The sequence below is a fragment of the Lepus europaeus genome, chromosome 5 (genome assembly GCF_033115175.1).
Source record: "Lepus europaeus isolate LE1 chromosome 5, mLepTim1.pri, whole genome shotgun sequence".
NCBI lineage: Eukaryota > Metazoa > Chordata > Mammalia > Lagomorpha > Leporidae > Lepus > Lepus europaeus.
In genome coordinates, this window is record NC_084831.1 from 86,239,031 (window position 1) to 86,511,319 (window position 272,289).

The 272,289-nt window shown below is 41.5% G+C and overlaps 1 protein-coding gene across 4 annotated transcripts; it reads right to left on the reverse strand.

Moving 5' to 3' along the window:
* Window positions 1-4,766: 4,766 nt before the first annotated feature.
* EVI5 (ecotropic viral integration site 5) lies at window positions 4,767-237,424 on the reverse strand. Of its 4 annotated transcripts, XM_062191738.1 has the most exons (20): window positions 237,255-237,422; window positions 190,354-190,583; window positions 157,525-157,714; window positions 156,682-156,906; window positions 155,354-155,428; window positions 149,290-149,415; window positions 148,594-148,737; window positions 146,988-147,077; window positions 146,785-146,882; window positions 129,286-129,346; window positions 118,793-118,846; window positions 117,298-117,330; window positions 116,572-116,718; window positions 104,568-104,702; window positions 97,098-97,238; window positions 96,071-96,229; window positions 88,883-89,029; window positions 83,918-84,013; window positions 47,848-47,943; window positions 4,767-8,677 (listed from the first exon to the last, which is right to left on the reverse strand). In XM_062191738.1, the coding sequence occupies exons 2-20, from the start codon at window positions 190,500-190,502 to the stop codon at window positions 8,363-8,365; spliced, it is 2,481 nt and encodes an 826-aa protein (XP_062047722.1). In that variant the 5' UTR covers window positions 190,503-190,583; window positions 237,255-237,422; the 3' UTR covers window positions 4,767-8,362. The 4 variants fall into 4 exon arrangements, with proteins under 4 accessions (XP_062047722.1, XP_062047723.1, XP_062047724.1 ...); XM_062191739.1 differs by lacking the exon at window positions 83,918-84,013 and having other exon boundaries at window positions 237,255-237,424; XM_062191740.1 differs by lacking the exon at window positions 116,572-116,718 and having other exon boundaries at window positions 237,255-237,418.
* Between the last annotated feature and the right edge of the window lie 34,865 nt (window positions 237,425-272,289).

Below are 272,289 nucleotides of genomic sequence, written 5' to 3' on the forward strand. Positions count from 1 at the left end.
AGTCCTTGCTACTCCGCCTCTGACCCACCTTCCCGCTACTGTGCCTGGGAAGCAGCAGATGGTGGCTCCTGGATTCAAGTCCCTGCCACCCATGTGGGAGCCCCTGATTGAGATGCTATCTGCTGGCGTGGGTCTGGCCCAGCCCCGGCTGTTGTGGGCATTTGGGGAGGGAACCAGCAGATGGAAGACCTCCGTCTCTGTCATTCTGCCTTTCAACTCATATATATATATATATATTTTTTGTGACGCGGTGGGTCAGAAAAGGCGTCCAGTGTAGATGACACTTGAGCAGAGGGTGACAGGGAGCGTCTGTGGAACCTGCCAGAAGACCATTCCAGTTAGGGCGAGGCCTGGTTGGGAGTCTGGTGTTTCCAAGAGGAGCCTGGAGGCCAGCAAGCTCTGCTGTGACTTGTCCAGGTTTAATCAACACTAAACTTGAGTGCTGGCCTAGTGCCAGAATTGAGGGCGAGGGCGAGGGCTGTAACGGCCAGAGCTGCACCAATCCAAAGCCAGGAACCAGGAGCTTCTTCCAGGTCGTGGGTGCGGGGGCCAATGCCTTGGGCCATCTTCTACTGCTTTCCCAGGCCACAGCAGAGAGCTGGATCAGAGTGCAGCCACCAGGACTCGAACTGGCACCCATATGGGATGTCGGCACTACAGGCGGCAGCTTTACCTGCTACACCACAGCGCTGGCCTCTCCATTTCTCTTAATGGCTGAGTAATATTCCTTTTGGCTATTGCTAAGTGAACATTAGTGTAAAAGTATTTGAGTGTCTGCTTTAAGTGTTTGTCTAGAAGTAGAGTTGCTGGATCATATAACTGCACTTTTAAAAGATATTTAAATTTTTTTAAGATTACTTTATTAATTTGAAAGAGTTTCAGAGACATAGGGAGAGACACAGAGAAAGAGAGAGAGAAAGAGGTCTTCCAACCACTGGCTCACTCCCCAGGTAGCTACAACAGCCAGGGCTGAGCCAGGAGCCAGGAGCTTCATCTGGATCTCCCATGTGGGTGGCAGGGGCCCAACTACTTAGGCCATCTTCTGCTGTTTTCCCCAGGCCATTAGCAGGGAGTTAGATTGGAAGTAGAGCAGCTGGGACATGAACTGGTGCCCATATAGGATGCCAGCCTCCCAAAGTGATGGCTTTACACACTATGCCAAAATGCTTGCCCTAAGATTTACTTATTTGGCCGGTGCCGTGGCTTAACAGGCTAATCCTCCGCCTTGCGGCGCCGGCACACCGGGTTCTAGTCCCGGTCGGGGCACCGATCCTGTCCCGGTTGCCCCTCTTCCAGGCCAGCTCTCTGTTGTGGCCCAAGAAGGCAGTGGAAGATGGCCCAAGTGCTTGGGCCCTGCACCCCATGGGAGACCAGGAGAAGCACCTGGCTCCTGCCATCGGATCAGCGCGGTGCGCCGGCCGCAGCGCGCCTACCGCGGCGGCCATTGGAGGGTGAACCAACGGCAAAGGAAGACCTTTCTCTCTGTCTCCCTCTACTGTCCACTCTGCCTGTCAAAAAAAAAATTTTTTTTAAAAATTAAAAAAAAAAAAGATTTACTTATTTGAAATGCAGAGTTACAGAGAGATGGAGAGACAGAAACAGTGAGAAACCTTCCACCTACTGATTCATTCCCCAAATTGCCACAGAGGCCAGGGCTGGGCCATGCCAAAGCCAGGAGCTGGAACTTCATCCTGGTCTCCCATGTGAGTGGCAAGGGCCCAAGCACTTGGGCCGTCTTCTGCTGCCTTCCCGGTGCATTAGCTGGGAGCTGGATGGGAAGAGCAGCCAAGACTGGAACCAATGCTCCCATGGGATGCCTGGCATGGCGGGCAGAAGCTTAATGCACTGCACCACAATGAGGCCCTTTTTTTGTTTTGTTTTGTTTTTTGAGGAACCATTAAGCTGTTTTCTATAGTGGCTGTCCCCTCTTACATTTTCAGCAGTAATTCAGAGTTCCAATTTCTCCACAATCTTGTCAACTTGTTTTCCCTTAAATATTTTTTGAGAGGCAGAGAAAGACACAGAGTGGGACAGAAAATGATAGACAGACAAACCATCCACTGGTCTACTCTCCAAATGTCTGCAATGGCTGGACAAAGCTGGAAACGAGGAACTCAATCCAGGTCTCCCACACAAGTGGCAGGCACTCAATTATATGAGCCGTAACTGCTGCCTCTTGGGGTCTACACCACCAGGAAGCTGGAGTTAGAGCCAGAGCCAGGACTTGAACCAGGTTCTCTGACAAGAGATGTGGCTATCTTGACCAGTAGGCTAAATGCTGAGTTTTCATTTTTTAATTTAAAAAGAAAGAAGTGTATTTATTCATTTTTACTTACCTGAAAAGTGGGGGCGGTGGTGATGGTGATGGGGAATAGAGAAAATTAATCTTCCATCTGCTGGTTCACTCCCCAAATTTCCACAACAGCTGGGGTGAGGTTAGGTCAAAGCCAGGAGGTAAGAGCTCATTAAGGGTCTCCCACGTGAGTGGCAGGGACCCAACTACTTGAAACATTGCTTGCAGATAAGAACAGCTGGGATTCCAACTGGCACTCCAATGCGGGATGCAGGTATCCCAAGCAGTGGCTTAACCAGCCTCGTAACACCTGCCTTGTTTCCCCCTTTTAATAGCCATCATTACAGGTGTGAAGGTCATGTGGCTCAGGTTGTATTTTTTTCGCTACCTAGAAATAGTGAAACTTGCAGTGAATCTTCAGTAGGTGTATGTATTTTATGGTCAGTGACTCTTTGGTTTTTGTCTCACTTCTAAATATCTATCAGTTCTCCATCAGGGATGACTTTCATTTTCTGTACTCTCTGGTGGTGACACTTGAGAATGTCAGGATATCTTCTGGTTGTCACAACAGAAGTAGGGGTGCTACTGGCATCTAGTGGGTAGAGGCCAAGAATGCTACAAAACATCTTGAAATGTACAACAAAGAACTATTTGCCTCAAATGTCAATGGTGCTCAGGTGCAAAACCCCTAGATTATAGCTGTTTTGTCATATTTCATGGCTCTTTACAAAGTATGATGGATCCCTGTGGGAATAAAGCAGAATATATAGTGACCCAGTGCGGTGTTGAGATGCTGCCTGGGACACCTGCACCCCACATAAGAGTGCCTGGGTTTGAGTCTTGGATCCTCTTCTTATTCCAGCATCCAGCCATTGTGCTCCTTGGGAGGTGAGGGTTCAAGTGCCTGGGTCCCTGCTACCCACATGGGAGACCTGGGCTGAGTTCCAGGCTATGGCTTCAGCATGGTTCATCCCTGGCCACTGTAGGAACTTGGGAATTGAACTAGCAGACAGACTATCTCCTTTTTTTTTTTTTTTCCTGTGTCTGACTTTTAAATAGAAAATGAAAAATAAAAGTACAAAACCTTTTTCCCGTTAACTAGTTCATTTCCCCAGAAACTGCAACAGCCAGGGCTGGGCCAGGCCAAATCAGGAGCTGACAACTCCATCTGCGTCTCCCTCGTGGGTGGCAGGGCACCTCTCTTGAGCCATCACCTGCTACCTCCCAAGGTGTGCATTAATAGGAAGCTACAATTGGGAGTGGAGCCAGACTTGAACCTAAGCATTCCGATATGGGATGCAGGCATTCCAAGCAGTGTCTTTTTTTTTTTCCTAAAGATTTTTTATTTTATTTATTTGACAGGAAGAGTTACAGACAGTGAGAAGGAGAGACAGAGAGAAAGGTCTTCCTTCCATTCGTTCACCCCCCAAATGGCTGCCATGGCCGATCCGAAGCCAGGAGCCAGGTGCTTCCTCCTGGTCTCCCATGCGGATGCAGGGCCCAAGGACATGGGCCATCCTCCACTGCCTTCCCGGGCCACAGCAGAGAGCTGGACTGGAAGAGGAGCAACCAGGACTAGAACCTGGGGCCCATATGGGATTCCGGCGCCACAGGCAGAGGATTAGCCAAGTGAGCCACAGCGCTGGCCCCCAAGCAGTGTCTTAACCACTACGCCAAATGCTCACTCAACTGAGAGATATTAACATCATGACAAAGATACAGAGGGCATCATTTTCCTTTAACAATATGCTCTATATGTGTATTTAAATCATGTGTATTTAAATGCCTTTATTACATTCGTTTAAGATTCATTAATCTTAAGTATGAAAATACTATCATTGCTTTTTTGTTTTAATTACCATGTTCCTGAGGGAAACAAATCTAGACACCTGGACTTCTGTTAAACTGAAAACTGCTTGCTGAATGCCAATCACATCGCAGACTCTCTGGGATTAAATACATGTTGGGGGGCCTGGTGGAGGTAGACCCTACCCCCAGGGAGCACAGACTTCATTATGGAAAACCTCACACTAGGTCAAGCTTTTTTTTTTTTTTTTTTTTTGACAGGCAGAGTGGACAGTGAGAGAGAGACAGAGAGAAAGCTCTTCCTTTTGCCGTTGGTTCATCCTCCAATGGCCGCCGCGGTAGCGCGCTGCGGCCGGCGCACCGCGCTGATCCGATGGCAGGAGCCAGGGGCTTCTCCTGGTCTCCCATGGGGTGCAGGACCCAAGCACTTGGGCCATCCTCCACTGCACTCCCTGGCCACAGCAGAGAGCTGGCCTGGAAGAGGGGCAACCGGGACAGGATCGGTGCCCTGACCGGGACTAGAACCCGGTGTGCCGGCGCCGCAAGGCGGAGGATTAGCCTAGTGAGCCGTGGCGCCGGCAGTAGGTCAAGCATTTTTAAACAGTGTTGTGATGCCCCTTCCCTTTTAAAGTCCAACAATTAAAGGAAATGGAAACTGTTATAAAATGGAAAACTTTTTATTTGTTTAAAGCAAAGGCACAAGTAAACATTTCAGGTTATCATACAATGTTACAATAAAAAATCCCAACAGTAAAATAAAATACATTATCACTTTGCATCTCTGTAATATATTGAACGTATTTTTCTACCATCACTTCTTTGAAGTAAAAAGAAGGGATCAATGGATGTGATGTAAAAGCTCTGATTATAAAAAGTATCCGTGCTACTTTGAATCAGAAACTTTAATTTCAGTAGAATTAAAATTAATTTTTAAAACTTACTGTTGTGTTAATGATAGAGCAGCAATAACTTTCAAGCTAAACTCATTGCTTTATTAAGTAACTCACTGATTTTATGAAATGTTAGCTGTCAATAGCCAAGGTGGTCACAAAAGAACTTTATCAAAAAACATATCTATATACTTAAATTGTAAATCTGAATATTATCGCTTATCATGTAAAATATTACAGTTTATCATGAGGAATGACTGGTGTATGAAGCCAGAAACAATATCCTTGAAAAGGGCTAGAACTTATTTCATTTAAAGGCACTATCTATAGAGTAACAAGCTGCACCACGTTCAGAGCTGAGAAAAAGGCTTTTCTTTCTTTCAAAATAATTGGCCAGTGAGTTGGAACCTGATGTCTCTCAATTAGCCAGCAAACATTTGAGTGCCTGCTATCTAGTAAAGAAATAAAAGAAAGCGTGGAGACTGTGCAAAGTTTCATCTTTGACTTGTTTTTCCAAGAAGAAAAAATTTCCCCTTATTTTTTAAAAGGCTGTTGATGTGTTTTCTTGATCTAAAAGGTCTCTGTTTCATGATTTCAATGCAGTTTCCACTTTATTCAGGTCACAGCCTGTACATGTAGCATTTCAACCGAGGGTAGCAGCACATCAGGAAGCTACCTATACCAAGGCAGCAAGTCGTTCTATTCTAAGTCACTTCACTCACTTTTCTTCCCTGAATATTCCTCAACTCTAAGTACTTAATTGAATAACATCTGAATGACACAAAAACATTACAGATGAAATAAAATCAACCAAGAGAACATTGTTCAATGCCTCAAAGTCTTGAATAATAATCCTATATTCATTTCAAATTACAGAATGAAGTCAAACCAGGGCACAGCATCCTAAACACCAGGACAATTTTAAACCCTTTACGGCTATTTCAATCAAAGACCTTGAATGAGAAGAGTGTTGCTTCCAGATTTTCATTGTCCAAATTATAACAATGTCAATACATTAAGGCTTGTTTCCCAGGATTCTTTAAACACCTAATTCCTACCCAGAAACAGTACTTAAGAAATTCTCTAAGAGTATGTTTCAAAGTTGAGAATTCAAACATGATTTTAGAAAGATGTTCTAAGTTTAAAGTCAACTTATAATGTTTATTCAATGAAATGTACCCTAAGGTCAATGCTGCATTCTTTAAGGAACAGTGAGTGCTAGGACTCTGGAATTCTTTCCTTCCTTTCTCCTTCTCCAAAGGTATGGATTTCCTTCCAAAGTTTTCTATGGAATCAAAGACTTCATAAAAACAGCTAGCACACTTTCCATTTGGAATAGCTCTGAGTATAACATCCATAAAGAAATTCTGTTTCCGAATCATTAGCTCAACAGCAAAAACACATGGTCTGATCTTCCACTGAGCCAATACAAAGAAGTAAACCTACATTTTAGCATTTTAGAGTTTCTAGATCAAGGGTTAGCAGATTTTTTTTCTGTAAAAAAACAAAATATTTTAGACTATATGAGCCATATTGTCTCCATTTCAATTCTGTCATGGTAACACAAAAGCAGCTACAAACAAGATGTAAATAAATGGGTAAGCATGGGTGTGCTCCAATAAAACCTTCCTTAGGGACAGGTATTTGAATTTCACATAATTTTCCCATTACAGAAACTACGCTTTTAGATTTCCCCCTCTTTAAAAAGGTAAGGCTGGGATTAACCCGTGGGCCACAGTTTCTAGGGAATCACAGGACTAGTATCTATACTTATCAACCTGTGCTGAGACTTGGGGAAGGGTTATTTGGGTGTTCCTCCCAATTTATTAGTGATGGCCATTCAATTTTCTTGTAAAAATGTCAAAATGATGAAAAATAAAGAACTGGCAGGAAAAGAGTTTTATGGCTTTATCTATTAATGAGGAACTAGAGAATCTGAAAATAACACTCATAGATTATTTGGAGATATTAACTGCTGTGTATATTGGACCTTAGCCCACTGCTTAAATTATATTAAGTAGAATATTAGCACTAAGTAACATGTGTTATAACCTCTTTAACCATGACAAATTTAATAGTTATAAGTCACACAAAATGAAATATTTCATCAAGTGTTTTTGAACAGGCATCAGTTAAGTTATAAATCTGCTAGTGTTGAATGCTAGGCATAATACTAAAGCTATGAGAATATTAGTGTTTGGTTTTATTTTTCAATTTTCTTTTAACCTATTATTTACATAAATTCTGTTAGAATGCTGATAGCAGTCATTTTGCAGCATGTAGGCTCCTCATATAAAATGCTGTTCAGTGTTGGGTGGTGCAGATTTACAATATGTACAAATGAACCACGTCACCTGCAGTTAACCTACCACTCTGACAGAAACCAGCACATGGAAGCATCATATGCACACAGAAATTAGAAATTAAAACAAAACTTAAAACTCTCAAAATATATACCAATTAATTTGTGTTTAAAAATCATACAGGAAAAAGGTTTTGTGTCTGGGAACTTTCAGTGGCCCACTAAAATAACAGTAATTTAAAATTTTATTTACTTAATTTATTCAACAGGCAAAGGGGGACACATGCACACACACACGCACAGAGACAGAGAAAGACAGAGTTCCCGTTTGCTGGTTCATTCCCCAAATGCCCACAACAGCCAAGGCTGGGTCCACTCAAAGCTAGGAGTTGGGAACTCAATCCAGGTTTCCCATGTTAGTGGCAGAGACCTAAGTGGTTGACAGGTATACATTAGCAGGAAGCTGGAATGAGATGTGGAGTTGAGACTTAAAGCCAGGTCTTCCAATATGGGATGTGGGCATCCCAAATGGCATTTTACTGGGTATGCAAATTATTGCCCCTAAAACAGTAATTTTAATGGGAAAAAAAAAAAAACCCAAACACAAAACACAAGGCAAATCACATGTACATCTTGGTCAAATGTCTGTAGAGAACCAGCTTGAAAGCAAACTGATAAACACAAATACACAATGTGTTCACTAAGCACAAGATATTGCACAAGAGTTTTCTGTGAACAAAGTTCATTTTTCCATGGTTTTGAACTTCAAAATGGTTCCCACATACATAATTGTAATTTTTAAACAAGAAACTTTAATATTCAGTAATACTGTTAGCGCCTTATTATACCCATTAGCCATATTCCACTCTACTTTATGGCAATGGTCAGTCAGTGGTAAAGATTTGGCAGATAAAAAGGCAGGTAAGATTGTAAAATATATATATATGTATATATATATGTATATGTATATATGTATATAAATATATGTACATATGAAACAGGTAAGTCTCAAAGATCCCTAGTCATATGACAATTGATCCCTTAGAAATCCAGTCTAGGTCACAGTGATGGTCAGACAGTGGTTGAATACGACTCTCTTCTTGTGGGGGGCCGCTCCTTCTGAATCACTCGGTCGCTCTCTCTGGTCTCCAGCACACTGTCCTCCGTTTCACTCTCACTACCATCTGCCCCAGCAGGGTCCAAAGACATCGGGCCAGACTTTCTGTGAAAAGGAAAACCAATGCCACTTCCCCGGAAGGAATTATCTATAAAATCTTCATCGGAGGAATGGAATGACTCGTCATCTCCCATCAAATGGTTGACAATGTGGATTCCATCAAAAGGAGGTTGGCCTGAGAAGCCCCTCTGGCCTTTTAGGCACCTGAGCTGTTAAAACAAAATCCTAGTTAATATATGCAAATTGGGGAAACATACATATAACAAGAAGGTAAATGTTCCTATTGAAGGAAGACAATACCTTAATATTTTTCTATTTATAGCTATAATAATTACCAATCCTTGAATGCTTTTATGGGTTATGTAGTAGGTATATAATTTATCTTGAATGTCATAACAGTCCCATGTGGTAATTTTATTATCCTCATCTACAGATTAGAAAATAGAGACTCAGGTAATTTGTTAAGGACATATGGATAGCTAATAATAGCATTTAGAGTCAAACTGACTCTTCATTATACTAGAGATAATGTAATGAACCCCATGTATCCATCATTCAATTCCAACAACCAACATATCATGGACAACCTTGTTACATATACCTGTCTCCTCTCCAGATTATTTTGAGGTAAATCCCAGATATCCTATGGATTTATAAACATTTCAGTTGGATTTCTAGAAGATACGACTTTCAAGATTATATCTTTAATATCACACATAATATCTTGTGAGCGTGTTTCCCCATTTCTGTAAATTTTCAAAATGATCTACGAATCATTAAAATCTGCTGGGCGTCTCCATGCTTTTATAAAGACTACCACGTCACTCTCACTCACAGCAGAGATGCTTCTTCCCACTCCTGATATCCCCTGCGCTGGGGGAGAACCGGGTTGAGTAACATTTCTGCCTTCTCTCCCTGGCTCCTTGTGGGGAGGAGCCCTGGTCTTGCCCCGGTGTAGTGAGAGGAAGCACACACGTTGCTCAGCTCTTTTTCCTCTCCTTCTCTCCATCTGTGGGAATGAGGCTCTGTTCTCATAACCCTAGAGTGTTCCAGGGCCAGACCCTCACGAGGGGAGGGCTAACAAGGTCAAATGCTCCCTGCTACTGGGTGGGTAAGTCTGACTAATTCTGCAGTTTCAGATCTGAAACACTGGTGTCAACATCTGAAGCTACATCACATTCTACAAAATCAGGATTAAAGCTGTTTTCTTTTCATAATCTGTTACTTCTTTGCCTATTTCCTCAAACTCCCAAGCCCATATCACAGACACCACCAACTACCATTAACATACAATTAAAACACCAGTCCTGTCTTCAAGAGTTTATGTTTTAGGGGCTGGCGCTGTGGCGCAGTGGATTAATGCCCTGGCATCCCATATGGGCGCCGGTTCGAGACCCGGCTGCTCCATTTCCTGTCCAGCTCTCTGCTATGGCCCGGGAAAGCAGTAGAAGATGGCTCAAGTCCTTGGGCCCCTGCACCCACATGGGAGACCTGGAAGAAGCTCCTGGCTCCTGGCTTCAGATCGCCATTGCAGCCATCTGGGGAGTGAACCATCGGATGGAAGACCTCTCTATCTGTCTCTCCTCTCTCTGTGTAACTCTTTCAAATAAATAAATAAATACATCTTTAAAAAAAAAAAAAGAGTTTGTTTTAAATTGAAGCCACACACTATGAATTTTCTCCTACAATAAAAGACAAAAAATTATCAAAATGATTAGCTACAAAATAATTAAAATAATTACCAATTAGCTAATTGGTAAGAGTCTTGCTGCAGTGTTCTGCAAGTCTCTTCTACTTATACCTATCAAGCCTCATCCTAGTTTCTCGAGGACAAATTCCTAGTCGCATACTCTGTTTCAAAGCTAGAGATACAGGCAATGAGAAGTAATCAGGAAATATTACATACACTTTCAAAATGGACGGTTCTGAGGGCAAAGACGTTACAACCCCGCCATACTACCTCTCAGCTTGCCTGACAGACTTCAGGAAGAGAGTGAAGACACCTAATCACTTCCCTACTTGTGTGTGACAAAGGGAAAAAGAAGGGTGCTGGGACTCAGTATAATGATGTCTGGTCCAGTCAGACCTTCAACTCTAAAGGAATTCTCCTGCCTTAGACCAAGAGAGCAGAATCATTGTGAGGCCAATGCAATTTACACAGTGCCATGTTCTTGGCTGAACAAAAGGAGTGGAATCTTTGGGACGAGGGCATGGAGCATCAGAGAGACGTCCTCAGGTTAGGCTGCCCATGGCACTATTACAACTGCCATGCTCTGATGCAACATCCCATCACCACATTGCAACACATGATTTATAGCTCCAAGTGTTAAATTAAGTCAGTTAATCTCTTCCTTTCTCTTTTTCCCCCCCGAGGCCCTTTTGAAGAAATAATGTGGAACATGTGTCTTCCTTCTTCCTGGCTGTTGAGGAGCACTGCAGAAGAACCACAACTTCTCAGTTTGGAAGGCTGCGGCTTAGTCTTTGCCAACAAAATTCACTGCAATTAAAACACTGCAGCGTCATATCAGATGCAATTACAGAAAATTAACTACAGGTTGAGGGGCCACTTCCTCAGCATCAAAAAAGACATCTAAACACCTCTTCGAGAATGGCGAGTACAACTAGCAACTACAGAGGAAATGTTTGGTGCAGGGAAGGTGAAGGTGAAGGTTAAGGGACAACCTGGTAACACTTAGGCAGGCTGTTGGATTTAGGTGTACACACTGGTTCTGATGAGAGATGGTCTAGGAAGCCCTGAAAGTGGGCATCTGGACAGGGAATTTCAGAGACTTCAGAGTCCACAGTGTGGTCTAGAAGGGGCTGCATGGGCTTCAGATGGGCATGAACTCCAGGAGCCCTCATCCTGCGGAGCAGTGGCTGGAAGGAGTTCTGAAGTCCTGGATACCCGGATGTAAATGCTGTACTTCTTATTCTTAACCCCAGACTTTCAGGAGCTAACTATATTCATTCATACACTTAAGATTTATTTATTTGAGCTGGCACCGCGGCTCACTAGGCTAATCCTCCGCCTGCGGCACTGGCACACCGGGTTCTAATGCCAGTCGGGGCACTGGATTCTGTCCTGGTTGCTACTCTTCCAGTCCAGCTCTCTGCTGTGGCCTGGGAAGGCAGTGGAGGATGGCCCAGGTCCTTGGGCCCTGCACCCACATGGGAGACCAGGAGGAGGCACCTGGCTCCTGGTTTCGGATCAGCATGGTGCGCCAGCCGCAGCAGCCATTGAGGGGTGAACCAATGGAAAAAGGAAGACCTTTCTCTCTGTCTCTCTCTCTCACTGTCCACTCTGCCTGTCAAAAAAACAAACAAACAAAACAACAACAACAAAAAAAAAGATTTATTTATTTGAGGGGCCAGCACTGTGGTGAAGCAGGTTAAAGCCCCAGCCTGCAGCACTGGCATCCCACATGGGATGTTCAAGTCCCAGCTGCTCCACTTTCAATCCAGCTCTTTGATACGGCCTGCAAAAGCAATACTAGATGGCCCAAGTCTTTGGGCCCCTGTAATCCTGCGGGATACCGGGAAGAAGCTCCTGGCTCATGGCTTCGGATCAGCTCAGCTCTGGCCATTGCGGTCATTTGGGGGAGTGAACCAGCGGAATGGACCTCTCTCTCTGGCTCTACCTCTCTGTAACTTTGTTTTTAAAATAAATAATTCTTTGAAAAAAAGATTTATTTATTTGAAAGGCAAAGTTACAGATGGAGAGAGAGAGAGAGAGGAGAGAGAGAATAAATGAATATGAATCTTCTATCCATTGGTTCACTCCCCAAATGGCTGCAATGTCTGGAGCTGGGCCGATCCAAAGCCAGGAGCCAGGAGCTTCTTTCTAGTCTCCCACATGTGTACAAGGGTCCAGGACTTGGACCATCTTCTGCTGCTTTTCCCAGGAATATTAGCAGGGAGTTGGATTGAAGTGGAGCAGCCCGGACTTGAACTGGTGCCCATATGGGATGTCAGCGCTACAGGCCAGGGCTTTAACTTGCTATGCCACAGCACCAGCCCTGCTAATTACATTTAAACAACAACAGGAGACACTAAGATGACAGAATAGGGAGGGAGCTTAATGCTCTAGTCTAGGGGAAGATAGTTTAAAAAAAACATGGAGAGAGTGCAATATCAGGGAAGAGTTAGGGAGAAAATGGCAGAGGAAACTGCATGCAAATTTGAGGGACACTGTGGATCTACATGGAGGATGTAGACGCACACAACTCAGGACCCTGAAGCCAAGAGACTCAGCACCAGCTTTGGAGAATGAGGTGAGAAGAGACTGCAGCAACCCAAGCCACTAACGATAAAGCTGCAGGAAGAGCCTGGCATGCGTACAGCTTGGAGCTCTGTGGAGTCAGTGTACCTGCCAACCGAGAGGAAAAAAAGAGGGGCATGTTTCTCTCTCACTGACCGCCCAGCACTGGTGTCCTGTAACTAGCCCAGAGAAGGTGTCATTTTGGAAGTACATAACAGCTGTGCCAGCTTGTGTCCATGGGCCTGGTGACCAACCGAGTGAAGATGCCTGAGTCTAGCTGGGATAAAAGACAGGGAGCTGGGTGCTTGTGACTGTGGGAGCCTAGTGTACTGGGACTGAAAACGCTGTGGCTGTGAGGGAGGGTACAGGGTGTGGCTGGGACTCTGGGCAGTCACTGTGGATGGCTCCACACGCTCAGGGCTCCCTGACTGCCTGGTGAGGGTCATTGCTGCAGCACCCATGCTCACACTGAGGACCGCATGGATCCTTCATGTGGTTCTTGGCAGCATTGTGAATGAATACTATACCCACTGGGCCTAGTGAGTAGGCACTGGCCTTCTTGGAGGACAGGAGGTGAGCATGAGAATATTGCCAACAGAGAAGATTAATCTTCCTCTCTAATTAAAAAAAAGAAGATATTTACCATGTCCAATTTGAGTATTACCTTGGACACTCCCCTCACCCTGGAGCACTGAACAGAGCTCCTTGGCCACACCCAGCACACGCCTCAGGGTACTCACTGAAAGAGCAGACACTCCACTAATCCACAGAGGCGCAGTCCAAAGAGTGGACTCATCACAGGGAAAAAAAAAAGAAAAGACCCAACAAGTATCTCCACAAATGCCCCAAAAATAAATGCATTAACTCAAGAAACAAGAATAAGGAAGACAACATGATGCCTCCAAAGGAACACAACAACACTTCAATGCTAGAATGTGAAGAGATGAAAGCAATGCTGTTTAAATGGAATTCAAAAAATTGATCATAGGATTACTTAGAAGTAAACAAAAGCAAATCCAAGAATTAAAGAAATCCATAAATGACATGAATGAACACTTTCCCCAGGAAATTGAGGATTTCAAGAGAAATCTAATGTAATATTGGAAGAATTCAATAGAGCAAATAAAAAATGTGGTGGAAAGCCTTAACAACAAACTTGGTGAAGTGGAAGAAAGAATATTTGAGTTAGAAGACAAACCTTGAAAGTTTACAGTCAGACCAATAAAAAAAAAAAAAGAAGAAGAAGAAGAAGAAGAAATTAGAAAACTAAAAATACAGTGTTGGAGATCTATGGATACTATCAAACAACCCAACATATGGATCTTAGGAGTTCCTGAAGGCATGGAAAGAGAGAATGGATTAGGTCTTTTTACTGAAATAATTACAGAAAACTTCCCTAATTTGGGGAAAGAAAGAGAGATCCAAGTACAGGAAGCACATAGAACTCCTAATAGACATGACCAGAAAAGATCCTCAGCATGACATATTGTAATCAAACTCTCCATAGTGAAACATAAAGAAAATATTCTAAAATGTGCACCAGAGAAATGCCAAATTACTTTTAGAGGATCTCCAATCAGACTTATGGCTGACTTCCCATAAGAAACCCAATAGGCTAGGAGAGAATGGTGAGATATATTCCAAGTCGTAAGAGAAAAAAATCAACCCAGAATACCGTACCCTGCAAAGCTCTCACTTATGAATAAAGGTGAAATAAAGACCTTCCATGACAAACAGAAAACTCCTCCAGCCTTAGAAAAGATGCTTATGGATGTGCTACACACAGAAACAGGGTCATCACTATGAAAGAAGGTGAAGACAGAAAATCTCCCAGTGGAAGTACAAAGGAGAACCAAAGTTAACAATGGGAGCATTTATGGAAAAATGGCAGGGAAATTGAACTTACTCTGGTTTTTCTTCTGTAGTTCCTTAGATTTCAGAATATACTGTCACATATTATTCCACAATATGTAGAATCTAGCCACATATTAAGGCAATCTGTTTTTGAATCTTTTTAAAAAGAAGACATTTATTATATTGAATTATCTTTTTTTTCCGCTTCTCCTATTACATACCATTTGTGTCATTAAGTTAAGTCTTAGTTCTTATGTCTTTGGGCAGAAGAGTGTATCAGTTACTTTAAATGAATTTTTCCCTGTCTTTGAAGCTCAGTTCATAAGTGTGTTGTTGCCACAAAAGGAAATACTTGGGTTTGCATTACTTGAATACTTGAAAAATGAAATTGGTAATATATATTATGTAATGAATTAGGTTTTTATTTCTGGATAAAATTAGAAATGAAATAGATTTAAACCATTTAAAGGATGAAAATAACGATAGTGCTTATAAGCACTGTGAACACTTCTGTGTTTGCGGCATCCAGAATCCAAGTGTTCACTAGATGTTTCTCCTGAAATCCTGCTCTGCTTTTCTTCATGCGTTTACTCTCATTACTGATGTTATAAAGCAGCAGGGTTAAAGTGTCTTCATATCTGTGTTCATTACGCATCCATAGCTTTTCTAGTTAGGAAAAAATAGTCTCAAAAACACTCTTTAGTGTCTTTTTTTGATTAATATTTTACCCATGATATTTTAGGTACCTTTAATCATTTTAATAAGATGTCTATAAAAATTTAAAACCTTACATATTGTATTTGAACTAGTTAGTGAAGAGTAAGGAAAAAAACTAGCTTATTGAGACTGTAGATGTTCCATTAGTTCAATTTAAAAATTTTTAATTAACGAACTTTTAGAGATAGGTTGAGACCCAATGGTATCCATTAAACTAGCTCCTATGACATGGAAAGAACCCAGAAGCCGTGGAGGACCTATGAGGGTATTTACTTGCCATGGTTATGGTTGTAGTATGCTCCTACGTAAATACAGGTAGTGACACACTGACATTTTTTTTTTTTAAGATTTTTTATTTATTTATTTGACAGGTAGAGTTACAGGGAGACAGAGAGAGACAGAGAGAAAGGTGTTCCTTCAGTTGGTTCACCCCCAAAATGGCTGCCACGGCTGGCGCTGCGCCGATCCAAAGCCAGGAGCCAGGTGCTTCCTCCTGGTCTCCCATGCGGGTGCAGGGCCCAAGCACTTGGGCCATCCATCACTGCCCTCCCAGGCCACAGCAGAGAGCTGGACTGCAAGAGGAACAACCGGGACTAGGTACCTGGCACCCATATGGGATGCCGGCACCACAGGCAGAGGATTAGCCAAGTGAGCAACGGCGCTGGCCCACACTGACATTTTTGTTGTCCAATAATCTGGAGTACTGTCCTGCATTTATCTGTACTAAAGCAACTATAAATTAATGGAATCTACAAAGAAGAAACTTTATGACTGTACTGTATTTGGGAGCCTTTGTACAGCTAGGTAAAGCTCCCATAATACAAAGTATTTGGATTTTAAAATTTACTATTGTGAGAGAGAAGACATAACATTATTCCATATGCTTAAATGATAACTTGCTCATTGAGTTTCAGAAGAAAAAAATATGGAATGAGTTAACTGTCACTGCGTTAGCTGTAATATTAAATTGGCAAGTTGTAGCATACAGCTTAAATCTGTGTTTCTCAAACGTGAACCATAGTTGTCTAACGCTGCTTTTGTATATTGTAACTGCTACAAATAGTCTCAGCACTGGACATGTGTATTTCTCAAATGAATGCAACCTTTGAGGTAGGTGTTTTGATATGCCTCAGAAAGTATCTGAGTGTATGCGAATTTGTTAATTTGTTTGCTAATGAAGATACTTCCTGTCCTTTTGTTGTTGTTGTTGTTCCATATTTTTATGTTTGAATCTGAATTTTTACATTTTTACTACTGTTAATTTAAGTATAATTTGTTCAATGTTAAAATGGGGTTGTCAGTGATGAAACTTAAAAACAGCTTCATTCATGTAACTAGTGGATGGAGCATCTGTCTCTTCCCTTCTATGCATCACTCTGCCTTTCTAAAAAATTAAAATAATTAAAAAAAAAAATCCAGGTAACTGACTTTCTCAAACTCACCCTTCCACCTTCAAAACAAAACCAAAACAAAACATGGAGTATTGGTAGCAAATCTAATACATATGATTTTGTTTATTCACTTGACAGGCAGAGCCACAGAGAGAGGGAGAGATAAAAAAAAGGTCCTCCATCCACTGATCCATTCTCCAAATGACCACAATAGCCGAAGCTGGGCTGATCCGAAGCCAGGAGCCAGGAGCCCAAACTTAGGCCATTCTCCACTGCTCTCCCAGGCCATAAGCAGAGAACTGGATCGGAAGAGGAGCAGCCGGGACACAGCCGGTGCCCATATGGGATGCCAGTGCTGCGGGTGGAGGCCTAGCCCTCTATACCACAGCACCGGCCCCAGAAAATTTATACATTAAAAATACTCATACAGTTCTCTAATCAATTGCATCAGGAGAACTGAGAACATCTGTTAAAGATGTGGTCTTCCTCCCAGGATCCAAGGAGACTTGTGTTAAAAAATGCAGAGTCTAGGGTTTCACTCTCAGGACTTGGGATTCCTTAGATCAGGGAATCTCTGAGGCTGACCCTCTGTTCTTATCAAATGGGGCTGAACTCAACTGGAGCTCTTATCTAGGACAAATGTGCTTCTGAATGAGGAACAGGTGCTTCATGTGACTGGTACGTACAAATGGACAGCAGCTTTTCAGTAGTACAACCAAGCGGCTCTGGGCCTGCCTTCACCATCTGGTGGTTGTCGCCGAGCACTAGGTTTAAAGTCTTTTTCTAGCTTCCTCGTTCTGGTATACAGAGGTAAGGTCTAGTAAAGTCTTTGTTCAGAAAAGCTGAGTAATTCTGATGCACATTCCAGGATAAGGATCTCTACTCTAGACAAGGGTTTTTGGGTTTTTTGGGCTTTATCAAGAATCTGATAGGTGGTGGCATTCTGGTGTAATGGGTTAAGCTGCCACCTGCAAAAAAAGCATCCCATATGGACATTGTTTCAAGTGCCGGCTGCTCCACGTCTGATCCAGCTCCCTGCTAATGGCCTGTGAAAGCAGTGGAAGATGCCCAAGAAATTGGACCCTGCACCCATATGGCAGAGCCAGAAGAAGCTCCTGGCTCCTGGCTCCAGATCAGCCCAGCTCTGGCCATTGAGACCATTTGGGTAGTGAACCAGTGCATAGAAGACCTCTCTTCTCTCCCTCCCTCCTTCTGTAAATTTGCCTTTCAAATAAATATTTTCTTTTTAGAAAAAGAATCTGATAAAAGCTACTGGCTCTCTCCCTGTCTTTTTTTTTTTTTTTTTGACAGGCAGAGTGGACAGTGAGAGAGAGAGAGAGACAGAGAGAAAGGTCTTCCTTTTTCCGTTGGTTCACCTCTCAATGGCTGCGGCAGCCGGTGCGCTGTGGTCGGTGCACCACGCTGATCTGAAGCCAGGAGCCAGGTGCTTCTCCTGGTCTCCCATGCGGGTACAGGGCCCAAGTACTTGGGCCATCCTCCACTGCACTCCTGGGCCACAGCAGAGAGCTGGACTGGAAGAGGAGCAACAGGGACAGAATCTGGTGCTCCGACCAGGGCTATAACCTGGGGTGCTGGTGCCACAGGCGGAAGATTAGCCTAGTGAGCCGTGGCGCCGGCTTTCTCCTTTTCTTAAAAAGTCCAAACACATTTATTTTTGAAGCCCACTGTCTTTCCTACTTTTCATATAAATCCTACAGAAATAACTTCATGACACTGAGCAACGACAAAAGTCTTTCACTGAGAAATTCCCACAATGCATTTTTGCACTGAAGAAGAAGAAAAAGCATTATGGGTTCAGGTGAAATCAGACACAGGTTAAAGTCACTAAACGTGCCTACACCACCACCACCACCACTACTACTACTACTACTACTACTGAGACTCACCAATGAAACACAGGCACCAGGCTCGGGAATTCTAAGTAAAGGGACTATTTTTTTCAAGGGGAATCCTGGAATTCCTCAAAGGTAGGTCTCAGCTAGACCTCCCCACAGCGAAGGTCGTAGCCAGTGAGTAATACTTAGACTCTGATTTCCTGTCAGCTTCCTGGTGACCCAGACTTCAAGTGTGAACAAAGTCAAGCACTACCAGAGATTCAAAGGCAGCATCTAAGGGAATCAGGTGAGGGGTTGGGAGGGGAAACTGGGAAGACACAAATTATCTAGGGGGTGGGGGAACTTTAAAATAAAATTATTAATTACTTGTGAAGATAGTATCTATGTAAAAAGAAGCTTATAGGGGCCAGCGCTGTGGCGCAGCGGGTTTACGCCCTGGCCTGAAGTGCCAGCATCCCATATGGGTGCCAGTTCGAGACCCGGCTGCTCCACTTCCAATCCAGCTCTCTGCTATGGCTGGGAAAGCAGTAGAAGATGGCCCAAGTCCTTGGGCCCCTGCACTGGTGTGGGAGACCCAGAAGAAGCTCCTGGCTCCTGGTTCCTGGCTTCAGATCCGTGCAGCTCTGGCCATTGCAGCCAATTGGGGAGTGAACCATTAGATGGAAGACCTCTCTCTGCCTGTCCTCTCTCTGTGTAACTCTTTCAAATAAATAAATAAATCTTAAAAAAAAAATAAGTTTATAGATAACTGTCAAGAATAGTCTGACTTGGAATTCAGTTTCCGTATGTATTTATCACATAAGCACAATGTGTTAACTAAAGGCTACTTAGAAAATAAAGCAATTCCACAATCCACAACCTTGAGATAATCCATTTCAATATACCTTTTAATGTAATATCTCTAACATCATTTACTTTGCAAAAATAGACTAGTCACTACACATACTGTTTAGTAACCTGCTTTCCACTTAATAGCTATCATAAATACTTCTCTAGTGCCCTGGCTTTCATGGTGGCTGGGTGCCCCATTCAGGAATGTTATCATCACCAGCTTGACCAAACCTCTTGGCAGGAAATTTGGTTTCCAACTCATCACTGTTATAAACAGCACTGCCGTGACCACTTTTGAACATACAGCTCTATAGAACTGCCTTTATGTTCTGAAGAAATCCAGTCAGAAGTAGAAACTATAACAAGAGTTTCACCGTTCTTAAGAATACTGATTTCTATGTTTAAACTGCCCTCCAGAAAGGTGTTAAGATACTGCCTGAAAAGTTGTGGTTTCCCAACAACTTTGCACCACTTTTTCTTACTGGTACACCAATCACATAAGTACAAAGTTTTAAACTTTTATTATGGAATTTTTTTAAGCTATGGAGATTAAGTCGACAAACCCACATGCTGACACACCACCCAGCTGTAGCAATTATCAAAGTATGGGTATTTCCTTTTCAACATACACATTGCCCCTACCCCCAAACTTGAGCTGCCTGGAAGCAAATGTAAAAGGATTTTTTTAAAAAAGATTTATTTATCTATTTGAAAGAGTTACATAGAGAGAAGGAGAGGCAGAGAGAGAGAGGTCTTCCATCCACTGGTTCACTCCCCAGTTGGCCACAACAGATGGAGCCGTGCCAATCTGAAACCAGGAGCCAGGAGCCTCCTCTGGGTCTTCCATGTGGGTGCAGGGGCCCAAGGACTTAGGCCATCCTCCACTGCTTTTCCAGGCTACAGCAGAGAGCTGGATCAGAAGTGGAGCAGCCAGGATATGAACTGGCACCCATATGGGATGCTGGCACTGCATGCAGCGGCTTACCTGCTACGCCACAGCGCCAGCCCCAAAAGGATTTTAAAATGGTAACTTTGCCCTGCTGAGTTGGAAAAACTTTAAGAAAAACATATTACATAATCTAATTTTGTCCTTCAGATTATTTTATCCTCATTGGTAAATAAGTAAAAAGAAGCCTATTGTGTTAGAACATTTGTTTCCTTTTAATGAATGTCTTCTATTTTCTATAATACTTTTTTAAAAAATTTATTTATTTGAAAGTCACACAGAGAGAGGAGAGGCAGAGAGAGAGAGAGAGAGAGAGAGAGAGAGAGAGAGAGAGAGAGAGAGGTCTTCCATCCGATGTTTCACTCCCCAATTGGCCGCAAATGGCCGGAACGGCGCCGATCCGAAGCCAGGAGCCAGGAGCTTCTTCCGGGTCTCCCATGCGGGTGCAGGGGCCCAAGGACCTGGGCCATTCTCCACTGCTATCCCAGGCCACAGCAGAGGGCTGGACTGGAAGAGTGGCAGCCAGGACTAGAACTGGCGCCCATATGGGACGCAGGCACTTCAAGCCAGGGTGTTAACCCGCTGAGCCACAGCGTTGGCCCCTATTTTCTATAATACTTAATACTAATTTATTTTGGGTATTAATTAGAATTTCTTAACAATTTCAGCTGAAAGAGTCACAATAGCAGCTCACAGTGAGGATCTGTCTCCCAGCTGTTCCCCTCTGGATCCCTGGCTTCTCACAGAATGACAGTTCCTAGGGTGGGCATTTGGCCTAGCAGTTAAGATGTTGCCTGTGATAATGCTCACACCACCTATCACCTATCGGAGTGCCTGGGTTTGAGCCCCAGCTCTGGCCCTGATTCCAGTTTTCTGCCAATGTGCATTCTGGGAAGCAGCAAGTACTTGGCTCCCTGCCACCCAGGTGGGAGACCCAGATTGATTTTCCAGCTCCTGGCTTCAGTACGGCCTAGCTCTGGCTGCTGAAGGCATTCGGGGGTGAACCAGTTGATGGACAATTTCTGTCTGCGCCTTTCACATAAATTTAAAAAAAAAAAATTCCAGTTGAGATGCCTACATCCCGTATCAGAGTGCCTGAGTTTGATTCCTGCCTCCAGCTCCTGGTTAATGCAGGTCCTGGGAAGCAGTGGTGAAGGTGCAAATAGTTGAGGTTTTGTCACCCATGTGGGAGACCTGAATAGAGTTCCTTGCTCCCAGCTTCAGCCCCAGCTGGGGGATCACAGTGGCCATCTGGGGGTAGGGGTAAATCAATGGATGGGATCTCTCTGCCTCTCTGATACATCTTATTTATTTATTTATTAATTTTTAAAGAAATAATGATCTTTTTGTTTTTTTAATTTGACAGGTAGAGTTAATTTGACAGTGAGAGAGAGAGAGAGAGAGACAGAGAGAATGGTCTTCCTTCCATTGGTTCACTCCCCAAATGGCCGCTACAGCCACCGCTGTGCCGATCCAAAGCCAGGAGCCAGGTGTTTCTCCTGGTCTCCCATGCGGGTTTAGGGCCCAAGCACTTGGGCCATCTTCCACTGCCTTCCCGGGCCACAGCAGAGAGCTGGACTGGAAGAGGAGCAACTGGGACAGAACCGGCACCCCAACTGGGACTAGAACCCGGAGTGCCGGCACAGCAAGCGGAGGATTAGCCTAGTGAGCCGCGGCGCCAGCCTGTGTGTATGTATTTTAAAGCTCCTGAATGTCCCTAGAGATGGTTTTCTGAGGTCCGTTTACACTGGAACACAACTTCAGTAAAACTTTCCTACTGTTCTAGGAAGGGAGCCTGGCTCTGAAAGAAGTAGTAGACTGATGGCAATAGCACCAGTGTCTGATAAACTAATCATGGGGAATGTTTTTATTATGTTGACAGTGATACCTAATCATTTTTTAAATTTAATTTCATTTATTTGAAAGGCAGAGAGACAGAAAGAGTTCTCCCTTCCACTGCTTCACTCCCCAAATGCCCACATCAGCCTGGACTGATCAAGCCAGACAAAGCCAGGAATCATGTTTGGCCTTAATTATCTCATTCCTAATACAGCCAATCCCTGAATATGATTCATCCAGAACAATCTGTGGACCACCCTCTGCAGTAATCACCTGGGGTACTTATTTAAAATACATATTCCTGGCCCTACCTGCTGAACCCAGATGTCTGAGAGTAGGACTCAGAAATCTGTATTTTTAAAATAACAAATCCAGATGGGTTCTTATGCATATTAAAATTTATGAACTTTTGTTCTAGAGGATTGGGAAGCTAGAAGGGGTAGATGGATATGTATGTATAGTGTATGTGAGGGCAGTGGAGGATGGCCAAGTGCTTGGGGCCTACACCCACATGGGAGACCAGGAGGAAGCACCTGGCTCCTGGCTTCGGATTGGCGCAGCGCCAGCCGTAGTGGCCATTTTGGGGGTGAACCAACAGAAGGAAGACCTTTCTCTCTCTCTCTCACTGTTTAACTCTGCCTGTCAAAAAAAAAAAAAAATACACACACACACACACACACGAAATATACTTTTCTTTTTTTTTTTTTTTTTGACAGGCAGAGTGGACAGTGAGAGAGAGACAGAGAGAAAGGTCTTCCTTTTGCCGTTGGTTCACCCTCCAATGGCCGCCACGGTAGGCGCGCTGCGGCCGGCGCACCGCGCCGATCCGATGGCAGGAGCCAGGTGCTTCTCCTGGTCTCCCATGGGGTGCAGGACCCAAGGACTTGGGCCATCCTCCACTGCACTCCCTGGCCACAGCAGAGAGCTGGCCTGGAAGAGGGGCAACCGGGACAGAATCCAGTGCCCCGACCGGGACTAGAACCCGGTGTGCCGGCGCCGCAAGGCAGAGGATTAGCCTAGTGAGCCGCGGCGCCGGCCGAAATATACTTTTCTTAAGCGCAGAGCTGTTTAAGATTTTTAGTAAGGTCCTGATTTCTTTCTGAATGATTCTCTTTCTGATTAGAAAGTATCACATAGTGTCACACAGCTGAAAGGCCTCATTAGGTAGATGAAGCTTGTGTGTAAAGCTTGTGTGGAAGTGGGAGCAGGTGCTTGGAGTGCAAGGGTGCAATCCCAGGCTCTGGCTCCTGACTCCGGCTTCCTGCTAGTACAGACCCTGGGAGACAGTGGTGAGGGGTCATTTAAGTAATTGCATTCCTGCCACCCATGTGGGAGACTGGATTGTGTTTCTGACTCCTGGCTCTGCCCTGGCTCACCATCAGTTGTGGGTATCTGTGGGAATAAACCAGTGGATGGGAGCTAGTTCTGTGTCTCTTAAATAAAAGAAAAAAATATAGAGGTGGAAAAATACAGTAAGTCTGAGGAACTGTTTTTTTTTATTTTTTTATTTTTATTTTTTTATTTTTTTTCTTTTTCTTTTTTTTTTTTGACAGGCAGAGTGGACAGTGAGAGAGAGAGAGACAGAGAGAAAGGTCTTCCTTTTGCCGTTGGTTCACCCTCCAATGGCCGCCGCGGTAGCGCGCTGCGGCCGGCGTACCGCGCTGTTCCGATGGCAGGAGCCAGGTGCTTCTCCTGGTCTCCCATGGGGTGCAGGACCCAAACACTTGGGCCATCCTCCACTGCACTCCCTAGCCACAGCAGAGAGCTGGCCTGGAAGAGGGGCAACCAGGACAGGATCGGTGCCCCGACCGGGACTAGAACCCGGTGTGCCGGCGCCGCAAGGCGGAGGATTAGCCTAGTGAGCCGCGGCGCCGGCCGGAACTGTTAAGTAGTTTAATACTCTGTTGCTAAGGTGTTGGGGTTGGGTAGTAACTTGGAGGACTCTTAAATCCAAATTGCTGGGGATCAGTGCTGTGGTGTAGCGGGTAAAGCTGCCACCTGCAGTGCCGGCATCCCATATAGTCACTGGTTTGAGATCCAGCCGCTCCTCTTCCGATCCAGCTCTCTTCCATGGCCTGGGAAAGCAGTGGAAGATGGCCCAAGTCCTGGGGCCCTTGCACCTGTGTGGAAAACCTAGAAGAAGCTCCTGGATCCTGGCTTTGGATTGGCACAGCTCCGGCTGCTGCAGCCAACTGGGGGGTTAACCAGTGGATGAAAGACCTCTCTCTCTCTCTCTCTCTCTGCCTCTCCTTCTCTCTTTGTGTAACTCTGACTTAGAAATAAATAAATAAATCTTTAAAAATATGCATATTGCTAAGTGAAAGAAGCTTACCTGAATGGATATTATAGGATTACAACTATATGACATTCTGGAAAAGCAAACATGTAGATACAGTAAGTAGACTGGTGGTTGCCAGAGGTTCAGGGGGAGAACACAGGGGACTCTGAAGTAGTGCCAGTAACTTTATACTACTGTGATGGTGGATACATGTCATTACACACTTGTCAAAACACACAGAATATACAAAACAGAGTGAACCATAATGTAAACTATGGGCAATAATTAATTACTTATCAATACTGGCTCATCAGCTGTAACCTATGTATCACAGGAGACGTCAATAATAGGGAACCCTGGGGGAAGGTTGTTGAGGGGGTGTATGGGAATTCTGGACTTTCCATTCAATTTTTCTGTAAACCCAAGACTGTCCTCCAAGATATAATGTTATTTTCTCTGGTATTTCTCTATGGTTACAACATCCTGAAAGCAAAACTGCTTGAGAAAATTCTGTGACTATGCTTAGGTTTTTTTTTTTTTTTTTTTTTAAAGAAGAGATAGAATATATAAGTGCACAGATTTTAAGTGAACAAATTGATACACTTTTACTGACACATATAACCCCTGAACTGTTACCCAGGTCAAGATATAGAACCTTTCCAGCACCCCAGCAAGCTCTCATCTATCCTCTCCTCACTCAGGGATTACCCTATACCCCACCACGGCAAATCACCAGTTCGGCATTTCTCACTGTAGAATCAGTTCTGCCTGATCTTGCACTTAATATGAAGGATCATGTGGAATGTACTTGGCTTGTGTCTGGCTCCTGTTCTTTCTTTTTTTTTTTTTTTAAGATTTATTTGTTTTTTTGAAAGTCAGAGCTACACAGAGAGAGAAGGAGAGGCACAGAGAAGGAGAGCAAGGGAGGGAAGGAGGCAGGGAGGGAGGGAGAGGGAGAGAGGGAGAGAGGGAGAGAGGAAGAGAGAGAGAGAGGGAGAGAGAGAGAGAGAGATTTTCCATCTGCTGGTTCACTCCCCAATTGGTTGCAATGGCCAGAGCTGTGCCAATCCAAAGCCAAGAGCCAGGAGCTTCTTCTGGGTCTCGTATGTGGGTACAGGGGCTCAAGGACTTGGGCCATCTTCCACTGCTTTCCCAGGCCATAGCAGAGATCTGAATCGGAAGAGGAGCAGCCGGGACTCGAACCTGCGCCCATATGGGATGCCGGTACTGCAAGCAGTGGCTTTACCTGCTCCTGTATCTGTGAGATTCACCAAGGATGGCAAGTAGAGCAATAGTTCGATCTTTTTCATTGTGGCATAATACTCTATATGTGAATACATCATAATTTATGCATTCTACCATTAATGGTCACTTGGGTTATTTCCAGCCTGTTACATGCAATGTTTCCATAAGCATTCTTATACATGTGAATCTAAGCTCTTTTTTCTCTTGAGTTTACACTCAGAAGTGTAATTGCTGGGTCATAAAGGATATGTTAGTATTACATTTTTCTAAATAGCTAGAAGATTTTTGAATGTTCACACTACAAAGAAATCTTGAATAAATGAAGTGATAGATGCCAATTATCCTTTTTCATTAAAATTAATGCACATATTGAAATATTACATTGTACCAAATAAATATGTACTATTATTGTGTGTTAATAAAAATAAATAATCTAATTAAAAAATAATTTGTTAGGCTTCGGCAGATGCTGTCAAACCATTACAAAATGTTTTTAACAATAGTCTCCTTAATTTTTCTAAGAGAACTTTTGCCTTAACCTTCAGTCCAGTTGGCTGTCAAAGAGAATTAATGATCTCTTCACTAATACCTTTGTTCTTTGTTTTTAATAGAAAACTTAACATTGCTCTCCAACAATATGAGTAAAGACATGGAATAGGAACTCTTGTATATTGTTAGAGGGAGCATAAATGGGTGCAAGCACTTTGAAAAATGGTTTGGCAGCATCGTAAAGTTGAACATTTGCATACCCTATTCCTAGAACAACCATATTTGCTTGAGATAGTCCAGCATAATTATGTCAGGGAATAATTGATAATTATTAATATTCATTCCCAAAAGTATCCTGGTTTAAACAATAAATTGCACCAGTCACCAAGCAATTCCATTCCAAGGTTTGTGCACAATAGAAATAAGTAAAATGCACATAAAATTATAACAGGGGCTGTAATAGTTTCATTCATAGAGCCCCCAAATGTTTATAAAGAGCAGAATGAGCATAGCTTATGTCCCAGCTGCTCCACTTCTGATCCAGCTCCCTGCTATTGTGCGTGGGAAAGCAGCAGCAGATGGATCAATTCCTTGGGCCCCTACAACCGTGTTGGAGACCTGGATGAAGTTCCTGGCTCCTGGCTTCAAATTTGCCCAGCCCTGGCTGTTGAGGCCATTTGGGGAGTGAACCAGTGGATGGAAGATCTTGCTTTCTGTTTCTCCCTATCTCTAACTTTTCCTTTCAGATAAATAAAATAAATCTTAAAAAAAGAGCAGAATGAATAAACTATGGTATATTCATACAATGAGATGCTATTTTGCAGTAACAAAAATGAACATATAAAAAAACCAAATAAATTTCATAGTGTTGAGAACAAGAAGCCAAAGCCAAAATAACTCATCCTATAGGCTTTCATTTGTATAAGGTTAAAAACCAGGCAGATCTGATTTGTGATGTTAGAAGTGAGGACAACGAGGAGGTGAGAAGAGAGTAGTGCGTGGGAGGAGTGAAGAATGGGCTTGAGAAGCGCTGGTGATGTTCTAGTTCTTTATCTGGGTGGTAGTTAAGTAAACACATTCATCAAGCTGGGCACTTACAACTTGTGTGTTTTGCTGTATTCATAGTTCAATTAAAATGTTTGCTAAATAAAAGCCCAAGAAATAACACCTACAGAAAGCTGCTGGAAAGATACATTACTGTCATTCATTTCCCCATTCACAGTTTTAAATTTTACCTTTGTATCCAACCAGAAGACAGTGAGCCAAGTATTTAGATTCCACTCTTTCAGCTCATTACACAGGTGCTTTTACTTAGATGCCAGGCCATGAGCCTAGGGCCTTCCTGTCCTGTGAGGTTTCCTATCCTCTTCAAGGCCACCCGTAACAGAAGTGTCTCATTTGGCTCTGAAATATGTGGCCCACCTGGATATTGTATGCATTTCTGTGTCCTAATATTTACTCTGATTTCACTAGATTTTGACCTTACAATGATTCTTTTTAACAATTAGGTTGAACTACACGATACTGTAATTTTTTTAAGTGAAAGACAAGTATCAGCAGTTTAGTTTGGCTTACCCTAACATTCAGGCTTTTTTGTATTAGATGTATTTATGTAAACTCTCAAAATCTTTGGGAAAGAGGTAGAGTATAAATCTGAAAACAAACATTTGCCATGGTGTACAATGAGTTTTATGGTTTTAATAAGTTGTATTCCAAGAGTAAGATCATAAATAAAACACTCAAGTATACTTCCAAATTTATTTGTAGCTTGACCATTTTGGTAGTAGTAGCTAAACTAATCAGAACAAAACTATAAATGATTCAATAAGAAAATAAAAACACTTTTTACATTATTTTAAGAGTATTATTTTCTAGTATTATACTGTTAGTTTAAAATAACAGTATTTTAATAAATCATTTTTACAATTTTTATTGCATTTTAAAATCAATGAACATATTTTCATAAATATTGTTCATTCATATTGTACTTATTAAAACACATATATGACTGACTTCCCAATCATATGATTTGGCACTGGAACCAAATGTTTAAAATAAGCACTGTTTGGAAAAATATGGTTGTTATATATATTCTACCTCTCCTGTTAGCCTCACAACAGTAGGTGTTCTTTATAATCACGCATTCTAGAATTTGGCATTCTGGCTTGCTAAGAGTGACATAACTGCTGGTTGATGAACTACATTGAGAAAAAGGTCCCTAGGCACTGATTATCATCCCATTCTTTTAAATGCTGAATGAGAATATTAATAAGCAGTCAGATGGGAGTGCTAATATCAAGACCCAAGTAATGTATTGGTTCTTACCTGATGTGGACTGTTTCATCATGTTATGCATTAAGAGACAGAGTAAAAAAAGTAAAAATGTGTAGAATATATTTAAATAATATTTAAGAATTTGATAAACTCATCGTAACTTAAAAAGCGAACAGAATCTTGGCCTTGTCCTACCAACCGAGATCAGTTTTTTAAATTTTTCTGTGTACATTATACAAAGATAACCCCACGAGCATTTGGTAAATAGAAAAGGAAAGTGATAAGATATTAAACAACTTACACAGAATATAGGCACAAAATGCAGTATAGTTAATAAGAAAACAGGAAGCTGTCATGTTCATAGTCTGATGAATGTAGGTTTTGACAGGAAACAGCACAGTTTCTAACTGTATGACAGTAAAAATTCAAGCACTGAAAAAGACTATTAAAAACCATTACTGCTATTTCACATAAAAACTATCACTGAAATTTTCAGGCTGGAAAAACCTGCAGGGATAAACATCTCGAAGTCCTACAGGACTTCATAATCATTAAGAATACATGTTTTTGTAAAGTTTTTCACTAGTCAACTTTATTATCTAAACCAGTAAACGTTAAACATACAAAAAATGTCAGTATTAGAGTTTGGTAGTCTCTAACTATAAGCCCTTTTTTGTTTATTTGCTTTCATTTATTTGAAAGGCAGAGTGACAGTGAGAGAGAGAGAGAGAAAGAGAGAAAGAGAGAGAGGAAGAGAGAGAAAAAGAGAGAAAGAGGGGTATCTTCCATCCGTTGTTTTATTCTCCAAATGCCCGCAACAGCCAGGGCTTGCCAGGCTAAAGCTAGGAGCCAGGAACTCTATTCCAGTCTCCCAAGTGGGAGAGCCAAGTACTTGAGCCATCACCTGTTGCTTCCCATGCTGCATGTTAGCAGGAAACTGGACTGGAAGCAGAGGCAGGACTATGTACTCCTATGTACTCCAATGGGGATGTGGTTGTCCCAAGTGACGGTGCCACAACAAATGTAGACTCTTAATAAATAACAGAGAAATCTGTGCTAAGAAAATTAAATCACTTGGGTAAGTATCCAAAATGCTCTCTATATGTATGCTTTCTTTTAGCATATCATAGGATACGGGTAACTTAAGTTAAGGCTGATTTTAAAGAGACACAGTCTTCTTCAATTTTAGTATTTGGGGGCACCATAATAGATTTAATAATAAGCCCTTGTATTCATATGAGACTTTAGTTAAAAGTACTTCCATGTGTATTATTTGAAGTTAAAAAAATTTTCCCCCATGTGTGATTGGAGGTTGCACTGTGCAGACAACTACAACTTTCTGAGATTCAAAAGAATAAGAGGAAGGACTGCATTGGTTATTTTGAAAGACAATCAATCCACAACAAAGTGGAAAAAAGTCATCCACACACCAAAAAAAACCCCTAACCAAATGAACTTTGATCACTACTAGACAGGGTTTAAACCATTGAAGTGAGTCATGTGATACCAAGTGAACTGCAAAACAGTTGCAGTAAGTTTCCAGGACTGAGTCATATCAGATTATAAAAGCTCCTATTTGTACGCTTGGGTTTGTATAATCAATCTTTGTAAAACAGAAAGCTAAAGTTTTTTAAACTAAAGGTAACATTTCTGTAAGTGATGTGCAGTGCACATTAACTGTACATTATACTTTATGTGAGAAGATGGCTGTGAAGTCCACCATCACACAGGTTTGTATTTAGGTTCTGGAGGCTTACTTTTTCCCCCTCCTTCAGAGTTTGATCAGTAATTTTGTAGGATTCCCTACAGAATGCAGAAATACAGAAAATGATCCAAGTTTATTCTCGATTATCAGTTTCTTTAAAAACTGAATTGTAAACAAGACAAAGATTAAAACTGGTAACAAGCACACAAACTGACAGACTTCCAGAGAATGAGAACAGGAAACCAATAAAAGTGATCACGGGAGGTCACGACTTCTTCATCACTACACAGACAAGACCAAAACCCTACTCACAGTACTTCAAATCAGAGCCAGTTAAAAAAGAAAAAAAAGTTCTCAAGAACTGTACTGAAATAATACTGAAAAGCTTAAAGTCAAGAATTTTTTCTTCAGTATTGAATAATAATACAATTATGAAGCACATTTAAAAATTGTAAAAGTTATATATTCTATATAAAATGGATGAATTCATTAAAACATTTTTAGAAGCAATGAAAATATGTGCCAACATTGGTAAGTGAAAAAGGTGGAAAGTTTGGACTGCAGAAAACCTACACTAAACACTTGTTAGCAGAGGAGGGGTGAGAAGCCTACAGAGAATTCTTTCTTAGTCTTTCAACAGGGCATACTTAGCTCTATTCAGTGTTCTGGGCAAACAAAATGAAACTGCCCCTGAAAGTCTTCTTCCTGGCAGCTGACACATCTTGACAAAATTGAAACCATTAACATTATTTAGAAGGCAGTCTAATGTCAGTGGTACTGAGGCTAGGAATATATGAGGTTCTATGTAAATTTATGACCAATTACAGGAAATAAATCACTTCACACTTGTTTCACTCTGAACTTTTTTTTTTTTAAAGCTACATCAAAGTGTCACGTAGATTTCATTTGATTTAACCTTTAGCTAAAGCATTTTAAAAAGTCAAACCGTTAGTGAAATACCCTCATGAAAATAAAGTACTTCTTTTCTATCTGGATTGAATTCTGAGAGGAGGAAACACTGTCCTCTACAGCTGTATCTGGGTTTTATTAGTCTCCAATACTTTAACTAGAACGTGTACTGAGCACCTGGGTGACAAGTATTGTACTACATGTGGGAAAGGCAACGACAAATAATGGCAAGGCTTCTGGCCTTCAGTGAGTTAAAAGTTTAGAGGGAAAGACAAAGACAAAAACAAATCAAAACAAACAAAACCTAAACAGAGGTGGTCATTTGGCTGGAGGTTAAGAAGCTGGCTGGGCCACCCACATCCCACACTGGAGTGCCTGGGTTTGAGCCTCAGCTCCAGCTCCTGATTTCAGCTTTCTGCTAATATGCACCCCGGGAGGCAACAAGTGCTGAGCTGGGTTCCTGCTACCCACATGGGAGACATGGATTGGGTTCCAGGCTTCTGACTTGCTACATGCAGCGGATGAAGAAGCTCTGTCTGTGACTCTCAAATAAATAATAACAATTAAAAAAAACCTGATACAGCTAATTTCAAGATGGCACATTAACAATTTTGTAAGCCTACAGGAGAAGCAATACACTGGCTAGAATGGAGAACTCTTAGGGAAGGAGTAAGATGCTGATGCAGGAATTGGGTCTCAAAGGATAAGCAGAAGGTGCAGGGTGGGAAAACCCAGGCACAGATGGCGTAGGGTAAAGCCCAGAGGCCAGAGACTGTGTTGCATGCTGGGAAATTGCAGTTGGTTTGGCATGGCTGGATATAGGTCTCAAGTTGAGACTGAGAGGAGCAACTTGAAGGAAAACAGGTGCTAACCCATGAAGTGGTCTAAAGACTCAGAACGTTATCATGAAGGAACCAGGGAAGCAGAGGAGTTAGGGCCATTAGATTTACAATACTACCTTGTGACTGTATGATGTATAAATGTTTTGTGCTATAGTTGGTATAATAAGAACATTTATGTAGCTCTAAGTCTCATACACTGTGCTAAGTGCCTTTTTAGTATTAATCCCCAAAATAACTGTCACGAGATGACTGAGGGACAGAGAAGTGAATTAACTTGTCTAGAATAACACTAGAAAGTATTACTAGAAACATCTAGAAAGTGGCAAAGTTAGAATTCATCTGTTGGGGCCAGTGCTGTGGTGTAGCAGGTAAAGCCATTGACTGCAGTGCCAGCATCCCATATGTGCACCAGTTCGGGTCCCGGCTGCTCTTCTTCCAATCCAGCTCTTTGCTATGGCCTGGGAAAGCAGTGGAAGATGGCCCAAGTCCTTAAGCCCCTGTACCCACATGCGAGACCCAGAAGAAGCTCCTGGCTCATGGCCATTGCAGCCATCTGGGGAGTAAATCAGTGGATCAGAGACTTTCTCACTTTCTCTCTCTCTCTCCATGCCTCTGCCACTCTGTAATTCTGCCATTCAAATAAAGAAATACATCTTAAAAAAAAAAAAAAAAAGACAACCGATTTTATAATGGGCAAAAGTGGCAGGTGTCTGGCATAGTTAAGATGCCACTTGGGATGCCCATACTCCATAATGAAGTGCCTAGTTTGACCCTCAGTCCTTCATTTTTGATGCAATTCCTGCTGGTATGTACCCAAAGAGACAGCAGATGATGGCTCACATGCTTAGGTCCCTGTGGTCCACGTGGAAGACCCAAATTGTGTTCCTAGCTCCTGACTTTTGCCTGGCCCACCCTGGCTGCTGTAGACATTTGCTGCCTTTTTTTTTTTTTTTTTTTTAAGATTTATTTATTTAGTTGAAAGGCAGAGTTTGAGAGGCAGAGGCAGAGAGAGAGAGAGAGAGAGAGAGAGAGAGAGAGATCTTCCATCTGCTGGTTCACTCCTTAGATGGCTGCAATGGCTGGAGCTGGGCAGATCTGAAGCCAGGAGCCTCTTCCAGGTCTCTCATGTGGGTGCAGGAGCCCAAGGACTTGAGCCATCCTCTACTGCTTTTTCAGGTCATAGCAGAGAGCTGGGTTGGAAGTGGAGCAGCTGGGACTTGAACCAGAGCTCATATGGGAATCCAGCACCATAAATGGAGGCTTTTCCTGGTAAGCCACAGCGCTGGCCCCAGGATCTCTTTCTGTATCTCTACCTCATGCTCTCCAGCAGTCTCTTTCTGCTTTTCAAATACAGTGAAATTAAAAATGGGCAAAGGATCTGGATAGACATTTCCCTCAAAAGGAGTAAAACAGTCATTAAGCACATGGAAAGACGTTCAACATTATGAGCCATCAGAGGAATGCGCAAGAAACCCACAATGAGACACTGTATACTTAGTAGGATGGCTATCATCAAAAAGACAAATTATAGAAAGTGTTAATAAGGAGGCAGAGAAATCACAAAGAAGCTTCATACACATCTGGTAGGAGTGCAAGACGTACAGCCCCTCTGGAAAACAGTCTGGCTGTTCATCAGATGGTGAAACACAGTTACTGCCTAGTAGTTTCACAAAGTGTACACCTAGACAAATCAAAGTGAATCAGGGGGCTTCAAAATGCTCATGGAAAGTTCACATTATCTTTCATTTTTTTTCTCCTTAAAGACTGATTTTATTTGAAAGACAGAATGACAGAGGGAGAAACAGAGATCTTCTATTTGCTGGTTCACTCCCCAAATGGCCATGACGGTTAAGGCTGAAGCCAGGACCCAGGAACTCTATCCTGGTCTCTCACATGGGTGCAGGGACCCAGGTACCTGGAGTAGCCTGGACATGAACCAGTGCTCATATGGGATGTAGGCATTGCAGGCGGCAGCTTAGCAGCTATGCCACAATGCCGGCTCCCACACTATCTTTTATTTCATTTTTTCACAAACTTTTTGAGGTGTTCTATGTTCACATGGGAAGTTTATACATAAATGCTCACAGTATTATTTTTATAGTAAAAAAGTGAGAATAAACCAAGTGACAATCAGCAAATTAGTGAATAAATAAGATATAGTATGGTATGTCCACATGATGGAATATTAGACAAAAAGGAATGAAATATTAGACAATAAAAAGGAATGACAACATGCTACAACATTGCTGAATCTTGAAAATATTTTGTTAAGTGAAAGAAGCCAGCCACAGAAGACCATATATCGCATAATTTCATTTATATGAAATGTCCAGAATAAGGAAATCTACAGGGATAGAAAGTATACCAGTGGTTGTTGGTGCTAGGAGGGAGGCTTAGGGGAAAATGGGGTGTGACAGCAAACAGCTACAGGATTTCTTTTTGAAATAAAAATGTCCTAAAATTGATTGTGATGATGGCTGCACAGCTCTGAATATACTAAAAATCACTGACTTATTGTTTTAAATGGGTGAATTGTAAAATATTTGAATAATATTTCAGAAAAGCTATTACATATACATACATATGCACATAGTTATGGGTAAAACAGCCATTTTGTGGGTATGTTACCACAGAGATGTTTCCAAACTACAAATAAGTAATTTTTTCTTTCCTGTTTTCAAATATATATATACATATATATTTAATTTTTTATTTATGTGAAAGGTAGAGAGACAGAGCTCTTTCATCTGCAGATTTACTCCCCAAATTCCTCAATAGCCAGGGCTGGGCCAAGCAAGAACTCAATCTGCGTCTCACACGTGGGTGGCAGGGACTCAAGTACTTCAGCCAGTACTTCAAGAGTACCTGCATCTCCCAAAAAGTTAGACTGGGAGTGGAGCCAAACCCAGGCACTCCAATATGGGATGCAGGCATCCCAAGCAACAGCTTAACCTCTGAGCCAAATGCCTGCCTAATAAGTAATTTCCTATCTAGGAAATGCAGAAATGTACTTTAATGGATTAAAATAATATTCATAAACAATGTAAATCTATATCCAGATTTTTCTTCAACAGAAAAGAAACCATGGTTACCTCCTAGAGCTTCATTTTAAGTAGGCAGAAAATACTTGCAATAAAAAGTTTAATACTTCAGACTTAAGTACTAATAAGTACAGTAAAATGAATTTATATTATTTACCTTTTTCAGGAGAATAATATAAACTCCTGACAGAAAGTAACTTTTAAAATATATACTATACGCGTATAGCCACACACCCACCCTACTTTGCCACAGAACACAAAAATAAGCTTTCTAACAGACAAGGTTAGTATTCCTCTCTTCCTTATCCTGAGGTGCTCACAGGCTGCTCAGTTAAGATTGGGCACTTGCAAACCACATGACCTCATGAATGCTATCTTATCACATCACAGGTTCCTCAGACTGACCACAACAACTTAAATCAGGCAGGCAGCAGAGAAGCGCTGAGGCTGTGACAAGCACTACTGGCATGACATTTTCAGCTGTCCAGCTTGTGGGGAGTGAAAATCTGATTATCTCAGGTCCAGCTGCATCTGTGAGATATGGTTCAAGAAAAGCACGTGATTGACTGGACTAAAGACTTCCAACCACAATTTAACATTTTTAGTTTTTGTAAATCTCAGAGAGCTAGCTATCAACTTTTATCAATTCCCCTTTAACTGACACTTAAAAATTAGTAGAGCACATTTTCAAACGTTCCCACTTTGGAAAACTGTCAATGCCATGTTATTGTTTCTTTAAAACAAGTAGCATTTTAAAATTGAGTTATTAGGGGCGGGTGTTTTGGCATGCAGTGGTTGGGATACCATGTGGGATGCCTAGATTCTCCATCAGAGTGCCTGTGTTTGAATCCTTGCTCCTCTTCCAATTCCTGTTAACGTGTTCCATGGGAAGCACCAGGTGATGGTTCAAATGGTTGGGTTCCTGCCACCCATGTAAGAGACCAGGACTGAGTTCCTGGAACCTGGCTCAGACCTGGCCTAATCCTGGCTGTTGTGGGCATTAGAGTATAAGGGGTCCCTGTCTATCTTTCTCTCTGCCTTTTTAATAAATCAGTTTTATAAACAATGATTTATTTATTTATTTGAAAGGCAGAGTTACAGAGGGGGAAAGCAGGAGAGCCAGGGAGAGAACCAGAGAGAATCTTCCACCCACTAGTTCACTCCCCAAATGGCCACAGCAGCCGGGGCTTGTCTGGGTTGAAACTAGGAGCCAGGAGCTTCTTCTGGGCCTCCCACATGGGTGTAGGGACCTAAGTGAGGCCATCCTCCACTGCTTTCTCAGGCGCATTAGCAAGGAGCTGGGTCAGAAATAGAGCATCCAGGACTTGAACCAGTGCCCACATTGGGAGCTGGCTCTGCAGGTGGCAGCTTTACCCACTATGCCACAATGCCAGCCCCCAAAAATAAACTTTTAAAAAATTTGAATTATTCTATCTGAAGGAAAGTAAGGTTTTTAAAATGACCTTACTGTATTTTAAAAACCTGACATAGTTGAAGAAACTGAATTTTTTACATTGAAAATATAGAGCATACTTTATAATTTTATTGAGTTTCTAGCACACTAGGAATAATGTTAATGAAAGTACATAAAGGCCCCACTGATCCAATTAATACTGGGTATTACAATGACCAAAAGAAAATGACTGAAGCTCTTTGGGAACTTCATACCTGAGATTCAATAGAATGAACACATTATTTGATTATAAAATGAAGGCAAATAGAATTAAACCATGTTGTGAAAAATTATTCTTAACAATTAAAAAATAGAAGATTAAAAACAAGTGTGGTAAAGAATTGGATAGCTTAGTGGATAATAGAAAAAGAATATCCAAATTAGACTGAAAAGATTCAAATCAGCTCTGAACCACATCTTATGGGCCAAGACCTCAAAAGAACATAATTCAAAGCCATTCCAAAACATAATCAAGGAAACAGGTTGTATTTTACAGATTTCCTTTTGTTTAAGACAGCTTTTTCTTCAGCCATCAGATCAATCTCTATGAATGCTATTTTCAGTACCACACACTAAAAACAAACTGAACAGAGGAAGTTTCTCTTTGGTTTCAGAGTTGCCCCTCGGTAAAGCTTTCTTCTCCTACTTGAAAAACAAAAACTTATTTATTTGAGAGGGAAGGAAGGGAGAGGGAGAAGAGACAGAACTTCTATCTCTATCGCTTCACTCTCAAATGCCCAACAGCCAGGGCTGGTCCTAGACTGAGGCTGGGACCTGGGAGCTCAATCCAGGTCTCCCATGTGGGTAACAGAGACTCAACTACTTGAGTCATCACAGCTGCCTCCCATGCTGTACATCATTAAAGGAAGCTGGAACTGGGAGTGGAGCCAGGACTTAAACGTAGCTACTCTGATACGGGATGTGGACATCTCAAGCGGCGTCTTAATTGCTAAGCCAAATACACACTCCTTTCCTCATCCTTGTATGGTGCTCCTTCTTGGTCTCCTTTATTTGCCTCCAAATCTTTGCATAAATGCCTCTGCTTGACATACTCTCCTGCTATCCTTCTCCTGGTTATTTTCTACTCCTCCTTTAAGACAGTTCAGGCAGCCCTATGACTTTCTGACATGCTTCTAGGCCATGATGCCATGGGGCACCACAGCACTGCCCAGACTAAACTGCCATTCCCTCCCAGTTTGAACTCCTTAACAACTGGGACTTTCATACACTTAGCACAGGACTGGGATAGAAAGCACCTATTTTTTAAAAAAATATTCATTTATTTGAAAGTCAGAGTTAGAAGAGGGGTGGTGGAGACATAGAGACAGATATCATTCAACAGCTGGTTCACTCCCTAGATGGCCGCAATGCCAAGGGCTGGGCCACGCTGAAGTCAGGAGCTTCTTCTGGGTCTCCACTGTGGCTGGCAGGCACCCAAACACTTAAGTCATCTTCCACTGCTTTTTCCAGGCCATTAGCAGAGAGCTGAATTGGAAGTGGAGCAGCCGGGAAATGAACACAGTGCCCATATGGGATGCTGGCACTGCAGGCAGCAGCTTTACCTGTTACACCATGATGCTGGCCCTTGGAAGAGACCTTAATGTCCATTTTCCTCATGTCTAAGCTCTGAATATACTACTAGTATGGTCTCCTCATGGGTTGCAGAAAGAAGTTTCTTCCTCTTCATTGAATAAAATCTGCTTAAAACTGCTATAAATAACCATGAAAACTATCACTCTGGGTTACATAGTCAGTGTCATTTCCTTCATCTGTCTTTATTTCCCGTAATTCAAGGAGCATCTTGACTTCCAGTTTCCTTTGAAGTGGTTTCTTAAGACTTATGTGCATGGGCATTTGGTCTAGTGGTTAAGATGCTGGTTGGCATGCACATATCCTACACTGGAGTGCCTGGGTTCACAGGAAGAAAAATAAGGTAACTCATTATCTCCATGAAACCTTTGGGCAGGGAAGAAAAACTACTTGCCTGAGGCATGAATGAGCTCATGCGTGGTACTTTAGAAAGAACAAATTTAGGGGCTGGGGTTATCGCACAGGGGGTTAACTGCTACTTGTGATGCTGGTATCCCATACTGGAGCACCAGTTCAAGTCCCAGCTGCTCTGCTTCCAATCCAGCTCCCTGCTAAAGCACCTGGGAAGGCAGCAGAAGATGGTCCAAGTACCTGGGCCTCTGCCACCCATGTAGGAGCTCCTGGATTTGGCCTGGTTCAGCCTGGGCCATGTTACCATTTTGGGGAATGAACCAGTAGATGGAAGATCTCTTTCTCTGTTTCTCCCTGTCACTAGCCTTTCAAATAAATACAATAAATCTTTCAAAAAAAGAAAAAAGAAAGAACAAATTTAAGAGCATAGTTTTTTATACTAAGAAGCTACAGTGGGTGTTGTGGTGCAGCAGGTTAAGTCACTGCTTGAGACAACCACATTACATCTAGAATGCCTGGGATTGCGTCCCCCCTCTGCTTCCAGTCAAGCTTCCTGTTAATGCAGACTCTGGGAGGCAGCACATGATGGGTCCCTGCCACCCACATGGGAGACCCAGATGGAGTTCTTGGTTCCTGGCTTTAGCCTGGTTCAGCCCTGGCTGTTCTTGGAATTTCAGAAGAGGAATGAACCAGGGAATAAAGATCTTTTTGTTGCTTTGTCTTTCAAATAAATAATAAAAAGAAGAGAGAACACAAATCTATGAAACCAGTAATTGTTTTTTTTTTTTTTTTTTAAAGAAGCTGCCACACTCTTAGGGAAAACTAGCATTTTCTACTACAAAAACATATACACAACTTTATAGTTCCATACCTTAAAGTTTCTTGCAAACATTAACATTTTCTTAAAAATTAAAATTAAGTCATCAGTAGTCATCAGTATAAATAAAAACTTTATTTTTGATTCTTATTTCTGCCTCCAGAAGTAGCTTGTTGCTGTCAATGTAGTTTGCCAATACTGTTCTTGTATAACCCTCTTTAAACTAGGTAACAAATGTGGAGCTTTGCAAGCATATAGTGAAGAAAGTAAAAACTAGTATTTTTCCTTATGAAACAGAGAAAAAAACAGCCATCAGTAACTACAGAACCAAATGACTAAGTTCTTTTCTATCTTTGGTATTTTGATTATTAATTTTAAAATTTTATTTCATTTATTGTAAAGGCAGATACACACAATCACCTATCCAATGGTTCACTCCCCAAATGCCTGCAACTGCTGGAGCTGGGCCAGGCCAAAGTCAAGAGCCAGGAACTCCATCTGGGTCTCTCACATGGGTGGCAGGGACCCACATATTGCAGCCATCATCTGCTGCCTCCCAGCGTGAACATTAGCAGGAAGCTGGATTGGAAGTGGAGCAGGAACTTGAATCCAGGCACTCTGATATGGGATGCCAGTATCCTAATCAGTGTCTTAAACACTGCTTGGTCCATGAAATTGTTCTTAGCAAGTTCACGTCTAAGAAAGAAAAAGGAAATTTAAAACCTGGGCCCTGTGCTGCAATGTTTCCTTCTTAAAGTCTTCCTTGGGACTCCTGTGTTACCATACTCTCCACTTTCCCTCCTGTCTGTCCTCGAAGTTGAGGAGTGCCTCAGAACCTGTGCACAGACTCCCTACTCTTCATAAATCAATGCCATTTATATGCCAGTTCCTACTCTTAGTCCTGACGTCCCTTTAGAACGTGAGATTCCCAAATCCACTGCCTATCTGACACTTTCCTTTGAATGTTTACGGGAATCTCAACCTCCATGTAAACAAAACAGAGTTCTTGATCTGCAATGTTTCCTTAATCCTAGTCAGTGGCAACAACCCAGCATTCACTCAATTGCTCAAGTCCCAAATCTCTGGAGTCATTGGTTGCTTTCTCTTATGAGAGAAGCATACCTCTAATACATTCACATCTAAAACATTCCCACTTCCTTCATCCTTCCAAGCCACCTTTGCCCCTGCCTGCATTATTTTAACAGACTCCTAATATTTTTCTGTTTCCATTCTTCCCTATCTATAATTAATACACCATTTATCAGGCAGGTAAAATGATATCACATCTCCCCCTGTTTAAAACCATCTAGAGGCTTCCCATTATACTAAAAATAAAACATACTATGTATGCTAGCTTATAAGGCATTGTATATGATCTGATCCCACCTACCTCTCTAATCTTATACCATTTTTTTTCCACACTCTCCACTACACTACAATTTCTCAATGTGGTTTCTCAAAAAACCACTCATTTTCTTCTGTGGTCTTTGTGCTAGTTGCTACTTCTGTCTGGAATGCTCTTTCTACTGACATCTGCACATCAGGAAAATTCTTAGCATTCCCTTCGCAGCTTATATGTCATCTTCTCTGTAAACATTTTCACAAACTTCATTTATGCATCAAAAATCTCTACATGGAGTACCTACCACATGTCGACACTGTTCTGAAAGCTGGGGAAAAGCTATCCAATCTTAGTAGTAGCCAGAGGAATGCACATTAAAACCTCGGCATAGCCACAAAATGGCTGAAATTAGAATTACAGACAATTCTACATGTTGATGAGGCTGTAGGACAGTAAGAACTTTCTTCTCTGATCATGAAGTAACAATAATGTTCCTAATAGATCAAACTGGAAATAACCCAAAGGTTTACCAACAGAATAAACTGCAATTTTCCTTTATACAAAGGAAAACTATGCAGCAATAAAAGTGAACAGCCTATTACTACATGTTAAAATGAAACAGTAAAATCCCACAAATAATGTTGAACAAAAGAAGCAAGACATGAAAGAATACATACTGCAAGAAGCTATTAATTTAAAGTTCCAAAATTTAAACTGTTTTATCAGAAGTTGAGTTCATGGTCACCTTTGAGGAGGACAGCATGAGTAATGTTAGGGAGAGAGTAGGGACAGGGCTCTGGGGTCTGTTTCTTGGACTTGGGGGGTAGCACATGAGTGTGAGCACTTTATGGTAATTTACTGAGCTGTTAACTTGTGACTTGGGCACTTTTCTCTATGCCCTGCCTCTAAACAAAAGAATTATTAAAAAAGTTTTTGTTCTTTAAATTGCTCAAATTTTATGATTATGAATTTGTTCTAAGGGAATGCATAGTAGGTCTCCTTTATGAAGGTGCACTGGAGAAACAGCTGTTGAGTCTCAGTGTCAGGAAGAGTTGTGGCTCTTCTAACTAACTGGTCTGTTCTTCAAACACTCTAAAATATTTAAGTGACCAATTTTCCCTTTAATGTTTATGACAGAAATCCCCCTTTTATGCATTTCTGTGTTGGTCTTACTCATGGTTTTATATTATATTCCTACAATTATTTTTCTTTTTTCCTCAAAAAATTATAATTTGCTATTTTGCAGCATTTGCATATTTAATTTAATTTAGAACATGGAAGGGTATGAATACAAATGCTTTAAAGGCTTTTCTTTCTTTTTAAAAATACAGTTAGTTTGGTTTTATTTCATTCCAGTTTAATGCATTGCAATTTGACCCAAAGTCCTAGTCCAGAATTTAGCCTCTGCCACTTACTAGTTCTGTGACTTTGGATAGGTTATTTAGCCTTTCTGAATCTACAAAATGGGAATAATTTGACAGGATAATCATGAAGATTTAAACAATCATCTAAGGACCTACACCTGGCTTAGCAGCTGCCACACAGAATGCTTAATAAAACAGGGAAATGTGCTCTATATAGAAAAGTTACTAAGCAAACAGAACCAGATTTACTGTTATGAGAATTATTAAAATATTTAATTTATTTATTTGAGAGGTAGAGTTAAAGACAGAGAGAAAGGTCTTCCATCTGCTGGTTCATTCCCCAAATGGCTGCCATGGTCGGAGCTGGGCATATCTGAAGCCAGGAGCCAGAAGCTTCCTTCATGTCTCCCACATGGGTACAGAGGCCCAAGCACTTGGGCCATCTTCTACTGCTTTCCCAGGTCATTAGCAGGGAGCTGGATCAGAAGAGGAGCAGTTGGGACTAGAACCCGTACCCATATGGGATGCTGGCACCGCAGGCAGAGACTAAGTCCATCAACCACAGTGCTGGCCCCAACTGCTATGAAATTTTAAGTCATAAAACGCATTAAAATTGTTTTACTGACATCATAAAATTCAACAAAGCTGTTTATTGGGAAAAGTAATTTTTAGTATGTTATTTTGTTTGTCTGTTTTTAAGATTTACTTTTTATTTATTTGAAAGGCAGAGGTAGAGATAGGAGAAAGTGAGAAAGAGGAGGAGAGACAGAGAGAGGTCTTACATCCTCTGATTCACTCCCGAAATGGCTGCAACAGCTAGAGCTGGTCCAGTCCCAAGCAAAGAGGCAGGAGCTTCTTCTGGGTCTCCCACATGGATATAGGAGCCCAAGCACCCAGGCCACCCTCTGTTGCTTTTCCAGGAGCATTAGCAGGGAGCTAGACTGGAAGTGGAGCAGCCAGGTTTCGAACCAGGGTCCACGTGGGATGTCAGTGTCCCAGTGGAGGCCTAATCTACTACACCACAACAGTGGCCCCACTATATGTTATTCTTAGTCTGAAATAAGTTTATTCCCATAACATCCACCAGAACAGCTATTACATCACCATCAAAAAGGAGTAAAAATGCATCTATACTCTAAAAAATGTTCAAACCATTTGTTTAGTATGCATTTTCCCATAAATAATACTGTAAATGGTAGCAAGGTTCTAATGGACCCAGAGAAGTCTACTTAACTGGTAATGTAGCTGAGCCATTCAATTATAGCTCCAAATATGTCTACATTCAAATAAGTCCTAAGTGCATTTATTTTGGCTTCTAAACCAGAATGCCTTTCTACCTCTTTTTCTCTCCCTTTTCTGGCATTTATAAAATATTGTTTGTCTTTAGTGACTAGCAGTTGTAAGAAGACAGTCGAAATGTAGCTGGCTTATTAATTCCTGTAACCAACAATTTTCTTTCATGTCTGACTTAAATGTTCTAGATGCTCAATTTACCTGACAAGTTTCTTTCATTTTTTTAAAACTCAGCCCAGATTTTGTTACTATCTTATTCCTGTGTATTTCAAATAGCCTATATAGCATACAGTGGCTGAGCTTATAGTTTATAGTAGCTAGACTGGAGTCATACAGCCTGAACTAAAAAAACCCAACTTATATTACTGACTAGTGTATGATCATGAGGCGGCACTGAACCCTTGGGAACCTCCATTTATCACATGTAAAATATGAACAATAACAATATTAATTACTTCACAGGACTGCTGTAAAGATTAAATAATGGAAATATAAACACTTAGTACAGTGTCTGGCTCAGAGTAACCACTACATAAATGGTAACTAGTACCTACTTCACTTTTCATAATGTATTGCAATTTGTTTATTTGTATGCCCATCTCCACTGTAGACTGTGTTTTCAACCTTCTTTTAACTTCACTTCTAAACCTAGTTCCTAGTATTTGGTAGGTGCTCTGATGATGGGGGGAGAAGGGAGGAGTAGTGGAAGGTAGGATAAGGAAAGCACTTGCATTGGAGTCACAGGTTCGCTCTTATGAGAACAGGAGGCAGGGAGTAGGGGAAGATTTCATCATGCTCTTATCCTAGGTCTAGGGAAGCCAGGGTTTCCACAATGGATTCTGTCAAGTTCTTGGCAAGGTGTAAGAGGGTCCAAACTTAAAAGTTTCCATAGGAAGTAGGTAAAATTAGGAGCAAAACTGGCCATGTAGTTAGGGCAGGAATGGCAGGAGCTGGGAGTCAGAGAAGACAGTAGGAGGGATCACAGCAGCATTATGGAACTGCAGATAAATCCCCATTTGTAATATCAACAGGGAGTTCTTGTGGTTAGTCAGTGGCAGAACACACCTACTGGAGGTATGCAAAACTTATGTGTCAGGGCAGAACAAAAGCATGAAAACTATCATTAACTGCCATTCTTAAGATTTCGGATATTGATGACATGTTTTCTGATGTCTGTGCAAGCAACACAGAAAAGAACAGGGCAAATTGGATTCTCAACTGGTTTAATTTCTTCCTACTTGTATGCCTGCCTAGCAAGACACTTAATCATTGTGAATCTCAGTTCCAAATCCATGGAACTGAGAACACTATCACCTTCATACGGACTGTTAGGAGGGGTGGTAACCATACGGATGGAGTGTCCAACACAATGCTGGGCCCATGGTAGGTACTGGTATTCGATAAATGGTAAATATTGCTATTATATTACAGACCTGCAATCTACTCAGCATTCATAAAACAAACCCTGCTTAATCTTATTATTTCACACAGCTGTCTATGCTAAGGAGTCATAGTTGTTATAATCTATACAACATTTTTCCAACTTCAGGAAGACAAATCTGCAACGTTTCTCTCAACATTTCCTTCAACACTGATAAACATAAAAATCAGTTAACAAAGTCACTATTAACAGTCACATGCTCAAACACAACACTAATATTTCAAAGTTAATTTTCATGTAAAACCCAAAGGGTCTGGCAAATTCTACCATATGAGTACATGTCAGCTTAAAGAGATTGGACTGACTTCAGTTATCTTTTTTTCCCCTTTCTCATTATGAAGTGCTACATAAAAGAATGAAAATACTGGAATAAAAAGCTGATACTTTATATAATACCTTATTGGTCTGACAAATGTTACTTTTCTAGTAAGTCTACTAGAACCAGTATCTTGGTTTAAACTTTCACTTATTTTCACTGATTCTCTCCTACTGATAAAACTCTGAAATTGGTGAATGAATTAAACTCTGCTCAGAATGCATCATGTAAAGTAGTCTCCAACCAAATACTCATACATGCTTAAATTATGTGGTAAATTTAATCCCTTTCTAGCTCTGCAGACTCACCATAATTTGGTTCTATTCAGTCTACCCTTCCCTTGCTACAAACATTAACCGTTCCGTTAATATGGCCTTCTCTCAGCTCCCAACCCACTCTCTCTCACCTCTGGTGCCTTACACAGGATCCTCAGCTGCACTGTACTCCTCCTCTGCTCTCCCCCATAGCTTCTGACCTGCACCTGCTTAAGCCCAGGACCTTGACTGCTCTGAACTGTATGATCAACACCTCTTGATACTCTGCTCTAGCCTTTAATTCACACAATATATCTAAAATTCTTCTCTGTTGATTAGTTTTCTTTTCATTGCTTCACAAGCCCTCTACCCACACAAACATTAAAAGTAAACCTCATGTGAATTATTTTCTATCAGTCCTGATTAGGAAAATACCACTTTTAGACAAGGGAAATTTGATGGTTAATTTTATGGTGCCTAGTTGACTGGATTCAGGAATACCCAGAGAACTGGAAAAGCATTATTTTGAGTGTCTATGAGGGTGTTTCCTTTGGAGTGTAGCATGTGAGTCTGAGTGGGCCTTGTGGCAAGAGCCAGCCTTAATGTGTGTGGCAGCATCAACTGGTGGGAGTGTGGACAGAATGAACACGGAAAGTACACTGGTCCCGGCCGGCGCCGCGGCTCACTAGGCTAGTCCTCCGCCTGCGGAACCGGCACACCGGGTTCTAGTCCTGGTTGGGGTGCCGGATTCTGTCCCGGTTGCTCCTCTTCCAGGCCAGCTCTCTACTGTGGCCCGGGAAGGCAGTGGAGGATGGCCCAAGTGCTTGGGTCCTGCACCCTCATGGGAGACCAGGAGAAGCACCTGGCTCCTGGCTTCGGATCAGTGTGGTATGCTGGCCGCAGTGCGCTGGCCACGGCGGCCATTGGAGGGTGAACCAACGGCAAAGGAAGACCTTTCTCTCTGTCTCTCTCTCTCACTGTCCACTCTGTCAAAAAAAAAAAAAAAAAGTACACTGGTCCCTCACTGAGAGCTGAACACACTTGGCTCTCTAGATTTTGTCTTGGGTGTCAGCTACTGGCTTTTGGGTTCCAGGCCTTAGACCAGTGGCCCAGGCTTCTGGTTTTGAACTGAGAGTGACATTCTTGATTTTCCTGGTTCTGATGCCTTCAGACGTAGACTGAACTGTGCCCTGGCATCCCAGATCTCTACCCTGCAGATAATCTGTTTGGGGAATCTCTCAGTTGCCATAACTGCATGAACCAACTATCCTAATAAATCTACTTTCAAATACCTCAGATGCATCCTACCAAAATTTTGTTTCTCTAGACAAACCAGGTAATCTAGCATATAACAGACAAAATTAACATTTATTGACTGCTTTTAAGACTAGCTTTAAAAATAGTCATTCCATATATAATTTCCTTAATTCAGTAATATCAAAGCCTCCTTACCACTATACTTCTACATTTTAGATGGGACTAAAATGCTTTATTTTAGTCAAAATTTCCTCTGAGAACACCTTCTAAACTCAAGGAGTAATTCCCAGAGTTCTCAAAATAATAAGGATTTCTAGAACATACCTATTTGTAACTTGTTCTCTCATACAGGGCTACAGATAAAAATAGATTATTAAAAAATGTGCACAAACAGATAAAGATAATATGTATAAGATCCTGAATCCCTCAAATGTTATCATGGCTAAAAAATTTATTTACATGAATGAGCCCCGATTTATCATTTTTGTTTGTATTTTGTTTCATCTTCATTCAGAATCTACTCTGACTGCCTCCCTCTAGGAGGTATTACCCAAGCTACAGACTTTAACTGAAGGCTGTAATACCAGGAAAGGGTAATGTCTAAACTTTTTCCTTTGAGGTTTGAATTTATTTAGTGGCCAAACCAAGTTTCCTCTCTTCTCTCTCTTTTTTTTTCTTAAACAAACAAGGCTTATAGTAGCCTTTCAAATCTCATTACTGTGAATAAACATTATTTTACAAATAATTCAAAAAAATAAACATGCCTTTCCATTCATGTTAGCCAGATGTTTATCATAACAAAATAATAAAAGACACAGCTACTGATCTAGAGCAACATTAACAAAAACTATCTTTCTAAGTAAAACACATTAGTTTCAATACTTTCAGTACAGTTCCTAGTAAAACTCTTAAAATTTCAAGTCTTGAACAATACAGACCCAGAACCAGTTTTAAAAAGCGTTCAAATTCTAAGAAATCTGTTAACTGATATTAGGCAAGTATCCTTTTTTTGCAATCTCAGTAATAGCACCATGAGGGGGAAAAGAATTCACGAGTAACAAGACTTCCCTACTATTCACAACAGCAAATACCACAAGTAAAAGGAAAATTTTAGTTTACTTGAAGTAACTTTGACACCTAGGCAAACCATCAACACTTTTTAAAAATATACACACACAAAAAACTGCCATAAAATATTCATCAATTTTTTAGAGCATGATTAAGATTTTAGGAAAAGAAGTCTTCAATATTAGAACAGAAAAATCCTTATTAAAAAGATAATCTTCTAAAATATTATTAATTATAATCAAGGACTCACAGAAAATGTTTAGCATGAAAAAGTCAGTCTTATAACCAGTAATCAAGGGTTGTCACCATACAGAGGACGGAAGGAAGAAATATGTGAAGATCAAAATTTATCACTTACCTCATGATTCAGCTCAGCTATCTGATCTTTCAGTTCCCTAATATACTGGTTAGAATCAGACTTGTTTAGCTGTCCTTGAAGCTTTCCTTCTTCTTTCTGTTTTGTGACAACAAAGCAAAAACAAGAGATAATTTTCACAGTAGGTACTAAAATATTTCAAGAAACAGGGCAGCATAAGTGTACATCCTTCAATTAGCCGAGTGCTGATCAAATCCATTCTTAAACTGTCTTTGAAAAGTAACTCAAACTGAATGGCTCCAAATGACGCTTAATGAAAGTTGTTTATAATTTACAAAATGCACCTTTTGAGGAAGTCTTAGAAAACTAATGGATCTTCTAATGAAAAAAATTACCCTAGATTCTAAAGCCACTTATCTAGTTATCTTGAAGGTGGATGACTATCCATGAAACCCATGGCTTAGTCAAGATGGCAAGAAGCCTCCTACGACTACACTGGGAATCTGTTTTTGCTTGGGGAACAGAAAGGAAAGGGCAAAAAGAAAAAGTTCTTCAGGGGTGAGTGTTGTGGAGTAGCTGGTTAAGCAATCCAGCTCCCTGCTAATGCACCTGGAAAAGCAGTGGAAGATGGCCAGAGTACTGGGGCACTTGCCACTCGTGGGAAACCCAGATGGAGTTCCAGGTTCCTGGTTTCAGCCTGGCCCAGCCATGGCCATAGCAGCCATGGAAGAATTCTCTCTGTGTGTCTCTCCCTCTTTCTCTGTAACTCTGCCCTTTAAATAAATACACTGGAAAATTTAAAAACATACAAACAAACAAAGAATAAGTTCTCCAAATCACTCTCAAAAGGAAAGGGACAGCTCTGTGTCCCTTCTGTTTGATTATCTCAGGAATATACTGGGAGATGGCACTGTGGCATAGCAGATTATGCTTAAGATGACTGCATCTCATATCAGAGTACCATCTCCACTTCTGATCTAGTTTCCTTCTGATGTGCACTTTGGAGGCAGCAGATGATGGCTCAAGTGATTGGGTCTCTGCCACCCATGCGGGAGACTGAGATGCAGTTCCTGGCTCTTGGCTTTGGCTTCTCTACAGGCGTTTGGGGAATGAACTGGCAGACAGAAGAGATACAGTCTCATATTCTCTCTCTCTCTGCCTTTCAAAAAAATCAACTTAAAAATTATATGTATATATATATATATATATATATATATAGTATATATTATATATATATGGAGTCCTAGAGATGGCCAGCAAAAAGATCTCCCTAACCCCAAGAGTTTCAAAAGACTGTTGGGATGATTTTCCAGGAATACAGACTGGGATTGGATTTGGAGGAGCTTCCTTTTTGTTTTTGTTTTTTTGGCTTTTTTTTTTTGCCAGGCAGAGTTAGACAGTGAGAGAGAGAGACAGAGAGAGAGAGAGTTACAGACAGAAGAGAGAGACAGAGAAAAAGGTCTTCCTTCTGTTGGTTCACTCCCCTAATGGCCGCTACAGCTGGCGCTGCGCCAATCCGAAGCCAGGAGCCGTGTACTTCCTCCCAGTCTCCCATGCGAGTACAGGGACCCAAGCACTTGGGCCATCCTCCTCTGCCCTCCTGGGCCACAGCAGAGAGGTGGACTGGAAGAGGAGCAACTGGGACTAGAACCACGGGTGCCGGCGCTGCAGGCGGAGTATTAGCCAGGTGAGCCAGGGTGCCGGCCTCCTTTTTGTTTTACATCACCTGAAAACAAACATGAACTTCTGGGATAAAGGGCTTATGGAAGAGTAAAACCAGGACTGTCTTTGGTAACTTAAAATTACGGAGCCATTTATTGATGCTTAGCATTTTAAGAAGCTTTGGTCCAGAGACATCTATGGAAAATACTGAATAGCACCTGATACCAGAATATAGTGCTGGCCCCAATAAATCTTTTTTAAAAAATGGGTTATAGCATTTTCCAATGTGGAGATTCCTATTGCTGGTTTTCAAATCACAGTATGCAAGGCCCTTGGACATCCTTCAGCCAACTCCACCCTGCTCTTTCTCTACATACTTTCCCCCAACATCCTCGGCAGGAAGTAAGCGGAGATAGGACTGCTGCAGCAACTGAATGGGTAGCGACTCTCCAGAGCACTGTTCTATGCTCGTGGTCCTTGCTGCTTCAACTGCATCCCAACTACCTGTAATCTCTTCTCCAGATATTTTCATCAAGTTCTTCCTATAACTCCTCTCCCTTTTGTCTTGTTTATTTTTCTCTTGGCAATCTGTCTTAAAAACCTCTAATTGGAAAATGTCCCAAACTGTGCATCTCCCCCCTCTCTTTTTCCACTCTGAAATTTAACAGGGGTCACTTTTCAGTTAACATTTAAACACCTAAGAATAATTGTGTGTTAATTACAGAGTTCAACCACTAGTACTAGAACAACCACCACAGCAACAACAACAAATACTAAAAAGGATAAAGTGTTACATTGTACATCTAGAGTCAGGACAAAAGCTGATCAGGTCATTGTTTCTTGTAGTGTCCATTTCACCTCAACAGGTTTCCCCTTTGGTGCTCAGTTGTCACCGATCAGGGAAAACAAATGATATTTGTCTCTTTGGGACTGGCTTAATTCACTCAGCATGATGCTTTCCAGATCCCTCCATCTTGTTGCAAATGACTGGGTTTCATTGTTCCTTACTGCTGTATAGTATTCTATGGAGTACATGTCCCATAATTTCTTTATCCAGTCTACTGTTGATGGGCATTTGGGTTGGTTCCAGGTCTTAGCTATTGTGAATTGGGCTGAAATAAACATTAATGTGCAGATGGCTTTTTTATTAGCCAAATTGATTGTCTAACTCATATTTGTAAAAGTGCAAAAGCAAAATTATACCTTCTATAGGCTTTAAAATGTTTTCTTATATATTTAAACACATGAATATCAGATACAACAAAAGCAAACAACTGTCTTACTTAATAATTACTATAATCCAAAACTTAGATACATAAGATACCTTATGATTTATAGCCATAAGCCAAATTTAAGAAAAAAAAATTCTTCCTTTAAAAATTTAGTTGAAATATTAGTTTGATCCAATGGCCAGAGAAAAGTCAGAACCAACAAAACTGCAAAGATACCAAGTCCAGAAAACTAATCAAGCCATCTGTGAAATCTTCTCTACTTTTTCATTTACACAAAACAATAAAGTACCTTTATTATTAAATCCAGTTTGAACATGGATTTCTGTCACTTGGAAATAAAACAATAATGGCTACTATTTATTGAACACATAGCAGACTTTCTCATTTCAGGTTCCCCAAAGGGATTCAGTCCTGAAGACTACCACGTCACCGCATGTGATTTAATTTTATTCCTATGCAACTAGACTGGTACTACGGACCATCCTTGAAAGAACTCATTCAAAATGTTTCTTCTGTAGCCTGTAATTTTCTATAGGGCTCTGGTGGAGAGAGATTGGCACTTAGAATGTGCCAGGAATTATTCTAAGCTCTTCACATGCAATCATCGCAATAACCCTGTGCGACATACTATTGAAGCTCCTATTTCACAGACGAGGAAACTTAAAGACCGAATGAAGGGGTCGGTGTTGTAGCATACCAGGTAAAGCTGCCTCCTGCGGGAGACCCAGAGGAAGCGCCGGACTCCTGGCTTTGGACTGGCCCAGCCCCAACCATTGTCATCATTTGGGTAGTGAACCAGTGGATGGAAGATTTTTCTAACTCTCCCTCCAACTTTGCCTTTCAAATAAATTAAAAAAAAAGAATTTTTTTTTTTTTAAAGACTCAATGAACTGGCTGCCTAAGAGTCACAAAGAAACTTTTACCCTAATTTACAGCATTCTGATCAAGAGAAACAATGAAGCAGACAAGTATATATGGAGATTCATGGGAAGGACTGAGTAAATTAGCCTGGATTTGGTACAAAAGTTTATCTTTATTTAAATATTTATTTTGGTATCTGATGTTTTAAATGTAAATTGCAATAAATAACTAAAGATGAAAGTTACAGCCCTACATAGCATTTATGGCCTTACAATTAGAGCTAACACACTTACATATACTTATGTCTTATGTCTGGATCTTATTTTTTTTTTAATACTTATTTATTTGAAAGGCAGAGTTCCAGAGAGGCAGAGGGAGAGAGAAGTCTTTCTTCCACTGGTTCATTCCCCAAATGATCACAATGGCTAGAGCTGAGCTGATCTGAAGCCGGGAGCCAGGAGCTTCTTCCAGGTCTCCCAAGTGGGTGCAAGGGCCTAAAGACTTGGGCCATCTTCTACTGCTTTCCCAGGCCACAGCAGAGAGCTGGATCAGAAGTGGAGAAGCCAGGACTTGAACTGGCACCCATATGGGACGCCAGCACACAGGCAGCGGCTTTACCTGCTACACCACAGCACCAGTCCCTGGATCTTATTTTTAATCATGTCACTTTTTTTTTTTTTTTGAGAGTGAGATAATTTTAATGGAAACATTTCAAAGGCACAGAACAAAAGCATTATACAAGAAGTTGAAGGAGCTCACGGCTCCAATCCGGTCATATTCATGGCTGCTTCATCCCAAGATTTTGATTGACTCTAGACTTACTGCACCTCAGTGCTGCATCTCCACAAAGTGGAAAACAATGATGTCAAGCAGAGGGGAGTGAGTGAGTACAGCAGGAAGGAAGATTGCAGGAAGGAGACAAAACAGAAGGAGGGAGAATGTTCACTGGTATAAAATAAACAAAACCATTATTCTCATCCCATATATGACATGGGAAGTGGCGGCAGCAAATAAGCTTCCAAAGAGCACTATTTGATAAGAATCACCCCCTTTGGATACATAGGATCAGCTATTCTTTTTGGAGGTGGGGGGGGGGCTAGTTTTGGAATCATGTTCACCTGCTTGTTTGATTAAATGAAAAGCAAAGTCCACTATTAGGAAGAAATCCTTCTAGATGAGATGGAAAGACTAAATGTTTGCAATTTGGAGTCAGACTTGGAGAAAAGTAGTTTGTTTTTTTTTTTTTTGACAGGCAGAGTGGACAGTGAGAGAGAGAGACAGAGAGAAAGATCTTCCTTTTTTTCTGTTGGTTCACCCTCCAATAGCTGCTGTAGCCAGCACACTGCGCCAATCTGAAGGCAAGAGCCAGGTGCTTCTCCTGGTCTCCCATGGGGTGCAGGGCCCAGGCACTTGGGCCATCCTCCACTGCCTTCCCAGGCCATAGCAGAGAACTGGCCTGGAAGAGAGGCAACCGGGACAGAATCCGGCATCCCGACCGGGACTAGAACCCGGTGTGCCAGTGCTGCAGGCGGAGGATTAGCCTATTAAGCTGCGGCGCCAGCTGAAAAGTAGTTTTAAATGAAGGCAAAGTTCTTGTGGACTTTGGACATCCCACAACAATAATATCATGTGGGACAGCAGAAAAATTCTAAGGCAAGCAAGATGACAAAGCCCAAGGCAGGCTTTAACATTGTGAGAAAAGTTCAAGAATGCAGAAAAGACTTTAGGTTTGAAAGACTATAGAGGGGGCAGCGCCGTGGCGCAGTAGGTTAATCCTCTGCCTGCGGCGCCGGCCTCCCATGTGGGTGCCAGTTCTAGTCCCCGCTGCTCCTCTTCCAACCCAGCTCTCTGCTATGGCCTGGGAAAGCAGTAAAAGATGGCCCAAGTCCTTGGGCCCCTGCACCCATGTGGGAGACCAGAAGAAGCTCCTGGCTCCTGGTTTCGGACTGGCGCAGCTCCAGCCGTTGCAGCCATTTGGGGAGTGAACCAACGGAAGGAAGACCTTTCTCTCTGTCTCTCCCTCACTGTCTGTAACTGTATCTCTCAAATAAATAAACAAAATCTTAAAAAAAAAAAAAGGCTCTAGAATGGGCAGGAACAGTAATTCATACCAAATCTTTGCAAGACCTGGCTGTTCCATTTCCAATCCAGTTCTCTCCTATAGCCTGGGAAAGCAGTAGAAGATGGCCTAAGTGCTTGGGTCCCTGCACCCGTGTGGGAGACTTGGAAGAAACTCCTGGCTTAGGATTGGCCCAGCTCTGGCCATTGCAGCCATTTGGAGAGTGAACCAGTGGATAGAAGCCCCCCCCCCCCCCTTCTCTCTCTCTGCCTCTGCCTCTCTGTAACTTTGCCTTTCAAATAAACAAATCTTCAAAAAACAAAAAATTCCAGCAAAACAGGAATCATTAAATCTTGCTTCAACCAAGGGACTCCAAAGATCTGTTTGCTCCAGAGGTGGGTCTTATAGTACTTATATTACTTAGCTGAAAATTTTGTTACAGCACTTGATTTCTTTGGTGGAAAGACAGTAAACAAAGCAAAACAGGGTAGCTAAAAAACTTTACAATGAGAGAGTGCAATGTTTTAAACAACAAAAACACTCTGGAAAGACGCTTGTGAAAATCTAAGAAGCCTTCCTGGATTTTATGACTTAAAAAAAATGTGTTCCTTGATCTACTTTTCATTATAGAAAACAAGACCAAACATAAAAAAACTTTACATATCGAGTCCAATTGTATATATTTGTCCCATTCAGACTTCATGGTAACCACAAAGCTTAATGTTGGGTTTTCTTCTGGAAAACTTTGATATTCAAGAAGTTGGGCTCTGAGATCCTAAGAACCAACTGTTTCTGTGAAGACAACACAAACATACACAGAAAATGGGTAACAATTTTCAACGCCTACTGGGTCAACTGAGAAGAGAGGAAGGGCGACTAAGCAGCGCCAGGCTTTACCAAAGACCCCAGGATGGGACAGTTACTATCACAGCATACCCACTAGTGGCATGCCAGTGTGACAGACACACAAGCTAGGAAGCTCTGCTCTAGATATCCTGATTTAACAACTGCCCTAGGGAATGCAGCTGATATTTCAAAAATAAAAGTGAAAAGTGAGAGAGGTCCTAACTGCTATTTAATTAAGTTAAAGTATGAATGACTTTTCATCTAAAAATCTTTGATTTCAATATGTTCTGCTAATAGGTTCTTATTTAAATGTTAGCTCAAAGCCTTTTAGGATGCTCTTTAAATGTAAAAACTGAGTAACCATATGTTTATAACACCAAAAAACATTACAACATACTACTATACTCTAAGAAGTGGTTGTCTGAGACAGTTCTTTTAGCTATCCAATGGTTAAGATTTTTCTAGAAGTATTTTTATAGCTTTCTATTTTCAAACAGTGTCCATATGTTTGTTTCTGATAAGCAGGTGGGAAAATGTCAGCTACACTAATAAATTTACTAAGATCCTGCATTTTCTTGAGGTTTTCTTTTGGTCTAGCTGATAACAACAGATTGCCAGTTAACTGGTTTCCTAAGTAAAACTAATTAGTAACAAACTTAAAGAGGCCCAATATATAAAAAATATTGGTATTCTACTGTACTTTCATTGTAGAGTTTAAATTTATACCTTTTATCACACCATAAATGAAACCTATATATTGAGAGTATAAAGTGACATTCGTGAAAGGTACAAAATCACATCTTTGAATAATTATTTTAGCAATCAGTACTGTTTTCTGCAATAATCTGATTCACATTAGAGTCCTAAGCCAGAGAGCTTTGTACATGAGATTCTTAACCAAAAGGTCATCAGTAACTCAGTTAATAATATGCATGTTTAAATGTTTAGGAGTGAAGTACAGCAAAGTAAGTTCTTTGAAATGTATCAAAGAAGAAAGAGTGGATAAAGAAATGGAGAAGCAAGCACATCAAAATATTAATAGAATGTAGGCTGCAGACTTACGAGTGGTCACTGAACAATTTTTTCAACTTCTGTATGTTTGAAATTTTTAATAGTAAAATACTAGGAGGAAACACAATAAAAATAACTTAATAACCTCATTATCCCCACCATTTGCTGGGAAGGAAGCATGGGTTCACACTGTGCTTCATTTTGCATATATGGAAAGAAATGTATCTCCCAAACGTTAATGATTTTTCACTTAAAATCTACCTTTTGCTCTGGTAATGGATACTACTCTCTACACATATTACTGGAAACTTAAACTGGAAAGTAATACAGCTTGAGTATCCCTTATCCGAAATGCTTAGGGTCAGAGGTGAGGTCAAGTGTGGAATTTTCCACTTGCAGAGTCATGACTATCTCTAAAATTTTGGAGCATTTCAGATTGTAGATTTTCAGATTAGAGATGCTCAACTTGTATGACTAAATCATATAGACCAGGACTTCAGTAAAAGAGAATTTTTAAGAGAGTCAGTTGAGTTATAGGTTTATCTATAAAATTTTGTGGTAGATTCTGTGGCTGTTACCTCAAAATCCTTTCTCTTATTATGTACTGGCAATAGCATTGGAATTATGCCTATCTAACCCCATAGTTAGGACCTGATTGGCAAGGTCTAAAACAGACAGGATAATCATACTTTTGCACAGTAATTGGTTCAGTGATTGCTCAAGTAGTGTGGCTTTCAAAACTTCTGCTGGAAATTATGGGCCATAGAATCTTATTCTAGACATCATGATACAGGTTAGGTGTTCCTATGAAAACTCGAAATCTAAATTGCTCCAAAATCTACACCTAACTCACGTGACGGGTAGTAGTCAAACAGAGGTATGCTGAAATTATTGGATATAAATAAGTACCTTCAGACTCTGTAAGGTACACATGAAACATAAAGGAATTTCGTATTTTAGTTTTGATAACATCCTCCAGATATATCATAAGTACATGAAAATATTCTAAAATCTGAAATCTAAAACATTTCTGGTCTCAGCACTTCAGGTAAGAGATGCTCAACTTGTATATGAACATAAAGCTCACCCATTAGCCATTTTAACACAACGAGGACAACCTCCTGAGAACAGAGAAGACAGACAAGGCAGAGCCTTCAGAATCAGAGTTAACTGCAAGCTGGAGCCAAATCCAACTTCTCCTGGGTATAGTCCACTTCTAGATTTTTTAGTTACATGACCCAATAAATTGTTTTTATTACTTATGTCAGTTTTTTTTTTTTTTTACAGGCAGAGTTAGTGAGAGAGAGAGAGAGAGAAAGAGAGAGAGAGAGAGAAGTCTTCCTTCTGTTGCTTCACTGGCCACTACGGCCGGCGCACTGCACTGATCCGAAGGCAGGAGCCAGGTGCTTCTTCTGGTCTCCCATGCGGGTGCAGGGCCCAAGCACTTGGGCCATCCATCACTGCACTCCCTGGCCACAGCAGAGAGCTGGACTGGAAGAGGAGCAACCAGGACAGAACCAGCGCGCCAACTGGGACAAGAACCCGGAGTGCCGGCGCCGCAGGCAGAGGATTAGCCTAGTGAGCTGCAGCGCCAGCCACTTAAGTCAGTTTGAAATGGATTTTCTGTTACCTGCAGTAAAACTGTACCACTGGATAAAAAAAAAAATTTTAAAAAGACACAGCTAAGTAAATGAATATGGTAACATAAATAACAATATTCTCTAGGAGATATTTAAACCAATGATTCCCAAAGATGATTATAAAAAATATGACTGAGAATTTTATAAACATATGGATTAAAGGAACACATTTCTGACTTACTAAATTCTAAGCAGTTGGAATGTTGCTTGAAAACTACAGATGGGGTGGTCTTCACACAATCAGTGTGCAGACTTGAGTCTGAAATGCACTGGTGTGAACCACCTTTGGGAAAGAACTATTTCTAACACAAATTAAAAATTCTATGTATGTATGTCAATAATAAAATATCTCATCCTATCTTCTAAGGACCTGAAATAATACATTCCACATTTATTCTTATTATAGATTTTAATATGTTATATGTAACAAAGAGATAAATATTTCTTCAAGCTACTACCACCATGGTAAATGACCAAGACTCATACATTTATTAACAGGTCCTACATCTGCTGAGTGGATATATTTAAGAACAAAAATAGAGGGAAACTGTCAAGGGCCCTTAAATTAATATTTCTTTCAATTCTGCTATCAGTTTCACTTCACATTATTTCCATGTTAGTTTCAGCTGGTCAGTTCCTTGTCTGCTGACATTGGTTCAATTTTGAACTCAAATTTCTTTCTTGGTTAACCCAGCTCTCAAACAGAAAATATTACCTTAAATTTTAGTAATGTATGAAGAGTAACTAAATAAAATGTTTAGGATATAAAAGAATTCCACACATATGATGACTATGACTAAAAATTAAGATAACTGCTCTAAAGAATAAAGAAAAAAAAAACCCAAAATTTGGAGATAAGCAAAATAATTTTTTTTAACATTTAAAAAGCATCAATATTTCTGAAGGAGAAATAGCATTAAGGGAAATAATGACTCCAAATCTCCCATCAAACTATTATGTAACAAGCTGACATTTTAAAAAGATGTTTAGTACTTTAACACATAAATGTATATAGAGGAACACTGTAGTAAGAGCTGTGCTTTTGAGGTTCAACTACTGGGATGACCTGTTAACCTGAGGCATACACATTCCCCTGTTTTTATTCCTGTGCCCAGACAACTATAATTAGCGGAAAGATGGGGAAGAGAGGGAATGTTCTCAGGATGTGTCACATATTCTGTTATAGTTTATTAAAAAGTCAACAAATGCTATGGTCCACAGGAAATAAAAAGTGAGTATGTATTTGTGCAGCGTGTATATGGTCACGGTAGAAAGTTGACATTTTATTCAGAGGTCCTTTGTACACATCCACTGCACTTGAGCATACTATTTAAAAAAGCTGAACAGGAACAGGCATTTAACATAGTGGTTAAGATTCTTGAATCCAGTATCTGAGTACCTGGGTCCAATTACCTGGATCTGCTGCTGACTGCAGCTTCCTGCTAATGCAGACCTTGGGAGGCAGCAGCGAGGGCTCTACTAACAGGACTCCTGACATGTAAGTGGGATTCCTGCAGTGAATTCCTAGCTCCTGGCTTTGGCCATGGTAGGCATTTGGGGAATAAACCAGCAGACGGAAGTTCTCTGTCTCCTTGTTTCTAATTCTCAAATAAATAAAAGTTGAACAACTAAATGTAGTCTTGCACCAAGCTAGAAGATTAAAGAGACAACAGGAAAAGTTTTCTGTATGGTCCTAAAAAGCATGTTAACATCTCTTGTATGTTAAAGTGCAGCAAAACTGAAATGAGTACCATTTTAAGCTGCTTTGAACAAGTGTTTGGGAGAAGGATGGGGTTTAATAGTAAATAACTTTAAAAAATATTGGGCGGTAAGAAAGAAAAGACAAGAATCCCAGGCTCGTTTAAATGTACAAATTTGTTCAGGCTCATTTTAAAGAGAAGTTGTAATGGATATGCCTAACAGTCCATTCCTGTTTGCCTCTTTATCTGTGTTTTCAATGTTGGTTATAACCTACTCTATCTTGCCACAGGAAGGACACTTCCTTAGAAAGATAGCAGATTGACTTTTAGACTTCAATCTAAAGAAGAGCTGAAATAACAGTACAATGACACCCATATGCCTTTCAGCTATATCCATCAATTACCATTTCTGCCATATTGGCTTTCATTCTTTCTCTATATGTATATATGTGCATGTACAGATTTTTTCTGAACCATTTAAGTGTAAGTTACAGGTATTGTGATATTGCACTACTATATACTTCAGCTCACATCTTTGAAGAACAAGGAACTGTCCTTACATGATCCAATGTCATTATAACACCAAAATTAACAGTTACTCTATAATATCACTTGAACATATATTCAAATTTGAACATATTCAAGTTTCCCTACAAGGACCCATAGTGTTTTATTACTGTCTAGAATCAAGTCAAAGCTCATGGTTACATTTGCCCATGAGTATCTCTTTAGCCTACACTGGTTCCTCTGTAATTTTTATTTTCATGACACTATTACTTTCTATGAAGAGTCCTGAGCTACAATGGCACTAGAAGATAATATTTCATATATAACATGGGTAAATATGTACTTTATTACATACATTTGATAAAAGGTAACAGATATTGATGATTATGATTTTTTTTTTTTTGCCTCCTATCAGGAGACACACCCATAGGTTTAACTTTTCAATCCTGAGTTCCAAAGAATTCTCCCTATCTGATATCACCTTAAACACCAATGTCTCTCTGTCTGTTATTTTTTGTCATTTCTCTCTTCGTAAAAACATACTTTATTGATTAGGTTAAGAAGTTTGAATTCTGGGAAAGGCACTGGGTTAGATATTTAAAAAAAAAAAAAAAAGCCTCTAAGAAAAGGAAGACTTGCCATGAAAGGTAATCATCAAATAGTCATTGAGTGAACTCCATCTTTCTCACTGAGACAGTGCTCACACAGCTGGAGAATTCTATAACTGAAGAAAATGTGATTCATTTCTGGAGGGTGGTATTGTTAATACTTTATTATCTTCTTATTCCATGCCAAGGGAGTTTATCATGAAAGCTTATTTCTGTTTATTTTTGGGTACCTTAGGGTTAAACTCCAAATAAGTGCTCCCGTAGTATAAAAGATCTTTTATCTTTTCTCTATAAAGCAAAACAATATGGTGATATATTCTATTTACTGATGATAAGCTCTGTCACACTAGGCCAGGGTAAGATCCTGACGGGCCCTCTGGGCAGTGTGTGCACTGGATATCAAAACATTTGAAAAATTAGTCCCAAAAGGTATTGATCCATGTAAACATCATTTCATCTTTTTGTCATTCTACTACTCACCACGGTTATTTCTCTAGATCTTCTTCTCTCAACACGATGACTATTATATTTACATGGTTACTCACCAGAAACACCTCTAAGAAAGAGAAGATTTGGCATAAACTAGACTTAGGACTTTCATACTTTGTCTTTTTTTTTTTTTTTTTTTTGCCAGGCAGAGTTAGACAGAGTGAGAGACAGAGAGATATAGACAGTGAGAGAGAGAAAGAGAGAAAGGTCTTCCTTCCGTTGATTCACTCCCCAATGGCCGCCACAGCTGGCACTGTGCCAATCCGAAGCCAGGAGCCAGGTACTTCCTCCTGGTCTCCCATGCAGGTGCAGGGACCCAAGCACTTGGACCATCCTCCACTACCCTCCTGGGTCACAGCAGGGAGCTGGACTGGAAGAGGAGCAACTGGCACTAGAACCTGGTGCCCCAACCAGGACTAGAACCCGGGGTGCCGGCGCCGCAGGCGGAGGATTAGCCAAGTGAGCCATGGCACCGGCTCCCATACTTTGTATTCTTAACCTCACTTCTTTTCTTTTAGCAAGATGCCCTCCAGACTGAAAAAGTAAAAACCTTCTTGTTACAAAGTTATAATAATTTCTTTTTTGGCATGATTCCTTTACCTAGGACTGTTTTCCTAAGTGGCTCGAATTATGTATAGCCTAGCCTCAACAGTACTAGAGAATCAACAACCATGTGGCTAGTCTGGCAAAAGCAAGGGGTAGAAGCCATACTCTCTGTATCATTACATACTCGTCCAATATAAACTATGCCTCTGATATGAGATAGACTTCAGCAGGATATGTGCCAAATCTGCTTTTTTTTTGAAATAATGCTTTTACTTATTTGTTATTCATGTGTTTTTTCCTGGGCCCTCTGTAAAGAATGACAGCAAGCCAAAGCTGGCAAGTACAGTTGATAGCTGCCAAAGCTTCTCATGTACACTCTCTTTAACATCAGATAACCAGATGGCTTCTACAAACTGATATTCATCTTATTGATAAACAAATTACTCTTTATTCCCGTGCTTGAAGGATCCATGTGCAACTGACTTTGCCAGCAAACATTTTTATCAATTAGTTAGACTATTATTAAGAGTATTTGAATATTATTATCTAAGTACGGAAGAAGTCCCGTTTGGAAAACCAAATTATAATTGATTATGAATTCAGTATTTCCTTTTCATATGAAGTTAAGGTACAAAGAATAAAACAGATCAACAAAAGACAGCCTATATAAAAATATCAATGCAACTTTACACATTTCAGATAAATAAGTCAGACCACCAAGTTAATTTATTAGGAATTTCAATGAAATGGTTTGACTTGGTTGTGACTAACAGTTATTACTATAATGTCATTATGGTCTGTACATATCTTTCCAATAAACATGCATTACTTTTAGCTTATGACTGGAATTCATCTTTTGAACAGAAAATTTAAATGTCCGAGTAGAAAAAACTAATAAGAATGCTTTTAACTGAAACAAAAAGATGTAAAGAGAATCACAATTATTTCTATTTCCACCTCTCAGAATCATTATTAATATCTTGGAATACCTTTAGCCAGTTTGTTTGTTTGTTTCTTTAGATAAAAATGATTTCTGTAAAATTATGCCATTATCTTAAAAATGTAAGCAATGCTGTGGCCCAGGAGGGCAGTGGAGGATGGCCCAAGTGCCTGGGCCCTGTACCCGCATCGGAGACCAGGGGAAGCACCTGACTCCTGGCTTCAGATCCATGCAGCGCCAGCAGTGGCGGCCATTTGGGGGGTGAACCAACGGAAGGAAGACCTTTCTCTCTGTCTCTCTCTCTCTCACTGTCTAACTCTGCCTGTCAAATAAAAAAAAAGTAAGCAATGCATAAAATATAAAGAAAATTAAAGTTTAGCTAAAACTAACATAAAAAGTAAAATGAACAAAATTCTTCAATATCAGAAATTTAATTTCCCTTTTTAAAAATTTTATAACCTTAAAATAAATAAAATATTTAAGCTATCAGAGACCTCTTCTAAAATTACATGTTTTAAATGCTGCATTGAGGGGTTATTTTGCTATAAGATGGTAGATAAGTGCATTTATTTACCTTCTTCCATATGTACTTCTAAATTTGTTATCTTTTTTTAAATTCTACACCACAATTTTATTCATTTTTAAAGAGATCTTGATGTTAAGCTCTTGTGTGAGCTGCCTACAGAAGTATTTTTAAAGATTTCTTTAAATAGAAGGACATGGATCCTTAACCAAAGGAGAGAGATCAACTACATATGTTTCAAATTGTCTTCTTTATGTCTGTTATTTTGTCCCTCTATCATTTCTTTTTATCTTCAGATACTCTATAGTTCTCTTTTAAAATGTATTTTATCCTTTAATGTTTTTATTTAAGGTAAACAAATTTCATGTAATTCATATATTACATCAACATTTATAAGAAAAAGTCTCATCCTTAAACATTATTTCCATATTTATTTGGTATCAGTATTTAAGCTAATTACTCATCACCCATTTTTTCTAACAGTGCCTGCATTTCTTATTTCTTTATTTTAATTTATTTTAAGCTGCATTTCATTAACTAGTAGCTTTTTCAAGAAATCTCAGGAGAACAGTACTCCTGCAATTTTCTTTTCTTTTCTTCAGTTTATTTCAAAGGAAAAGAAACAGAGACAGAGAGAGGGAGATTTTCCATCTGCTTATTCACACCCTACATGACTACAACAGCTGGGGCCGTGATTGGGTCAGGCCGAAGCCAGGAGTCTAGAACTTAACTGGGGTCTACCACATGGGTGGCAGGGACCCAACTACTGGAGCCTTGTTTGCTGTTTCCAAGGGTGCACATTAATAAGAAGTTGGAATGGGTTCTTTTGTTCTTTTCTTCTTCTTCTTCTTCTTTTTGACAGGCAGAGTTAGACAGTGAGAGAGAGAGAGACAGAGAGAAAGGTCTTCCTTTGCTGTAGTTCACCCTCCAATGGCTGCTGCGGCCAGCGCATCTCGCTGATCCAAAGCCAGGAGCCAGGTGCTTCTCCTGGTCTCCTATGCAGGTGCAGGACCCAAGGACTTGGGCCATCCTCCACTGCCTTCCCAGGTCATAGCAGAGAGCTGGCCTGGAAGAGGGGCAACTGGGATAGAATCTGGCGCCCCAACTGGGACTAGAACCCGGCGCCGCAAGGCGGAGGATTAGCCTGTTAAGCCACGGCGCCGGCCTCAAGTTGCATCTTAACCACTATACCAAATACCCATCATGATCCAAGAGTACATTTTTTTCACACAAATGTGTTTAACATATTTGAATGAAATTTGTTTGACTGTAATATTTTTGGGTCACTCAAACTCAGACTTTGTAAATTATTACTTATTTTTAAAAGATTGACTTGCTTATTTGAAAGGCACAGTTACAGAGAGACGGAAAGACAGAGAGATCTTCCATCTGCTGGTTCACTTCCCAAATGGCTGCAAACAGCTGGGGCTGGGCCAGGCTGAAGCCAGAAGCCAGAAGCCAGGAGATTCTTCCAGGTCTCCCACGAGGGTGTAGGGGGCCAAGCACTTGGGCCATCTCCCACTGCTTTCCCAAGTGCATTAGCAAGGAACTGGATCAGAAGTGGAGCACCAGGATTTGAACCGGTACCCATATGAGATGCCTGTGTTGCAGGTAGTGGCTTAACCTGCTATGTCACTACATCAGCCCCAGAATTTGTAAATTAAGAGAACTTTCTGTGATCACGGAAATGCTTTGTATCTGCACAAATATTGTAGGTAACAGCTACCATATAACATGAGGTATTAGTGTCATTGAAGGAACTGATTTTAATGTTGTTTAATTTAGATCAATTTAAACTAAATTACCACATGTGGCTAGTGCCTGTTGTATTGGAGAGTGCGGCGTAGACATTGTCCTGCTGGTTCAGCACACAGGGTATGCAGTGTAGAAATCTGGAGGACAAGTCTTAATCTTCCCACCTTGCATTTCACTGAATGTGTTTAAGGGGTATTCTATATTACATTTTCCTAGAACCCAGGATGTTATCTGAATCTTAACCTTAATTTCAAGGAACTCATCCTGTTTATATCTTTGAACACATCTCCCTTCCATGTGTTGTGGGACACCAGTTCCCCTTAGAGATACATTATCTATTATCATGTCTTAGCTAATAGTTGATTTCCATTCTTACTCTCTGGCTTCATTGTGATTATCTGAAGTTTTTTTTTTTTTTTTTTTTTTTGTTATTTTGTTGATGATTGGGGTGGGTAGCTCTAAATGAATATTCTGAATAAAGTACAGGTGTTCCTCAACTTTTAATGGGGTTATGTCCCAATAAACCCACTGTCAACTGAAAATATCTTAAGTAAAAAATGCATTTAAGAAAGTATCATACCACTGGTTGCCAGAGAAAAGATCAAAATTCAAAATATGTTTCTATTGAATGCATTGTGCTTTTACACTATCACAAAACTGAACAACTGTTAAGTCGGGGGACTTGTCTATACACAGAACCTTCTACTTGCTTTTATGAGCACAGAATATAAGACTCTTACAAAATTCTTATCTTCTTCCTAAAAATCATTGAGCCATTATTTGTTGAGCACCTGTTATATGCCAAGCACCAGGAATATAGCAGTAAATAAGTCAAAGCTTTAATATATGCACATGTGGGTGTAAGAGTTAATCTTTAAAGTGAAGATAATTTTACAAATTGTTAAGAGCCAGAAAGAATATAAAACATGTTGATTAACAGAAAGTGAAAGCAAAAGGGTTCTACTTTACTTTTTTTTAAAAGATTTATTTGAAAGGCAGAGTTACAGAGAGGCAGAGGTAGAGAGAAAGAAAGAGAAAGAGAGAGGGAAAGTCTTCCACCTGCGAGAGAGAGAGAGAGAGAGAGAGAGAGAGAGAGAGAGAGAGAGAGAGAGAGAGAGAGAGAGAGAAAGTCTTCCATCTGCTAGTTCACTCCCCAAACAGATGCAATGGCCAGAGCTGGACTGATCCAAAGCTAGGATCCAGGAACTTCTTCCAGGTTTCCCACATGGGTGCAGGGGCCCAAGGACTTGGGCCATCTTCCCCTTATTTCCCCAGCCATAGCAGAGAGCTAGACTGGAAGTGAAGCAGCTGGGACTTGAACCGGTTCCCATATGGGATGCAGTGCAGCAGGCAGCAGCTTTACCCACTTGTCACAGCACTGGCCTAGGGTTCTACTTTACAAAGGTGGTCAGGAAAAATCTCTATGAGTCACTGACTTCTCAGCTGAGATTCAAATGATGAGAAGGAACCAACCAAGGGAAGATGACGGAGCACACAATTACAAATGTAGGAAAGAATAAGAGCAAAAGCCTTAACAGGAACAAAGAGCTTGATTCAAGAAGAAAAAAAAAAAAAGTCTGTGTTGCTAATAACTAATTAGTCAAATAATGTAGCTTAAGATGCAGTCAGAGAAACAGGCAGTGGCCAGACAACTCAGGAACTTTAAGGCCAGAGAAGTGGTGTGACACCTGCTAGGTTGAGCAAGTTTCTTTTGTTGCTTTTCCTCTATCATTATCTGAAAGTTTCTAATTCTTATATCCCTTCTAGCAAAGTTACCTTAAAAGTGATGTAAATGTATGTACATTTCAAAAATTATAATCATAATCCTAAGGATTCATATAGAATTAGAAAGTGAACTCCTACTCTCTACTCTTTTTGTGCCAAGTTTACTTTCCCCAGAGGGAATATTTCAACAGTTCTGATGCAATCACTGTACACATTTCCAGTGCATGTAGCCATGCTATGTGCATATGTATTTAGTATACATGAATATTAATGTACAAAATGTATTATATTAAATACAAATCATATGCAGGAGCACATCTCATATGAATTCAGAGTATATATTTATACACACATATCACTCACACACACTTGCTTTTTTTAAAAAAAAAAAGATTTATTTATTTGAAAGGCAGGCTTTCAGAGGCAGAGGCAGATAGAGAGGAAGAGGTCATTCATCTGCTGGTTCACTTCCCAACTGGCTGCAACTGCTATAGCTGAGCCAATCCGATGCCAGAAGCCTGGGGCTTCTTCCAGGTCTCCCATGTGGGTGCAGAGGCCCAATGACTTGGGCCATCTTTTACTGCTTTGCCAGGCCATAGCAGAGAGCTAGATTGGAAGTGAAGCATCTGAGACTAGAACCGGCGCCCATATGGGATGCTAGCATTGCAGGTGGCAGCTTTACCTGCTATGCCACAGTGCCAGCCCCCACACTTCCTTTTTAATAGACACAAGAGGAAATGTGATATATACTCTGTCTATAATTTGCTTTTTTCACTTAATGTATCTTAAAGATGTTTCTACATTATATCTTAAAGATGCAGAATATCCCAGACACAACATGGTTTAACCACTCTCCTATTGACTAGTAATGATTAATTTTCCAAAAAAACTGTACTAAAACTAATGTTGGATCTATTTTAAGGAGTTACATGGCGGCCGGTGCTGAGGCACAGCAGGTAAAGCTGCTGCCTGCAGTGCCAGCATCTCATGTGGGCATTGGGTTGAGACCCAGCAGCTCCACTTCCAATCCAGCTCTCTGCTATGGTCTGGGAAAGCAGAAGATGGCACAGGTCCTTGGGGCCCCACACCCGCATGGGAGACCAGGAAGAAGCTCCTGGCTCCTGGCTCCTGGCTTCAGATCGGCACAGCTCCCGCCACTGCGATCATTTGGAGAGTGAACCAATGGAAGGAAGACCTTTCTCTCTGTCTCTCCCTCTCACTGTCTGTACCTCTACCTCTCAAATAAATAAATAAAATCTAAAAAAAAAAAGGAATTAGGTTTATGATAGTAATTAAAAAAAAAGGAAATAAAAATAAGGACAGGAATAAAATAGAAAACAAAGGTATCTTTTCATGTAAATCTACAGTTGTTTACTAATATCTACCAGCCAGTGGTTTTAGAATAGAAGGACATATTGGGGGGCAAATGTTGAGGCACAGTGGGTTAAGCCACCACTTGTAATGTCCTCATCCCATACTGGAGTGCCTGGTTTGAGTTCTGGCTATTCCATGCTTCTGATCCAGCTTCCTGTTAATCTTCCTGGGAGGCACTGGATGATGGCTCAAATACAGGGGGTCCAGGCACCCGCATTAGGAGACTTGGATAGAGTTCCTAGGCTCTGGCTTCATCCTGGCCCAGCCCTAACTGTTGTGGGTATTTTGGAATTGAAACAGTGGACAGAAGATCTCTCCCTCTCCAAGACCCTGACACTCTGTTTTTAAAATAAATAAATCAATAAATCTCTTTTAAAAAGTATATATTGGCTGCTGGAAGTACTACTGCTTTCTTCTTTTTGAAGCCTCCCCAGATGTTTAACATAGCACCCAAATCTGAAGTATATAATCATCTATCACATTTTTACAAATTAACTTTAGAATAGGAAGTTTCTACTCAATATAGTTTAACATTTTAATCCTGGTAATTAAAATTAAAAACATGGTTTACAAATAGATATCACACCCTTAAAGGAAATAACAGAAACAATTAGTAATCTCTCTAAGCTCTGTTCATAGAGATTTCAAAATAAATCTAAGGTTATACATAGGATGTGGGTTTTTCTCTGGGAGTAGCATTACAGAAGGTTGTGGTATTAGAAGGGTCATGACACAATGCAGGTTGCTTAGTCTCAAATGCAAGTACAAAGCCTGCATTTAAAAAATATTTTATATTACACCCACAAGTGAAAAAATCCACACAAAAATAGAGATTATGCTACATAAAGAGATAATAAAGGTCTTTTTGGGTAAAAGTCATGCCCTTTTGGAGATAAATTAAATGGCGAGCTCTTGACTGTTCTAAAGGCTAAATAACACTTCTTTTCAAGGCTCTGTTATGAAACTGTGTTCAACGGTCACAGGAGCAACCATGTTAACTTGCAGCAAGGGCACAAAGTTTAAGTTTTAATTTTATATTTTCAATTCATATACAAAAGAAAATTACAACTGCATATGAAATTCCTATAAAAGAAAACTCAATGATCTGAGTAAATCCGTGACAGTAGATAAGTAATCACCCTGATTAATCAACATAGCCACACTACTGAAACATCAATAGCAACCACTAAGTTTTAGTAAGTTATTACTGATTTGTACTTCGCCCCAAGAAAAATTAATCAGAACAGTAAATGTGGTAAGTGGTAGCCTCTCCATGACTTCAAGGTGACTCATTTGAAACATCTAAAAACAAATCATACTCATACCATGTCCTACTGATAAGTTTTTAAACAGTTTCCTGTAACTTAAAAGTCATGGACCCAGAGGTTTTAATTTTCTTTTTAGTAACTACAAAAAATTAAAAAGCACATATGAATATCTTTAATAAAAATTACAAATATAACCAGAAAAGTATAAAGGGAAAAAAGAAAGATTTTTTTCCTAGCATTTTTTAATGCCAAGACTGATTTAATTCCATTTTAGAAGAGAAACACACACACACATACACACACACACTTAAAGAGATGCTTCTTTTAAGAGTAATTAATTACATGCACATATGAAAAGATATGGATTTACTCCAGGTCCAAACATGGGAAAATGTTCTTCACAAACTGTAGTTTAATGGGAAATGAATCAATTTTGTAACCAACATTTACAATTCAATGGGTTCCTAAAAGCCACAGACTCACATAAACCATTTATATTAGACATTTTTTAAGAACAGCTTTAAGTTTACAGAAAAATTGAGAAGACAGTTCCTATATGTCAAAGCACTCAGCTTCTCCTATAATTTACACTTTACATTAGTATGGTATTTGTTACAATTAAAAAACCAATATTGATATATTACTACTAACTAAAATCCACAGTTTATTCATATTTGTTTAGTTTTTTTGTTTTTTTAACCTAGTGTCTTTTTTTCTGTTCCAAGATTCTATCTAGGAGACTACTTTACATTTGGTTATTTGCTTATCTGGTTATTTGACTGTGGCAGTTTCTCAAAATTTGCTTGTTCTCAATGACGTTGGCAGCTTGAGCTATACCGTTCAGGTACTTTTAGTATGTTCATGATTAATCTGTCTAATATTTTTATCACGGTAAGACTAAGATTACAGGTTATTGGGAGGAAGGCCATAGAGGCAGAGTGTCATTTTCAATACTCATACCAATAGCACATACTATCAATATGATTTGTGATGCTTCTCAGCCTTTTGGCTCAGATCAAGTGTAACACGATTTATAACTGTTGATACTGACTTCGATCACCTGGTTCAGGTAGTGTCCATCAGGTCCCTCCATTGCACTTTGCATACTATATGCATCCTTGAGGGAAACTCATTACATGTAGTCCACAATTAAGGAGTGGGGAATTCATGTCTTCCCTCCTTGAAGGTAGTGTACAAAACTCTACCACAAATGTATAACTTCTCTGCTATTATTTACTTATTTAATCATTATTTACGTTAGCAAGGGCTCATAGATATTTTATACTTTGGGTTATAATCCACTACCACTTTAAGTGCTTTTTTTTTTTTTTTACACCCACAAATTGTTCTACCTTTGGCTGATGGGAGCTCTCCAAGCTAGCTGCTTTGTCCATTTAACATACCCCTACTAATGCTGGGGTATGTTTTGGTCTTGAGCACTTCCTGGCATTACAAGTTGTTCCAGGCTTAACTTGTATATTTCTTGTCCCAGTACTAGAATCAGCCACGTCTTTAAGTAGTGTTGGTTTCATTTCTTGGAGAATGGTATTAGAAATAAAAATCTGGGCACTAAGTGTACATAAATTACTTTTAAATGACATCAAGATGACCAATAGTTCTACTCTTCCTTCATTAGTTCTTTTTTTTTTTGGACAGGCAGAGTGGACAGTGAGAGAGAGACAGAGACAGAGAGAAAGGTCTTCCTTTTTGCCGTTGGTTCACCCTCCAATGGCCGCCATGGTAGGTGCGCTGCGGCCGGCGCACCGCGCTGTTCCGATGGCAGGAGCCAGGTGCTTCTCCTGGTCTCCCATGGGGTGCAGGGCCCAAGGACTTGGGCCATCGTCCACTGCACTCCCTGGCCACAGCAGAGAGCTGGCCTGCAAGAGGGGCAACCAGGACAGGATCGGTGCCCTGACCGGGACTAGAACCCGGTGTGCCGGCGCCGCAAGGCGGAGGATTAGCCTACTGAGCCGCAGCGCCGGCTCCTTCATTAGTTCTTAATTAAGACCTTTCTATGAGCTGGGCTTAGGGGATCTGAATGATGTCCTACTAGGCAGAGCAATATTCTAAAAACCTCTAGATACTTAGTTCCTTTTACTACATGTTGAAGTTGAATAGTAAAGAACCATCTCTGGGCACTTTAGGAAAAAAAATTCTTCAACAATTTCTTAATTTCTAATGACTAAACAGCAAGCTGAGTAAAACAGTCTGTATACCTAACTTCCTTTGGTGAAAACTACTGTGAAGACTAGATATTATTGGGGCCAGCGCTGGCGCAGCGGGTATTAATGCCCTGGCCTGAAGCGCCGGCATCCCATATGGGCGTCAGTTCTAGTCCCAGCTGCTCCTCTTCCAATCCAGCTCTTTGCTATGGCATGGGAAAGCAGTAGAAGATGGCCCAAGTCCTTGGGCCCGTGCATCCATGTGGGAGACCAGGAATAAGCTCCTGGCTCCTGGCTTCGGATCGGCGCAGCTCCGGCCGTTGCAGCCATCTGGGGAGTGAACCAGCGGAAAGAAGACCTCTCTCTCTGTCTCCACCTCTCTTTGTAACTCTGTCTTTCAAATAAATAAAATATAAATCTTTTTAAAAGGAAGACTAGATATTATTACAGAATAATTAAAAAAATAAATTAAAAAAAATGTTAAAATTGAGAAAGTCCTTAAAGACAAGTAAAAAATAACTGAACATTTTAGTTGCTTGAAATGAAAACTCTGAACTACTGTACAACTACACTTCAAGGGGTAAAAAGAATCTTCCAAAAAGAAGTTTGCTACCTAAGAGCTGGCATATAAACTATTACCCATTGTGAAACTATTAAATTAGCTCAGGAAATTGGAAAGTCCAAACTGATTTCAATGATAAACCCCATCATTTAGTAATGTCATTGTAATTTCACGATTAAAAATATAATATTTTAGAGGTAATGGTAAAGATTTTATCACTTCCTTTCCATCTCTGTTAAAACTGCCTGCTGATCTGAGCACACTGATTTAAACCTAGCTCCTTCATTCTACGTCAGAACAGAATTGTGAGTGGGTGTTTTTTAAGCTAAGAGTGGCTGGGGTATTGCCCATCTGAGGCATCCGTAGAGGTTATCTGTTGGGCAAACCAACAGAAGTGGGCAAATGTTACTGGGTACCAGGAAGAGAACCAAAAGTTGGATTTGAGTAGACCCACAATGTTTCAAATGAAAAACTTTCCATCATTTATAACAAAGTGGCATTGATTTTATAGATGTGCTTAGCTTAGCATATAGAAGGTTGGAATGTGGTTATGACAAATAAATATATCTTATTTATATGTGTATAGCCTTATAATCACAAAAATAAAAACTCATTCTTAGATTAAATATGTAAAAGGTTCATTTCCCACCTATTTTCCTCAACTAACTGAGCAAAAATGATTTTTTCTGTGTTTTGTTCCCCTATCTGGGAAGTAGAGACAGCTCTGTTCAGTATCAGTGCAAAAATAGTCTTCAAATAACAAATTCTGACATAGAACATTTGGATCAAGAGACCAAAGAAGGAAAATTACACTAACAGCAAAAGAAACCTTACTTTTTAATCACCATTTCCTTCCAATGAAAATACTATCTTTTTAATAGGTTAAATGTCATCTAAGTGATCAATTCAATGTTCAAAACCAATCATGAAAAAAATCGAAGTTCTTAGGCTCCACATAACTGATGTTACTTAGCTCTCAGACTTCTGCTCCCCTATCTCTTTTCAGTTTAAGACTCTACTCAGATGCACTGCAGGCCCTCTGTACTTATTCTTCTACTCTTCCCTCAATTACCCATATCTCACCTGCTTCAAAAGTTGTTTACATGTCCTCTTCTAAAGAACCTCTCCCACCCCAACACCACCATCCTACCAATTACAAGAAAACAGAAAGACAAAAAGTTGTGACCACAGAGTCAATGAGGCCTCTTGTTCCTAATAAATTCCTTGAAGCTCTTAATTTTGATTAGACTGCATTTTTTAATGTTTATTTTATTTACTTGAAAGCCAGAATAGCAGAGTGAGAGACACTGAGAGATATCTTCCATTTGCTGGTTCACCCCATATGCCTGGGCTGGACCAGGCCAAAGCCAGGAGCCCATAACTCCATTCAGGTCTTGCATGTGGGTAGCAGGGGCCCCAGCATTTGAGCCATCATCTGCTAACTACCAGGATACATCAGCAGGAAGCTGGATTCTAAGTAGAGTAGCTGAGACTTGAACCCATACTCAGATATGGGTTGTGGGCATCACAGATGCACAATGCACTTTACCACAACGTACTACCCATCATACTTATTTTTGCAGGTTACCTAAAGAAATTTCATTAGTTTAAGATATTCAATCAGGGGGCCGGCGGCGCTGTGGTATAGCGAGTAAAGCTGCCACCTGCAGTACCAGTGTCCTATCTGGGCAATGGTTCAAGTCCTGCCTGCTCCACTTCTGATCCAGCTCTCTGCTATGGCCTGGTAAAGCAGTAGAGGATGGCCTAAGTCCTTGGGCCCTGTACCTGCATGGGAGACCTGAAAGAAGCTCCTGGCTCCTAGCTTCAGATTAGTGTAGCTCTGGCCATGGCAGATGGAAGACACTCTCTCTCTCTCTCTCTCTGTCCTCCCTTCCTCTCTCTCTCCCTCTCTCCCTCCCTCTGAGGAAGGATGGAAGATCTCTCCTTCCTCAGAGGAAGCGAAAGAGCGAGAGCAAGAGCGAGAGAGAGGTCTTCCATCTGCTGATTCACTCCCCAAATAGCCATAACAGCTGGAGCTGTGATGATCCTAAGCTAGGAGCCAGGAGCCAAGAGCTTCTTCCAGGTCTCCCATGAGGGTGCAGAGGCCCAAGAACTTGAGCCATCTTCTACAGCTTTCCCAGACCATGGCAAAGAGCTGGACTGAAAGTCGAGCAGCCAGGATTCAAATCGACACCCATATGAGATGCTGGCACTGCAGGTGGCAGCCTTACCCTCTATGCCACAGCACTGGTCCCATAAATAAATGCTAAAAAAGAAGATATTCAATCAGAAAACTAGCTTGTAAAATATTTGTGAAGATAGCAAGAAACAGAATCCCTCTTTTTGAACACAACAATTGGCACCATCTCACATTAATAATAAATGGACATGAATTTTCAGTAGTTTAAATTTCAAAGAAGGGAGCCAGGCTCAGGTACTCTTGTATAATCGTAAATAGTTATAGGCAGAGGCTGAACTCATTTTCTCCTTCTCATGGAGGAGCAAATGCATGAATGTCTATAAACTGATGCATGTGTAAATACAGTCTCTGAATTAAAAAAAAACTCAATATTCAAATTACATATATAAATATCAATTCCCATAGAAATAACATCAGATGATTGCATTACTATATTAATTTGTTCAAATACAAGTATTTATTGAGCAACTGTTATGTTCCAGACATTATATACTACATTGCTTGGAAAACAGCAACTAATTAAACAAACAAAAAGTCCTATCTCAAGGAGTTCACATCATGGAGAAAGATGTTGAGACAAAAAATAAAAATATGTGTAATTTATGATAAAAAAAAACCTGGGTTTTTAAAAATCTTTTTGACAGGCAGAGTGGACAGCGAGAGAGAGACAGAGACAGAGAGAAAGGTCTTTCTTTTTTCCGTAGGTTCATCCTCCAATAGCTGCTGCAGCTGGCGCACCGCGCTGATCCAAAGGCAGGAGCCAGGTGCTTCTCCTGGTCTCCCATGCGGGTGCAGGGCCCAAGCACTTGGGCCATCCTCCACTGCACTCCCAGGCCACAGCAGAGAGCTGGACTGGAAGAGGGGCAACCGCGACAGAATCAAGTGCCCCGACTGGGACTAGAACCCAGTGTGCTGGCACCGCAGGCAGAGGATTAGCCTATTAAGCTGCAGTGCCGGCCTAAAAAAACTGGTTTTTAAGAATAAAGCAGGGGGCCGGCGCCGTGGCTTAACAGGCTAATCCTCCACCTTGCGGCGCTGGCACACTGGGTTCTAGTCCCAGTCGGGGCACCGGATTCTATCCCAGTTGCCCCTCTTCCAGGCCAGCTCTCTGCTATGGCCCGGGAAGGCAGTGGAGGATGGCCCAAGTGCTTGGGTCCTGCACCCGCATGGGAGACCAGGAGAAACACATGGCTCCTGGCTTCGGATCAGCATGAAGCGCTGGCCGCAGTGGCGATTGGAAGGTGGACCAACGGCAAAGGAAGACCTTTCTCTCTCTCTCTCTCTCACTATCCACTCTGCCTGTCAAAATAAATAAATAAATAAAAATAAAGCAGGGGACTAGTGCCGCGGCTCACTTGGCTAATCCTCTGCCTGCGGCGCCGGAATCTATCCTGGTTGCTCCTCTTCCAGTCCAGCTCTCTGCTGTGGCCCCGGGAAGGCAGTGGAGGATGGCCCAAGTGCTTGGGCCCTGCACCCTCATGGGAGACCAGGAGGAAGCACCTGGCTCCAGCTTTGATCGGTGCAGTGCGCCGGCTGTGGCGGCCATTTGGGGGGGTGAACCAACAGAAAAGGAAGACCTTTTTCTCTTTCTCACTGTCTAACTCTGCCTGTCAAAAAAAAAAAAAAAAAAAAAAAAGGAATAAAGCAGGCTACAAGTATAGTGATCAGGATGAGAATCTTTTTTTTTTTTTTTTTTTTTACAGGCAGAGTGGACAGTGAGAGAGAGACAGACAGAGAGAAAGGTCTTCCTTTTGCCGTTGGTTCACCCTCCAATGGCCGCCGCGGTAGGCGCGCTGCGGCCGGTGCACCGCGCCGATCCGATGGCAGGAGCCAGGTGCTTCTCCTGGTCTCCCATGGGGTGCAGGGCCCAAGGACTTGGGCCATCGTCCACTGCACTCCCTGGCCACAGCAGAGAGCTGGCCTGGAAGAGGGGCAACCGGGACAGGATCGGTGCCCCGACCGGGACTAGAACCCGGTGTGCCAGCGCCGCAAGACGGAGGATTAGCCTAGTGAGCCGCGGCGCCGGCCAGGATGAGAATCTTTTTGCAAGAAAGAAATCTGGGCAAAAGAGCTCTATCTGAGAAAGTATTAGAGATCTAAATGAAGTGAGATTATATAATTAAAATTCATAATGATAAAAGAATTGTCAAAAATATTAACATGATATACATGGTATAATTTTTTACATTTGATGGAAGTTTTGAGTTAAATCCCTTAGTTTTATAGGTGCATAACTTGCCCCAGATAACTATTAAAGCAGAATGATGATTAAAATTCACCAATAAATAACTGTCATCCTGCTTGAGAACAAAGAATCTAAGGTAATTTTTTTTTTTTTTTTGGACAGGCAGAGTGGACAGTGAGAGAGAGAGACAGAGAGAGAAAGGTCTTCCTTTTTGCCGTTGGTTCACCCTCCAGTGGCTGCTGCGGCCGGTGCATCATGCTGATCCGAAGCCTGGAGCCAGGTGCTTTCTCCTGGTCTCCCATGCGGGTACAGGGCCCAAGGACATGGGTCATCCTCCACTGCCTTCCCGGGCCACAGCAGAGAGCTGGCCTGGAAGAGGGCAACCGGGATAGACTCCAGTGCCCCTACCGGGACTAGAACCCGGTGTGCCAGTGCCACAAGGCGGAGGATTAGCCTGTTAAGCCACGGCACCAGCCTAAGGTAACTTTTAAAAACAGTTCTGGGGCAGACATTCGGCATAGTGGTTGAGATGATACTTAGGATGCTTGCATCCTGTACTAGTTGGGTCCCTGCCACCCACACAGGAGACCAGGAGTGAGTTCCTGGCCCCTGACTTTAGCCTGGCCCAGCCCTAATTATTTTAGGTATTCGGAGCTCTTTCTTTCTGTTCTCTCTCTCTCTCTCTTTCTGCCTTTTGAATAATACAATACAATATAAAATTTAAAAAAGTCCTAGAAGAATGTCTAAAACTTGAAAGAAGCTATACTTAAAAATGGCTCAGTTCACTGTAACAAAGAAGGTGGCATTCTGGAGAACATGAAGATTACAGGTGCAGTTATGTCAGAAAATCTCAGATGGGGTAGATCATGAACTTAAATTAGATATGAAAGTTTCAAGCTGACTAAAGGATCTCTGAAAAACAAATTTAACAAACATAAGCATCATAAATATATATGCTACAGAATGTTATAGTATTCACAAAAACAAGTATGTCTTCATCTAAACTATTTACCTAAATATGATGGTTATAACAGTATACTCTTCATAATTATATTAAAAAGCAAATATAACTTATTAAATGAACAGTTTGAGAAAATTTGATTTAGGAGAAAAAAATTTATTCACAAAAGAGTAACAGTAATTGGAAGAGTTAACCTGAAGAGATTTGGAATAAAAAGATCTTTGACTGAGTTCTCCCCCTAGTGGAATCTGAAAATGATACTAAGATACTTCCATGACTAAGAATAACCTAAAATGTGTTAAAATTAGAAAAGGAGTTCCAAGTTTCAACAAAAGACCTACTATGGATCTTAATCTGCATTAGATAAATAAATGTTGAATCACTGAGACATTTACTGAAAACACAGTTATTAAATGCATTTACTGCCAGTTAGCCAAGAGACACTCAATTGTAAGTCATGAAAGAGAAGCAGAAACAACTCAAAAGTAGAGGAGCAGGAGTACAGAAAAAGACAGCAATCAAGGAAGATAGAGTACAGACTGGTACGGAAGTTTGAAAGAATGTGAAAGTTGCAGGAACAGTTCAGAGTGTATACAGGGGGTGGCTGGGAAAGTGAGACATGATGCTGCGAAAGCAGATTTGGGCACAATGAAAAGATAAGGATTTTATGCTACAGAATGTTGATGAGATTTGGTAGGTAACAGAAGTTTCCATGTTTTAGGAAGACAGCTCTGGGGGCCGGCACTGTGGCATAGCAGGAAAGCTGCCGGCTGCAATGCTGGCATTCCATATGAGCGCCGGTTCAATTCCCGGCTGCTCCACTTCCAATCCAGTTCTCTGAGGGAGACCTGGAAGAAGCTCCTGGCTCCTGGCTTCAGATCAGCATAGCTTCAGCAGCTGCAGCCATCTGGAGAATGAACCAGCGGATGGAAGACCTCTCCCTGTGCCTCTGCCTCTATGTAACTCTGCCTTTCAAATAAATAAATAAATCTTGAAAGGAAGGAAGGAAGGAAGGAAGGAAGGAAGGAAGGAAGGAAGGAAGGAAAGAAGGAAGGAAGACAGAAAGACAGAAAGACAGGCAGCTCTGGTAATAGTTTAAAAAGAATCTGTAGAAAAAGAATCTGAATGGGAAGTTATTACAACAGTTCAGATAAAGGGTAAACAGATGAACCAAAGAGGTGATAAGGGGAATAGAAATGCCATGAAAGTGTCAAAAAACAGTTTTAAAATGATTCATTTGCCTTTTTTCATTTTTTAAAAGTTTTTCTATTTTTCATATTCACTTTGATTTAGTTTGAGACTTACTCAAGACTTAACTCTTTTTTTTTTTTTTTTTTGACAGGCAGAGTTAGACAGTGAGAGAGAAAGAAAGAGAGAGAGAGAAAGAGAATGAGAGACAGAAGGTCTTCCTTCCATTGGTTCATTCCCCAAATGGCCGCTATGTCCGGCGCTGCGCTGATCCAAAGCCAGGAGCCAGGTGCTTCTTCCTGGTCTCCCATGAGGGTGCAGGGCCCAAGCACTTGGGCCATCCTCCACTGCCTTCCCAGGCCACAGCAGAGAGCTGGACTGGAAGAGGAGCAACCGGGACAGAATCTGGCGCCCCGACCAGGACTAGAACCTGGGGTGCCGGCGCCACAGTTGGAGGGTTAGCCAAGTGAGCCGCGGCACTGGCCGAGATTTAACTCTTTTGAAAGACTGCAGAACTGGCTAAAACACTTTAACATGCACGAACTATTAAGAATTATCTGAAGGCTGATCTCCTAGAGTAGATAACCATCAGTGGGGAAGTGAACTAATTACAAGTACTTTGTAAAATAACTTGTTATCTATTAAAGTTGAAGACATTCATAGGTATATATCCTAGAGGTAAGAAAACAGTAAGTCCTAACTTGTTAAGTGATGATCCACTAATCAAGACTTGATGAACAAATGAAGGAAACATTTTGTATAGAACAGGAATATGTCTGACTTTAAATATGTTGAATTGGAAGTGCCTGTATAACCTCTGGGTGGAACTGTTTAGCGCCAACTAAAACTTTCAGTTAATTAATGAAAAGACACAATAAAAGAAAAAAAATAACAAAACTGAGAGAGTGGGATTAGATATTTGCAAAACATACTATCAATAAAGAACCAAATGTCCATAAAAAAAGATAATATACTAGAAAAAAACAGACAAAAGCCTCTAACAAGCACTTAAAACAAACAAACAACAAAAAAAGGAATCCTAATGGCCAGCTTCCAGAAAGTATAAATTAACGTCATGATGAACTATCACCGCATACCCACCAGACTGGCAAAAATCAAAACATGTGACATGACCACGGGATCAGAGAAGATGTGGAAGGAATAACAAGAACTTTCACATGTTGTCACTGGGAGTTTAAACCACAACAAGCACTTCGGAAAATAAAGCTAAAGATTTGCATACCCTACAACCTATTACTTTCACACTTCGGCACACATGCTATAGAAACCTGTGCACAGGAGATCAGCATAATCCACAAGATCGCTCACAATCATGCACTGTTCAAAACAGTTCCACCCTGGAAATGCCCAAACATCCATTAGTAATATAATAAATATACCATGATAGAGTTTTAAAATGAAATACGTACAATTAAAGTGATGACTTAGAAATCTACTAAGAGACACAAAATGAAATATTAAATTTGCCTATAAAAATTTTTTAAAAAAATTTAAAAGTGGGAAAATTAAATGCACTTAAAAATGAAACAATTATGGCATGATTAAAATAAAGTGAAGCTAAGAGAACAGGAAGTGACTGGATAGACTTCTTGAGTACGGGCATTATTCTCTATCTTGATCTTAGGTAGCAGTTATATGCATACTATATATTTTTTTTTATTTGACAGGTAGAGTTACAGACAGTGAGAGAGAGAGAGAGAGAGAGAGAGAGAGAGAGAGAGAGAGAGAGAGAGAAAGGTCTTCTTTCCATTGGTTCACTCCCCAAATGGCCGCAATGGCCGGAGCTGTGCCGATATGAAGGCAGGAGCCAGGTGCTTCTTCCTGGTCTCCCATGCAGGTGCAAGGGCCCAAGGACTTGGGCCATCTTGTACTGCTATACCAGGACACAGCAGAGAGCTGGACTGGAAGAGGAGCAACTGAGACTAGAACCCAGCGTCCATATGGGATGATGGTGCCGCAGGCAGAGATTAACCCAGTGCACCACGGTGCCGGCCCCGCATACTAGTTTTTTTTTTTCTTTTTCTTTCTTTCTTTTTTTTTAAAAGATTTATTTATTTATTTGAAAGTCAGAGTTATACAGAGAGAGGAGAGGCAGAGAGAGAGAGAGAGAGGTCTTCCATCCAATGGTTTTTAAAAGATTTTACTGTATTTATTTTGAAAGGCAGAATTAGAGAGAGAGAGAGAGAGAGAGAGAGAGAGAGAGATCCTCCAACTGCTGGTTCACTCCCTAAATGGCTGCAATGGCCGGGGCTAGGTCAGGCCAACGCCAGGAGCCAGGCACTTCTTCTGTGTCTCCTATGTGGGTGCAGGGGTCCAAGGACTTGGGCCATCCTCTGCTGCTTTTCCAGGAACATTAGCAGGGAGCTGGATTGGAAGTGACTTGGGAACTCGAACTGGTGCCTAAATGGGATACCAGTGCTGCAGGTGGTAGTTTAACTACGCCACAGAGCCAGCTCTGCATACTGCTTTTATACATATTAAATGCAGCTTTGTTTTATGAACTCCAGATATTCTAAAGTGCTTCATAAAATTTTTAAAAGATTTATTTTCATATTTGAAAGGCAAAGTAACAGAGAGAGAGAGAGAGGAAGACAAAGAGAGATCTCCTGTCTGCTGGTTCATTCCTCAAATGCCCACAATGGCCAGGCCTAGGCCAGGCCAAAGCCAGGAGCCAGGAACTCCATCCAGGTATCCCTGGTAGATGGCATGGACTCAACTATTTGAACCGTCACCTGCTGCCTCTCAGGGTGTGCATCAGCAAGAAGCTAGAATTGGAGGTGGAGCTAGGACTCAAACCCAGCATTCTGATATTGGATGCAGGCACTCCAAGTGGCATCTTAACTGCTACGTCAATTGCCAGTCCTTAATTTTCAAAAAGGATGGAACCATGTTACGTATTTTTTATAATAACACATGGAACAATGCTACACTTTTCATTCTAATAAATATTTCAGAATGAGTAAAGAATAATTTAAATATTGCTTTGTGATTAAGATGTATAGAAATATAGCAAATTTTCTAATTTTGTTGATATTAGAAAACTATAGACTAAAAGTAGAACTGTATGTGATAATAAGATTTAAATAACTGATTACAAATATATTATATAGTTGGTTTGCATTTGACTTTTTTCTGGCTATTTGTACTTTATGGGAAATATTATTAATAGAACAGAAAGGATACTTTCCTTTTCTTTAAAGATTTATTTATTTGAAAGGCAGAATTACAGAGAGAGAAGGAGAGACAGAGAGAATCTTCCATCCATTGGTTCACTCCCCAGATGGCTGCAATGGCCTCGTTGGATTGGGCTGAAGCCAGGAGCCAGGAGTTTCTTTGGGGTCTCCCATGTGGCTGCAGGGTCCCAAGCGCTTAGGCCATCTTCTGCTGCTTTCACTGGCACACTAGCAGGAAGTAGAGCAGCCAGGACTTGAACCAGTGCCCATATGGGATGCCGGTGTCACAGGTGGTGGCTTAACTCACTAGGCCACAATGCTGGCCCCAAAGGATACTTTTTTAAAAATTTCTACAAATCAAAACATGCTAGCTGCTGTTACTTTTGATACAAATCAAAAGATGAAGCTATAAAATAATACGTAAGTTTAGAAATAAACTGAATTTTAAATTGAAATTTAAGGAAAAAGGAAATTTCAGGTGGGAAGAAAATTCTAGATAGTGTAGCAAAAAGCTTATTATGATTTGGAGTAAAATATCAGAAAATACTTCCAAAGACATAAAAGTTTAAATATAACATTTTGCCTATTTAGGGTACTTTCTACCTTGCCATATTGTACAATAAGAAGTAGGACATGGGGGAGGGAGGCGCTGTAGAGCAGCAGGTTGGGCAGCCATTTGAGATGCCTGTGTATCATATCAGAGCACCTGGCTGGAGTCCTGGTTATTCTTCACTTCCAATCCAGCTTCCTGCTAGTGTACCTGGGAGATATTGGATAATGGCCCAGATGCTTGGGGGTTCTTGCTGCCCACGTGGAAGACCCAGATGCTGTTCCTGGCTCCTGGTTTCACCCTGACTTACCCCCAGGTGATGTGGGCATCTAGGGTGTAAATCAGTGGGTGAAAGATCCTTTTATCTATGTCACTCTGCCTTTCAAAATATCTTTTTTTTTTTTAAAAAAGTTAAGACATAAAAAGTGACAAAATATGTTTATTTTTACAGCTGTGTTTCCTTTTGAAAACAGCCTTGACAATACAGGAATATGATAAACCATCAATGGACTTGGAGCACAGTCAACAAAAGAACAAACAGGTAAGTTGGACTTTAGCAAAACTAAAGCTTTTGTGCATCAAAGGACAACATCAGCAGAAAAAGCAACCCAGATAGAAGAAAATACTTGCAAACCATGAACAAGTCTCCAAAAAGGGACTGACATTGAGAACATTTAAATAACTTTACAGTTCAGCAACAACAACAGACTGATTCAAAATGGAGAAAAGGGCTTAAGTAGACATTTATCCAAAGATATATACAAACACCAACTAAGCACATGAAAAAATGCTCAACACTGCTAATCATTAGGGAAATGCAAATCAAAGCCACAATGAGATACCACTTCATACCCATTAGGATGATGAGTATAAAAACAAAACAAAATTAACAAGTGTGGATGAGAATGTGGAGAAAATGGAACACCCTGTGCACTGCTGGTAGGAGTGTAAAATGGTAGAGCTGTTGTAGAAATGATATGACAATTCCTTAAAAATTTAAGCAGAATTAGGCTGGCACCATGGCTTAACAGGCTAATCCTCTGCCTTGCAGCGCCGGCACACCGGGTTCTAGTCCCGGTTGGGGTGCCGGATTCTATCCCGGTTGCCCCTCTTCCAGGCCAGTTCTCTGCTATGGCCCAGGAAGGCAGTGGAGGATGGCCCAAGTCCTTGGGCCCTGCACCCGCATGGGAGACCAGGAGAAGCACCTGGCTCCTGGCTTCGGATCAGCGAGATGCGCCGGCCGCAGCAGCCAATGGAGGGTGAACCAATGGCAAAAAGGAAGACCTTTCTCTCTGTCTCTCTCTCTCACTATCCACTCTGCCTGTCCAAAAAAAAAAAAAAAACAAAAACCAACGCAGAATTATTATATGATCCTGCAATTCCACTTCCAGGTATAAATGCAAAAGAAATGAAAGGGGGGAGCTGGTACTGTAATACAGCAGGTTATGCTGCAGCTTGTGATGTTGGCATCCTGTATCAGAGCGCCAGTTCAAGTCCTGGCCTATTCTGTGTCTGACTGAGCTTCCTGTTAAGCATCTGGGAAAGCAGTGGAAGACAGTCCGAGAAATTGGGCCCCTGAAACCCACGTGGGAGACCAGGATGGAGTTCCTGGCTCCTAGCTTTGGCCTGGCCCAGACTTGGTTGCTGAGGACATTTGGGGAGTTAGCCAGCAGATGGAAGAAATTTCTCTCCGTGTCTTTCAAATACATGAACAAATCTTTTAAAAAAGAAATGACTCTAACAGATATTTGCACAGATATTTGTACATCCATGTTCATAGCAGCATCATTCACAATAGCCAAAAGGTGGAAGCAGCAAGCAAATGAATAAACAAAATGTAGTCTATACATGTAACGGAATATTATTCCACCGTAAAAAGGAAATTTGGACACATGCTACAATAAGAATGAACTCTGTGGACATTATGCTAATAGAAATAGGCCAGTCAGTCATGAAAGGAAAAACATTGTATAATTCCATTTATGGGAAGTATCTAGACTGGTCAAGTTGAAAGAGATAGGAGCAGAATGGTGGGTGCCAGGGGCTGGGGATCAGAGAGAATGGGAAGTTAGTGTTTAATGGGAACACAGTTTCAGTTAGGGAAGATGAGAAAGTTCTAGAGATGGATGTTGCAATGCTTGCACAACAATGTGAATATATGTAATGTTGCAGAACAGTATCCTTTAAAATGTTAAATTTGGTTATCTGTATTTTACCATGATAAAGCAAAATGAACTTGGAAGTAAGCATGAATACAGAATCAGTTTTGAAGATGAAGATGTAAGCAGATCATTTTTCAGCCACAGAGGGAAGGAGAAAACACTACATAATGTTTCCATGGACTTTCTAACTTTCGTACGGTACCTGGATTTCCAGCTCAGCAATGTGCTGCTGCAGCTCAGCCACAGCAGCTATGCTATCTGCTTCCCGGAGCCTCACAGCCATCACTTCTTCCTTATTCTAGGGTAGCAAACAAGACAATAAATCATGTGAACTGGAGTTTATACATTTTTCAGATTTTAGGAAAGTAATAAGGTGCATAAATTGCACATCTGTATAACCTGGCAGGGTCTGAGGCAACACCCATAATAAAACAGTATGCTCAGTGTACCCAGTATAAATACAAATTATAAATGGCCATACATCAATTCAAATCAGGTTTTTCCTCCAAATGGATCTGTGTGAAATTCATGAAAAAATTTCAGGATTTGCTTTAGACCTCATAAAAGAGATGGCTAACATTTTTCTGTAATAGCATAGCCAAAATAAGAGCTTAAATAATAATCTCATAGCTAGATTTACTTCGCCATCAGCGAAGTAAACAGTAAGTAGAAAAAACCTCCCTTTCAGACCAAAGGGAAAGAAAGTTTTAAAGTGAGAATATAATTTTCATCATGGGCATTGTCTACCTTAGAAAACTACTACAGAACATGCCTGTGACTATAGACTTGTAGTTCAGGCCACCAAAGATTAGAGATGGGATTTGGGCACTCCCTTGACTTGCATCCTCTGGTCTGCTTTAACAAAATCCAGGAGGAAAAGAAAGCTAGGCATCAGAAGCAATGGGTGGCAGGCCTATTAAGGGCTGATCTGTACAGTGATCTGCGCTCAAGGAGACCCAACAGGCCAGTCTACTGCAGTGGCTTTCAATGTGGTAAGCCTGGGCTTCAGCAGAAGTCAGCTTGTGAAGAGCCCTGGCAGCTCTGCCAAGAGTTGGATCACTGGAAATGGACCTGCCCTGGAGTCAAAGGATGCCCAGGTCAGAGCCACAGGTCTTATTGGCTCTAAGCTGAAAAGCCCTTCACTCAGCCCAACTTCCAAAGTGACCACTGCAGCTGAGGGGATGGTCACGTAGGGTCAGCAACATTGCAGGCAGAACTGTAAATTTCTTGATAGAGATGCCCCCTGCCTTTACCTGGCCAGCTCTCCTCCCAGGCCAGCCAAGTAATGAAAGTCAACAGAGTGCCTTCCCCTAGGAGGTTCACACCTCCCTTAGGATGTACCCCATATGAAGAGATAGATAGGTCTGGGCCTCTTAACTTACAAGGCCTAAAGCCCACCAGATTATTATCAAGCCCCTTCTGTCAGGTTCTATTTGCCTCTCAACCAGAAAACTTAATTGTAGCTTAGACAGCACCTTTCTTAGCTCCTCTAATAATGACTCTGTCCTTTGTTCTAGACCCTGTCTATCGCACGTGGGCCTCATTTCTTTGTAATCATAACCTCTACTCTACCACCAATGGCTCTACTCCCAACCTGTGTGTACTGATGGTCCTCTTCCCCACTTAATGCTGTATAATTGTTCAGACCTGGTTAATGCCACTCTTAGGATTACTGGTTACTATCCTCACCCTGTCTTTTATGACCTGTCTAAATATGATCAGAGTTGGCGAACTTGGAAGGCTTCTATAGCCTTGGCAACTCATGACGAGAGACTAGGGTGGTTACTGGCGCCATAAACTAGAGTGTCAATTTGTTGGGTCAACAACAAGAGTCACTGTGCACTTGCTCCTCATGTGGGATCTCTGTCCTTAATGTGCTGTACATTTTGATTTAATGCTATAACTAGTACTCAAACAATATGTTTCACTTTGTGTTTCTATGTGGGTGCAAACTGTTGAAATCTTTACTTAATATATACTAAATTGATCTTCTGTATATAAAGAGAATTGAAAATGAATCTTGATGTGAATGGAAGGGGAGAGGGAGCAGGAGAGGGGAGGGTTGTGGGTGGGAGGGAAGTTATGGGAGGGGGAAGCCATTGTAATCCATAAGCTATACATTGGAAATTTATATTCATTAAATAAAAGTTAAAAAAAAAAGAATAAAATGAGGGACTAACACTGTAGCATAGCAGGTAAAGCTACTGCCTGCAATGCCTGCATTCCATATGGGCACCGGTTCAAGTCCCGACTGCTCCACTTCTGATCCGGCTCTCTACTTTGGAAAAGCAGTGGAAGATGGCCCAAGTCCTTGGGTCCCTGCCATCGCATGGGAGACCTAGAGGAAGCTCCTGTTCCCTGGCTTTAGATCAGTGCAGCTCCAGCTGCTGCAGACATATGGGGAGTGAACCAGCAGATGGAAGACTCTCTCTTTGCCTCTGCCTCTCTGTAACTCAGCCTTTCAAATAAATAAATAAATCCTTAAAAAAGCATAAAATGAAAAACATTCCTTTACCAATATATTGTCAAAAATCACTTTTATAAAGTATCTTTCCATTTTTCTGATGTACACAATTACAGTTTTAAATAATGTATTTTAATATTTCTTCGATTTTTGTATAATATTATTTTACATTGTTAGTCTTGATTTATAAATAATTAAATTCTACACAGCTACCTTAAAAAAAAATTTCAGGATTTGGATTTTTAAATTGGGTATTATTAGACTCGTACTATTCCACCGTTAAGTGAGAACATTCAAATTCAGTTGAGAAGGGAAAATAATGTTAATATTATAAACAATATCCTGACATTTTACAGAAATGAAAAATAAAATAAGCTTTAATGATTAATTAACAACAAATCATAAGCTATAATCATAAAATTTAAGATGGATCCGATTTATATAACTCAAGGGCTGCTTTTCTTGGAAGAAGTTAGGTTTGTTCCTGAAACATTCCACTATAACAAGGTAAAATACACACATTTAATCAGAATGTACTAAGTGTTGAGGTGACAACACACTGGTCATTCTCAAAAGACATAGCAAAGATTTAATAAATCAATATATATATCAAACATGGGGGAGAAATCAGTGGTAGCATATATAACAGATTCCATAAAGATTTGAACAAACATCAAAAATTAAAATCCCACAACAATTCTTTTTTTTTTTTGACAGGCAGAGTCGATAGTGAGAGAGAGAGACAGAGACAAAGGTCTTCCTTTGCCGTTGGTTCACCCTCCAATGGCCACTGCGGCCGGCACATTGCGCTGATCTGAAGCCAGGAGCCAGGTGCTTCTCCTGGTCTCCCATGCAGGTGCAGGGCCCAAGGACTTGGGCCATCCTCCACTGCCTTCCCGGGCCACAGCAGAGAGCTGGCCTGGAAGAGGGGCAACCAGGATAGAATCTGGCACCCCAACGGGGACTAGAACCCGGTGTGCCGGCGCCACAAGGCGGAGGATTAGCCTGTTAAGCCACGGCGCCTGCTCCACAACAATTCTTAAAACCCGCTAATATTCTGAATCTGAGCCCATTACTAATTCAAGGAAAACACAATTGTTTTCATCAGCAAATTCCCAAAATATGTATTTCTAGAGGACACTTTACTGTTTTACAGGTGCTAAGGCACTTAAGAAGCAATATTAACACTATTACCAAATATTCTAAGGGAAACTTAACACCAAAAATGAACAGAGATTAAATTTACTTCCTGTTAAAGACAAGTCAGCATGGACAATTTAGCAGCAAAATCCTCAAGTACTGGCATGAAAAAAATAAGACTGGTTTAATCTCAATTCACATAATTTTAATTTTGAATTAGCGTAGTCAAATCCTTCAAAATGAACCATGCTTAACTAGTACACATTTCAGTACTGCCTACAGATTTCTGTCAGGGTAAACTGTAACAGCCATGCATATTTATTAGGATGTAATTCCATCTCTGGATTTCAGTGACACTGATAAACCACTCAAGCTTCACTCTTGGTTTTTAATGACACCAGAACAAGTTGATGGAATTACAGCTTTATATGTGCCATTGAAAGCCTCATTTCTTGTAGAATAGTAAGGCAGGAATCTTTAAAGGGCATTGTTCCTATTATCTCGCCATGAAAATGTGGATGTCCAGTTTATTTTTAAAATCCCTAACTTGCCTTTAGTAATCCACTCCAAAACTCAGACCACACTCATCTCTAGCTATTTTACACACAGCCTCCCTCTCTCTCCTTTCACTTCATCCCCCAACCCCTCTCTATCTCATCACTGCTAGACTGTACATTTATTTCAGGAAGAAATGTACCTCAAATAATTTCGATGTTTTTTGATTCAAAACACTGGGGGTGAGGGAGACAGAGAGAGAGACTGATTGATTAAAAGGATAAGGGAGGGGTTGGCATTGTGATAGAGGTTTAAGGGCCACCAACGATGCCAACCTCCCATGTCAGAATGCCAGTTCAAGTCACTGCTCCACTTCCAATCCATCTCCCTGATAATGTACCTGGGAAGGTAGCACATGATGGCTAAAGTACCTGGGCCCCTACCAACTACTTGGGATATCAGGATGGAGTTCCTGGCTCTTCGCTTCAGCCCAGCCCAGACTTGGCTGTTTGTGGTCATTTGGGGAGTGAACCAGAAGACGGAAGTTCTATCTGTCTCTACCTCTTTCTGTCACTCTGCCTTTCAAATAACTAGATCTTTTAAAAAAATAATAAAAGAAAATATACTTATTTTTATCATTACACTGGTACCTACAAATTTCTTTTGTTTTCTACTCTATCCAGAAAACATAATATATGACTGTCTACTAATACCAGTCAAAGGAGGGAGTTATAAACCCTCTAAATTAGCTGTCTTTGGTGGAGCTATTAAAAGCTTCAGTTTTACAGAGCTACCAGTCAAAAGAAACATTGTAAAGAGATACTAGTGAATGCCAATGCAGAAAATTAAAGTTAACCGAGGAAATGTTTGAAAAGGTTTCTTGTCCAAAATCTAGCCCAGAACCAAGATGAGCTAACCTAGTCAGAAAGCAAACATCAAAACAAGTTCAGGGAAAGTGAAAAGTAAAAGGGGGGTTTTCTGCTTCTATTTTTTTAAAATCCTGATGAAATAAATCCCCAAAAGGCATTATTAACATTAGCAAAAAACAATGGGCTGAAAGACGTTTACCTTGCATTCAATCTCCGCTTGTTTGCGCTTTGCTTCACTTAATTGAGTAAGCAGTCCTTTGTTCTGTGCAGAAAGATACTGCACCTTCTCCTGTAGACTGGTCACCTCTTGTTCTGCTCTTCGAAGATGGTTACTATTGATCTGGTTCTAATAATCAGAAATAAAACTACTCAGACTACAGATAAAAGGCCTGGAAATTTTTATAAATTTATCCATTTTATACCTCAACAACAGTATAAAAATGTTACTAGTGCAACTTAACTTTATTCAATCAATAAACTGATCAAATAAAATATAAAATTGCTTTAAAAACCTAATGGGGACATTAGAAGCCCTCATGGTAACACAATATATCATTTATACAAAAATATCTGGACTATAAGAATGTTTACACACAACATAAAGAAAAGGTATTCATTTCTGAAACAAACAATGAGGGTACCAAGGGGACAAAGGAATAATGAATTTAACTCCTCTTTTCCAGTTCCCAAAGACAGCACAAACTGACTGGAAGGTTATCACCACTATTTTGTGGACTATACATATTTTTTTAAAAGATTTATTTTATTTATTTGAAAGACAGAGTTACAGAGAGAGGTAGAGACAGACAGAGAGGTCTTCCATCCGCTGGTTCACTCCCCAGATGGTCGCAACGGTCGGAGCTGCGCCGATCCGAAGCCAGGAGCTTCTTCTGGGTCTCCCACGTGGGCCTGCTTTCCCAGGCCACAGCAGAGAGCTGGATCAGAAGAGGAGCAGCTGGGACTCGAACTAGCACCCATATGGGATGCCAATGCTTCAGGCCAGGGCTTTAACCAGCTGCGCCACAGTGCTGGCCCCTTGTACACTCCTTGATGTCACAAAATGTGCCATGCGTATTTCGACAATCTCTCAATATCCAGTAGACTTTGAGTAGAGCACATATTGATTTTAAATTCTGGCTTTGCCATTTAATATTGGGCATTGCCTAAAATCTCCATTACAACATGGCGCCTGGCGGATGTTCAAGGGGCGTGTTTTCGGCTGCTGCGGTTAATCTATGTAAGATCAGACTACCGGCAGGGATAGGTCCGCTTTAGTTTGGACACGTGGACAGTGCATGATCCCTATACTTTGCTTAAGATGCCCCTGTGCATGGTCCACCCACGCCTGCATGACCTTTTCACTGATTGGCTCCCCTCCTGCGCATGTCTTCTGTAAGCCTTATAAGCCTGTTCACTTCCTCAATAAAGTAGTTCCTGCTTCGACAGAACTCACGGGTGCTTGCTGCAGTGTGCTTGACCCGTCGACCTTACCTCTCCCGTTCTCCTTGTCGGGGAGTGCTTGTACTGTCCCCTGCTGGTCAGGGGCCAGCCTCAAGCTTAAGACCCCAACAATTTAATGGTTAAATAAATCAGTTAATATCTCTGAGTTTCCATTTCCTCACTTGAAAATTTAGATTAACAAAATTTCCTATTTCTCATTTGGTTGTCTTCAGAACTAAATGAGATAATACGTGTAGAGGCAGGTAAAACTGCTGCCTATACTGTTGGCTAGTTCGACTCCTGGCTGCTCCACTTCTGATTCAGCTCTCTGTTATGGCCAGGGAAAGCAGTAGAAAATGGCCCAAATCCTTGGGCCCCTGCACCCATGTGGGAGACCCAGAAGAAGCTCCTGGCTCCTGGCTCCAGATCGGTGCAGGTCCGGCCATTGCGGCCAATTGGGGAGTGAACCAGCAGAGGGAAGACCTCTCTCTCTCTCCTTCTTCTCCTCCTTCTCCTCCTTCTCCTTCTCCTTTTTTTAACTTTATTTATTTTTGACAGGCAGAGTTAGACAGTGAGAGAGAGACACAGAGAGAGAGAAAGGTCTTCCTTCCGTTGGTTCACCCCCCCAAATGGCCACTATGGCCGGCTCACTGTGGTCAGTGCTGTGCCCCGATCCAAAGCCAGGAGCCAGGTGCTTCCTCCTGGTCTTCCATGTGGGTGCAGGGGCCCAAGGATTTGGGCCATCCTCCTCTGCACTCCCGGGCCACAGCAGAGAGCTGGAATGGAAGAGGAGAACCGGGACAGAATCTGGCGCCCCCAACTGGGACTAGAACCTGGGTGCCAGCGCTGCAGGCGGAGGATTAGCCTAGTGAGCCGCGGCACTGGCCTCTCTGCCTCTCCTTCACTCTGTGTAACTCTCATTTTCAAATAAATAAATAAATATATCTTTAAAAAAATTAAGATATAATATGTGTAGTAGGGCCTACTTATGCAGGAAGAACTTAATAAATGCTAGCTACTTATAATTATAGGACATGTTAAAAACAGACCTTAAGTTGACTAGCAATGAGGTAGTTTTCCCAGTTAGCTTGACCTAGCCTGAATTCTCTCAACCCTAAATGATTCTATCAGTGGTTTAAACAGTAGAGACTTCATAATCAAAGACAGGTAAAAGCTAGCTCCTCATTTACCAGTTCTTCAAGTTTGGCTTAGTTATTTACACTATTAAATTTAGTATAGAAACTAATATTCAACTTTTATGGTGAGTGGTAAAGATTACATGAGAAAAGTTTATGAAGAGAGTCTTATACAATGCCTGGAATTTTACAGATACTTAATAAAATGCTCAGGTGTTCTATTATTACACATAGGCCATCCACAGCGGCCATTTGGGGAGTGAACCAACGGAAGGAAGACCTTTCTCTCTGTCTCTCTCTCTCTCTCACTGTCTGTAACTGTGCTTGTAAAAACAAACAAAACCAAAAAACAAAAACAAACAAACAAAAAAAAAAACCCAGCAGTATCGAGAAAGTTAAAGAAAAAAATAAATAAATCGAATAAAAAGCAAGAAAGGAAGGAAAAAAAAAAAACAGAGAAGAAATGGAAAGTACAAAATACAAGAATTCCAAACATCATAATCAAGACTTTGGATTTCTGATCAGGGTTATACAGACTTAGAGCAAGGCTACCACTCCTTCGGTTTAAAAAGGAAAAAAATATGATAGCTAAAGTTTAAATTCAACCCCAGGAGCCTCTTAGGAGGGAAGGGATGGGATTTAAGTACGTTCTCACTGGGGCAGATAAATGCAGGCACAAGCCATTAATATGGCTTTACCCCCTACACCACGGTGCCAGCCTTGTTAAGTGGCCATCTTAACCACTGTGCCACATGCCTACCCCTGAGAGGACTGTGTTTTGGGCCCAGGACCACAGATGAGGGTGGGCAGATACACTAAAATGCCGAACACCACAGTCCAAGAACATTTTCTTGTCTAAGACCAATGCTTTATCAGAACAATAGGGAACATCCCTGGCCCTTTAGCTCCCTGTACCATATGATGGCAATGCTGCTGGAGACAGATCCTTGTCCAAGGTGTTGTGCACAGGGATAGCCTAAAGACAAAAACATTGTGGGAAAAGAACCTCCACTCTAAAAATATGGCATTGCTAAAGCACTTTGAAACCTGTGGTACATCGTGGAGAACCACAGAAACAAACCTCAAACTTTGCCCATCTCCTGAGCATGTGAACTCAAGTCTCCCACATTAAAGGCTTAGTAGAAGGAAAAGTGCGTCCATTTCAAGATATAAAGATCATTTCCCCCACTCTATTGTCCTATAGAAGATTCAACAAAAAAAATACAAAGCAAGAAAAAACAAGCCATGAAAAAACAAAACATGACCAAGAGATGAAACAAACAACAAAACCAGTCTTCTATGTGACACAGATACTGAAATTATCTGATAGGTATTTAAACATAACTATGACTAGTACGCTAATGGCTCGAAGGGAAAGGTGAAAAATAAGCAAGATCAGACCCGTAATATTAGCTGAAAAGTGAAAATCTACAAATGAAAAACACAGTAATGGTTTCAATGGTTCACTAGAACACTTGAACAAGTGGAGGGAAAAAAAAATCAGTGAACTTAATGATGTCAGTTCAAACGCTGCAGTCAATAGAAAGTGGAAGAAAACAAAGAAGAAAAAATAATAAAGGTCAGAGGATAAAAGAGCACCCAAGAACTGTTAGACAGCATTGAGTAATCTAAAATATGTGTAACTAGAACCCCAAAAGAAGAGAAATGAGCACAAGAGATACTTTATAAAATAATGACCAAAATTTTCCAAAATTCTTGGCGGATTCAAATCCACAGATCTAAGAAAGTCAGAGAAAGGGCAAAGTGAAAAACACATACAGGCATATCACATTCAAACTGCTAAAAAAAATGACAAGGGTAGGCATTTGGCCTAGTATTTACCATCCTGGTTGGGACACCCACATCCTATGTTGGAGTCCAAGCTTTGGTCTTGATTTCAGCTATCTGCTGGCCTATACCTGGAGGGCACTAGGTGGTGACATGAATTGTTTGGTCCCTGCAACTTATATAGGAGACCTGGACTGAGATTCTGGCTCCTGGCCTGATCTATCCCAGCCCAGGCTGTTGCAGACATTTGGGGAATAAACTGGTAGATGAGAGCTCTCTCTCAAAGAAGATAGAGAAAATCTCTTGGAATTGTACTTATGAAATACATGAAATCATCCCGGGGTTCTAGTCCCAGTTGCAGTGCCAGATTCTGTCCCAGTTGCTCCTCTTCCAGTCCAGCCCTCTGCTGTGGCCCCTGCACCCGCATGGGAGACCAGGAAGAAGCACCTGGCTCCCGACTTCAGATTGGCACAGCGCGCCAGCAGTAGCGGCCATTTGGGGGTGAACCAGTGGAAGGAAGACCTTTCTCTCTGTCTCTCTCTCTCTGTCTAACTCTACCTGTCAAAAAATAATAAAAAAAAGTGTTAAAGTGATCAAATAGGTAGGATTAAATGTTAAAGGAATCATATAAATAAGATCAAGTGTCTGGTAATAATAATAGCTAGAATTAAAAAGGAGAGAATGTTGCAACATGGGAAGCAGTCCACACAGCAGTTGAGACTTGAACCGGTGCCCATATGGGATGCCAGCGCTTCAGGCCAGGACGTTAACCCGCTGCACCACAGCGCTGGCCCCGCAAATTTGTTCTTAGTATTTTCAGAACTACCCTAATATAACCATTTTTCTTTATAATCCTATATATTTTCTCTGTCAACAAATAAGGCACAAAGAAACAGAAGAATCAATGTACTTAAGAAATTCTTGGAAATACACTCAAGGAAACAGGCAAGAAAGCTCACAGTAGTGCTGTTTTCAAGAGCAAAAATTCGTAAATACCAAGACGAGAGTGGCTTACTTAATTCACGGAGGCCCACTCACTAAATTGTTCTACAAGTCCTTAAAAAAAAATTGGAGTTACCCATATCCACATGAACAAATCTCTAAAACTGGATAGTGAATACAAGGGTGTTTGATATAATAGTCTTGTCTATGGCCATACCACCCTGAACGCGCCCAATCTCGTTCCAGATAACCACACGCTTTACACAATCACCATTCTACCACATCATTATTTATTTTTCTCATTTTTCAATGAGAAAACTCCATGGATCATTACCATTCCAAGGACTGGCACTTAGAGACCAGTGCTTTAAACCATTACTTCCAGCAACATCATACTCAATTGTCTGGCCTGGTTAAAACAAAAATTCCTTAGGAAGCTTTCCCAAAACCATCTAATTGGAATTCATCTCTCTTTGTATTCTCCACAGTAATTACAATCTAGCTCTCTGCTTACCAGACTCTGGCATATCTGATTTCTCAAATCTAAGTTTTTTAGTGGCTATGATAATGCTCTACCTGTCACAAATTCTCAAAATCATGCTCACTGAATTTGATTAGTTCACTTCCACTCAACTGTGAGACAAATCCTCAACAAGGGCCTGAAATCTGTGTTTGCATTTTTCTTTACTAAGATTAATTCTGATCATAAAAATAAAACTTCCCATTATAAGATCTAGATTTTTACTCTTCAAGATCTCTTCAATATTATTTTTAATTATACCACAAATATAAGAAAGTAAACCTGAAAATGTAAAACAAGATATATTTATTCTAAAGAAATGATGCACTCATCACGTTCAACGTGGGATGAGTATTTTGTACACTGCAATACATATAGAATGGCACCGAGTTTACTCTGCCCCCTACTGACTTCACAAATATTCTGAGGATGGAGTAACATTCAGAGGACAAATTCAAAAAACCCTGCAAATCAAAAATATCTGGAGAAAAAAATTACATCCGTACTGAACGTGTACAGTTTTTTTCCTGTCATTATTCCCTAAACAATACAGTAAAATAACTCTTTACACAGGGTTTATATTTGACAAGGCATTACAAGTAATTTAGAGATTGTTTAAAGTTTCTGGGAAAATACATGTTGGTCATCTAAAATACTCTGCCACTTTGTATGAGGTACTTGAGCATCAGCAGATTTTGCTACTCCTTGGGGTTCCTGAAACCAATCCTGTAGGATACCAAGGACAACTACATACGGAATATAGCCCCACACACATACCTAGAAAACAAACGTGCTTCTGCAATGCAAATGGGTTTTATAAAAATGTCTTTGCAGACCTCATCTGTGTTTAAGATAGGGTTTATTACAGAAAAGCATGGCTTCTGAAGAAAGGGTTACTTTAGAGTTTGACTACAGGAAGCATCATTCACATATATTCTACACCTGTGGTTCTCATTAGGTGCAACTGTGCCCCCCAGAGGACATCTGGCAACAACTGGAAGCATCCCTGTCATCACAGCGTGAGGTAGGAGATTCTAATAGAGGCCGGGGATGTTGCTACATATCCTACAATCCACAGGCTGGCTCAATAAGACAAAGACTTTCCTAGCCCAAAACGTTAAGTGTAGCGGTTGAGAAATTTTGCTCAACATGTTCCCTCACAAATTGTGCAACAAGGCAACCCCAGGAGTGTTACCTGATAAAATCAAATAGAATTTAACTTGCTTAAACTTTGTTGAATGGTTGAAAGCAAAAATTAAGTTTCTGAAATCAAAGAAAACAATTTTTATGCTTCTTCATTTAGGCTAGAAAATCGAAGTCTAGACAGTTTCATATTTTTGCCTTTTATCTTTATTCTATGGATAACACAATCTGTGCAGAAATCTTTGATCTGCTAATGAGATACTTATTTTAAAACTATCAGAGGGAGTGGGAGATGGGATAGTTGCGGGTGGGAGAGAGGTTATGGGAGGGAAAGCCGCTGTAATTCAAAAGTTGTAATTTCGAAATTTATATTTATTAAACAAAAGTTTAAAAAAACTATCAGACTTTCTCATCTTACCTGTGTTTCCATTTCCATCATCCTTTGTTTTATTTCTCTTATTTCTGCTTGTGTCTCAGCTTCTCGAAGTCGAATGGTCATCAGTTCATCTTGTAACTCATTCACAGCATTTTTCTTAGGTGGCTCTTTCCATCTCCCAGTAGTACGAGCTAAGTGCCGCTGAAGCATTAAAAAATAAGTATTTTGCAACAAATACTTTCAGTATCAAAATAGGGGCTAACTGTATTGAGCACTTATTTCAAGGCTGGCACTGTACTAAAAACTTGTTATTTTATTTAATCCCCAGAAAATCTTAAAAGTTAGGCACCACTGTCTTCATTTTGTGATTAACTTCAGGAAGATCACAAAGCCAGGAAATACCAGACCTGGGATAAAAACTCAAATTTAAAAGGAGTATTTTTCTTTTCTTCTTCTTTTTTTGACAGGCAGAGTTAGACAGTGAGAGAGAGAGAGAGAGACAGAGAGAAAGGTCTTCCTTTTTCTGTTGGTTCACCCCCAAAGTGGCCACTACGGCTGGTGCGTTGTGGCTGGCGCACTGCATCGATCAGAAGCCAGGAGCCAGGTGCTTCCTCCTGGTCTGCCATGCGGGTGCAGGACCCAAGCACTTGGGCCATCCTCCACTGCCTTCCTGGGCCACAGCAGAGAGAAGGACTGGAAGAGGAGAAATCGGGACAGAATCTGTTGCCCCAACCGGGACTAGAACCCGAGGTGCCGGCGCCGCAGGTGGAGGATTAGCCTAGTGAGCCGTGGCGCCGGCCAAAAGGAGTATTTTTCTTAGAGTTCTTTACAAAAAGTTTTGCAATGCACGATGATACAAACAATAACAAAAATATAACTTGATTTCCATTGTTTCTTCTATTTCATTATAAGAATTAAAAAGGTAGAAATAGCTTATATGTATTTTCAATTTATAAATGCTCTCAATACAACTCTTTTCTACTCCTGGACATCAGCTATTTCACACTCTCACAAATGGAATTGTTAGGTTTTACTGTTTTTACAAAGCACACAACATATATTGACATACCTGCCAGTGTTCCTCTAAATCCTTGACCTGCTGTCTGAGTTCTTTCAAACCCATAATGGCCTCTGCTTCTCTCAGTTTCACAGCAATAAGCTCTTCCTGAAGTCTTGCAATGTTGTTTTCATCAGGAAGAGAGTTGTTCCTCTAAAGCAAGAAAAAATTTGATTTAGGATTTTTGAATTTACGGAATAAAATAAGACACACTAACAGCTATTTTGTTCCATACATTATACTTAATTTTATATAGCTGTATTGAAATAAACCCACCTTCTTAAAGTACACAAGTGGTTTTTAAAGGATTCACAGGGTTGTCTAGTCATCATCACGATTTAATTTCAGAATACTTTTATTAATCCCCAAATAAACCCTATAGTCCTTGGTAGTCATTCTACATTCCGCATTCCCTGAGCCTCTGGCTGCTACTAATCTAATTCTTATCTCCATGGATTTGTTTATTCTGGCCATTTTGTATAAACGGAAGCTGGCCCAAGTGCTCAGCCCCTGCACCCATGCGGGAGACCCAGAAGAAGCTCCTGACTCCTGGCTTCAGCCTGGCCCAGTCCCAGCAGCTGCAGCCATTTTGGGAGTGGATGGAAGATCTCTTTTTCTGTCTCTCCTCCCCTTTCTGTAACTTTGCCTTTCAAGTAAAACAAAAAATAAACCTCAAAAAAATTCATTCCCTTTAAATGCTAAATAACATTCATTCTATGTATATAACATGTTTTATTTATCCATTCATCAGTTAACAGAAATTTGAGTTGTTTACACTTTTTGGCTATTATGAACAATAAATTTATTTATTTATTTGAAAGTCAGAGTTACACAGAGAGAGAAGGAGAAAAGGAGAGGATTTCCATCTGCTAGTTCACTCCACAATTGACCACAATGGCCGGAGCTGCGCCAATCTGAAGCTAGGAGCCAGGAGCTTCTTCTGGGTCTCCCATGTGGGTGTAGGAGTCCAAGCACTTGGGCCATCCTCCACTGCTTTCCCAGGCAATAGCAGAGAGCTGTATTGGAAGTGGAGCAGCCAGGACACGAACTGGCACCCATATGGGATGCTGGCACTGCAAGTGACGGCTTTACTCATCATGCCACAGTGCCAGCCCCAAACTTTTTTTTTTTTTTTAAGATTACTTATTTATTTGAAAAGAAGAGAAAGAGGGAGGGACACAGAGATTTTCCACCCAGTGGTGCACTCCCTAAATGACCACAACAGCCAGGGCTGGGCCAGACCAAAGCCAGCAGGCTGGAACTCCACCAGGGTCTCCCTCATGAGTGGCAGGGGCCCAAGGATTTGAGCCATCTTCCAATGCTCACCAGGTGCATTATCAGGGACCTGGATCAGAAGCAGAGCAGATAGGGCCTGAAATGACACTCATATGGGATGCTGGCACTGCAGGCAGCGACTTAACCAACTGTGCCACACGCAGGCCCCTGTGTAAACATGTTTATACAGACTTGGGTTTTCAATTCACTTAAGTATATAATTGAGAGAACTGCTGGCTCAGATAGTAAATATTTTACATTTAACTTTTAAGAAACTTCCAGAGTTTCTCAAAGCAGCTGTACTAGTTTACAGTCTCATTAGCAATGTGCGAGAGTAATTATACTTAATTTTGGAAGCATAATGTCTAATTCTGCTTTGTTAATAAAATACTAATTAGAGTTACAGATCAAAAAGATTAAAAATGTTTTTTATGGGCAAGCATTTGGCACAGTGCTTAAGACACCACTTAGGAAAACCACATCCTGTATCAGAGTGTCAGAGTTTGAGTCCAAGTTGTAGCTTCCTGCTGATGTGCACCCTGGGAGGCAGCAGTGATGGCTCAAGCAGTCGGGTCCCTGACATCCTGTGGGAGACTGGGACTGATTTCTGGGCTCCTGACCCAACTCTGGCCATTACGGGTATTTGAGGAATGAACCAGTAGATAGAAGATCTCTGTGTGCCTTTTAAATACAATTAAAATGAAAATTTAGGGGCCAGCACTGTGGTGAGTGGGTAAAGCTGCCGCCTGCAATGCTGGCATCCCATATGGGTGCCAGTTTGAGTCCTGACTGCTCCACTTCTAATCCAATTCTCTGCTATGGCCTGGGAAAACAGCATAAGATGGCGCAAGTCCTTGGGCCCCTGCACCAGTGTGGGAGACCCAGAAGAAGTGCCTGGCTCCTGGCTTTGGATTGGCCCAGCTCCAGCTATTGTGGCCACTTGGGGAGTTAACCAACAGATGGAAGACTTCTCTCTCTTTCTGCCTTCTATAACTGTCTTTCAAATAAATAAATAAATAAATCTTTAAAAAAAAAAAAAGAAAAATTTATTGAAACAAATTTTTTGGGTTTTTTTTGTTCCCCATTTTTTTTTTCCGAACAAAGAAGTGTTTATTACTTGTAAAGAAACTGTAATTACCTGGATTCATGATATATATCCACTTTTAGAAGCAACATCTCAGGTAAGAGAAAAGGAAAATATCCAATTTTTTCCCTGCTCCTTTGAAGTGATTTTTTTAGGTTTTTCTATTGGATATTATCTTAATTAGTAACCTCACTTGACAGTCCACAAACATTTTCTTACATGTTTGTTAGAGTCAGCAGATTACAGATTTCTATTGTATCATCTTACTAAAAAAGGAATGTACAAAGTTACGGGCAATGATATATGGTCAAATGCCTCTGATTTGTAGGGCACAAAGAATAAACACTGCTCCCCATTTTTATAAGAAATAAATGTTTTTAACATGGCAACAAGCTTACTAACTTCTGATAAGGACTCAAAGAAAAGCATGAACATTATTTACATTTTTTTTTAAAGATTTCATTTATTTTATTTGAGAGGTAGAGTCACAGACAGTGAGAGGGAGAGACAGAGAGAAAGGTCTTCCCTTCATTGGTTCACTCCCCAAATGGCTGCAATGGCCAGAGCTGTGCTGATCCAAAGCCAGGAGCCAGGTGCTTCTTCCTGGTCTCCCACATGGGTGCAGGGGCCCAAAGATTTGGGCCATCTTGTACTACTTTCCCAGGCCACAGCAGAGAGCTGGATTGGAAATGGAGCAGCCGGGACTAGAACCGGTGCCCATGTGGGATGCTGGTGCCACAGGCGGAGGATTAACCTACTGCACCACAGCGCCAGCCCCCATTATTTACATTAAAAAAAAATTTTTTTTTAAATCTTTTTCTTGTGATTTCTCAGCATGTCATCTTGGGAGAGGAGAGTCAAATCTTGATGTATAAGTTACTACTTACTTCAATAGTCAAGAAAATTAATACTAAGGTGATCTAAATACATGCTTCATAGATACAAGATTTAGATTAGTGTCCTATCACACTGAAAGACCCACCTGGGTAGCCTAGAATCAAACTGCTTGAGGAATAACCAAGAGATCCAAAATTAGTTACTAGGAAATGTTCCTTGAGTACAGAGATTTTAAGACTTAATTCTATGGAAGCTCCTCTCTCTAAAACATATCATGGTGGACAAGATTTCAGCCACTGAGGATTGTGGAATAAGGTTATTCTCACCAATTTACACATTCTGTGATGTCTCAACTGAATAATCAGAAAATTGTTGCATATGCATTAAGAAGATGGCTAGAAGGAGAAAAAAGATGCTGCATGAAATTAACCATAATACAATCTTTCAATTTCCTTTCTACTCTGTAATGTGAATAACAATACATCTCTTAAGAAATCAATTTTAATTGAAAAACATTTCTTTTTTTAAAAAAAGGATTTTTGATTTTGAAAGAGCAAAGAGAAAGAGAGAGAGAGAGAGAGAGAGTCAGAGAGTAAGAGATCTTCCATCCACTGGTTCACTCCCCAGATATCACAACAGCCAGCCTTGGGCCAGGCAGAAGCCAGGAGCCAGGAGCTCTATCTGGGTCTCCCACATGGGTGCAGGGGCCCAAACACTTGGGCCATCTTCCGCTTTTTTTCCCAGGCCATTAGTAGGGAGCTGGATGGGAAGTGGACAACCAGGACATGAACCAGTGCCCATATGGGATATTGGCATCTCAGGCTTTAGCTTTAACTACTACACCACAATGCTGGCCCCAAATTCATTAACATGTATTACTTGTACACCTTTATGGGGCACAGAGCAAATATTTCTTATTTTTTTTATTTTTTATTTTTGACAGGCAGAGTGGACAGTGAGAGAGAGAGAGACAGAGAGAAAGGTCTTCCTTTTGCCGTTGGTTCACCCTCCAATGGCCGCCGCGGTAGGCGTGCTACGGCTGGCGCACTGCGCTGTTCCGATGGCAGGAGCCAGGTGCCTATCCTGGTCTCCCATGGGGTGCAGGGCCCAAGAACTTGGGCCATCCTCCACTGCACTCCCTGGCCACAGCAGAGAGCTGGCCTGGAAGAGGGGCAACCAGGACAGGATCGGTGCCCCGACCGACCAGTGTGCCGGCGCCGCAAGGCAGAGGATTAGTCTGTTAAGCCACGGCGCCGGCCCAGAGCAAATACTTCAACACGTGCATATAGCATACACTGATCAAATCAGGCAAACAATATCCTCACCTCCTGGAGCACACTTCTTCTAGGTTTAGAGTCTACCAGCCCTCTCCTCCAGTTCTTCAGAGAGTATATAATGCTTTTCTGTGATCTACGGTCTCCCCACTGTGCTGTGGAACACTAGAACCTATTACTTCTACCTAACAGTATTCTGTTACCCATTATCCAATCTCTCTCTATCCCTTCCACACTTCCCATTCTTTAGTTATCACTACTTTAAGTTCAGATTGGCTATTTTTCAAAACTACCATATATAAGAGAGACTATGCAGTATTTGTATTTCTGTATCTTGTTTATTTCAAGCAACATAATAATTTCAGTTCCATCTATTTTGATGTAAATGACAGGATTTCATTATTCTCATGGCTAAATAATATTCCATCTCTCTCTCTCACACACACACACACACATACACATTTTTTATCCATTCATCTATCCATGGACACCTAGTTAATCCCATGTCTTAACTATTGTGACTATTGCTACAATATAACTGCAGAGCAGGTATCTCCTTCATATGCTGAGAAATCCATGTTAAAACCAGATTCAAGTGCATTTCTTTCATCCAAATATTCAAAATGCTTCTCATTATAAGACCCAGATTCTTATCTAAATCATGGAACCCAGAATACACATAAGTGAAAGATCAAATATTTGATTAGGGATTTCTTTCAGCATTCTTACTGTTTTCTTTTTCCCCTCAATAAATGAAAGAATAAATGAAATAATAACAAGAAATTTTTAAACAAAATATTCTACTACTTATTGAAGTTACATTTGTTCTACTTCATTAAGACAACAGTTAAGAAGGAGCTGGTGTTATGGCATCCCATATGGGTGCCAATTCATGTCCCAATGCTCCACTTCTAACCCAGCTTCCTGCTAATGTGCCTGAGAAAGCAGCAGAAGACAGCCCAAATACATGGGCTGTTGAACCAATGTGGAAGATCTGGAAGAAGCTCCTGGCTCTTGGCTTTTTGCTCCTGGTTTTGGCCTGGTCCAGCCCTGGCTGATGTGGCCATTTGGGGAGTGAACCAGTGGACTGAAGATCTCTGTCTCTCCTCTTTCTCTGTAACTCTCTACCTTTCAAATAAATGAATAAAATAAATCTTAAAAAAAAAAAATACCTAGGGGTAGAAAAGTATAAAGAGCATATGCCCAGGCCATCAATGATTTTACAGCTAAGAAAAAAGGGGGTCATAATTTATGATCTAGAACACAGACTCTCAAATCTAAAAGAGAAACCAAAAGTTTTTCTATTTCTACTACTTACTCTTCACATTCTTTAATATCCTTAAAAGAGGTTAAGTTAGTGTCTACAAATTAAGTGTATCTCAGGAAAAGGGGCACTCATTCTGAGGCTATTTATTTTATTTGGGCAGTTTTTTTAAATTTAAGATTTATTTAGGGGCCGGCACTGTGGCATAGCGGGTAAAGCCTCCACCTGCAGTGCCAGCATCCCATATGGGTGCCAGTTCAAGTCCCAGCTGCTCCACTTCTGATCCAGTTCTCTGCTGTGGCCTAGAAAAGCAGCAGAAGATGGCCCAAGTGCTTGGACACCTGCACCTGTGTGGGAGACCCAGAAGAAGCTCCTAGCTCCTGGCTCCCGGGTTCGATCTGTGCAGCTCTGGCCATTGTGGCCACAGTGGTCGGAGCCGGGCTGATCCAAAGCCAGGAGCCAAGGGCTTCCTCCTGGTCTCCCATGTGGGTGCAAAGGCCCAAGCACTTGGGCCAATTTCCATTTTTTTCCTAGGCTGTAGTGGAGAGTTGGATTGGAAGAGGAGCAGCTGGGACTCAAACCGGCACCCAAATGGGATGCCAGCACTGCAGGTGGTAGCTTTACCCACTACCCCGTATCTTGGACAGTTTTAACAATTACATTCAGATGAAATAGTCCCTGAAATATCTATGCACTGGGGCCGCCACTGTGGTATAGTGGGTAAAAGCCACCGCCTGCAGTGCTGGCATCTCATATGGGTGCTGGTTCGAGTCCCGGCTGCTCCTTAGAATTCAGCTCTCTGCTGTGGCCTGGGAAAGCACTGGAAGATGGCTCAAGTCCTTGGGTCCCTGCACCTGCATGGGAGAACAGGAAGAAGCTCCTGGCTCCTTGCTTTGGATTAGCTCAGCTCTGGCTGTTGTGGCCAACTGGGGAGTGAACCAGCGGATAGAAGGCCTCTCTCTCTCTCTCTCTGCCTCTCCTTCTCTCTCTGTGTAACTCTTTCAAATAAATAAATAAATATTAAAAAGAAATATCTATGCACTAATCTTATTCTGCCTCTTCCACATGAAGATATCATAAAATTTCATGACAGATAAGTTTCTCCTCTCAAATATCTAAATCTTCTATACAAATTATTCTAATTGTTTCCCTCTAAAGGAGCTCTAATTTCCATCTTTATTCTTAAATATGATGCCCTGATTAGTATGGAAGCAACAAAGAATAACTGGCAATCTTAAAAATATTTTTTTCTGCCGGTGTCGCGGCTCACTAGGCTAATCCTCCGCCTTGTGGCGCCGGCACACCGGGTTCTAGTCCCGGTCGGGGCACCGATCCTGTCCCGGTTGCCCCTCTTCCAGGCCAGCTCTCTGCTGTGGCCAGGGAGTGCAGTGGAGGATGGCCCAAGTGCTTGGGCCCTGCACCCCATGGGAGACCAGGAGAAGCACCTGGCTCCTGCCATCGGAACAGCGCGGTGTGCCGGCCGCAGCGCGCTACCGTGGTGGCCATTGGAGGGTGAACCAACGGCAAAAGGAAGACCTTTCTCTCTGTCTCTCTCTCTCACTGTCCACTCTGCCTGTCAAAAATTTAAAAAAAAAAAAATTTTTTTTTCTTCCTTCAGTACTGATATGTATACTTTTTAATGGGTTAAAAAAAAACCAAGTCCAATTCAACTGTTGAATAAATACTTTAAAAATACCTATCACATGTCTCCTCTAATCTGGGAGTGACGCATGTGTATAGCTTCTTACCTTCTCTATATCCAGGACTTTATCCTGCATCTCCTTCAGTGCACACTGAGACTCGGCTTCACTCAGTCGAGCTTGGACCAATTCCTTCTCTAGCTGTAGCACAAAATCTTCGTTGTAGTTGGAACTGCATTTATGCTAAAGGTTACAGATACGTATTTAAATTTCATGGAGGCATGAACATGTATATATTATAGAAATAATGCAATCACACAACACAGTATTACGGGCAACTAAACTGTCAAAGTTTCATGTAGCCTGCATATCTCCTCCAATTAACTTTCCAACAAGTAAAAAAGCCCAGTATTGTTTTATATAAAGATGATTGCTGAACTGGGTTTGGATAACTACTTATAACCCTCATCAAATCAAATTCATTAGCTAGATATCTCCTTTTATCTCTCCATTCATCTAGATACTAAGAATTCATTCTGAGTCTACAGATCTGCACTATACAATAGGGTAGACATTTAGCTAAATGGGGCTACCATGCGCCTGAAATGGGGCAACTTTGAATTGAGACAGGTTTTAAGTATAAATTAGAAATTGAATTCAAAGACTTAATATCAAATAAAAAGGCACAACATCTCGATGTTTTGTGTTAATTACATGTTAAAATAATATTTTGAACTTATTGAGGTAACAAAATATTAATTTTACCTGTTTTCACTTCTTTTAATGTGGCTGCCAGAAAACTTTAAATTTGATATGTGGTTTACATTATATCCTTATTAGACAGCACTGTTACAGATTATAGAAGACAAGTACACATTTACTGAAAATTCTATTTTAACCTAATGGAAATAAAAAGAGGGCAGCCATAATAACATGAACCATCTTAAATCCCAACAGAACAAAATTTTATTTGTTCTTAGAAATTCAGATTCCATTAAAAGTTATGCAAGGAAATGACGGCTGGAAGCAGAGAAAAAGCACATGCTGCAGAAAGAAATTAGCCACAGAAGCACGAAGCCCTCTCATTTCCTTTCCTCCTTTATAATGTGAACATCAATCCTTTTTAAGTTGTTCTCCCCCCTGCACATACACACACACAAGACTATCTAATCCATCGTCATAAAAGACTGCTAAAATAAATTATCTATCGCTTCTAATTTAATTCATGTAGTAAAGATGTGACAGAAATTTTTGTACTAGCATTAGTAAAAAATAGTTCATTTTACTTTTTATGCATTAGGAACAAAATAGAAACCAAATTAAAACAATTAAAAATGATTAAATAACTAAAACATATGGTGGTTTCCTGCCTTAGTTGTCCAAAAACATGTATAAGTGTGTCTTTTTAATTCATTATGCATTATTAGTTCTTCTAGGAATTTTGACACTACTAAAGCGATACTTCATCACAGGAAGGGTATCTGCAAGGTGTCTATCACCTTAGCAAACACTTACCTTATCAAATGGGAAAAAAGCACTCTTGGAAATGTTCACATCCAAAATAGAGATGTCATAATGTGTCTAAAGAGATCCCAGTTATTTTATGGGCACTACTATAATTTTGTCTTTAATCTAAAGCCTTGACAATTGTAGTTCCTCTATTAGGAGATCTTAAAGAAAAATGCCAAACTCAAATGGCCTACATGATAAATGGAATCCTTTATGTGGTATAAACCTACTATTTCAACTAAGCACAAAAACCTGCAGTAATAATAAGAAATTTTTTGTCAAATTTCACAAAGAGCTGAAATGCTTGATAACATGTCATTCTGGATAATGTACATTACATGTCTTTTATATACTAAAATATGTTAGCCTTCTGGATTAAAATCATTCTACATGTACTATGAAAAATTTTCTTTGATAGTGACAGGGTTTACACATCGTAATTCTTAATTTTTAGATCATCATGATTGTGATCAATTGATACACTGCAGACTGCATGGTCTAAGTAATACAGAGTATTTTCTGGTGGTATAAAAAAATAAAACATCAGGGGCTGGTGCCATGGTGCTCTAGGTTAATCCTCTGCCTGCGGCAGCTGGCATCCCATATAAGCATTTGTTCTAGTCCCGGTTGCTCCTCTTCCAATCCAGCTCTCTGCTGTGGCCTGCGAAGGCAGTGGAAAATGGCCCAGGTGCTTGGGGCCCTGCACCCGCATGGGAGACCAGGAGGAAGCACCTGGCTCCTGGCTTCGGATCAGCACAGCATGCTTGCCGTAGCGGCCATTTGGGAAGTGAACCAATGGAAGGAAGACCTTTCTCTCTGTCTCTCTCTCTAAAACTCTGTCAAATAAATAAATAAATAAAAATTCTACCTGTCAAATAAATAAATGAAACCTAAATAAATAAATAAAACATCAATCTGTACCTTTTTAAGTTTTTTTTTTTTTTTACAAGTATGTCTAGTTTAATAGTTCCATCTTTCCCTCAGTTGTCATTTTCTGCACCTTCTGATTCTAGTTTTATCTTGGTTCTCTGGTCCAGGTGTTTAGTCTTGTTTCTATGATCAGTCACCTGCTTCATTCTCCAGCAACGATACCTTTGAGTCACAGATCCTTTGGGAATCACACGAAGGCTACAAAACTTGCTTTCCCCAAAACATACACTCACGAAGTTTTCTATATAATTTCAGACCTCCCTGATCGCTTCTCAGCCTTTTGGCTAAGATCAAGTGCAGACCTCCCTGAAGCTTACACACAACCCAAGTTAAAAATCTCTGCTGGGACCAGCACTGTGGCAGTGAGTAAACGTCCTGGCCTGAAGCCCCAGCATCCCATATGGGCGCCGGTTCGAGACTCGGTTGCTCCACTTCTCATCCAACTCTCGGCTACGGCCTGGGAAAGCAGTACAAGATGGCCCAAGTCCTTGGGCCCGTGCATCCGTGTGGGAGACCTGGAAGAAGCTCCTGGCTCCTGGCTTTGGATTGGCCCAGCTCCAGCCATCGCAGCCAATTGGGGAGAGAACCACCGGATGGAGGATCTCTCTCTCTCTCTCTCTCTGCCTCTCCTCTCTCTGTGTAATCTTTCAAATAAATAAATAAATCTTTAAAAAAATAATCTCTGCTTTCATAAGATACTTCCTTTAGTCCCTACTTTTATGACCAGAAACTTTTTCTTCTAAGAGACCACACTAGATCTCTAATACTAAGTCATTACCATTTTCAGAAGCTATAGTTTCTGACTGCTAGACCTTTCATGTTCTGCATTTAATTCAAACTTAATTCAAAGGTTGATCATCATTTTTCCCAACCAATTCCTTTGATTTCCGAACTTGCCACTGATTTCAGATCCCTCCCATGAGCCCTCAGTGCTGCTGCCTTTCAGGGAACACCAGGATTTTTTGCTGTAGAATCTCTGTCAGTCTTATCTTTTCATTACCCTAGTAACTGGTCTCTGCATTGCCATTTTGACCCCATGGTAACTGATTGTGTATGCTGGTATCAAAGTTCCCAAGAACACTCCTTTCAATCATGTAATTCCTTAAATCACAAAGTTGTAATTATCCTCCACTGTTCAAGGGATAAGTTTTAAAATCTGTAGTCCATATGTGATATTTCTATTTTTGTATTCCTCATTTGTTCCTCAACCAACCCACTGCAATAGCTTAGTCCTCATCCCATAATAAACTGTTCTAATCACTAACAATTTCAATACCCAAAAACAATACAGAAACCCAAAAGAAAACTCTTTTATTCAGTTTTAACTTCACTTTAACTCAACTGGCCACTCTTACTTAAACTTTCTCCTCCTTAACACTTTGAAACACTACTCTTTTGGGGTTACCCTGCCTATTTTCTCTGTCACCTGTGCACATTCTATTACTTCATATAGGAGTGAATCAGTACTCCTCTGGGTTTCATCACTGTGTGTTCTCTCTCCATCTTTCATTTTTCCTCTTATTTTATTAATTTATCCTACATTATTTCACACAGTGTTTATATAGTCTGTATGTACAGGAAATTTTAGATACTGTCTGTACATATCATATATTATAGAGGACATAGCCAAGCAATAATCTATCAAATAGAAAAATGGGGAAGGTGGAGGGAATGGGAGACAGGGAGAGAAACAGAGAGGAAGTGATAGAGCATATGAATACAATGCTGGAACTCTGGAGACAAAGACACACACAGACAAAAAGAGAGAGACAAGTAAGCAGTGACTCTCAAATCCGGAATTCCAGCCCAAATCTTCCTACTAAGTTACAGGTCCATGTTTACAACTCCCTTTAGGTCAACTCCAACTCCTATTCACCACACATTCAACATGTCAACTGAATTCCTCACTTCTTCCTCACATATTTCTTATCACGCAAATGACACTATCAGCTAATAACTGACTAGTCAAAACCCCCCATCTCTTTAACACGTCCCATTCAATCACAAAATCTTAGTAATTTTTCTTCCAGATATCTCATGAGTTTGTTCCTCTCCATCTTCATTGGCACCAGCTTTATTCATACTCTTGTCTCCTTCTTTGTTCTACTGCTGTGGAATTTACTATTGGTATTTTCTATATTTTATGCTACCTCTCAGACTAAACTGTAACAAATAGAAAATACTTTTACAATTCTACCATCTGGACCAGGTAGGGACTACCCTGACCTGACTGTTTTAAGCCTTAGGAAGAGTTGACTCCATGCCTGTTAATATGAACATGTTAATGAAAAGCACATAATCACTGATTATCCTTTCTTTCATGTAATATTAAGAATGACTGTAATTCAAGTAAATTTCATTCTGTTATCAATTTTTCTATATAGAAGCTAGTCCTGTCCAATTATATTCATATACATTTTTATTGGGCAAAAAGCATTTTCATTAAGACCAATTCTTAATGGGTATATTTTCCAAGTAAATTTAAATTTGCTGATTATAATTGTTAGTGCTACTGTTGTTTGTTACATCTATTTGATCCGTTACTATATCTACAACAGAATTTTCATTTTTGGACATTATTTCTACTATTTCCAATTTTCCTTGTTCAAATGTTTACAGAAGTAAATAAGGTTAGGAAGGCAATACTTCTGCTAATGTTTTATCTATTACAAATTTGACCATATCAGTTTTAGCTCTTTGTAAACTGTGGTTTTTTTATTATTAATAGTTTATTCCACTTGCAAAAAAAAAAACCTGATAGACTGAGGTAACAAAGTAATGTCAATACTAATAGATAGTTATTGGGGCCAGCACTGTGGTACAGTGGGTTAATGCCCTGGCCTGAAGCACCAGCATCCCATATGGGCGCATGTTCTAATCCCAGCTACTCTTCTTCCGATCTAACTCTCTGCTATGGGCTGGGATAGCAGTGGAAAATGGCCCAAGTCCTTGGGCCCTGCACCCATGTGGGAGACCCAGAAGAAGCTCCTGGCTCCTGGCTTCAGATCGGCGCTCGGCGCAGGTCCGGCCACTGCGGCCAATAGGGGAATGAACCATCGGATGGAAGACCTCTCTCTCTCCCTCTCTCCTCTCTCTCCCTCCCTTCCTTCCTCTCCTCTCTCTGTGTAACTCTGACTTTCAAATAAATAAATAAATAAATAAAAATACTAATAGCTATTATTTACTGAACACCAGGCATTGTTCTAATCAACTTACTTAAGTCTCAACAACCCTCTATTATAATTAGTTCTTTATATACAGGACAAACTGCAGCACAGAGGTAAAATAACTTATCTAAGAGTACAAAATCAAAAAGTAGAAAAATTCATAGCCAATGGCAAGGGGGAAAGACGCTACTGAATTACCTGAAGCTAGCTTCTACAATTTTCAATTTTAAACAATTCTCTGTAGAAAGTTTCCTAAGACACTTTTTAATGTTTATGGCAATAATGACAGCAGCTACCATCTACTATGTGCCAGACATATGCTAAGCACTTTATATTCTCATGTAATCTTCACCATAACTACTCCTTTACTAATAAGGAAACTAATAAAGCCTAGCAGGGGTAAACTGCAATTGATAGTGCTGTTAATTGAGGGTAGGGATTACAGAGACCATGCTAACTTTAATACCATAGTAAATGTTAAAAGAATTTAATATACTATTTTTTAAATATATACATTCCTAAGAATTAATAGTTTAATTAAAGCAAAAACAAAAACAAAAAACTGGGGCCGGCGCTGTGGTGCAGTGGGTTAACACCCTGGCCTGAAGCACCAGCATCCCATATGGGCGACGGTTCAATACCTGGCTGCTCCACTTCTGATCCAGCTTTCTGCTATGGCCTGGGAAAGCAGTGGTAGATGGCCCAAGTCCTTGGGCCCCTGAACCCGCGTGGGAGACCCAGAAGAAGCTCCTGGCTCCTGGCTTTGGATTGGCACAGCTCTGGCCATTGCAGCCAATTGGGGAGTGAACCATCAGATGGAAGACCTCTCTCTCTCTCTGCCTCTCCTTCTCCCTCTGTGTAACTCTTTCAAATAAATAAATAAATCTTTAAAAAAAAAAAAAAAAACTAAGCTGCTAGGGCCTGTGCTATGGCATAGTGGGTAAAGCCACCACATGCGATGACAGAATCCCATATGGGCACTGGCTCACGTCCCTGTTGCTCCACTTATGACCCAGCTCCCTGCTGATGGCCTGAAAAAAAGAAGTAGAAAATGGCCCAAGTATTTGGGTCATTGCCACCCATGTGCAAGACCCAGATGAAGCTCTTGGCTCCTCGCTTTGGCCTGGGTTACAGCCACTTGAGGAGTAAAACAGTGACAGAATATCTCCACCTCTTTCAAATAAATAAATAAATCTTTTTTTTTTTTAATTTAAAAAGCATCTAGGTTTCACATTATGTTCCTGAAATAAGGAATTCCTAGAAGGGTGCCTTTTTTATTCAAATTAGTAACTTGACACATAGTTTGTTTTACCAAGAGATAACTCTCATAACTAGGAACCTGATAATCAGCAATGGATCACTTATTTGAAAGCCTACCAATAATGAATGACTTTCCTCCCCTTGATATCAAGATCATTTCTGTCAATGAATCACTTAATGTTTCTGTGATACCAGCAAGTCCATTCCAACGAAACTGACAGTAAGCAGAGTCTGCTTTTCAATTCTGCATGCTTTTCTGGTGTTGCAGAAGTTACAAAGGAAAAGATAAGTCTGTAGTCCTTAGTCATGTTTCTTTCTTGTGTCATTTTGGGATTCACAACCTCCACTGACAGGTAATTTTTATTTTATTAACATCTCTTCATGTGTTTGATGTATCTAAGACTGGTTTATATTCTTCATAATACATCATTGTTTCTTAAAAGTACTGTGTAGGCCGCCGCCGCGGCTCAATAGGCTAATCCTCCGCCTAGCGGCACCAGCACACCAGATTCTAGTCCTGGTCGGGGTGCCAGATTCTGTCCTGGTTGCCCCGCTTCCAGGCCAGCTCTCTGCTATGGCCCGGGAAGGCAGTGGAGGATGGCCCAAGTGCTTGGGTCCTGCACCCCATGGGAGACCAGGAGAAGCACCTGGCTGCTGGCTTCGGATTGGTAAAGCGCTCTGGCCATGGCAGCCATTTTGGGGGTGAACCAACTGAAGGAAGACCTTTCTCTCTGTCTCTATCTCTCACTGTCTAACTCTGCCTGTCAAAAAAAAAAAAAAAAAGTACTGTGCAATTGTTTCATAGTCTCTCTCAAATTACAGAAAAGAGAAGGTATGAAGAAATCCTGTCTAGCATCCTCTTAAGTACTTCCTAGTATAAAGGTTCCAAGAACTTCAAAATGGATTTCAGTACTCAGCAGTTACAACTATTTAATTCTTCTCAGTTTATACTGATCCAAGCCAAGAACAGCTGGACAAAATTGCTTAATCAGGGTACCTGAAGTGATAAGCAGCCATTCATAGGGCATAAAGCTTTAAAATTAGATCAAGCAATTCTGACAGTCTCACCAGAAAAGTCATCCTACATATGTTTGTGCCCCACCACACTCAAGAGAAAGAGTCAGACAAGCTGTAGGTTTATATGGTAAATTTTATGTTATGAATATTTTACCACAATAAAAAAAAAAAACCCTCCCCCAAATAGTGAATGAGTATGTTAGGTGAAAGAACTCAGGTACTAAGGTATCGCATCATACAATTCCATTTATATGAAATTCTATAAAAGGCAAAACTATGGTGACAGAAAGCAGATAGGTTCATGGGATGAGGGGGTGAACTGCAGAGGACACAAGAGAAATTTTGAGAGTGATAGAAATATTTTCTATTTTGATTGTGGTGGCAGTGACACAACTATATACATTTCAACCACACCAAACTGAATTCTTAAATTTGATAAATTTTATTACATTTAAATTATACTTCAATAGTCATTTAAAGTTAGATCTAAAATGGTCTAGCCCTATTCAATTAATTATTTTATAAAACAACAACAAAAACTGTGTTCTCAAATATCCAAGATCACAGAGTTAGCAAAAAAGACTAGAATCTGCAATCCAAAGCTCTTTGTACCATGTAAAATGATACTATTTGTCAGTAGGGGGTGATGGTGGTATGTGTTTATATTGGTGATTCATTATCTCCTACAATCCAGACTTGTAATCTTTTTTTCTGAGGTTTAAAGAATACACTTATATTGGAAGGCTGTAATCAAAACATCTACCAATAGATGTTTGCTTTCTACAGGTAGTACTCGGACATATGCATGCTACTTTGTAAAGCGACTACTCCAGGTTCAAAATTCCAACGGAAATATCTTGTATGCCTGGATCTTAAATATATTCTGCTTCTGAAGCTGTATCCAAAAAAGGCTGATCATTTTTCCATAAGACTGTTTCTCAGCAATTTCAAAATGATTGAAATCTTCTGAAATATTTTGTTGTTGCAGCCTGAAAAAATCGTGGGCTCACACAGTCTCTCCTACACTAGCCACAATATACTCTGTACTTGTTTCATGTGAGTTTTGGTATTCAAACTATACACAACTGATGAATTTCATGCAAGCTCCTTAGACTTCAACACGATCATTACACTGCTAGGGAGATAATGCTTGGGACCGGGGGAGGGGCAGCCATATTACAAGTTACTGGCTAATTTCTGATTTCCTGGCAATTAAAACCTCTAGGTTGGGGCTAGTGCTGTGGCACAGCGGGTTAACACCCTGGCCTGAAGCGCCAGCATCCCATATGGGCTATGGTTCTAGTCCCGGCTCCTCCTCTTCCGATCCAGCTCTCTGCTATGGCCTGGGAAAGCAGAAGATGGCCCAAGTCCTTGGGCCCCTGCACCCACGTGGGAGACCCAGAAGAAGCTCCTGGCTCCTGGCTTTGGATCAGCTCAGCTCCGGCCATTGCAGCCAACTGGGGAGTGAACCGTCAGATGGAAGATCTCTCTCTCTCTCTCTGCCTCTCCTTCTCTCTCTGTGTAACTCTTTCAAATAAATAAACAAATAAATCTTTAAAAAAAAAAAAAAAAAACTCTAGGTCTTCATTACATAAGGTACAGCTAAGACATGTCTTTAAATTTTAAATCTAAGGGCAGACCTATAGATTTGTTTCTGTAAAATAATATTTTAGTTTCTTGTTCTGAATATACTAAATATTTTTGGAATCTTGATCCACATCAACATATTAGTTACATTTCTGAAATATTTCATATTTGACTATTAATTCCTACAGGAGATTTAAACACAAAATATCTCACATCTAGGGCTCGGAGACAAATAGCTGTGATGTTTCCTCCCTTCAAAATGAACAGCCTCTCAGCTGGCGCCGTGGCTCACTAGGCTAATCCTCCATCTGCGGCACTGGCACCCTGCGTTCTAGTCCCGGTTGGGGCACCAGGTACTAGTCCCAGTTGCTCCTCTTCCAGGCCAGCTCTCTGCGGTGGCCCGGGAGGGCAGCAGAAGATGGCCCAAGTGCTTGGGCCCTGCACCCGCATGGGAGACCAGGAGGAAGCGCCTGGCTCCTGGCTTTGGATCGGCCCTTGCAGCCATTTGGGGAAGATCTTTCTGTCTCTCACTGTCTATAACTCTATAACTCTCTCTCTCTCTCTCTCTCTCACTAACTCTGCCTGTCAAAACAAAACAAAACAAAACAAAACAAAAAAACAGTCTCTTGATATAGTGAATCCCTTATAAATCCACCTAATTTTACTACTTGCATCTATATTCCTCTACCTGGACTAGAACCACCACGGGAGAGCCTATCAAATAACCTGAAAAAGCGCACTTAGGCACAGTTTTTATTTATTATAGAAACAAAGTTACTTTATTATGACATAAGCATGAACTCATTTTACTGAGCAAGATTCTTTCCCTTTTTTTCAAAGTTATTTTCCCAACTGTTCACAAAACAGATGTTCTAGAAATTTTTAATTAAGCATCACCAAGGACACCAGATATTTTTCAGAAATGTACCCCTTATTTACTACTTTCCATAAGAAATGCATTTGTTTACCATTAAAGCTTTTTGTATCTTTAATTTTTCTAAAATCATTTAAATATTATGTTTCTATGATCATACTATAAATCAAGTTATATCTAGTAATATGCAGCTTGAAATTGGAAATTTAACCAATGCTCTGTTATTTTCTTTTACCTATTCTGAGTATCACTGTTTTATATGTCTATCACAATTCATTTCATTTTTGGAACTCATCTCCATAGTGGGAAAAAAATGGAAACAAAATTAGAGATCTTCTTATCTTTGCTATATTTTAGCTCCTATTATGTCCTTCAAAAAGAACAGACTTTGTTACACTTATAATTTTAAAAAGTCACAGTTTATTCTGGCCAGTTTTGCTTGTCCTGTTAATCTTTTCATTCACTATAAACCAATGTTCTATCCTTTCAATAAACATCTAATTTTAGGTATCAATAATTGAAAAACAATGCAAAAAACTAAATTCATTATTCTGAAGTATGACTGAAGCTTAAGCTAAATCCAAACGTAATACTTATCTTCCCTTCTAAACTGATAATTCATTTCAATACAATTCTCAACTGATTCAGTTGTTTTGTTTTCATGCTTTGACACCAATATTTCAAAGACGAAAATATTTGAGTTCCTATCTTTTTAGTTCCCCTATTCATCTTTCTTAACCATCTAATAGAACAAAACAGATATTTATGGCTCTTTCAATTACCATTTTTTCTTTTGCTTTTAATTTTCTGATTTTCATACTTAGATGACAATGTGGTTTCTTAATTTTACTAAATAAATCAATATCCAAATTTGTGTCCATACTATTCATCTTCTGTGTCTCTATAGAGTACTAGGCTTAACACAAATTTTTCTGCCCACTCCTAGTACAATTTAGCTTCTATCTAGAACAGAAAACTGAAAGAAGAAATAATTTTTTCAAAGATAAACAGTTTAGTTTTTCTTTTAGCCTTCATATTCCTGATTAAGATCACCAAGTTAATCTGGTTTTGCCAATGGAAAATGATTTCTAAGTTGCAAAACATAACTAAGCCAAGCTATACAACCATTAACTGCTCAGTACCCTATGTTAGTCACCAAAATTTTTAAAGAGTTTATATTTTTTCACCTGGATATCTTCTCTTGAAAAAATGCAGTCATACATCTTAATCCATAATTCAATGTCTTAATATAGTTAAGTAAGTTACAGAATATAAACTGCCACACTATCAAAGCTTTAAATGAGATAACTACATATTTTCTGCATGTTGGGTAATATTTCAACTGCACAATGAACAAAAACTAGCTGAAGTTAGGATTCTAAAATCACCATTGGCAAAATAATACCTATAATGAAATAGATCTCAAACCTAAAAGGTAAGCCTGACATACACTGCTCATTTTCTATGACTTAGAACATAATGTAGGGAAAGAAAATATTATCTATTTCTAACAAAACTACACAGACAGTAAAAAAAAAAAACAAAAAACAAAAAAACAACTTAGAATAAGGAGTCTATAGGTCACAATAAGATCCCTAAAGCTCTATAGGACACAAAATGGTATAATTTAAGAGTTCAATTAAAGTTGAACACAAAGTTACTTAAAACAAGGGCACAGAAGCTGTGCTTATTTTATTTTATTTTTTTAAATTTGGTTTAAAGGGAGGGGGATGAGAAAGATGAGAAGAAACACTAGCAGACTCCTTACCCATTGCTGCTGATGCTGGAGCTTCCTGATGATACTCTCAGCGTGCTCCAGTTTAGCACTGGCCTCATCACTCTGCTGTTTGATGGTGGCCAGCTCCCGTTTTATGAGGTAGTTTTCCTCAGCCTCCTGGGCTCTTGTCACTTGTCCCTTTTGTCAGGACATAATTTTTTTTGTGTGTAAAGCAATTTAGGATAGATTCAAGAAAGACTGTCTTGTGAGGTTTAGTTATTTACTTTGACATGTTAAAAAAAAATTACCTCAGAGAACAAAACAGCCTAGGTCATTATTAGCTAGCAGCTTGTTATTGCTCCAGAAAATTTGGGGATACTAAATAAAAATTTCATCTGACAATTTTAAGAATAATTCCTTCAGTCAATAAAAATTCAGTTCATGCAATATTACCAAATTATACATGCAAGGCTAAAATTTTCAATGAATAGTGGTTAATTTTGCAGAATCCATTGATTGCTATTTTGAAATAAATGCTTTAAAAAATAAGGTTAGCTTTGAAACGTGCAAACAGTACCTATTTTAATGAACCAAAATAAAACTGTTATCAAAAATTAAGTTTACATCCACAAATACCACCCAAAAGTATTATTTCTAGGGAAATGCATGTAAAGTTGCATGCATTAAAATATGAATTTCTAGGTTTAGAACTTTCCTTAGAAGTTAGAGAAAACACTAAAAAAAAAAAAAAAAAAAAAAAAAATTGAAAAACTATACCTGTATCAATCTATCTGCCAAGGAAGCACTTTCCTACAAAAGGAAAAAGTCAGATGGAAATATAAGAGAAAGAAATAAAAGTGGTAAAATTAGGAATAAGAAGAAACAACCATACTCAAATTCCACCTACTTCTCATTACTAATTAAAACAGACATTTAAATTTTCAAACTATTTTTTATTCAATGTGTTTCAATCCTCAAGTCTTAAGTATATCAAAACTAGGACAGACTGCAGAAAATCATGTGTTTCTAGAGGAGATCAACACAAATCCAAGTGGTTTTTCATTATTTGGCACAAACAAATATCTTCTTTAGAAAGCATACATATGAAAATCTTTATTTTTAGACTTAACTATGTCATCAAACAACTTTTAAGAAAGGGAGAAGGAATTTGAGTAAGTAATTCCACTTACAAAGTATGACAGCAATTTGTTCAATAGCAAATTCCAGAGAAAGTGAGGAAAATATGAAAAACGAAATTAAGCACTCTACCTAATTAACTCTTTGATTAACTGAGTAAATTTCATGGTTATAGAATTTAGTTGGTATATAAGTATTTATAGAACCTATGCTATCTAAATCAGTATAAAGCAGGTACTTCACTTCCTAGCAAAATCCAAATAACACTTTTCTATAGCATCTTCATCATTCTGGAGGTTCAATGATTTTCAAGAAGATTTTAAGATTCTTGGCAATATGATGAGGGGGACTTTTAAATCTTATTCGCATCTTTGGTCAAAAAAAAAAAGTACCAAGACAGTTTGTGAATTCAGATGTATTTCTTTTAATAAAGCAGAGTTCCTGAACTATGCTTCTATCATTCAATTCCTTCTTACAGCACCAGAAACACAACTACAAAAGACCTTACATCAAAAGCACAAGAAGACAAATAATGCAAAATTTCCACATTTCCCCAGTTAATTTATAAGAAATAGCAAAGAGGAGGAAAAAGTAGACATAAAAATAATTCTAAGAACGGAAAGTTTATGCACAATTTCTTTGTGTTGAAAATCAAAATGACAGCAAATTTTCATTATCAGAAACTGGTCACTCTCACTAAACTTAAGCAATCCTAGGCCTTAAAGGAATAACACTGCCACCTCCAAAATGTGTCTAGGAAGACAGCGCAACATTTAGAAAAAAAAAAAAAAAAAAAAAACAACCATCTTTAAACTGCTACATCAGAAAATTTCTCAACTAGATTCTAAAAAATATATATACTTTTTAGAGATTTAATATAAAGAAAAACAAATGGCATCAATATATTACTCCAACAACCTAAGTTAAAACTTTAATAAGAAAGTACAAAGACTAGTACTGGTCAATTTTATTCATATCAAATTATTCTGTTAAAACAGTAAGCTAGGCAAGTTACATAGGTTCATACCACAACTTAGGAAACATATAAGCCAAAGTTTTTAGGCTTTACTTAAGAGATACAGAAAAAATATTATGCATTCAACATAAATAGCTGCAAAAATAGTTATTTACTTACTTTTTCTAATGTTTCAATACGCTGTTTTAAAAGTCTATTTTCTGTGCGTAATCTCTGCCAAAGGGAAAAAAAAAAAACAGTTTTGTTTGCAACTATTCTTGAAAGGAAAAATGATTCCTAAATTGTGGTCCTGAAAATACACCGTCTTTTATAAATAACAAAAGTCTAAGGTACGGCCACAGTATCATATGCCCAATGGCGAAAGCTCAGAGTAAAAAACACACAGCAAAGAAAATGAACATTTTTCACTCTAGGTGCGGGTGAATTTTAACTATAAGCTAGAGTAAATACAGAAATAACTCCTGTCTTTTCTTTTTGAGAGAAAAGCAAGATTTATTTAAGTCAGAAACCTCCTGCTGCAGCAGCCAGGAGCGGGGCTCCAGAGAGGCAGATGTAAGGAACCACAAGCAGCCGAGTCTTCTAAGCACACTTTTGAACTCCTCTCTTTTCTATACTTATCATAATGACTCATAATTTTTTTACATTTTTAACCTCCTCACAAGATAGAAGATATTTTATACTTGCCTATCTCCACAAAACCTATCTATATAATGAGTATTCAAATGTTAAAGAAACAAGAAACTTGAAAAAATGCACATTCAAAGAATAAATATCAAACTAACAGTTTAGAATAGACCCCTCTCCATTTATGTTATGGATACCAGGCAGCAACATTTCTTACATTCTGGAAAAAAAAAAAAACAAAAAACTGTACCAAACTGTTCAGTTCCTGGCTCCCAAAAACTTGTCAAATTATCGTTAACAAGTATTAAATCCAAATCACTTTATGCTTTGAAAAAATCATATTCCATCAATATAAGTTCTTATCAATCCCCTGTACAAGTCATCTTTTGATTTTTACATCTTCTATATGTTGTGCCTTCATTTTGCCATCACCTAAATTTCAAACTCCCTCTTACCTTTTAAAGCAATTTGTCCCAGATCTCAATCCAGTCTTCTCTCAACCCTATCTTCCTCTAAATTTGTTAGAAATGTCTTCCTCAGAAAATTTTTCTATCAATTCAATCTACTATTTTGCTAGTAAAGTCTTACATATATTTCATATATAAAGTCTCAGGTTCAGGAAAATAAGAGACTATGAATTACTGTATCTTACTGGGTAGATCACAAATTAGAACAAATCTTAGAGTTATTACAAAGTATTTTGTAAACTAGATTTTCTTGTTTTATTCACCGAAACATATTTAGATGATTTGAATTGGACATCATATGAAGTCAGACTACAAAATAACAGCTTGGCTCCTCATCTCTTGGCTACTCCTATTATATAGTGCAGCATAGCAGTAAACGTAAGATAAAATTATCTAATGCTGTTAAAGTTTAGAAATTCAAAGAAACAAACAAGATTCTCAAAATGTCCTATTTTTCATCAACAAAAGGTAACATTTTATACATCCTAAAACATTTGGAAAATTAAGTCCCAACCAGACAACTGAGTGAACAAAATTGGTTACAACAAAAATAATAAAATTTAAAATTAAAAACAGTAACCAGGATTTCCTACCCTCAACCCCTTCAAATCTTCTGAAACCCATTTTGCTATAAATAAAGACAGAAACTGATTTTGCCCCAAAGCAAACATCTTAATACCACTTTGTAAACAAACCATTGCTTCCTCATTTGTGTGACACCTTCATCATGATGATGATCATTTCAGTTACCTATAAATTTCAATTGTATTATCTCTTCTGTACTAAAGTTCACAGTATTTTGATATTTATAGCTTTGAAATCCTTTTTGATAACTGGTAGAGGTGATTTACCCAATTTTATATTTTTTTTGTTTATCCTCCCCAAACTTCAACTACTTATATGCCAAAATAGCTAAGATGCTAGGTTGTGAAATCAGGCAGATTTAGGTTCAAATCTTTATCCTACAACTAATAACTGTGCATGTTATTCAATGTCCTAGAACCTCCACTTCCTTGTCTAGAAAATTAGAACCTTACAAGCATATTGAGAACATCAAATGAGTTAGCACAGCTCCTAATATATACCAAAGACTCAATTAATATAAGTATTACTTTTATGTTTTAGAACTATTAAGTTTTTCTAATCTGAAATTTTGCAAGGAATTAAATTTGATTGGATTTGTTAAAATGTATTTTGTTGGAAAATTCTTATCAATATGTAACAAAATTATTTTGTCTCTACCTTTACTCAATTTTTAAAAGCATTTTTATGGACCTGCACTGTGGCACAGTGGGTAAAGGCGCAGCCTGCGGTGCTGACATCCCATATGGATGCCAGTTCAGGTTTGGGTGCTTCACTTCCGACCCAGCTCCCTGCTATGGACTGGGAAAGCAGCAGAAGATGGCCGAAGTCCTTGCGCTCCTGCACCCATATAGGAGACCTAGAAGCTCCTGGCTTACAGACTGACCCAGCTCCAGCTGGCCATTGTGGTTATTTGGGGAGTGAACCAGCACATAGAAGACCTTTCTTGCTCTCTCTGCCTCTCTGTAACTCTGTCTTTTAGATAAATAAATAAATATTAAAAAAAAAAAAGACATTTCTGTGTCCAGTTTTTCAGTTTTTGTTAGGTTCTATCACATTTTTCATATAGGGTACTTCTAGACATGTTTTTAAATGTAACTTTTTCCAAGTTCCATATTTTTGAATTGTTTATTACTAGTAGAAAACAAGTAAAATCTACCTCTTGACTGAGTTATCATTAACTTATCAGTATCTCCCTCATATTTTTCTAGAAGAGTTTTTCTAAACCTTACAGTTAAAAAAAAACCCACACAAAGAGAAGGATCACTAGATATGGCTACATAAACAGGTATACCCTGCACATAAAATAAAAAGTAAAGACTTCTTTGACCTACCAAACTACAAAAGGAAAAATGAGACTGGCAGAAAGGATGAAATACTTAGTCTTGGCAAAGGAACAGTGAAATGCACACTTGCTGTTAAGAAGATACCCTGGAAACACTCTTCAGGAAATTTACTTAATCAAACTCTTAAAAATGTTGGTATTCCTAAAATTCAATAAGTCTACAATTTACACTGGCTGTGGAAACAACAATGCAAAAAAATTTATTACATATATAAAAACAAAACATATTTTATATAGAAAATAGCATCTTTATAATGCTATTGGCATTATTTTTAATAATGAAATTAAAAAACCACCAAAATAGGGGAATCTGTTTCAAACAACTTACTCCTGAATCATCATCTCCTATTCTTTCCAGCTTACTCACTTTATAAAGTAACCCAGCCCCAACAATGCTCTTTTTCACTGGGACAACTCAGTGATCTCATCAACTTTTCATTGTCTCTCAATCCCTGAAGTCCTCTCTTCCCAATAATTACCTTCCTTCCCTTGTTTTTAATCTTTTTGCCCTTTACCCCTCTTTAGCAGTGCACTTGCCTGGTGAAATAACTACTCCAGATCAACTCTCTGAGAACTCAGTACCTGTGCTAGGAAATAAGGCCCAGTAAAAAAGCATCTTTACTTAAATTAATGCTCACTAAAGTCAGCTGGATTCTTAATGCTTTCTAGCAAAAATAATACACATGTATTTCCTTAATCCATTCCTCTCCCACCCGTCTAGCTCACCATACTTGCCCCTCTTTCCTCAAACCAACAATCCACCAAGCTACCATTACTCAGCTAATAATCTTACGTGCAATTTCACCGAAGGGGGGGGGGGGGAGAAGAAATCAAAAGAGAACTTCACAAGGTCCCACAACCACACTGTATATCACCTATATTTTTGCCAACATGTTTTACTTTATCTCCTGTTACTGTAAGTTACAGTAGAGTTATCCATTCTATATACCAAGTTAGGTCTCCTACATATGCCCTAAATCCTGTACCCTCTGAACTCCAGCAATTATCCCTACTCACCCGCTATCATCTACTTGTCCCACTTCACTAACATCAAAATAGAATGCAGTTAATTCTCCCACCTAAGAAACGAACAACAACAGAAACACTTCAACATCTCTACCCTAACTATTGTCCTATTTCTCTCCTCTTTATAGCAAATTCCTTGAAAAATATCTCCAATTTTTCTAATTCAACACCTCTGTTCATGTACAATTTGTTGCCATGCTGCTAAACCCAATGGCCATTTCTCTACCTTCATCTGTTAAAAACTGCCTGCAGCACTGGACACACTGACCACTTCCCTTTTCCTGGAACATGTTCTCTTGGCTCCAAGGACCCTGCCTTCACTGGTTTTCCCCTACTTTGCTGCTTTCTCCTCACCTTTCTAACCTTTAAACTTTGGCTTCCTCTTGGGCTCAATTCTCAAATTCCCTCTACCTTTTATCTATACTCATTCCCCAGGTAATTGTATCTATTATGGTTTTCAATACCATCATCCTGGCAATAATTGTTAAAATTTCTACTTTGAGCCTGTTTCTCTTTACTGTAGATATTACTATTCAAGAGGCAATGGGCATCTAAGTAGGCATTTCATTCCTGAAATGACCCACACTGGACTCCTGATATTACTTCTAAATCAGTTCTTCCCATCATCTTCTCTATCTCAGGTAATGAGAATTCCACTTTTCTAAATGCTCAGGTCAGAAAGTTTGACTCCTCTCCCTCTCTCATCTCTACATTCAAACTTTCAGTTTTGTCTTTAAAAATCTGTTCAGAATTCAACTGCTTCTTATTCCCTCAATCCAAGCCACTATCATTTCTTAAAGAGTTTCATCTACTTGAAAGGCAGAGCAAGAGAAAGAGCGAGCAAGAATTTCTTCCATCTGCTGGCTTATTCCCCGAATGCCTCAACACCTAGGGCTGGGCCAGACATAAGTCAGGAGCACAGAACTCTGAGTCTCTCACATGGGCAGCAGGGACTTGAGTACTGAGTCATCATCTTGCTGCCTCCCAGGACACATTAGCAGGAAGCTGGGTTGAAAGCAGAGGAGCCAGGATACACACCAGGCATTCTGATATGGGATGCAGGTGTCCCAAGGCACAGCTTATCCTACTGTACAACCCCATCACCACCACTGTTTGCCCACATTACTTCATCAGCCTCCTGGTTAATCTCCCTGCTTCTGCTCTATCCTCCTACAATTTACTCTCAACACAGCAGCCAAGAGGATCACCGAAAACCTAAATCCTCTCCTGAGAAACCTCAATGGCTTCGATCTCATCACTGTCACAGTCAACCACACCCTGCAGCACCTGCAACTCACTCTCTTACCTCCTACCACTTTTCTCCACACATGTTGCACTATCCACAAGGCTTCCTTACACTTTCTCACCAGGCACACTCCTAACCAGGTTGTGCCTTCCTCACAGCCAGCCAAATATCTGGTGCTGTCACTTCTTCCAGGTCATTATTCAAAACCTAATGGGTCAATTTCTTCAAATTTTCAACCCAAACATTCCCCTTCCCTGAAGTACTTTTCCCTCCTTAACATTTATCATCATCTAAACTACCAGACATTTTACTTTTTCTGTTTATTGCCCGCATACATACTAGAATGTGAGCTCCATGAGCACAGGAATTGGTCTAATTCATAACCATATCTCTCTCTTTTTTAAAAAAAAGATTTATTTTGGGGCCGGTGCTGCGGAGTAGCAGGTAAAGCTGCCGGCTGCAGTGTCGGCATCCCATATGGGCGCCGGTTCCAGACCCGGCTGTTCCGCTTCCCATCCTGCTCTCTGCTATGGCCTGAGAAAGCAGTGGAAGATGGCCCAAGTCCTTGGGCCCCTGCACCCACATGGGAAGACTGGGAGGAAACTCCTGGTTCCAGACCGGCACAGCTCAGGCCATTGCGGCCAACTGGGGAGTGAAACAGTGGATGGAAGACCTCTCTCTCTCTCTCTCTCTCTCTCTCTCTCTCTCTCTCTGCCTCTCCTTCTCTCTCTGTGTAACTCTTACTTTCAAATAAATAAATAAATAAATCTTTAAAAAAAAAAGTTACAGAGAGAGAGAGGTTTTCCAACTGCTGGTTCACTCCCCAAATGGCTGCAATGGCCAGAGCTAAGCTGATCTGAAGCCAGGATCCAGGAGCTTCTTCCAGGTCTCCCACGTGGATGCAGGGGCCCAAGGACTTGGGCCATCTTCTACTGCTTTCCCAGGCCACAGCAGAGAGCTGGATTAGAAGTGGAGTTGCTGGGACTGAACCGGCACCCATATGGGATGCAGGCGCTGTGGGCCGAGGCTTTAACCCACTACGCTCAGCACCAGCCTCATAACCACAACTTAAGTGCCTGTAACAGTGCTTGGGCATGTAGGAGGTGCAATAAGTTATCTGTTAAATGAATGATTTACTAGATAAATTATGCTATTGTTTTCCCCAATATGGATATAAGGTAGCTAACAGTTTTGCAGGAAAAGTTTTAATGCCACAGAAAAATAGGCACCCAAAACCTGCTTACATCAGAAAAATATCAAAGTCTCTCTTGGAAAGCAGCACATTATACATTCTGAAGAACACATACGAGCCTTAGAGTAACACAAGTCAGAGTTCAAATCCTTGACTTTCATTGTTGCCTAGCAACATGACCTGAGGGTTCTGAAGCTTAATTTCTTCAGAGAACAAAAAAGGATAAGAATCCTTTTATCAAGCTGTTGTCAGAATAAGGTTAGATAATGCATGCAAATGACTCATCATATATTAAAAATGAAACAAATATGAGCTTCAATTCTACTAAGACCTCATGTTGATTGTTAGAATTCCTGGAGAACTTAAAATAATATTTACCATGTTTTCTTTTTTATGCCAGGCAGTAGGTAAATATTTTTATATTATTATCTGGTTTTTACCATGTTTGAAATTCTTCAATACATTTTGAAATAAAACATATTTAACTTTTGACTAGAAACCAATCACAATTTCTAAATCCTCCCATTTACAGAGTTTTAGATCTCAATGTCTCCCAGTACAAATTTAAATATGAAAACTGGATTATTGATTGGTACATCTTAATGAAAAGGGTAGGAAAATAAAGAATTTTCTTTTTAAAAAATGTGTGTGTTGGGGCCAGCATTGTGGGCACAGTGGGTTAAGCTGCCCACCTGTGATGCCAGCATCCCAGTTCGAGTCCTGGCTGCTCCACTTCCAATCCAGCTCCCTGCTAATGAGCCTAGGAAAGCAGCAGAAGATATCCCAACTGCTTAGGCCCCTGCACCAATGTGCGAAGAGACCCAGTTGAAGCTCCTAGCTTTGGCATGGTCCATCCCTGTCTGTTGCGGCCATCTGGGGAATGAACCAGCGGATGGAAGATTTTCTCTCTCTCTTTCTCTCTCTCTCTCTCTCTCTCTCTCTCTCTCTCTCTCTGTCCTTGTCTCTGTCTCTCCAACTCTGCCTTTCAAATAAAATCAATAAATCTTTTAAAAAATAAAAATGTATGTTATCCTAATAAAAGCAATAATTTTAGTATTTCTTACCTCCTTCCCCTCACGTAGAACATCAATAGATAATGATAAAGATGTTCCTACTAATAAAAATTTCACACAGTAAAATATAAGATTCTCTATATAAAGTCATTAGTATCAAAACTTTCCTATAATACTTTCAGAGAAGGGGTAGAAGATCATACTTAAAAGTCACATCTTGGGGCCGGTGCTGTGACGCAGTGGTTAAAGCCGCTGCCTGCACTGCCTGCATCCCATATGGGTGCCAGTTCGAGGCCCAGCTGCTCCACTTCTGATCCAGTTCTCTGCTATGGCCTGGGAAAGCAGTGGAAGATGGCCTAAGCCATTGGGCCCCTGCACCCACGTGGGAGACCCAGAAGAAGCTCCTGGCTCCTGGCTTTGGGTCAGCTCAGCTCTGGCCATTGAGGCCAATTGGGGAGTGAACCAGCAGATAGAAGACTCTCTCTCTCTGCCTCTCCTTCCTCCTTCTCTCTCTGTGTAACTCTGACTTTCAAGTAAAATAAATAAATCTTTAAAAAAAAATAGTGATATCTTAACCAAAGTGCTCAGTGACAGATAATAATTCTTAGAATAAAAGGTCACCATCTCAAAGGGCTTAGAAATTTAATTAAAAATTAACTAAGCTGCCGGCGCCATGGCTCAATAGGCTAATCCTCTTCCTTGGGGTGCTGGCACACTGGGTTCTAGTACCGGTTGGGGTGCCGGATTCTCCCGGCTGCCCCTCTTCCAGACCAGCTCTCTGCTGTGGCCCGGGAGTGCAGTGGAGGATGGCCCAAGTGCTTGGGCCCTGCACCCCATGGGAGACCAGAAGAAGCACCTGGCTCCTGGTTTCGGATCAGTGCAGTGCGCCGGCTGCGGCGGCCATTGGAGGGTGAACCAACAGCAAAGGAAGACCTTTCTCTGTCTCTCTCTCTCTCTCACTGTCCACTCTTCCTGTCCAAAAAAAAAAAAAAAAGGGGCATATACCTTTGAGATCAGCATACTTATTTACCTGATAGGTCCGACTATACTTTTTTAACCACCTCCCCTCTCCCTTTTTTCCCCTAGCTTCTCTATAAAGAGTCTCATGTCACCTGCCTGGGACACATGGAGCTAGTATTCAAATGTATTCTGTAAGACTTATGAGCTATAACTTTCCCCAAAAAACAAAGTATGAAAATAACACAGATATAAGCTAAGGTCTGCTCAAGATCTTCAGGTGTTTCTATATTCATGTGAGTTAATTTTAAAAGAAACTTCTTCAACAGTAAGGATTGTTCACAGAACTGTGACTTTCTTTTCCAATAACATAGCAGGGTGAAGTGAACAGGATGGCTTCCCTATCCACAGATTCTTGGTTTCCAGTTCCGAATATTGGTGGTATGCAATAGTGCATACTCTCTCCCCACTCATCAGGATGACGTACTTTTTACTTTCAGTAGGCTGAAGTGCAGGATATGATTTAATATTAACATTACTCATGGTACCTAAAAGAAAAGCAAATGGTAGAGCAGCAGGTGGGTGACAGAATTTTAAAACGGGAGGGAAAAACATCCACGGGGTTCTTTTCTTCTCTTTGAAAAATGTAGAAATATGTATGAGTGGTCTTCAGGGTTCATGGATGGGGCCAGTGTTGTGGCAGAGTAGTTAATCTGCCAGCATTCCATATCGGGGCACTAGATCAAGTCCCAGCTGCTCCACTTCCAATGAAGCTCCCTGCTACAGTACCTGGGAAGACCCAAGTGCTTGGGCCCCTGTCACCCATGTGGGAGACCTTGATGGAGCTCTAGGCTCCTGGCTTTGGTCTGGCCTAGTCCCAGCCACCACCACTATTTGGGGAGTGAATCAGCAGCTGAACTATCTCTTTCTATCTCTCCCATTCTCTATTTTAAATAAATAAATCTTTTTTAAAAAGTTCACCAGAAAAATGCCTACTATGAAAAAAAAAACTTGGATTTCAAAACCTTATACCAAAAAAATTTATCTTTTAATTCAATTTTGCATTAACTATTCTGAAGCACTCTCATATTTTCAACTGACAGGGAATAGAACAGATGATAAAAATGTGAGTAAAACATTCAGAAAAGGGACAGAGTTAATGAGACGGAGTTCACAAAGGAAAATGGGAGAGCCCGTCTCCCAGGAGGCTTCTGAGGAGAACCAAAGCAAGGAGTGCTAGTGTAACAGAAACCATTGTTTTGTAAAAGGAACCTATGTAGTGTAAAACTCCATTAATATACAGCTAACTGTAAATAAAGTGATCGCCTGATATCTTACAAGGTCCAAGCCAAAATTCAGACACACACAAACAAAAAGTTCAAAAATGGGGGAGGAAGTCACTCAACAAAAATTGTTTTACATTGACCTTTTCCTTTGACGGAAGGTAGAACTAGAGAGACAGGAAACTGGATCAGCATGTCACTGAGTTCCTTGGCTCACGATCCCACTCATCATGAGCAGCTCAAGAGCAGTCAACACAATCCTTCCTGAGTCCCTGCTCCAACAGTGCCACAGGCCCTCCAATTTAAGAATTCCGTGGCTTATAGGGAATACAAAAAGTTTTAATGTACATATAGCATATTTATATATCCTTCAAATTGAAAAATCTACCTGTTTCTATGGAGACAAGCAGTTCGAAAGTATAATCTTTGTTTAAGGAGAAAACATTAAATTAGTCAAAGCTTCCTGCAGCTCCAAGGCAGCCATAATTAGTTCCAGTGTTATGGTTTTCTCTATTTAGTCTATCTCTGACTATACATACCACTGTTCATTCCAGCAAAGACTATGTTACAAATGATAGTCTCTGCCACTTTTTAAAAAATGCCTACATGGAATGATAATTATCTTCCCCATGGAGTATTTTCTACTGCTGACTCACCAACAAATCCAAGAACAAAGAGTTACTCTCTTTCACATGAGAGAAAAGTCACTTCAGTTACATTACTGTGTCTTTTGAAATATCTATTTTCAACTACAATCTAGTAGAATGGTAAATAAATTTATCAATGCATAATATAATCTTCATTGCTAAATTCACTACAAATGGTAACAATATATCCATATAACCTAACATTTATTGCCAAATCACTGACTTCAATTAATTCATCTGTGGAACTTTACAAAGTCCTGAAGTGCTTACTTTAATTTCAACTTGTTCTTCCATTTCTTTAGTTTTTATTGTAGTGTATTCCTTTTCAAGCCTAAGAAGAAGAAAAAAGAAGTAAAGGTATGCTTCCACTCATAAACTGTTATTAAATTATAATATATATCAATAACATATAATTTCAATTCTTCCCAGCTCAAAACTTGAGATATTTATCTGAATAGTTACACAGATTCTTACAAAATAACACTTCATAAATGACAAAAAATAAGAGCCCTACAAAAGCAAAGTATAGGGGGCCAGCAATTATAGAGTAGTGAGTTCAGTTGCTGCTGGCAATGCCAGCACCCTGTTCTAGGAGTGCCAGTTTAAGTCTCAGCTGCTCCCCTCCCAATCTAGTTTCCTGGTAAAGGAGTGACTGATAGCCCAAGCATTTGGGTCCCTGCCATCCACATGGGAAAGCCAGATAGAGTTTCTGGCTCCTGGCTTTGGCCTGGCCCAGACCTAACTGTTGTTGCCATTTGGGGAGTGAACTACCAGATTGAAGATCTCTGTCAGTCTCTCCCTCTTTCTTTCTCCCACCACACCTTTCAAATAAATAAATAAACAAACATCTCTCCCTTATTTTCATAAAGTATATTTTAGAAAGTGAAATATACAAAGCACCACATACAGAACTAAGTTTATAGAATTTCTTCATCTTAGAACTGCAAAAAATAAAGTTATCCTTTTCCCTCAAAATTAAAATACCTGTATAGTTCAACTAACTCTTAACCAAAAAATTCTGGTACTAACATTGATTTTAAAAATTTTGATGGGGGCTGGCACTGTGGCACAGTAGGTTAATCCTCTGCCTGCAGTGCTGGCATCCCATATGGGCGCCAGTTGTAGTCCCGGTTGCTCCTCTTCAAATCCAGCTCTCTGCTATGGCTTGGGAAAGCCGTAGAAGATGGTCCAAGTCCTTGGGCCCCTGCAACCTCATAGAAGAGAAGCTCCTGGCTCCTGGCTTCAGATTGGCCCAGCTTTGGCCGCTACGGCCGTCTGGGGAGTGAACCAGCAGAAGACCTTTCTTCCGTCTCTCCCTCACATTGTGTGTAACTCCACCTCTCAAATAAGTAAAAATCTTTAAAAAAATTTTTGATGAAAGAAGAGACAGTTCTTCCTTACAGAAGAATCCCACTTAAAAATGTAGAAAGAGTAAAGCAAATATAAAAACCATTAGAAAGACAAGAATCAACAGATGATGCTAAGAATTAATGCATCAAAGTTTTAAAAATAGCCTCAAATTATCATTCCAAAAATATTTAGTGAGTACTAAGAGAAAATAGTCAATTTAAAGCATAGAATCCTGGCAGAGAGCACTTAAGCTAACTGATCAAAGTGACCATTATCAGTAACACACAGTGACATCATACACTCCCGTTACGATGTACCAAGAAGGACGCATCACCTCTGAGGACTCTGGACAACAATGCACACCCTCAATCTAATTACAAGAAAGCATCAAATGAACCCAAGTTGAAAGACATCCTACAAAATAACTGACAAACTCCTTTTAGAATTATCAATGTTATGATGGCCGGCACCGTGGCTCAACAGGCTAATCTTCCACCTAGCGGCGCCGGCACACCAGGTTCTAGTCCCGGTAGGGGTGCCGGATTCTGTCCCAGTTGCTCCTCTTCCAGGCCAGCTCTCTGCTATGGCCTGGGAGTGCAGTGGAAGATGGCCCAAGTGGTTGGGTCCTGCACCCCATGGGAGACCAGGATGGGCACCCAGCTCCTGCCTTCAGAGCAGCGCGGTGCGCCGGCCACAGCGCGCCAGCCGCAGTGGCCATTGGAGGGTGAACCAACGGCAAAGGAAGACCTTTCTCTCTGTCTCTCTCTCTCTCTCTCACTGTCCACTCTGCCTATCAAAAATAAAAATAAATAAATAATTAATTAAAAAAAAGAATTATCAATGTTATGAAAGATAGGAAAGATGGAAGAAATGTTACTGATTAGAAGGGAGTAACACATGACAAATAAATGCAATGTATTACTGTTGCAACTCTACAGTTAAGTTTAAAATTGTCTTTAAAAAATGCATTGGACAGGGCCGGGGCTGTGGCACAGCAGGTTAAGGCCCTGGCCTGAAGTGCCGGCATCCCTTATGGGTGCTGGTTTGAGACCCAGCTGCTCCACTTCCGATCCAGCTCTCTGCTATGGCCTGGGAAAGCAGTGGAAGATGGCCCAAGTCCTTGGGCCCCTGCACCTGTGTGGGAGACCTGGAAGAAGCTCCTAGCTTCAGATCAGCACAGCTCCAGCCGTTGCAGCCATCTGGGGAGTGAACCAGCAGATGGAAGACCTCTCTCTATATATATCTCTGCCTCTCTTTTTCTCTCTGTGTAACTCTGACTTTCAAATAAATAAATAAATCTTTAGAAAAAAAATGTATTGGATGGGGCAGGAGCTGTGGCATAGTGGGTAAAGCTGCCGCCTACAGTGCCAGTATACCATATGGGTGCCTGTTCCAAGTCCCAGCTGCTCTATTTCTGATCCAGCTTTCTGCTATGGCTTGGGAAAGCAGAAGATGGCCGAAGTGCTTGGGCCTCTCACCTGTGTAGGTGACCTGGAAGAAGCTCCTGGCTCCTGGTTTCAGATATGCACAGCTCCAGCCATTGCGGCCAACTGGGGAGTGAACCAGCAGATGGAAGATATCTTCCTCCCTCCCTCCCCACCCCCCCCCCCTCTTCTCTGCCTTTCCTTCTCTCTCTGTGTAACTCTGACTTTCAAATAAATAAATAAATCTTTAAAAAATGTATAGGACACATAAAAATTATTCCCACCAATTTTTTTTAAAATTTTGCTTTCAGCCAGGTTTATTTCAAATATTAACCAGGTGAAGTCCCAAGTAACTTTCAGCAGCATTTAAAAGTTAAATTCTTCCTCAAAGGACAAAAACCTATTTACTATATGCATAATCTTGCTTAACTCACAACTTCTTAATAGAGGTTGTTATACCCATTTTGGGGTTCAGAAAATGTTGAGAAACTCAGCCTAATACACCACTGACTACTATACTACTATCCCTCTCTCACTAATGTATAACTTTAAAAAATAATTTTTTAAAGATTTATTTATTTGAAAGGCAGAGTTGCAGAAACAGAAGGGAACACACACACACACACACACACACCGACAGAGAGAAACACATCTTCTACATTCTGGTTCACTCCCTACATGGCCGCAACAGCCAGGGCAGAGCCAGGCTGAAGCCAGGAGCTTCTTCCAGGTCTCCCACATGGGTTCAGAGACCCAAACACTTGGGCCATCTTCCGCTACTTTCTCAGGCACATTAGTGGAGAGCTGCATCCAAGTGGAGCAGCTGGGACTTGAACAGGCACCTATATGGGATGCCAATGATACAGATGGCAGCTCAGTCCACTAGGCCACAACATCAGCCCCTGTAATATATATCTTAAAAAGAGTATAAGACATCCACAAGAATTTATAAAAGATATCTAAAGAGCAAAAAAACACTTTGAACAATGGCTGTACTGTTAAATAAGCTTATGGCCTTCAAAAATGACTACTCTGAAGAAGTTACCATTATGTATTATGTGAAAATGTCATCATTACTCATGCATACACGTAAACATGTTAGGAGTCATCACTTAATGCTTGCCTCTCAACTCAGTCAACAACTGTGTTCAATTCAACCTCCGAAACACAGGGCTCTGAAATCCATTATTACTACTTCACGTTCACTGACACTGCTTTTTAATAAACTTTTTTAGGGGAATAGTTTCAGATTTACAAAAAGATTGTGAAGGCAGTACAAAGTTTCCATCTACTCTGTCCCAGTTTCCCCTATTACTAACATGTTACAATAGTATGGTATATTATTACAATTAATGAGACATGTTAATACATATCGTTAACTAAAGCCCATACTTCATACAGATTTCCTTATGTTTTCTTCCTACTGTCCTTCTACTACTCCACGATAACACAAATAACACTTAGTAGTCATATCTCCTTAGGTTCCTTTCCGCTGTGACAGTTTTTCAGACTTTATAATGACCTTGACAGTTTTAAGGAGTACTGGTTAGGTATTTTGTGGACTGCCCCTCTAATAAAAGTCCTTTTTTTTTTTTTTTTTTTGGTCTCCTGTTTTCCTCAAGATTATACCAGGGTTACAGATCTTTGGGAGGAAAAAAGACCACAGCAGCAAGTGCCATTCTCATTAGTCATATGTAAAGTACAAACTACCAGCAGGCCATCACTGCTGAGGTCAGTGTTTGTCAGGCTTCTCTGCTGTGAAGTCACTTCACTGACAGTGTTTCTGAGCCTTAATTGTAGCTTGTCTAAATCACTATAATTGTTCTCTCTACTGCTAGTTTCACACCAACACCAGAACTTTTCCTGCACACTACTATCAAGTGGTCTTTTTTTTTTTTGAAAGTCAGAGACAAAGTTAGTTCACTACTCCAAATGCTTGCAATAGTCAGGGCTGTGCCAGGCTGAAGTCAGGAGCCTAGAACTCAATCTAGGTATCCCATGTGATTGGCAGAGATTCAACCACCTGAGCCATCACTGCTGTCTCCCAGGGTATGCATTACTAGGAAGCTGGAATTGGAAGTGAAGCCAGAACCCAAATCCAGGTACTCAAATTATAGGATGTAGGCATCCCAAGTGGCATCTTAACCACTGCACCAAATGCTCAACTCACAGAGTGGTCTTTTTAAAAATGAATAGATATATGATAGATATGATAGAATATGATGTATGATATATGATAGATATATGATAGAATAAAAAAGGGAGAGAACGATCCAACATGGGAAGCAAGATACACAGCAGACTCATAGAATGGCAGATGTCCTAAATAACACTCTGGCCTCAGAAGCAGCCCTTAAGGCATTTGGATCTGGCTCAAGAGCCCATGAGAGTATTTTGTAGGCATGGAAAGCCAAGACACTCTGGGGGAAAAAAAAAAAAAAAAAAAAAAAAAGACCTAACTGAAAGATCTCTGCGAGTGAGATCCCAGTGGAAAGAACGGGGCCATCAAAGAAGGAGGTACCTTTCTCTGAAAGGAGGAGAGAACTTCCACTTTGACTATGACCCTATCGGAATAACATCAAAGTCGGCGAACTCAAAAGGCTTCCATAGCCTTGGCAACTCATGACTAGAGCCTAGGGAGATTACTAGAGTGTCAAATTGTTAAATCAACAACAGGAGTCACTGTGTACTTACTTCTCATGTGGGATCTGTCGTTAATGTGTTGTCCAATGTGAAGTAATGCTATAACTAGTACTGAAACAGTATTTTACATTTTGTGTTTCTGTGTGGGTACAAACTGATGAAATCTTTACTTAGTATATACTGAATCGATCTTCTGTATATAAAGATAATTGAAAATGAATCTTGATGTGAATGGAATGGGAGAGGGAGCGGGAAAGGGGAGGGGTGTGAGTGGGAGGGAAATTATGGGGGGGGGGGAGCCATTGTAATCCATAAACTGTAATTTGGAAATTTATATTTACTAAATAGAAAAAATTTAAAAAATGTGAATTTGGACCATGGCACTGTAGAATTACAGTATTTCAGTGGCTACCAATGACCTTCAGACTGAATTCTAAGGGCTTACAAAAATATTCAAAGTTCATTGGAGAAATGACTTATTCCTAAGTAGAAAAATAGAAGGTAGAAGATAAGCCTGTGACATTTTATTGCCCTACAACAGGGATGGGAAACATCCGGCCCTCAGGCCATATACAGCCTGTGAAATCACTTGGTCTGGCCCTGCTAAGGCAACCACAGGGGGACTCAAAATTCAATAAATCTGTAGCAGGCTAATTTTCAACTGGCAATTTTGCATGGCCAGCAAATCATGTTATAAATATCCAAATGGGCCTTGGCAGTAAAAAGATTCCCCACTTTGGCAAAACAAGGAAATTCTCTATCCTATGGTGAACTGAGAAGATAAACCATCATCAATACAGCTGCCAAAAATTTACAACCTTAATTTATCAGGAGCAAACTTTAGAAAAACTCAAACTTCAGGTTTTCTACAAAATAACTCATCTATACACTCTTCAACTATATCAAGGTCAAGAAGCAAAAAGAAAGGCTTCAGACCATTCAGATTTAAGGAGACCAAACTCAATCAAATACACAATCCTGGAGAAGACCTGGACCAGGGGCTCAGAGGGTGGTGAGTGGGAGCAGAAGAGAGAACTTTAAAGGATATTATTGTGACAGATGATAAAATCTTTTTTTTTTTTTTTTTTTTTTGACAGGCAGAGTGGATAGTGTGAGAGAGAGACAGAGACAGAGAAAGGTCTTCCTTTTTGCTGTTGGTTCACCCTCCAATGGCCGCTGTGGCTGGCGCATCTCACTGATCCGAAGCCAGGAGCCAGGTACTTCTCCTGGTCTCCCATGCGGGTACAGGGCCCAAGGACTAGGGCCATCCTCCACTGCCTTCCCAGGCCATAGCAGAGAGCTAGCCTGGAAGAGGGGCAACTGGGATAGAATCCGGCGCCCCAACCGGGACTAGAACCCGGTGTGCCAGCGCCGCAAGGCAGAGGATTAGCTTGTTAAGCCACGGCGCTGGCCAGATGATAAAATCTTAATATGTGCTAAGGGTTAAATAATATTATCATATCTAGTTATATATATAGATAGATAGATAGATATAAAACTTTGTAGTTAGGAAGTATTTGAGCATTTTAGAAAACAGGGTACAAATATCTCAACTTACTCTTCTACAGATCCTCCCAAAATGGACATGGATTTTATTTATAATTACCTATATACATTATCATCATTATTATTCATATATGGGTCAGAATAATAAAGTAAGTGGGGGCAAAATGTCAACAACTGGTGAATCTGGGTAAAAAGTGTAAGTTTCTTTTACTACATTTGTAACTTTTTTATAAGTCTAAAGGGTCAAAAGAATTAAAATTACAACAAAACAGTCAAAGGCTAAGACTCATCTCTTGTAACCTGCATACTGGAAAGAAACCTGTGGGCTTTTGTACATACCACCCTCTACTTAAAGTGTCCCTATTCACTGCACTAGGCCAACCTCTAGTATTAGACAGTAAAGAGTGAAACTTTAAAAACCAGATCATGTCGCTTTCTCAAAATTCTCTAATGGTTTCTCCTCAGAATAAATTCTGGGCCATGAGGAGGCTAAGAATACCCAACAGACCTTTTAACAATGATGAAAAGATGCTTGGAGCCAGTGTTTAGGCACAGCGGGATAAGCTGTGGCCTGTGACACCAGCTTCCCATATGAGAACCAGTTCAAGTTCTGGATGTTCCACTTCCAATCTAGCTTCCTGAGAAAGCAGCAGAAGGTGGCCCAAGTGCTTGGGTCCCTGCCACCCACGTGGGAGACCCGGACGAAGCTCCAAGCTCCTGGCTTCAGCCTGGCCCAAGCCAGGCCATTGCAGCCATTTGGGAAGTGAACGAAGGAATGGGAGACCCTTCTCTCTGACCCTCTCTTTTTGTCTCTCCCTCTTTGTAACTCTTTCAAAAAAAGTAAATAAATCTTTTTTAAAAAAGAAAACATGCTATGTCTATGCTGTCTGATACAGTAGTCTCTGGCTACTAATAAGCACTTGAAATCTGAATGACTAATGAGCACTTGAAATGTGGCTAATGTAACTGACAGAAACAATCTTCAGTTATATTTCATTACTTCTCATCTACAAAACCACACGTAGGTGGCAGATAGCACAGATGTAAACACCCTACCATGTTCCTGACTTCACTGCCCACCACACTTCTATTTGCCTAAAGTATTTCACACTAGCTTTCTTACGGTTCCTTTAACATTTCAATCGTAATTTTCTTTCAGTCTCCACCCTTGTAGATCATTGTGGAATACATTTTCACCAATCTTAGTACCTACTCCCACTTCTCCCAGGTGTTGGCTCAAATGGTAGTCCTATCTCTGAGTGTCCTCTCTGAAACAGAGACCCACTGTTCTATGTCTCTCATTCTGCTCTGTTTCCTTCACGGCACACTCACTGCTGGACCTCATTCTATATATTTGGTGTCTCCTCATTTCTGCAGTCCCACATCAACAGGAGCCTTCTGTCATGGTCATCACCTAACACTAGCAATTAGAAACAAGGGTCTTCAAAAGTGTACTCCAGTGTCAACTCCTTCAGAGAACAACCTAAAACTTCCCCCTCTACCATCCTCCAACCCCACCATGTCAGTGATCATTATATTTTCTTGGTCATATACCTGCTAAACAAATGTTGCCTCATAGACATTTTAAAGACTTCTAAAAGGTTTTTTAGGATAAGGCATTTGGCACAGCAGTTAAACCACCACTTAGGATGCGCTCATCCCCTAACAGAGTGCCTGGGTTCCATCCAGTCAAATGATAGCTGCCATCCCAGGTGGGTGACCTAGATTGAGTTCCTGGCTTCAGTTGTCCCAGTCCTGGCCATTATGGACATGGGGAGAAATCAGCAGATGCAAGTACACGCTCCCTCCCTCTCCTCAGCTCTCAATAACACATAAAGAGGAGGTGACCATCCATATCCAAAGTTAACATATCAAATATGATCAGGAATAAAACCAACTGCTGCTAACTGGGAAACAATTTCTTCTTAATATCTCAATTGCTCCCATCCTTAGGCCAGGTTTTTCTACTTCTCTTGCCTGGAATAGCACAATAGCTCGCTAACTTCTCTCCCTGAATCTACCCTGATCCCAGCCCCTCTACTGTTTATTTTTTTTAAAAACTTACTTATGTATTTGAAAGGCAGTGTTACAGAGAGGCAGAGGCAGAGGCAGAGGCAGAGGCAGAGAGAGAGAGAGAGAGAGAGAGCTTCCATCTGCTGGTTCACTCCCCAAATGGCTGCAATGGCCAGAACCGGGGCGATCTGAAGCAAAGAGCCAGGAGCTTCTTCAGGGTCTCCCACATGGATGCAGGGGCCCAAGGACTTGGGCCATCTTCTACTGTTTTCCCAGGCCATAGCAGAGAGCTGGATCGGAAGTGGAGCATCTGGGTCTCAAACTGGTGCCCATATGGGATGATGGCATGGCAGGCAGCGGCTTTACCCACTATGTAACAGTGCCAGCCCCTCCACTGTTTATTCTTAAAAAAGCAGCCAATGTGATTTTGCTAAAAGATCATGTGCACTTACTCAAAAGCCATGCTATGAGCAACAAGACCACCTTTTTCCCCTCTAACTTATCTCCTACCTCTTTTCTCTTGGCCCAATGTGCTCCTGACCGCACTGACATTTGTCAAATAAACGGAACACACTCCTGCCTCTGCACCTTTGAAATGTTCACTGTTTATGTCTAAAGAGATCTTCAAATTATGTGCTGCCTCTTCTACCAGGTCATCTTAAAAGTCACTCTGACAAAGGCCTTTGCCCATTACCCTATTTAAAAAGGAACAAGGGGCCAGCATTGTGGGGTGGTAGGTTAAAACTACCACCTGCAACAGCAGCATCCATATGGACACTGGGTTCCAGTTCTAGCTGCTCCACTTCCCATCCAGTTCTCTGCTAATGTTCCTGGGAATGGCTGCAGAAGATGGCCCAAGTGCTTGGGCCCCAGCTACCCTCATGGGAGACCCAAATGAAGCTACTGGCTGCTGGCTGCTGGCTTTGACCTGGCCCAGCCCTGGCCATTGAGGTCATCTGGGGAGTGAATCAGTGGATGGACGATCTCTCTCTCTCTCTATCTCACCCTCTCTCTCTGTAATGCTTTCAAAATAAATAAATAAATCTAGGCCGGCACCATGGCTTAACAGGCTAATCCTCCGCCTTGCGGCGCCGGCACACCGGGTTCTAGTCCCGGTCGGGGCACCGATCCTGTCCTGGTTGCCCCTCTTCCAGGCCAGCTCTCTGCTGTGGCCCGGGAGGGCAGTGGAGGATGGCCCAAGTGCTTGGGCCCTGCACCCCATGGGAGACCAGGAGAAGCACCTGGCTCCTGCCATCGGATCAGCGCGGTGCGCCGGCCGCAGCGCGCCAGCCACGGCGGCCATTGAGGGTGAACCAATGGCAAAAGGAAGACCTTTCTCTCTGTCTCTCTCTCACTGTCCACTCTGCCTGTCAAAAAATAAAAATAAAAAAAAATTAAAAATAAACAAATAAATCTTAAACACACACACCTGTCACTGTCTAGTCTATGTACTGAGATTCTCTTACTTCGCTGCACTTATCACCACCTGACAGGTGGTTTTGTTTAATTCCTGCCTCACCACACAGGTGTGAGAATGAAAGCTTCTTGAGAAAGCATACCAATATTTTATTGCTAGCACCTAGAATAATGTAAGCATACTGGGTACTCAAGAAGTATATCTGAATAAATAAATATGAAGAAAGATTTCAAGTAAATTTAGTGGAAGAGTATTTCAGTTTGGAGACAGCTTATTTGTGCCTCCAAGGGTTTGTGGGTTGAAACTTAATCCCCACTGTGAGGTATTAAGAGGTTGGAAATGGACCAGCAACTGCAGAGGTTAAGATGCTGCCTGTGACACTCATATGTGTATCTGGGGGAACAGATTAAGTCCCAGCTCCTGCACTTCTGATCAAGCGTCCTGGTTAAGCATCCTGGGTGGTGGCAGATGATGGTTCAAGTACTTGGGTGCCTACCACACATGGGAAACCCAGATGGATTTCCAGGCTCCTGTCTTAGGCCTGGCCCAGTGCTGGCAATTATGTACATTTCGGGGAGTCAATCAGCAGACGGAAGACCCCTGAGTGTCTCTCTCCCTTTCCAATAATGTAAAAATGACTAAATTAAGTCTTTAAAAAGAGAGAGAAAAGCTTAATCTAAATATGGTGTTTAGATGTATGGCCTCTGGGAGATAATAAGGATGGGACAGGTCATCAGAGTGGTACCCCCATCATTGAATACTGGTGGCTTTATAGGAGGAGCAAGAGAGACCAGAAGGGACAAACATATACACTCCCCATCTACTGCCATGCGAGGCACTGTACTGGCTTGGGACTGTGCCAGCAAGAGATCACCACATGCAGAACCTGGAACTCGACAACTATAAGCTAAATTAATCTGTTTTCTTCATAAAGTATCCAGCCTTAGTCACTTCATCATACTAATGCAAAATGCCATAATACAGAGTAAGGGCAGATTCCAAACTACAGGAGGTTAAGAAAATGGCTGAGGCTGGCGCCATGGCTTAATAGGCTAATCCTCCGCCTTGCGGCGCTGGCACACCGGGTTCTAGTCCTGGTTGGGGCGCCGGATTCTATCCCGGTTGCCCCTCTTCCAGGCCAGCTCTGTGCTATGGCCTGGGAAGGCAGTGGAGGATGGCCCAAGTCCTTGGGCCCTGTACCCCATGGGAGACCAGGAGAAGCACCTGGCTCCTGGCTTTGGATCAGCACGATGCGCCAGCCACAGCGGCCATTGGAGGGTGAACCAACGGCAAAAAGGAAGACGTTTCTCTCTGTCTCTCTCTCACACTATCCACTCTGCCTGTAAAAAAAAATAAATAAAAAATAAAAAAAAAGAAAAGAAAAAGAAAATGGCTGAGACACTGCTAAGATGACATGCTTATTTTCCAATTTGTCCATTGAAAGTTCCTAAAAACTATAATATCCTACATAAGAATGGCCCTTTACACTCAGCCTTTAGTTTCGAATATATATATTAGAAACTATAATGTACATAATGAGGCTAGGACATCTTTTCTATGTGAAAACAAGTGAGTATTTAGAGATTAAAAGGAAGTTTGAAAGGACAGAGATTCCATCTTAACAGGGCTCCTGCCAGCCAAAATTGAGAGTACCTGAGCATTAAAATAATGATTAGATAGGGCAGGTGTTTGGCATAGTGGTTAAGATGCTGCTAGGAGTGCCTACATTTCATATCCCAGTGCCTGGGTTTGAGTCCTGCCTCCGCTTCCAGTCTGGGTTCCTGATGATGCACACCATGGGAGGAAGCACGTGCTGGCTCAGTACTTGGGTCCCTGCCACCCACATGAGACAGTGTCCTGGGCTCCTGGCTTCAACCTGGCCCAGCCCTGGCTGCTGCAGGCATTTGGGAAGTAAACAAGAGCATGAAAGATTTGTCTTTCTGCCTTTTATATAAAATGAAAATAAGTAAACAAAAACAAAATAATTAGAATATTATTCAGCCATAGCAAAGAATGAAACCTTTATACTTGCAGGGACCAGTGTTGGAGTTAAACCACTGCCTATGATGCCGGCATCCCACGTGGGTGCTGGTTTCTGTTCTGGCTGCTCCACTTCTGATCCAGCTGCCTACTAATGTGCCTGGGAAAGCGGCGGAAGATGGCACAAGTCCTTGGGACCATGCACTCACATGGAAGACCCATGCAGGCTCCTGGCTTCAGCCTGGCCCAGCCTTTGAAGCTATTTGGGGAGTGAACAAGTAGATGGAAGATATCTCCCTCTCCTTCTCCGTCTCTCTCTCTCTCTCTCTCTCTCTCTCTCTCTTCCCTCCCTTTCCCCTTCCCTCTCTCTTAACTCTACCTTTCAAATAAATTTTAAAAATTAAAGAAACCCTTACATTTGCAGCAGAATGGATAGAACGGAAGAACAATATGTAAAATGAAATAAGCCAGGCACAGAAAGGCAGATACTGTTACATTCTCTTTCATATAGGAGTTAAAAAAACAAAGTTGATCTGAAATTAGATCTTAATAACTTAATCTAGTGATTGCTAGATACCAGGAAAGACAGAAGGAGGAAGGAGAGACAGAGGGAGAGTGAATAATGAGTACAAAAACCATCAGATAGAAGTAACAATTTCTACTGCTCTATAGCACAGAGGGGAAACCAGAGATTAGAGTAATATATTGAGCACTGTGTAAAAAAAATGGAAAACACAGCAGGATTCGAACAGAAAGAAGAGATAAGAAAATATACAAGGGCCAGCACTGAGGTGCAGCAAGTTGAAGTCCTGGTCTGCAGTGCCAGCATCCCATATAGGTGCCAGTTCGAGTCCCAGGTGCTCCACTTCCAATCCAGCTCTCTCCTATAGCCTGGCAAAGCAGTAGAAGATGGCCCAAGTCCTTGGGCCCTTGTACCACGTGGGTACAAGGAAGATGTACTGCTGATGGCCTGGGAGGGTGGAAGAGGCCCAAGTGCCAAGTGCTCAGAGGAAGCTCCTGGCTCCTGACTTCCTATTGGTCCAGCTCCAGCCATTGCAGCCATTTGGGGAGTGAACCACCAGATGGAAGATCTATCTTTCTCCGTCTCTCCCTCTCTCTCTGTAACTCTTTCAAATAAATAAATAAATATTTTAAAAAATATGATGTGAAGCTAAGGAATATAAACTATTCTTTCCTTCACGGTTAAGCAGCATAAAAAGAAAATGGAAGTGTACAACAAGGAAGGCTTCGTTTTGTTGCTTCTAAGTCAGAACTCAAAACTACTTTCTTAGATTGAAAAAAATAAAACAGGAGCATGCATGGCAGTACAACGGGTTAAGCCATCACCTGCAGCGCGCTGGCATCCCATTTGGGTGCTGGCCAGTTTGAGCCCCAACTGTTCCACTTCCAATCCAGCTCCCTGCTAACATGCCTGGGAAAGCAGTGGAAGATGGCCCAAGTGGTTGGGCCTCTGCACCCACATGGGAGACCAGGAGGAAACTCCTGCCTTCGGCCTGGCCAAGTACTGGCCTTTGCATCCATTTTGGGAGTGAACTAGCAGGTGGAAGATCTCTCTCTCTCTCTCTCTCTCTCTCTCTTTGTCTGCTGTTCCCTCTCTCTTTGTAACTCTTTCAAACAAATGAAGTCTTTTTTTAAAAAGGAAAAAGAAAAAGAGTAAAGTAAGGCAAAGAGAGGGGTTGGAAATAAAGAACAGAAGGGAAATTGATGGAGCAAGGATCTAGAAGAGATGGGAATGAATAACATCCTGTATTCTGAATTGGCTACTTATAATGGAATAAAATACTATACTCTGAAACGGGAAGAAAAGAAATTTGACTAAGCTCATATGCTGGAAAATAGAAAGTTCAGGAAGTCTGAAAATGATGGATGATGAGTTAAGAATAAGGTAATCCTCTAAGAGTTAGGTGTGGCAGAGAGAGGACAAGGAGCTTGGGAAGAATGCTATAGTTTGAAATAATCACTGTGGAGTACAAGAGAGTACCCAGCATAAATACACATGGAAGGACACTGGAAAGGTAACTTACTGTTGTCAATGTTACTATGCAGAAACACTTGGCCATATGAGTGCAGGACACAAAAGGTCAGAGGAGGCTTACTTACTTAGACCATAGGAGGGCCATTAGACATCAGACCAGCGATTTTGATAAAGTAGAACAGGGACAGTATGAGTAAGGGAGTGAAATAACTAGAGGGTCAGCAGTTTGATAAGGAAATAAGTGAAAATTCAGAACTAGATTGTACTGATAAGGTATAAAACAAAATCAGTTATCAAGGTTAAGGAAACTAATTCTCTATCACATTTTTAAAGTGTAATAAATTCTCTTTTTGGCTAGTATGATTTAAATGTAGTTTTACAAAGATGCAAAAATTGGCATGATTCCTTGAGGTTTTTATCTATTACAGAACAGAGCAGGTTTTTTTTTTTTTTTCCATGTACTGCCCAAACCCCTCTTCTGTGTAGCGCCCAGTCTTCCCTGCCTGTTTGTATAGTGAAACAGGTTCTATCTACAATGTTGCAACTTAGAGCCAGTGCCAGCTAAAAATATTCAATATGGCTGCAGGCTGTGTCCCTACAATGACTTTTAGGTTGTTATAATAAACTTACCATAGCCAACACTCCCATTCCCATCATGCATCCAACACCATGTCACAAAATTTCCTAAAAAACGACCAAGGAAATGAGTAGTCCTCAAGCCTTGCCCTGTAACTCCATTTCCTTTGAATATTTGATTAGGCCCTGCCCCAGAACTATGAGGAGTTAGATGGGCTGAGAGGCAGTTAGGTAAGGGCCCTGTTAGAATGGAAAAGGTGGACAAGGTCCCTTTAAAATGAAAACAAACAAACAAAAAAACGCTGGGAACGGCCTTTAGCCACACACAGCTTCATCATAAAACCTGGGTATTTGCTAGAGATAGCCCACTGATGCCTCCCTGACCCTGATAACAAGCAATGAAACCAGTGCTGCCTGATTGGACAATAATTTCTACCCTGGGCTCCCTGACTATCTCCTTGAGTGGCTATTAACCCCTACCTACAAAGACCAATCAAAAGTGTGTATTCCCATGACCCTTTCTTCCCTGGGTGACTTTCTGTGTGACAAGCCTGCACTTGAAAGCAGCAGGAGTAGCTCCTGCCTTGGAGGCCTTCACTTCTGCTCACTCTCATGTCTGCATGGAAAATTCCTTTTCAGCATGGGACAAGAACCAATGCTATACTCCAGCTGTAACAGAACCATCCTTTATGCCTCCAGTTGGCATAAAAGGATGCCCCTGAACCTTATTGATTACACTTCTCTCTCCTGAGTTTGCCCTCACTCCTTCCTGAATGTGCACTTTTGCTTTGCATGTAATTAAACCTTGCTTTCCTGCTCAGCTTTATCTATGTTTATTCCTTGAATTCCTTCTCATGTAGAGAAAAGAACTAGGAGCAGCAAGCCTAGACAGGGACCAACCCACAAGGTTCAGAACTACTAAGTACTGAGTGCTAAAAGAATAATAGATGGGGCCAGTACTATGGCACAGTGGGTTAAAGCCCTGGCTTGCAGTGCCAGCATTCCATATGGGCACCAGTTCGAGTCCCGGCTGCTCCACTTCCGATCCAACTCCCTGTTAATGGCTTGAGAAAACCGCCACCCGCAACCATCACATCCCCCACTCCCTCTCCCATTCCATTCTTGATCAAGGTTCATTTTCAATTACCTTTATATACAGAAGATCAACTTAGTATATACTAAGTAAAGATTTCAACAGACTGCACCCAGTTTTTTTGGAAATCTTGTGTCATGGTGTTGGATGCAATATGGGAATGGGAGTGCTTGGGCTCCTGGGCTTACATGGAAAACCAGGAATAAGCTCCTGGCTCTTGGCTTCAGATCAGCTCAGCTCTGCCATTGCGACCATTTGGGGAGTGAACCATCGGATAGAAGACCTCTCTCTCTCTGTCTCTACCTCTCTCTGTAACTCTTTCAAATAAAATAAATCTTAAAAAAAAAAATAGCTATCATACTTCATAAATATACTTATCCTATTTAAAAGTAAAATTAATGAGCCACAACAGTTTATCTTGAACGTTATAAAATACAAACTAAGAAAAGCTTCAGTGGACTGTAACACAGAATAAACAAAAGCTTTAAGTTCTCAATCCATACCTCATTATCTTATTGGTTATGCAAATCTCATCTTGAAGTTAAACGATACTCGGGAGGTAATAAATGCAATGAACAGGACTACATCATAAAAGTGGCTCTTAAAATAATAGCACCTATACCTATACCAAGCTCCTAACTCCAGTCAGTGTGGAAACTAAAAGGGGAATTTTAAAGGGAGTACACATTACCTTTCTCTGAAGGGAGGCGAGAACTTCCACTTTGATTATGGCCTTGTCTAAGTAAGATTGGAGTTTATGAACTCAAGAGGCTTCCATAGCCTTGGCAGCTCATGACAAGAGCCTCGGGTGATCACTGACGTCATAAATAATAGTGTCAATTGTTAAATCAATAACGGGAGTCACTGTGTACTTACTCCCCATGTAGGATCTGTGTCCTTAATGTGTTGTACTATGTGAATTAACGGTAAAACTACTACTCAAACAGTACTCTCTACTTTGTGTGTCTGTGTGGGTGCAGTCTGTTGAAATCTTTACTTAGTATGTACTAAGATGATCTTCTGTATATAAAGATAATTGAAAATGAGTCTTGATGAAGAATGGGATGGGAGAGGGAGTGGGAGATGAGATGGTTGCGGGTGGGAGGGAAGTTAGGGTGGGGAAAGCCGCTATAATCCAAAAGTTGTACTTTGGAAATTTATATTTACTAAATAAAGGTTGAAAAAATAATAATAAAGGGAGTACACAGTAGTCCTATGTACCACTACTAAAACTAGTATGATGGGGCCGGCGCTGTGGCGCAGTGGGTTAATGCCCTGGCCTGAGGCACCGGCATCCCATATGGGCACTGGTTCTAGTCCCGGCTGCTCTACTTCCGATGCAGCTCTCAGCTATGGCCTGGGAAAGCAGTGGAGGATGGCCCAAGTGCTTGGGCCCGTGCACCCACGTGGGAGACCCGGAGGAAGCTCCTGGCTCTTGGCTTCGGATCGGCGCAGCTCTGGCTGTTGTGGCCAACTGGGGAGTGAAACAGCAGATGGAAGACCTCTCTCTCTTTCTGTGCCTCTCCTCTCTCTGTGTAACTCTGACTCTCAAGTAAAAAATAAAAATAAATCTTAAAAAAAAAAAAGAAAACTAGTATGACACTCTAACATCAACTTCATGTTATCCTGAAACCATATCACAAAATAATATAGTTCTATAGTTGAAGGAGGAAAAAACCACTTATCACCAGAATATTTTTTCTACTTCCATGAATTTCCCTTATGCTTTAACAAATCTCCATTGCTAAAAATGAAAACAAAAAGTCCTTACTTTTTCATTTTTTTTGAGTTGTATTTGACTTGGTAAGCTGCTTGGATGAGTTTGTCTGGACCACCATCAAACTGATGTGGAATGACCTTCTGAAAGTGCTAAGACGCAACAAAAGAGAAACACAAGAACTACTCAGTGCCATTTGTTATTAACTAACCAGTAGCAAAATCTAAAGACATTTAAGAAATCATGAACTGACTTACCTGTAACATACCTTCCATGTCAAGTTGCATTAGTTCTGCCTGATTCATTTGAAGAAGCGCTAATCCTACTCGGAAGACTATTTCTAAACCCTGAGGAAACAAAGTCAAATTCTTCTTACTCTCTCATCACCAAAAAACAATCATTCAAAATACTACTAACGTAAACATTTAAGGCTCTAAACCAGAATATAGCAAACATTTTCAGTAAAGAGCCAGGCATCAAATATTTTAGGCTTGGTGGTTCTGTCACCAGTAGTCAATTCGCCCAAGAGAGCCCAAGAGCAGACACAGACAACACAGAAACAAACGGGAAAGCCTGTGTTCCAAGACAACTTCATTCACAAACATAGATGGAAGGATAGATTTGGCATGAACACCAGGAAAGATCAGTAAATGAATTACAGTTTGCCAATTCCAACTTAAATCTATTATTTAGGTAATTCAAAGTAATTAATAACAATGAACACTGGGTTCAGAGAACAGAAGATAAAGGATCACTACGACATGTCACCGACAAAACGACAACCTGCAATGTGTTCACAGAATAGAAAAAGTTTAATTATACTAATTGCAAGTTTTTCTTACTGCTTGGACAACAGACACATTGTAACAAATTCTACCTCTAACTCTCATTGCATCAGGTATAAAGAGGCTTAACAGCTGGGTACCAGGGGCCAGTGTTGTGGCACAGCAGGTTAAGCTACTGCCTGCCACACAAGCATCATATATAAGCAGTTTCAAATCCCAGCTATTCCACATCCCTTTTTTTTTTTTTAAAGATTTATTTATTTATTTGAAAGTTACACAGAGAGAGGAGGAGAGGCAGAGAGAGAAAGAGAGGTCTTCCATCTGCTGGTTCACTCCCTAATTGGCCGCAACGCCGGAGCTGCACTGCTCCAAAGCCAGGAGTTTCCTCTGGGTCTCCCACGTGGGTGCAGGGGCCCATATGCTTGGGCCACCTTCTACTGTTTTTCCAGGCCATAGCAGAGAGCTGGATATGAAGTAGAGCAGCCAGGACTCGAACCAGCGCCCATATGGGATGCCAGCACCACAGGCGGCGGCTTTACCAGCTACACCACAGTGCTGGCCCCAGCCGTTCCACTTCTAATCCCTGCTAATGCACCTGAGAAAACAGTGGAAATGCTCAAGTGCTTGGGTCCCTGCCACATATGGGGGAGACCCAGATGGGAATTCTTGGCCCTTGGCTTCAGCCTGTTCAAGCCCCAGCTGCTTGTAGCCATTTGAGGAGTGAACCAGTGGATGGAAGGTCTCTTTCTCTGTCATTCCCTCTCTCTCTCTCTCTGTAACTGTGCCTTTCAACTAAGTAAAATAAATAAATCTTTAAAAAACCACAAACAGCGTGGGCTCCACATTTTAACTGTCTTCATCTGAATCCTATTTACTTACATACTCTGTGTCCATAGACAAACTACTTGTCCTTCCTGTAAGTCTCAGCTTCCATATCTGTCATCGAACAAATGACAGCATCTACCTGACTGGGGTGGTACAAGGTTTCAATGAGACGGTCGATGCAAGCAGTTTAGCATGGCACATGGGGGTCTCCTTTATTGTTCGCCTCACCGTCCTGCTCTGTTCATTAGCTTACCTCAGACATAAAGATATCAAATATCCTTGTTGCAATTGGTAGTGGAAAAGTGGTAAGAAAGATAGTCAGAAACCAGGATGATGCATACATTGAGGTATGAAAACTCTGAGACTGAAAATGTACGAAGAGCTCGGGAAGATGCTCCTAGAAAGGAGAGACAATGAGTTAAAACATATAGAACTGAGTACTTTATTTCAAATCACTGTATTTGCACTAGGCTAGGCTATTCAAAACACATGGACAAAATCAAGCACCATATGGAAAAGCTACACAGAAAAGCTAAGAGGTAGTAACTACTACCTGGGAAGAAACAATGAAATGACATCAGTGTCACAGTATCGTGAGTATCCTGTAAGAGAACTCAGACTGTATTTCTAATAATACTACATAATGCTACAAAACAAAGAAACTCACATATTTAGGTTACGGGTTTATAGTACCTTTGGAACAAATGCTTAAGGTCTGAATGTAAAAAGCTGCAGTCAAGCTGCAGACTGATCTACCTGTAGATAGAGCACATTTGGAAGCAGGTCTACTTTTATGTTAACTAACCCACAAATGATCATATAATTAAAACACTGACTTTTTTTTTCAACTGTTGTAAGGTTTTAACACCACATTTGCTTAGTTTTCACTCAGACTAAGAGGACAAAAAATAGATATGCAATATGCCTGTTTGCTAAACTTTACTTTTACCTGTATCATGCATTCAAACTGGTACATACAAAGGCCCAATTCTGCCATACTTGGTTTAAAAAGTTCGCGAAGTCTATAGTCTTGCATTAATTTAACAAATACACAGAAAGCTTCTTCTTCTGGCATCTACATTAGGAGAATAAAAGTAACACAGGTTAATGTTCTGTGATATACAAATAAGCCAAATTATATTTAAATCAAGTACTCATCCAACCATATATACCACTTGGAGTGGCCATGTGATGCAATGTTAAGAGCAATGGACTAACAATCAGAAGATTCCAGTCTCCCATTCTATGAGCAAAGATGAAAAGTTAGACCAACCCTACACCTCTCTGCCTCAACATACTGCCTCAACATACCTAACTCAAGTTATCCAACCAACACACACTCATGTTGAGCTAGATTTTTTTTTTTTCCTCCCTCTCTGGGTATACACTAGTGAATAAAATAAACATGACCTTCATTCTAAAGGAGCTTGAACTTTCTAGTAGGGGAACACAGACGATAAGTGGAACAAATCAGATAACTGATAAGTCAGATAGTGATGAGTGTTATGGAAAAAAAGTTGGGTAACAGGAAATGCTGAGACGATACACTGACATTTATGTAGGTCAGGGATGGTCCCTAGATTAGGTAACAATTCAGCAAAATCTTGAAGGACAGGATTTTCTCTGTGAGGAAAGAACATTCCCAGAGGACAGAACAGTCACAGGCTCCTAAGATGGAATCACACCTGGCACACGCAAGGAACAGCAAATAGGGGATTGCTAATCAGAAGTGACGTTATGAAGGGAGGGGAGGTTACAGAGGACAAATGACAGGGAAGCAGGATGCCTCGGGCTGATTTTACCTCAGTGATAGGAAACTTTTTTGAGAATTCGAGCAGAAGAGATGTCCATGATATGGGTAAACATTAAAAGAATTTCTGAGTTTTCAAATTATTTGTAATTGGGGTTTCAATGTACCAGTGATATATTTTATGTATAAATCACTAGGAAGATATATCAAATAAGACAATGAGTGTGAAATCTTTATAAAGAGCTACAAAGACATTCAGATTATTTAGGCAAATAACATTATCCAAACTGGTAAGTTAGTTTTCCCAAAATAATAAAATTTGGTAGTTCTCATTCATTAACAATAACCCAGTATGTTTAAAAAGAGAACATCCCAAAGGATGTCTAGGCCTTCCTCTTACTAAAGACTGTTGCAGGTAACAGTACATGCTTCCTGACCTTGACACTATTGGAGAAACCTGCACTTCCCTCTTCCCAGTACACACAGCCACATTCTGCCTTGCAGACCATCCCTTTTCATCCTATCAAGCCCTACAGCCCCATTTAGTTATTTCAATCACCACAAGAAGCCTAATATCCCAGAACTCTGAGCCCTATAATGTTCCATTGTTCCCCTAATCTGGCCCTATTTACAGTCTTCACCTGTATTTTAATGTCTTTTCCAAATGTTCCGGTGTTTCTTTAGCTGAAATCTGGCTCTCCCCTAAGGTGGCTGTTTTCTCTCCCATAGCGCTGAAAGGGCCAGGGCTTAGCGAGGTATATGTCCCTCCTTGAAACTCTTAGCTACTTCCACAGCTTAACTTCCCCTTCTGTCTGAAACACATGCCAGCAGATACTACCCATTTACTCCTCATTTTTGTAGCTTCCATAAACACTCAAGTCGCTCTCTGGCATGGAAAATATCTCTCATTTCTTTTCCTCTAAGTGCCTGGTAGGCAGTTACTAGCTCAGGCTCTAGAGCCACATCAAAAGCTGAAATCCCAGTTTTTCCACTTAATAAATATGTGACCTTGGACAAATTATTTAACATCTCTGTTGCTCACCTTCATCACCTATCCCCAGTGGGTAAAACAACAGTATCTATTCCACAGGGCGGCAATGAAGTAGTCACAATTATCTAAACCTATCAGGCCTGAAATTCACTTATACCTTGCCAGGCCAACACAATGTTTTCTGTTTCAACACTTCCATGCTCACTTTGCTGCTTGTCCTGTTATATTTATTCACTAGTTTAAATCCACAATTACTTTGGTTTTTCTCTCCAATTCTAACTGGCAAAACTCCACCCTTGGATAAATCCAATCCTACATCTATATTTAGGCAGCTGGAGAAAAATAAAAATAAAACACTAACCATGCTGGCTGGTCTCATTCTGAATTCAGGGCTACTCATCTCAGTGGATCTGCAATGCTGCCCAGTCTACTTTATTTCCCTAATTCAGTCACTCTATATGCTCCACATGTAGGACCTTTGTCCTTAATGAGTTGTACTATGAGAATTAACAGCAAAACTTGTTTTCAAACAGTACTTTATACTTGGTGTGTCTGTGTGGGTGCAAACTGCTGAAATCTTTACTTAGTATAGAGTTGATCTTCTGTATATAAAGATAATTAAAAATGAATCTTAATGAAGAATGGGATGGAAGAGGGAGTAGGAGATGGGATGGTTTGCAGGTAGGAGGGTGGTTACGGGGGGGAAAACCACTATAATCCAAAAAATTGTACTTTCAAAATTTATATTTATTAAATAAAAATTTTCTAAAAAAATAAAAGTCTAAAAAAAGATAATTAAAAATGAATCTTAATGAAGAATGGGATGGGAGAATGAGTAGGAGGTGGGACAGTTTGGGGGTAGGAGGGCGGGTATGGGGGGATAACTGCTATATTCCAAAAGTTACACCTATGAAATTTATATTAAATATATTATATATATTTATATATATGTTATATATATAAATATATATAGTATATAATATATATTATATATAATATATTAAATAAAAGCTTTCAAAAAGTAATTTTGGCTTTTATTGGAGCTATGGGAAGGCAATAGAGTACTTTGAGCAGTGGAGTGAAATGATCCATCATTGTCTCTACCAAGGGCCATTTGGATACTTTTAACATTATTCCTGGGCCATTTAAAATTAAAAATGAGCCTGCAGGGGACTGGCGCTGTGGCTTAGTAGCCTAAGCCTCAGCCTGTGGGAGCCGGTATCCCACAGGGGTGCAAGTTCTTATCCGGGCTGCTCTTCTTCTGATCCAGCTCCCTGTTTCTAGCCTGGGAAAGCAGTGGAAAATGGACCAGGTGCTTGGGCCCTTGAATCCATGTGGGAGACCCAGAGAAAGCTCCTGGCTCCTGGCTTCAGATCAGTCCAGCCTCAGCCGTTGCACCATTTGAGGAGTGAACCAATGGATGGAAGACCTTTCTCTCTTGTCTCTCTCTCTCTCTCTCCCTAACTTTGCCTCTCAAATAAATAAGCAAAATCTTTTTTTTAAGTTATCTTTTCTAGGTGTATAAAAGATTCATGTCCCTCTTCCCTTTGCAATAGCATTGATATGAGAACTGGAGGAGATTTTTTCCTAAATGGTGATATTTTAAAAAATAAGTTGAGGGATTGGATAAAAGGACAAAAGGAAATAGAAAAAATATCACTAGGTCCTTCTCAAAAAGACAGGAATAATGGTGACAAAATGAAAAAGTGTCATATCAAGAGTGATACACGTAGGGGGCCGCTCCATGGTGCAGTAGGTTAATCCTCCGCCAGCATCCCATAAGGAAGTGCAGTGCCAGCATCCCATAAGGAAGCCAGTTCTAGTCCTGGATGCTCCTCTTCCAATCCAGCTCTCTGCTGTGGCCTGAAAAAGCAGTAGAAGATGGTCCAAGTCCTTGGGCCCCTGCACCCGCATGGGAGACCAGGAAGAAGCACCTGGCTTCTGGCTTCAGACTGGCACCACTCCAGCTGTTGTGGCCATTTGGGGAGTGAACTAACAGAAAGAAGACCTCTCTCACTGTCTATAACTCTACCTCTCAAATAAATAAATCTTAAAAAAAAAAAACATTGATACATATAAATATGCATATCACAGTTGTTTTATAATCATTTCTATTATAAAAAAAATTCAAGACACTTGTGTCAGAGAGCAGCATGCAGCTACACATGTCCTCTGTGACACTGAGCTGATAAGAATCCATGCCAAGCTTCTACATACCTCATGTCACCCTTGAAATGAATCTGAAAGTAAACTGTATTTATCTAAGGAGAGCTCAAAGAGAGAAAAAACAATCTAGCCTAAGTTCACAGAGCCAGTGCAGAACCGAGATAGAAAATGCAGTCAGCATGACTCAAATGTTTAATGGGAACAATATACCTAATTTTATAGGGAAGTTAAAATACACAAAACACACACACACATAGAGCTTTTAACCATGTTAACAAAACATTTACTAACTCAAAATTTTATTAGACTCTGAGTTAACATTTCTAAGCCAAAGTTGTGGGAGACATCACGGCATTGGGTATAAAAGAATAAAGTTTAGAAACAAAGTGAGGAGCTTAGTGAGAATCTGGTTCCCTCACATTTTCTACCTTATAGCATTAACATTCACAAGTTAGTTTTATATTATATTATTTATAACCTAAGTTCACTTACAAATGGAAAAATACCCTGCAGAAACCACTGAAAACAGCTTTTATAGCACGGAGTAAAAATTGGTCATTTTTATCATAAACAAGCCATATCTGACATCAGGTTTATGCTATTCACAAATGCGATGTAAATATTCTTGACAGCTACAGAGTTTTGAAATTCAGGCAGAACAGCAGGGAAACTAAAGTAAAGCAATCAGGAAACATGAGTTTCTGATGCCTACTCTGCTTTTATCCACCAAAATATGTGATCTTGAGCAAGTCACTGAATTTCTATTGTGTATCTCCTGGGTGCTAAACACCATGCCAGACTCCTACAAAGCTCATGTGACTCTCGAAATGAGTCTGAAAGTAAATCAAACCATCTTAGGAGACCTCAAAGAGAGGTTCAACAATCTAGCCTAAGTTCACAGAGCTAGTGCACAACCGAGATATAAAACCCAGTCTGTATGACTCAAATCAACTTGTCCCCAAGGTTCCTTTCAGGACACAAATTCTGACACTGGATTAAGAGTAAAATGGACTTTTAAAAAAGTTTGAATGAGACTAAAGAGATAATATTGCATATTATTTCCCTTCAAAGCTGTAACTCTCTTCCCCCTGAATTCTGAAACCTACTCAAAAATAAATCCCTGGGCAGAAAAAGTAGCTTGAGAGACACTATTTAAAAGCATACAGCAAGATATGTGTAACAAATAAAATGGCAAATCAAATTCCTGTGCTTTTTTAAATGTTACAGAACAAAAATAAGATTTACATACTAATACTTTTATCATGGCCTGCTGGGCTGGGAAAAGATTAGTTCTAATTAAATGTTGACTAGTAAGTTAAGTTTTAAAAGTAGATATAGCCTTTAGCAGAATATTATGGTACAAATGTATATACCAAGAAGTTCGAATTTCTTTTGGTAGTAATGAAGTAACACCTTGACAGTAGGGACTCCATTTTGGAGCACTTGAGACTGCATTCTGGGAAGGTGCCCCCCCACACCGTGAGACTCTGGTCTGAAACTATGATCTAAAACAGTTGAACAATAGCAGTCCACTACATCACACTTGGCAGAACACAGAAACCCCCTAGCATGATCACTCAAGCTTGGAAGTGGATAGGCTACACCTGGATTAATGTCAATTATAATTGGAATTGTTAAGATTGTAACTGGTATTGTCAAGATTATAATTTATACTAGTTTCACATAAGTTTTAGGTCAGCTTGACCCCGGTAACCATGTATTCTCCCCTGTTCCTAGCAACCATGAATTCCCCTCCCGATTTTGCGGTTTTTGCCTTTATAAACCCTGTTGCTTTGGGCTGCAGTTTCAAGAGTTCTTTAGGGCATGAGCCCACTCTCCACCGCCGGCAATAAAGGACCATCAAATTTTATCAATGTGTGGAGCTCCTCTGTTTGCACTCGCTCAGGTACAACAGCAAGATAATATTTTATATTATTTTAACACTTTTAATCTCTTGAAGTGCAAACTAAATATCAGGATTCAAACTATGTCTATAGAAAAATGCTCAAGTATAAGTAAACATTTATACTTAAAAAAAAAAATAACTTTTAAATTCCCCAATGCAGCTTTGAAAAAGAACTTAATTGGACATTTAACTTGACTTACCTGCATAAGCAACAATCCAACTATAAAAGCACTTCCTTGACAGTAACCAACTTCACGATCCACTAAAGAATATGCCTAAAATGTGAAAAAATACTGTTCATAATACTTCAGCATGATATATTAGACTTCCTTCTTCAAAAAACCTAAAATTGTTGAGGCAGGTAAATTAAAAGATCATTTGTCTTTTAGAAAAGCTCTTCTTTGCTTATTTAGGTATTTTCCTATAAATACCCTAAAAGCAACTGTTTTATTACACAAAATCTTCTTTTGATAATTTCTGAATTAGAAATAAGCAGCTCCTTGGGGCCAGCACTGTGGTGTAGCAGGTAAAAGCTGCTGCCTGCAGATCCAGCATCCCTGTGGGCGCCAATTCGAGACCCAGCTGCTCCACTTCCAATCCAGCTCTCTGCTGTGGCCTGGGAAAGCAGTGGAAGATGGCCCAAGGCCTTGGGCCCCTGCACCTGCATGGGAGACCCGGAAGAGGCTCCAGGCTTCTGGCTTTGGATAGGTGCAGCTCCGGCCATTGTGGCCAACTGGGGAGTGAATCAGCAGATGGAAGACCTCTCTCCCTCTGCCTCTCTTTCTCTCTCTGTGTAACTCTGATTTTCAAATAAATAAATAAATCTTTAAGAAAAAGGAAGGAAAGAAGGAAGGAAGGGAGGGAGGGAGGGAGGGAGGGAGGGAGGAAGGAAGGAAGAAATTAGCAGCTCCTGAGGACAAAAAAGGGGGAAAAAAAAACATCAAGGAATCTATATTCACAAAGGTAATGGAGCTTTAAAATCAAGTCATCTGTGTATCTGATAAAGACAAAATTAGGTTAAGGTAAACCACTGGAAAAACTGAAATGGTTTAAAAAGAAATTGGTATTTCATAAAGTTAGCTAGAAGAGAAAGAAATTATGAAAAGGGACAAGGCAATACTAAAGAAAAAAATTACATTATACCTTTTAAAGGCTGGGACTCTTAATGCAAGCAGGAAAACTGCTGGCCAAATGCATGCAGCCATGACAGGAGAACCCACAGCCTAGAAGGGAGGCTCTCAGAAGCTGAATCATCCATCTCCATCAAGGATCTCCCTACGCACATGACCACATACGTTCTTTCATTTCCAACAGCTAATGCTGAATAATGTGATAAATTTTCTAATAAGTTCTCCAAACTGGACAGTAACACAGCATCAGAATTAACACAGAAATTATGCTAAAATCAATTTTATTGGCAAAGTAACTAATTACTGTGGTGGGATTTCATGTATCACCATGGGAAGTGTATAATTTCAGTCTTATAAGAATTCATTTCATTTTTTAAAAATGAATGAACAGAACTTACCTTCATTACATTAAATAAAACCTCCTGCCCAAGGCTATCTTTTTCCTTAAAAAAATTGTGTTCAGGATATGTTCTAGCAATATCCCTTCGGATCAATTTTTCACAAGGTGAGGTCATTTTCAGGAGTTCTGAATACTGATCCTTAATCGGCATACTTTGTGCACTGCATAAAAGTTGCCAAACTATTGCTCTAAAGTGGTGGGGTATTCCTTTACGAACAAGTTCCTAAAAGTAAAAAATAAAATAAAATTTTTAAAATGAATTATTTAAGTTTCTTACCTTGCAAGCCAAAGACAACTTCCTGGGGGGCTGGAGTGGAAAGTGAGGCTATCCAATTTATGACTCACAAAACTAGTTTAATACTATTTATATCTAAGACTAGGCACTCGTTTAAGCCAGGCTAAGATCTGGGTGTATATTGAGTGTATTTTATGTACATGTGTCGCAGGGGTGGGGTGGGGAGTGCAATGCAATGGGTAAATTCTGGTCATTTCAGAGTGTGCCTCTGAAGGTATCAGGGGCTTGAAAACCTGTGGAGCTGTGGTTAATGGCACAGGACACTTCAAAAGGGCTTACTAAAGGCAAAAAAGAAAAATATTGATATAAGATGTAGACAATTTATTAATTTTCAGCTAAATATTTCTATATTTTCAGAAGCTCTATAACAAATGATAAGTAGAAATCAAAATCCCTGAGCACAAATAAAATATATAAAGCAGATATCCTTACTATATATCATGGAAATTACTAGAATCTGTTGGCTTTTTTCCCTTAATGCTCTATTAATCTATGCCTGATGCCATTTGAGAAAAGAGGAAAAACTTCAACAGAGAACATGCATACCTTAACTTGCTTTTCCTTCTTTTTGCGCACATCTTCCCATTCATTAACAATTCTTCCCCAAAGAATCCAGGAGTCTTCCTCGAGGTGGCTGAGGTTGCTAGAGGCTGATGAACTTGACACAAGAGAGGAGCCACTGTTTCTTCTTGACCCATTTACAGATCTTAAAGACTTACTGTCCGTCTCTAACAATCTAAAATATAATTAAAAAGTTCAAGGTCTCACTTCAGTTATGCTAGAAGTAGCGATGACATTTAGAGCTTTAGTACCACAATTTTTTATTTATTTTATTTTTATTTATTTTTTTATTTTTTTACTTTTTGACAGGCAGAGTGGACAGTGAGAGAGAGAGACAGAGAGAAAGGTCTTCCTTTTGCCGTTGGTTCACCCTCCAATGGCTTCCGCGGCTGGCGCGCTGCGGCCGGCGCACCGCGCTGTTCTGAAAGCAGGAGCCAGTTGCTTATCCTGGTCTCCCATGGGGTACAGGACCCAACCACTTGGGCCATCCTCCACTACACTCCCTGGCCACAGCAGAGAGCTGGCCTGGAAGAAAGGCAATTGGGACAGACTCTGGCGCCCCGACTGGGACTAGAACCTGGTGTGCCGGCGCCGCTAGGCGGAGGATTAGCCTGTTGAGTCACGGCGCCGGCCTTTTATTTATTTTTAAAGCTTTTATTTAATGAATACATTTTTCATAGGTACAACTTCAGGAATATAGCGATTCTTTCTCCCATACTCGCCCTCCCACCCCAATTCCCATCCCACCTCCTACTCCCTCTCCCATCCCCTTCTTCATGATGGTTCATTTTTAGTTTAATTTTACAGAGGACCAACTCTAAAAGTACAGAGTTCAACAATTTTCACACACACACACAACATATAGAGTACAGTGTAAGAATAAGTTTTGCAGTTAATTCTCATAGTACAACTCATTCAGGACAGAGTGGGGAGTAAGTGCACAGTGACTTCTTTTGTTCCTTTAACAATTAACACTCTTATTTATGATGTCAGTGATCACCCGAGGCACTTGCCATGGGCTTCCAAGGCTATGGAAGCCTTTTGTGACCACAGAATTCATTGGTACTTGAACACGGCCATAAGCAAAGCAGAAGATCTCTCCTCCCTTCAGAGAAAAGTAGTAACATAATTTAGCCCTTGCTTTCAGTTATGGCTTTTATAACATGCATAATTTTGACCATTTTTGGCTGGCATCAATAAAATAACTGCTGTATTTTGCACCTATAATATAGCAGTTCCCATATTTCAATCAGAAAATTATGAGGATTGTCTTAGTGCTATTAGCTCTAGTAAAATTTCCCTTTGTCTCCATTAAAAATTCAAATTAGGAAATATTGGGTTAAAAAAAGGGTTTGGGCAGGCTTTAGAAAAAAGATATCACTTGAAGAGGAACAACAAATTCTGTGGAACTATTAATTCTGTCATATTTACAAAGGGGCTTAAAAAGTAATGCAGACACAGAAGTTAACCAAATCTCTTTTCTTTTCCCACTTCTTTCACACATGCATAACATAACTAATCTTCACAAATAAAGTGTTTTGTTTGGCCTATGTAGTTTTTGGGTTAAAAAAAAAAAACAATGATATTGGCTGGCGCCACAGCTCACTTGACTAATCCTCCGCCTGCGGCACCAGCACCCCGGTTGCGGCGCCGGATTCTGTCCCGGTTGCTCCTCTTCCAGTCCAGCTCTCTGCTGTGGCCTGGGAAGGCAGTGGAGGATGGCCCAGGTCCTTGGGCCCTGCACCCGCATGGGAGACCAGGAGGAAGCACCTGGCTCCTGGCTTTGGATCGGCGCAGCGCGCTGGCCGTAGCAGCCATTTATGGGGTGAACCAACGGAAAAAGGAAGACCTTTCTGTCTCTCTCTCTCACTGTCTAACTCTGCCTGTAAAAAAAAAAAAAAAAAAAAAAAAAAAAAGCACTGTTACTGATAAAACTGGAAGATTTCATGCATTTGTTAACTCCAGATTCTGTTGAAAAATAAAAAGGGCAAAAACAAGGCCCATGTTACTGTACAGAAAAACAAAGGATGGCTGAGTAGAAGTGTCTTCTTTTAGATGAGGGTGGACTTTAACACCCCCCCCCCACCCCGGTCTCTACAGTCTCTGCTGCATCCCCACAGCTCGCCCATCTACAGCTGCTGTTTATGACTGGGCTTGTTTTGTTATCCTGGGACCTCTTCACTCCCAGGTCTTGAGCTTGCAATCCTGTTTCAGGCCTCTTCCTTATCTGCAAAGATAACTGCGAAGATTCATTCCATGACTCATAACAGCATTTAACTCCTTTCTTCTATATGCACAGGCTACAAAGGAAGGTTGGGAAATGTGGCTCTATCACTACAAAGATACAGATTATGTGTCATTCAAATAATAAGTGTCCCTAAGTGTCTATATGTGTATTTAACATGGCTACTACTCATTTCCAGTAACTTCTTCAGAAATAGTCACCTGCTTAGAGTACAATAAATACTCCCAATAATATTTTATTAGATTTAAAATCTGAGAAAGAAGAGAAATATATGAACCACATACAATTTAACAAATTAGAGAACTACCCTTTTGGGGAGTCAAATTTATAATTTACTCATCTTTATCTCCCTTAGGACATTCAGCTCAGTGTAAAGTATATTAAATATTTACGAATTGAAATAAAATCTTAATTCCATATTTAAGAAAAAACTACCAAATTCCAGATAGGTCATACTGAATAACATTCAACAAATGCAAACAAACAGAATTCAATAAATGCTAGAAAAGTTTTAGACTTTTAGACTGAGAAAAAAATATTTCCAATGCATGTATCTGATGAAAAGCTGGTATCCAAAATACATGAACTCTTTTTTTTTTTTTAATTTTTAATTTTTTTTTTTTTTGACAGGCAGAGTGGACAGTGAGAGAGAGACAGAGAGAAAGGGCTTCCTTTTTGCCGTTGGTTCACCCTCCAATGGCCACCGCGGTTGGCACGCTGTGGCCGGCGCACCGCGCTGACCCAATGGCAGGAGCCAGGTGCTTATCCTGGTCTCCCATGGGGTGCAGGGCCCAAGCACTTGGGCCATCCTCCACTGCACTCCTTGGCCACAGCAGAGAGCTGGCCTGGAAGGGGGGCAACCGGGACAGAATCCGGCGCCCCGACCGGGACTAGAACCCGGTGTGCCGGCGCTGCAAGGCAGAGGATTAGCCTAGTGAGCCGCGGCGCCGGCCAATACATGAACTCTTAAAAACAATCATTAAGAAGCCAAGCACTACATTTTTTAAATGAATAACCGACTTAAAATGATCTTTCCAAAACAAGACAAATGGCAATAAGCACTTGAAAAATGTTCACCATTGTTAGTCACCAGGGAAGTGCCAGTTAAAACCACACTATGTACACATTAGAACAGCGAAAATTCTAAAGACTGACCACACCAAATGTCTGCCGGGATGGGAACAACTGCAGCTCTCATAAATCAATGCCAGAAATTGAAAATGGTACGACCACTCTGAAGAACTATTAGGCAATCCCTTACAAAGTTAAAAGGAAATGAGAGAAAACACGTATCCATAAAATGCTTACAGTTCAAAGTTCAGAGAGGTTTCATCCATAACACCCAAAACCCAGAAAACAAAACCACCCAAATATCCAGAAACTTAAATGCTAAAATTGTGGTATATTCATTCATCACAATACTACTCAGCATTAAAAAACCAAACTGCTGATGAATGTATCAACTTAGATTGAGTCTGAAAGAAGTTAAGTTCAATGAAAAAGGCCAAAAACAAGAGTATATACTATATGACTCAATTTATATGAAGTATAAACATAGCAGAAGAAAATATAGGAGAAACCAAAAGCACAAGTGATCAAAAAAAATCAGAATTCATCAAATTAACAACATTTTGTATTTCATTAGTTACCATCAAGAAAGTGAAAAGACCACCCACAGAATGGGAAAAATATTTGTGAATCACAAGGAACTCACATCTACATTTTTTTTAAAGATTTATTTATTTATTTGAAAGTCAGAGTTACACAGAGAGAGGAGAGGCAGAGAGAGAGAGGTCTTCCATCCTCTGGTTTACTCCCCAGATGGCTGCAACGGGCAGCGCTGCGCCAATCCAAAGCCAGAAGCCAGAAGCTTCTTCCGGGTCTCCCATGTGGGTGCAGAGGCCCAAGGACTTGGGCCATCTTCTACTGCTTTCCCAGGCCATAGCAGAGAGCTGGGTTGGAAGAGGAGCAGCCGGGAATAGAACCAGCGCCCATATGGGATGCTGGCGCTTCAGGCCAGGGTGTTAACCCACTGCACCACAGCACCAGCATCCCACATCTACATTTATTTATATACACATATATGTGTGTATAAATAACTCTTAGAAATGAATAAAAAAAGATAATCACATTTTAAAATGTACAAAAGGCACCAACTTTGTGGTATAGCGGATAAAGCCACTACCTGCATCCCATATGGGCACTGGTTCAAGTACTAGCTGTTCTCTTTCCAGTCCAGCTGCCTACTGGGAGAGCAGAGGAGGACAGTCCTAGTACATGGGCCTCTACACCCTCGAGACTTGGAAGAAGCTACAGGCTCTTGGCTTCCAACCAGCCCAGCTCCAACCACTGCAGCCATTTAGAGAGTGAACCAGAAGACAGAGGATCTCTCTCTCTATCCCTCCATCTCTCTCTGTAACTCTGCCTTCAAATAAATAAATAAATCATTTAAAAAAAAAATCTAAAGTAGACATTTCTCCAGAGAAGATATGCAAATGGTCAACAGAAACATGAAAATATATTTGACAGCACTAATTACCAGGAAAGTACAAATCAAAAGTACAATGAGATACAACTTCACAACCACTAGGATGGTTATATCAAAAAGACAAATAATAACAAGTGTTTGTGAGAACAAGGAGACAATGGAACTTTGTCATATACTGGTGGTGGAAATATAATATGGTGTAAAACTTTGGAAAACAAGTTCCTCAAATGGTTAAATAGAGAATTACCACTACCCGCTACTCCTAGATACATATCCAAAAGAAATGAAATGTGTAATATTGTGCAGCCATGAAAAGGAACGAAGTTCAGCTACATGCTACAACACAGATAAACTTTGCAACATTATGCTAAGTTAAAGAAACTAATCACATCGCTTCTCGGCCTTTTGGCTAAGATCAAGTGAAGAAACTAATCACAAAAAGACAAATACTGTATGATTACATATACATGAAATGTCTAGAAGACAGAAACAGATTAGTTACAGTGGGGACTAGGAGGTGAGGAGGTGTGTTGGGATGGGCAGTGCTTACTAACAGTGTTCGGCTTCTCCCTGAGGTGATGAAAAAGTTCGAAAATTAACTGCATTGACAGTTATACAATTCTGTGACTACAATACTAACAACTGTGCTGAACATTTTAAGTGGATTAGTTGTATGGTATATGAATATCTCCATAAAGCTGTTAAATAGGAATAAAAAGGTAAAACATATGACTAGCAATAAAAATCAGAAGAAAAGTTTTGAGGTGTTGGGTTTGCTATAAAGGATACAAAGTAATATTCTGGGATGGTGCACATTTTTTAAGGTGATAAGTTTCTAAGTCTAAACAGGAATGTAAATTATACACAAGTAGAGACATTTGTCAAAACAAACTGTACATTTAGAAACTATATAAGTCTATGCAAACTGCTCATCAATTTTTAAAAAAGACTTATTTTGGCGCCAGTGCTGTGGCCTGGCAGGTAAACTTGCTGCCTGCAGTGCCAGCATCCCATATGGACACTGGTTTGAGTTTCAGCTACTCCACTTCCGATCCAGCTCTCTGCTATGGCCTGGGAAAGCAGAAGAAGATGGCTCAAATTCTTGGGCCCCTGCACCCATGTGGGAAGATCCGGAAGAAGCTCCTAGCTCCTAGCTTCAGATCAGCACAGCTCTGGCCATTGCAGCCAACTGGGGAGTGAACCAGAGGATGGAAGACCTCTCCCTCTCTTTCTCTCTCTCTCTGACTCTCCTTCTATCTGTGTGTAACTCTGACTTTCAAATGAATAAATGAATAAATCCTTAAAAAAATAATAAGATGACTCAAGTGCATGGGTCCCTGTACCTACATGGGAAACCTGAAGGAAGCTCCAGGCTCCTGGCTTCAGATTGGCCCAGCACTGGCCTTGTATGTGTGCGCACGCGCTCTCTCTCTCTCTTTGTAATTCTTTCAAATAAGTAAATAAATATTTTTTAAAAAGTATTTGTTTGGAGACCAGCACTGTGGTGCAGTGAGTTAATGCCCTGGCCTGAAGCTCTGGCATCCCATATGGGCGCCAGTTTCAGTTCCGGCTGCTCCTCTTCCAACCCAGCTCTCTGCTATGGCCTGGGAAAGCAGCAGAAGATGGCCCAAGTCCTTGGGCACCTGCACCCGCGGGGGAGACCCAGAAGAGGCTCCTGGCTCCTGGCTTCAGATCGGTGCAGCTCCGGCCATTAAATTGGCAAACAAAAAAGCTGTCTGCACGTTAATGTTTATTGCAGCTCAATTCACAATAGCTAAGACCTGGAACCAACCCAAATGCCCATCAACAGTAGACTGGATAAAGAAATTATGGGACATGTACTCTAAAGAATACTATACAGCAGTCAAAAACAATGAAATCCGGTCATTTGCAACAAGATGGAAAACATCATGCTGAGTGAATTAAGCCAGTCCCAAAGAGACAAGTATTTGTTTTCCCTGATCGGTGACAACTAACTGAGCACCAAAGGGAAAACCTGTTGAAGTGAAATGGGCACTATGAGAAACAGTGACTTGATCAGCTCTTGTCCTGATTGTTGATGTACAATGTAAATCTTTATCCATTTTAGTATTTTTTTTTTTGTTCTAGTACTAGTGGTTGAACTCTGTAATTAACACACAATTATTCTTAGGTGTTTAAATTTTAACTGAAAAGTGATCCCTGTTAAATATAAGAGTGGGAAAAAGAGAGGGAGGAGATGTACAATTTGGGGCATGCTCAATCGTACTTGCCCCAAATGATGGAGTTAGAAACGGGCCAGGGGATTCCAATACAATCCCATCAAGGTGGCATGTACCAATGCCATCTCACTAGTCCAAGTGATCATCTTCAGTTCACAAATGATCACACTGATAGGTCTGAGAGTCAAAGGGATCACATAAACAAGACTAGTGTCTGCTAATACTAACTGATAGAACCAAAAAGGGAGAGAATGATCCAACATGGGAAGCAAGATACACAGCAGACTCATAGAATGGCAGATGTCCTAAATAACACTCTGGCCTCAGAATCAGCCCTTAAGGTATTTGGATCTGGCTCAAGAGCCCATGAGAGTATTGTAGACATGGAAAGCCAAGACACTCCGGGGGGAAAAAAAAAAAAAAAAAAAAGAAGACCTAACTGAAAGATCTCTGTGAGTGAGATCCCAGTGGAAAGAACGGGGCCATCAAAGAAGGAGGTACCTTTCTCTGAAAGGAGGAGAGAACTTCCACTTTGACTATGACCCCATTGGAATAAGATCAAAGTCGGCGAACCCTAAAGGCTTCCATAGCCTCAGCAATTCATGACTAGAGCCTAGGGAGATTACTGATGCCATAAACAAGAGTGTCAAATTGTTAAACCAACAGGAGTCACTGTGTAGTTACGTCTCATGTGGGATCTGTCCTTAATGTGTTGTCCAATGTGAAGTAATGCTATAACTAGTACTGAAACAGTATTTTACACTTTGTGTTTCTGTGTGGGTGCAAACTGATGAAATCTTTACTTAGTATATACTGAATCGATCTTCTGTATATAAAGAAAATTGAAAATGAAAAAAAAAAAACTTGGTTTTAAATTGGAAATTGCATAGAAAATTAATCAATTCTTAAAAAAATATCATGTAGGATCTCTGTCCTTAATGTGCTGTACATTGTGATTTAATGCTATAACTAGTACTCCAACAGTATTTTGCACTTGGTGTTGCTATGTGAGGGCAAACTGTTGAAATCTTTACTTAATATATACTAAACTGATCTTCTGTATATAAAGAGAATTAAAAATGAATCTTGATGTGAATGGAAGGGGAGAGGGAGCGGGAAAGGGGAGGGTTGCGGGTGGGAGGGAAGTTATGGGGGGGGGGAGCCATTATAATCCATAAGCTGTACTTTGGAAATTTATATTCATTAAATAAAAGTTTAAAAAATAAAAAAAATTAATTGGAAATTGCATAGAAAATTAATCAATTCTTAAAAAAATATCATGTAGGATCTCTGTCCTTAATGTGCTGTACATTGTGATTTAATGCTATAACTAGCACTCCAACAGTATTTTTCACTTGGTGTTGCTATGTGAGGGCAAACTGTTGAAATCTTTACTTAATATATACTAAACTGGTCTTCTGTATATAAAAAAAAAAAAGTATTTGTTTGGGGACCAGTGCTGTGGCGCAGCAGGTTAACGCCCTGGCCTGAAGCTCCGGCATCCCATATGGGCGCCAGTTTCAGTTCCGGCTGCTCCTCTTCCAACCCAGCTCTCTGCTATGGCCTGGGAAAGCAGAAGATGGCCCAAGTCCTTGGGCCCCTGCCCCAGCGGAGGAGACCCAGAAGAGGCTCCTGGCTCCTGGCTTTGGATCAGTGCAGCTCTGGCCATTGCAGCCATCTGGGGAGTGAACCAGAGGATGGAAGACCTCTCTCTTTCTGCCTCTCCTCTCTCTGTGTAACTTTGACTTTCAAATAAATAAATAGATATTAAAAAAAAAAGTATTTGTTTACAATATTCTGTTTAATGGCACTAGGGGAAGTGAAAATTAAGTGAGAAACTACTGCCTTTTATTATTGTAAGTCCTTAGAACTTTATAGAAACCATTACTAATACTTTTAAAAGATTACTTTTAGTATATTTTTGTAACAAAACGAAACTATAAATATTTCATTTCAGGCCTGCAGCGTGGCACAGTAGGTTAATCCTCCGCCTGCAGCGCCAGCATCCATGTGGGTGCCGGTTCTAGTCCCTGCTGTTCCTCTTCCCATCCAGCTCTCTGCTGTGGCCTGGGGAAGCAGTAGATGGCCCAGGTCCTTGGGCCCCTGCACCCACATGGGAGACCAGGAAGAAGCACCTGGCTCCTGGCTTCAGACTGGCACCACTTCGGCCGTTGCGGCCATTTGGGGAGTGAACTAGTGGAAGAAAAACCTCTCCCTCTGTCTGTAACTCTACCTCTCAAATAAATAAATAAAATCTTAATAAAAAATACTTCATTTCTATCATTTCAAATTTCTTGGTCATTCCAGCAAATTTTATGTTTCACTTATTTATTTTCATTTACTTGAAAGGCAGAGCAACAGTGAGGGAGAGGGGAAAAAAAGAGGGAAGAAGGGAAAGAAAAGAGGGAAGAAGGAGAAAATCTTCCATCTGGTTCACTCCCCAAATGCTTGCAATAGCCAAGGCTGAGCCAGGCCAAAGGCAGATCCCAGGAACTACATTCTGATGTCCCACTTGGGTGACAGGGACCCAAATAACCTCAGCTATCATCTGGTGCCTCCCAGGCCGCACATTAGCAGGAAGCTGTATCAGAAGCAGAGGCAGTACTTAATCCCAGGCACTCCAATATGGGATGTGGGTGTCCCAAGTGGGGGCTTAACCAGGACACCTATACCAGGACAGCTGCTCCCCCAGTGAATTTTAGAATGAAGAAAAACTTGAGAATTTCTATGACAAAAAAAATTCCCAAGAAAGTTAAAACATTTTAGAAGGTTAGAAGAAATACTTGAATTGATAAGATCAAGTTCTTCCCCAGTGAACTTGAACTACAAGCCACAAGCTGCATGATGGACTGCATATATGATGGTGGCCCTGTAAGGTTATAATGAGGGGGCCAGCACTGTGACATAGTGGATAAAGCCATTGCCTGTGACGCGAGCATCCTATATGGGTGCCGATTAGTGTCCCAATTGCTCCACTTCTGATCCAGCTCTCTGTTAATGGCCTGGGAAAGCAGTGGAAGATGTCCCAAATGCTTGGGCCCCTGTCACCACAAGGGAGATCAGGATGAAGCTACTGGCTCCTGGCTTCAGCTTGGCCCCAGCCCTAGCCATTGCAGCCATCTCTAGGAACCAAGCCATAGATGAAAGATATCTCTTTATCTCTTTCTCTCTCTCCCTCTCCCTCTTCTTCTCCCCCCCCATGTATATAACTCTTCTAAATACATAAATAAATCTTAAAAATATATATTATAATGGAACTGAAAAATTTATCACCCAACCAAAAACTTGGCTGTCATGATTCTGTAGTGCAATGTATGACTCACGTGTGTGATGTGATGCTGATGTAAACAAACCTACGGTGCCAGTGGTACAAAATGTAGCACACAGGGCCGGTGCTGTGGCACAGCAGGTAAAGCCACCACCTGCAGTGATGGCATCCCATATGGGTGCTGGTTTGAGACCCGGCTGCTCCACTTCTGATCCAGCTCTCTGCTATGGCCTGGAAAAGCAGTAGGAGATGGCCCAAGAGCTTGGGCCCCTGCATCCACTTTGGAGACCTGGAGGAGGCTCCTGGCTCCTGGCTTTAAATCAGAGCAGCACAGACAATTGCGGTCAGTTGGAGAATGAACCAGCAGATGGAAGACCTCTCTCTCTGCCTCTCCTCTCTCTGTGTAACTCTTTCAAATAAATAAAAAATCTTTAAAAAAATATATAGCACACACAACTATATATACACTGCATTAATACTTGCTAATGATAATACACAATGTTACTAGTTTACATATTTACTAAACTTATAAGTGTACTCCTACTTATATTTTTAAAAGTTAATTGTAGGCCGGCGCCGTGGCTCAACAGGCTAATCCTCCGCCTTGCGGCGCCGGCACACCGGGTTCTAGTCCCGGTCGGGGCACCGATCCTGTCCCGGTTGCCCCTCTTCCAGGCCAGCTGTGGCCAGGGAGTGCAGTGGAGGATGGCCCAAGTGTTTGGGCTCTGCACCCCAGGGGAGACCAGGAGAAGCACCTGGCTCCTGCCATCGGAACAGCGCGGTGCGCCGGCCGCAGCGCGCTACCGCGGCGGCCATTGGAGGGTGAACCAACGGCAAAAGGAAGACCTTTCTCTCTGTCTCTCTCTCTCACTGTCCACTCTGCCTGTCAAAAATTAAAAAAAAAAAAAAAAAAAAAAAAGTTAATTGTAAAAACATCTCAAGTAGGCTCTTCAGGAGTTGTCCAGAAAAAGGCATGGAGAGACCAGCTTCCTGCATGTTGCTGCCCTTTGGGTCAGGGAGGTGAAGACAGTGACATTGATGATTATCTCCCTCTCCCCTTTTCCCTCTTCTTCTCCCTCTCCTTCTCTGTCTCTCTGCCTTTCAAGTAAATGAAAATAAATAAGACACTGACTATGCCCTGTGTAGTGCTATGTGTGTATTTGTGTCTCATCTTTCAACTTGCATACAAAAAAGTTTTTAAAACATTCAATTTTAAATAGAAAAAAGGTCACAGAATAAGCATATAAAGAAATAAAACATTTTTTTGTGCAGATCCACAATATGCTAGGTGTAACTATAAAACAAAAAGTTTAAAATATTTTTTTAAAAGCTTATTACTCAGGGTCGGTTCTGTGGTGTAGCAGGTAAAACCGTTGCCTGCAGTGCCAGCATCCTATATAGGTGTCGGTTCGAGTACCAGCTGCTCCACTTTTGATCCAGCTCTCTGCTGTGGCCTCGGAAAACAGAAGGAGATGGCCCCTGCACCAATGTGGGAGACCTGGAAGAAGCTCCTGACTCCTGGTTTCGGATCGGCACAGCTCCAGCTGTTGTGGCCATCTGGGGAGTGAACCAGCAAAGACTTCTCTCTCTCTCTCTCTCTGCCTCTGCCTCTGCCTCTCTGGAAATCTTTCAAGTAAATAAATAAAATCTCAAAAAAAGTTTATTGACTCCTTTTGTCTCTCCTTTCCTTTTATGTTCTCTTTCTCGTTTATTTTTCTACCATCTCTTGTCTCTTCCTTCTCTTTCTTTTTTAGTTTCATGCTCTTGTGTTCTTTCTGTTTTGTTGTTTCCTGCTTGTCTTTCTTCTCCTTGCTTTCCTTCTAGTTTCTTTCTCTATTTTACAATTTTGTTTCTCTTCCCCCCCTTGACTTAATAATATTCTTTGTCTTATTTTTTCTCCCCTTTGCTTTTTCTCATCGCCTTTTCTTTCTCTTTCCTACTCTTCTGTTTTTAAATCTTCATATGTTCTTCTCTCTTCCTCATTTTGGTTTCATTTTCTTTGTCTATCTCCCACCTTCCCTCATGTCTTTCCTTTTTCTCATGTCTTTTCACATTTTTTCTTTCTAAATTTCCATTTCTTCTTTTTCCTGCCTTTTACATTTTCTTTCTCTTTTAGTTACTGTCTTTCAATTTCTTTTTTGGTCCCTTCCTCTTTTTTTTTTTTTTTTCACAATAAAATAAAATAAAACATTTCTTGAGTAAAAACTCTATAGTAAACTAAGGTTAATTTATTATAAAAATATATTTTTAAAATATTTATTTACTTATTTATCTGAAAAGCAGTTCCATCTGCTGGATAACTCCCAAAATGGCCACAACAGGACAAGCCCAGGAGCCTAGAGCTTGATCTGGGCTTCCATGTGGATTGCAGGGGCCCAAGGACTTAAGACCATCTCCTGCTACTTTCCCAGGAACTTTAGCAGGGAACTGGATCAGAAATAGAACAGTCAAGACTTGAACCAGCATGCTCATATTGGATGCTGGTGTTATAGGCCGCAGTTTAACCAACCCATGGTACTACAATGAAGGCCTCAGAAAAAAAAAAAATTCTAAATATTTGGTGTAGCCGAAGTGTTTGGTGTAGTAAGGCCTACAGCAGTGTATGGTAATGTCCTAAGATCTTCACATTCATGACCACCACTCACTGACTCATCCAGAGCAACTTCCAGGACTTCAGGCCTTGTCATGGTTAATACGCTATATAGCCAGATAATTTTTTATATTTTACAACATATATCATTGTGCTTTTTCTATGTTTAGATACACAGACACTTTCCATTGTGCTATAACTGTCTACAGCCCAGTGAGATGCTGTACAAGTGTCAGTCTAGGAGCAATAAATAGGCTACACCACACAGCCCAGGTGTGTAGTAGGCTATACATCTAAGTTTGAGTACATACACTTTTTCATGTTAGTGCAGTGACTAAATCATCTAATGAAACATTTTTAGAACATCTCTGTCATCAAGTGACACATGACTATATTTAGTCATGGCATACAGAAACAATTTACACATGCTTTAAGGATATGCAGTTAGAATTAACTAATTTTATTCTTTATTGCTAAAAGAGGTAATAAAATAACTCAGGGAGATTCCTAAGCAGGCTGCCACCTGGTTTCATTATAGTTAAAATATTCGGACATGGTGGTGGATGGGCAAATTGCCTGAAAGTCAACAATCACAGACTGGAGCCTGGCAACTGGGGAAATGGTAATGCAGCATTACTCATGGGTTCGTGGGCTAATGAGAAGTCTATCCACAACTTGGTGATTTTCCTCCTCCCACACTGCATCGATTTATTAGGGGAGGAAAAAAGCTATCCATAATTTCCCTCTGACTAATACAAGAAGAAATTCATCAGATGAAAGGAAAAGAATAATACACAAGTAGAAATACTGTACACTGTATTCAAAGACACTCCCCACAGGTTTGTGTGGCCTCCAGATCATTGCTTACCTACCACTACCATACAATTACACACAGTCCCAGGTCTGCTCATCCTTCAAGAATACTTCCAGACTAAGCTTTAGAGGTTGGATTTCTAATTTATTTTTCACATTCTACTTATTATTTTCATTTTATTAAAAAAGCAAAAAGACAGAGATAGACACACAGAGATCTTCCATCTGCTAGTTCACTCCCCATATGCCCGCAATGGCCAAGGCTGGGCCAGGCTGAAGCCAGGAGCTAGAACAGGCCAAGTCTCCCATACAGTTGGCAGGGATTCACCCACTGGAATCATCACCCAATGCCTCCCAGAGTATGCTTTAGCAGGAGGCTAGAATGGGAAGCAGAGCCAGAACCCTGCTAGCATCCCAAGTAGTATCTTAACCACCATACCAAATGCCCATCCCAGAAGTTGGATTCTGTTACCTGGAGGATGTTCAATTCTCAGTCTCCTAACTGGGAAACTCCAAGTTTCTCTTAGAGTAGCTCCAAATCTAAGGGCAATCATTCAAAATGGCTATAGCACATATTAGCTGAGTTGGGGGTGCAGAGGCCAAGCTGGACTTTTCAAATAGTATCAAAGGTGAAAAAGTCCAGGACTCATGGCTTCCAGAAGCACAGAAGACTTGATATAGAGAAAACATTTTTTGATTTTCCTAATGGGTAGGATTAGGAAATAAGCTGAGAACAAGAGAACACTCCATTATCTTAGATAACCATCCCCAAATCTTTGGTTCTGAGAATTGAACCTTCTCAGAACTCACCAAGGTGCCACATATCAAAGGAAACTGGCAGTGTGTGTCCTTGATGATGGGCACATCAGAAAAAAAGAGTAGCAGCTCATGTGCTGGCAGCATGCATGTGACCCCCCCCCCAAAAAAAAAAACACATCTACAGTACATGTATTATAGATATTTATTTATATAGTATAGTACGTTTAGTATACATAGTATGTTTACTATGTATAGTATATTTAGTACACTTGTCTATATAGTATAGACTGAAAAATAAAAAGGAGAAGAGGAAAAAGAACAGGGTATCTTTGGAGTATTTGGAGTGTACAGCACTTGGGGACATCCATGTTAAAATTATAGCAGCTGAAAAGACAAGTCTGAACCTGATAGGAGAGGGGAAGACTATAAACAGAAATTTGGCAACCATATGCAAAAAGTTCATATTAAACTTTTTGAGAATCCTACTGTACTAAGCAAAATGTTTTTGTGTGGATACCAGAACTAAGCTGGAAAGATACAACAGCAATTGGTCAACATGCCAGTTGGTAATTTGCAAGCCTATAGCATGTTTTATAAGGATTTAATGAAGTTAAAGAAGAAAAATTCAAAGAGAAAAACATTGGAAAGCTAAATACATTATACTTAGAAGCAGAAAGCTTCTTTTCTAACTTTTCAAACATCTCTTATAATGTTCATGCCAAAGAAACAGGATATTGTGGCCTGTGCTGTGGAATAGCGGATAAAGCCACAGCCTGCAGTGTCGGCATCCCATGTGGAGAACAGTTCAAGTCCTGGCTGCCCTACTTCCAATCCAGCTCTCTGCTGTGTCCTGGGAAAGCAGTAGAAGATGGCCCAAGTCCTTGGGCCCCTGCACCCATGTGGGAGACCTAGAAGAAGCGCCTACTCCTGGCTTCAGATCAGCCCGGCTCTGGCCACTGCAGCCATTTAGGAGTGAACCAGCAGATGGAAGACTTCTCCCTCTCTGCCACTGCCTCTCTAACTCTGCCTTTCAAATCAATAAATAAACCTTTGAAAAAAAAAAAGTAGGATGTGAACATACTGGGAAAGGAAGGGCAACCTGCCAACTAAAAGATCAGCAAGCAAATGAGTAACAACAAACTTGCTTGAGTCCATTTGGGCTGCTATAACAAAATACCTTAGACTGGGTAATCTATAAACCACAAAAACCTTCTACTGCTCACAGTTCTGAAGGCCAGGAAGTCCAAGGCAAGGCACAGCAGACTGAGTGTCTGGTAGGGGCCCGTTTCTTCCAGGTGGTACCTCTCTCAAGCGTTTTATGAACACACCGATCCCATTCATCAGGATGGAACTTCTCAAAGGCCCCACTTCTTACTCTCTCACATTAGGATTAGACTTCAACACACAGATTTGGGAAGGCTATCAAGATTTAGACAGTAACAAAATGACACACATAACTCAGAGGAGGGTCACACCCGTTCATATGAACAACATCAAACACAAATCTCTATCTCAGAGAGATGAAGGAGAACTAAGAGAAAACACAAGGAATTAGCACAGGAAACAACTTAGTTGTTGCCCATGTAAAAAGGAGGTACCTAAAATGACAGATTTTTCTTTTGTTTTATTTAAGATAAAAGCCCAGAGAAGGTAAATACAAGAGTCAGAGCTTCCTCATAAAATTTGGATCAGAAAATGATGATTTGACTTCATAAGAATATTCCAGGCCGGCGCCGTGGCTCAACAGGCTAATCCTCCGCCTTGCGGCGCCGGCACACCGGGTTCTAGTCCCGGTCGGGGCACCGATCCTGTCCCGGTTGCCCCTCTTCCAGGCCAGCTCTCTGCTGTGGCCAGGGAGTGCAGTGGAGGATGGCCCAAGTGTTTGGGCTCTGCACCCCATGGGAGACCAGGAGAAGCACCTGGCTCCTGCCATCGGAACAGCGCGGTGCGCCGGCCGCAGCGCGCTACCGTGGCGGCCATTAGAGGGTGAACCAACGGCAAAGGAAGACCTTTCTCTCTGTCTCTCTCTCTCTCTCACTGTCCACTTTGCCTGTCAAAAAAAAAAAAAAAAAAAAAAAAAGAATATTCCAGACAGCCTGTTAAGATTTCACTTCTGGCCGGTGCCACGGCTCACTTGGCTAATCCTCCACCTGCGGTGCTGGCACCCAAGGTTCTAGACCCGGTTGGGGCGCCAGATTCTGTTCCCGGTTGCTCCTCTTCCAGTCCAGCTCTCTGCTGTGGCACGGGAGGGCAGTGGAGGATGGTCCAAGTGCTTGGGCCCTGCACCCGCATGGGAGACCAGGAGGAAGCACCTGGCTCCTGGCTTCGGATTGGCACAGTGCAACGGCCGCAGAGGCCATTTGGGGGGTTAACCAACGGAAATGGAAGACCTTTCTGTCCCTCTCTCACTCACTGTCTAACTCTGCCTGTCAAAAAAAAAAAAAAAAACAAAAAAACAAAAAAAAGATTTCACTTCTGATGTCCACGCTGTGCCATAGCTGGTTAAAGCCCTGGCCTGAAGCGCCAGCATCCCATATGGGCGCTGGTTCTATTCCCAGCTGATCCTCTTCCGATCCAGCTCTCTGCTATAACCTGAGATAGCAGCAGAAGATGGCCCCAGTCCTTGGGCCCCTGTACCCACATGGGAGACCCAGAAGAAGTTCCTGGCTCCTGGCTTCAGATCGGCGCAGCTCCGGCTGTCTGCCATCTGGGGAATGAACCAGCGGACGGAAGACCTCTCTCTCTCTGTCTCTGCCTCTCCTTCTCTCTCTCTCTGTAACTCTTTCAAATAAATCTTAAAAAAAAAAAAAAAAGGAAAAAAAGGTTTTACTTCTAAAACATCTTAATTTCAAAACAGATTGTCTGAAGCTAAGATACAATGGAAGAAATTGTACAATTATTTAAATTAATTACAAGGGTACTTCAAAAACTGTGGAAAAGTTAAACTAGAAGTTTATTCTGACACAAAAACTTCTTGAAGTCTATAGTTTTTAATAATACACATTTTAGATGAACTTCTAGAAAATCCCATGTCATTAAATTCTTTAGGAAATCAGAGAATAGCTAAAAAGAAATTTTAAACAACCCTCAATGAAAAGAAAGAGTTTGGATACAGATTTAGACAGTTTTTTATAATTAAAAATACAAGAAGTTTTAGCAGAGACTTAGAAATTTCTGTTTTGCTTGGATGATTTTGGAGGCTATCTCCAGTCAAACTGAGATAATGCTGTGGCAATAAAACGACAAACATTAGACGGATGCTAGAACAGCTTGTTCAGCCTGTCCAACAGAAACATAACGCAAGCCATTTAATGTAATTTTAAATGCTGTAGAAGACAAAAAAAAAAATGCTCTACAAGACTAGATGAAGTTAATTTCAATAATTTTATCAAATATATTCAAAGTGTCACTTCAACATGCAATAAAAAATTTTTTAACTACTGAGATCTTTTTTCCTAGTTAAGTTTTAAAATCTAGTATACATTTTACTCTTATGGTATATCATTGCATATCAGTGTTACAAATGCCACAGTGATTACCATACTGAACAGTGCAGGTTCAGATATTAGTAAGATACAATGAAGTATACCTTAAGGTCTCAAAGATTCCTGCTTACCATATTTTTAAATATATATATATATACACATATATACACACATATATATTAAAAGCACTTCCCATTTCTTTATTCTCATGTCATCCCAAAAAATATGCTAGAAAGAAAATATCTGATTCCAACTAACAATAAAGCAAATAAACCAAATTTTAAATGCCTACAAATAATCGCTGTTTAACATCTAAATTAATAACATTCTTTCTTAATTACAATGAACTGCTATTACACCTGAAACTCACCTCTTTAAATTCATCTCTTCCAAAGCTTTTGTATGTTTAAAATGAAAAAGAAACTGCACGTTTAACACATGGGGTAAAATGCAGTCCTGTTTTAACTTTAAGACAATTAATGATTAACTATTATCAAACAGATCTTTGACACTGCACTAAATCCTTCATGTCTTTCTGAAGTTGCCACATGTACTTATTTTTAAAAAGGAATAGCTGCAGTAAAACTATACGAAGGAAAGGGTTTTCTTATAGAATTCGGTATTTGTGTTTTTTAAATCTTAATTTTCTAAAATATTGTCATTTTTATATCTTTTGAATCAAGGAGAGTAAAATAATACAATCGGTAATTCATGTATAATTGGGAAAAGAAAGCATACATCTTAAATTTTCCCCCAGACTTATTATGTTCTTAGAGTGGCAGGGCAGAAGAGAGGGAAAAGAACTAGATCTTGGTATTTGTCATTTTATTTTTTATTAAAGTTAGAAGTAATTTTCAACTCAGATTGTTCTCCTAAGGCAAAACAAGATGTTGCTACGTGTACCTGATCCTCCACACAGAAATCCTTCTCCTGGATTCTGGTTTTAGCAATATTTTTTTAAAAAAAAAGATATGGGGTCATCGTCGTGGTGCAGTGGGTTAACGCCCTGGCCTGAAGCGCCGGCATCCCATATGGGCGCATGTTCTAGTCCCGGCTGCTCCACTTCCGATCCAGCTCTCTGCTGTGGCCTGGGAAAGCAGTGGAAGATGGTCCAAGATCTTGGGCCCCTGTATCTGAGTAGGAGATCCGGAAGAAGCTCCTGGCTTTCTTCTTTCATGTGGCTTAATTAGATCAGGCTCAAAATCCATAAAGCCTAAATTCTGTTCCTCAGGAATTTATTTCTTGCCTCCATTTTCCATTTCAAAGGAACCATGTCTCAGCATAAAAAGCAAAATTTTCAGTAATAAAACTCAGCAGTAAATTATTTCTAAAGCTGAGAAGATGTAACACTTAAAATATATGTAACTTCTAAATTGGATTATCAAATAACAAACCAATTTTTCTAATCTAATTCATACTTTTTCATCATACCAAAGGGAAATGTAAAATTTAACTAAAAATTGTCATTCTTGCCATAATAGAGTAACAGAGACTATATTTACCCTCTTCCTTAAAACAACCAAAAAAGGATGAAAAAAAAATATATGAAATTATATGTGAAAAACAATGGTTTTCAACGGTCTGGACAATAGATAACAATTCTTAAGATAAGTTACATAGACCATATGATTTTCACCTTACTCATCGTGAGAGTTTCCAGAGCTTGACACGGAAGAGAAAATTCAACAGAGCAAGTATCCTGCCTGAACCGAGGAGATGGCACTAAGGCCCATCATAAGTCAGACAAGCTACGTCTTTAGTCAGCTGCAGTTAGATTAAGGTGGCAAGAGTGCACAGGACAGAGCACCAGAGAGGAAACTACAAAAGCAGAGACTTGCAGAGATTGGTAAAGAATCCACATCAAATATCCAGCTGGAAACCCACCAGCTCAATCACAAAGAAAATTACTCAATACCAGAGGAAAAAACCACCTGAAGTTACCCAAACCATGGTCAACATTCACATAGGGCTGGGAATAGCACCTGTCCCCACCAGATAGACAGGAAAAGTCACACAATTAAAGGCACATTGGGTAGAGTACACCAAACGGCCTAGCCTTAGCAGAGAGAGTAATAGACCTGGACTGTACACAACTATTGAGCAAACTCTTCCCAAGTAATTTAACTGCATGCCAGAGAAAAGCTCAAGAATAGTTACAGGAAAACAGTCAAACACAGCAAGGTAAAATTCACAACACTAGACATCACATCAAAAATTATAGGGCAGGGGCCAGCCCTGTGGCATAGTGGGTAAAGCCACTGCCAGAAGTGCCAGCATCCCATATGGGCACTGGTTCTAGTCCCGGCTGCTCCTCTTCAAACCTAGCTCTCTGCTATGGCCTGGGAAAGCAGTAAAAGATGGCCCAAGTCCTTGGGCCCCTGCACCCACATGGGAGACCCAGAAAAAGCTGCTGGATCCTGGCTTTGGATTAGCCCAGCTCTAGCCTCTGCAGCCATTGAAGAATGAAACAGTGGATGAAAGACACTCTCTTTTTCTCTGCCTCCCTCCCTCCCTCCCTCCCTTCATCCATCCATCCTTCTTCCTTTCTGTAATTATGCCTTTCAAATAAATAAATAAATCTTTTAAAAAAAAAATTAGCTGACAGTGGAGGGCACTGTGGTTAAGCTCCCAGCAGGAACACCTGCACTCCATACTAAACTGCCTGGGATGGATTCCCATGATCGCTTCTGATCCAGCTTCCTGTTAATGCACAAACTGGGAGGCAGCTCAAGTGCCTGGATCCCTTCCACCCACATGGGAGATCCAAAGAGAATTCTTGGCTTCTGGATTTGGCCTCATCCAGGCCTGGCCCAGCCTCACCTGTTATGGGCAATCGGGGAGTAAATCAATGGGTGGAAGACCTCTCTCTCTCTTTCTCCCTTGCTCTCTCTCTGCCACTGTGCCTTTCAAATTAATCAAATAAATAAAAATATTTTTTTAAAAAAATGGGTCATCACTTTCAGCAATGGACAGATCAACTAGACAGAAAATTAGCAAGGAAACAACAGAGTTAATCGACACTATAGACCAAATGAATTAATGGATATCTACAGAACTCTTCATCCTGCAGATGCAAAATACACACTCTTCTCACCAGTACATGGAACTTTCTCTATGACAGACCATATGCTAGGCCATGAAGCAAGTCTCAGCAAATTTAAAAAAAAATCATACCGTGCATCTTCTCTGACCAAAATGTAATGAAGGTAGAAATCAACAAATCAAGAATCTTGAGAACATATGCAAACACATGAAGACTGAATAACATGCTCCTGAATGAACAATGGGTTATTGAAGAAAACAAAAGAGAAATAAAAAAATTTCTGGAAACAAATGAAGATGGCAATATAACATGTCAAAACCTATGTGATACAGCAAAAGCAGAGTTAACAGAAAAGTTTATAGTAATTGGTGCCCACATCAAGAAATTGGAAAGGTACCAAATAAATGAGCTTTCAATGCATCTCAAGGACCTAGAAAAACAACAGCAAATCAAACCCAAAACTAGGAGAAGAAAAGAAATAATTAAAATTAGAGAATAAACAAAATTGAAACAAACAGTACAAAAGATCAATGAAACCAAGAGCTGGTTTTCTGAAAAAATAAACAAAGTTGATACACCACTGGCCCCACTAACCAAAAAAAGAGGGAGAAGACCCAAATCAATAAAGTTAGAGATGAAAAAGGAAATGTAACAAGAGACACCACAGAAATAAAAAAAAAAATCATCAGAAATTACTACAAAGAGCTGCACGCCAACAAACCAGGAAACCTAGAAGAAATGGATAGATTTCTGGACATATACTACCTACCTAAACTGAGGCATGAAGAAATAGAAAACCTAAACAGACCAATAACAAAGACAGAAAGTGAATCAGTAATAAAGACTCTCCAACAAAGAAAAGTTCAGGACCAGATGGCTCCACAGCTGAATTCTTCCAGACATTTAAAGAACTAACTTTAATTCTTCTCAAACTATTTAAAACAATTGAAAGGGAGGGAATCCTCCCAAACTTCTTTTATGAAGCCAGCATCTCCTTAATTTCTAGACTTGAAAAAGATACAACAGAGAAAGAGAACTACAGACCAATTTCCCTGATGAACATAGACATAAAAATCCTCAACAAAATACTAGCCAATTGAATTCAACAACACATCAGACCAACATCACTCAGACCAAGAGGGATTTATTCCTGGTATGCAAGGATGGTTCAACATTTGCAAATTAATCAATATGATACATCACATTAACAAATTGAAGAACAGAAACCATATGATTATCTCAATAGATGCAGAGAAATCTTTTGATAAAATACAACACCCTTTCATGATGAAAACTCTTAAGCAAACTGGGTATAGAAGAAACATTCTCCAACAGAATCAAGGCAATCTATGACAAATCTATGGCCAGCATCCTATTGAGTGGGGAAAAGCATGAAGCATTTCCACTGAGATCCAGAACCAGACAAAGATGCCTACTTTCACCACTGCTATTAAATATAGTCCTGGAAGCTTTAGCCAGAGCCATTAGGCAAGAAAAAAAAATATCAAAGGGATACAAATTGGGAAGGAGGAAGTCAAGCTATCCCAACTTACAGATTACATGATTCTATATATAGTGGATTCAAAAGACTTCAGCAAGAGACTATTGGAACTCAAAGAAGAGTTTGGTAAAGTGGCAGGATATAAAATCAACACACAAAAATCAATAGCCTTTGTACACACAGACAGTGCCACGTCTGAGAAAGAATTTCTAAGACCAATCCATCCACAACAGCTACAAAAAATTAAATGCCTTGGAATAAATTTAATCAAGGATGCCAAAGACCTCTACGATGAGAATTACAAAACATAAAGAAACAAACAGAAGACAACCAAAAAAAGGAAAAATCTTCCATGTTTATGGATTGTTAGAATCAATATCATCAAAATGTCCACTCTACCGAAAGCAATTTACAGATTCAATGCAATGCCAATCAAAATACCAAGGACATTCTTCTCAGATACGGAAAAAATGATGCTAAAATTCATATGGAAACACAGGAGACACCAAATAGCTGAAGTAATCTTATACAACAAAAACGAAGCTGGAGGCATCACAATACCAGACTTCAAGACTTCCTACAGGGCAGTTATAATCAAAACAGCATGGTACTGGCACAAAAACAGATGGATTGACCAATGGAACTGAACAGAAATGCCAGAAATCAACACACGCATCTACAACCAACTTACCTGTGACAAAGGAGCTAAAATAAATCCTTGGAGCAAGGACAGTCTCTTCAACAAATGATGCTGGGAAAACAGGATCTCCACATGCAAAAGTATGAAGCAAGACCCCCTACCTTACACCTTACACAAAAATCCACACAAAATGGATTAAAGACCTAAATCTATTACCTGATAGCATCAACTAGTTAAAACTATACAGTGGTAAAAAGGAAAAAAATCCTATTATTTGCAACAAAATGGATGAAACTAGAAAACATCATACTTAGTAAGATAAGCCAGTCCCCAAAGGACAAATATCATACATTCTACCTGATCTGTGATAACTAATAGAGCACCTAAAAAGTAATCTATAGAAGTGAAATTGACATTAGGAGATGCAATGACTTTGAACAGTCCTTGTCTCTACTGTTAAGGAATAGTTTTTTTTTTCTTCTTCTGCATACTATTTGTTGAACTCTTTAGTATTCAGTTAATCACATGTGTATAAAGTTAACTGAAAATAGATCTTAGTAAAAAATAAGAGTGGAAATAGGAGAGGGAGGAGGAGGAGGGCTGAGAGTGTGGGTGGGAGGGCAGGTACAGTGGGAAGAATCACTGTTCCTAAACTTCTACTTATGAAACCTCCCTTTCAGACCAAAGGGAAAGAAAGTTTTTAAGTGAGAATATAATTTTCCTCATGGGCATTGTCTACCTTAGAAAAACTGCTACAGAACATGCCTGTGACTATAGACTTGTAGTTCAGGCCACCAAAGATTAGAGATGGGACACGGGCACTCCCTTGACTTGCATCCTCTGGTCTGCTTTAACACAAACCAGGAGGAAAAGAAAGCTCGGCATCAGAAGCAATGGGTGGCAGGCCTATTAAGGGCTGATCTGTACAGTGATCTGCCCTCAAGCAGACCCAACAGGCCAGTCCACTGCAGTGGCTTTCAATGTGGTAAGTCTGGGCTTCAGCAGAAGTCAGCTTGTGAAGAGCCTGGCAGCTCTGCCAAGAGTTGGATCACTGGAAATGGACCTGCCCTGGAGTCGAAGGATGCCCAGGTCAGAGCCACAGATCTTATTGGCTCTAAGCTGAAAAGCCCTTCACTCAGCCCAACTTCCAAAGTGACCACTGCAGCTGAGGGGATGGTCACGTAGGGTCAGCAACATTGCAGGCAGAACTGTAAATTTCTTGTTGGAGATGCCCCCTGCCTTTACCTGGCCAGCTCTCCTCCCAGGCCAGCCAAGTCATGAAAGTCAACAGAGTGCCTTCCCCTAGGAGGTTCACACCTCCCTTAGGATATACCCCATGGGAAGAGATAGATAGGTCTGGGCCTCTGAATTTACAAGGCCTAAAGCCCACCAGATTATTATCAAGCCCCTTCTGTCAGGTTCTATTTGCCTCTCAATCAGAAAAATTACTTGTAGCTTAGACAGCACCTTTCTTAGCTCCTCTAATAATGACTCTGTCCTTTGTTCTAGGCCCTGTCTAGTGCACTTGGGCCTCATTCCTTTGTAATCATAACCTCTACTCTACCACCAATGGCTCTACTCCCAACCTGTGTGTACTGATGGTCCTCTTCCCCACTTAATGCTGTATAATTGTTCAAACCTGGTAAGTGCCACTCTTAGGATCATTGGTTACTATCCTCACTCTGTCTTTTATGACCTTGTCTAAATATGATCAGAGTCGGCAAACTTGGAAGGCTTCCATAGCCTTGGCAACTCATGACGACAGCCTAGGGTGGTTACTGGCACCATAGAGTGTCAATTTGTTGGGTCTACAACAGGAGCCACTGCGCACTTGCTCCTCATGTGGGATCTCTGTCCGTAATGTGCTGTACATTTTGATTTAATGCTATAACTAGTACTCAAACAGTATGTTTCACTTTGTGTTTCTATGTGGGTGCAAACTGTTGAAATCTTTATACTAAATTGATCTTCTGTATATAAAGAGAATTGAAAATGAATCTTGATGCAAATGGAAGGGGAGAGGGAGCAGGAGAAGGGAGGGTTGCGGGTGGGAGGGAAGTTATGGGAGGGGGAAGCCATTGTAATCCATAAGCTGTACACTGGAAATTTATATTCATTAAATAAAAGTTAAAAAAAAAAGAAATGCATGAAATTTATATTCCTTAAATAAAAGGTATCTGGAAAAATAAAAAAAAAATAAAAATAAATAAGAGGGGTCATTCCCTTAAAAAAATATTATCAGGCATGCATAGAAGGAGGAAGGCATACCCAGTAACAAGCGGAAACTGAATTAAACAAACAAACCAATATTGACTCAAATGGTAGAATTATAAGACAAGGCCCACTCAAAGTTAATGTTACTGTATTCCATATGTTAAAACATTTAGTAAAGATATAAAAAAAACACTCAACTTTACTTCTAGAGATAAAAACTACAATGTGAGAGATGAAAAATATACTGGATGGGATTAACAGCAAAATAGATCTGGCAAAAGACAGTATTAGTCAATTTAAATACACAAGAACTTTTTAAAAAAATGAACACAGCACTGGTACACTGTGGAATGACTTAAGTGGCCTGATTTGTAATTACAATCTGTGAAGAGGAGAGAAAGAAAAAAAATTTTTTTGAAGGAAAAATGGCCCAAAAGTGTCCAAATTTGAAGAAAACTGTAAATCTACAAGAAGTCCAACAAACATCAAATATAAGAAACAAAGTTATAGCAAGACAAATCAGAATCAAGTTGCCTAAAATCATTGACTAAGCAGAGGAAAAAAGGTATTGAAAAGAGAAACAAGAAACGCACTGGATTTCTCAGTGACAACCGTGCAAGAGAAACATCAATGAAATAACATCATTCATGAAGAGAAAACTGACAACTTAGAGTTCTACAGTCAGAAAAGAAGGATCTTTAAAAATCAAAGGCAAAATGAAGACTTTCTCAAACATACAAAAGCTAAATAAGGAAGCCTTTCAGAAGAAAGAAAATGGTCAAATGGAACCCCAGATCTAAATAAAGGAAAGAAGAGCACCAACAACATAAACAAAAGTAAAATGTATGACAAAATTAGCACAAAAGAGTGGAGGGAAGAAATACAAGTGTACTGTTTTAAGGTGCTTATACTACATGTGTAATGGTATGACATCCCCCAAAAGCACTCTGTGACAAGTTCAACACAAATATCATGAACTTTAATGTAATTACTAAATGACAGCATTGGGGTGGATTTTTGGCCTAGTTAAGATGACAGTTAGGATATCAGCATCCCATACTGGAGGGCCTTGGTTCAATTCCCAGTCCCGGCTCACAATTCCAGCTTTCTACCAATGTATACGCTAGGAGGCAATGGATGGTGGCTCAAGAAATTCAGCCTCTGCTCTCACAGATTGAGTTGCCAGCTCCTGGCATTGGCCCAATGCAGTCTTGGCTGTTGTGGGCTTCTGATGAGTAAACCAGCATGAGCTTTATTTTTTTTTTTAAAGACAATTATTTATTTGAAAGTCAGAGTTACAGAGAAAAAGGAAGAGACAGAGAACAGAGAGATCTTCCATTCACTGATGCACTCCCCAAATGGCCCTAATGGCTAGGGATGGGTCAAGCCAAAGAAAGCCAGGAGCCAGGAGTTTCTTCCAGATCTCCCACATGGGTGCAGGGGCCCAAACAACTGGGCCATCTTCACTGCTTTCCCAGGCACATTAACAGGGAGCTAGATAAGAAGTGGGGCAGCTGAGTCTGGAACCAGCATGCTACAATGCCCGTGCCCCATTATAAAGCCTTAATAAAACATACAGAACAAGCAAATACATAGAGACAGAAAGTAGATTAGTGGTTACAAGTGTATGGAAGAAGGGTGAAATGGGAAAGTAATGGGCACCAAGTTTCTTTTTGGGTTATTAAAATATTCTGAAATTGCACAATTCTGTGCATGTGCTAAAACTTATTAAGTTGTACCCTTTAAAGAAATGAATGTTATGGCATATGACTAAATTCAAAATGAAAATACCAATAAAGAAACTGAAATAATAAAAAAAGTTTTCCTTAATCTACCCCTGCAAGGTTATATTTCCTTCCTCACTCATAAAATGTTTAGCCATCTAATTTACTTTGGCCAATAAAATGTTAAATCGAAATAATATGAACCACTCTAGCAAATATTTTAATGTATCTCAACTGTATCTCTTTTCCATCTGCCATAAATACAGTTTATCCTGAATACAGGCTAGGTACAAGTCCTGAAGTGAAGAAGCAGAGAACAAAGATGTATCTAACTCACAGATTAATAGGAATATAAATATGAGCAAGAAATGAAACTTTCTTAACTAAAAAAAAGCAAATGGTCTATATACCCCCACGTAAAAGGCAAAGATTATTAGACTGTAGATTAATAGATGTATTTTTAAAAAATGAGATCCATCTATAGGCTGCCTAACAAACTTAAAAGAAAAAGACAAAAAAAACAGAATAAAAGTAAAAGGGTGGAACGATAAATAAAATATTAACACTATTCCAAAGACAGCTGCATGACTATACCAATAAAATACAGAGATTACAAAGCAAATGGTATCGCCAGAGATAAAGGTCATTTCACAAGAAGACCTAACAATCCTACATGTTTATATAACTAATAACAGAACCTCAATTACAAAAAACAATGACAAAATTTAAAGAGACAGACAAATTCACAATTATATAAGTAACTGAAAGATCCAATATTCCTCTCTCAGTACCTGATATAACAAGTAAGAAGATAACCAGCAAAGATACACTAGACTTGAAAAACACTGTCAACCACCTTGAACAAACTGACATTTACAGAATACTTCACCAAACAACAGCTGAACACACATTCTTCTCAAACACACATAAAACATTCACCGAAACAGACCGTATTCAGGGCCATAAAACAAGTCGCCATAAATTTAGAAGGATGTTGCTAGCAAAAAACATTATTAGAAAAGGAAGATTACAGAGACATTACCAGGTCATAAGATATGATAGCTGAAGATCAAAACCATTTTAAGACAACTATAGACCAATTTCTCTCATAAACACAAATACAAAAATTCCAAATAAAATTTTTGTAAACCAAATCCAATAATATTTTATAAAGACAATATATCATGACCAAATGGGGTATATTCCATCAGAAATGCAAAGTTGGCTTAACATTCAAAAACCAAAGTTGTTTCCATATTTTCAGACTAAAAAGAGGACAATCATATGATCATTTCAATACAGGCAACATAAAAAGCATCTGACAAAATACAAAATATGTTTCATATAAACACTCGGTAAAATAGGACTAGAAAGGAACTTCCCGAACCTTATGATAAGAAGCTAAAACCTATTATTCATATCATATACTTCATGATTTCCCCTTAAGAAGAGGAAAACAACAAGGATGTCTGTTTACCACCTCTATTCAAATTTATACTGAAGTAGAACGTTCAAGTCCACTGCAATAAGCAGAAGACAGAGATAAAAGTAAAAGTGATCCTAGTCACAGACAATATGCTCACATCTATACAGAAAATCTAATGGATTTCTTTTCAATCTGTCAGAACACTAAGTGAATTTGGCAAGGTTATAGGAGACATGATCAAAACGAGAAAAAAACAACTTCTATAAGCTGGCAATAAAAAATTGAAAATTAAACTTAGGACCCTGTGGGACCAGCACTATGGCGCAGCGAGTTAATGCCCTGGCCTGAAGCACCAGCATCCCATACGGATACCAGTTCAAGACCCGGCTGCTCTACTTCCAATCCAACTCTCTGATATGGCCTAGGAAAGCAGTAGAAGATGGCCCAAGTCCTTGGGCCTCTGCATTCGTGTAGGCTCTACCTCTCAAATAAATAAATAAAAACTCTAAAAAAAAAAAAATCTGCTCTTTGGGAGAAATTTTTTAAAAGAATAAGTCACAGAGGAAAAAATACTTAGAAATTATGTACTAAATAAAGGACCTATATATCAACTATGTAAAGAATTCTCAAAATAAAAAGAAAGCAAATAATTTAACTTTTTAAAATAAAAGAAGATATATAGATGGCAACAAATAAAAAAGATGCTCAACACCATCAAAGAAATGCAAAATAAAAACACATGAGGGGAGCTGGCATTGTGGTATAGCAGGTTAAGCCTCCACACCCCATATAAGCTCCAGTTCAAGTCCTGGCTGCTCTACTTCTGATCCAGCTCCCTGACAATATGCCTGGGGAACCAGGAGAAGAAGGCCCAAGAGCTTGGGCCCCTCACACCTATGTGGGAGACCTGGATGGAATTCGGTGGCTCCTGGATGGAAAACACACACACACACACACACAGGAAGGGCATTGAGCCAAGTGATTCAGATGCCAGTTAGGTCACCCACCATCCATATAGGAGTACTTGAGTTTTATACCAGCTTCCTACTAATATAAATCTCAAGAGGCGGCAGTAATGGTTCAAATAATTGAGTTCCTGCCATCCAAGCGGTTGTGGATTTAGTTTCCCAGCTCCTGACTTCAGTTCTGGTCACTGCAGGCATATAAGAGGATGGGGGAGCATGCTCTGCTCTCACACACTCACTCTCTGTCTTTGCCTCTCAAACAAATAGTTAAAAAGAAAATGATAACCAATACCTATTAAAATAGCTAACAATAAAAAGACTGATTACAGGCTCACATTTAGCCTAAAAGTTAAGATGCCTTTTAAGATACCCACACCCCACATTGGAGTACCTGGATTAGCTACTCAGTTCTGGCTTCTGACTCCTTCCTGCTATAGTGCAGTCCAGGAGGCAGCAATGATGGCTCAAGTAACTGAGTTCCTGCCACCCACATGGGAAATCTGGATTGAGTTCCTGGCTCCCATCTTTGGCTCACCCCAGTCCCAGCTCTGTGGGCATCTGAGAAATGAACCAGATGATGTAAGTTCTCCTGTCTTTCTCTCCTTCATTCTCAGTCTCCCTGCCTCTCAAAAAAAATTTTAAGGATTTATTTATTTGAAAGGCAGAATTGCTGAGACAAAGAGCTCTTTCATCTGCTGGTTCACTCCTCAAATGGCTGCAAGAGTCAGAGCTGGGCTGATGCAAGGCAGGAGCCAGGATGTCCTGCCAGGTGCAGGAGCCCAAGCATGTCGTCCATCCTTTGCTGCTTTCCCAGGTGCACCATTGGGGAGCTAGATCAGAAATATAGCAGCCAAGACCCAAATCAGCATACATACAGGATGCCAGCATCACCCACCACGCCACAGCACCAGCCCCTCAAGTAAATTTTTATAAAAACACTGATCATTCCAAGTGTTAGCAAGCATATAAAGAAACTAAAAGGGGCCACCGCTGTAGCATAGTGGGTAAAGCGACAACCTCCAGTGCAGGTATTCCATATGGGTGCCAGTTCAAGAACCAGCTGCTCCTCTTCCAATCCAGCTCTCTGCTATAGCTTGATAAAGCAGTGGAAGATGGCCCGAGTCCTTGGGCCCCTGCACCCACATGGGAAACCCAAAAGAAGCTCCTGGATCCTGGCTTTGGATTGGTGTAGCTCTAGCCATTGCAGCCATTTGGGGAGTGAGCCATCAGATGGAAGACTTCTTTCTCTCTTTCTGCCTCTGCCTCTCTGTGACTCTTTCAAATTAATAAATAAATCTTTAAAAAAAAGAAAGAAACTAAAAATTCCATACACTGCTGGTGGGAATGTGAAAAAGTACAGGCCCTTTGGAAACAGCATGGTAGTTAAACCTACATGTACCATAGGAGAAGGATTCAGCCATTCCATTCCTACATATTTGCTCAAGTGAACTGAAAGCACACAGCCATACAAATATTTATTGATTTCACAGCACCTGTGATACACCCATACAATGGAATATTATTAGCCAATGAAAAGGAATGGACATTGGTATATGTTACTAAAATGTGCTACAATGTGTTGACTGCCAAAATCATTATGCCAAATGAAGTAATCCATACAAAAAGAGCATATACTGAATGATTCAATTTCTATTTTTTAAAAAAAAACTAGAAAATGCAAATTCACCTATAATGGCTACCTGGGGCAGGGAAGAGGGAAATGGAGGTCTTCATTTTTTTTATTTTGGTGACGATTTCACAAAGATATACACATATTAAAACTGTACATTTTAAGTATGTGTAGTTAATTATGTCAACTACATATATCAGAAAAACTTTTAGAAAGTTATGTTTGCTATTGTTCTTAAAGTCTAAACACAAAAGATTACTCTTCCTTATAGTCCTGTGTGGATGACGCCTTAAGAAGCTCTCACAAGAAAACAGTGAAGAAGCACACAAGGTCCAGAGCACATGTTCCCAGCATGGTACACGACCACTGGATTCCCTGCCCACCATGAAAAAACAGCATTTTATCTTGTATGGATAAACATATGAAAAGATTTTCTACTTTAAACCACAAATCTGAAATCTGTATTAAATTATTTTATGATTTAACTAAAGGGGACTAGTTAGAGAATTTAAAATAAAAATGGTAGTTTTGTTTGCCTTTAAATATTGATAAAATGCAGAGTAGGTGCTGTAGCGCATTGGGTTAAGCTGAGGCCTGCAGCACCAGCATCCCAAATGGACACCAGTTTGAGTTCTGGCTTCTCCTCTTCATATCCAGCTCCCTAATGTGCCTGAAAAGTACCAGATGATGGCTCTGGAACTCTGCACCCATACTGGAGACCAAGATGAAGCTCTTGGCTCCAGGCGTTGGCCCAGACAAGCCCTGGTCATTGCAACCATTAGAGGAATGAACCAGCAGGTAGAAGATCTCTCTCTGAGCACTCCTCTCTCTCAGTAACTTTGTCTTGCGAATAAATAAATCTTTTTTAAAAAAAGGCAAAAATTGGTAAAATTCAAGAAGGATTTTCTAACTTGTCAAAATAAATCTAAAGCTATTTAATCCAAAAGAAAATTTTAGTCTGTTTTAAGATCAACTTCCCCAATGAAAGACCTGAGTAGTTGGCACTGTGGTGCAGCAAGTTAACACGCTGCTCGTGATGTCAGTTTGAGTCCTAGTTACTCTGTTTCTGATACCACTTCCTGCTAATGCACCTGGAAAGGCATCAGAAGATGGCCCAAGTGCTTCGGTCCCTGACATCCATGTAAAAGACCAAGATGGGGGTCAGCATGGGTAAAGCTGCCACCTATAGCGCCGACATCCCATATGGGCACTGGTTCAAGTCCTGGGCACTCTACTTCTAATCCAGCTCCTCGCTAATGCATCAGGAAAAGCATTGGAAGAAGCACAAGTCCTTGGGCCCCTGCACCCATGTAGGAAAGCCAGATGAAACTACTGGCTCCTGGCTTTGGCCTGGCCCGCCCTGACCATTGCAGCCATTTGGAGAGTAAACCAGCAGATGCAAGACCGATCTCCCTCTTCTCTCTTCTCTGCCTCTCCTCTGTAACTTTCGACTTTCAAATAAAAAAATCTTTAAGTTAAAAAAAAAAAAAAATGACCAAGATGGAGTTCCTAGTTCCTAGATTCAGCCTGGCCCAGTGTTAGGTGTTGCAGTCATTTGAGGAATGAACCAGCAAATAGAAAATTTCTTTCTGGTCTCTCTCTGTCACTTTGCCTTTTAAATAAATAAATAAATCTTTAAATAGTAATTTTAATAAAGAGCCAAAAACTAAAAAGTAATACATTTCATTGTTAAGTATTTAAAATTTTGACTGTGGCATATACACATATATATGTATATGTATGCATCTATTTGTGAGATATATATATATGGTTGGAATTGTATGATAATTAGAGAGGAAAAGAACCAAACAACTTCACTCACCTGTTTTGTTCCTCCAGTTTAGCCAGGAGTTCCAAATCGTCTGGACTCAGTTGTGATGGCGACGATGGTGAAAGGGCTGGTGTTGACAGTGTGGTAGACGAGGATGTAGTGTGTAATGAAGCCGATGGACTTGCCACCTGACTGGCCATCTGACTGACTGTATGCGACACCGTGTTCTTCACCCATGAGAGAGTAGAACTCAGCTTTTCTGCAACCTTGTCTGTCGCCACCTAAGAACAAAAATGAAAGCTGTATATATGGATCTCATGGCATTCATTACCAAGAACTTGATAAACTTGTTAAGTTTTAAGTCAGAATATTCTTTGAGTTGATAAAGGTAAACATTGTTTTAGTAACCATTACTCTAACATCCAGCTTTTAAAAACTATGTACTTCAGTCCTGCAATGTGAACAGACCAGAACTATACTTCCCAAACTACAAACTGAAATCCACTAATAATTCTGATAGGTAAGACCAGAACACTTTAAAAATGAAAAAGAAACAGCAGATCAGGTCAAGTCCTCCCTTCCATGATGGCAAAGAAAAGAAACAACAGTCGCAACAAAAAGAGCAGTGGCCACATGCAGCCTGTTTGCTGCATGAACTGAGCTCTACGTGTGCCCAAGGACAAGGCCATTAAGAAGGTCATCAACCGAAACATAATGGAGGCCACAGCCACTGGGAACATTTCCAAAAAGGGTATCTCTGACACCAACATGCTTCCCAAGCTGTGTGTGAAGATAACATTATGTGTGAGTTGTGCCATTCACAACAAGGGAATCAAAAATCGATTTGTGAAGTCCGGAAGAATAGAACACCTCCAATCTGATTTAGACCTATGGGTGCTGCCCCATGACTTCCACCAAAGCCCATGTAAGGAACTGAGTCATTAAGACTGAAGAACACTGCTCTCCAGAAAAATACAGTAGAAATTATACTTTAAGAGGAAAAAAGGCAGAAAATATTAAAGTAAGGATATACCATGTAACGAAATTTTTGCCTTGATAACATATATATTATTTTTTTAAAAGATTTATTTATTTATTTCGAAGTCAGAGTTACACAGAGAGAGAAGGAGAGGCAGAGAGAGAGAGAGAGAGAGAGAGAGGTCTTCCATCTGCTGGTTCACTCCCCAATTGGCCACACGGCTGGAGCTGCACCAATCCAAATCCAGGAGCCTGGAGCTTCTTCCGTGTCTCCCACATGAGTGCAGGGGCCCAAGGACTTGGGCCATTCTACTGCTTTCCCAGGCCATAGCAGAGAGCTGGATCGGAAGTGGAGCAGCCAGGACTCAAACCAGTATCCATATGGGATGCTGGCACTGCAGGCTATGCCACAATGCTGGCCCCAGTAACATATATATTAAAATGTACTATGCATATGTATATGTATGGGTGGATTGAGTCAGGATGTGAAATATATTCTTTATTGAAGTCTTAGTCAAAAACATTTGAGGGGCAAATGCTGCAGTGAATGGTTAAGTCACCACTTGAGATGCCAACATTCCATACTGGAGTGCATGTTCAAATCCTCTGCTTCAGATTTTTTTAAAAGAAGACTTATTTGATTTATTTGAGAGGCAGAGTTACAGAAAGGGGGGGGGGGGGATATCTTCCAATTACCGGTTCACTCCCCAAATGGATGCAATGGCTGGAGCTGGGCTGATCCAAATCCAGGAGCCAGGAGCTTCTTCAAGGTCTCTCATGTGGGTACAGGAGCTCAAGCACTTGGGCCATCCTCTAATGCGTTACTAGGCACATTAGCAGGGAGCTGGATTGGAAATGGAGCATCAGGACTTGAACTGGTTGCCTGTAAGGGATGCCAGCACTGCAAGCAGAAGCATGTAACCTACTATGCTACCGTGTCAGCCAGCCTCCTATTTCAGATTGACCTTCTGTCTAATGTGCCTGAGAAGGCAGTGGGAGATGGCCCAAGAATTAAGGTCCCTGACACCCATGTAGGAGAGTAGGATGGAGTTCCTGGCTCCTAGCATTGGTCTGTCCCAAACTTGGCTATTGTAGCCATTTGAGGAGCGCACTCACAGATTAAAGATCTCTTTCTTTCTCCACCTCTATGTGTCTTCCTTTTCAAATAAATAAATAAATCTTCAAAAAAACAAACAAACAAAAAAACATTGCATGCCAAGGAATTAACAGAAATCATCAAGTGACAGGATAGGGAAATCCTGTAATATTTCAAACAATTCAACAAAAAGGAAACGCTTAGCATAAATAAGATATAATGAAACCTGTGACCAATCTGTCTTCAAACTATTAAAGAGTATTTTTTGTAGAAGGGGGGCTACCTTCATAGGAACAAAATTACAATAAATTATTAACAGATGAGAGAGCTTCAAGATAGAATTTTCAAATACATGGAACTATTCAGAAATAGGATGGGATTCCCAGAAAGCATAGTACAGTCCCTACCAATAGCTACATTACAGCAGCAATTACTTACAGGAGCCAAATGTCACAAAGAACTGATTAAAGAGGAATTTGAATTTTAGGTGGGCAACCAAGACTAGATTAACCTTTAAGATTCCTCTCTAGGAGTTCATGAATTATACATATGTCCACATATTCATCATAAACCATGCCAATCTCTTAAGTAGATATAAAAACAACAAATTCAACCAAAAGATAAAATGGTAATAAACAATATTCAAATAGAAATGATCACTTTAGTAATGAACACCAACGTGCACACTGTGTTCAAATACCAAGGCAAAAGAAAACATTCATAATGAGCGTACAGTGTAAGGAATAATAATAGGGTATTTATTATCCTTGTGGTCTTACCTACAGCTATAATTAAAATTCATTTATAAAATGGCAATAATTTGCATCCCCAAAGGACAGTATTTTTTAAAACAGAAAACCTACTACATAAATATGAGATTGGCACACTTTACCAAGACCAACCATTAATGTCAAATATACTTACAGCCTCCAAGAATTAATGTTTTATATTTCTATTACACAGAAGGCCCTTATTCAAGTGATTATCTGCCCTAACTGATTAAAGCAAATGAATTAATCATACCCCTTCTGCACTCTGCAGCAACAGGCATCCATCTAAAGAGTATGGAATAAACAAGAGCACATTTCTGACATCCTTTCAGTCTTCATGAAATGAGATTCAACTCCTGAAAACTCAACAACTCATCTTCAGATTTCAAATGTTGAAATACAGCTGGAGTATTTAATGGCAGTTATAGTTTAGTAGAGTTTAATATTCATGGTTCTAGAAATCCCACAGAACTGAATCATTTCTCATATATCATCATGTCCTATTTTGCCTTTAACTCTACTTCTCCAAACTTCCACCCAGCTATCTCTGAATTTCTTTCCCTCTCCCTATGGTAAGTTCAGGTCACAAACACATAATAAATTTGACAATGTGATATGTCACAACCTTCCTGTCTACCTCACAGAGGTGTTATGTATTTATATTAATATTTAAAAATGAACATATTTCAAAAACACCAAAACCATCATTCAAAAGGCTTAGTAATCACACACAAAAGGTTACATGTTATATGATCCCATTTATATAAAATGTCTAGAACACCCAAATCCAGAGAAAGAACATGGATTAATGGTACCCAGTACAGTCTTATGGAAAAGTATTTAAAAATAGCTTCCCTATCAGTCCCTTTAGTATATTTAATTGTATGGCAGTCTTGGACATGGTATTTACAACTAGAATAACAATTTCCACGTGTTATGGCTTTGAGAAACTTAAGATCAACCTCCTGTGCTGCCTTATCTCCGAATTCCATGCAACTCCAACTGTATGGTGGCAAAGGTTCAGAAATAAAACTTCACAGAAGAGACAGAAAGGCTTCAGCAAACAACTTGACGTTTAAGTTGTGCCAGGTACTGTTCTAAACACACTGCATGTATTAGATCATTTAATTGTCAAAACCCTATAGAGTAGGTGTTATCACTTTTCCCATTTCACGTGGAAATGATGACACAAGACCATATACAACTTAATATATAAAGTCACAAAGCTAACAAGTCAAACACAGGGAAGGTACAGCCTGGGCAGTTTTTGTTGGGTCAGTGGTGTGACAGACCCGCCACGGTGAGTCATCTGTGCCACCAGGCCTGATGGCCGAGCACCCACTCATGTCCCCCAGCTGGACCAGGGGTCCAGGCACTACCTCCATCATGACTGCGTGGGATTCTCAGACCTGACTGTAACCTGAAGTCAAAAGCTAATAGTTCATGAGGCACCTGCATTACTACTGCGGAGGCTAACTGGTGTGGGGCTTCCACCACAGCCCAAGCACCAGAGCATCCCTTCAGTCAACTTCCCTGAACAAGCAATAATTTTCCAGCTGATGTAACCACGGGCAGTTACTACAATAGGGCCATTGTTGCAAGTGGAGATGTCCATTCAATAAATGGTGCTGGGAAAACTGGATTTCCACGTGTAGAAGCATGAAGCAAGACCCCTACCTTTCACCTTACACAAAAATCCACTCAACATGGATTAAAGACTTAAATCTATGACCCAAAACCATCAAATTATTAGAGAACATTGGAGAAACCCTGCAAAATATAGGCACAGGCAAAGACTTCTTGGAAGACTCTGGAGGCACAGGCAGTCAAAGCCAACATTAACATTTGGGATTGCATCAAATTGAGAAGTTTCTGTACTTCAAAAGAAACGGTCAGGAAAGTGAAGAGGCAACTGACAGAATGGGAAAAAATATTTGCAAACTATGCAACAGATAAAGGGTGGATAATCAGAATCTACAAAGAGATCAAGAAACTCCACAACAACAAAACAAACAACCCACTTAAGAGATGGGCCAAGGACCTCAACAGACATTTTTCAAAAGAGGAAATCCAAATGGCCAACAGACACATGAAAAAATGTTCAGGAACACTAGCAATCAGGGAAATGCAAATCAAAACCACAATGAGGTTTCACCTCACCCGGGTTAGAATGGCTCACATTCAGAAATCTACTAACAACAGATGCTGGCGAGGATGTGGGGAAAAAGGGACACTAACCCACTGTTGGTGGGAATGCAAACTGGTTAAGCCACTATGGAAGTCAGTCTGGAGATTCCTCAGAAACCTGAATATAACCCTACCATACAACCCAGCCATCCCACTCCTTGGAATTTACCCAAAAAAAATTAACTTGGCAAATAAAAAAGCTGTCTGCACATTAATGTTTATTGCAGCTCAATTCACAATAGCTAAGACCTGGAACCAACCCAAATGCCCATCAACAGTAGACTGGATAAAGAAATTATGGGACATGTACTCTATAGAATACTATACAGCAGTCAAAAACAATGAAATCCGGTCATTTGCAACAAGATGGAGGAATCTGGAAAACATGCTGAGTGAATTAAGCCAGTCCCAAAGGGACAAATACCATATGTTCTCCCTGATCAGTGACAACTAACTGAGCACCAAAAAGGAAACCTGTTGAAATGAAATGGACATTATGAGAAACAGTGACTTGACCAGCCCTTGTCCTGACTGTCGATGAACAACTTAATACTTTATCCCTTTTAGTATTTTTTTGTTCTACTTAATACTATTGGTTGAACCCTGTAATTAACACACAATTATTCTTAAGTGTTTAAATTTAACTGAAAAGTGATCCCTGTTAAATATAAGAATGGGAATAAGAGAGGGAGGAGATGTATAATTTGGGACATGCTCAATCGGACTTGCCCCAAATGGTGGAGTTAGAAACAGGCCAGGGGATTCCAATTCAATCCCATCAAGGTGGTATGTACCAATGCCATCTCACTAGTCAAAGTGATCAATTGATCATAATGATAGGATTAAGAGTCAAAGGGATCACACAAACAAGACTAGCCTCTGCTAATACTAACTGATAGAATAAAAAGGAGAGAACAATCCAACATGGGAAGCAAGATACACAGAGCAGACTCATAGAATCGCAGATGTCCTAAACAGCACTCTTGCCTCAGCCCTTAGGGCATTCAGATCTGGCTGAAGAGCCCATGAGAGTATTTTAGGCATGGAAAGCCAAGACACTCTGAAAAACAACAACAACAACAACAAACCTAAATGAAAGATCTCTGCGAGTGAGATTCCAGTGGAAAGAACCGGCCATCAAAGAAGGAGGTACCTTTCTCTGAAGGGAGGAGAGAACTTTCGCTTTGATTATGGCCTTGTCTAAATAAGATTGGAGTTGGCAAACTCAAAAGGTTTCCATAGCCTTGGCAACTCATGACAAGAGCCTAGGGTGATTACTGACACCATAAAGAGTGTCAATTTGTTAAGTCAACAACAGGAGTCACTGTGCACTTACTCCTCATGTAGGATCTCTGTCCTTAATGTGTTGTACAATGTGAATTAATGCTATAACTAGCACTCAAACAGTACTTTTACACTTTGTGTTTCTGTGTGGGTGCAAACTGTGGAAATCTTTATTTAATAGATGCTAAATTGATCTTCTGTATATAAGGATAATTGAAAATGAATCTTGATGTGAATGGAATGAGAGAGAGAGTGGGAGATGGGAGGGTTGCGGGTAGGAGGGAAGTTATGGGGGGAGGGGGGGCCACTGTAATCCAAAAGCTGTACTTTGGAAGTTTATATTAAATAAAAGTTAAAAAAAAAAAAAGGAAAAAAAACTGCATAGATATCAAATTTTTGGACTAAAATAAATTTATCTTAATTCTATTTTTCATGAACTCTTTGAAATATCCACATTTGTATCTGTATAGCATATTCTACTCAACAGAGAAGGCCAGGGCAGGCATGTAGTCTAGCTAAGATGCCTATGTCCAACATCGGAGCACCTGGGCTCAATTCCCAGCTCCAGCTCCTGACTCTAGGTTCCCACTAATGTAAGCCCTAGGAGGTAGCAGTGATGGCTCAGATAATTGGGTTCCTGCCTCCCATGTAGACCAAGATGACTGAGTTCCCAGGCCCCAGCTCCAGCTCCTGCCTTTGTGGGAATCTGGGGAGTGAACCACTGGATCAGAGTTCTCACATACACACTCTCTGTCACTCTGCCTCTCAAACAAATAAAAAAATTTTTAAAATTTATAAAGTACATGAAAACATACCTCAAGTTGTTGGTGAAGAAGGAAAGTTGGATAAATTCAGTTGAATTATGTGGCTGTTGCAGCCAGCCATCTGGGGGCATGAACCAGCAGATGGAATATACCTCTCTGTCCCTCCCTTCCTTGCCCAACTCTGTCCCAGTAACTCTTTCAAATAAATAAATAAATCTTAAAAAAAAAAAAAAAGAAGAGAATGAAAGAAACAAAGAGGCTGAAAAATTGGTATTTTTCAATACTCGATGAAACATTAAAATTCACCAGAGTATCTTCATTTGTACTTGGATTTGCTGTTAATGTTTCTCAATGTTGCATAGCTTTTGGTTTGGCATACTTATCTTTATGAACACAATTGTAGACATATAGTTTCATTTTCTTTTTTTTAAGATTTATTTATTTATTTGAAAGTCAGAATTATACAAAGAGGGGAGAGGCAGAGAGAGAGAGGTCTTCCATCCGATGGTTCACTCCCCAATTGTCTGCAATGGCCAGAGCTGTGCCAATCCGAAGCCAGGAGCCAGGAGCTTCTTCTAGGTCTCCCATGTGGGTGCAGGAGCTCAAGGACATGGGCCATCTTCTACTGCTTTCCCAGGCCATAGCAGAGAGCTGGATCGGAAGTTGAGCAGCCGGGTCTTGAACCGGCACCCATGTGGGATACCGGCACTTCAGACCAGGGCATTAACCCACTGTGCCAAAGCCCCGGCCCCTCATTTTTTAAACTATATTGTATTTAGGTACCTATTAGTATAAAGAAATATTTTGTTCAATTACATCACTTAAAATTTCATTTTATTGTATATGTAGTTTGACATACAATGCTTTCTCAAACCATACTTCTAATCAAAGCCTAGAATTCCCTGGAGTCCTTGTTAAAAATGCAAGTTTTTAGAACCCTCTGCAAATCTGATTAAGTAAATTACATGGAAACCAAAAAAAGAATAATTCAACCTCAAAAAGGAAGAACCTCTGACTTATGCTACATCGATGAACCTTGAGGATATTATGATTAGTGAAGTAAGAAAGACACAAAAGAAAATAATGTGACTGTACTTACGTGAGATTTCTATAATAGTTAAATTCAAATACATAGGTCGACACTGTGGTGCAGTGGGTTAAAAGGCCTGGCCTGCTGCGCCAGCATTCCATATGGGCACCAATCCAAGTCCTGACTGCTCCTCTTCCAATCCAGCTCTCTGCTATGGCCTGGGAAAGCAGTGGAGGATGGCCCAAGTCCTTGGGCCCCTGCACCCATGTGGGAGCCCCATAAGAAGCTCCTGGTTCCTGGATTCAGATAGCGCAGCTCTGGCCTTGCAGCCATCTGGGGAGTGAACCAACGGATAGAACACCTCTCTGTCTCTACCTCTCTGTAACTCTGTCTTTCAAATAAATAAAATAAATCTTCAAACAAAATAAAGAAAATTTCATTTAAGAAATTCAAAGAAAAATGGTCGTTGCTGGGGGAGGAATGGGAAGCTATTGTTTAATGAGTACAGAGTTCAGTTTGGGAAAATGAAAATAATTCTGAAGATAGATGCTAATCACAGTTGCACAAAAATGCAAATGTACTTAATATGTGTCACTGAATTGTACACTTAAAAAGTTAAAACAGTTGAATTCTATGTTATATACATTTTACCAGAATAAAATCTGAAAACCAAAACAAACAAGAAATCTTAATGTCTTCATTCCTGAAATTATTAATAACATATCATCTTACCTATGTTCTTGGTTATTCTACCTAGAGTTCTGCCAGTTTTGTTAAATTTGTTAGAAATCGGTTTTTAGTTTCATTTTTTTTTCTTGTTTTCAATTTCACTCTAATTTTTTATTTTATTTTTATTAAGAGAGAACTCCCAGCCTCTATATCAGTTCCCAAATGCCCACAAAGGCTGGGCTGAGCCAGCACTGAAAGCAGGAGCCCAGGACTTAATCCCGGTCTCCCACCTCGGTGCCAAGAACCTAACTGCTTCCTTCATCACTACCACCTTCCAAAGTCCACATTAGCAGGAGGCTGGAATCAGGAGCCAGGCCAGGTATCAACCCAAGCCACTAGGCCAATGGCCTGGTCCCTTTTCCCTAAGTTTTATTTCTTTTCTTCTTGCTTTAGGCTTACAAAGTGCTTCTTTCTCTAGTTTCCTAAAGCAGTAGCTTAGATTGCTGATTTTTCAAATTTCTTTTATCACATGCATTCAAGTGCAATTAATTAACCTCCAAGATTTGCTTTCACTGATTTTTATTTCCTTTTTTTCAAAGTATTTTTATTTTCTCAAGGTTTTCTTAACCCACGTTATAATTATATGCATCTAATTTCCAAGCATTTTTAAATTTTCCATCTCTCTAACTATACCATACAAGTTGCATAAATCATTAAGTTATTGATTTCTAACTTAACTCCACTATAGTCTGAGAGCACAAGTTATGTTTATTCCCCAGATTGTAGTCTTCCGTCTTGGTGAATGATCCGTATGAGCTTGAGAAGAATGTGTATTTTGCTGTTGTTGGAAGTATTCTATAAACATCAACTAAATCCAGTTGATAGATGCTGCTACTCAGAGACAGCCTTACCGACTTTCTGTTTGCTGCATCTATAAATCACTGAAAGGTACTGAAGTCAGCCGGAGGCATCATAATACCAGATTTCAGGACATACTACAGGGCAGTTATTCTCAAAACAGCATGGTACTGGTATAGAAACAGATGGAATGACCAATGGAACAGAATAGAAACACCAGAAATCAATCCAAACATCTACAGCCAACTTATATTTGATCAAAGATCCAAAACCAATCCCTGGAATAAGGACAGTCTATTCAATAAATGGTGCTGGGAAAACTGGATTTCCACATATAGAAGCATGAAGCAAGACCCCTACCTTTCACCTTACACAAAAATCCACTCGACATGGATTAAAGACTTAAATCTATGACCCAAAACCATCAAATTATTAGAGAACATTGGAGAAACCCTGTAAGATATAGGCACAGGCAAAGACTTCTTGGAAAATACCCCAGAAGCACAGGCAGTCAAAGCCAAAATTAACATTTGGGATTGCATCAAATTGAGAAGTTTCTTTACTTCAAAAGAAACGGTCAGGAAAGTGAAGAGGCAACTGACAGAATGGGAAAAAATATTTGCAAACTATGCAACAGATAAAGGGTGGATAATCAGAATCTACAAAAAAATCAAGAAACTCCACAACAACAAAACAAACAACCCACTTAAGAGATGGGCCAAGGACCTCAATAGACACAGCTCTTGAATCTCTGCCTCCATTGCCAAGTGACACTCTCCCCTTGGGGAGAATGGGTCTGAGTCTTCCTGACTACATTTAACACCACCCTAACAAAGGTACTTCAAAAACTTCTTGGAAATGGGATTAAAAGATAAATTTAGGGGTGAGCATTTAGCCTAGTGGTTAAAACACCAGTCAGGACACTGCATACCACATTGGAGTGTCTAGGTTTGATCTTCTATCCCAACTTCCTGCTAATGCAGACCCTGGCAGGCAGGGGTGATGGCTCTAGTAACGCACTTCTGCTACCTACATGGGAGACCTGGATTGAGTCCCTGGCTCCCAGCTTCAGCATGATCAAGACCAGCCTCTGCCATAATACCCATCTCACTGAACTAGTGGATGGAAGCTCACTGGCTCTCTGGCTCTCTCTCTCACACACACAGAAACACACACACACAGTCCTTGTTTTTCAAGTAAAAATTTATTTTATTTTATTTTGGAATAAAAGATTGTGAAGTCCATGCATAAGCAAATCATGGAACTTCAAAAGTTCCATGAACTTTTTGAAGACTCTTCATATTTGCAAATCAGGTTACATTCTGAAGTACCAGGGTATTGGGTTATGGGTATTCACAACACCTTTTTTGAGGACATAATTCAACCCATATTATAACCACATTTCCTCCCCACACCTTCCCATTGAGTGGCAGAGCCCATGCCTCCTCCCCTTAAACTCAAGCAGAACTTTTTGAGTGCTTCAACCAACAATGAACACCAAAAGTAGTTACCAAGGTTCATTCTCGGAACCTAGCCACCACACTGTTAAGAAGCCTAAACCAGCTCTCACAGAGATCCCAGAGAGGGCAAGTGCAGGAACACTGGCTAACAGTCAGCTATGGTCCCAGCATCAACCACTAGGTAAGAATGTGAATGAACTTCCAAATGATTCCAGGCTCTGGCTGAAGAGTCAGTACTGGTCTCTCTCTTCTCAGCTGAGACCACAGATATCATGAGAGAAACATAAGCCTTTCCTGTGGCAGCCAGTATAAATTCCAGAAACACCAAATCCATACACACACTAAAATGATCATTTGAAGCCACTAAATTTTATGGAGGTTTGTTACACAACTATAGTACTGCAGGAAAATCATACTATCTCACAAAATAAAATTAAATACTAAACAATATTTAAAACAAAACCAAGAAATCAAAAGTTAGGGTGTTAGTGAAGACACCATAATGAACTTGGCTTTGTTTTTGAGGGAGTAGAGAATTCAAATACACAGATGAGAAAAAACACCTTTTTATTTGTCTGTGGTGTGTTACGAGCAGGTACAAGGACAACACACTGAGAAAATGGTAGAATGTGAAAATTACATGAATGCTCTGGAGATATGAAAAATAACGTTTTATTTTATTTTATTTTTTATTTTTTGACAGGCAGAGTGGACAGTGAGAGACAGAGACAGAGAGAAAGGTCTTCCTTTTGCCGTTGGTTCACCCTCCAATGGCCGCCGTAGCTGGCGTGCTGCGGCCTGTGCACCGCGCTGATCCGATGGCAGGAGCCAGGTGCTTCTCCTGGTCTCCCATGGGGTGCAGGGCCCAAGCACTTGGGCCATCCTCCACTGCACTCCCTGGCCACAGCAGAGAGCTGGCCTGGAAGAGGGGCAACCGGGACAGAATCCGGTGTCCCGACTGGGACTAGAACCCGGTGTACCGGCGCCGCAAGGCGGAGGATTAGCCTAGTGAGCCACGGCGCCGGCCAATAACATTTTAAAAATTGTTTGTTTATTTGAAAGGGAGGGAAGAGAGAAAGAGAGCGAGCACTCAAGATCTTCCATCTACTGGTATATTCCCCAAAAGATCCTAACAGCTGGGGCTGGGTGAGGCCAAAGTTAGGAGCCAGGAACTCCATCTGGGCCTCCCATGTGGATGGCAGGAACTCAAATACTTAAACCATCATTTATTCACTACTTCCAAGATGCATTAGAAGGGAGCTAAATAGAAAGCAGAATAACCAGGACATGAACTGCAACTCCCATAAAGGATGTGGGCATCCCAAACAGTGGCTTAACATGCTGTGCTGTAATGCCTGCTCCTGAGAACAGCATTTGATTAAGTTAGGAAAATGCTGATTTGTGACTCAGAATTAAGTTGTATATAATCTCCAAATACAAAGCTAAACCACATCATTATCTTTCACTAATAGTAAAATGGCGTCTAAGGTACACATTAAAGTACTCCCATTAATTAAGATCTTTAAGTAAACTTTTTTTTTTTTAATGTATTTATTTGAAAGGCAGAGTGACAAAGATAGAGGGACAGACAGAGTTGCCATCTGCTGGTTCACTCCCCAAATGGCCATAAAACCAAAGCTGGGCTAAGCTGAATCTAGGGGCCAGGAACTCCATCTGGGTCTCCCATGTAGGTGGCCAGGACCAAGTACTTGAGTCATCTTTTGCTGCCTTCCAGGCATGTCAGTAGGAATCTGGATCAGAAGTAGAGCAGCCAGTACTCAAACTGGCACTCTGGATACTGGCATCACAAGTGGCAGGTTAACCTGCTACTCTAAAATGCCAGCCCCTTCAAGTAAACATTTTGTGTAATGAGTAGGCTATATTTTTGAAGATACAATCTTGTTTTCTTAAGTAATGCAGAAGGTGATTAATTTGAAAATTTTCTTTTCAAATAAAATATTATCATATATTAGGACAAATGACTATATGCACATATTTTTAGATCTGCAATTCCTTTTTTTTAATATTTATTTATTTACTTGAAAGGTAGAGTTACAGACAGAGAGAGGTCTTCCATCCGCTGGTTCACTCCTAAAATGGCTGCAACAGCTGGAGTTTTGCCAATCCAAAGCCAGGAGCCAGGAGCTTCTTCTGGGTCTCCCACATGGGTCCAGCGGACCAAGCACGTGGGCCATCTTCTGCTGCTTTCCCGGGCCATAGCAAGAGAGCTGGATCGGAAGAGGAGCAGATGGGACTCAAACCAGCACCCATATGGGATGCTGGCGCTGCAGGCGGAGGCTTAGCCACAGCACTGGCCCCAGAACTGCAATTTCTAAAAGTTCACATCATCCACAGATCCGACAATAGAATTTTTTACTTCCTCCTGACTATAACGTCTACTTCATTTCCTCCTTTCTCTGTTTTATTTTTTGCCAATTATATGAGGCCTATGAAAGAAAGAAAGAAAGAAAGAAAGAAAGAAAGAAAGAAAGAAAAAAAAAGAAAGAAAGAAAGAAAGGAAGGAAGGAAGGAAGGAAGGAAGGAAGGAAGGAAGGAAGGAAGGAAGGAAGGAAGGAAGAAAGAAAGAAAAGGAAAGGAAAGGAAAGGAAAGAAGGAAATGGGAGCCAGCGCTGTGGAAAGCTCAAGTGCTTGAGTCCCCACCACCCACATGGGAGACCCAGATGGTGTCCTGGGCTCCCAGCTTCAGGAAAGCCCAGACCTGGCTATTGTGGGCATTTAGGAAGTGAATCAGCAGATGGAAGGTTGGTCTCTCTCTTTCCCACTGCCTTTCAAGTAAATGATAATAAATATTTTTTTAAAGTTTGCCATTATTACTGACTCTGCTTCCCTCTTTATTTCCTAAGCTCCTTCAAATTTTAAACGGACGCCAGCATTGTGGCATGGTGGGTTAAGCCACCGCCTATAACACCAGCGTCCCATATTAGAACACTGGTTCAAGTCCTAGCTCTGCTGTTTCCAATCCAGCTCTCTACTAATGGACCTGGGAAGGCAGTAGAAGTTGGTCTAAGTACTCAGGCCCTTGCCAGCCATGTGGGAGACCCAGATGGACTTTGGCCTGATCCAAACTTCACTACTGAAGCTATTTGGGGAGTGATACCTCTCTCTCGCTCTTTCCACCTTTCAAATAAATAAATAAATAAATCTTTAATAAAAAAGCTTAAACTAACTGCATATATCAAAACTGTGTTTGGAAACTTGTCTCCCTTCCATTTCTGGCAGTTCGCAAAGTTAAGAATAGTTATCCTTCTCTAAATCTATGTTGCTTTAGATAGGCTCATATTTAAATTTGTTATAAATTGTTATCTAACCTTTCTTTATACAAATATAAGCTATGAAACTGGTAAGGAAAAAGTCTAATTAAAGTGGCAAGCATGTTTCCTATAAAGGGAATTTCAAGTTCAAAAAAATTTAACTGATTATCTGCCTAAAGGAAATTAGTATTTTTATAAATCTTTATTTTTGATTTTTATTTAGGAGCCAGCATTGTAGTGCAGTGGGTTGGACTCCTGCTTGTAACACTGGCATCTCATATGAGCACCAGTTTGAATCTCAGCTTCTCCACTCCCGATCCAGCTCCCTGCTAATATACCTAGGAAAGCAGTGGAAGATGGCCCAAGTGCTTGGGCCCCTGCTACCCACATGGGAGATCTAGGTATCTCCAGGCTCCTGACTTTGGCCTGGCCCAGCCCTGACTGTTGAGGCCATCTGACGAGTGAACCAGCAGATGGACAATCTCTCTCTCTCTCTCTCTCTCTCTCTCTCTCTCTCTCCTCTCTCTCTCTCTCTCCCTTGATGCATCTCTCTGTAACTCTGACTTTCAAATAAATAACTCTATAAAATAATGTTTTACTTACTTATTTTCATTTTATTTGAAAGGCAGAGACAAAAAGACAGATGGAAAGAGACCTTTCATCTACTGAATCACTCTTCAAATTCTTATAATAGCCAGGGCTGGGCTAGGTGGGAACCAGGAGCCTGGAACTCAGTCCCAGCTGCCTCCCACGGTGCACACTGGCAGGAAGCTGGAGAGGAAATCAGAGTTAAGACTTGAATCTAGGCACTCTAGTATAAGACGTACACATCCCTCCACCCTGGAGACGAGGTGGGCTTTTGATTTTCATTTTATTTGAAAGGCAGAGGCAGACAAAAACAGAAAGATGACTGCAACAGTCATGGTTAGGCCAAGTGGAAGCCAGGAAAACTCAGAATTCAACAGGGGACTCCCATAGGGTGGCAGGAGACCAGGTACCTGAGCCATCATCTACTGCCTCCCAGTGTTTGTACTGGTAAGCTGGACCCTGAAGTAGAACCAAGACTCAACCTCAGGTAAGAGACATGGACATCTCAAGCAATGTCTTCACCTCTGCAATAAATGCCTGCCCCAGAAGTAAGTATTTTAAAAGCCACTACTGGTAAGTAGGTATGTATTAGTACAGCTGTTTAGAAGGACAATCTGGAAGTATCCAGGATACATGTGCATAGGCTGACTCGGGGATCTGTTCCAATTAAATGTTTACTCAAATAAGCATACCTAGTAAAACTAATCACAGACTTATAATGGGAAAAATTTGGTGTTAAAAAAAACAATTAGAGAAGGGCCGGGGCCGAGGCGCAGAAGGTTAATCCCCTGCCTGTGGCGCCGGCATCCCATATGGGCACCAGTTCTAGTCCTGGCTGCTCCTCTTCCAATCCAACTCTCTGCTGTGGCCTGGTAAAGCAGTAGAATATGGCTCAAGTGCTTAGGCCCCTGCACCAGCATGGGAGACTGGGAGGAAGCTCCTAGCTCCTGGCTCCTGGCTCCTGGCTTCGGATCGGTGCAGCTCTGACTATTTGGGGAGTGAACCAATGGAAGGAAGACCTTTCTATCTCTTCCTCTCACTGTCTGTAACTCTACCTCTCAAATAGATAAAATTAAAACAAAAACAAAAACAGAGAATGATCAAAAAAAAATTACAACACTTCTAATACATGAGAATGCAATGGAGCCTTTTTTTTAAATGTAATTCCCAATATGATGGAACCAATCACATAATTGGTAAAGTACAGGATATACATTATAATGTTTTTTGATAGGGCATATATGCAACTTTTTTTTTTTTTGGACAGGCAGAGTGGACAGTGAGAGAGAGAGAGAGACAGAGAGAAAGGTCTTCCTTTGCCATTGGTTCACCCTCCAATGGCCGCTGCGGCCGGCGCACTGCGCTGATCCGAAGCCAGGAACCAGGTGCTTCTCCTGGTCTCCCATGTGGGTGCAGGACCCAAGGACTTGGGCCATTCTCCACTGCACTCCCTGGCCATAGCAGAGAGCTGGCCTGGAAGAGGGGCAACCAGGACAGAATCCGGCGCCTCGACCGGGAATAGAACCCAGTGTGCCGGCGCCGCAAGGCAGAGGATTAGCCTATTGAGCCGCGGCACTAGCCATATATGCAACTATTAAAAGCTTCTTCAACAGACCAAGAATTTGGCAAAGGAAATAAATGTAGCAAGAAAAAACTTTCCTCTTCTACTTTGGAGACTTCTATGTTTAAAATTTTCTAGTATCAAATAGAACTTTTCTAATTTTGCTTTCAAAAGATGATTTAGAAGACATGGCAGACCACACACAAAATATTAATGCAACAAAAGAAAGCAACAACTCAAATTATACTCTCACACACACTGATTAGAACAAAGATATACAGGCAAAGAAGAAGAAGATGTAAGAAAAAACACCAAAATTAAGAACAAAGCCAGGTTAGAGCAGTGAATTGAAGAGCAGATAGTCTTTTTCCAATTATCTTCAATGTGGTTACATAAAAACTGCATAATTAAGGGATCAGACAGCACATCAAAAAAATGTAGGTGACAGATTGTCAAGAAGAGAGAATAGAGAAAGAAAAACACATGATAAAGAAAATAAATATTTTCTGACATGATTTTTTTTTTAAAGATTTATTTCATTTATTTGAAAGAGTTACAGAGAGAGGTAGAGACAGAGAGAGAGAGAGGTCTTCCATCCGCTGGTTCACTTCCCAGATGGCCACATCGGCAGGAGCTGCGCTGATCAGAAGCCAGGAGCCAGATGGCCACATCGGCAGGAGCTGCGCTGATCAGAAGCCAGGAGTCAGGAGCTTCCTCTGGGTCTTCCACGTGGGTGCAGGGACCCAAGGACTTGGGCCATCTTCTACTGCTATCCCAGGCCATAGCAGAGAGCTGGATCAGAAGTGGAGCAGCAGGGGCTTGACCCAGCACCCATATGGGATGCTGGTGCTTCAGGCCAGAGCTTTAACCCGCTACGCCACAGTGCCATGATTTTGTTTTAAAGTAACTATTCTTGGGTGAGGTACTGTGGCACAGCAAGTGATGCCACCACTTGGAGCACCTGCACCTGATATCACAATGCCTGGGATGGAGACTTGTCTCCACTTCAGATCTGGCTTCCTGCTAATGCACCTGGCAGCCAGGTGTTCAAGTACTCAAGCACTTGGGTGCCTGCCACCCTCATGGGAGACCCAGATGAAACTCCTGGTGTTTGGCTTTGGCCTGGCCCAGCACCAACTATTGCGGACATCTGGAGAGTAAACCAGGAGATGGAAGATACTTCTCTCTCTCCCTCCCACTCCTCCTTCTCTCTCCCCTTTTCTCCCTGTCACTCTGCCTTTCAAAGATAAAAACAGGGGCTGGCACTGTGGCATAAAAAGCTCCACTTCCAAGCCAGCTTCCTGCTAACAACCTGGGAAAAGTAGTGGAAAACGGCCCAGTGTTTGGGCTCATGCTACTCATGTGGGAGACCAGAATAAGGCTCTTGGCTTCAGCCTGGCCCAGCCTAGGTCATTGTGGCCATCCAAGGAGTGAACAAGTAGATGGAAGATCTCTGTCTCTTTTTAAATAAATAAATCTTGTTTTAAAAGAAAAAAAATTTTCTTAAAACTAAAATCTAATAAATTTTTAAAAGTAATTCTTGGCCGGCGCCGCAGCTCAACAGGCTAATCTTCCGCCTTGCGGCGCCGGCACACTGGGTTCTAGTCCCGGTCGGGGCGCCGGACTCTGTCCTGGTTGCCCCTCTTCCAGGCCAGCTCTCTGCTGTGGCCAGGGAGTGCAGTGGAGAATGGCCCAAGTGCTTGGGCCCTGCACCCACATGGGAGACCAGGAGAAGCACCTGGCTCCTGCCATCGGATCAGCGTGGTGCGCTGGCCGCGGCAGCCATTGGAGGGTGAACCAACGGCAAAGGAAGACCTTTCTCTCTGTCTCTCTCTCTCTCTCTCACTGTCCACTCTGCCTGTCAAAAAAAAAAAAAAAAAGTAATTCTTGGGGCCAGCATTGTGGCGTAGTAGCAGGTAGAGCCAATATGTGATGCCAGCATCAACATAGGTGCTGGTTCAAGTCCCAGCTGTTCCATGTCTGATCCAGTTCCCCGCTAGTGGTCTGGAAAAAAGCAGTAAAAGATGGCCCAAGTCCTTGGGTCCCAGTCAGGATATCTGGATGAAGCTCCTGGCTCCTGGCTTCAGCCTTGGTTGTTGAGGTCATGTGGGAAGTAAACCAGTAGATGGAAGATCTATCTATCTCTCTGTCTCTCTATATGTATGTGTGTTTTTGTCTGTGTCTGTCTGTCTGTCTCTCTCTTTTCAAATCTTTTCAAAAAGTCATTAGGGGGCCAGCGCTGCAGGTAAAGCCACCACCTGCAATGCTGGCATCCCATATGGGTGCAAGTTCAAGATCTGGATGCCCTACTTCTGATGCAGCTCTCTGCTATGGCCTGGGAAAGCAGTGGAAGATGGCCCAACTGCTTGAGCCCCTGCACTCGCGTGGGAGATCCACAGAAAATACTGGCTCCTGGCTTCAGATCAGCCCAGCTCCAGCCATTGTGGTCACTTGGGGAGTAAACCAGCAGATGGAAGACCTTTCTCTCTGTTTCTCTCTCTGTTTGTAACTCTGCTTCTCAAATAAATAAATATATCTTGAAAAAAAAAAAAAGGTTCCAAACTAACTTTTAAAAGAAAACTATTTTTAAAGAAAATAGTAAGACAGGTGTTTGTGGCACAGGACCCTATGCCAGAGCTCATGGAATCAAGTCTCACCTTTACTGCCAAAAGCAATTACCACAACGGAATTCAATAAAATGTAAGGTATCACCTTCATGGTTTTCATATTATGTATAGTTTTGATTTTCCCAAGTTTTCTTAGACAATTATGTCTTATTTGCATGAACAGAAATCATTATTTTTGTAGAATCCTCCATCATTTAAGGATAAACGTGCTAATCTGAAAAAAATATACAGTAAGGAAATAAGAGGAGAGCCAGACAGTGTTGAAGGTAAGACGTTATGGTCAGGACTGCAGGTCAGCAGCACTACTGAGAAGGGAGCAGAGCTGCAACCCCCAAAAGCATCTTGTTTTTTCTGCCCTGAGGAAGAAGAAGGCGCTACTTTGCCCTCCATGAGTCCTTGCACAGTACCTGGCATACATAAGACACTCAACAATAAAAGCTGGATGAAAGAAAGAATGGATGGGCCAGCGCCGTGGCTCACTAGGCTAATCCTCTGCCTGCGGTGCTGGCACCATGGGTTCTAGTCCCGGTTGGGGTGCTAGATTCTGTCCTAATTGCTCCTCTTCCAGTCCAGCTCTCTGCTGTTACCTGGGAAGGCAGTAGAGGATGGCCCAAGTCCTTGGGCCCTGCACCCGCCTGGGAGACCTAGAGAAAGCACCTGGCTCCTGGCAGCCATCTGGGGAGTGAACCACTCTCTCTCACTGTCTAACTCTCTGCCTGTCAAAAAAAAAGAATGCAAAGATAACTCTATACACCTCTAATCTCTACCACTTCTTCATACTTTTTTAATTATTTATACTTATAGTCTAAAATTGACTATTACAAGCATCTCAAAGTTTCATAGTAAGTTTAATAGGACCCATAAACTTAAGAGGAAATTGGTAGGTACCTCAGAGACTAGAAATTATATTTTAGGCATCATTATTTAAATTGTAACTTTGACCATTTAAACAAGATTATAAATCACAGGGGACAGCTTTGCAGCCGAGTGCATTAAGCCACTTCCTGCAACACAAGAATCCCATATGAGAGCTCTGGTTCCACCCCCAGCTGCTCTGCTTTGGATCCGGCTCCAAGCTTATGCTTCTGGGAAAGCAGCAGAATATGGTCCAAGTGCTTGGGTCCCTGCTACTCACATGGAAGACGGGGATGGCGTTCTTGGCTCCTGGCTTTGGCCTGGCCCAACCCCAACCACCACTGCAGCTACCTAGGTAGTGAAACAGCAAATAGAAGATCTGTTTCTCTGTCTCTCTTTCTCTATCACTCTTTCAAATAAATAAATATTTAAAATAAAAATTGCAAATAACAAAGCTCACTGACATAGCACAATATTTTTTAGTGGGTATCTAAGTATTTGTAACACCAAGTGGGTCCAGAAAGGTATCTTCTTATTTGCTTCCAAAATAAACCACAATATATAAAAGTCAGAAGTATACTAGCGGCTGGCGCTGTGGTACAGCAGGTTAACCCTTTGCCTGTGGTGCTGTCACCCCATATGGGCACCAGTTCTAGTCCTGGATGTTCCTCTTCTGATCCAGCTCTCTGGTATGGCTTGGGAAAGCAGTAGAAGATGGCCCAAGCACTTGGGCCCCTGTACCTATGTGGGAGACCTGGAAGAAGCTCCTAGATCCTGGCGTAGGATTGGCCTAGCTCCAGCAGTTGCGGCCATTTGGGGAGTGAACCAGCAGATGGAAGACCTCTCTCTCTGTCTCCCCCTCACTGTCTGTAACTCTACCTCTCAAATAAATAAACTAAAATATTTTTTAAAAAAAATATATTCTAGAATGGTCAAATTTCAAAATGGTCTAAGTCAATATAAATATAAAAGTCATTAATAAATGTACCTGTACATATAGGTATAGGTCTTCAAGGTGTTGGAAACTCTGAGCCCATAAAAACCTGGATATACAACTGAATAAACATGGGGAAAGTTTTAAAAATTATCTATATTTAACCTGTTTCAATAGGATTTAAGGTTGATACAATTATAATATCTTTAGTCTTTTACCATGTTAGAAGAATTATTATTCCAACTCTGCAAATGAGAATAAGTACCATTATATAAATACATACATACAAACAGCAATGTCTTGCATATTGTTAAGTATTATTAATAAATATGGAATGCAAGTTTAAAACATAGCATAAAATATCCACAAAGAGGAACTTCAATCTATGAATGGCTTTCATTTATTTAAGCTAATGGTTGTCAGAGGGAGACAGAAGAAGCAAAGATAAAAGAAGTAATGGATTAACAAAGTCAATAACCAGAAGAGGGGTGGGTGTTGTGGCACTGCAGATTAACCTGCATCTTGACAAACAGAAGAGCAAGAATTAGAAACAGGGAAAAACAGGAAATAATGAAAAGGCTGCTGCTAATTCTCTTTCCTTTGATGTCTAATGACAAGTTTCTCCAAGTTAATGTGTTTTCTGCAGGCATGCAAAGTTATTTCCCTCTCTGACCGTTCCTAACTTGAAAGCTAGGTTTCAGAAAAGCAAAAGCTGTACACAAAAATATACCATTGCTGCTGCTACCATCATCTACTACAAGATTGGCTATGTATATACGGTAGGCACGGTGATAAGATTCTACATTCATTATCTTATTTAATCCTCACAATAACTCTGATATAGAATTTTTACTGAAGCTCTTGGAAGTTAAACTACTTGCCCAAGGTCCCTTAGCAATAAATGATGGGGCCAGGATACTAAACATTCAGCCCTTAAAAAAAAAAAAAAAAAAGTCTGGTTTCTTTGTTTTTGTTTTTTTTAAGATTTTATTTATTTGAAAGGTAGAGTCACAGAGAAAGACCTTCCATCCACTGGTTCCCTTCCAAAAGGACTGTAACAGCCAGGGCTGAGCCTGGCTGAAACCAGGAGCCAGGAGCTTCAACTGGGTGTGTGGGCTCAAAGACTTGGGTCATCTTTTTTTTTTTTTTTTTTTTTTTTGACAGGCAGAGTGGACAGTGAGAGAGAGACAGAGAGAAAGGTCTTCCTTTTGCCGTTGGTTCACCCTCCAATGGCCGCCGCGGTAGCGCGCTGCGGCCGGCGCACCGCGCTGATCCGATGGCAGGAGCCAGGTGCTTATCCTGGTCTCCCATGGGGTGCAGAGCCCAAGGACTTGGGCCATCCTCCACTGCACTCCCTGGCCACAGCAGAGAGCTGGCCTGGAAGAGGGGTAACCGGGACAGGATCCGGTGCCCCGACCGGGACTAGAACCCGGTGTGCCGGCGCCGCAAGGCGGAGGATTAGCCTGTTGAGCCACGGCGCCGGCTGACTTGGGTCATCTTTTGCTGCTTTCCCAGGTATATTAGCAGGGAACCGGATTGAAACGAACCAGCACTCATGTGGGATGCCAGCATGGCAGGTGAAGGCTCCACTTGCTATGCCACAATGCCGCCCTCTTCCCCCCAGAAAAAAACCTTGAAAACTGTAAATCATTAATAAGGTAAGCTAGAGCTAACTATAAAGCAGAAAAGAAAGCAAAACCACAGCACATCAGACTATATTATAGCCCTGAGGATTTTATTTCACAAACAAGGCTTGCTTAAAACTAACTTGATTACTTAAGAAATTCAATAAAGTAAAATACTGAGATGGAAATTATATTTGAAAATGAAATTGTTGGGGCCAGCATTGTGGCATAACAGGTTGCCAGTTCAAGTCCCAGCTGCTCACTTACAAACCAAATCTCTGTTAATGTGCTTAGGAAAGCAGCAGATGGTCCAAGTACTTGGACACTTGTACCCAATGCAGGAGACCAGGAAGAAGCGCCTGGCTCCTGGCTTTGGCCTGGCCCAGCCCTGGCCATTTTGGTCACTTGGGGAGTGAACCAGTGCATGGAAGATCTATCATCTTTCTCTCTCTCTCTCTCTCTCTCCCTCTCCCTCTTCCTCTTCTCTCCTCCTCCCTCTCTCTCTATAACTCTGCCTTTCAAATAAACAAAATAAAATGAATATTTTTTTAAAAAAGAAGAAAGCAAAACTTTCAACAGCACATGAAAATTCCCGGCTTCTCTGAAAAGAGCCTACTATAGACTGTACTTAATCTTTTTCTTCCAGATCAATGTAATAATAATAGCATATTTTAAAAGTCTCAAGAATATAAAAAAAAACTCTTTTAAATGTTTTACATTAAATGTAAAACCTAGAACAGATCTAGATAAACATTTGACATTTTCCTGACTTCAAAATCAACACACTACAATAAAGGGAATCTTTCCTTTATAAACCACAATAGTTTCTAAATAAAAAGAGAGGGGAAAAAAAAGAAAAGAGAAGGGAAAAAAGAAGTTAACAGAGAAAAACCACCAATGGCCACTACATCACTACTGCATGCCTCTATGAAGGTAAATGGAGTTTTTAACCAAAGCTAACAGAAACATTCAATTCCAACTAATCTAACTTGGTTACAACACTTAAATTTTTAAAAAATCTTCTAGGAAAAGGTGTTTTGCACAGCCCTCATTCCACACTGGAATGGCTGGTTCAAGTCCCAGCTCCTCTGCTTCCCATCCAGCTTCCTCCTGGCAAGCACCCTGGGAGGCAACAAATGACCACTCAAGTACAGAGGTCCTTGGCATCCATGTCAAAGACCTAGATGGAGTCCCAGGCTCCTGGTTCAGCCTGACCTCTTGCTATTATAGGCATCTGGGCAGTGAACCAGTAGATGAAGGCTCTCTCTGTCTCTCTCTCTCTGCCCTTCAAATAAAATGAAAATAAATTAAAAATTTTAAATAAAAATATTCTAAGTATACATTATCAGTTTTGTTGTAACTTTTCTATATTTAGTACTTCAAGTGATGTGAGTTTATGGTTTTATGGGTGTAAATCTGTATTTATATTCATGTTAAAAAACTTTACTAAACAGTACCACATGCACTGCTCTCCAGATAACAAAATCCCCTTAATTCCACAGGACTGCCACAGTTCAGAAACACCTTAGGCTATGTACAATGTTACCACAGGCACACATTTTTCCAACTGATTAAAACATCTGAGTATTGCTGATATTTATGTTATCTGATTGAAACATTTCATTTGAATAAATGATGTACCACTCAGTTTTAGCATTTTAAATGTCTGTTAATCCAAGAATCTTTAAAATTATAATGGAGCAGAGCTGGCACTGTGACATAAGCGCCACCTGCAGTACCAGCATCCCATACAGGCGGTGGTTGGAGTCCCAGCTGCTCCACTTCTGATCCAGCTCTCTGCTATGGCCTGGGAAAGCAGTGGAAGATGGCCCAAATCCTTGGGCCCCTGTAACAGCATGGGAGACCGGAAGGAGGCTCCTGGCTCCTGGCTCCTGGCTCCCAGCTTCAGATCAGCACAGCTCCAGCCGTTGCAGCTGACTAGGGAGTAAACCAGCAGGTGGAAGATCTCTCTCTCTCTCTCTCTCTCTCTCTCTCTCTCTCTGCCTCTCCTTCAAATAAATAAATCTTAAAAAAAAAAAAAAAAAGGTTAAAAAATTATAATGGAGCAGAGATGTGGCAAGAAGTCTTCCAAGTTTTGTGTGTACTCAGAAAAACAATCAAACTTCTCCCTAGAACAACTAACATAAGGAATAATACCAGTCATACTCTTTTCTTATTTTTTAAGACTTATTGATTTATTTGAGAGGCAGAGTTAGGGAAAGACAGAGAGAGAAAGAGAGAGGTCCTCCAACCGCTGGTTCACTCCCCCAGTGGCCACAAGGGCAGGAGCTGGGCCACTCCAAATCTAGGAGCCAAGAGCTTCTTCCAAGTCTCCTACGGAGATGCAGGAGCCCAAGCACTTAGGCCATCTTCCACTGCTTTCCCAGACCATTAGCAAAGAGCTGAATCGGAAATTAAGCAGCCAGGGCTCAAAAAGGTTCCATTTGGGATGTTGGCGCCACAGGCAGAGGCTTAACCTAATACACCACAGCACCAATCCCCAGTCATACTCTTAAGTTCAATAAAACCTAAGTTACTACTTGGTGCTAGTGATTACCAGATTTATTCTAAGATACCTAAAACTGTAGTATATACAGTAGTATCAGTGTATCTATTGCTAGATTACACTTATTTCTTTGGAAGAAGCAGTGATCCTCTAAACCATCTTTATCAAATAAAAAGTTTTCATGAACAATTGATCTAAGTTTTATTCTTAATAAAAAATATCTTATTTAATGCTATACACTTCTGTATACTCAAGCTATAAAAGAATCATACAAACCCAAAAGCTCCCATGCCACTAGGCTAATCTACATTACAAAAGAATATGATCATTAACATTTTTATTTTCATACACTGCCTCAGACAACTTTATGAGGTAGACAGTATAATTCCTCATATTAATATATGAGAAAACTATCTTATAGCCAGTTTGGTAATTTACTTAATCATTATGGTAATTGGTAATTCAATAAAATTGAAACCAATCCTGCTCTCAGATCCTCCTTATACATAGATAGATACCTATCTATAGATACATATATCTTCAATTCCATTTGAATTTTCTGCATTTTTATTCTTCCTTTAATGATCACCAAATGATAATTGTTGCTATTTATACTATCAAATACAAGCTAAGTACTAGTCTAGGTACTTTTTATGTATTATTTCTACTCCCCATAACACAATAAATATTGAAGCACATTTTTCTGATAAAGGAACAGATTTTGAAAAGTTAAACAAGGACAAAAAAAAAAATTTGCTCTTTCTACTATACTGTGCCACCTTTTTACTAAGCTGTCAATTCTTCTTATAACCAAATTCTTTGCAACACAGTTTTAGTGAATTCCCCAACAAAATCTAGCATTATTTTCATTCATAAAGTAGGAATTATCATTACATGAAATATCATACTGTATTAACAAATGACTGATGTAATTTCCCCTCGAGCACTTTTATATTAAAACTGGCAGGAGAGAATGCCATCTAAAATATGTTAAATAAAAGCAATGAAAAACTAAAATTTAATCATTTAAGTTGCTATAGCTGAGGTGTCCAAGTTCATGACTTAGAAGCAATTTAACAATAAAAACTCTCCTAACCTCATCCTTCCAATATTGTAAACCCAAAATTATATTTTTAAAAAAGAGGCATATCCATATACACAATTTTCTCCTGGCTGTAGCAAGAGTATTAAAATATCTGTTTCGTTATGTCTCAAGCTAGGCTTAAAACGTATAAATTCACAAGTGTCTCTTAAAATAGTTTATACACTGTGTGAATTTTTAAACAGTATACACAATCTATCAAGCACTGAGTCAAGTGTGCTAAAGAACTACCACTTCATACCCAATGTGAAGTAAGAATGAATTATCATTGTTCTGAAAAATCCTAAAGAGGACTGGCATGGTGGCACATCAGGTTAAGCTGCAGCGGGTTAAGCCACTACTTGGAATGCCAGCAACCCCTTATTGGAGCACCTGTTCAAGTCCCAGCTGCTCACTTCAGATCCAGCTGTCTGCTAATATATCCAGGATGGCAGCAGATGATGGCCCAAGCAGTTGGACCCCTTCCAGCCAAGTGGGAAAAACAGATAAAGATCCTGGTCCCTGCTGCTGGCATTATGCAGCCATGGCTATTGCAGGCATCTGGTAAGTGAACCACTGGATGTAAGATGTATCTACCTTTATCTCTATCTCTCTCTCTCTCTCTCTCTCCCTCCTCTCTTCCTCTATCTCTGTCACTCTGCCTTTCAAACAAATAAGTCTTTAAAAAAGAAAAATCCTAAGATGGCAAAAATAAGGATCTTCAATATAATTCTCCCAATCAGTAAACTGTATAGATTATGACAAAGGACTAGAAATTCCATTAAAATTCATTTTGATTGCATTGCTACTGGTAAAATGAAAAAAAAAATAATTATGAGGGAGAGGAGCCGGCACTGTGGCATATCTGGTAAAACCCCCTCCTGCAGTTCTGGCATCCCATATGGGTGCCGGTTCAAGCCCCAACTGCTCCACTTCCCATCCAGGTCCCTGCTAATGCACCTGGGAAAGCAGCAGAAGATGGCCCAACTGGTTGGGCCTCTGCAACCATATGGGAGACCCAGAAGCAGCTCCTACCTGCTGGCTTTGGATTGGCCCAGCTCCTGTGGTTGCAGCCATCTGTGGAGTAAATCTGTGGATGGAAGATCGATCTCTCTCTCTCTCTCTCTCTCTCGGTCTCTGCCTCTGTGTGTGTGTGTAACTCTGCCTTTCAAGTCAATAAACAAATCTTTAGGGCCGGCGCCATGGCTCACTTGGTTAATCCTCCACCTGCAGCGCCGGCATCCCATATGGGCACCAGGTTCTAGTCCCAGTTGCTCCTCTTCCAGTCCAGCTCTCTGCTGTGGCCCGGGAGGGCAGTGAAGGATGGCCCAAGTGCTTGGGCTCCTGCACCCGCATGGGAGACCAGGAAGAAGTACCTGGCTCCTGGTTTCGGATCGGCACAGCACTGACCGTAGCAGCCATTTGGGGGGTGAACCAACAGAAGGAAGACCTTTCTCTCTGTCTGTCTCTCTCACTGTCTGTATCTCTACCTGTCAAATTAAAAAAAAAAAAAATCTTTAAAAAATAAATTATGAAGGAAACAAAACATGTTGTATCAATAAAAACTAGACAGAAATATACAAATGAAAATCAGGAAATCTAAGCAAAGATATAGTAACTATCAATGAAATAGTAACTTTTTTTTTTTATAGGCAGAATGTATAGTGAGAGAGAGAGAGAGACAGAGAGAAAGGTCTTCCTTTTTGCCGTTGGTTCACACTCCAATGGCCACCGCAGCCGGCGCGCTGATCCGAAGCCAGAAGCCAGGTGCTTCTCCTGGTCTCCCATGGGGTGCAGGGCCCAAGCACTTGGGCCATCCTCCAAGGCACTCCCGGGCCATAGCAGAGAGCTGGCCTGGAAGAGGGGCAACCGGGACAGACTCCAGCGCCCCGACCGGGACTAGAACCTGGTGTGCCAGCGCCGCAAGGCAGAGGATTAGCCTGTTGAGCCACGGCGCTGGCTCTGAAATAGTAACTTTTTAAAAGGTCCTCAGCATTTACTTCAGCAAGGTTAAGTACCATGTTCTATTAATAAGATGCATGGCCTTGACAAATTAAATTCTTCTGAACCCGCGTTTCCTTGAAGTGAATGATTAGATCTCTAATGTTTTCCTGTGGTAACATTCTAGAGTCAGAAGAAAATTGGTACAAACTTAAATAAGCATATCTCTAATGAGGTGGTTAGTTTCAAAGACAGGGGAAAACGTTACATTATAAAACCAAGGTCTGGAGCCACTGCTGTGGGGTGCAGTATAATCTGCCACTTGTTGGCACCAGTATCCCCTATCAAAGTGCTGTTCTGCCCTTCAAGTAAATAAATAAATCTCTTTTTTAAGATTTACTTTTTGTTTATTTGAAAAGCAGAGTGACAGAGAAAGAGAGAGAGACAAAGAAGGAAACATCTTTCGCCTGTTGTTCACTCTCCAAATGGTCACAAAGGCCTGGCCCACCCCAGCCGAAGCCAGGATTAGAGAACTCCATCACATGTGGGTGCAGGGACACAAATACTTGGGCCATTATCTGTGGCCTTCCCAGGCACGTTAGCAGGGAGGTGGATAGGAAGTAGAGCAGCAATCATTTGAACCAGCATTCTGATATGGGATACCAGCATCTCAAACTGAAATTTAACTGGCTGTACCACAATGCTGGCCCATAAATAAATCTTCTTTAATAATAAATAAAGTGAAAAAATAAAACTAAGGTATATTCCCTGAACTCCATATACACTACATAAACAGACATTCTGGGAACAAATCAGCACATGAGAGTACATTAGCAAGAATAAGTATACATAGCTACACAACAACTGACTTCAGAAGATGCCAAAGAAGCATTTAGGATGCAAGGGCTTGTGGTTATTTTTTTAATCTGAAAATATTAAAGAAAATTAATGCTTTATATGCTTAGCTACTATACATATCCACACTTCTAACAACTAAAACATTACGAACTTCAATACTGCTGATATTCATTCCTCTCTAGTTTTCACCTGTCATAACCAAGTGGGATTTCTACCTAAAGTCACAAGAGGGGACAGTGTTTGCTACAGGGACCATACTGGAAGGCCTGGATAAAGTCCTGAATCCGCTCCAGATTCCAGTTTTCTGCTAAGTGCATTCCGGGAGGCATCAGGTAATGCTTGACTACTTGGATCCCTGAAACCCATGTCACAGACCCACACCAAGTTCCCAGCATCTGGCTTCAGCATAGCCCAGCCCCAGATGCTGCAGGTTTCTGGGGACTGAACCAGATAAAGATTCGGTCTCTCTGCCTTTCAAATAAAATGAAAGGAAAGGAAGAAGGGAAGAAGGGAAGAAGGGAAGAAGTGAAGAAGGGAGGAAGGGAGAAAGCAGAGCTCAGCCGTTATGCTCTTTAAACCTTCCTGGGGTTCAAACTCCCCCTTCTTTCCAGATTCTGCTCTCAACCACTAAATGTACTGCTCTGCCATGTTTTAAAAATCTCCCTGGCCAGCACTGTGGCTCAATAGGCTAATCCTCCGCCTTGCGGCGCCGGCACACCGGGTTCTAGTCCCAGTCAAGGCACCAGATTCTGTCCCAGTTGCCCCTCTTCCAGGCCAGCTCTCTGCTGTGGTCCAGGAGTGCAGTGGAGGATGGCCCAAGTGCTTGGGCCCTGCACCCCATGGGAGACCAGGAGAAGCACCAGGCTCCTGCCTTCGGATCGGTACGGTGCACTGGCCGTGGCGGCCATTGGAGGGTGAACCAACGGCAAAAGGAAGACTTCTCTCTCTCTCTCTCTCTCACTGTCCACTCTGCCTGTCAAAAAAAAAAAAAAAAAAAAAATCTCCCTGAGGGGGCCAGTGCTGTGGGGCAGCAGGTTAAAGCACCAGCATCCCATTTGGGTGCTGGTTTGAGTCCCGGCTCTCCACTTCCAATCCAGCTCTCTGCTATGGCCTGGGAAAGCAATGGAAAATGGCCCAAGTGCTTGGGCCACTGTACCCACTTGGGAGACCAGGAAGAAGCTCCTGGCTCCTGGATGCAAATCAGCTCAGCTCTGGCCGCTGTGGTCATTTGGGGAGTAAACTGGCAGAAAACCTCCCTCTCTTTTTCTCTCTCTCTGGCTCTACCTCTCTCCTTAACTCTTTCAAATAAATAAAATAAAATCTTTAACATAAAAAAAAAAAAAAAAAACTCCCTGAATCTTACAAGTCCCTCACTACCCTGTCCCACAGATCCCTCGCCATCTGCCCTGTCACCATAGCTAAGCAACTGAAATGACATTGAGCTTTTTCACTCTTTCCTTCCTCATCTCCCACTTTTTCATTTCAAATTGGTTTCTACTCTATCATTTGACTAAAACCACACTCATCAAGGCTGCTCATCAAGAGCCTCTTTGTTGCTCACTCCAGTAAACCTATTACAGTCCTATCTTACTCCCATCTCTGCAACATCTGACCCAGTACAATATGCTTTTTTATGTATTTCAAGTTTCCTGATTAGAAAATACATGTTCAAGAATCCAAACATCACAGACAAAAATGGAAGTATAAATAATCTATAATACCACTCTGAAAGACAGTCACCGTTAGCAGTATGGTACATATTCAAGATTTATTGTATAATACTCATACTCATTCTGATACATGAGTATATATGTACTTTTTTAATTTTACAAAAATTAGATGGCCCTATACATACATCTTGAATACTCGTTTTACTTAATGTACCCTGGTCTTCTGTCCTTGACGGTATTTGTGATATGCTGATTAATACAAACCCCCCCCCCCCAACCCCAAAGGAGATCCACATCCTAATGCCAGGAATCTACAAGTATGTTGCCTTTTATGGCAAAGGGGGCTTTGTAGACTTGATTAAGTTAGGATCTCGTGAAGAGAGGGTCACCCTAATTATCCCAGTTACAGGTGAAAGAGAGTAAAGGTGATATAAAGGTATAAATAGAGAGCGATTTGAAGATACTACAGTGCTGGCTTTGACAATGGAGGAAGGGATCAAGGAATGCAATGCAAGGATGAATACAAGGACTGCTGCTCTAGAAGCTAGAAAAGGCCAGGAAGCAGATTCTGCCCTCCAGTCTCCAGAAGAAACTAATTCCTGCTAACACCTTGACCTCAGCCCGGTGAAACAATCCTGACTCTGGTCTTCAGAACTATAAGACTAAGGTTGTGCTGTTTTGTCCATTAAGTGTGTGCTAATGTGTTACAGCAGCATGGGAAACTAATACAGTGTATGTATACCATATTCTATCAACTGTAAAGCACTTTGTATCACAAGAATGCACCATGTTCTATTTAGCCAATCCTCTATTGATGGTTAATTTGGTTGCTGTCAATTTTTATGGTCATATACTAGAAGCCATGAATGCCTCTAAATATATCTTTCCATATTTGCACACGGATACTTAAAAACATTCACAGAAATGTGCATTACGAAAAAACTATGCCTAGAATTCAAAAAATTTTTGCACCAAATTAAACTAATTATTTAATTGCATTGTTACACACACTTTACAAAATATCCTCAAATGTTTCACTAGGATTCAAGCCATGAAGTACAACTACTGGATCAAATGATATGCTGTAATATTTTTAAAATCTCCAAAAAGGCTGTACTAATTTTATTCACATTAACAACACTCAAGGACCTCCCTCTTGTCAGCTTCAAAGGTATATTTTTAAAAGGTTTACTTATTTATTTGTCTGAAAGAATGGCAGAGAGAGAGAGAATCTTCTGTCTACTGCCCGAAACAGCCAGAGTTGCAACAGGTGGTAGCTGGGAGCCAAGAACTTCATCTGGGTCTCCCATGTGAAAGGCAGGAACTCAACTTCATGGGCTATCATATGCTGCCTTTCCAGGCTGGATTGAAAGCAGTGTAGCCTGGATTCAAACCAACATTCCAATCTGTGATGCAGGCAAAAAGCAGTGGCTTAACCCATCACACTACAAAACCTGCTCCTCAAAGTTCTATTCTTTTAACTTCTGTTATATTCTTTTCCTGGGTTTCTTTCAGTGTAGCGGCTGCTCTTCCATTCCTTTGCAGACATTTCACCATCAGCTCATTTAAAAAAAAAATTTAATGTATTTATTTGAAAGGCAGAAAGAGAGAGACAAAGACAGAGCTCTCTCATCCATTGGTTCACTCTTGTAATATCCATAATAACCAGGGCTGGGCCAGTCTGAAGCCAAGAGCCTGAAACTCAGTCCAGGTCTCCCATAATAGTGGTAAGGGCCCAACTAATTGAGCTACTACCTGCTGTCTTCCATGTTGTGCATTAGCAGGAAATTAGAATCAAGAGTGGGGCCAGGACTCAAACCCAGGCACTCTCATATGGAATGCAGGCATCCCAAACAGCATCTTAACTACAAAGTCAAACACCTGCCTCAGTTCACTTCCTGAATGTAAGTGGTTCCCAAGCTTTAATTCTATCCTGGATGGTTTCTTCACCACACAAACTCCCAATGCTATCAAATCCACTTCCTTTTATCCCAAATATTACTCACAAACAAAACAAAATCTGTGGCCCTCTTCTTTCCAAATCCAATCCTCTGTTGTGTTCACTCTATCATTGATTGGCATACCAATATCCAGGGTCACTTGGTCCCACTCTTATCTCACATACCAAATCTAAGAATTCCACGTTCTTATTGCTCTAGAATCCATAATCTTCTCCCCCTCCCAACCAATTTCTTGGGACAGGAATAAATCAGTTTTCTTTCTTTCTTTTTTTTTTTTTTTAAGATTTATTTATTTATTTATTTGAAAGAGTCAGAAGGAGAGGCAGAGCGAGAGGTCTTCCATCTGATAGTTCACTCCCCAATTGGCCACAACAGCCACAGCTGCACCGATCTGATGCCAGGAGCCAGGAGCTTCATCCGAGTCTCCCACGCAGGTGCAGGGGCCCAAGGACTTGGGCCATCTTCGACTGCTTTCCCAGGCCATAGCAGAGAGCTAGCAGCGCCCATATAGGATGCCTGCACTGCAGGTGGCAACTTTACCTGCTATGCCACAGTGTCGGCCCCTAATGAGTTTTGATAAATGTGTACAGCTGTGTGACAGCTCCTCCATCTCGTGGTTCCTTTAGTTAATTCCCAGTTGTGATTTCTTTTACCACAGATTAGTTTTTCTTATGGATGAACATCACATAAATAGAATTGTACCATCTGTATTTCTGTCTGGCTTCTTTTGGTCAACAGATTTTTGAAATTCATCCATGTTGTTACATATTTGGTAGCTCCTTTTTTTTTTTAAAGCTTCATTTATTTACTTGAAAGAGTTACAGAGAGGCAGAAGCAGAGTTACAGAGAGTCTTCCACCCACTGGTTCACTCCCCAAATGGCTGCAACTGCTGCAGCTGGGATGATTTGAAGCCAGTAGCCAGAAGCTTCTTCCAGGTCTCCCGTGTGGGTGTAGGGGCCCAAAGACTTGGAGCCATCTTCTACTGCTTTCCCAGGCCACAGCAGAGAGCTAGATCGGACATGGAGCAGCTGGGACCTGAACTGGTGCCCATATAGTGGCTTTACCCACTATGCCACAGCATCAGCCCCAGTAGTTCCTTTTTAAAAAATGTTTATTAGAGAGAAAGATATATATATATACATATATACGCATATCTTTATATATATGTATATACTCACACACACACACACATATATATATATATATCTTCCATCTGCTGGTTTATTTCCCAGATGGCTGCAATAGTTAGACTGGTGGGCAAGTCTAAAGCCAGGAACCTGGAACTCCATCTGGATCTCCCACATGGGTGGCAGGGGCCCAGGCACTTGAGCCGTCATCCACTGCCTTCCCAGGTGCACTAGCAGGCAGCTGGATTGGAAGCAGTGAGCTGAGACTCCAGTTGGCATTCCCTTATGGGACGCCATTGTCATAAGTGGCACCTTAACCTGCTGTGTCACCACGCTGGCAGTTTGTTTATCTATTCTCTCATTTGGCTATTGTGAATAAAATTGGTATAAACATTTGGCTCTGAGTCATTTTGTAGACATATAGTTTTAATTTTTGGATAAACAGGGTGGAATTACTGGGTCATAGACCAGAGGTATGTTTAACCTGAGAAGATGCTGATAAGCAAATTTTTCCAAATGGTTATACCGTTTTACATTCCAACCAGTAATGTATGAGAGGGCTAGTTAAGTGACAAATTAGAGTTGAGTTTCACAAAGGTTATTCTGGTGTGCTAGAGGTGTAAGACTTGAGATAGGAAAAACATATAGTAAACTGATACAGTTGAAAACTGATGTATTCATGGGGCTGGCACTGTGGTGCAGCTGGTTAACGGCTGGCCTGAAGCACTGGCATCCCATATGGATGCCAGTTCTAGTCCCAGCTGCTCCACTTCCGATCCAGCTCTCTGCTATGGCCTGGGAAAGCAGTAGAAGATGGCCCAAGGCCGGCGCCGTGGCTTAACAGGCTAATCCTCTGCCTTGTGGTGCCGGCACACCAGGTTCTAGCCCCGGTTGGGGCGCCGGATTCTATCCCAGTTGCCCCTCTTCCAGGCCAGCTCTCTGCTATGGCCCGAGAAGGCAGTGGAGGATGGCCCAAGTGCTCGGGCCCTGCACCCGCATGGGAGACCAGGAGAAGCACCTGGCTCCTGGCTTCGGATCAGCAAGATGCGCCGGCCGCAGCGGCCATTGGAGGGTTAACCAACGGCAAAAAGGAAGACCTTTCTCTCTCTCACTATCCACTCTGCCTGTCAAAAAAAAAAAAAGAAGAAGAAGATGGCCCAAGTCCTTGAGCCCCTGCACCTGCGTGGGAGACCCGGAAGAAGCTCCTGGCTTCGGATAGGTGCAGCTCCGGCCTTTGCAGCTAAACGGGGAGTAAACCAGTTGAAGGAAGGCCTTTTTCTCTCTCTGCCTTTGCCTCTCTGTGTAACTCTGACTTTCAAATAAATAAATAAATCTTTGAAAAAAAACTCATTAATTTGTATACTCAAGAACTGTGCATTTTGCCACCTATATTTTATCTCACAAAATTTTTAAGAAAACATTAAGATTTAAAACATATTTGCATTTTTCCTTAACTAATTATAAAAAGCCTCAAAGGGTGGGCATTTGATGCAGCCTGCATCCCATATGAGAGTTTCTGTGTTCAAGCCCCAGCTCCGTTCCTGTCCCAAATTCCAGCTTCCTGATGATGGGGCGGTAGTTGATATAGCTGGGTTCCTACCACTCACAAGAGAGACTCAGACTAAGTTCCAAGCTGCTACTTTCAATATAGCACAGCCTTTGCAGTTGCAGGCATTTAGGGAGTGAACCAGTAGAAGTGAGACCTCTGTCTCTGTTAGTCTGTTTCTCTCTCTCTATCCCTCTTCGTCTCTACCTTTCAAATAAATTAAATAATTTTTAAAGTCTCAAAATTTAAGAAAAATTAAGCTATTGCTACATTATCTTTTAAAAAAATTATCACCTCAGAAACAAGAATATATTAACTGGGTCTTCTTTTGATTTGCAAATTCTGAGCAAGACTTTTGTCTACACAGAATATAAATCCCCATTATCTCTTCTATACCTATCATTCTGCTTGACATACAGGGGATTCTAAATGTGTGACCTCTGATGTTTATATAAACTTCTAGGTCATTTGCTAATTTTTCTGATCTTGAATGTTAAACATAAATGTACCATGTTTGATGGCCTCCTCAAATATAACCTTGCTCCTCCAACAGAACAGATGCTTTTCCATATTCTCAAAAAGTTTCTACATGCATTCCAAATAAATATTCAAAGAACTATCTTTTTCAGGGGTTTATTCCCTGAAGTTCATTCTCAACATACATCAATGTCTATCTTATCATCAGTCTTCTCAGCAGGCTTCTCAACCCTGGTATCCGGTATACCTGAATATACTACTTTTTCTTCTTTATCATGTATTCTATTCAAATATCATGTGACATAATTCTTTCTTTCTTAAGGCTACAATTTTATCTAATATCTGTTAACACTGTTTCAGTAAACTCACAAGCATCAATTATGAAAACAATGGATTCATTTTTGGAATAGCTAAAAATCCATACAAGGCCGAACAAAACAATAACTAATCATTTGCGCACCAACTGAAAGACAAAATTCTCATCCTCACTTCTAAATCAGTGCTCACACCTTCCTATGAACAAACTGAAAACAAAACAAAACAAAACAAAAAAAAATACAATGATCCATCACAAAGCCAGTTCTGTTCCTATCTCTCAGCAAAGTCCGTTCCAAGAACATAAGGGCTAGCAATTCCCTGTGGAGAGAGTCCTAGTAATGAACTTACAGGACACTGAATAGCAAAACCAACAATGAAACTCAGACAAAAGCCAGTTTGACCAGCTTTAGGGAACATTTTTCAGAGTACAGCTGTAAGGACTGGATGAGTACAAAGAACAATTAACAATTACTAAGCCCACATTGTCTTTGTTCACTTAAAAGTTTACTGCAAACAACACAGGCAAGGAAAGCTCTCTTGAGCTACAGATACAGTAATAAACAGAAATTCAACAAATAAACACAAGGCAAGGCCAGCGCTGCGGCTCAATTGGCTAATCCTCCACCTGTGGCGCCAGCACCCCGGGTTCTAGTCCCAGTTGGGGTGCCAGATTCTGTCCCGGTTGCTCCACTTCCAGTCCAGCTCTCTGCTGTGGCCCGGGAGTGTAGTGGAGGATGGCCCAAGTGCTTGGGCCCTGCACCCGCATTGGAGACCAGGAGGAAGCACCTGGCTCATGGGCATCAGATCGGCGTAGCATGCCAGCCTTAGCGGCCATTTGGGGGGGTGAACCAACAGAAAAAGGAAGACTTTTCTCTCTCTCTCTCCTTCTAACTCTGCCTGTCAAAAAAATAACAAATAAATAAATTTTAAAAAACCACACAAGGCAAGTTGCAATAATGAGAAATGCAAGCTTATGAGGGTACAGTCAACAGGTTCAATCTATCTACAAAATGCAGATTAGCTAACTTACATATTTCCAGTGAAGAAGGACTAGCATACTACGACATAGCAGTAACTGCCAGCGTCATCCCTGGTTGATATCTTGAACTTTATATGCAAACACAAATGTAAAACAATTCATTTGTGGTGAAGTAAAAGGAGCAGTGAGCATTTTGTGCAAGAAGCAGATTTTTTTATAAAACTTGTTAAAATCAATTTGAAGAGCAATTTGGTGTTGACAGCTTTTTATTTTGCTACAACTTTACCAAAAAATAAACAAAAACCCATCCATACTTGGAATGGGCTTTGTAACACTGCAGTTTAAGCCACAGCTTACAAGGCTTGCATCCCAAACTGGAGAACTGGTTCAAGTCCCATCTGCTCAGTTTCTGATCCAGCTCCCTGCTAATGCTCCTGGGAAGACAGCAGAAGATGGCCCAAGTATTCGGGACCCTGACAGACATGAGGGAGACCAGACTGGAGTTCCTGGCTGCTGGCTCTGGCCTGGCCCTGACCTGGCTGTTGTGGTCATCTGAGGAATGAGCCTGCAAATGGAAGATCATGATCGTGCTCTCTCTCTCTCTCCCTGTCTCTCTGCCTTTGAATAAATAAATAATTTTTTTTTAAAGATTTATTTTATTTATTCGAAAGACAGAGTTACAGACAGAGGTAGAGATATAGAGAAAGGTCTTCCATCCTCTGGTTCACTCACCAGATGGCCGCAACGGCTGGAGCTGCGCTGATCCGAAGCCAGGAGCCAGGAGCCTCTTCCGGGTCGCCCACGCAGGTGCAGGGGCCCAAGGACCTGGGCCATCTTCTACTGTTTTCCCAGACCATAGCAGAGAGCTAGATCAGAAGCGCAGCAGCTGGGACTAGAACCAGTGCCCATATGGGATGCGGGCGCTTCAGGCCAGTGCTTTAACCCACTGCGCCACAGCGCTGGCCCCAATAAATAAATAAATTTTAAAAGAAAAAACACATCCACTTGCATCATGAGAACATTTTAATACAGGAAAGGATGGCTAAAATTTAAAGGTGAATACTTTAAATTACAAAACTTAGCCCAAAAGAAAACCTATTATATTGAGGATAATTTCACTTAATCATGAACTTCAGAGTACAAAGTCTATCTCAAAAAGTTGCCTTGAGGGATCACAGAGATCCACGTCCAATCCATTTTTCCAGTCACTCATTTCCTCCCAACATGAGTTTCCCTCATTTTAGGCTTGACATGACTTTACAGAAAGTATCAAATAGCTCACAAGGCTGGATTTCTTTGAAATCATTTCCAATCTTGAGATAATAAGATTCTGAGATAATGAGTACTTCTAAAAAATGTTTGGGACTTCTAAAGAAACAGCCACCTGACCCAATAGTGTCTCTCTCCTGACACTATTTAGACACTTACACAAGTATTTCAAAGTGCAACCCCATCAAGAGGAGACAACAATGGAAGACAAGCAGCAACACTTTTATAAAATGGAAAGTACACTTCCAGGGTAAGACAGCAGACTGAACACACACATCTAATTTTGCTTTCTCCCAAAACTCTACTAAACAAGAATAAAGATTTGTTATTGCTGTTTTATGCTATTTTTAGGACATAAACCATAAGCACATGGAGAATGGAAAAAGAGACAAGAGTAACAAAATTTTGGAAGCTAGAAAGAAGGTGGATAATTACTTAGCCCAAAGATGTTGATTTTTTTTATTATTATTATTTTGAGAGGGAGAGTTACAGAGAGAGGGAGAGACACAAGGACAGATTCTTCCATGCCCTGGTTCACTCCCCAAATGGCTGCAGCTGAGCTGATCCAAAGCCAGGCCCCAGGAGCTTCTTCCAGGTCTCTCACGTGAGTGAAGGGGTCCAAGCACTCAAGCCATCCTCCTCTGCCTTCCCAGGAGTACCAGTAGGGAACTTGGCTGGAAGTGGAACACAGCCAGGACTCACTTAGGATGCTGGCACCACAGATGGTGGCCTAACCCACTACACCATAGTGCAGGCCCCAGATCAGTTAAATTCTAAACTACCAGTTCTGAAGACCAAAAACAAACCCAGTTTACATCACAAAATCCTCAAAAGGCTCAAGAACTGCCAGAACAGAGAGGGGAAAGGAGACTAAAATAAGAATGAACTAGGGGCCGGCGCCGTGGCTCAACAGGCTAATCCTCCGCCTTGCGGCGCCAGCAAACTGGGTTCTAGGCCCGGTTGGGAAGCCAGATTCTATCCCGGTTGCCCCTCTTCCAGGCCAGCTCTCTGCTATGGCCCGGGAGTGCAGTGGAGGATGGCCCAAGTCCTTGGGCCCTGCACCCCATGGGAGACCAGGAGAAGCACCTGGCTCCTGGCTTTGGATCAACGCGATGCGCCGGCTGCAGCGGCCATTGGAGGGTGAACCAACGGCAAAAAGGAAGACCTTTCTCTCTCTCTCTCTCTCTCTCTCTCTCTCTCTCACTATCCACTCTGCCTGTCAAAAAAACAAAACAAAACAAAAAAAAGAATGAACTAGGGAAACCCTGAACAGGTGGAAAACTAGATCTCCTCTGAGCTGCTGAACAGTCCTACCCTCATCACGGTAGATGATTGGAGATTTATCAACTCAGCAGGGTAAATCACACATGGTAGAAGACATACTAACCGTTAGTAGGTATACTAACCAAAAGAGATAAATTATATGACCCTCCATACGAAACGCTCTATTGCTCATTACCCAGTCCTCACTGACTGCAATGCCAGAACACTGGCAACCAGACCTCAATCTTCCAAGCGGAAAACTGGAAAATACTCTGGAAAATCAGGCCCAAAGGAAAGACACACACACTGGAGACAGGCTTGCTAGTCCTCCAGAACAATGGCTTTCAGTCTTGGCCACACGCTGGAATCACTTGGGCAGCTTCAAAAAAATAAGGATGCTAATCTATGGAGATAGAAATCAGAACAGTGGTCAGCTTTGAGCAAGAAGTGGGGACATAGAAGAAAGGTACATGAAAGAATTTTCCCAGATTTTTACCTTGCTCTTGAATCTTACACTGGCTACACACCAAAAATCATCAAAATGTAAACTTAAATTGCATGCATTTTATTATACGTAGCCGCATCTGAATTTTTCAAAAATACTGCTACCTGAACCCTACCCCTGGAGATTCTGACGTATTGAGTCTAGTTTTTTTACAGCTCTCCATGTGATTTTAATGTGTTTAATGTGCAGCCAAAGTTAAGAATCACTGCTTCAGATTCTAGATTATAGGGTAGAACCAGAAGTTTAAAAAAAAGCCCTACTTACAAGCTCAGGGGTTCTGATCAGCTTTTAGCTACCAAATGTTAATCATGAACAGGCAACTGAGGATTACCAGACCTATAAGGGGAGTTTCTACTGTTGAGACTAAACCAAACAAACCAACAACAAAAAGTAATTGGGAGGAAGCAAACTGTGTGAGAAAAAGAAAACCTAAAAGAACTATCTTTGACATCCCCAGGTAAGAAAAGATATGGCATCTGGGGCCGGTGCTGTGGTGCAGTGGGTCAAAGCCCCGGACTGCAGCATCGGCATTCCAAATGAGCGCCGGTTCAAGTCCCGGCTGCTCCACTTCCCATCCAGCTCTCTGCTATGGTCTGGGAAAGCAGAAGATGGCCCAAGTCCTTGAGCCCCTGCACCCACGTGGGAGACCTGGAGGAGTCTCCTGGCTTCAGATGGGTGCAGCTCTGGCCGTTGTGGCCAATTGGGAAGTAAACCATTGGATGGAAGACACCTCCCTCCTTCTCTCTCTCTCTCTCTCTCTCTCTCTCTCTCTCTCTCTCTGTCTCTCCTTCTCTCGCTGTGTAACTCTGACTTTCAAGTAAATAAATAATTTAAAAAAAAAAAAGATACAGCATTTATGAAACAAGAAAAGAGACAGAGGAATAAGTGATTGAAGAGAGAAGAGGAAGCAGAATCTGCCAGCCTGCAGCAGGGTCACGAAGCAAGACAAACTGGTTCACTCAGGTCCAGCACTGTCCAGTTCAGTGGTGGAAGGGCATGGGCTCACGAGAAGCATAGTGGCTTTAAATCAGTATAAGGTATAGGTTCCTTTTTATACCACTATCCAGAGCTTCTCAAAAATTTTTCCTCTGGAAGCCCTGCAAAGTGAAGATTCTAGACTCAAAAAAATAATAGAGTGAGGATCAAGACTAAAAACAAAGAGATTAAGCAAAAGCACATTTAGCAAACGGCAGCCCTGACCCACAGTCCACTTCCTTTGCCCAGATCTCAGGACTAAGCATATACAGCAGCTCCCCTCCTTATTCTGGGGAACACATTCCAAGACCCCGAGTGCTGTGGAAGTCTGAAATCTCATACAGCGCCTTTTTCATGTGAACTAAGAACTTGCCACACGTTGTGACCATAACTTTGGCAGTCTGCCTTGCAACAGCAAAACCAGCACAAATTTCTCTTTCCTTCATAATTTTACAGACAGAAAATTTGTCCCTACCACAGATCTTTGGTAGCTCAGCACACATTTTTTTTTCCCTCCCTTAATAAGTCAAGAACTTTCACCTTTTCACTTAAAGGAAGTGCTTCTCACTGGAATGTCCAAATTATCAGCAACACTACTCTTGTCCTTTGGGGCCACTGTTCAGCAAAATAAGGGTTACTTAAACACAAGCACTGCAATACCAAAGACAGTCCATCTGATGACCGAGATGGCTACTAAAAGTGGCTACTAGGTTACAGTGGTGTATACAGTGTGGATATGCTGGACAAAGGGAGGATTCACTTCCCAGACAGGGCAGTGAGGTTTCAACATGCATAACGGCATACAACTCAAAATTTTTTGAACTACTTCTGGAATTTTCCAGGTAATATTTTCAGATCTTGCTTGAGCATATGCAACTGAAACTGTGAAAGTGAAACTGCAGATAAGAAGGAACCACTTTACCCCATTCCTCTCCCTGCCCCCACTTGATTTAGGTGCCCTGTTTTGCATGCTGTCAAACCAATTTCCATCCTGGTATGCGTCCTAGTGAAGAACAATGTCTTTCACTTCTACTACACCCTCTAGACTATAAGCTCCTTAAGGACAGGAGCAGCATCTGATGCAGCTTTGTATCCCCAGAGCCTAACACAACGACTTGACACAGGAGATACTGTAGAAAAACAAATACCATGCAAAACTAGCTGCAATATCACAGCACACAAAGTATAATTTGGACTGAGTCATGAATAAAAAAACAAAGATTTAGAATTTGATAAAGAATCGCATCTAGAATCAATTTAAAATCATCCCAGAGACACTGAAAAGTTTCAATTTTAGATCTATATGATGGTCACAAATGTTTTAAAATTATCATTTGTAATAACATGAAAAACATCAAATACATAAGAATAACAAAAGATGTGCAAAACTTCTACACAGAACACTATGAAACATTACCTTGAGAAATTTTTAAGAGATTAATAAAAAAGTAGACAGCTATACCACATTCATAAATTCAAAGACTTAACATTGTTAAGATGTCAATTCTCGGGGCCAGCATTGTGGCTTAACAGGTTAAGTAAGCTACCACCTACAATGCCAGCATCCCATACAGCCACTAGTTTGAGTCCTGGCTGCTCTGCTTCTGATCCAGCTCCCTGCTAAAGCACCTGGGAAAGCACTAGAAGATGCCCCAAGTCCTTGGGCCATAGCACCCACATGGAAAACCCAGAAAAAGCTCCTGGCTTCGGACTGGCCTAGTCTTGGCCATCGCAGACATTTGGGGAGTAAACCAGCTGATGGAAGATCTCTCGATCTCTTCTCTCTCTGTAACTCTGCCTTTCAAGTAAATAAAATAATCTTAAAAACAAAAAATGGGGCCAGCACTATGGCATAGCAGGTAAAGCCGCTGCCTGCAGTGCCAGCATCCCATGTGGACCCCAGTTTGAGCCCTGGCTGCTCCACCTCCGATCCAGCTCTCTGCTATGGCCTGGGAAAGCAGTAGAAGATGGCCCAAGTCCTTGAACCCCTCCCGTGTGGGAGACCAGGAGGAAGCACATGGCTTCTGGTTTTGGATTTGCACAGCTCCAACCATTGTGGCCATCTGGGGAATGAACCAACAGAAGGAAGACCTCTCTCTCTCTCTGTGCCTCTCTTTAACTGTGCCTTTCAAATAAATAAATAAATCTTAAAAAAAAAAAAAAAGTAAATTCTCCCCAAAGTAATGTATAGATTCAATTCCAATTCCAAAATTTGTAGAAACTGACAAGCAGATTCTGAAACGAATATGGATATGTAGAAAGCCAAGAATAGCTCAGTTATAAGGAACAAAGTCACTTATCAAGGCTTATTATAAAGTTACTTTAATACAGCGGTATCAGTACAAGGATAATAAAGCGACAAATCAGAGTGTCCAGAGACAGACTCATACTTACTCATACAGACTCATCTGATTATGAAAAAAGTATCACTGTACAGAAGGCAAGGATGGTATTTTCAATAAATGGTTCTAGGGGGCAAGGATTTGGCCAGCAACTGGTATTAGAATTAGAATGCCTGGTTTGAGTCCCAGCTACTCTGCTTCCAAACCAGCTTCCTGCTAATGCCCACCGGGGAGGCATCAGATGATGGCTCAAGTACTCTGGGTCCTACCCACACATGTAGAAGCCCGGATGGAGTCCTCGATTCCTGGTTTTCACCCCCACCCAGCCCTGGCTATTTGGGGGTATCTGGGGAATAAAGGAGCAGAAAGATTTCTCTCTTTCAAATAACATGGAAATTGTTATATTGTTGTAATAATAATCAGTGGCACTGGGTCAAACAGATATCCACATCATAAAGAGTGAATCATGCAGTTTATCCTTTCAAGTGGGCAAAGACAATCCCTACAATCCACCTAGAATTAAATGTAAACTGTATGCCTTACATGCAAAAAGTAAAATTTCTACAAGGGAACACAGAAAAATATCTTCATATTCTTAGGCTAGCACACAAAAAGCAGCAGCCATAAAGAAAAAGTCTGGTAATGGGGCCGGCACCGTGGCTCATGGCTCACTTGGTTAATCCTCCGCCTGCGGCACCGGCATCCCATATGGGCGCTGGGTTCTAGTCCTGGCTGCTCCTCTTCCAGTCCAGCTCTCTGCTGTGGCCTGGGAGAGCAGTAGAGGATGGCCCAAGGGCTTGGGCCCCTGCACCAGCATGGGAGACCAGGAAGAAACACTTGCTCCTGGCTTCAGATCAGCGCAGCACCAGCCATAGCAGCCATTTGGGGAGTGAACCAATGGAAGGAAGACCTTTCCCTCTGTCAGTCTCTCTCACTGTCTTTAACTCTACCTGTCAAACAAAAAAACAAAAACAGGCCGGCGCCGTGGCTCAACAGGCTAATCCTCCGCCTAGTGGCACCGGCACACCAGGTTCTAGTCCCGGTTGGGGCGCCGGATTCTGTCCCGGTTGCCCCTCTTCCAGGCCAGCTCTCTGCTGTGGCCCAGGAGTGCAGTGGAGGATGGCCCAAGTGCTTAGGTTCTGCACCCCATGGGAAACCAGGATAAGCAACTGGCTCCTGCCTTCGGAACAGCCGGTGCGCCGGCTGCAGCGCACCAGCCGTGGCGGCCATTGGAGGGTGAACCAATGGCAAAAGGAAGACCTTTCTCTCTGCCTCTCTCTCTCACTAGCCACTCTGCCTGTCAAAAAGTAAAAAAAAAAAAAGAAAGAAAAAAAGAAGAACTCTTGTAAAATATTATTTCATTAAAACTAGGAATTTCAGACCAGCGCTGTGGCTCACTTGGCTGATCCTCCGCCTGCGGCACCAGAATCCTACATGGGTGCCAGGTTCTAGTCCCGGTTGTTCCCCTTCTGGTCCAGCTCTCTGCTGTGGCCCAGGAAGGCAGTGGAGGATATGCTCAAGTGCTTGGGCGCCTGCACCCGCGTGGGAGATCAGGAAGAAGCACCTGGCTCCTGGCCATTTAGGGGGTGAACCAAAGGAAGGAAGACCTTTCTGTCTCTCCCTCTCACTGTCTGGAACTCTGTCAAATAAATAAATAAAAAATCTTAAAAAAAAAAAAAAAACAAACTAGGAAATTCAACATTAAAAAAAAATCATTAGAAGAATGACGAGGCAAGGGACTGGCGCTGTGGCATAGTGGGTAAAGTCACCACCTGCAGTGCCGGCATCCCACATGGGCACTGGTTTGAGACCCAGCTGCCCCACTTTTGATCCAGCTCTCTGCTATGGCCTGGGAAAGCAGAAGATGGCCCATGCCCTTGGACCCCTGCGCCCACATGGGGGACCCCTGTACCCACATGGGAGACCTGGAAGAAGCTCCTGGCTCCTTGCTTCGGATCGGCACACCTTCGGCCATTGCAGCCAATTGGGGAGTAAACCAATGGATGGAAGACCTTTCTCTCTCTCTCTCTCTGCCTCTTCTCTCTCTGTGTAACTCTGACTTTCAAATAAATAAATAAATATATAAATAAATAAATGAGGCAAGATATAAACCAGAAGAGACTCATATCCAGAATAAGGAATTATAAATCAATTGATATTAATCATACTGATGAAAACTAAGCTAAAAGACTAGGCACTTCATAAGATGACACCGGAATGGCCAATAAAAGATACTCAACCTCAATCACCAGGAACATGCAAAATAAAACCACGTTGCTATAAAATTGCACCTCTACCAGAATGGCAACAATTTTCTGAAGCCACAAGCATCAGCACAAATGTGGGGCAACTGGAATAGCATTCCTCAAGATTGTTCAACAATATCCGATACTAAAGTTTAACATCCACACACCTCAAAAGCCAACTATTCTCCCAGATACACCCCCCCCTAGTCATGTTCTATTTTCTGATCTCTGCTGGTTCACTTAGTAAAAATTCATTACCTGCACACTCAGCATTGGGAACTTTTTCTGTATATTGTACTGTCACAAGTTTTCTAATATTTCTTTGACACAAAGTTCTCAGAGAACTCAAGGTTAGCCTTTCAGAACAGAAAGAGAATTTCTGGGACAAAGACAAAATTTTACTAGTGAAATTCCAAAGCAAAAAGAAAGCTGCTAACACATACCAGCCGAGAAACAAAGATAACGACTACCAAGAGATCATTTTTCTCCAAGTTCATGAAGCACTGGGCTTCATTCTCTCAGCAAAGAAAGGAGTTTATTATCCCACACGGCGACCCGAAGAAAAGATATCTTTGCAAGAAATGCTGGTGCCTTTTGGAAACGACCCTGACAGCCTAGACAGGAGAAAAGCGAGGGAGCCATTCCAAAAGTTCGGGTTAACTCGTCACTGAAGCAGTACCGACTGAGATGATCTAAGGACGCCCAGAAGACAGACAGAATGAAAAAAAAAAAGAGCGAAAAATCACAGCAACCGTAACACCAACACCGGCACCACAATCCAACCTACCGGAAATCCTGTGGTTAATTTGAGGCTTGCCCCGCTAGTCATAAGGTGATTCAGTGATGGCTACAAACGCTCCTCAGGCGCATCCCTGGGAGTCACCTGGCACACCTGGCTGGTCCATCCCCTGCCCGGAGACCCGGCCGCGCCGGCATCCCCGAGGCCACACGCAGATGTCAACTTCGCAAGCGAGGGTCGCACGCAGACGGTCTCACCCCACCTCAGGTCACCCAGAGGGAACGGACCTGTGGCCTCGAGGGTGGGGGGCGGGGGGGTCAGTTTCCCCGGGACTCCCGAGGAAGCGCCCCCCGGAGCCGCTCCGCCTCCCCGCAACTTCGCAGGAAGACCCGCCGGCGGGTTTCCTCCCTGGCGCCCCCAGGAGCGGGGTCGCGGGCGACGGCTGCGGACGAGCCGGCCACCGCGGGGAACTTAGGCCCCGGCGGAGCCGCGAGCGCCCGCTCCGCAACTTTGGCGGCGGCCCCCGCCCGCCGCGCCCCTCAGAAGCCCGGGCTCGCCGCCCGCCCCGGCCTGGCGCAGCGCCCCCTCACCTTGGAAACGCTGGGTGGACTTCGCTGTAAACATTAACTTCCCATGCAGCCGGCAGCCGCGCCGCCGCCGCGTCCCAGAGCCTCGGCCCCGCTCGCGGGTCCGCGGGCCGTCCTCTCCCGCGTCCTCAGGCGCACCGCGCTGGCCCGGGCGCTCAGGGCCGCCTCCCGGTCTTCACCCAGTCCTCCGGGCACCGCCGCCGTCTCAGCCACCGCCGAGCCCCTCGCCCGCCGCCCGCCGCTTCTTCCAGGGTCCGGCCCGGCCGCGTCAGGAAAGCCCAAGGCGCAGGCGCGGCAGGGCCTTAAAGGGACCCGGCCGCCTCTACCGCATAATGGGTTCGAGCAGGTTAGGGGCCGGGCGGGCTGGCCGAGGAAAGCAGAAGCCGAAGGGATTGGGCCGACGGGGGCGGGGGCGGGGACCTCGCGCGCTCCTCCGCCTCTCTTTCAAAGCGTAGGCCCTCGGCCCCGCAGATTGCTGACTTCCCCAGGCGCTGGGCCCGCCCCTTCCATGTTGGAGCTGCAGAAGACACACCCCCTCCGGAGCCCGAAGCGACCCCGCCGCGCCCGGGGCTGCGGGCCTCGCGCGGCCGCGCCGCCCACGCGCCTGGCTTCTGGGCTCCGGGCACGCGGTGCAGACGCGCAGGCTTCGAAAGCGTCCCCGAGCTCCCCTGGGGGGGTGTCCTGAGGTCGCCCTCGGAAACACTAATCAACGTGTACATGGCACTTGGGTTGGTAAAGCACTCTCCCTGCAGGCGCCTTGTCTGGACGCGCGGGGCTGGTGCGGAGTCCGGCAGGGGGCGGAACCTGGGCTCAAATACGTGAAGTCCAGCCGGGCAGCCAGCCAACATCAACGAAGAAATTCTTAGAAGGAAAATACTCAGTGTAGGGCAGCAACAGCCTATTAATTCCAGTCGTATCCCAAGAAAGTAGGCGAGAAAAGTTACTCTCGTTATACATTCAGAAGCGACCCAAAAAGTGATGATAAATGATCAGCACGAAACACTCCAAAATTGTTGACTAGAAACTAGAGGTCTCCCGTCATTTTCCAATTTAAATGTGTAAGACATGGTATCCAGAAGGAGTTCCGCTGTAATAAGCATTTCAGAGAAACTCCCCGATTTTTTCAACAAAATTAGGAAATACCAAAAAATAGGAAGTAAAGCCATGTCCACAGGCATCCAGCTGAGAACTTTGAAAACTTGAAATTTATCTGAGGCAAATTTTTGTATAACTTCAAGTCGTGCCATTATTCAAAGTAAGTTTCAATGAACAATTTCTTTGCAACCAAATCCATCTTGTCTAAGAAAACGAAGGCATTCTTGATAATCTACCTGTCTGCCCCATATTCGATGTGTCGGCAAATCTTGCCGGTTTTTAATCTGCCAAGTTTTCCCTGAGTCTGACCTTTCCTGTCTTCTCCATCGCCATCTTCGCCTGCTGGATGGGAGTGGAGGGACTGCTGACTTTTAATTGGTTTACTGTATCCTTTTAACAGAGCAAGTGACTTTGTGAAAATATAATGTGACCTTGCCACTTCCTAGCATAAACCCCTTCAATAGCGCCCTGTTCTCTCAGACAAAACCTCCTGACTAAGGCCTACATGGTCAGGCACCTTGCCTACCTCTCCTCATCTCAGGGCTCAACCCACACTCCATTCTGCCTTGTGGCTGCATTCCCTCCTATTTGGGAGCTCCCTCCCTGCACAGACTTTTCAGGAGCTTTGGTCTGGGCCTGGGAAGTCCCTCCCAACCCTCATTCTTCCAACCTCAGTGTAGTTGCCACCCTGAGAAGCACCCTCTCACCTCCCTACTCCGGTGCTCACTTCTTGTTTCCTCCACCAAACTATTTGCGCCATCAAGCCAGAAGCTTGGTTTTGTTTGGTTCACAGTTATATTTTTGTATTTCTTCAATAAATGAGACTCAAACACAGATGCTAGAATTTGAGCTAGATGTGTCTTAAAGGTTACCTAAATCACAAAAAGGTGAAAATGTCACAATTTGACATTTGGAATTAGAGTCTAAAAAAATTATTTTAAAACTGATGTGATAGTGTTTTAGCTAGGCTGTCACAAGATTTTCTGGGTAACCTTTAAAACCGAGTTCTCAAAGTGCCTTGTATAAACCCCTCAATTAGTAATATAGCTATGGGATAGGCCCACATGAAACTAATAACATTGGAGAAGAAGACTGGGTGACCAGAGGTCAAGGATGGAAAGAAAACATTTTACTGTTTGCTCGAAAAGTTTAAAAATCTACCTTGTCAATTTTAAAGCACATGAATATATTCCCTATTTGAAAATAAATAAGTGACACAGAGTGCCTATTGTATGATTTCAGTTATTTGAAATTCCAGAAAAGGCAAAGCTAATCTGTGGTGGAAAAATTCGTAACAGTAGTTGTCTCTGACAGACAGTTGACTGGGGAGGTATGTGGAGAACTTTATGGGTAGTAAAAATGGACGGCTCTTGATAGAGGTCTGAGTTATACCAGTCTACTCACTTATCAAAAAATGTACAGGGGTGGGTATTTGACCTAGTAGTTAAGACACCAATTAGGATGCCCACATTTCACATCTGAGTGCCTAGGTTCAACTCCCAGCTTCAGCTCTTGATTCCAGCTTCCTACTAATGCAGACCCTGGGAGGCACCAGTCTGGTGGTGGCTCAGATAACCTGCCTGGCCAGCACCTCCCCACCCCTCTGCTCTGCCACCTGCTGCTGCAGGCATTTTGCTAGTGAACCACCAAATGGGACACCCCCTACCTCCCACCCAGGTTTCTCTGACTTTCAAATAAATGTTTCAATGTTATCAACATTTTAGTGAATACAAACTTTACCTTAAAATATAAAAAATTAATGAAATTTTTAAAGATAATACTAGCTGACACATAGTTGGGTACTCACTGTGCACAAGTATTGGTTAAGGGCTATAATATACCACACTGTTTATTCTCATCCTCATACCATCTCCATGAGAATAGGTATTATTATCATAAACCCACTGCATATGAGGAAATTATTACTTAGCAAATACCAAGTAATTTGCCTTGATTTATGTCACTGGAAAGTGGTGGCAGAGCTTTGAATGCAGCCAGCCTAGTGGTGGTTTATGTATTTTTTGGTTTATATTTTCACTCATCTGGGCTAGATCAAGAGCTTCAACAACGATTGAAGCCATATTTGGTCTTAAGCTTCTTAGTAGCCCCATCACTTTACATAGTAGCTCTTAAATATATTTTGAATGAATGATTAAAAACAAGCCTGGTATTGATTTTATTAGGACAAATTATATATTCTGGTATTTCCTACATAACACACCTTTACTTGTATTTATATGTGTGTGTCTTGTATTTTCTAAATAATATTAACATTTAGCTATACTTACATATGTGTATGTATAATTTATACCAACTTGACACGGCTCTGCTACATGGTGGGCTGTTTTCTCACCTGAGAACAGAGGCTTGCATCGTGAGTGCTGAGCCTCCAGCACTATGCCTATTTACTCTTTTCTTTCACTCACCCTGAGCACATCAATTTACTTGGTGAAAGAGCTTACACTTTAACAGCTCACTGAAATAGCTCATTCTAACCAGAGAAAGAGCTAATTCCAACCTCTCATGAGTGCTTGAGCACTTGCGTAAGTGAAATTCCACTGTGTGAATTCCACACCAACACCACCTCGGCTCCAGCTCCTGCCATTCTGTCTTCACACTCTGGAGCCTCACCCATGGATAGATGATGGGGGAAGCACCGAACACCCCCCTCAGAGATAGCAGTAGATTCAGCTAGCACTTCAAGTTTCCTGTGCTGTGATACTGCACACTCTTAGCATTCATTTGGAAGGAAAATCCCTCCAAACCTGGCAAGGGTTAAATCCCAGAATAGCAGGATTCTTATCTGCCAAACATGTTTAACTGCAAAACATGTTTAAGTCATGGGAGACCCCTTGCTCACAGAAAAGCAAAGCAAGGGAGAGGCCTCCCCTAAGAGTCAAAAACAACCCAAGTGCAAAGGCAGAACTCACCAGTGAGGTCAAACCCATCGATGAGCAACACCCCATGCTTTTCCTGGGCAGCTGGCATTTGGGGCTTGCAGAACCACTAGCCACATACAACAACTGACATCCAAACTTAAAATTTTAGGGGCAGGCATTTGGCCTAGCAGTTAAGACACCCACAATCCACATGGGAATACCTGGATTCAATTCCCACCTCTGGCACCAGAGTCCAGCTTCCTGCCAGTGTAGACCCTTGGAGGCAGTGAGTGATGGCTCAAGTAGTTGAGTCCCTGCCACCCACATGGGAGACCTGGATTGAATTGCCAGTTTCTGTCTTCAGGCCAGCCTGGTCTCAGCCTTTGCAGGCATTTGGGGAGTGAATCAGCAGATGGGAGCTCTCTGTCTCTTCTCTCACAGATTAAAAAAAAATTCTCAATCACATTTCCATATTTCAGGTGCTCAATGATAGCACGTGTGGCTAGTGGCTATTGTCAGCCCGGTACAGATATAGAACATCTTCATCCATCAGAAAGTTCTATTGGCAGCATGTGTCCTAGAGCAGTGTGTTACGCTGCACGCTGCAATGCCAGCATCCCACACGGGGGCAAGATCATGTCCCAGCTGCTCTACTGCTGATCCAGCTCCCTCTAATGTGCCTGGGAAAGCAACACATGATGACCCAGTCACGTAGGTCCCAGCCACCCGTATGGGAGGACCCGGATGGAATTCTGGGCTCCTGGAATCAGCCTGGTCCAGCCTCCTGCCATTGTGGCCATCTGGGCAGTGAAGCAGTAGATGGAAGATGTCTCTCTGTCTCTCTTTGTCTATCTATCTCTGTAACTGCCCTGCTTTCAAGTAAATAAAAATAAAATAAATGCATTGTTTGCATGACACTGGCTGCATCTTAGGAAAGAACACTGTTAAGAAGCATGTAATTCTGTCCCCATCTCTTGCCACTTGTGCACAGGTAGATTCTGTATCTGTCACCCTTGTGATAAAGAACAAGCTCTCTGGTTCTAGAGAGTAGATGTCATTTTCATATGTGCTATCACACATTAACAACAGCAACTCAAACAACAACTTTTGAAATTGTGCCACCAAAATGGGATAGATATCAGTAGCATGGCACCACCCACCAACTTCGACTGCACCCACCAAAAAGAGTTCATCCATTTCTTGACTTTCTGAAATATCTGTTTAGAAACAAAGATAAGGGGCAGGCGTTTGGTGCAGCAGTTAAGATGCCACTTGGGACGCCCATATTCCAAATCAGAGTGCCTGGGTTCAAATCCCAGCTTGGCTCCCTATTCCAGTTTCCTGATGATGCGCACCATGGGAGGCAGTGGTGATGACTTAAGTAGTTGAGTCCCTGCCACTCATGCGGGAAATCCAGATTGAGCTCCCAGCTCCAGGGCATCCGACGAGTGAACCAGCAGATGAGAGATCTTTTTGTCCATCTCTATCTCTATCTCTATCTCTATCAATCTCTATGTATCTCTCTACCTTTGAAGTTATTTTTTTAAATAGAAGCAATATAAAATTTAATGCAAAAAGACCACTTAAACTATCAAAATAGCTGGGAACAGGACCGGCGCCGTAGCACAGTTAGGTTAATCCTTCACCTGCAGCACTGGCAACCCATATCGGTGCTGGTACTAGTCCCGGCTGCTACTCTTCCAATCCAGCTCTCTGCTGTGGCCTTGGAAAACAGTGGAAGATGGCCCAAGTCCTTAGGCCCCTGCACCCACATGGGAGACCCGGAAGAAGCACCTGGCTTCGGATCAGCGCAGCTCTGGCCGTTATGGCCATTTGGGGAGTGAACCAATGGAAGGAAGACCTTTCTCTCTGTCTCTCCCCCTCACTGTCTGTAACTCTACCTCTCAAATAAATAAATTAAATTTAAAAAAAAATAGCTGGGAACTAACAACTCGTAAACTAATGAAAATTATTACACTGTCACCTAAAATTTAAAGTATATGAGGGTACTTCAAAAAGTCCATGGAAGGTTCAATGTTGTGGCATAGCAGGTAAAGCCACTGCCTGCAAAGCTAACATCCCATATGGTTGCCAGTTCGAGTCCCAGCCACTCCATTTCCAGTCCAGCATTCCCAGGTGCTCCCAATAGCAGAGGCTGGGCAAGGCTGAAGCCAGGAATGAGGAGCTTCAGCCAGGTCTCCCACATGGGTACAGGGGCCCAAGGACTCAGACCATCTTCCACTGCTTTCCCAGGTGCATTTATCAGGGAGCTGGATCGGAAGTAGAGCAGTGGGAACTCAAACTGGCACCAATAAGGAATGCCAGCATTGCAGAAGGCTTAACCTGCTGCACCACAACACTGCCCCCTCCCCTTCAGTTTCTTTACCAGGCAAATAAAGATAAGAGTCCCAATGAAAGAAATACTGTGCGATATGTTTTTATTTCATGGAAATGGCTGAACAACCAAAAGGGGGAAAAAAAAAACAAGCCGTGTACAAACTTTAGATAAGGCTAATTAACACTCCACCCTCATCTCCACTGGGGGGGGGGGGGGGGTCAGGAAACACACAGGGAAGTGTTGTTTTTTAGTAACATTAATTTAGCTTTTGTTATGAAGTGTGCTTCTAAATGTGACTGGGAAGCAGCATGCCTGACAGCCCATGCCGCCACCACCAGTACCACCAAATAGAATTTGTAAACGAATACTATGGTAACGAAGTCATTTTCCTTGGCTAAGCTCCGTATGAGACATCTGAAGCCCATAGAGACACACCAGGCCTCCTCTGTGTAGGGACATTAACAAAAAAGACAACCAGCAGCCAGTTACACAAGGAAAGAAACAGTGTTGAATTACCAAAAGTCAATTATTAAGTTACCTTTCTTTCCTGCAGGTGTGGAATTCAGCCTAAGGCTTCATAAATTCTTGTTCATCACTTGAATAGCCACAATACAATGAGGTAACATTCTTAAAATAAAACTGAAGAAATGTTAACAAGCTGTTTCTGCATTTTGAAGATTAAGCTAAGTATACAAATCCTAACTCAATAAAAAAATTTCCTGCTGTAGCAGTTGCATTGTTTTAAGTTTTTATATGCAATTAAATGTCATTGTAGACATTTACCTGTTTCCCTTTAGGGTTTCTAAAGGCAGCAGTCATTTTGGTGGTAACCATGATAAGCAAAGACGGGGAGACTGGGGATTTGAATTGAATTTATAGCTGACTCATAGGGAGTGTTTACGGCAACACTGGCATGGGATCTGCCCATCTCACACCCTTTCAGTTCCATACTGCACACTTGTTAGGCAGTACCTGTAAGGGAAGCTAGAAATGTGGAGGACTAGGAATACTGAAAGCAAAGCTTTTGGAAATTTTATGAGCTCTAACAGATTTTTATTTTCTTCCTTATTTCTTCTCTCCCTTCCTTCCTTCTTTTCTTCCTTGCTTCCTTCCGTCCGTCGTTTCCTCCTTCTGTGACTTAGTTTGTCTCAGCATGACCTTCTCTTACTGTTTTAGGTGCCCAGTCTGAGGCATTGGCTACAGGCTTGTATAATTAGATGATTTCAGTTCGTGGAACTTGACCCTAGATAAAATTATTAATTTGGTAGAACCTTCCTTTTTGGCTATTTTTTTCTCTGTAGCTGAGATTTGCCAGCTATTGTGTTCTTTTAATGGATATTGTAGTCGCATTAATCAGGAACAATTGAGAGTTTATTGTGCAATGCAGTAAGCAAGGAGTATGCCTTTAAGAGGTCTCTAAAAGAGAGCGAGCCACTTCTTCCACTCTCTTAAAAGAGGTCTGGTGTACTAAATTGGTTTCAAAGGATTGCCTCTCTAATGATGGCTTATGTTTTTAAAGTATCTCTAAGATCTGGGTCCTGTGGAAGTACTTCCAGTCTATTATCTCACTTTAATCTGCACCATAATCCTATTGTCAACCTTATTTACAAGTAAACCCCAAGGAAGTCATGAAGAATGCTTGATTTATTGATTCGCTCATGTACTCACAAACATTCAAGTGTGTCAGACACTTTTCTGAGAAGAAGAACAATAACTACAACCGATCAGCAATAATGTCATAGGCCACATATTATTAGGCTCATTTAAAAGATGAGGAAGCGGCTGGCGCCGCAGCTCACTAGCCTAATCCTCTGCCTATGGCGCTGGCACTCTGGGTTCTAGTCCCGGTTGGGGCACCTGATTCTGTCCCGGTTGCTCCTCTTCCAGTCCAGCTCTCTACTGTGGCCCGGGAAGGCAGTGGAGGATGGCCCAAGTGCTTGGGCCCTGCACCTGCATGGGAGACCAGGAGGAAGCTCCTGGCTTTGGATAGATGCAACGCTGGCCGTAGCAGCCATTTGGGTAGTGAACCAACGGAAGGAAGACCTTTCTCTCTGTCTCTCTCTCACTGTCTAACTCTGCCTGTCAAAAAATAAATACATAAAAGATGAGGAAGGTATAGCTAGTCCAGAGTCAGTCACATTGTTAATAAAAGGAAAAGCAAGAATGTTGCATGTCTTCTTGTGTCATTTGGAGTTAAAATATTGCAGTAGCTGTGCACTGCAGTGCTTCACACTCTAGTGTAAGAACGTGTAGTCTGATGTGGAAGACAGATAATATGAACAAATAAATGGACAAGAGCATGGTGTGTTCTGTGATATGAAGATAGAATGTGGTGGGAATACCTCTCCTGGCTGAGAGAGTTGTGCTAGTGTTATCTGCCTATTCCCCCTTCCATCTTTCCCTATAAACATGTATAATCACTTTTTTCAAGATAAACCAGTCACATTAACTTAACTGCCTGGCTGTGCTAATTGGTTCAAGGGGGTAGGCTTGCAATAGTTTATCCTGGAATTTTTCAAGCCAGAGTTTGAAAAGTGAAAGCCCTCTCGTGATGAAGCTCTGAGGATGTGAACTCAGCGATCCTGGCTGTACTCAAGGCAGCAAAATGAAATGCAAAGCAGTCTAGGCCGGCGCCATGGCTCAACAGGCTAATCCTCCGCCTTGCAGCGCCGGCACACCAGGTTCTAATCCCAGTCGGGGTGCCGGATTCTGTCCCGGTTGCCCCTCTTCCAGGCCAGCTCTCTGCTATGGCCCAGGAAGGCAGTGGAGGATGGCCTAAGTGCTTGGGCCCTGCACCCCGTGGGAGACCAGGAGAAGCACCTGGCTCCTGCCTTTGGATCAGCTCGGTGCACTGGCCACAGCGCGCTGGCCGCGGCGGCCATTGGAGGGTGAACCAATGGCAAAGGAAGACCTTTCTCTCTGTCTCTCTCTCTCTCTCACTGTCCACTCTGCCTGTCAAAAACAAAAAACAAAAAAAAGAAAGCAGTCTAAGGGTATTCGAATTCCTGGTTCTGGTCAATTCTCACTTTCCTAAGACTTTATTCTGATTTTTTTAAAAAGAAGATTTATTTATTTGAAAAGCAGAGAGAGAGAGGGAGAGACAAAGATCTTGCATTCATGGGGCCGGTGCCTCTGCCTGCGGCACCAGCATCCCATATGGGCGCTGGGTTCTAGTCCCGGTTGCTCCTCTTCCAGTCCAGCTTTCTGCTGTGGCCTGGGAGGGCAGTGGAGGATGGCCCAAGTGCTCCCGCATGGGAGACCAGGAGGAAGTACCTGGCTCCTGGCTTCAGATTGGCGCAGCTCCGGCCGTAGCAGCCATTTGGGGGCTGAACCAACAGAAGGAAGACCTCTCTCTCTCTCTCTCTCTCTCTAACTCTATCTGTAAAAAAAAAAATAATAATAATAATAATCTTCTATTCACTGGTTCACTCCCCAAACACCTGCAACAGCCAGAGCTAGACCTGCCAAGTAGAAGCCAGGAGCCTGGAACTCCAACCTGGTCTCCCACATGGGTGTCAGGAACCCAACTACCTAGGCCATCTTCCACTACCTTCCCAGGCACATTAGCAGGAAGCTGGACTGAAAATGGAGCAGCCAGGACAAGAGCCAGAGCTCTGATAGAGGATGCCAGCCCTGCAAGCAGCAGCTTAACCTGCTGTGCCACCATGTCAGCCCCCAGATCTTTCTTTAATGCAATGATCTCCCCAATAATCTTCAAGTGACTCATTAACTCATCACTATTTTTAACATGTTACACTGGGCACTGTTGTAGGCACTGGAGGTAGATACCTGCAGAAGCCATGTTACTCATTACCAAGCTTGGGACCTCCCACCTAGAATAAGGACTTCTCTGTGTGACCAGTAAAACACAGCAGAAGTGATAGGGTATACCTCTGAGACAGACAGACCTTTGTACTTTTTACCCTGTTCTCTTAGATCACCTGTGTCAGGGAAGCTCTGGGAAGGGTAAAACTCGTCAATGTGCAGAGCCACCTTGAAAGCGATTCTTTCAACCCCAGTCAAGCTATCAGATGGCTTTGATCCTGACCCACATCTCACTGAATCTGAGAAGCATTCTAAGCCAGAACCAGCCAGCAAGCTGCTGACAAGTTCCTGATACACAAAAACCATAAAATATGATCAATGTTTATTTTTGCTTGAAGGCACTAAATCTCAGAGTGATCTGCTGCCCCAAATAGTAATGGATAACTATAGATAAACCATATAATGTATCAGTGACAAAACAAACAAACAAACCAAAAATACCCATATAACCTCTGCCTTCACTAAGCATAAAATCCTGATGTGAAGGCTCTGCGTGGTGGCGTGCTGGGTAAAGGTGTTGCCTGTGACAACTGCATCCCATATGGGCATGGGTTCGAGTCCCAGCTGTTCCACTCCTATCTAGCTCCCTGTTGATGTGCCTGGGAAAGCAATAGAGGATTACTCAAGTCCTTGGGCCCCTGCACCCATGTGGGAGACCCAGAAGTAGCTCCTGGCTCCTGGTTTTGGTCTGGCTCAGTCCTGGCAATCTGGGGAGTGAACGAGCAGATGGAAAATCTCTAGAGCTGGCACTCTAGCGCAGTGGGTTAAAGCCCCAGGAATCAGTGCCAGCATCCGATATCCCATATGTGTGCTGGTTTGAGTCCTGGCTGCTCCACTTCCAATCCAGACCCCTGATAATGGCCTGGAAAAGCAGCAGATGATGGCCCAGGTGGTTTTGCCCCTGCCACCCACATGGGAGACCCGGAAGAAGCTCCTGGCTCCTGGCTTCAGCCAGGCTTAGCCTTGGCCATTCTGGCCATTTGGGGAGTGAACCAGCGGATGGAAGACCTCTCTCTCTCTCGCTCTCGCTCTCGCTCTCGCTCTCGCTCTCTTGCTCTCTCCCTCTCTCTTGCTCCCTACCTATCTCTGTAACTTTGTCTTTCTAATAAATAAAATTATTTTTTAAAAAAGTCTCTCACTCTGTGTGTCTCTCCCTCTCCTTCTGTGACTCTTCAAATAAATAAATTAATTAAAAAATCCTAGTGGGAGGAAAGAGGCAAAAAACAAATATACATTGTACATTTAAAAATATGGTGAGAAGATGGGATATCCTTACACAAATGAAGCCGGATCTTTACCTTATACCATATATAAAAATTAACTCAAAATGGACCAAAGACTTAAAAACTGCACTCAACACATGACCAAGGACAAAGCCATTAAGAAGTTTCATTCTGGATCCGGCATTGTGGTATAATAGGTTAAAAACCACTGCCTGTAACGCCAGCATCCCATATGGGTACCAACTTGAATCCCAGCTGCTACATTTCCAATCCAGCTCCCTGCTAATCACCTGAAAAAGCAGTGGAGGACGGCCCAAGTGCTTAGATTCCTGAACCTACATGGGAGATACAGATGAAGCTCCTGGCTCTTTGCTTTGGTCTAGCCCAGCCCTGGCTATTATGTCCATTTGGGCAGTGAACCAGCAGATGGAAAATCTCTCTATCTCTATTTCTCCCTTCTTTCTCTCTCTCTCTCCCTCTCTGTATATATATAAATATATATAACATATAAGATAAAATATAAATATATATTATATAAATATATTTTAAATATATACCCATATTTTAATATATTTATTTATATATATTTATATATATATTTATATATAAAAATCTCTCCTTTTCAAATAAATAAAGCAAATTTTTATTTAAAAAAAAAACAGCCTCAGGGATATTTCTGAAGCAAGTGTCTCGGACATCTTTGGGCTTCCCAGGCTGTATGAGTGTGTGCAGCTGCATTTCTGTGTGAGTTGTGCCATTCAGTGAAGGCCATCAGGAATCAACATCATGATCCTGGAAGCACGGAGCATCTGCAGCCCAGTTTAGACAGGCTGCTGCTGCCCACAACCTCCAGCCAGGCTATGTAAAGACCTGAGTCCTTAAGGACTGAAGGAAACCATCCCTCGGAAAGACAAAGTGGAAATCACCTTTAAAAAAAAACCAGAGAGACAGGGGCCAGTGCTGTGGCGCAGTGGACTAAAGCCCCGGCCTGCAATGCCAGCATCCCATATGGGTGCTGGTACAATCCCAGCTGCTCCACTTCCGATCCAACTCCTTACTAATGTCCCTGGGAAAGCAGCGGAGGATAGCTCAAGGACCCAAGCACTTGAGCTATGTGGCAGACCTGGAAGAAGCTCCAGGCTCCTGGTTTCAGTCTGGCCCAGCTCTGGCCGCTGCAGCCATTTGCAGAGTGAACAGCTGATAGAAGACCTCTCTCGTTCACTCTGTCTCTATCTCTTTCTGTAACTCTGTCTTTCAAATAAATTAAAAAAAAAATATTTAATGGGGCTGGCGCTGTGGCACAGCGGGTTAATGCCCCGGCCTGCAGCACTGGCATCTCATATGGGTGCCGGTTCGAGACCCAGCTGCTCCACTTCTGATCCAGCTCTCTGCTATGGCCTAGGAAAGCAGCAAGAAGATGGCCCAAGTCCTTGAGCCCCTGCACCCGCATGGGAGACCCAGAAGAAGCTCCTGGCTCCTGGCTTCGGAACAGCACAGCTCTAGCTGTTGCAGCCAATTAGGGAGTGAACCATTGGATGGAAGACCTCTCTCTCTGCCTCTCCTCTCTATGTAACTCTGACTTTCAAATAAATAAATCTTTAAAAAATAAATAAATAAATATTTTAAAAAGAGAGAGAGAGTGCAGAAAATACCAAAGTAGGATATATAATCTAATGCAATTTTTGCTTGTTTCTTATACATTAAAATATTCTATGTGCATGTATATGTATGTATAAGTCAAGATGTAAACTGTACACCATGGTTTTGCAAAATGCTGCCATTGGGAGAAACCAAAACATACAAGAGATTTCTCTATAGTATTTCTCTTTTTTTAAGATTTGTTTATTTATTTATGTATTTATTTATTTATTTGAAAGATTTACAGAGAGAGAGGGAGAGAGAGAGAGAAAGAGAAAGAGATCTTCCTTCTGCTGGTTCATTCCCCGGATGGCTGCAATGGTCAGGGCTGGGTCAGGCAGAGGGAGCCAGGAGTTTTTTCCAGATCTCCCACGTGGGTAGCAGGGGCTCAAGCACTTGGGTCATCTTCCACTGCTTTTCCTAGGCCATTAGAAGGGAGCTGGATCAAAAGTGAAGCAGCCAGGACTCCAAAAGTCACCCATATGGGATTCCTGTGTTGAAGGTGGTGGCTTTACCCACTATACCACAATGCCAACCCCATCTGTAGTATTTCTTACAACTACATGTGAATGTACAATTATCTCAATAAAAATTCAACTAATAAAAGATGAACTAGACAAACGATAGCTATAGTAGCTATTAATACTAGACACATTGTATTATCAGGGATACAGTCACTGCATAGTGAAAACGTATCAATTCATCCAGAAACAAAATAAGTTTTTGTTTTTAAAACTTAGTATGAGGCCGGCGCCATGGCTCAACAGGCTAATCCTCTGCCTTGCGGCGCCAGCACACCGGTTTCTAGTCCTGGTCCGGGAGCCGGATTCTGTCCCGGTTGCCCCTCTTCCAGGCCAGCTCTCTGCTATGGCCCGCAAGTGCAGTGGAGGATGGCCCAAGTGCTTGGGCCCTATACCCGCATGGGAGACCAGGAGAAGCACCTGGCTCTTGCCTTTGGATCAGCGCGGTGTGCCGGCCGCAGCGCGCCGGCCGCGTCGGCCATTGGAGGGTGAACCAACGGCAAAAGGAAGACCTTTCTTTCTGTCTCTCTTTCTCACTGTCCACTCTGCCTGTCAAAAAAAAACAAAACAAAACAAAACAAAACAAAAACCTTAGTATGAGGAGCAGGTAATTTGCATAGCAGTTAAACCACCACTTGAGATGCCCTCATCCCATTTCAGAGTCCCTGAGTCCAGGTCTGGCTCTGCTCCTTATCCAGCTTCCTGTTAAAACACACCCTGGGAAGCTGCAGGTAATGGCTCAAATACTTCAGTCCCTGCCACCCACATAGGATACCCAGATAGAGTTCCTGACTCCTGGCCCAGCCCCAAATGTTAAAAACACTGGCAAAGTGAAACAACAGACAGGCGGTCTCTATTGCTCTAAAAAATTCTTACACACATGTATTAGGAGACAGGTTCAACTGGGTTCACATTAGCCTTGTTAGTAATGTTTTAAAAACCTACAAACAACACAAAGAATGAATGCAGTATATTTACACAACAGGATATTATAAATCAGTGAAAATGAATGGACTACTGCTCCAATCAACAGTATAGATGAATCTTAGAAAAGTAGTACTGAGTTGCAGAAGAAACAAGCAGAAAACATTTGAAGATATGAGACTATGGGCAGTTTGAACTGGTGGGCAAACTGCCTGCATCTCACATTGGAGCACCTGGATTTTTTTTCCTTAAGATTTATTTATTTGAGTGGCAGAGTTACACAGAGAGACAGAGAGACAGACAGACAGACAGAAAGGTCTTCCATCTGCTGGTTCACTCCCTAAATGGTTGCAATGGCCAGAGCTGGGCTGATCCAAAGCCGGGAGCCAGGAGCTTTTTCTTCTGGGTCTCCCACATGGATGCAGGGACCCAAGCACTTGGGCCATCTTCCACTGCTTTCCTGGGCCATAGCAGAGAGCTGGATCAGGAGTGGAGCAGCTGGGACTCGAATTGGCATCCATGTGGGATGCCAGCACTGCAGGCAGAGGCTTAGCCTACTATGCCACAGCGCCAGCTCAAAACACCTGGATTTGAGGGCACCTCTGGCTGCTGACTTCAGGTAATGCAAACTCTGGGAGGCAGTGGTGATGGCTCAAGTATATGAGTTCCTGCCACCCATGTGAGAGACCTGGATTGCATCCCTGGATCCTGCTCTGGGCTGCCCTAGCCCTGGCCATTGAGGCATTTCGGGAGTGACAACACAGGCAGGGATTTTCTGTCAATTGTCTCTGTGTGTGTGCTTACCTCTCAAGTAGGTAAATACAAGTGGAGGAAAAAAAAAACCATGATATTAAATAGTGAATTTTATTAGAAACATAAGTATCTCCCAAAAACTATTCAAAAGAGATAAGAGAATGATGATAATGTTCAGATTAGTGCTTTCCCTCTGCAGAGAGAGACAAAACATAAAATGAAAGGAGAGTGGCCCAAATAGGTGTAATGTTATTGGTAATATTTAGTGATCAGGTGGCGTTCTGGACTCAAAGCCATTTGTTTTATGCATTAAGTTTGATTATACACGGATATTCTTCTTTGGGCAAATACTACCTACTAAAAAAATAAATCAAAAGGAAAGCTCTGATATAGTGAACTAGCAGTAACATTGTTAACATCCCAAGTTTAGGTAACAAAAACATCCAGTGAATTTTCATTCCACTTCAAAGAAAATCCCAGAGATTTAAGAGCTGGGTTCGCTGAGCCCCTTCCCACTGTTTTGTCTGAAGGGAATGCCCCTGACCCTCAGTTACTTAGAGCCTGGGAAATATAAATAGAGCCCATGCAGGACAATGCAGGCAAGTTGGCATAGTTTTTGTTAACCAAGGCTTTTTCTCTCCCACCCCTAAGGAACTGGTCCAGCTCTGCATGTTTCTCATTCATTTCCAGTGTTCTGGTTCCCAGGGTGGGAAGGGAGTGTTTTCAAGTTTATTGGGAAATTTCTCTGCACCCTTCCTGCCATGCATCCTTTCTTTTTCTCTTTGATTACAGAAGCATTACATATTAATTGGATAAAATGTCATTACAGAAAAACACAAAGATTAAAATCACTTGTAATCTCATCACCAAATGATAATCACCACGGATATGCAGTCTATTTCCTTTCTGTCTCATTTCTAAGTATATGAATACATAGTTCATTTGTTTGTGAAAACAAAAGATGGGATCATACTTCTTGGTGTATTTAAGGTCATGAAATTGGGGCTGAAATTGTGGCACGGTGGGTTAAGACTCCACTTGTGATGCTGGCATTCCATAGTGCAGTGCTGATTTGAGTCTTGACTGTCCCACTTCTGATCCAGCTTCTGGCTAACGCACCTGGGAAAGCAGTGGAAAACAGTCCAAGTGTCCGGATCCCTGCCATGTATGTGGAGACCTGGGTGGAGACTCCTGGCTCTGGCCTAACCCAGACCTGGTTATTGTGGCCATTTGGAGAGTGAACCAGTGGATGGAAGATCTTTCTCTCTCTATCGATCTATCTAGCTCTCTCTCCCTTTCAATACATAAATAAATCCTTAAAAAGAAACGAAAAGAGAAAAGAATCCTGAATCTGCAGCAGTCAGCCTCTGGCTGTCCTGCCTGCCCACTGTTCCCTTGCAGCATGTTCAATAAATCTGACTCTGCTCATTCTATCCGACTGCTCTGCTGCACTCAGATATATATATTTATTTTCCGTCAACCTCATTTCCATTTTTGCTTCAGAGACTGTGCAGAGCAGCTTGAGACCACCCAGAGGTTGTTCCCACCCATGCAGTGGCCCGAGCAGTGGGAGCTGCAGCCCAGTCTTCAGGGGATGGCTGAGCGCTCCAGGCCTCGGGGGGAACTGGTGAGCAGGCACAGAGGCCACCTGGAGGCCGGTCCGCAGCCTCAGGGTGAGCAGCAGCCAACTCAGGAGCTGGGGCCGCCCCCTCAGCCTGAAATTCCTCCCTGCTCTCAGCTTTTGCAGCAGCGGCCTGCTCTTCTTACTCAGTCTCTTTGGGATCTCTGTACAAGCAGCGACCAGGTATGACCTCCCGTAGGTGCTGGGGAGATGGTACTACGCATGCCTAGAACCTCCCAGGCCAGCACCCACCACACGAGACCACTGAGTGGGCTCCCTTGCTGCCGCATGGGATGGCAATGTGCCATAGTGAAGAGGAGAGTCTGTGTTACACAGAGCAAAGGTAGGCAAGTTCACAGAAGATGCCTCCATGACAGGCAGGTGGTCAGCCCTGGGATCACCCCTGTCGCACACATGGGAAACCTGGAAGAAGATTCTGGCTCCCAGTTTCAGCCTGGCCCAGACCTGGCTGTTCTGTCATTTGGGGAGTGAACCAGCAGATGGGGGCTCTCTCTCTGTGTGTGTGTGTGTGTGTGTTTCTCCGTCTCTGTCTGCAACTCTGACTCTCAAATACAAGAGGGAAAGGTGTCTGTCCACAACAACATTCAGATAGGTGGGTAGCCTGGAACTCTGTAGCCTTATCTGATTGTGTTTATAATTTCTCAGTGAAATTTGAAGAAAGGTTATCATCAGGGAGTGAGGGTAGGGAAAAGACTGACAGTTTGAGGATCAAAGAATAGGTATGAACTTTTTGCTTAGATCCTATAATTCCAATGTTTGTGTCACCCAAAAATTCAGACATTGAAAACGTACTCACAAATATGATGCTATTAGGAGGTGGGTGCCTTTGGAGGGTGATTAGATCATGAAGATGGAGCCCTCATGGGTGGGATTAGTGCCCTTATAAGAGAGGTCACACTGTCTTTGGCACAAAAGCTGAAGCTGCCATCTGCAATGCTGGCACCCCATCGGAGTGCCAGTTCAAGTCCTGGCTCCTCCACTTCTGATCCAGCTCCCTGCTAATGCACCTGAGAAAGCAGCAGAAGATGGCCCAAGTGGTTGGGCCCCTGCACTTACATGGGAAACCTGGCTTCTGACTCCTGGCTTTGGCCTGGTCCAAACCTTGCAGTTGTAGCCATTTGGAGAATGAACTAGCAGATGGAAAATCTCTCTCTCCTATCTCTCTCCCTCTCTCGGTAATTTTGCCTTTAAAATAAATAAATAAATCATTTTAAAAAATTAAACCAAATAACCAAAAGAGATCACAGAGAGCTAGCTTGTCCTTTCCACCATGAGGACACAGCTAGAAATTACCATCTATGGTCAAGAAACTGAGTTTCACCAGACACCAAATCTGTTGGCACCTGAAGCTCAGACCTCCCGGCTTCCAGAGCTAAATTTGTACTATGTATAAGCTATCCGATTTACAGCATTTTGTTACAAAAGTCTGAGTGCTTGCGGCGCCGGCACACCGGGTTCTAGTCCCGGTCGGGGCACCGATCCTGTCCCGGTTGCCCCTCTTCCAGGCCAGCTCTCTGCTGTGGCCAGGGAGTGCAGTGGAGGATGGCCCAAGTGTTTGGGCTCTGCACCCCATGGGAGACCAGGAGAAGCACCTGGCTCCTGCCATCGGATCGGCGCGGTGCGCCGGCCGCAGCGCGCTACCGCGGCGGCCATTAGAGGGTGAACCAACGGCAAAGGAAGACCTTTCTCTCTGTCTCTCTCTCTCTCTCACTGTCCACTCTGCCTGTCAAAAATAAAAAAAAATAAAAAAAATAAAAAAAAAAAGTCTGAGTGGACTAGGACACCTGAGATTACCAGCTGTCACCAGCCATGGTGACATGATCTCAACATAGGAGCAGCCAGCATTGCTGTTTTACTTCCATCACACTGGGCCTCCTGGGTACAGACACAGAGGAGGCAGAGATACAAATGAGAACAAAATTCAGATTTTGATCAAATGAACAATATTTTTCTGTGACTTTACATTATTCCCCACATTGTTTCATGGAAAATAGAATGAAACATTTCTACCAAAACAAAAAATATCACCCATATCTATGCACTCTTCCTGTCGTCATTGCCGTCTTGTCCCATGGCCTTCAGCCTGTCTGCCTAATTCCTCCTGCCCTCTCAGGATGATGTCTGCTAACCCTGCAAGCTTTAGCAATACTTTTCATTCACAGCTGCATTTCTCCTCTCTTTTATTTTTAAATTTTTTAAAAAATTTATGTGAGAGACAGAAAGAGACAGAGAGCTGCAGCAGCAGGCCAAAGCCAGGAGTCCAGAACTCAGAAGCAAAGCCAAGACTCGAACCCAGGCACTCTGATGTGGGATGTAGGCATCCCAAGTAGACTCCAATGCCAAATGCCCGTCCCCACCTGCTTTTGGGCTTGTTGGCTCAATAAATGCCTGATTACACTAAAGGTCACATCTTTCCCCACTTAATCTTGTCCAAAACTCCTCTTTCCCTCCCCGAGTAGGGTGTCTGATGGGACATTTGTCATTCAGATTTCAGAACTACTTTGTCCAACCGTCTTCATGCTCCATCTTTGGAATGCTTTTCCTACAGGATGAAAATTCCATCAAGTTTTATTTAGGATATATAAATAGTAACAGAGAGAGAGAGAAAGATAGAGAGGTCTTTCCTCTGCTGGTTCACTACTCAAATGGACACAACGAATGGAGCTGGACCTATCTGAAGCCAGGAGCCAAGAGCTTCCTGTGAGTCTCCCACGTGGGTGCAGGGGCCCAAGGACTTGGGCCATCTTCTACTGCCTTCCCAGGCACATTAGCAGGGAGCTGGATTGGAAGTGGAACAGTGTGGACTCAAAGCGGTGCCCAAAAGGGATGCTGGTGCTGCAGGTAGAGGCTTAACCTACTATGCCACAGCGCCAGCCCCTAGAATATATAAATAGTTAATTACTGTTTTATATGATTGGATTTATGTTGGAGGAAGGTCATTATTAATCATGATATAATTAAAATAGAATTTCGGGAGCGCAAAACTTATGCAAGTATGAAGAATAGATGGAGGCAGGCATGATGATAGGTAGGGCAGTCAACCACACTGCGAGTAATTTGCGCCAAAAAAAGAGTGTGTACAATTCACCAAGTTTATCAGATAGACACTTACTGATTATAATACAAAATTATCAGATAGACACTTAATATAGTTCCAAAAAACCGCTTCTCACTGAGACAATCCACACTGGAGCTATGTCTAGTAGGGTTCCCTGTGCTCGGTGGTCTCCCTAGCAATGCCCTGTTTTTCAAGTAATTGTCAACAGAGTATGAAGTGAATAGTTTCTAAGGAGTGAATTTATCTAAAAATCTGAATCATTAATGCAAGCTTTGTCTAAACAAATCTTGCTTCTTGCCCAGACGCGGCAATTAGTTTATCTGAGTTTTCATCAATGGCTGGGGGCTCTTTGGGACTCAAAAATAGCAACTTCTGACATCCAACTATGACCTCATGAGTCCTCTATCCGTGGTGGTCTGGAAGCATGATAGCAATATGCGACAAATCAGAAGACAGTCCCCGGCTGGGGATCCTTAGGGGTTGGAGGACGTTTTCCTTTCCCACGTATTTTCTTGCCAGTTACCTTTTGTCCAGAGTTGTTGACGAATAGGAGGTTGGGAGGGCCAGTCTCCCCGCGGTGATTCCATGCAGCACGTCCTCAGTCTGACACTGCAGTCTCTGAACCACGAGGAAAGAGGTGCCTCTGACAGCTCCTCCCTGTGAATGCCAGGGCCAATGAGGAAGGTGGGAGAGAAAGCAGCCCCTGGGAGAAGAGAGTTCCCGGGAGGGACCAGGCCTAGTTGTGTGTGTCACTTCGTGTTGAGCACTGGTTGAAGAACTACTTCCTGTGGAAGTTCTAATTTGGTCTAGGGAACTATTTAGAAGATCCTATTTTTTCTTTTTTCTTTTTGTAAAGCACAATGAAATATCAGTGCACATCTACTGAGTTTTTTTTTTTTAACTTTTATTTAATGAATATAAATTTCCAGTGTACAGCTTATGGATTACAATGGCTTCCCCCCCCCCATAACTTCCCTCCCACCCGCAACCCTCCCCTCTCCCGCTCCCTCTCCCCTTCCATTTGCATCAAGATTCATTTTCAATTCTCTTTATATACAGAAGATCAATTTAGTATAAAGATTTCAACAGTTTGCACCCACATAGAAACACAAAGTGAAACATACTGTTTGAGTAATAGTTATAGCATTAAATCACAATGTACAGCACATTAAGGACAGAGATCCCACATGAGGAGCAAGTGCACAGTGGCTCCTGTTGTTGACCCAACAAATTGACACTCTAGTTTATGGCGCCAGTAACCACCCTAGGCTGTCGTCATGAGTTGCCAAGGCTATGGAAGCCTTCCAAGTTTGCCGACTCTGATCATATTTAGACAAGGTCATAAAAGACAGAGTGAGGATAGTAACCAATGATCCTAAGAGTGGCATTTACCAGGTTTGAACAATTCTACAGCATTAAGTGGGGAAGAGGACCATCAGTACACACAGGTTGGGAGTAGAGCCATTGGTGGTAGAGTAGAGGTTATGATTACAAAGGAATGAGGCCCAAGTGCGCTAGACAGGGTCTAGAACAAAGGACAGAGTCATTATTAGAGGAGCTAAGAAAGGTGCTGTCTAAGCTACAATTAAGTTTTCTGATTGAGAGGCAAATATAACCTGATAGAAGGGGCTTGATAATAATCTGGTGGGCTTTAGGCCTTGTAAATTCAGAGGCCCAGACCTATCTATCTCTTCCCATGGGGTATATCCTAAGGGAGGTGTGAACCTCCTAGGGGAAGGCACTCTGTTGACTTTCATTACTTGGCTGGCCTGGGAGGAGAGCTGGCCAGGTAAAGGCAGGGGGCATCTCTAACAAGAAATTTACAGTTCTGCCTGCAATGTTGCTGACCCTACTTGACCATACCCTCAGCTGCAGTGGTCACTTTGGAAGTTGGGCTGAGTGAAGGGCTTTTCAGCTTAGAGCCAATAAGATCTGTGGCTCTGACCTGGGCATCCTTCGACTCCAGGGCAGGTCCATTTCCAGTGATCCAACTCTTGGCAGAGCTGCCAGGGCTCTTCACAAGCTGACTTCTGCTGAAGCCCAGGCTTACCACATTGAAAGCCACTGCAGTGGACTGGCCTGTTGGGTCTCCTTGAGGGCAGATCACTGTACAGATCAGCCATTAATAGGCCTGCCACCCATTGCTTCTGATGCCGAGCTTTCTTTTCCTCCTGGTTTGTGTTAAAGCAGACCAGAGGATGCAAGTCAAGGGAGTGCCCGTTTCCCATCTCTAATCTTCGGTGGCCTGAACTGCAAGTCTATAGTCACAGGCATGTTCTGTAGTAGTTTTTCTAAGGTAGACAATGCCCATGAGGAAAATTATATTCTCACTTTAAAACTTTCTTTCCCTTTGGTCTGAAAGGGAGGTTTTTTCTACTTACTGTATACTTCGCTGATGGCGAAGTGAATCTAGCTATGAGATTATTATTTAAGTTCTTATTTTGGCTATGCTATTGCAGAAAAATGTTAGCCATCTCTTTTATAAGGTCTAAAGATTAAATTGTGCATCCTACAGATTCCTTCATAATAGAATTAGTTTCCTACCTTGAAGAGAATAGAGAAATGAAAGAACAAGTTGGGCTTAGAATAGAGAAATGAGGGAGCAAGTCCTAGATCGCTTGCTGACAATAGCAATATCACATGAATACTTAGCAAACCGTTTCAACCATTAGATAACAACTTAAGAAAACATTTACCAGAAGGTCCAATGCCTTCTATAAATTTTAAGAATCATGTATTTGAAAACACCTCTTAAATATCTAACATGGTGTAGTTTTTTTAGCCAGTAAACTTAAGCACAACCATCTAAAATGTTTTTAGTTTCTTTCTACCAACAAGTCTAAAACATATGATACACAGATTCAGGTCCCACAAATTAAAATGTATCTTAGATTGATTTTAGCAGCTTAAATTTATGGACAATCTTATCTATAAGCCATTTAAAATAAAACTCTTAATAAAATTTCCCCATGTGGACATACAATATGTACACACATATAATATAGCATTTTTTTAAGATGTATTTATTTAAAAGGTTTCTTTGGGAAAAATAAAATAAAAAATATGTATTTATTTATTTGAAAGGTAGAACTACAGAAAGAGGGTCAGAGAGATCTTCCATCCGCCAGTTCACTCCCCAAATGGCCTCAATGACCATAGCTGGGCCAGTCTGAAGCCAGGAGTCAGGAGCTGCTGCTGCTGCTGCTTCTCCTTCTTATTTTTGCTTAAAGATTTATTTATTTATTTGAAATTCAGAGATACAGAGTAAGAGGGAGAGACAACAGAGAGAATCTTCCATCTGCTGGTTCACTCCCCACATGGCCCCAATGCCTGGGACTGGGCCAGGACAAAGCCAGGAGCCAGAAACTTCCTCCAGATCTCCCACGTTGGGGGCAGGGGCCCAAACACTTGGGCCATCTTCCACTGCTTTTCCTAGATCATTAGCAGGGAGTTGGATCAGAAGTGGAACAGCTGAGACACGAATTAGTGCCCATATGGGATTCTGGTGATGCAGAGGGAAGCTTTACTTGCTACGCCACAATGCCAGCTCCAAGATCCTATTTTTCTTTTTTCTTTTCTTTTTTTTTTTTTTTTTTTTTTTGACAGATAGAGTGAGACAGTGAGAGAGAGAGAGAGAGAGAAAGGTCTTCCTTCCTTTGGTTCACCCCCCAAATGGCCGCCACGGCCGGAGCTACGCTGATCCAAAGCCAGGGGCCAGGTATTTCTTCCTGGTCTCCCATGCCGGTGTAGGCGCCCAAGCACTTGGGCCATCCTTCACTGCCTTCCTGGGCCACAGCAGAGAGCTGGACTGGAAGAGGATCAACCAGAACTAGAACCCAGCACCCAAATGGGATGTCAGCACCGCAGACAGAGGATTAACCAAGTGAGCCACAACGCCAGTCCGATCCTAGTTTTCTTAGAACCTCTCTCAAATTCTCTTTCCACGGTCTCTACTAGATGCCCATAATAAATTCCATATATACCAGAGAAACAGAACCAGTAGAGGACACACACACACACACAATTACACAATTTCTTTTAAGAAATTGGCTCATGTGGCTGTGGAGGTGGTTGGCCCATCCGAAATATGTAACCAGACAGACAGACTGGAAACTCAGGTGGGAGTGGACCCTCCAGTCTTGAGTCTGAAATTTGCAGGGCAGGCTGGTTGGCTAGAGACTTGGGCTTTTTACTGTTTATTCTCCAGGAAATCTCCTTGTTTGCTCTTTAGGTTTTCAACTGATTAGATGAGGCCCACTCACATTATCAAGGGTCATCTCCTTCACTTAAAGTCAACTGATGATAGATGTTAACCACATCAACAAAATACCTCAATAGAAACACCTACATAATATTTAATTAAATAACTTTGTACTATAGGCTAACCAGTTAACTCATAAGATTAATCAAGACACTACTACATAAAAACAACTGCAAAAATAGCTATATTGGGCAGGCATCCCATATCAGGGCTGGTTCCAGTTCTGGATGCTCTACTTCTGATCCAGCTCCCTGCTAATGCACCTGGGAAAAGCAACAGAAGATTGCCCAAGTGCTTGGGCCCCTGCACCCTTGTGGGAGACCAGGAAGAAGCTCCTGGCTCCTGGTTTCCATCTGGCCCAACCCCAGCTGTTTCAGCCATTGGAAAGTGAATCAGCAAATGGAAGATTCTCTCTCCCTCTCTCTTTCTGTCTCTCTCTCTGTCTTGCCTCTGTCTATATCTTTGCCTTTTTTTTTTTGTAAAAGATTTATTTATTTATTTGAAAGTTTGAAAGGCAGAGTTACAGAGAAGCAGAGGCAGGGAGAGAGGTCTTCCATCTACTGGTTCACTCCTCAAATGGCCGCAACAGCTGGAGCTGTGCCTATATGAAGCCAGGAGCCAGGAGTTTCTTCTGGGTCTCCCATGTGGGTACAGGGGCCCACAGCACTGGCCCCATGTATCTCTGCCTTTCAAACAAATAAATCTTTTTTTAAAAAAAAAAACTATATTCAATAATTACTATATGCCAACTATAAAGCTAAGTACTTCATATGAACCATATTTAATACAATAGTGTCAAGGGGTAAGTAGTATCTTTTACTTATTTATTAAAGATTTATTTTTATTTATTTGAAAGGCACAGTTACACAGAAAGACAGTGGGAGAGAGAAAAGAGAGAGACAGTTTCCACATGGTTCACTCCCCAAATGGTCACAACAGCTGGGGCTGGGCCAGACTGAAGCCAGGAGTCAGGAGCTTCTTTTGGGTTTCCTACATTGGGAGGGGTCCAAGCCCTTGGGCTATCTTCTGCTGCCTTCCCCAGGACATTAGCAGGGAGCTGGATCAGAAGTGGAGCAGCTGGGAATTGAACCGGTGCCCATATGGGATGCCAGTGTCACCGCTGGTGGCTTTACCTGCTACATCACAGCACTGGACCCAAATAGTATCATTTAATACCATTGTGCAGATGGAAAAAGCAAGGCTTGGAGCAGTTAAGCTCAGAACCACACAATGAGTAAGCCATTGAGCCAAGACTCAAACCTAAGTCCATCTCCACTTCTGATTCAACTTCCCACTAATGCAGCTGGGAAGCAGCAAGTAATGGCCCAAGTACTGAGCCTTAGACTCCTACATGAAAGGCCATGATGTTGTTTCTGGCTTCTGACTTCAGCCTGGTTCAGCGCCAGCTGTTAGGGGCATTTGCAGAGTGAATCAGTGGATGGAGGACATGTCTCCATGTCTCTGTTTGGCTCATATGTTGGAGCTTGCTGCTTTTGTTCCTGTTCATTAACACTGGCCCAGAATTAAGTCCTTCATGAATTTTCACAAGAAATTCACTGCCAGCAACATTTTGAGAATTTTAGAAGACTTCATTAAAGATCTGTGGGGTCATGGAGAGGGGTTAGCTCACAAAAAAGCCCCCACAGCGGCTTTACCCTCGTTTCTCTTCTTTTCCCTCTGTTCCACCCATTCTACTGCCTTTCTTCATCAAAGTGATGTCTCCACCTGGCTTGTTCTGTGCAGTCACCAATTTGTATACTTGTTCTCAAGGTCTCGTCCTCCACAGTATCCCTTTCTCCCAGTTTTTCCTCCACACACACTGACCTGTGCCCTCCTGAGTGGGGAAAAATGTGGGGCTGGCCTTGTGGCACAGCAGATTAAGCTGTTGCCTGAGGTGCCAGCATTCCCACATGAGCACCAATTCCAGTCCCAGCCGCTCCACTTCTGATCCAGCTCCTTGCTAATGTGCCTGAGAAAGCTGCAGAAGATGGCCCAATTGCTTTGACCCCTGCCACTCACTTGGGAGATCTGGATGGAGTTCCAAGATCCTGGCTTTGGCCCGGCACAGCCCTGGCCATTGTGGCCATTTGGGGAGTGAACCAGTACATAGAAGATCTCTCTTTCTCTCTCTAACTCTGCCTTTCAACTACATAAAATAATTTTTTTAAATCTAACTACTACAGAGGAAAAAAATCACTTTGTTCTTGGGAAAAGGACTTGTTTTACGATTCTTTGGTAAATGTGTCACCATCACTAAAATCTTATCTTAGAATTCATGTTAATTTTATACTTCTGGTGGTTGAAGAATCTATTCTAAATTGGGTGTTTTTAAAGCAAACTTCCATTCTAGAAAATTTCTTGCCTGTGCCTTTAATTCATCTGTGATAAGAATGACCCAATATTTTAATGATTATTTCCATAATAAATGACCAAAGAAAATACACATGGTAAAGGCAAACATTCCGGTTTAGTAGAGAAGTTAAAGCTATACCACTTACACCCACACTAATACTGATCTTAATCTGTTATTCCAATGTCAATACTGCAGCTATACTGGTTATGTGAGACTTGTTGGGCAAAGTTCAGAGGATTTCAACTGCACCTCCTCAAAAACTAAAGATAAGGCTGTCACCATCAACCCAGGAAGCCAAATGTAGGTCACTGCAGATAACCAACGGTGATGACTTTAGGATTTTTACAGAGCAGGGGCATAGGGCAGCCTTCTAGGTGGGGAGATGGATGAGGTGACAGGTCTTGTAGCTGCATGTGCATAGCACTTTCCAGAAACTGAAAAGCTACCAGTTGTCTGTAGCAGTGACTGGGGGATATGCTGCAGATCATGTGGAGACCAAAGTCCATCCTCCCCTTGGTCTCCTGGCCCTGGGCTCTGAAATGGCCTGGAGTCTTTCTGGCTAGCTGGTTTATGTGGTCATCGGAATATACAAGTTCACTGCAATAAATAACCTTAGACATTCTTGAAAACCAGTTCTTACTCTGAGCTGACCTTTGCCTCAATTCAAGGACTGGCAGCAGTTCTTATGAGGTCAAACAGAGGGACAAAAATTAGGAGGCAGTAGGGCTAACAGGTGCAATCAATTCCATAGCTGAAGGGAGAGCATCCCTTTGTGCTTTTTTTTTTTAAGATTTATTTATTTAGTTGAAAGTCAGAGTTAGAGTTAGAGAGAGAGAGAGAGAGAGAGAGAGAGAGAGAGAGATCTTCTATCCACTGGTTCACTCCCCATTTCGCCACAATGGCCACAGCGCCCGCCCCTGTGCTATCTTTTATAGAAGATAAAATGGCAGAAACTACTGTGATACCCACTTCAAGTGTTCTATATTTTGGGGCCAAACTCAGAAGCATACATGAATATGATTTATGCAAAATCCATAAAGTCCTGTGCTTACTCCCTGGCTTTAGGACTATACTTTGACATGTGAAGTCACTTACTGACATCTGCTGACTCTGTCACCAACCACCTTCACTCCCTGAGCATGCCCTGTGCCTGCCAAAGCACTTAAAAGACACACCTGTGCACACACACACATTTTTACTTATTTGGAAATAAACAGAGGAAGCTCAGCAAGCTTCTCTCAGGTATTCACCTGTATCTCCCTCCCCTTCCCAGTTTCCAAGCCAGTAGCCAGTAGTTGCACCTTCTTCAGGAGTACGTAGATGGAGAGGAGTAGGTCTTCTGTTCATTTCTTTGTTTTCCTTCAGTCTCTAAAAATACAGTGTCATTGGGGCTGGCACTGTGGCATAGCAGGTAAAGCCACCACCTGCAGTGCTGGCATCCCATATGGGTGCCGATTCGAGTCCCGGCTGCTCCATTTCTGATCCAGCTCTCTACTCTGGCCTGGGAAAACAGTAGAAGATGGCCCAAGTGCTTGGGCACCTGCACCAGCATGGGAGACCCGGAAGAAGCTCCAGGCTCCTGGCTTAGGATTGGCCTAGCTCTGGCTGTTGCGGCCATTTGGGTTGTGAACCAGCAGATGGAAGACCTCTCTCTGCCTCTCTGTAACTCTGCCTTTCAAACAAATAAATAAATAAATCTTGAAAAGAAATACAGTATCATCTTAGGACAGCTTTCTGGCAGCACGCCTCCTTCTGGTGTGTAGTGGTACTGCAAATAAGGCCAAACTAGCCAGCATCAACTGTAACCTTGTATTTGTGGGAATACTTCAAATACAAGTGAGGGTGCTGGTGCTGTGGTGCAGCGGGTTAACGCCCTGCCCTGAAGCGCCGGCATCCCATATGGGCACCAGTTTGAGACTCAGCTGTTCCACTTCCAATCCAGCTCTCTGCTATGGCCTAGGAAAGCAGTGGAGGATGGCCCAAGTGCTTTGGCCCCTGCACCGGAGTAGGAGACCCAGAAGAAGCTCCTGGCTCCTGGCTTTGGATCGGTGCAGCTCTGGCCATTGCAGCCAATTGGGGAGTGAGAGGCCTCTCCTCTCTTTGTGTAACTCTTTCAAATAAATTAAAAAATATATATTAAAAATATATTTTAAAAAATCAGTGAGAAAGTGAACAACAGCTCAGGAGAAACATTAGGCTCAGGAGAAACATTAGTGCTCCTGATACATAAAGAACACTTAGAAATCAACTGAGGAAAAGACCAACAAGCCAATAAAAACTGATGAGTATAAACATGTAATTTACAAAAGTTACTCAAGTAGTATTTGCCAAGGTCAGGATTTTAACCTATGTTTATCTAACTTCAGAGAAAGAGAAATATTTGCAAAAGAATTAGAATATTTGGGATATGTGGCAAGAATACTTTTATTGATATTTTCAATTTTATTTAACATAATTTTTTAAGATTTACATATTCGTTTGAAAGGCAAAGTTACAGAGAGGCAGAGGCAGAAAGAGAGAGAGAGAGAGAGAGAGAGAGGTCTTCTGTCTGCTTGTTCACTCCCCAAATGGCCGCAACAGCCAGAGCTAGGCCAATCCTAAGCCAGGAGCCTGGAGCTTCTTCCGGGTCTCCCATGCGGTGCAGGGGCCCAAGGACTTGGGACACCTTCTACTGCTTTCCCAGGCCATAGCAGAGAGCTGGATCAGAAATGGAGCAGCTGGGACTCGAACCAGTGCCTATATGGGATGCCAGCACTACAGGCAGCGGCTTTACCAGCTATGCCACAGCACTGGCCCCTATAGTTGTTGAACAGTAAAGGAAAGAAAAAAATTCTGTCCTGGTTGAAGTTCCTTCTTACAAAAATTTATTTTTATTTACTTAAAAGGGAAAGAGATAAATGGAGAGACAAAGAAAGATCTTTGATCTGCTGGTTCACTCCCTAAGTACCCACTAGAGCCAGGGTTGGGCCAGGCTGAAGCCAAGAGCCTGGAACTCAGTCCAGGCCTCCCACGTGGTTGGCAGGGATCCAAGTGCTTGAGCCATCACCTGCTGCCTCACAGGATGCACATTAGGCAGGAAGCTGAAATGTTATGTACAGTCAGGACGTGAACACTCCTGTATGGGATACAGGTGTCCTATGTGCTTTGCCAAATGCCTGACATCTCTTTTGAAGCAGTTTTTACAGATGCTGGAGAAGGACCAAAGGAACCAGTAACAGAAGTAAAGTACAGAGAGAAATTGGATTTTTCCCCTGAGTTCCTGTAGGCATAACTTAAAAAAAATTTTTTTTAAATCTATTTGAAGGATAGAGACACAGAGAGAGAAAGAGAGAGAGCGTGCGTGTGCAATGAGAGAGCGAGTGAGCGAGCGAGAGCGAGAGAGAGCGCTGCCACCTGCTGGTTCACTCCTAAAATGCCCACAATGGCTGGGGCTGGGTCCATCATGTGGGTGACAGAAATCGGACTAGCTGACTAATCACCTGCTGCCTCCTGGGGTCTACACTGGCAGGAAGCTGAAATCAGGAGCTAGAGCTGGGACTCAAAATCAAACACTGTGATGTGGGGCAAGCATGTTAGCCACTAGGCTAGCCACCTGCTCTTTAAGCACAACCTTCTAACATGAGGCTAATTTATTAGGTAACATAGTTGCATACGTACTGATGTATTTTACTAACATTATTTTACAGTTTATCAATAAATTAATTGGCTCAGCAGATTATATTTCTCAAAGAGGGCTACAATAAACCCATTCTGCCTGCCCTTCCAGAATCATCCAACTGCTCCCATTGGGAAGGGAAATCCTTGTCTGTCCTCTCGAGTGGGTCTTTTTGATGACTTGAACCAACACAGTACTGTGGAAGTCATTGTATGCCAGGCTCTTCTACGTTGTTCTCTTAGAAACTCCACCTTGGAACCTAGCCATTCATTCTTTTAGGAAGCCCTGGAAGTCACAGACAGGCCTATGCAGAGAGGAACCATGCTCCTAACCAAGAGCAAGCTCCCACTTGCAGCCATGGGAATGAGCCATCTTGAATGTGGGGCCTGTTGACCCCAGTTGAGCTGCTTCAGCTGACACTGAATGGGGGAGAGGTACACTTGCAAAGTGAGTCCTGCCAAGCTGCTGATTCCTGTGCAAAATAAATGAATACATTTTCATTCTAAAAGCCTCTGTATTGGGGGGTAGATTGTTACAAATTGATAAATGGAATATGCAGAATAAATGATCAGAGATAGTAGTGTGCTTGCCGTAATAGTCATTTCACATCAAACTCTGTTCTGCATGCTGGGAATATAATAGTGATTGGTTATTTTTAAATATTTATTTATTTATTTGAAAGGCAGAGCTAGAGAAAAAGAGAGAAGAGAGAGAGATCTTCCATCTGCTGATTCATTTGCCAAATGCCCGCAACAGCAGACTGGAGCCAGGAACTGCATCTGCATCTCCCATGTGGGTGGTAGGACTCCAAGGTGGGCCATCATCCACTGCCTTCCAAGCATATTAGCAGGAATCCAGATTCTAAGCACAGAGTAGAATGTGGGACTAGAACTGGCTGGCTGTTATGGAATGCAGGTGCCCCAAAAGGAGGCTTAATTCACTGTGCCACAATGCCCACCCCTAGCCATATATTTTAAGCGTGAAAGAATTGGCAAAATTAGAACAGGAAGGGGGGGCAGGGAGGAAGGGAAGAAGGGAATATCATTATATTTCTAGAATTGTACCTGCAAAGTGCATTGAATTTGTTAAAAACTAATCAAATAATTAAAAAAAAAAAAAAAAAGGCTGTAGCTACTTTGGATAATTATAGGAAAGATGTAGACACAGAAATTTACTTCCCAGTAGGATTCCCATCATGGAACACATTCCTGCCCAGCTGCTTCTTTCTCCTTATTCTGCCCTTTCTCAATCTAGTGGCAATAAGAGATTTTTCAGGCAAGTAGTGTGATGACAACCGTCCTTAAAGCAACATTAGCCTCTAAAGCATAGCAAAGCTCAGACTTTTCTTAATGACTTGCTGTAAACCCGGCCTCTAGGGAACCATCTAAGTATTACAAAATCATTTAAATGTTTTAGCTTTTACATACAGTTTTAAGTAACCATATGATAAATTGGTGTTTAACTGTCCAGATTTGTCCTAAGAACTGCCTACTTAGTGAACTCCTCCTATTTCTAGTAATATGGGCTTTGTCTGAGTGAACAGAGTTTTGTACATCTTCATTTTCTGAAGGATTATAATGCTTCAGGCTCAGCATGATGACCTAGAAAATAACCGTTTACTAGTTGTAGTTTCTTCTTCATTTTTAAAATGAAGTAATTAATGTAAAAGAGAAAGAGACAAAGAATGAATCTCTCCAAATACCCGCAATGGCTACAGCTGGACCAGGTTAGGACAAGGGCTGTGCTGGGCCACGTGGTTGGCAGGAACCCAGCTACTTGAGCCATCGTTGTTGTTCCCCAGGGTCCGTACTAGCAGGAAGCAGGAGCCAGAGCTGGGATCAAGCCCAGGTACTCCAAGGTGGCACTTGGGCATCTTAAACACAAGCTAAATGCTCACCCCTGTCTTTATGTTTAAACAAAGCTAGTTGTAACTGGTCAAGCCAAAGAATGTTCACAATTCAGTCAAACAAAAATATGTTCAAAGTCAAATACACACATTTGAAAATTTTCAGAGTACCAGTTCCTTCTTTTAGCACAGTTTTAAGGCAGTCTCAGAACTGAAAACTGCTGAATACTGCCTGTGTTCCACTGTGATAGGCCTATCAACTGTACAATGAGGAAAATGATATTATCTTCTAGACTAGTTTTAAGGATTAAATGAGATAATGTAATAAATGCTTAGCATTGACCCTGGCACATACCAAGTTCTCAGTAAACGCTTGTTATTTTTAATATATAGAAGCCCAAAGCTCCCTTTGTTTTCTACACACAACTTCTCCCCGCAGTCGAGCCCGAGTCATTGCGATCAACCACAGATCAGTGGAAGCAGCAAGTCCAGCACAGCAGTGGAAAACTGGGAGCAGGGCAGGCATTTCAGGGACTGTTGTCTCTGGGGAATGTGGAGTTGCCAGAAGTACTCCCTTTGAGCCAGGCAAAAGGGAAGCTTGCTCTGGCCTTGGACTTTTATGAAACCCTGCATATCACAAACACGCAGAAAAGTCGCTGCATTAAAGAATGAACTCAAAACAGAAACAGTGTTATGACCACAGACACCCCTTTCACTTAGGACTCGGCCCTCAGCTCTCACTAGAAACTCTAAGCACTGGCCCTGGTAATCAACACCCTCCAGGCCCCAGGCAAAGGCCACTCTGCCTTTCTTGTGCTGGGTCCTCAAGACAAAAGGCAATTGTGTCTGAATGCCATGAAGAGTTTTAGGGTTTGTGCTGCTGTTGACATTTGAAATGGACACCACTTTGGAGCACACAAGGATCTGAGTAATGGAATTTTTCTTTCTGTTAGAGGAAAAACACAGGCAGCAGCATCACCAGCTACACCACAACTGCCGCCCCTGTCTTTATCTTGTCAATCACACAAACATCACTAACCTTTCAACAGAACAACCTGGCATGCTCAATTATAATTGCCTTTTATATTTTTGGTGACTTTCAGTCCCACTAAAAGCTGTAGTTTTATGGGAAGGAGTTAGCTTAGTGATCAAGACAATGGTTACAATATCCGTGTACCACTTTAGAGTATTTGGGTTTGATTCCCGGCTCTGGCCCCTGACTCTAGCTTTCAGCTAAGGTAGACCTGGGGAGGCAGCCTGATGGGCCAAGTGATTGAGTTCTGTAACCCTACTGGGAAGCCTGGATTGAATTTCTGCTTCCCAGTTTCAGCCCCACTTTGTTTTGGGCATTTTGGGCATTTGGGGAGTGAACCATGGATGGATGGGAGCCTGCTCTCTGCTCCACTCCCCTTTTCTCTACCTCTCAAATTAAAAAAAATCATAGCTTTAGATGTATTTTTTAGAAATAAACAAAGTTTATTCTTTCTTTGGGTATTTTTTTCCTAGATTAAAAATACAGGCTTGAAGTATTAAAGAATTTTTTCCAGTGGATACATCTATAAAGTAGATCCAACTGTAAAGCAGTTCACTCTGTTTGCTGCCCTTTAGTGTATAACTACAAACTCACGCAAAGCAAAAACTGATCACAAAGAAAAACATTTGAAAGTAACATGATACTTTATAAATGTTGATAAGTATTATATATATTATATACAGCATATTTGGAAATACATACAAATTATAGGATGATTAAATTAAGTTAATTCACATATGCACCATCTCACATATTTGTCATTTTCTTGCAGTAACAATGCTTAAAATCTACTCTCAGCAATTTTCAAGAATATAAACCATTGTTATAACTTCAGACACCATGTTGTGCAATAGATCGCTCCGCCCCATTCCTCTGTCTGGCTGAAATTTCGTATTGTGACTTTTTATATCGTGATTATGAGTGTTGGTGGTTTCAGTCCAGAACCAGTTGATTATGGCAGCATGCACCTCAAATCACAATACATGGGTAACACCTTCAAAATTGTTCCACGTATTGGTGTTACATCATCAGACCATCACCACCAGAGGTAAACATTGCTGACTGCCGACTTCCCTCTCTCTCTCTCTGAGTCACAGACAGCAGAAACTGCCTTCTCACAGTGGTTCCGGGGGCAGGCAGTGTGAGAACGTGGTGCCAGCAAGGCGGGTTTTGCCGTGGGCTCTCTGCCAGGTTGCAGGCTGCCGACTTCCGCTGTGCCCTCAAATGGTGGCGAGCAGAGAGAGCTGCTGATGTATTTTCTACTTGTAACAGATGTTTGACAGGTTTGATGGCGCTGAATTCACTTTCATTTTAAATAATAAAAGCTATGCTCCCCCAAATCTCTCTCTCTCTCTGATTTTTAATTATTTGAAAGACAGAGAGCGAGGGATGGAGGGAGAGAAAGATCTTCCATTACTGGTGTACTTTTCAAATGCCTACAAGGAAGCCAGGGGCCTGGGACTCAATCCCAGTCTTCCACGTGGATTCAGGGGCCCAAGTACTGCAGACATCACTGCTACCTCCCAGGTAGCAGAAAGCTAGGATTGGAAGTGGAGCCAGTACTTGAACCCAGGATATTACGATATGGGATATGGATGTACCAAGCAGTGTCTTTTTTGTTAAGATTTATTTATTTATTTGAAAGGCAGAATGAAAGAGAGAGAGAGCGCGTGCTATCTTCCATCTGCTGGTTCTCTCCCCAAATGGTTGCAGGGACAGGCTGAAGCCAGGAATCAAGAGCTCTATTGTCATCTCCCACATGGGTGGCAGGGCCCAAACACTTGGGCCATCAGCTTCTGCCTTCCCAGGTGCATTAGCAGGGAGCTGTACCAGAGGCAGGGTAGCTGGGACTCTGATATGAAGCGGCACAATGAAATGGGATGCTGGTCTCCCAAGCAGTGTCTTTACCACTGTGCCAAACTGCCCCTTAACCTGTCTCGATTGTTTCCTAAGCCATTTGTTGAAAGTTGCAGAAATAATGGCCATTTCTCCAA

What these genes read in the sequence shown, in the direction of transcription:
- EVI5 (XM_062191738.1), bottom strand. Translation starts at nt 190,502, where the DNA reads ATGGCCAGTCAGGTGGCAAGTCCATCGGCTTCATTACACACTACATCC. An exon ending in AAGTCCTGGATATAGAGAAG is followed by an intron (nt 97,239 to 104,567) that starts GTAAGAAGCTAT and finishes TTCTTGCTTTAG; the next exon opens with AGGAACAACTCTCTTCCTGA. An exon ending in TGATGGAAATGGAAACACAG is followed by an intron (nt 89,030 to 96,070) that starts GTAAGATGAGAA and finishes TCTGATTATTAG; the next exon opens with AACCAGATCAATAGTAACCA.